Genomic DNA, 234,019 nt, shown 5'->3' with positions numbered 1-234,019 from the left:
GCATGAGCTGATTCTCAGTGTGAGATGCTTGCTGAGCTTCTCTTGTGCCAAGTTCAGGTAAGCTGAACTTGATCATTGATCATTACTTATTTTTTGAGTAATTTCATTTGAAGATGCCTAACGAAGGGCAAAAGCAGAAGCAGACTGTGAACTGGAACATAGAAGGATTATAGTTGTGTGTGTGTTAACTGTAGCACAGCACAATGTTTACCCTATGGAATGAGCATCCTTTCTTTTTGCAGGGATGTGTACATGCATTGTGTATATGTCTGTGTATGTGCATGTTTGAACGTGTGTACACTTACTTGCACGTGTGAAGGTGAGTGTGTATGTGCACCGGTGCTCATGTATGCAGAGGCCTGAGGTCAGAGTCATGTGTCTTCCTCCATCAGTCACCCTTTGGATACTGAGGCTGAGTTTCCCACTGAGCCAGGTTCAGCTACTCTGGCTAGCTGGTTATCTCTGAATGCCGTCTCTGACTCAATAGCTCTGGGATGATAAGCAGTCTGCCAGGTTCCTGGCATTTGTGCGGGTGCTGGAGATCTGAACTCTGGTCCTTGCTCTGCTCACTAAGCCATCTCCCAAGTTTGCCCATACCATTCTTAACTCCTATTTTTGTATCATTTAAGTAAATCATAGTCTGTGCATAAATTTTCACCATGTTTTGTAAATTTGACATTAATGTGAATATGCATACTAATAAGCAGAATTACAAGATGAAGAACTGAACTTTTTATATTCAAATTTTCACTTTAACTCACAAATGTCATTGGTGCTGGAAGTAGGCATAGATGTTTGTGGGTAGGGCTCCCCTGGATCTCACTCTCAGAACAGAAGTTCTGTCTCTATTGCAGGATGTACTCAAATGACAAGAGTATGACAAACTGTTCAGCCCTATTAATGTTAATTTTCCTTATTTGAGCTGGGTCTCACATGGCTGGCCTTGTGCTCCCAGAGATCTGCCTGACTCACCTCCAAGTGCTGGGATTAAAGGCATACCACTACACCCAGTCTTCATGTCACTTTTTAGTATTTGTAAAGATGAATGCAACTGTCTACTCCATCAGCTTCTTCAGACAGAAGCAGCATAGTAAATTTTGAACATAGTGGGTTCGTTTTTTACACAGATTGTTTAACATTAAGATGTAAATTTGACTTAGAAGGGGCTGCTTGCCAGTGTTCAGCATAGAAGATTAAGGGGTTTTAAGCATATAATTGTGTGGTTACTTACATGACATATAAACTAGGCTAACAGGCACAGTAGTTATTACGACTTACACATTTGTTGCTGTAAGATGCTGGATCAGTTACAGAGATGAACTACCCAGTTTTACTAAGTTTAGAGAATGCGTTTAGACATTTTGGGGGAGGTTGACAGACAAACCCTGGGGTGGACCAGAGAGCCGGTCCTTCTTTCTCACTATGCTGGGGTTAGCCTGGTGCATTAGATTCCCAGGTAAAGTGTAATCACCACACACTTCTGTTTGTTCCTGCTAATCTTTAGCTCGCATATAATTTGGGGGTGCTAAGTTCCAGCTCAGGGTTTGACCTGGATCCTATACAGGACTTTCTGAAGTCCTTTTCTATTTGTTGTACTACCTTCCCATATGGCCTCAACCTCTTTGGTCCCTGGATAACAATCTGTCTCCAAAGCCAGAGTCCTACACAAAGATTCCAAACCCCTGATTATAATGACTTAGCAGGAAGGGCCATTGGTGTTTTTCATAACATGAGATAAATAAAACTTCATTTAACTTAAGGAGCCCAAGATACAGTGTTTATTAGCTCATAACTCACGTTGAAGAAGTCACATGCTCACCATTCTTTCTGTCAGGACGTCTGTGTGTTGATCACTGAACTATAGCTCCAAAGACCGTTCCCTTGTCTCATCTTCTCCATTTTGAATGATCGAATGAATCTGCTTTTTGACATAGAGTAACATTTGTAAGTCAAAGTTTTATGTGTCTACAAAAGGAAGCAGCAAGTCTAAAGAATGCTCAAATGAACCAATAATTTCAGCAACGTGTAGGACTTGCTCAGGCATCGCTATTGTTTGTAGATCAGTTTTGGATCAAGCAAATATACATGTTTGCTAGAAGATTGTTTGGGAGCTTTCTAAAAAATCCAACTTCTACATCCTGCTGATTTTGGGTTCTTCTAGGACTAATGAATTATCTTCCTAAAATATAAGATTAGATTTTTTAGGTAATGCTATCTTCCTCTTTTAAGTAATTTATCAAAATACAAATTTATGAAGTTGTGTGGATTCCCAATTAAAATACATGTAAATAGTGAATAAATAATTAGTACTATATGTAGTGACAGCAATAATTTGATCCTGATAGATATTGATAATAGTTTTAAAGTATTAATATTTTAATAAATTCTATAAAATCAGAACTTTTTTTTTTTTTTTACAAACCTTCAATGTTGTGCTTTTTTTTTTTTATACCACCAATCAAACTTGTTTTTGCAGACATTGAGGCTGGTCTCAGGAATGTCTGGTGCCAGGCAAGTGCTCCATCACTTTCAAGTCTGGTTAAGTTGCTCAGGTTGGTCTTGAAGTTGCTATGTGTCCTGTGCACAATGTGTTCTTGTGCTCAACTCTCTCAGCCTGCAAAGTAACCAGGGTTCCAAGGCCGAGCCAGCAGACCTCGCTCCTTTCTCTTATTTTCCCTACTTAATATTAACACACAAAGCTGACTAGTTCCTCCCACATTGTTAAAACCTGTAAGAAACTTCCATAGTAATGCTCACTGCTTTGTAATTGTCAAAGCCTTGCTTATAACTTTACAAAAAGAGTTGACTGAGGAAGACAAATGTGGCTTTTTCAAAAAAGCAAATGTGAATAGCCATTTGAGATAGCCAACAGTTCCCCAAAGTGTAAAATTAACACTACTCCAAATTCCAACACTAGTTAAACTGCCTACAGAAGTAGTTTTCTGACCTGTAAATATAACTGCTGTAGATAAACAGAAATGGAAGCACCGATGAAATCCCATTACATTCGAGACACAGATGATTTGTAAGGAATCGTTTCTTTGAAATAATTATCCCTCTAGTAAAGCGTTAAAATTCTAACTAGAAATTGCCCTTTGGCTGTTAGGAAAGATCTCTCCAACAGGGTTTTAAATGACTAAAGAAACAGATTTCGTTTTTAGAGCATTTAAAATATACAGTTACCACTGACAGATTTTGTAGCCTCAACTAGAATACACATATTTACATTTCAAGTAAAGCAGTCATTCTATTGATTTATGATGAAAGAGATTTTGCACTAGTTTTTACCAGTTCATACTCATATTTGCAAAGTACTTCTTGTCTACAATGTTTGAAAGAAGCTCTTTTCTTCTAAAGTTCAAAGAGGATCTGAAACTTTGCAATCAAATGACCCAGAAAAATAAAAAAGCATAAAAATCGCCAAAGTAAATGAGCATCTGTCTCACAAAACAGGGGAAAAAAGCAAATAGTCAATAAATGCCAGCAGCATGCTCAGCCTTCCTAATAGTTACATGTCAGCAGGAGCCAGCAATCACGTTCTCATCATGAGTGAAATGTAACAACTGAGGACACTGGGTGCCTTCAAGGCTGGAGCTACAGACTGACCAACTGTGAAAGATGAAAGCATAGAACCATTTAGAAGTCATGTGTAATATTAGTTTTTGAATGTTCAGATGTCCCCTTTCTTTGCCATAGCAGCCCCACTTTTAGGAAAATATCCAAGTTTGTATCTACATACGTGTGTGTGTGTGTCTAGAGTGAATTATCAAAGCATGGATAGCTGTAAAAATGCACATTTGCTGTGATATTTTTTTATTTCTCATTTATTTATTTATTTATTTATTTATTCACTTTACATCTCAATATCACCCCCAGTGCCCCTTCACACTGATCTTGCTCCCTCCTAAATCTTAGACACATGGAGTCACTAGGAGATTCCTCTCCCACTAAGGCAGACAAGGCAGCCCAGATAAGTGAACAAGATCAGGAGGCAAGCAGGCAACAGATTCGGGGACAGCCCCTGATCCAGTTGTTGTGGGACCCACATGAAGACCAAGCTGCCTCTCTTCTACATGTGTGCAGGGGTCCTAGGTCCAGCCCATGCTTGCTTTTTGGTTGGTGTTCAGGCTCTGGAAGTATCTCACTATGTAGCCCTGGCTGTCCTAGAACTCACTGTGTAGACCAGGCTAACCTCATACTCACAGAAATCCATTGGCCTTCCTTAATGCTAAGATTAATAGTGTGTGCTACCCTGCCCACCTAGTAGCAATTTTTTAATTTAAGGGTTAACACTATCAATAATATGTACATATTATTGAATTCTATGCATCATTCAAAATAATACAGAGATTAATTGTCTTATAATGACAAACATTGCTTGATATATTCTTTAAAAATGACCAAATGCACAGGGACTAACAATGCTTAGTCTAAGACATGTGGTGTCTCCATGTGTCTTCCAGGCTTTCTTAAAAGCAGCTTGTTCTCCCAGTCCTCAAAAGATTTCCTTCAAAAGTGAATTCCTGAGAGAAAAAGACCATCTCACAAGTGAAAAATCATTTCAAACATAGTCAAACAAGGATCAAAGATAAGGACAAAGAAATTGTAGCTTTCAGAAATAACACATGTGCTTTAGACAGCATTCTGAGACATGTTATAAAATGATGTTTAGCAGTAGTAAATAAGTGAAATAAAACTTTGACAACTTTCCAGAATGGCTGCCCATGTTTGAATAAGGATCAACAAGGCACCTAGAGAGTGAGAACAGTAACTGATGTGAGCAAACAACCCCCATGGTGAGCTTTGCAGTAGATTATACACAGCTGAAGAGAGAATTGATGCTCTAAAAGGCAATTAGTCACAAAGCAATGATACATGAAATGATGCATTTCATGGTAATAAGATTCAGAATGTAGGGCTGGAGAGATGGCTCAGTAATTAAGAGCACTGACTATTCTTCCAGAGGTCTTGAGTTCAGTTCCCAGCAACCACATGGTGGCTCACAACCGTTATAGGCATCCTATGCCATCATGAGAAAAGGAAAGAAAGTTTTAAAAAAGATTCAGAATGTAAAAAGATTAATCAAAACTGAGTGGAGCAGAGATATGTCTAACTGTGGTTCCAAGATAAAAAGAGGGAGAAAGGGAAACTGAGGCAATATTTAAGAACGAAACCGCTGAAAAGTGTCTTCGTGCAGAATGAATTCGATGCACAGTGAAAATCAGGTAGGATCGACACTGAGCAAATCCGCTGCTAGACAGATCGTGTGCAACTGGACAGCTTAAGGCCAAGAGTGAAGCCACAGAGAGAAGCAGGAGCAGATTCCTACAGGAGGTCAGGAGTAGATCCATAGAGGAGAGACATTACCTTTAACCATGCTACAAGCTGATGTGTTTTTCTCTCGACAGCAGTAAGGAAAGCCAGGAGACCATGGACTGACATGTTTAATGTGCAAAAGAGAAGCTTTTCTCAACTCAAAGCTCTATGCCTAGAAAAATTGTCTTTTCTGCCTGAAACCAAAAGGATGACATTTTTGAGGCATCAGGAAGTGAGTGCGTGTAGTTTGCTGTGAAGTAGGTATTTACCAACGTAACCTTTCCCACCCTGGTGGAGATTAAAGGAGGGCGACCTCACATTCGCTCTGAAATGCACCCATAGCTGCCTTCTGTGGCCAGAATATAGAAACACAGTTGGGACTGAGGCTCCTTCCTGAAACAGTACCATCACCATAAAATGCAACAACTGATTGGAAAAGCACAAGTTGGCTGCAGACAAGGCTTACTGCATAAACGTTCTCTATATGTCAACACTAAAGTAATGTGCCACAATGCCAATGTTCAAGAAGTAGAAGAGAAAACTCTAACGAATGTGGGCAGCCAGCACCAGCTGTACTTAATGAAATACAAACTAAAGCATGACACAAAGTGAGATGGGAGGGGAAATGGGTGTGGATCTTGGAGAAGCTGGGGAAAAGACATGAATATGATCAAAACACAATTCAGTAAATTTTATGAAAACGAATAAAATAAGAAAAAGATCAAAACAAACAAACAGAAAGCCCAACTCAACTGGTGGTGGTGGAGGCGCACAGCTTTCATCCCAGCACTCAAGAGGCAGAGGCAGGTAAAACTGTGAGTTTGAGGCCACCCTAATCTCCAGAGAGAGTTCCAGGATAGCCAGGCTACACAGTGAGACTCTGTCTGGAAAACAAATAGACCTACAAAAACAACCAACCTAACCACAAACAAAAGACAACAGAGAGGAAGAAAGGAATCACAGCCAGATAGCAGGATATAAGATACCACAAAATGAAAATGAAAATGAATGCCTTCACTGAACAGTACAACAAAGAGCTATGCAAGTTTAAAGAACAAGAGAAAAAGCAAGAGTAGGCAAAGGGTTCTGGGAAAAACTCTTAAGGAGAAAGCTGATGTACTTACTCTACTGGAAATAACACAAGTGATGTCCTTTCAGAAAAAAAAAAAATCTCTGCTCAAGAAAAACAAGGTTACTTTATGAGGATGGAGAGAAAGAAGTACCAGGAAAATAAGACAAACAAATCTCTGTGCAATACATAAGGCCAAAAGTCTTCTGTGTGGTTAGCTTTGGCGAATGAAACAGAGAAAGCTAGAATGGAGGTTCCTTAAGAAGAACAGGTAACAGCCTTTTCCATTTGTTTCTCAAGATTTTCTCGTTCTGTTGATGTTGTTGGCTGGACAAGCAGTAGGTCCTAGAGACTTGACCCTGCGCAGTAGGGAAGAGGCTGAGTCACATACAGACTGCAGAGTAGACGTCTCCCCAGAGGGCTTGACTGTTCACCCCTTCGCTGTTCACAGATCATTTTGAGTCATTAGTTTCTCTCTTCTGGAAACCTCTGCTTTTGGAGTCTGTTTCTCACACCAAAACTTGATCTTAGCTAATCACTGGAGTGAGTTTGCTGAAGTCACAGAAGCAGACACTTCTGCAAAGGAAGAAGACCAGCCCATTGCTACGCTCATCTCCACATGCTCCGGGAATATTACTGTAACACTTAGGCAATCAACCTGAGAGAAGGGAAAGGACTTCCGTCACATGACAAGCAGTGCTAAGTAGCATATGTTTTCTTAATCTGAGTTTCTGTACCTATACTCATCTGATTAGCCAATTAGGAAAAAACCAGACTATTAGAAGATTAATTTGGTTCATTTAGACTTCCTCTCCCTCTGCTCTATTTTAAGCACTTAGTATCTGTGGAAATTGCCAAATGGTCCATTTGTGCCTTGTGCTTTCTAGTGGAACTTTGACTGATTAAAAAGGATTTTCCTCAGCAAATACACACATCTCACTCCTCATTCTATCACATTTGAATACAACCTGTCTGCATCCCTTAGTAACTTGTTCTCTTTCTGACGCTTTGGTTGATGTGTTTCAACCCAGCCTCAAGTCCCAGGGAAGACAGGCTCAAGGGCCAAGACTTGACACAAGGATACAAAGCTCAAAGGAATGTTTCAGTGTGGAAAGAAAAGGATGCTGACCTCATTAAATGCTCTTTCTGATGCTGCCTCTAAGGTTAGCAAGACTTTTATTCTTGAGATTCATGATGGAGTTCATCAGATGAAGTGACTTAAGACTTCAAAGGTCACCGGAGCATGACAGCTCCACTCTGGGGACACCCGAACTTCTTTGATGGATGTATGGATGTAAACAGTTTAGGATGTAAAGTTCCGGTCTCCAGAGTCTTTATATATGCACGACGTTCCTACAGGCAGTGTCACACTGGTTCCCTACTGCTACCTTCAACTTCATAAGCATCCTTCTCCCACCTCATGACTTCAGGATATATTTTAGACAGTGAAGTCACAGATAATTTCACCATGAACCTTACTCTGCTTATTTTATTTTTAATGAACAAATCACATGGAGTGACAAACGTAATTTTCATGGCATAATTTCTTCATCCTTTCATTACTTGGAAAGGCCAGCGAGCTTGACTTTTCCTCCATGTGTACTACAAGGTTAGGGGAAGTGCATCTAGTAGCATAAAAAGGCTTCTTTTCTCGCAATAAGAAAGTTCCTCCCTTAGCCAGGTTCCTTTTGGTACGGATACATGATTTACCGTGCATCTGGAAGCCATTCTCCTGAGAAGTCTTCATTGTTTCCCTTGGTGATACTGGGAGACATCACCCGGATATTATTAATCCTTGGTTTGTTTTTCCAAAATATCAAGTCTCATGGTAAATCCTTTATTCTCCGTGAGGATTTCTGGAGTAATCACTACTTGGCTAGACCATGAATTTTCTATATTGAATAACCTTGCCTGCATTCCAGTGTGCTTGGCTTCCAGTTTCTACTTTAAAAACATTCAGAATAAGTGTGGCTTGACACACAAGGGTTTTCAAATTTTCCTATAAGATTCTGTATTCTTATTAAAAAAAACTTAAAATAGATTCCATACCTATCAACTTAATTTAAAACAATTTAAGAAAACTATATTTTAAAAGAAACACATTTGGGGTTTCTTAAAGGCTGAATTTATCTATCTGTCTTTGTCCTTGTCTGTGTGAGTGTATGCCAAGTGTGTATGGATGGATACCCAGGGAGATGAGGAGTGCTGAATCTCTGCAATGGGAGGAACAGGGGCTCTTGAGCCACCTGATATGTGTGCTGGGAACTGAAGGCAGGTCTTCAGCAAAGTAGTATGTGCTTTTAACCAGCGAGCTTCTCTCTAGTCACAAAAAGAAAAATTGAGCTATTAATTCTACTATTCATTCTAGATGCCTTTGTTAGAGTCTGAATATTACAGAAATGATAGCCGTGATGTGGATGCATTTGATGAATGCATGTTGACATGAGTTTTGGCAGATTGAATTAATATTTCTAATAATTATTTATGCGGTGTCAGTAATATCATATATATGTACCTTTACCATGACTCTGTGGTGAGCAAATAATTTCCCATTGTATTGTAACCATCTGTTACTACATATATATATATATATATATATATATATATATATATATATATATGTGAATGTGGGGTGGACAAATAAATGAAAGAATATACAAGATATTTGTCTTTTTGAATCTGGCTGATTTCAGCTAATATTATCATCTTCAGTTGCATCTACTGCAGGAAATGAAATGACATAACTTCATTCCTCTTTATGGCCAAAGAAAACTCCATCATGTCACTACAATACTTTCCATACCTCTTCCTCTGCTGATATGTCCTTTTCTAAATGTCATTGAGATCAATGACTTCCAGCTACTGTCTTTCAAGTTGCTCAAATACTTTCACATTCCTGAATGGCATGCTCGAACTGTGATGGCTGAGCCTCAGTTTCATAGAGATCTCACTGAATTATGGGGAGGAAGAGGATACAATTCTGTTGCCATCATATGACTCTGTAATCACCTGTCTCTTTTCCCGACCCTACATCCTGTTGTCCTTACCCTAGAGAATACAAAGTAAATTCTGTGTAAACAGTTGTTAATGCTTTATTGTGTAAGGAATAATTGACTGGAAAAAGGTATATCCATATTGAGAACAGAAGCAACGTTTTAAAAACAGATACTTTTGAGACAGGCTGCACTGTATATTCTTGGCTGGCCTGGAACTCACTACATAGACCAGGCTAGTATAGAACTCACTACCTAGACCAGGCTAGCTTGAGAGTCATGTAGATCCTCTTGCTTCTGCCTCCAGATTGTTGTAATCCAAGGCATGTACCACCGTGTCCTTACCATGATGATTTAAATTATTTTTGATGCATAGGAGGTTGAGCCCATAGATGTACAACCGGCAGATTGGAGGACAGCAAGATTTGGTTGAAAGACTTTAAAATGTAACCCTCTGTCAGTCTTTGCTTTCAGGTTGTCCAGATCTTCTGCTTAGAGATGGTAGGATGGCTGCCACTGCAGGAAAGAGGGCCTGTGAGAATGAGGGCCTTCTGCTTAGTATCTATGGTCTTGGTGCATTGTGTTGTGCCTAGGACCCAAGTGACAAGCCCTTCTGTTGGAGGAGAAGCATGTAGGGCCCAGCTACTCCCCAGACTTCGGCAGGACTCGAGGCTTTCCAGGGTGGGTGATGCACAAAGCTGTTTTGTTTTGCTTTGCTTTGCTTATGTTGGCTTTTGTTACAGTGAGCTACTACTAAGTTCCAGTTCTCTCCTTTCCGGTAGGCCATCCCTAGTTGATGGACGGGCCTCACCCAGTCTAGTCCCTTCCACTTCCTTGTTCCACTCTTATCTGAGCAAATTTTGAGTGTGTTCACAATGCCTGTATTTGACTGGAGCTCCATGGTGAGGGAGAAAGATTACTAAATACACCAGGGCTCCCCGAAACCAAGTCAGTGGATGAAGGCTGACAAATTCGGCAATGATCAACAATGACCACACTGCCTCCTTGTTATCTTAGACTGGGGAAACTCTCCATTCTATTTCTTTTAGTCGACTTTGAAGCTTGTAACATGTTCATCCCGCCCCCTCCAAACCTCAGGTCAAGATATTGGTCTTTTGATCATTTTCTTGCTCATGCTTTCCATTCAAAGGACCAACTTCCTGTAGAACACGAGGATACTAGAGGAGGAAGAGGTAAAACATGCCCTTTACCCATGAAGCTGCTTCAACCCAAAATGCCAATTAGTTATTCAATCTTATTTTAAGATCAAAACCATTTTGCTTGACTCATATACACTAACCTAAATACTAGTTACTTGACTTACAGCTCAGGTTTAATTCCTACATAATTTCTACTTATTCATGTTATATATCTATTTTCTCCATGGCATGTAATAGTTTCACCACAGAAACATAGCTCAATGTGACACTTCTAGGTTAAAGTTTGAATCTCTGGGTCTCTAACTATGATCTTTGTAGAAGCAATCCAATTAAAATTAATTCAGTGGAGAGAGTTCTACTCCAGCAGGACTGCTGCCACTTAAAAACAGGAGTATTGTCACAGAGACAGGCGCACAGACACCGTGTCAGATGGATGAGAAACTGATGCTCCATCTCTCAGTAGAGGAGAAAGCCCTGACACAGAACCTTACTTTCTTTGCTGCCCAGGGCAACCATCCCACCTTGATTTAAACCTCCAGGTTCCAGAAACCACAAAACAACCCATCCAAGTTATTTATAACACCGGGTCTGTTGGGCCATGTGCTGACAACCCTACAGGTGCTTTAAAAGGACCCAGAGTCTACTCTGTCCCAGAGGAAGTGGCTTGCTGCAGCCAGGGTGGATGGATTAAAGGAAACACATCAAGTTTTTTTCTGAGTACCTCAGAAGACTTTTTAAAATATTTATCTATTTGTTTGTTTATTCATTTATGTATTTATTATTTTAGTTATTTGATTTTAGATCCTGATCACTGCCCTTCTCCCAGTTAACTCCTCCCACAACCCATCTCCCTCCCCTTCTCCTCTGTGAAGGTGGGGGCGCCCACCTTAGAAGATTTTTATCTCCCATTCCATGGGTGCAGAACTAGGTTGTGTGCCCATGCTCTACAGCAGTGGTTCTCAACCTGTGGGCCACGACCTGGTCACATATCAGATGTTTTGCATGCCAGATATTTACATTATAACTCATAACAGTAGAAATTTTACTTATATGTAGCAATGAAAACATTTTATGATTGAGTGGCACCACAACAGGAGGAACTGTATGAGGAGTCCCAGTGAACGTTGGAACCACTCCTCTATAGTATAGAGTCTACAGGAAGGCAGCACAGGAAGACCTGTGTGCAGCACACCCAGTCCTGAGCCTGCTATTGCAGTTGCCAGCTGTTTTCTAGGAATCCAGCTACTTAGCATCCTCAAACATGTTCCACCAACTTTATCCAAGAAATCAAACCCTTGCCTTTCTAAAACCACCAATGTCATCAGGTGATTTGCCAGTTTTGTTTCTTGTGTGTCATTCACCCACCTAAGGTCTTTTAGGGACACACTCTTAAAGGAAACAGCACTTTCTGCCACTTCCTTGCAGTGCTAGGAGACAGGTGACAAGACACAAATTATGGGACGTCTTTCTTGGAATGATGGGAGTAGAGAAATCTAGTTTTGGTTTATTTTGTTTTCCGGAAGGGTGAAGGCTCCATTGAGTAAACTATTCCATCCTCAACAACACTGATGCTTTCAAACGGAAAGAAAAGAACTCAAAAATTCCAAGAGGCTAAAATTTTCTACCTTCTCTATTTCCATCTTTTGTATCTGAGCTACAGGCAGTGTAGCCTTTGCCCTTCTGACGTTCAGAATCAGTCCAGAACTACTTAACCATTTTGCACCTTAACTCATCCGCTGTCCATACGTATTTTGTTCCCTAAAAGCATATACTGCTCATCCTGTTACCAGTGTTGTCTCCATCCCCCACCCCACCCCCACACACCCTGGGCTCTCTAATCCCCTAGGGGTCCTATCTGGTAGAGGGTCTACAAGCGCGGTCAAGATAATCTTAATGCAGTAATGCTCTTGCAGAGGGCCAGAATCTATTTCCAGAATTCATATCCAGTGACTCCTAATTGCCTGTAACCCCAGCTCTTGAAGATCCTTTCTCCTTTTCTGGCACCTACACTCACACCCCTAGCCCCACTACACATCATTAAAAATAGAGTAAATCTTAAATGTATTTTAACGAATAAAGGCAATACTTGTTTTACAAATGGAAGAGAGGTTTGTCATTTCACTGAAGCTTTGCTGCAGAAGGCTGTTGTGGAGTATGTTCAGCCTCGTGAGTCTGAGTTCTACTACAGTTACTTTAAGAATAAAGGCTGCAAGCCTCAAATATCCTGAGAGAGAGAGAGCGCGGTTGCTATTTTTGAGGGTTTCGATAGATTCAGTACTTAGATTATGCTTGTCTGGAAGCCTGTGAAACATCACAGGATATTCTAATGCTTCTTTTCTGAGTGCGGTCTCTTCCATTTTCAGAGCTGCTCCCGAGTCCCTGCACTGAGTTGGGATGAGCCCTGGGGCTCTGCAGGCGGCCGGAGGAATCCCAGTGTTTCCAAGGTGCCGGGCTGGGCGTCTCAGAGTTCGGAGCAGTGGCGCGGTTAGAGGTTGGAGTCGCGCAGTGTTTCCTCCCCGGCTGCTGCGTCGAGCGCGGCTGGAGGGGTGTTTACCGGTGTCCTAGCAACGATGCGCGCGGCACCGGGGTGCCAGGCGACACTGCAGGTGAGTGGTCGCGGTGGCGTGCTCTGAGATCGGGCTCACAGCCTGGATTTTCTTCGGGCCTTCTGTCCTTGTCTCTCCTCTAGTCTCTTCTCTCTTGGTCTCCACTCTGGTGCCTCTCACCCTCTCTCCAGCAACTCCAGTTCTTCAGCTATCTCCTCTCCCCTTGTGTTCCACACTCTGGGTTCTTCCCTTCAGGTACTTTCCTTCTGCCCCGAGTTGGCCTGGGGGCCTCCTGCCTTCCACCAATTCCTGCCCGCTGTGCCACTTCAACTCCTTCCTGGTCTTCAGATAGGGATCCCTTCCTCCGCCCTCCCTCTGCTTGGCCTCCTGCTCTCACCTTGACCCTCATCGCCCACCTATTTCCATATCTCTACCACATCAGAGTACTAGGGGCTCCAACTGCAGGGCTCAGGCTTGAAATGTCCCCGCTTAGTGCCAGGGTTTTTCTGTCTTCTAGTGGTCGTCAATGTCCTGGCTCTTCATAGATGTTACACTCAGCCTCATGAAGAATTGGATTGTTACAGTAATTATTTCCAAAATTATTGCAATTTGTTAATGATAAAGGAAGCTTGGAGCTTAGCATAAAAGAAAACACACTTTGTTCCTATTTAACTTTGACCTTTCCTTGGAAACATTAAAGACATTAATTCATAAGATACGCGTTATGTATTTGCTGTAACCATGTTTGTTAAAGCCAGAAGAACTAATGGAGTGATGACGGATGATGGGGCTGGGAGAAACTATCTTGATAACATGTCAGAGTTTTTGTTTGCTTGTTTGAACACCACCGATTTTCCACTTTCTTTCTTAAGAGTGTTGCTCTCACTTTCAGGATTGTCCCAGCATCTGAGGCATTCTTAGGGCTCCTGCTAGCTCTTAGTAGAGGCTGTTCATTTCTGGGCTCCTCGGCATTGATTGAGAAAAGGAATTTATACAGTCTTAAACGTGAGTTTAATTTACATTTCCATAATAATTTCTCATGAGCAAAAGGACTTTCTGCGTTTCTTAGTTTCCTTCAAAATGTCTTCTAAGAGGTCTTCCCACAGTTGCCTATCGACTACCATAGTCCTGTGTGGTCCATAAAACACAGCTTCCTTTAGAAAGAGTGAAGAAATGGTGTGCACACTGCATGTATGCGTCCTGAAGCAGAGTCTACTGACAATTAAATATGGGGAGAATGTCCACTAAAGCTTTTCTGGATTAGAAGAAGCATTTACACTTTTCAATTGTTTATAGTTATTCTCTGAACACTAAGAAACTAAAGTGTCAGGTACACACACACGTTTTTATATTTGACATCAAAAGTACTTCCGATCACCTAGAAATAAAAAAAGAAATCACAGAAAAATCTGTAGATCATATTTTGTCTCACCAGTATTTCTGTATATCTACTGACTGTATGTATGTGTGTGTACACACATACACACACACACACACACACACACACACGTGCGCAGAAGTGGTTTCCACAACACCTAGACTTTGTAACAAATATCTTGTAATGACAACTTATTATTTTACAATCAAAAGAACAGATAATAGTCTTACATAAATAATACATTTTAACACTAATAATGCTCTGTGAAGAAAAAGAATTGTAAATGTTTAGGTATCATTATCCTAGATAGAATATCTTAGGGAGTTTCTCTGTCTAAGATGAAATTACCTGGATATGGTCTGCTTCCACACACGAGCTGACACCAGTGTGTCAGAATGCGTCTTAAATTTTGTGGCTGACATTGTCATCGTAGTGTGATTTCACAAGATGCCGAGCTCCTGATTGAAGCTCAATACAGAGCAAAATATGAAAACTTTTGTTTCATTTCTATGACAACTCCCATCCTGAGATATTCAATGCATGTTAAAACTGCTCTGTGACTTTCCTAAAATGGACGGGAATTTTAGGCTGTGATATTAACTTATCTGAAGTTTTCCAAATGCCAGATGCTGCAGATTTCAGCAGAGTTCTTCCTGCTGGGCACTCTTCTGCATGAGAACAATATTTGTACCCTCCCCACTAGATGCCAACAATGTCTCTTCCTGCCACTTGATCACTATGAGTAGACATGGCTACAGTGTTGCTGTGCTGCTTCCCAGCAGGAGATAGTCCCCTGGAGAGAGCTGCAAGTCCTCTTATTGGATTTTACATTTTAATGTGGTACAGAAAGTAAAATTTCCACTCCCTGCGTCAAACTTTTATTTCAATGCCTTTATTAAAATGGCAGATAAGAAAAGCTCAGTTTATTTATTTATATTTAATTTTATGACCATCTAATATTCTGAAGGGAAGGTTTTACCAGTCAATGGCATTACAAAAATATAGTAAGTTGTTACTTTATTCTTACTCAATTTTTCAGATGAAGTCATCTTTTAAAGATCTCCTTATACAGACAAATTTCTGTTTAGTCAAAGTGAAAGACATTTTATTGGATTTGTTTTAAATTTTATTGCTACACTGCTTGGATAAGTTTGGATAGACTAAAAATCTCTGACCTGTTCTCATAGCTGTCATACTTACTCTTAAGAAAACAGTAAGTCTATTTTGCATATGATCTCTGAGCAGGAATACAGAACTCCCTCCTGTGCCCTGAATAAGCACAATATACTGTACTAACTTTCCTCAAGAATTAAAACGATAATTCACAATTACAGTTTGATCCTATTTTTAAACCTCAGATTCATGTGAGGAACGTAAGAGACTTGGGAGAGGGCTCACCTGCCTTCAGTGCCCCAAAGCTGATATTATAACTGTAAGAGAATTAGAACAGGTTTCATTTAATTGCCTAATTCTAAATGATGTGTGGCTCAGATCAAATTGTGTGTGTGTGTGTGTGTGTGTGTGTGTGTTTTCACTCAAACCCCAGCCTCTCTCAGAGGTGGGAAGCAACACTCTTACTGCCAACCTCCTGATTCTGTTTTTCCATTCTCAAAGTTTTCTTTTTTGAACTTTCTGTGCAGCTGTTCTGTTTCTTAGACTCTTGGAAATTAGAAAGACATTATTAATTTTCGGGTAGGCTGATACTGGAAATTCCTTCAATGCAACTCTGTTTTATGTAGTGACACTCAGCTGTTTTATTGCATTGAGGAACAGTTAGATTGTTAAAAATGCTGAATGTAGGTTAGATAACACTAGTATAAAATCTTGAAAATGAAAAAATATTCATGTGAAAATGTGGATGCCTCTCTTTCTATTTTGCTGTAGAGTGTGCTCTGAGCTTCTCTCAGAGGATTAACAGCCCCATGGGTGTGGCGTTGGCCAGGTCGGCACAGTGGACTGCTGCGGGGTATGAGACTGGAACCCTGGAGATTACTCCTCTGAATGAGTCAATATTGAATGAAATTACTAAGTTTGTGGAGTCTTTTTCTTATAAGTATCCCCAAGAGGCAAAATTTGTTTTTGTAGAACCACTTGAGTGGAAAACATATTTGGAACCCTCAGCATTTGAATCAGGTTATATTATCAGGTAAGCCACATTAATTACTTCTAGAATTCAATACAACTTTATTTAGATTTTCACTGACTGGGTGAGGGGGTTGGGGCTAATTAACAATCTCCTAAGCTTGTTGCAAAGTGGAGATGTATAGGATACTTAAGGAGATTTCAGGTAGAAACATGGGATTTACTAATTTTTAAACGTCATTCCCTTTTGATAGAGGATGCATTTTTCAGATCTCAGCTTTCCCTTTCCTGCTTGCCTTTCCACACATCTATGTGACCTCCTGGATGTTTGTAGCCACTGGCTGTGATGCCTGCTATAACCAAATCCTTACAGAATTTAATCATCTCATTCCCTAGTCTAACAAGAGGAGGGTGGAGAATTTTCCTCAGTATATGAGAGGATAAAACCTGGTGCTTCATGCATGTTACACATGTGCTCTATAATTGATCTCCATCCAAAGTCTTTAAGGGCAAAACTTTCTAGCAAAGAGTTTCAAATATGAGATTTATAAAGACCCTACCAGTAGTTCAAAGAATGAAATATCAGTTCCTCTCTTTTGGATATATGTATATGTGAACATATGTGTGTATGAGCACATACAAGCATGCATATGGATCTATGCTACCCATGGGTTAGACATACATATATGTATCACTGTATGCTGCGTTTGAGGGATAAGCAAGCACAGGTGTACGTACTTGAGGGCGCACCATCAGTTAATTATGTAGCCTGGTTATTCCCTTTGTTGTACCTGTCCCTTTTTGATGTTGCATTTTCTCTCTTAAAGACTGATCTCATGCAAAGCAGTTCACCAACACTTCCTACAGACAGCTTTTCTCTTTCCATTTGGGACTGTTTGGACAATAAAGTCAAGATTTCATTTTAACAATTGCAAACCCACTCCTGAACTGCATTGAAGAGCTCTTTAGTGCCAAGCTTCCCTTTTCTGAACTTTTAAACTTTAATATCTGCCAAGTGTCACTCAGGATCTTCCCCAGAACTAGTCATTTGTAGATGAGTACCCAATTCTTGGTTCCTTCCACCTAAGTTCAATGGTTTTTTTTTTTTTTCTTCTTCTAAACTTTCCAAAGATGGTCTCAGCTGTGAAACCAATTAGAAACACATTAACTACTTTGTCAAAAGATGGTTTTACAGCAAATAACAGAAAAAATGTCATCATATCTGGCCTCTGCATTCCTTCCATGTGCCAAGTACCAACATGACCACATCTGTCCTTAGCTGGTGGGGATGCAGCACACTCCTCAATGGTGTCGCTGTTTTTCTTTTGAACAGATTCTTTTGACTTAATTTCCACATGTAGCCTCTGCCAGCAGTCTTTCTGCGTACTGTCCCCTCTTGAGGGAGATACGTGGACATTTTGATGTCAGGTGTGTCTGAAAACAGCAGCCCCTTGACTATATTACTTTTGTCAAATTTATTATGAAACTTCTCTCTTTTGCTGCCCATCACTTTTGACTCTGACCTTTACTAAAGTTGTCTTTGATGTGGGAAGGGATGAGACAGGTCCAGTGGTATCACTTACTGGGAACTAAACCATGCTTATATGGCTCTGATGAAAACCACATGGGTACTGACTGCCCTAAAAGACACAAAATTCACAGATAAGATTTTGTTACTAACAGAAAATACTAAATACTTCATGTGTCTCGGTCTTAACACTGTATCTTGACTTACATGCCACGTTAAGGAATGTTCATCAACTTATAGTCACTCTTCTATTACTGTGACAAAATGTCTGAGGCATCAACTTGAAAGGAGGAAAAGGTTGGTTTTGGTTCATAGTTTCTGATACTTGTTTTTCTGCCCCATTGTTTTGGAACTGTTGTAAGGTAGCAGGAGTGTGTGGTGGAAGAAACTGAACTCACCTAATGGTATCTGAAAACTAAAGAGAGTCTGAAGATACAAAGTCCCAGCACTTCTTTCCAGGGCATACTCTCTGGCATCTTTGTTTTCCTTCTGGTAGTTGTGATAAAAATACCTTGACAATTGAGGGAAAGAGGGTGTGTCTGACTCACATTTGCAGGTTATAGTCCATTACAGCAGAAAGTTAGACTGGCAGGAGGGAGCTATTCACATGGCACCCACAGCTAGGAAGCAGAGAGTGGTAAATACACTCCTGCTGCTACTCAACCTCTGTCACAGGTAATTTTTTTGAATTTGACACAACCTAGACACACCATAGAAGAAAGAATCTCAAGAGAGGAAATTGCCTCCATTGGATGTACTTCTGTGCTTATCTGTTGGGGGATTTTCTTTTTCTTTTTTTAATTGGATATTTTATTTACAATCCAGATGTTATCCCCTTACCCCATTCCCCCCTCCGCCCATGAACCCCTATCCCATCCCCCCTCCTCCTGCTTCTATGAGGATGTGCTGCACCTACCACCCCACTCCCACCTCCCCACCCTCAAATTCTCTCCCCCCCCCCCCATGGCATCCAGCCTTCATGGGACCAAGGATCTCCTCTCCCACCTATGCCAGACAGGGCCATCCTCCCCTACATATACAGCTGGAGCCATGGGTCTCTCTCTGTGTGCTCCCAGGCTGGTGGTTTAGACCCTGGGAGCTCTGGTTGGTTAGTTGGTATTGTTGCTCTCCTCATGGAACCACAAACCCTTTCAGTTCCTTCAGTCTTCTCTCTAACTCCTCCATTGGGAATGCCATGATCAGTTCAATGGTTAGCTGTGAGCAACTGCCTCTGAATATGTCAAGCTCTGGCAGACCTCTAAGGACTCAGCTATATCAGGCTCCTGTCAGCATGCACTTCCTGACATCCACATCAGCGTCTACTTTTGGTGACTGCACATGGAATGGATACCCAGACAGCCCCTCCTTCAGTTTCTGTCCCACACTTTGTCTCCATATTTGCTCCCTTGAGTATTTCGTTACTCCTTCTAAGAAGGACCAAAGCACCCCCACTTGGTCTTCCTTCTTCATGAGCTCCAGGTGGTCTGTGAGTTGAATCTTGGGTATTTCAAGCTTTTGGGCTAATATCCAATAATCAGTGAGTGAATACCATGTGTGTTCTTTTGTGATTGGGTTACCTCACTCAGGATGATATTTTCCAGTTCCATCTATTTGCCTAAGAATTTCTCCAATTCATTGTTTTTTAATAGCTGAGTAATACTCCATTGTGTAAATGTACCATATTTTTTTGACAAAAGACCAGCAAGCTGAGGGGCTTTTTATAGCACAGGATGGGGAAAGGGAGGAATTTTCGCGAGGTTACACATGATTGGTTGCTTTACAATTTTTGAACATCAGCAGGCTGTAAGACCTCAAGTGGGGGGAAGGGGTAACCAAGGAGACATAACATAGTCAGGAATGTGTCTACCTGCTTTGGGCCTTCCCCACCCACAGGTGGGTTCTCTTCCCTGAGGCTTGAGGAATGTTAACCTAGCAAGTGTCCTCTGACTCAGGAATAATGTACTCTTCCTGGAATGTATCACGGTGCAGTGAAGGCCTGAAATCTTACATTCAGTTCCGCTTTCTGGAACCTGCATTCTTTTGTTCAGGTCTAGGGGTAAAGAAAAAGCTTGTATATATTTTATAAAATGGTCTTTATAATTTTTCACTCTACACTGGTGAGCAATGAGAATGGGCCTGTCTCGTTTCCTAGTGGCCACCTCGAGTCTCAGTATACCCAGTTCAATGGCATTATGGTTTTGGCTCTCAACCAGCCTAGAGCTCAGCCTTATGCCCTTCTGTTTAAAATTGGGTGACCGTCCTTTTTACCTTCTTCACCCTTAGAAATGTCCTTCATCCTAAAAACTGTTTCAAGGAGCTTGTTGTATAGATAATACAGTTTCTACACAGATGCCATGACTACCTTAACAAGCATTTCATGCATCTCATTATCCCACGGCACTCAGCAGCTTCTAGATGCAGTTACTGTGGGAGGCACGCCAACCTAAACAAACAAACAAACAAACAAACAAACGAAATCAAACACTAAAAATAGGTGAAACCACTGAGATAAAAAACCTGGGAGAGCTAATAATTTCTGATCAAGGAAGGGCCATTTAGAAAATTTGGTTATGATGTTAAGAGCAAAAGAAACTGACTTATAATGTTTAGAGTGTGATGATCCATAGAAGGTTCTAGTTTGCTTTTCTGTTCATAAACACAAAGTATATGAGAAAATCACTAATTACTAACCACTAAGCACTGTGGGATAACATAAAGTAACGCTGGACACTGAATGTGACTGTCCTGGTGGTACTTTTATTGAGCTTCTCAAAAGACACCAAAAATAAGCAGACCCTTAGAGAAACAAACCTGACAACTGTGACTAATTGGTTCAGAGTGAATTCTAAGAATTGTGGGGATCTTGTCCTGGGAGGCCTGCTGCTCTGGCTGCTGGGAGCTTGGGAGCTGAGTCTCAGCATGGGAGTAATGAGGGGGAAGGGTAAGCTTTCAGTCAGAGCCATTTCTAGTTCCTGGGGACTCCAGGATAGTCAATCTTCCTAAATATTTTCTTGATAACATCTCCTGATGTGAAGATAACTTCAGCTTTCATCTCCCCCCTATTTTGTAGTGCAACAACAGTTGAATCAGAAGAAGCTGATAAAGATGGACAGCCCCTGCTGTTTCTCTCTGTACCTTATATTAAAGTCAGGAGCTTTGGGCAGCTGTCACAGTTGTTATCCATTGCCACAGACAGCAAGCTGCAGGAGGCACAGGCCTGTATTGAAGGTGATACTCTCCGCTTGTGATGTGAACTTTCAGACACACAATCTTGGGGGAGGGAGATGCTTTAAGTATATTCACTTGAAAAAATTCTACCATGTAAAAGATAAAACATTGTATGTGCTACTTTATGAGAGTTGTTGTTCATGTCCCTGGCTGAACTGTTACTATCCAGTTTGTTTCAAATGTAAAGTCTGGTGTGTCACCGGTAGGCTTCTAGGTTTCCCATTTAGGCATGGGGCTTCTGGAAGTGTCCTGTAGTCTGTAAGGTCATGCTTAAAGACAGGTTACAAGGAGCAGCATCTGAGGCTACTTCACCTTAGCATACAGCATTGTGCATGGCAGCCGGTTTCCTTCAAGAGGGATTTGGATTTTTGTTTTGTTTTTTTGAGGAGACAGCCCTTCTTGTTTTTCTTCCTCATTCAATCTGTTTGTGACATCATAGCCTTCTGTGAATAATTATGTGCATTCAGCTCCATGGGAAAATTTCCCTTATTCTGAGGAGACACATTGATCTCATTATTATTCATTCATAACTGTCTAATGTGAAAAATACTGCAATTGGTCTCTTACACTTGGGTAATGCACACTTACCATCAGGAAAAAAGCCCACTTACGGGTAACAATGGATCCTATGTCTTTTGTGGGCTTAGAATAGGTAACCAATGGGTTTCAGGAATATGGTAAATGAGTTCGGTCTACTTCTATATGAGGTGAGATGGTACACCTTAAAATGTTCAAAATGTTAGGGCTGGACAGATGGCTCAATGGGTAAGAGCACATGTGCAAGCATTAGGACTTCAATTCAAATCCAAAAACTGACATAAAATGCTGAACAGTTTTGTGTGTGTGTGTGTGTGTGTGTGTGTGTGTGTGTGTGCGCGCGCACGCGCGCGCCAAGCACTGTGGGTGTGGAGACAGAGGGTCTCTAGCTTACTGGCTGCCAACCTAGCTCTAGGTTCAGTGCTGACCCATATCAGTAAGGAGAATGATAGAACAGGGTACGGGCATCCTTCTCTGACCTCTGCACACATGAGTGTGTGCAACCCATACATATGTGTAGATACACTTCAGTACATTAAACACACTGTGATGGACATAGCTGGCATAATACAATGAAGAACACATGAAGAAGACAGCTCCTATACAATGGACTCTCCGAAGGAGGGAGGAATTCAAACATGCTTGTCTAAAGGAAGCTGAATGAGAGGAATCAAATTAAGGAGAATTTGGTGGGATGTCTTCATCTTGGTCTTTGTTGCACTGGATAATCTTTATTATTTATCTTGATATTTTGTCAGCAAACAGAGACCCTGTAGTGAAAATCTTGGGTCCAGATTATAATGAGATGAAGGAAGACCTCACTAGCTTGACTCTTCTTGATAAAGATAAAGAGATGTATCTTAAAAGGAAAGTCGCCATCCTGCTGAAGCAGCTGGACCTGCACCTGCTCAACCATTCCCTAAAGCACATTTCACTGTGAGTGCCAGTGAAGCATCTCAGATGCAGCCACGAAGGTGCTGTCAGCATCTTACAGAGAAATTTAAGAAAGAACATACTAGTTACTGCTATTGTGTTAATGTTTCGGCTTACAGGAGCAGAACATCCATTCTACTGGATTTATTTATACAAGTTCTAATAACAATTTTAGTTATTCTTGCTAGGACAGTCTAGTGGGGTTTTCTCCAGGTCAGAAGGCACTGAACACGTGGCTCCCTTTAAGACTCTTTAGATAATTATACATATTAAGTGATAGCAGAAATAAAATGTAGAGTTTGTGCAGTACAAATTGTGCTTATATTTCTAGTATTTTCTATGGTCTGGTACTATTATTATGAAATGAACACTTAAGACAGGCAAGATGGTTCAGCAGGGAGAGATGGCTGCTGCCAAGCTTGATGACCTAGATTCTATCTCATGGTAGAGGGAAAGAACTGAGTGACACAATTGACTTATGACCTTACCATGTGAACTTTGGCACACGTGTGCCCACACACAGATACACTGAATAAAGAAAGAAGTAATTTAAAAAGAAATTAGTATTTATGTGTATTTAATACACATAATAATGTTATAGTAGATATGAATTTCTTTTTTTTCATTATTTAGAGAATACTTTTATTAGTTTTTGTAATCAAACCCATGAAGATAAGACCTTACATATTTAATACAGCGTGTTACCCCTGTACAAATGGGAAAAAATTAAGCTCAACATTTCTAGACCAATATGACTGTTAATTTCTGTACAATGACAACTCAACACAGTAAACTGGGATACTTTTTTCCAAACTCCATTTACATTTTAATTTTATTTTTTCAAGTTTTCAGATATGTATATATTTTATACTTAGGACATCCACTCTCTTAGCTCCATTTGTGAGACACCCTTCTCCCTCCCCCTCCCACTGGTCCACTTGTCCCCTTTGTCTCTCTGGACACAAATGAACTTCAGCATTAATTACAAATAGGCAGGTCCCCCTGACATGATGGACTGTATCCATGCATTTCCTTTAGATTCTGTTTCAAAGAGGTTGATTTTTTTTAACGTTTGTTTCAGAGAGATCAGTTTGAATCCAGGGACTTTTAAGAAAGATATTGAGTTGCTCAAACGTTTCTCGGGAAAAGGGGAACAGACGGTGCTGGAGTCGATTGAATACACTTCAGGTTCGTGTCTTCTCAGGTTCATTTGACGTCATTTATATCTTCGTAACTGTGTTCAAAACACTTTCCCATAGTTGCATTCCAGTTGAGTATTCAAGATAATGAACTTTCTTGTTCCCATAATATCTGTTTTGTTGAAGCTGATGTACTTTCAACTCACTAAGCTGAACTTCTACTTATGGTTTCATGACTGGTTTCAGATTATGAATTTTCAAATGGGTGTCGTGCCCCACCATGGAGACAGATTCAAGGGGAAATCTGTTATGTGCTGGTGAAGCCACACGACGTGGAAACTCTGTGCCTTACCTGCAGCACAGAAGGGGTGTTTTTAAATGGTGTAAGTACTCTTTAAAAGAACATCACAAAATCCAGATGCCTTCAGTTCTGTGCTAAGTATGTGAGGGAATGTTTGTATCAGGGGTTGTGTTCTGAGGATGGTAGAGAAAGAAGCATTGCTCTATGAGGCTGAAACCCCGTCCTTTTCTATGCACCTCCTGGGAAAAACCCAAACCATCTTAATCAGCTTTGGTGGTTGTCACTGCAGGGCGTGGAGCCAGTTTTTTTAAGAAACAGATTTTCTTTTCCAAATTAAAATCCCTTTGTAAGAATCAGTTCCCAGATTAGCTACACACAAATTGAAGGTAGCAAAAGACAAAAGAGAATTTTGGAAGTTAAGAACTGTTGCTTCCACCTCGAGAGTTCAAGGGCAAGGGAGTGGAGGAGGCTCTTCAATGTAGAAGTTAGGAGCAAGAAGCCCAGCAGGCTGGACTCCAGGGAGCCCCGTCTAGGCTTTTCTGAGTCTTGTGGAGCTCAGATAGTTTTAATAAAGCAAGCCTCAGCTTGGAGGAGTGGATACTGTCTAGTTTATGCTGGTACTTCAAGAGGTGGCAGACCTGAGACCTGGGCCTATGAAGGTGGAGTATCAGTCATTCACTAATGACATCTCTGAGACCCTGTGGGAAAAGGAGAAACTGAACATTGGAACCAACCATACAGATGGGAAACATGGAAATGCAAGCTATTACTGAAGAGACCCAGTGGGATGGTGGGCCTATTAGGAGGAAGGACATTTTCCCTTTGATCCTTTTTGTCTGAACCTAATCCAACCTACCAAAACAGAAACTGAGTTTAGATTCCAAGGATCCCAAAGGAGCTTTGGATGGGCGCCACTGAGCTAGGAGACAAACAGCAGCCAGACTGAGAGCATGCAGCCTCTGAGAGCCTCAGGTTAGCACATGTGAATTTTGCTCTTTTTTTTTTTTTTTTTTTTTTTTTTTTGAGTCATTGAAGTAGCCAGGAGGACCTCAGCTGTCTCCTCAGTGACATGTCATCTTTGGAACCTTCGTGTGAACTTGGGACACACAAAGAGGATCCATGTCCCAATGGAGAACCCCACTGTCACAGGAGGTGACTTCACAAGGTCTTCCACCTTGCTTGTATTGGTTTCAGGATCCTGGTACCACATTTAGGACAACCTTCTGGGATCTCCTGGCACCTTTGAGTGCTCCTTTGTTTTCTCATGAGCATTTGACTTGACTTATTTCTGCAGAGAGAAAGTAGGCTATTCTCCAGGTTATTGGTTTGTTTGATATTTTAGAAAAGTAAAATTTCTAGTTATGATTCATATTTGGCAACTTTGAGGGCTCTTCTGTTTCCCACCCTTTATCCCCCTGGTTTCACCTCCTAACACCGGATAGGAGAGAAACAAGAATAGAGAGTAAGGAATGACAACATCCTTGAATTGTAGGAGTCAGGTCTGGTTCTTCCTCCTAGCTCCATGTTCCCAGAAGTCAGACACAGCCTCAAACTATATTCACACATACCTAGGCCACCTAGCTAGAGGCTAGCTAGCTGACTACATCATAGGTTAAAATCACCCATTTATTTTAATCAAGGCTGGTCTCAACCCACAAGGAACCTGTCTCCGTCTTTGTCTCCCAAGCATTGGAATCAAAAGCATGAGTTTATTTAGTATGTACTCTTAAAAACATTTATATCAATTTTCATCTTTCTTCCGTCTTTGGAGATTACTATGAAGATTTATTTATCCGTTTTCTCTATTAATTTAATATTCTTCCCTGTATTAAACTTTATTTAAGCTCCTTTCCATTTTAGTGCATGAGCAAACTCTCTGTCCAGCATATTGTACTTGCTCAGAGGTCTCTGCCTGGGTTATGTATCATGTGCTAGGCTGAGCCATCATCACTTCTCCTGTGGGACCCCCATGTCTAAGGAGACAGAGTATTGTTGACACCCTTCCTCATTGACGGTAGTAAGTCCTCCAATCCATGCCATTTTTCATTAGACCATTGTCTATCAGTGTATCCAATTGGATGCTATGATAGCATGTCATATTTAGACCTCAACTGACATTAATCCCTTGTCTTTACACATTTAAAACCAAATCATATTGTCTCTATGACATGTGTGCTTATTTAACTTATCTTCTCCGACAAAAGTGACTCATATTATATATTGCTAAACTGAAAATTAACATTTAATAGTCAAAATATTAACCATATTTTTTTTTAATTCTCTTGTCCAGAGGTCTCTGGATTCCCTAGTTGGATGCTTTACTTCTTCTGGAAAGATAAAAGTTAACAACCCTGCCCAGCCCTAACGCTGGGACCTTACACTGAGTAACAGAATAGATCTTCCTTAGGGCAAATCCCTTTTGTCAACAGAAAAAGCATTATCTTTCAAATCAAAATTATAAATATACCTTATATGGATAAATACATAGTCCCCCTTCTCTTTATAAAAATCTAATATTGATGTGTATTTATTTAAAAAAATTTAAGAACATTACTATTTACTATTAAGTAAAAATGTACTTTAAGGGAAAAAACGTATCATTTTGAATTTTAGATTGCCGTTCTTAAGTGGCTGTATTTATTAGTAGAGGGTCTCTCTCTGACTTTATTGTTTCATTGGAATCTCCAGGCTGTTCTGCAGTCCTGACTCTGAACAGTCAGGGCGTTTGCCAGCCAACAATCACAATACCATGTGTCCTGCCATGCTTGGTTAGGCCAGAGCCTCTGACCTCTGCCCACTCCATGAAGGTAGTGGGCCTGTTGCAGGTTGGGGCTGGAGCCTTTGAGTTTCTTCCCAACCCTCCATCTGGAGCTCCTGCTCCTCTCTTGCAGGGGTGCTCAGTGCCTCTGTGATCTGGCTGTTGCTTATGCACAGATTTAAGTCTTTACTTGTGCGGATATGAATTGGGCTGGTGAGGACACAGCAGGCTGGAGTGTATCCCAGGCCTCCATTCTCTCTATATGCAGGGGCCTTCTCTTTAAAAGCTGTAAGTGCTACTTTCTTTTCTTTCCTTCTTTTTAAAATTTTTTTTTGCCTCTTTTCTTAAAAAGACAGAGCTTTAAAGTTGTTTTGCTTCAGGGGAGAATCGGTACGTCTACCTAGAAAGTTGTCTGTTAGTTTGGGCACCATATGCAGAGGTTAGGTCTGGTTCTTCCTCCTGGCCCCATGCTCCTAGAAATAAGACCCAGACTCAAAATATATTTTACAAATATCTAGGCCATATAACTAGGCTCTACTCTGATTAGATCCTAACTTAACCCATTTATTTTAATCTACATCCTGCCACCTACATGGTTGTTTACCTGTGCTGAGGTAACATGCGTCCCTTGCATCACATCTTCCTGGGGCGAATCTTCCATGCTAATCTCCAGGGGCTTGCACTATCCCAGAATCCTTTTGTTTAGCAGATGTCCCACCTTCTATTCTACCCTTTCCTAAAGGCCACAGGTTTTTTAATTGACTGGTAATATATCCATACAACGCACACAATATTCTCTCCACACTGAATGTAATTTCTTTCGTTTCTTCTTTGACAATAGCTACTAAGAAAGTACAACCAACCTCCCTAAATGACCAGCAACCATGTGCCACACCTTTCAGGGCCCTAGCATTTATACACCCTCTGAAAAGTTCCCAGAATTCCAATGTCACACAAAGAAATTATCTAGATGCTTCTGCTAGGGCACAAGACCAATCATAGTTAGCTGCTACAGACAGCCTGAAGGAGTCCCATATCCCCACCCCTGGGATTAAAACAAAAACACCTTATGATATTTTTGTGCTTTAAAAAAAAAACAACTCCAAAATTGTCACTCCATAGTTAGAATAAGATACTAGAAGGAATAATTTCTTTGACCTTATAGAGAGGATCAAGCAGTTTTTGTTTCTATCAAAGATTATACCGGGAAACATTAACTATTCCTCTCAGTTTTAAAAGAAAGACTCGAAAACTGAGAACCAGGAAAACTTTTGCTAATTTCCAAATATTAATGACAGTATAGTTGTGTGTTTCTGATGTAGTACAAAAGAAAAAGAAATGAACTAAAGGCAGAGGCAGGTGGAAGAGGGCACAAGAGAGGGGACAAGGGACAGACAATTCTCTAGAGATGTTAGACCTAGAAAATGCACTCACAGCAATCTGCTACACACAGAGCAAGACACAAGTGTGATCGCAGGACAGGCTTTTCTCCAGTGAAATTCCAAGCCTTGGGCCTTTTGTGACTTCATCAATTAAGGTTCTTGAAGTCATTTGGTATTTTCATAGTAGAGGAAATCCAGGACTTCACTGACTAGAGAGCAAACTCTACATGCATAGAAGAGGTACGCAAACAGGGAAGGGGTGGATAGATGGATGATGAAATTAAGTCAAGGAGGAGGGTTTTGCCTATACACATCATACACTGAGACTGCCACATTAAGATTTTCTAGGAAGTATGGGTTGTTGAGTAGGGTAGAAATGAGAGTGGTTAAAACGCATTCATATTGATACAACATTGTCAAAATTATTTTAAAAGCCCCACTAACATGTGTGCACAAGCTGTGACATACTGTTTTGGGCCCGGTATTGACTGTTCCATTAATCATACCATCAAATTTTTCCTCTCAAAGGGAAAGACAAAAGAGGAGGGAGAAATTAACTATGAGAGAAAGGGTGAAATTTACAAGGACCTTGTGACATGTTTAAAGGACAAATCTCCGGTATTTTCAGAGAATATGTCTAAGCAGGTACGTTCTGATCATCCTTTTATGGTGCTTGATTATAACTTTTTGTAGCCTTTCCCTCTTTCCATCACTCTAAACTCAAATTACACACCTGCTAAGCAGTAAAGTCACTTTCTTCCTTCTACCTCTAGCCTCTGGTAAACTCTAATAAATACTAGAACCCTAATATATAATTAATTTACCTGTTCTTGATGCTTCATATCAGTAGACTCATAGGACCCACTTAATATCTGTGCCTATGTGAGAGGAATAATATTTGTTTATTTGGCTTATTTCACTCAGCATGTTGTCCCAGGCTTACCTGTCATGTTTAGATTTAATTTCTTTTCATGGCTTCATTTGCTTCCACTGGCACTCATGCTATACTGTTCTTGATTCATTTCCCATCACTTTGATAAAATAACCCCAACAAAAGCAACTTAGGGGAGAAAGAGTTCATTTTAGCTTACAGTTCCATGTTACAGTCTATCCCTGCAGGGAAGACAGCAGTCCTGAAACAGCTGGTCACGTGCACAGTCACGTGTACAGTCAAGAGCAGAGAGGAAATACAGGCATTCTTTTCGTGCGTGTCCAGCTTTCTCCATGCTCACACAGTTCAGGATCTCCTGCTTAGGAGATGTTGTCCCCCACACTGCAGGTCTTCCCACATTCATTAATGGAATCAAGATAATCTCCCACAAACAAACCAACTGGCCATCCTGATCTAGACAATATCCCATGTAGACTCTTCTCAGGTCAAGTTGACAATTAAAACAACCAGTTCACACACATCATTATGTATTAAATTGGCCTTTTTCTTTCACCCATGAACACCAGTCTACAAGAATCCATTTGAATTTGTACTAGTTTGGGTGGCCACCTGGAAGTGAACTTTGAGGTTACAAGGTAATTCTGTGCTGTTCTTGGAGGGGACACCAGACTTTTCCAAAGTAGCCGTAGCATTTTAGATTCCAACAGTAATGTATAAGGAGTCCATTTTCTCCTTATCCTCTCCAACTTGTATTATGTTGTCTGAAGGAATCTTAGTTGAGTTACTGGTAGACCTCTGAGGTCTACCATGTTTATCTCACCCTACTACATCCAGTGTGGCATTCTGAAACCATTTATCTTTCAAATATTGTACATATCTTTAAAATTGAAGGTTTTTTAATGAAATGATTTTAATTAATGAACTTGGTTCTTTGACAATTTCCTATACATGTGTGGAGCATTTTATTTCCTTTTCCCGCACTGCCTTGTATTCCCCACCTAGTGATAGTTATACACTATCATCTCTCACAGAAGTACAATTCCCTCTCCCATTTTGACATTTTTGTTTTCTTTTGCGGCCTACTGATTCTAACTTTACACATAGCCACAGACTTGAAACTGTCCATTGGAGCCTTATTGGCTCACTGTTTGGAGTACAACTGAAGACAATGACTGCCCTTCTGTCTCCTCTTCTGCAGGGTCCTCTGAGCTCTAAGGGGAGGGACTTGACAGAGACATCTCATTTAGAGCTGTGTGTTCCAACATCTCTCTCTCTCTCTCTCTCTCTCTCTCTCTCTCTCTCTCTCTCTATATATATATATATATATATATATATATATATATATATATATAATCTGTATCATCTGTATCTGTATCTATCTATCTGACTGTGGGTCCTAATTTTGTTATCATTGCTGGGAGAGGAAGGCTCTCTGATGATGGCAGAATCAGGTACCAAACTATGAGTATAGCAGAATACCATTAGGAGTAATTTTATTGTTACCTTTTTTTTTTTTTTTTAGACTAATAGTGTTTAGTTTTACTCTAGGTCTCTGGACAACTTAGTGTCTGGTTCTTACTCACTCAAGAAGTGACAGGTATGGATTTCATCTCATGAAATGATGTCAAATTGCACATCAGTTGGTTATCAGTTTGTCACTCTCGTGAGGTTTGTGCCACCATTACCCTCACAGATTTTGCAGACAGGACAGATCAAAGGTTTTATGGTTTGTTGGTGTTTAGGTTTCTCTTTAGGTAGCATGCAGAGTATTTTTCCATGTCAAAAACACTACAACATGGGGCTGAAGGCTCTCTAGCTCAATCGCTGTGTTCAATGAGTTGTGAAGGTATTGCCCTCAGCAATGGGGCCTTGCTCTCAGTTTATGGAGAGAAACCTATTGTCTTGGCAACAGCCTTGGTTGTTTGGGGATTTGCATGGGACTCTTGACCAACTACTCAATTAGATGAAACCCAGTTCTGGCACTTTGTTTGGTAACAAGAGATGGCCAGTTAGAGTTCCATCTCCCTCATTATTTGCAGACTTCATTAGGATTGTCTTCATACATTATAGGAAATTTCCACTGCCCTAGGTTTTATTACACCTCTCAAATGATCTTTAGTTCTAGCTGTCTCACCCTTCATTCCTCCCCTCAGTCTCATCGCTCCTGCCCCTTCCTATCTAATCATCCTGATCTAGTCCCTCCCACTCCTTTTCACCTATAAAATCTATCCCACCCCCCTCCCAGGGAGATCCATATGTCCCACCTAATCCCTTCCTCTGTGCCTAACCTCTCTGAGTGTATAGATTGTAGATTGGTTATCATTTATTTTATAGATAATATCCAGATATAAGTGAATAAGACCATATTTATCATTCTGGGCCCAGATTACCTCACTCAGGATGATTTCCAATAGTTCTATCCATTTTCTTGAAAATTCTACATCATTTTTTTAAGAGCTGAATAATACTCCATTGTGAAAATGTACTACATTTTCTTTATCCAATTATCAAAAAGGCAATCAATGTTGTTTCCAATAGCTGGCTATTGTGACTAGAGCAGCATGGAAATTGGTTGAACAAGTGTCTCTGTAGTAGGATGAAGAGTCCTTTGAGTGTATGCCCAAGAGTGGTATAGCTGGATCTTAAGGTAGATTGAGTCCCATTCTACTGAGGAACTTCCACATTGATTTCCATAGTGGCTGTACAAGTTTGTAGCCCCATCAATAATAGGTGTTTCCCTTACTCAACATCTCACAGGCATAAGCTGTCAATTGTTTTATTGATCTTAGTTGTTCTGACAGGTGGCTTTTTTGTTTCCAAAAGGTGATAAGTTGTATGGTCTATGTATGCTGCCATAGAGCTGAGTTCAGAAACATCGTGTTACTCTTTGCTTGACTCTAAGTAAGGTCTTGGTCTTGAAGTTGCCCTTATTCAAATTGAGTTGCTAAGTCAAAGCAGATAGATGCTTATGAGAGTCAGCTGGCTTTATCCAGTCCTTAGCTTCTAATGGCACTGAGTACCTCAGAGGTGATGTTACTGTAACCGTTACTTTTTTTTTTTTTTTTTTTTTTTTAAATAAAGGAGGTTAGGTTTACTGAGGAGCAACAGAAGGAGAATCAGATTTACGAGAAACCCAAGACAGAAGATGGGCACTCATCTATAGCTGGCTCAGAGAAGAGTAAACTTGAAAGGATTAACTTTGGGAAAAGTCATATGACCAAGAGATTGGAGCCAAGCTTAAATTGGAGAGCAACTGTTGATTACAAAGAGTAGGTATTTTTTTACATGGGTTTTCTGATGCATCTTTAGTCACTACATATTTACCTGTTTTTTTTCCTGGAATTGTATGTCATGTTAGAAAATAAAGTGTGTATTTTCCTGTCTTTCCTGTTTGATTCCCCTTCTCTTTTTTACATATCCCAAATGGAAAAACATAGTGAAGAGTGCTGGCGCTTGGACCACTGATGGAAATAAAACACTGGTTACTTTTGAATAGTAGGTTAAGTAAGAGCAAGGTATCTGAGGCAAAAGTGATACTAAAATACACTGAGAAATAACAGAATATTAACACGTAATAGTAGGGAGAAGCTCATGATCACACTGACCTGGAGTTCATCAGGAAAACTTTTGTAACAGTAGTGTAAGCAGAATTTAATGCTATAAGAAGGATGGAGTCTCAACAGTGTTAACAGATCTATTAAAGTGGATAATGGGGTACTATCTTAATTAGGGTTACTATTGCTGTGATGAAACACCATGACCCAAAGAAACTTGGGGAGGAAAGGGTTTATTTCACTCACACTTCCAGATAATAGTTTATTGTCAAAAGCAGTAAATGCAGGAATTCATATAGGTTAGGACCTTGGACGCAGGAGCTGATGCAGAAGACATGAAGGGGTGCTGCTTACTGGTTTGCTCAGCCTGCTTTCTTACAGAACCCAGAGCCACAAGAACAGGGGTGGCCCCACCCTCAGCTGAACCCTGATTCATCAATCACTAATTAAGAAAATGCCCTACCAGTTTGCCTTTCTACAGCCCAGTCTCATGGAGATATTTTTCTCAATTGAACTTCCTTCCTCTCTGATGACCTTAGTTTGTGTCAAGTTGAAATAAAATCATCCAGTGGACATACTAAACATAAGAAATATAGTAAGTAAAGATGAAGAATTATTGCTACTCAAAGGCTGAGAAGATGGCTCAACCAAAAAATTGTTTGCCTTGCAAGCATGGAAAAACCTGACTTTAATTCACAGAACTCAAAAGCAAAAACAAAACAGAGCAAATGTAGTGGCGTGTGCTTGTAATTCCACTGCTGGGGAAATGCAGATGGGTGGATCCTTGGAATTTGCTGGCCAGCCAGCTTAGTCTACTTGCTGAATTCCAGGCCAGCCCAGCAAGAGACCCTGTTTCAAATAAAAGGTGACAGTGCGCATATATATATATATATATATATATATATATATATATATATATATAATGTTTGTCCTCCGGTCTCAAAATGCACGTTCACACACATGTTCACCTATATATAAGGAATATGCATATATGTAGATGTATCCCCCCTCACACACATACATATGCACATACACACTCACATATGCACATGCACATACAATGTGCATATGTGAGTGTGTGTGTGTGTGTGTCATTGCTACTCAAATTTGGGGGCTGTCAAAAGTTCCTAGAGTAAATTAGGCATTTTTCCATTACTCTAACAAAAAGCCCAAGTTATTTAACTTACAAAGAAGAAATAGTCAATTATGGGTCATGATCCACCAGCACAACACACTAAAGCACAGCTTTGTTATGTATTTCTTTAGCCACAAAAGCTCTGCAAAGGATAGCCAAGAGGAAAAACAAGGAAAATTGGAAAAGTCATCATCATCTGTTTCCCCGAGCCGTGCACAGTTGCTTCGGTAAGTTTCAATTGGTATGGCCATGTCCTTATGGCCACCCACACAGAACAGCCAATCACTATGCTGGTTAAAGGCCTCCTTAATACTATACTAGGGACCCAGGGTACTTAACATACTGATGGTTACTAGTGATGTCAGTAAAAAATGAGAGTGATGGACTGCTTTAAGTATATTCTAGGATGCACTTCTAATGCAATTGTGTGCACCAGAGCTAGGGCTTTCTATGTACTAAGGAAAGAAATACATCTAAGGCACAGAGTGGAGAACCCAGTAGAGAGTGCACTCCCAGCTCATCTTAGCTCTCAGGTCCTTCCTAACAAAGTTGTGACATGTGTCTGTTTCTCTGTTTACAGATGACTCTTCCAATTCTATAGAGACATATGTAATTCCCGATGAAAAAATTAACACAAGGGCAGCTATAAGCATTGGGTGTGTTTTTCAGTTTAACAACAACAACAACAACAACAACAGCAACAACAAACTAGTGTGAAGGGTTGGCCATTAGTGTTGGAGGGGTTCCTAGTGGTGATAGGAGGAAGGGGAAAGATTCTCACAGAAACATGTGCACACACAGTCTAAAACACATCCCTTAAGACCCTGACTGCACTGATGCTAGCTTTACCTTTTGGCTCAGTATAATAAATTTATTCAATGTGTTTTAAGAATTTTTGAAGCTTTTTTATTTTGAAATAATAATAGACTCAGGGGAAGCTGCAAAGGCAGTGCTCTCAGTACCCTCCACCCAGCTTCCTTCGGTGACAACACTGTACAATCACAGCACCAGGACACGACATGCTTCAGTGAGTGAGTCATTTACCTTTTCCTGGTGTGGTAAATTCACTCCGGACTATAATGAACACAGCGATCAGAACACAGAACTTCCCCACACATGGGTTCCCTCGTGTTACCCCTCATAGCCACGTCTAGTTTCATCTCTAAGTCCAGCCGGCCATTTCTCTCTTCTCCAGGGTACTAATCAGTATTTGAGACTTAAGTGACCTTTCAAACAGTTTGTTGTTCACGTCTACTATTTTCTCTCTTTTCCTACATTTCTGTGGATTGCTTAAGCATTTTTTGATGTGTCTGTAGTCTTTCTGGATGCATCTCTGTATAGCTCTGCATTGCCTTTGCTCCAGGTGGGTTTGTGTGTATGACTGAGTGCACGCATGCGTGTATGTGTGTGTGAGGAGTACTATTTGCTAGTGTTTTCTTTTAGCGGATGTGTAGAAATCTTGTTTTTTTCTTCTGAGGTTCCCAAGGCATTGATGTCATCTGCTGCTTGAGTGCGGGTTGTTGTGTTATTGTTACAGCCCTGCTCATTCTGTAGCTAACACTGAGGACTTTGTGTTACTGTTCTTAGTAAGGGTGGTGAAAAGGTTGAGGACACTGCCAGTGAGAGCTCCTCAGAGAGTGAGGAGGATGAGGAGCCCCCGGACCACCGCCAGGAAGCCAATGCTGACCTCCCTTCAGAATACTGGCAGATTCAGAAGCTGGTGAAATATTTAAAGGTAAGAAAAACCTTTACAGTGTTTAGTGGAAATTGTTTTCTAAACCTGTGGCATGCCGCATAAGGAGCGGCAGTGTGCAGTGTGGTTGTCATTTGCATATACACAGCAGAATGTCTTAGTATTCTGAGCAGTCAAGCTTAGACCTTGTAAAGCACGACCTGACTGATACCAGTTCTCTCTCCTGGTCTCTGTGTGTGTGTGTGTGTGTGTGTGTGTGTGTGTGTTATGTGTGACAGGGTTTGGGGGATAGGGATTGTTGTGGTCAATAGCAAGTATTGACTTAATTTGTGTTTCATGGTTTTCATTCATTGTGGTAGAAAGAGCATGGAACTTCCCTTAACCTGGATCACTGGCTAGTAGGTGGCTATTGAAGAGTTGCAGCTTGAGCCTCAACATAAGCAATGAGACACCTGTACCACAGGACTTTTCAAGATTGAGAACCTCATTTGGAATATGTATCATAGCATCTCACATAGTAGGCACTTAAGATATGGCTCACACCCATGTCTCTCTCTAGTCAGAAGATACGTGAAAATAGCTTATGCGATGACTAGCCCATAGGGAATATAAATATTTGAATGGAGGAAGGGGCAAGGAAAATGTGCTGTCACAGCCCAAATTAACATTCCTTGCTGCTCTGGTAAAGCCTTCTTTAAAGCTGAAGTCCAAAACTATGGGTGAAAAAATGGGACAAAATGTTTTGACTACCTCATATTTTCTTCTTCTTTTCCATATCTTTGGCCAGATTGGCCAAGGGTGTTGCTATTTAAAGGATATTGCCTCATCACCTCAAGGCAGCATATAAAACAGCTTTTTGTACATGATTTTAAGAATCTGACAAAGGCCCTCTGAATGGATGGTCTTGCAGGTGTGAAAGAGCTGAGGAAAACTGCAAGGATAACAAGTTCCCTCCTCTGAGGGGCATTCCTTTGGGGGGAAATTGCCAGAATTAAAAAAAAAAATTTCTGAATCTCAAATCTCCAGAAAAATTAGTGAAGACATTGTGAAATGTATTTTAATTCTCTCTTGGGAATTCTGGCTCTCAGTCTCCTCTGATGGGAATCAGGATGATGTCACTGGTTAGAGGGAATTCATTTACCAGGAAGTGTACAACGCTCTGACAGTCAAGGCAGGCGTTTCCAGGCACTGGGGATGGGAATCACTGTGATGTCACTGGTTAGAAGGAATTCATTTAACAGTACAATGCTCTGTCAGTCAAGGCAGGTGTTTCTAGGCACTGGGGCAGGTCCATGTCAGAACAGTAACAGTCACAGTCTGAGTAGCTTTTCTGTGTCTAAAGTGTATCTACTACTAATATGATTCATTCTTGCAAAAAACAAGTACTGATTGGCTGAAGTGATGGATAGGTCAATGAAGGGCTTGTTATGTAAGACTGAGTTTGGATTCTCATAACCTATAACAGATGCTAGACACGGTCATATAGATCTGTCACATGAGGCAGGGGTAGAGACAGGCCAATCTCAGGACCTTGTTAACAAATCAGTGAGCTCCAGATCCAATGAGTGAACCTTTCTCAAAAGGTGAAGGTCAAGGGAGAAAAAAAAACAATAGGTAATCCTACTCAGCTGAAAACCTTATAACTGCAAAAACTACTGACCTGTCAAGATGACCCAGTGGAGCAGTAATGGTATATTTTATGTGGAACTAACAAATAGCAGTATAATTGCACTTAAGACATGGGAAATAGGAAGGAATTCATGCCAAGCACGATAAACCATCAACTACCGGAGGCTGGCATGGTCATAGACCCTAGAGGAGAGCCTACTACTGATGTTTATAATTTCTAGCTACTCTAAATACTGACTCTTATACATACAGATGAGTCAAATTCTCGATTTTAACCATAGAAACTTCTTTTTGGAGCAGAGATTCACAACTGTTCATAATACAGACAATAAGTGACCACTGGGTGCCCATTCCCTCTAGTTACATCTATAGTGCAACTCCTACACCTAAGGCTTAGGGAAAATTGTGGAAGATGAGACAGAAAGATGGCAAGAGCCAGAAGATCAGGGCACCTGCAATGAAATAATGTGTCATAGATCTGAAATAGACTTTGTATCCATGAAATCTGAACAATATGGTTGCTTAAACAAGACCTGCATAGCAACAGTACCAGCCCTCACCCCTAGATGAGAAGCTGCAGGCAACGAATGGTTATTAAAAGAGGAAGAATTTGCTTTCCTCAGGGTCACACACCCTGGTAAGTTATTCCGTTCCAATGAGATTGGTGCTAAACACATGTATATATGAGTGATGCTAGATGGACTCAGTTGGTTGGGTACATATACATGTAACAACAGCTAGAGAAGGGGTCATTAATCTGAGAGGAAGTAGGACATGGGGGATGTTAGAGGTGGGAAGAGGTGGAGTAGAAATAATGTAAATTCTGTACTCATATATGAAATCCTCAAAAAGTTACAGAATAAGTGGACATTTGATACTGTTGTTGGGATGTCAACTCTTAGCCTCCACACATATACACAAACACTACACTACACTACACTATACACACACACACACACACACACACACACACACAAATATGTTACATATAAAAATAGCAGTAGTTTTATATACCCAGTATGCTATAAATAAAATCTGTTACTGAGGATTCAAAAAATAAGAAATTTTAGAGTCAAAATAAATGCTTGTGTTTGGAATTTGGATCTGTGTTTCTTGTTTTAACTGTGATTCTCTGTACCCTTATCAGTCTTTCTAGAAGACAGGAAGGTCATATTATTTGGATTACTCAAGGAATATTTGTTGTCATTTATCATTGTCTACTTACAGTATTATATACTACATGTTAAATTTGTTCTTTGTGAGCAATTTAACAAAAGAAATGCAAAGAGAGTTAGTGTTGAAGACTGTTCTGCCCTGAAATGAGTAAATCAGAGCCTAATGAGCAAAATTAATCTAAACTATAATTACCTGAATCAAATTTTAATGGCTAATTCAAATTAAGGTCAGCAGATAAAATAGTTTTACTATTTTTATCTGACTATATTCAAAGCTCTACTAGTCAAAATATCAGGATACTACTATAAGAACAGACACAGTGACCAAAGCAACAGAATAGAGCCAGGCATTGGAGATGCTGCAGAGTAGCTCTCCACAACTGATGGCTTTCAGAGGAGGTATGGGAGGGAAGGACTCAGATGTACTTAAGGGGCAGGCTGCTAAGAATTTGATCATGCTCCAGTGGACATGGCTTTTGTTTTATTCTTTTTGTTTTTTCTACTTTCGGAGGAAGGTCAAAAATCAGGGTGAACATGGAAGGCCTGGAAAGAGATTGTGATTGGGGTTCATGATATGATATTCCCAGAGAACCAATAGAAGTGTTTTTAAAATAGAATGTATTGGCGAAACTGAAGATATACATGTAGATAGATGAAATTGGAGGGGCTGTATACTCAATGGAGAGAGCTTGCTGCACAAGTGTAAGGGCAGCAGTTCAGGTCTCTAATGCCTAGGTAAGTACCTGGCCAGTGTAGAACCTGCCTGTAACCCCAGAGCATGGGAGGAAATGACAGAATCCCCAGAGCAAGCTGGGTAGACTACCTGTGGGAATGATTTTGGATGATACCTTACACCATTCTGCTCCAGGAACCCAGTCATCATGGTCTCCTTCAGCAAGTAGGGGATCCCAGCTTCCTCTGCTTAGGTTTGTGATGCAAAACTAGAACTTTCTACATCAGTTTCATAGGGGAACATGGACATCTCAACCCTACTAAGACCTAGTCCTCTCCTGAACAATGTAAATGTATGCACAGAAAGAACAAAGGTGACTTGAACAAAGAAGAAAGAATAAATGAATGGGTCTAGTCAACAAAATCTTCCAGTGTGCACAGCAACACCAACATAAAAACAAAACAAAACAACAAACAAGAAAGATGATGAGACTCTTCAAAAATTATTTATCCCATATTAATGACGGCTAATGAAAGTGACCTGGAAGATCTTCCAGAGAAAGAATTCAACATGTTTATAAGCATGCACAAATAGCTCAAAGACAACGTGTACATATTAGTAGAGAGTATAAACAATGAGCTGAAAAAGATAAGAAAATCAATCCAAGGTATGAAAATAGAGGTTACTCAAGAGAATTTATGAAACAAAAATGAAACCGAAATGATGTTGGAAATGAAAAATAATAAAACCTCAGGACAGTAGGTCATATAGGAAACAGATTCCTGGCTGGAAGGCATAGTAGAGAAATTTGATCACTCAGTGAAAGTCAATGAGAAATTAGTGAAAAAATGAAAAGAAGCTAGGCCAGATCCACAGCACCATAGCAGAGCTAACTTTCAGATGCCAAGCATGTAATGAAAAGAATACCATAGGGGAAGCATGGAGAACAATATTATCATGAAAAAGAAAAAAATATCCCCAAATCTAGAGAGATACCCAGCTACATACTAGAGACCTACAGATTTACAAATAGACAGGGCCAGAAAAGAAACTCTCAATGATATGTTACAGTTAAAAAAGCAAAAATGCAGAATAAAAGGCATTGACAACTGCAAGAGAAAAACATCAAGTCACTGAGAAAGGCAGCCCCAGAAGAATAACACCTGATTTGACAGAACAGTCAAAGCCAGAGGGCCTGGAACAATGAATTTCAAGTTCTGAAGAACCACAATTTCCAAATTAAGACTATTTTACTTAGCAAGCATATCTATTAAAATTGGAAGAGAAACAAAAACTTTTCATGATAAAAAGCTGGTAGGGGTGAAAGCTGTTGCAGCCACTTGGGAAATCAATGTGGAAGTTCCTGAGAAAGCTAAAAGTAGAGGAGCATACCAGCTCTATCATTCCTGGGCACACTTCCAAAGGACTCCTGTGATGGCTATTCTTGGTTGTCAGTTTAACTATATCTGTAATGAACTACAATCCAGAAGTGGATTGTACACCTGTAACCTGAATCTTGAGGCTGGAATATGCCTTTGATCCAGATCATGAGGCTGGAAGAGACAGACTTTTGATCCAGATCTTGAGGTGGGATGATACAGGCTCTTAATCTGGATCAATACATACCTTTAACCCAGATTTTGAGGCACACATTTAATCTGCGCCATACCTTCTACTGGAGGCCTACATAAGAACAATGGAAAAAGGAAGGTTTCCTTCTTCTCTACCTGCTTGCACTTAATTGTCAGCATATCTGGGGAACCTACTTCTTCAGGATTCTGGCTTATACAAAAGACCAGCTAAAACACCCAGCCTTGAGGGACTGAGCAACTATTAGATTCCTGGACTTCCCATTCACTGACCACTGTTGGGTAAGATGTACTGCAGACTGTAAGTCATTCCAATAAATTCCATATATGCATATGTACGTCTATATCTATGTATATATATTTATTCATTCCATAACTGTGACTAACACAAACTCTATATACTACTGTGGAGATACTTACTCCTCCAATCTTTATTGCTTCTGTGTTCACACCAACTTGAAAGTGGACAGCCTCTGTATATCCATTACTTGATAAATGAATAATGAAAATGCGACACACATACAGCAAACTATAATTTGAGTTAAGAAAAATGAAATTATGAAATTCTCAGGTAAATGGATAAAGCTAGAAATAGTCATTCTGAGCGAGGTGATGTAGAGCCAGAAAGACCAATGCTGCATGTTCTCCTTCATATATGGATATTAGCTTTGAGTCTTTAGACATATGTGTGTAAATTGGAGTACCCATAGAAGACAGTAAACTAATAAGGAGACATAGGGGGATTTTCTTGGAATGGGGATGACATTAAGGTGGCTTGACCAGAAAGTAAAATAATAGAAAATAAAGGGTTATATGAGGTAGGAGAGGGCAAAGCAGGAAAGGGCAGAGGAAGGAGTAGAGGAGGAATAAGTATCCATATGGAAGTTTTCTACTATAGAAAGAAAACCTTCCATTTCCTATGATGTATACAAATGTAAGAAGAGTTTAAATAGAATTAGCTTATGATGGGGAGAAATGTCCCAAGCATTGTTACACCACAGTACAAATTGTAGATTACTTTTTTTCAAGGTATTGGTCAGTTAGGTCCCATGAGCACCTCTCCCCAAACATTACACACTATTTCCATTCTCTTGGTTATTGTAGAACTCGATGATAAAGACTGCATTACTGAAGATACCGTATGTTTGAGTCATAGAACATAGAGAATTGAAGCTGACTGATCTGTAAGCTTCATCCCTATTGGCTAACTTTCAGAATTTTGAAGCTTTGTATGCATGTTACCAGGGAAGAAAAATCAATAGTCTTTCTAGATGTGAACCCTGTGAGCTGTGATAGTGGCTGGCCAGGCAAGATGTACCACTGGCTCAGTAATGGCATGAGTGGTACAGGAATAACTAACTGCATTCGAATTGGATTTAAGACCTCCACAAGAGAAAACTTATGCCTACTACCGATGACTAGGTCAAAAACCCTTGGATGGATAGTTCATAAGCGCTAAGCAGGACCCAGTACTATTATTCTGATAAATAAATATATTCATCAGAGAAGCTTCTTTATGCAGCAAATGGTGGTTAAATGAAACAGACCCACAACTGTTTGATGTACACAGAATAATTTATTGTAGAGTGCCCATTTCTATATTGGAAATCTGTATCATACCTTCTCCCCACAAAGCTCAAAGGTGATCAGCAAAGATTGGGGGCAAAGGTCATAGGGCCGGAAGTAGTGGATTACTGCAGTGAAACAATATATGTCAGACATATGGGACTGTTGAACAGGTGAGCTCACAGCACCTGTGACTTCCTGCACAAGATCAAGCCAGAAAAAAATCCCTTTGTGACTAGGGAAGGGCTTCAAGAAGCTCTATCCCACCAACTGGCAATTCATGGCTTCTAAGAATCGTCAGTTTTCTTCAGGAATGTGTCTGTCTCCTAAGAGGCTACCTACGCTCTACCGTATGCTCCTGCCTCAATGCACAGAACTGCTGCCTACAATGAGTGTTTTGTTGTTGTTTGGGAAAAAATTGAGGAAGAATGGTGGTGAATTGAACATGAAGGAATGTGAAAGTTGATCAAAATACATTCCAGGCATGTGTGAAATTCTCAAACAACAAAAAGACACCCTATATTAACCTCTAGTCTCCACATACATGTCCACATGTGCATGCACAAATACACGTATCCAGGTTTGTGTGATCAAGATCATGCACATACACCACATCTACATACACATACAAAAGATACAAGGAGGCTGGACTCTTTATACCATATACGGAATAACTGCGAATGGAACACCTAAAATTATAGAACTATTAGAAAGAAGGAAATCTATTTTATTGGATAATAACCTGGGCAAAATTTTTTAACATGACTTTGAGAACACAAGTATGAACAGAAAACAAATGGAAGGAGGGGTAGGAAGGATTGAAGGAGCCAGAGAAGTTAAGGACACCACAAGAATCTACAGAAATCAATCAATTACTCAATTAAGGAAACCTACAGAATCAATTAATCTGGGCCCGTAGGGGCTCACAGAGACCAAAATACCAAACAGAAATGGACCTAGTCCCTCTGTATACATATATATCAGTTGTGCATCTTGGTCTTCATATGGGACTCCTAATAGGGGCAGCCTCTGACTCTGCTGCCTGCCTTTGGGTCTCTTTTCCCTAACTGGGCTGCCTTGTCTAGACTCAATAGGAAAAGATATGCCTAGTCCTACTGCAACTTGATATGTCAAGGCAACTTGATATGAGAAGCCTTCCTTTTCTGGGGAGAATGGGAGGACTGGAAGATGGAGGGAGGGAACGTTAGAGGAAGGGGCTAGGAGAAAAATGGGGAGGGGAACTGAAATTTGGATAAAAGTAAACCAATTAATTAAAGAAAATTAAAGAAAAGCAAATAGAATTGAGTCAAACTAAATGAATACAAAGGCAACATAAAAGTGAGGTGATATTCCATAACTTGGGAGAAAAATGTTTGCAAACCATGTATCTGATGAGGAGCTAATCCACAAAATATATAAAGAACTCAATTCAATTTCAAGGCAAATAATCCACTTAAGAGACACATGACCTCACCAGGCATTTCTTCGAGGTGAGCCTATACAATGGTTAAGACACATCAAAAAAAATGCTTATTATCACTATGTATCAGAGAGATGAAAATCAAAGCTGTGAGACAGCCCCTTTTACCTGCTTGAGTGACAGTTGTCAGAGAGTTAAAAGACAATGCACCCTGGAGAAGATGTGGAGAAAAGGAAAACCTTCACATGGTTGGTGGGCTAATACAGCTATTGCAGAAAACATAAAAGGAGATTCTTGGGTAGTTGAAGATAGAATTGCAGCCTAACCATTCTGCTCTAGGGCAAATATCTTGGTTGTCACCTTGACACACCCTGGAAGAGGAAACCTCAAATGAACAATTGCTTCTATTGTATTGGCCTGTGGGTGTGTCTGAGAGACAGTTTCTTGATTGTTAATTGATTCACAAGAGCCCAGCTCACTGTGGCTGGTGCCATCCCAGGGCATGTGGGCCTGGACTATATAAGAAGGGAGCGGAACGTGAACCCAGAGGCAAGGCAGCAGACGGCAATCTTCTATTATTATGGTTCTTACGACTTAAAAATTTGGGAATAAAATATTAAGGAAAATATAGAATACTTTATGATTTGAGGAGTTTCTGGGAATTTCTACAAATGTCATTTGAAAAAAATTTCCCAATCTTGAAGATTCTTGTTTGTTGGATGTTTGAAAGTGGTAGTGGAGCACAGGTGGACGTGTGCACAGCACAGGATACATTCCCAGGATTGTGCCAGGTCCTTGACCCAGATACAGAGCTGTTCAAGCCCTCTTTCCTTTGGTCAAGGGAGAATGGAGTCTCAGTAGGTAGCATAGACTGGTCTTGTACTTATGACTGTCCTGCCTGTACTTTATGAGTGCTGGAATTCTAGGCTTCAGCCACGCGCCTGATACCTTTTCTTAACTCTTAGTGTATCAGCCAGGGGGAAAAATTGTCATCAGTGAATGCTCCTAAGTCTAAAGTTTTGAGTATAACAGGCCATTCAGGTTCAGACATGATCTTTGGAAAAAGAGCAGGAGAACCTTGAAGTTTTCCAAGAGTCCTTTGTCTTTTTTTCCATGAGAAAAGACAGAGTCAGATGAGGCAGAACCATGAAAACAACCAAGAGGCAGAACAATGGGGTGGGCAGAAGCATGGATATTGGAAAGATAACAACTTCTTCTACGTAGCAGCGCAACAGCTTCAGGTTGGCTGGCACACTTTTGTTAACTTCAGTTTCAACTACCAGTTTCACTGGTAAAGAAGGGAAAAGTGTCCACACATCAGCATCATGGTGGATACTAAATGCAACACAGCACATCTGGAGTGCTTGGCAAGGAGATTTTAGCAGTTGCTGGCAGCGAAAACTATTTCTATGGTGTATGATTATGACCATAGAAGTTGCATAATGTGGTGTATTGCTCACTTGCCTAAGGTGGCCCTCAAATTTTTCTTTAAAATTTCTAGGAAAACAATAAAAAAGGGAAAATACAGTGAGTTAATATAGTGAAGGATAGACTTACAATAATTAAATAAAAAGAAGCCAGTTGCCAATGATTCTGGGGGCATTTTGGCCCTTAGGGTGAAATGGGAAGGCACAGGGCAAGGGAGCACATAGCATGGCTCCCAGATGGCATCCCGCTGGGACCATAGCGAAGAGTCTCCTAATAGCCTGGTTATAGAATGCTACCTTGAGTTATTCAACTTCTTAGGATAAATCCACATAGCAATGGAGCCAAAAGGGGATGTGCTGTTTCTGTCCCAGAACAGCTAAGGAAAACATTTATTGATGAAGTGCTACTTAGGCTCACACAAGTTATTCATCAGGAAATCGTGTGCAAATGTGATACTTTTGGCCAGACACTAAATTGCTTGGAATTCTTATAGCTCCCACAGGTAAATCTCTTAACATAGCCAATAAAAGGGAAAGTAGATCTACAAATGATTTCTAGTTTTTTTTTTTTTTTTTTTTTTTTTTTTTTTTGTGTGTGTGTGTGTGTGTGACACAGGTAGCTGTTTTATACAGAGACACAAAAGGATATTAAAAAGTCTCTGAAATGCAAAATTGGATGTCTCTAGGTAATCTCAAAATAAACACACCTGACATTTTAATTTATAAAATGATGGCTCCAATGTAGGCTTACACTAGCAGAGAAATGGTAATGTTGATTTGATTTTCAGTCTACTGTTTTCCAAGGAAGAATGGCTGTGATAATGAAAAAAAATCGATGAGCTCATTAATATTGAAACAAGTCAATGAACTGTAGCTTCTTATTTATCCAGCACTATGAGCTCAGATCTTGGCACATAAGAAAAGGGAGTTGATATCTAATTATTTGGCTTCAACCTATATTCATTTCAACTTGCAAAAGTTTACACACACACATACACACACATACACACACACACACACATTCCTTTTCTTTTGAGATTTTAGAATACATTTTTTTTTTAAATTAAGGAATATGCTGCATTTTTTCCACTCATCAACCTTCCAACTTCTTTTGCCTCCCTAGCTGATTCGTCCATATACAATTCTCCCACCCAATAATCAAGTCAACCCTGCTTGGCTCCTGAGTTCATACAGATACAGGGTGGCATGGTCACAGACTCTACTCTAATCTAAATGCAGCACCACACTCTTTTTCAGCCCTGCTGCTTCCTGATAAGTATGTTCTGTCTTCTTCTGCCACGATGGCTCACCTTGTCCAACTTTTTAACTGCTTCTTCAGTAGAGAGGTCCTACTTAATTCACATCTTTATCTACAAGGTATGTTGTGAAGAATCACAAGTTTGACCCTTGAACTTCTGCCTAAATGATGGTGCAAAGGAGGTTGAGGCTACTGGTGTATTGCTCTTCTGTCCATCCTCTCAGCCCATTCACAGGAGCTCATCTCATCCCCCAGGCTCAGCCCTCAGTGGATGACCCTCCTCACTCTGCTCTCTCCCTCTTTTAGCTCACTTTCTCCTTAGAGATACGCTTTTACCTTTGCATCTGTTCTCATGAGACAGAAAAAAACCCTGAAATAACAGAAGCATTTGTTTGGAAAAGAGGGTTTATCATTCACAAGAGTAGTCATTAAATTGATACAAATGGATAATCTCCAATGCAGACCAGGCAGGGAAGAGGAAGGTAGAAATTTACAGGTTTGCCTTGGAAACACATTAATGTAGGAAGAGGCCTTAAAGGAAGAAAGAGTGAGTTTGGCCAAGGATAGAATTCCGTGAGAATCCATTTCTATGTGGATTATGACCAGAATCTGGCTCTGAATTGAAGAAAAAAACTAAGGTGGTGAGGTTACCTCCAGGGCGTGGTGGGTGACAGTGAAGAAGGTGATGTTACAGGCCTGGCTGGTTCTCTGGTAGTTCTGAGGGTTTCTGGGCATCTGAGATGATGTTTCTCTCACCTGTTGGTGTTTACTGGGTCTGTTGCCTGGGGAGAGCATGTCTGCGCCACTCTGGCCTCAGCTCTAAGCTCAGTGAAGTGATGTTAAGATGAATTGTTGGAGATACTGAAGCACTGTGCTCAGAAGGTCTGATCCTTGCCTGCTTGTACAATAATAGAGGAACACCAGGAGGGTTCTCCATTTCTCCAGATGTCCCCCTTCCCTGCAGAATTCTGCTAGGAGAGTGGGCAGGATGATGACAAAAGCATTAGTTTAGAAAGATGTATCCAGTAGCAAGCAGAGGAAAAATGAAGCAGAGTGGAAAAGATCAGGCCAGTGACAAGGAGGAGAGAGAGTCATCAGCATCCTACACAGGAGGACCACTCTCCATCATCCACAGATTCATAAAATATCCATGTACATTTCATTTCACATGATCCATGGACCATGACAGTTACTCTTCTGTTCTGTTCAGTATCCACAAGTTTAGAATTTAAAAGCATGAAAATTAAAGGTGGCTGGAAGTCCCCTAGATTACTGTGAAGGAGGCCTGACTTCAGAGTGACATTCCTATCAGAAAAGCCACTAGGCTGTTACTTCAAGGGAGGCATGCAGGGCTCTTTGAAGAGGAGTTCTTGGCAATACATGCGTTTCCAGTTGAAATCTCTGCTGACAATGCTTTACTGGGACCCTGTTTCTACACACACACACACACACACACACACACACACACACACACACACACACACAGCTCTCAACTGGTTAACAAGTTCTGAGTGGTAATTGGGAGTTAAATGCTTTTCTTTTTTCATTGTAGGAATTTTATGTACTTTGCAATCAATTACACTTAATTAAATTCCATTCCCATTACTTGTGTCTTAGGTTTGGAGTGGCAGAAGGTTTGATCCCTGTTTCATTGGTGGAAAAGCTGAGAAATCCTTTTGCTGCAGGCCACACAGAAGGTGGCTGTGGCTGGGATCATATCCAGCTTCTATCTTTACTGCCTGTTGCCTGGTGATTCTGTCTCACTGTCAAGAAACCTAGGACCCAGGAGGCTTGTAGACATTGCTTCACCATCTTCTCTCTCATTTGCATAGCTTCATCTGAGTGAGAGGCCAAGAAGGAGCCTCTTTTAATGGGACTTGGTATTCATTTTTGGAAGGTAGACTTGGTATGTTCTTTAACTAGGTTTTTAAGGGAGTGAGAACAATGGTGGTACAGTTAAAAGGGGCCATTTGAAAATGAAAAGCCATGGGTGACTATTCATGTACCCAGAAAACTATAGCTGCTAGAAGACCGTTGTTGTCCAGAGTAATATTTTTAAGATATCTCACCCATGTGGGTTACATTTAAAAAAAAATCAGTACCCAGAGACAACATGAGTAGAAAGTCTTATGTGTCTTTAAGTTGTCTGTTGGAGAGTCTGGGGAGATAGCTCAGTGACTATGTTTGCCATGCAAACATGAGGATCTGAGTTTGAGTGTCTAGCTGGTTATAGTGTCATAGTGCTGTACTCTCACTACTAGGGGATAAGTAGAGACAGGTGAGTCCAGGAGAGTCACTGGCAATCATTCCTGACAAAAGAGTGAGCTTTGCGTTCAGTGAGAGACACTGATTTAAAAAATTTCCATGCCAGCTGCCGACATGCACACACACTCTCCTCCCCTGTTACCTGTCAGCGATTATGCTTAAATCTTATTATCTATGAAAATTTTACATGGTAGTTCACATTTATGTTTTCATAAAAACAAGTTTTGGGGCTACATGAAATGTGCATTATCTGTAAGCTCATGTTGTCCAAAAACAGAATCTGCCTCATTGCAATTTTTATGTAATTGATTACTGTGTGTGTGTGCACACGTGTGTAAACATGCATGCAAGAAACACAGTGTAAATATAGAGGTCAAAGGACAACCGGCTGGAGTCAATTCTATTCTTCCACTCCCTGAGGCCTAGAGTTCAAAATGATGTCACCAGGACTCAGAGTTTTTTTGTGGTTTTGTTGTTTGTTTTGTTTTGTTTTGTTCACAAAAGATTTGGTAAAGGCAGGAGCAAATGCTTCCCCAACGGTGAATCTGCATTCCACATGAATGAACAGTAACATTTTCAGTTTTCAAGGTTTCATCCCTCCTTGCCCTTTTGTCTGTCATAAATGTGGGGGGGGGGGAAAGCAGAATAATGAGGTGATCTTTGTAATGCAGAGCTACTGACTCAGAACCACCAGAAACCACTGGGAATAATCGTCATATCACCACATCAACCAAACTACTAAAAGTGGCAATGTGAAAAATCTTCAACTGGGCACAGGGCCATATGCTTATAGCGTCAGGGACTCACTCTGTTCCAGGGACTAGAGGGCAGAGAGGACAACATGGCAAGACCCCATCTCAAAAACCATGATCAAAATGACACACACGCACGCACACATGCACCGCACACACACGCGCGCACACACACACACACACACACACACTAAAATCCTACAGGTGTTTGAGCATGCTGCTTAGGATGCTCCAGGCTCTGGCGTCTCCAGCACCTTCATGTTACAGATACTTCTACAATATATACACTTACATCTGTGTATAAATAGATCTGTCATAACCATTAGTAGATACTGTGTATTTGCAGGAGAATAGGAGCGTTGAGTCCCTTCCTGGTTTAGTGTTTGAGATTTGTGCTAGCTAGCAAGGCTGCAGCTCCTTTCCCAGCCTTGGGTCTGTGTGGTTGTCTGCTGTGGCCTGCCAATGTTTCTGCAGCACTCAGAACCACAGCAGCACATGTAGGTTATATACATATGCATATACATATACACACGCGCACACACACACACACACACACACACACACACATTCCCTCTTTGGTTTAAGCTCTTAAGAATTATAGAAATGGTAAATTAGTGCAAGTTCACTATGAAAATTTAAGCTGGGTAAATGAAGGCTTCTTTACAGATATTTTATAATTTGTATGAATAAAGTCATGCATTATTATTATTATTATTATCATTATTATTACTATTTGCTTTTTGAGACCAGATCTTACTCATTAGACCAGGGTGACTTGAAACTCAACATTAGCTTGTGCCATCTGTGAACTAATAGCAATGCCGCTGCCTCAGTCTTTTGAGTGCTGCCATTATAGGTGCGAAACAACCATCATGTTCAGCTTACAGTTTTCTTTTCATATTTAACATTGTGCTTTGGTTTGGCCCTTAATTACTATATGTTTAATTGTAGACAGGCACTAATTTGTTCAGCAGTTTCCATAGTGGTAATGTCTGATTTTTACTCTGGTTATACTTCAACTATCTAAATGCATCCTTTAGATACATGCACTATTTCTGTGGGATGAATTCTTTAAAAGACAGTGTGGGAATGAATAGAGAAGACAAATTCCTAGTAGCTCTAATGTGGAGTTGTTTAATGTGTTATAAGTGCTCACTTAAATAAAATGTGAATAACTTTCTGTCATGTATACCGATGCACACCTATAATACCAACACTCAGAATGCTCAGGCAGAGACTGAGTTCAAAGTGAGCGTGAGTTACATTACAAGCTCAAGGGACCAACCTGTACTATAAAGGTAGATACTGTATGGTGGTTAAACTCAACTGTCAAATTAATGAGATTTGGAATCACTGGGGGGCTGGGGAGCAGGCCTCTGAGCATGCCTTTGGAGGATGATATTGATTAGGTGAACTAAAAGGGGGCGATTCCTTGTTGCTTGCTCCATTCTCTAGACTGGGACTCTGGACTGATGAAGGCAAAAGTGAGCTGAGCACATACATTGTCTTCTGATTGCAGGTGTGATGTGACCAGCTGCTTCAAGCTGCCACCTTGTAGTCTGTACCATTTGAATGGATCCTAAATTACTTTTATCCTAAAATTACTTTTATTAGGGTAGCTTATGGCAGCTGCAGAAAAGAAATTGAGATACTCTCTTTAAAAGGAATCTGTACACTATTCCTGCACTCAAAAAATTCAAGGGGCCTGGGCAAGGGAGATCAATCAGTGGATAAAGTACTTGTCTCACAAGTATGAAAATCCAAGATTGGATTCCTAGAACCTACCCCCGGCACCCACATAAATCATCAAGTTGTGTATATTAAATATGTGCAAATGTTCGCATATCAAGTTATACCCCAAAAGTTTTATTTTTATGAGTGGACATGTGACATCAATGTGTTCATAATGGTGTGTGCACATGTATGTGTGAAGGTGTGCATGTGTGCAGGGCCAGAAGTCAACAGTTGTTTGTCTTCCCATTCTTTGTGTGTGTGTGTGTGTGTGTGTGTGTGTGTGAGAGAGAGAGACAGGGTCTCTCTTTCACCCGGAAGCTCACTGATTTCAGTAGACTTGCTAGCCAATGAGTTCCAGGGTTCCCATTGTCTCCCCCTGGTCCCAGTGTGGAGGTTACAGGCTCCACACATGCTTTTTCTATGGGTTCTGGGCCAGGTTCAGGTCCTTGTGTTTGTGCAAAAGGTACTTCACTGACAAAGCCACCTCCCCAGAGCCAATAAAGTTATTTTAAGAAGGTAAGGAAGGGAAGAAATGCCCCTAAAGTATGAGAAGGCTTAACTATTTTTCTTCTAATGGGAACTGATGATGAAATTAGGTTCAGTTTACAGAAACGACAATCTGTTAGCTCCTTGCAGTAAGCCTATGTCAGCATTTTATAATGTAACTAATGTTTTCTACTCTTCATGCAGAATTAAACCATCCAGCGGTGTTAAAATGAAAACCAACACACAGTAGCCAGGAGGCCTAGGGGTTGATCATGTGGATTTGCCTGAATTGGTCTGAGATGGGGTCAGGATACTGACAGTCTTTAAAAATATGCCCAGGACAATGAAGTCCTTCATCAGGAGTTAAAATCTATTGCTACAAGTTCTCATGAATTTTCTGGTTTTTTTTTTTTTTTTTTGTTTCAGCCAGTTGTCTTTGGACTTGCACATTGCCGACCCATAAGAAGGTTGCCAATTGCTGTCATTTGTCATACCACATTGTGTCATACCTTCACCCTTTGTTCTGTGTGCTGCTTTATTCTTGATGATACAGTTAACCCTTTGGCTACTCTACTGACTGCTGGCATTTTCTGTCAATGTATCACAAGGCATCTTATCTACTGCTTAGTTCATTAACAAGCATCTAGTCTGTTCTCTGTGGCCCATGGGTTGTGTGTACTAGAAGCTAGGAAGGCTTTCCAAGGCCAATATTCAAAGATGACAGGAATATTTTTACTTCTGCTAGACATTTGTGTGTGCATTCAAACTTTATTTTGCTTTATTTTTCTTTTGTCACTAACCTTTGTTTTCCCAGTTTTATTCTCCTCGAGAATTCCATACAATGTCTTTTGATCATATTCATTCTTCTACCAAGCCCCTACAGAACAGTCCCCTCCTGTTTATGCAGTCTCATGTCCCTTTCCATTACCAACCCCTACAAATCCAGCCCCTCCTATTTACCCACCAACCTCATGGTCCTTTACATTTTTTAGACCCATCAAGTACAGTTTGTACTGCTCATATATTCTTGATGTGTGGCCTTTCACTTGAGGCATGGCCAACTCACCAACCTCTTAAAGAAAATGGAATTCTTCTCCCAGCACCAATCAGTTGCCCCAGCTCCTTAGCTGGGAGAGGTGCTTCCTGCCACTGTCCCCTCTCCAGGCTGGTGTTTTATGCGACTTGAGCTCGTGTAGGTTTTGTGCATATTGTCACAACTGCTGTGAGTCCATACATGCAGCTGCCCTTCCATGTACAGAAAATACTGATTCCTTGTAGCCATCCTCCTGCCTCTGCACAGAATATTGTCACTGAGGCATAGAAAACACTGTCAGCAGAACACAAGACAATTTTTTAGACCTGAAGAAACATGCCCAGACAAGTATGAGAAACATAGTTTTTTCAACTTTTAACTTTTTCCTACTGTATTTGTCCACACAGACTATTGGCTCATCCACTCTGCCACCCCTGTGGCCATGTGCCAACACTATAGACACTGTAGTCATTCTCAAAGGGAGTTATGTCTGCTTTACTTGGCTGTTGCTGGGTTACTTCCATACTGTACAGCTTTGATGTGTTTTAGCATTTGCTTGTCTTAAATATTTAAACACTAAGTTTTGTGTATTTCCATTTCTGATATTTTTGTTGTTGTTTTGCCGTGAGATCATATTGTATAGGTCAGATTGGTTTCAAATCCATGATCCCCCTGTCTCAGCCTCCAGAGTTCAAGGATTGCCAGGATTTGCCACAAGGACTGGCTTCATATCATCTTTATATTGAGTTAGAAGTCATGTTAAAAGGAAAAAATTGTTATTTAAGATTTTGGTTGATTTACATGAATTTGTGACTTACTGTTGAGTGAATTACAATTTTAATAACACTGAGTCACCTCACTTGACCCTCTACTTTGTCATTTTTGTATCTTACTATGTTCTCTAGCTTTCCCCTCCCTATACAAGGAGACATTTCTTGTGAGATTTATTCATAGATATTTTGCTGTTATTAATATCAGTGTGGGGATTATTTTCATATTACTCATTTTGGTTTACTATGCTGGGGATATGAGCTCAGAATCATTCATTTTCAATGTTATTCTTGCGTATAGCTGCTTTACTGAATTATTCTAGTAAATGTAATTATTGAGTTCATTCTCTTATAACTTTTTAGGAAAGCAATTACATTTGCTACAGGTTTTTTTTTTTTTTGATGTTGTAGTCAGTAATATGTCAAATTGTCAATTTCCATAAATGTGTCCCACAGCTATTTTAAAGCAATAAATGTAGAATCCTTGCATTGCTGTTTACCCATTGTAAGTAAAAGTTTTAGTAAGCTTCTGCAATGGTAGCTTCATTACACACACACACACACACACACACTTTTCTTTTTCCTTTAAGAAAAATAAACACTATTTTCTCTATTTCCTTGGGGTTCTGTCCAGTCTTAGGTTTATGAGTGCTGACTCATCAGCATAAAATAGATTTGCAAATAAACAGAAGGCCAAGCGAGGGACTTTTACTGCTTTGACTCACTTGGTCATTTGACAGTTTCTTGAATACCTTTTGCTATTTCTGACCCTGGGCAATGTCTCCAAGCGCTGCTGGGCACTTGGCCCTCTGTCATCATTAAGGAGCAGACACTGAAAGGGCTTCACTTTTCTGATTTCTGAGTGGTATGTTTGGAGGAAAAATGCTGAGACTGTCTAGGGCCAGCTGCATGTGCTTTGATGGCTATATTGGGGCTTTAGCAGGTATCCCTCTGCTGCTTAATTGCAGGTGGTGGGGGATGGGACAAGAGAGGCCTCTTGGTGGGATCCTGCCCCTGTTTTCCTCACTGTTTCACTGGGTTGAGGGCTCCCTGGCAATAGGTGCCACTGAGGACCCTGCCTGTGTGTTGCCCTCTGGAGTCTGATCTTACAGTATCCTTTCCTGAACAAAGAAAACCACAGCAGACTCATTTCTCAGTCCCTTGCTGGGTCCCCTGAGCCTCCCACTCTTGTCTCCCTCTTTTCTTTGGAACTTTGCAGTAAGCCAGATGTTTCTGCACGTCTACACTTAACTCTTCCAGCTGGGAACTCCCACAGCTGGGGTGATCTTTTAGAAATGTCATTGGCTCCTGTTGGCCAGTCTTGAAGTAAAGATTATAAAATCCATCCAGGTCTGGAAGAACATACCATTTAGACATATAGTCGCCACATCACATCCCGCTCTTAAGGAAGTAGATGCATGAGGACCAGGAGTTGAAGGCTATCTTTGTCCAGTGAGTTGAAGTACAGCCTGGGCTACAGGGGGAGACCATGTCTCAAATTATTAAAGATTAAAATTTTCAGCTTGGCCCCTGGACAGGAGCTGTTCTAGGCCACGTGGGTTCTTGGCTCACCGTGCCCCACACTGTCACTCAGTACTAGTCCAAATTAACTGTAAGAGTTCTTAGCTAGGTCATCTTCCACATCAAACCAAGTCCACTCCTCTGCTACCAGGGAAAGCTCCTACTGTCCACCTAGATTTCAGTTTAGACATTCTTCCTTTATGGGAGCATGGCCTAGGTTCATCTGTACTGCCCACATCCCTACCTTGTGGTACTTTTCAGACAGAATTTCATTAATTATAACTGTACAGAAGTTCTCTGAGATTTGTAGACACTGGGTTTGTTTAATTTTAATGTGTGATTTTTTTTTACTTGCAAACTTTTATAATAATTTTTTCATCCATGTGGGCATTAGAAAGTAAAGTTCCTTCTCTTGCATTAACCCCCTAACATCCCAGGAAGGCCAGAATTATGTATGGTTTTCTTTCCTGGCATTTAGTGCTGTTATTAGGCTGGATAAATAGTGAACATGCCAATCAAAGACTACAAAACCATATGAGGCAGCTTGAAAATATTAGCTATCTCAACACAGCAAAAGTTTATTTCTTCCTCAAACACCGAGAGTGGGAACATTACACTGTACCACAGATAGTATAATATTTCCTTATTTCAAAGATTTTATTTAGAAAAATATCGTTATTCCATTCTGCCATTCCAAAAAGAAATGTTGAGCTGGGTGATGGGTCAGTGGAGGTGAAGAACTTGCTATCAAAGCATGAGGCCAGGAGGTAGGATTCATAGCATTTATGTCAATGCCAGACAAATTTGGAAACCCATCTAAACTCCCAGTATCTGGGAGGTGGAGTCAGGTGATCCCTAGAGCAAGCTGGTAAGCCAGAGTATGTGAACCAACATAACCAGGTGTGAGGCCTTGATTCAGTATATGCAAGATGAAGGGAGACTTTGGACGACACATCTCCACATGCATGCACACACACTTCTATCTACACACATGTGAACATCCATACACATGCACAAAAAATGTTATAGAAAGTATCAACTCACTCAACATTTTACTGTAGACCAACAACAGCTTGCTCATTATAAAGGAATAAAAGCAATTCTTCTTTATTCCTTTAATACATGAGAAAACCCAGCATGACTTGCTTGGCACTTCCCATGACCAGGATGGAACATCCATCAGTCCCACTGAAGCATGGGCTGAAATTGTAGCTATAGTATGTGTTTAGTATGAGAGTGGCCCTGTCAATCCCTACCATCAGAAATAAAAAAAAAATAGTACTTATAATAAAATTTTATATATATATATATATATATATATATATATATATATATATGCAAAGAGAGGTTAAAAAGGTGCACAAGAGAATGGTATTTACTTTAGCTCTGCATGTTGCAACCTGATTGTGACAGTGGACAGACACCTTCTGGTTGAAGAAAGAAATTTGAACTGCAGGAAATAGAGGCTGGAGACGCCTGAGCAGGAGCCGGGCCAGAGACAAACCAGCAAAAGAATTGCATTCATTTCAGAAATGGAAAAGTTTATGGGATACATTTCTGAAAACCCTTCAGAAGCTAGTAAAAATATGTTTTACTATGTTTTCTCCAGCTTTTAAAACTCCACAGATGCAAAAGTGTGTGATAAAATGTGAAAATACATATCAGCGACTAATTGTTTGCAGCAGGCTTAGTTGTAAGGAGAGAGAGCTGTGTGACTTCTTCTGGGCCAGATGTTCAGGGGTCTGGACGGCGCAGAGAAGCACTTGAGGTTCTTTACAAAGGTGGCATTTAGAAGAATGGCGACAGCCAGCGTTTGTGGCTCTCTATCTCGGCTGTTTTGGCCCCCATCTTCTGGTATTCATTCTGAAAGATTTATAATCCTTCTGGGAGTGTGGTCAGTGACAAGAGTCGAAGGAAATCCTGAAATGTGGAAAAACTAACTTTTCTTAATATAAAACTGTTCTAAAAAAAAATCAAAAAAATCTCCCAAGCCTATGAATATGTTTCCAGATTTTTCAGAAAAAAAAAAAAAAAACCCAAAGCTGATTTACAGATTTTTTTTTTCTATAGGGCTCTAACTTCACACCAATAAATCTGAATCTTTTCTTTGATTCTGACAGTGGTCTGGAGATAGAGAATTTAGAAAAATATAAGATTGCACCTCGTGGGTACTTCCTATGATAAATGGCTTTTAAAACTCTGTATGTCACCAATTGTAGTGTGAGTGTGACCTAAAACTCAAAAACTGAGAAGAAGCTAGGAGACAGTGAGGGAATGGGACAAAATACACAAAATACAAAATTTTCAGGTGTGAACCTGAAAATTCCACTTTTAAAGAAAAGAAAAATGGCCGTTCTTCAGAAAAATCTGGATTATGTGCAACCAAAAGATCCCAACAGTGTAGTCTGGGTCCCTGGTTGTGAGAGAGGCTGCAGATCCTGTCTCGTGTCAACATCCCTCCTGTGGTCATACCTGTCCAAACTGTCCCCAAAGACCTCACCCCACCTGCAGCTCTTGGCTTGAATTTCCAAACCCCCAGTAGAAGAAGCTGTCCTGGAGCCTTCAGTGCCCTCCTGGGATCTCCTGCTGCCTCCCCGCTTTTTTGTGTCATTTTGTTTCCATTACCTGCTGATGGGCTGGATGACATGCACACTCCTCTTGGTGGTTACCGCTTTTATTCTGCCTTTGTTTTCTAGATGAAAAGCAGAGTATTGTACCCACAAATACCGGAGTTTCTAACCCAATGATAAGGAGAAGAGGATTTATTATTTGTACTTTACAGCCAGGTGTGGGTAAATGGTGGCTACGTTTTTCTTGACAGAAGAAAGAGACATGACGCTGTTAAACATCCTTTACCTGTAGGTCATGAATTGCTCTTTATACAAGGCCGATCTGGATTACCCCAAGGGAAGAAAAATGGCCTGCAGCAGTGACATCACCACCTGTCAGTCTTTAAGAAGCACAGGGCATTTTCTTAGAACAAATAGGAAAGCAGGAATCTAAATCTTTATCTTTTCACCTTTTGAGATACACCATTAAATAATTCCCTCTTGGGGTCTTGTAAAAGTAATAAGTGGTAGTAAGTTCACAGTGAAGAATAGTGCATTACATGTGTGTGTTAGGAAGAGAAAGCTTACCATTTGCTGTTTCTATTCTGTGGAGCCTTTATGTACTATCCATTACTTAAACGTGTATCTTTGATTGCTAATTTTTATATCCATATGTGAAAATATGGACAAGTAGAAAATGTTTCATAAATATGCTTCCAAATGTAAATATACAACATTTATATTTTATGTTTTCTACATCTGTCAATCTGCTTCATGACACTTTGACACAATTTTTGGGACTTACTAAAGAAAAGACATGTATCCCTCACCATTTTGGAGGCTAAGACATCATCTAGTACCAGGTATTGGCATCTGGTAATGACCTTCTTGCTGTGTCCTTTAGTCAAAGGACACCAGTGGAGAGAGGCCATATCCATGCTAACTAGCCCACTCTGCAGTGTCATTAACCCCTTCGTGGAGACGAGGTCATCTTTACCTCATTCATATTTCAGGTGTTCTAGTCTTAGTGACCTGCAGAATTACATTCTTTTCATTACAGCCCTCTCTGTGCCTACTTTAGGTCCTACTGTTCTGCTATTGTCCATGAGGTTTCCCTCTCCCCAGTTTCTTTATCAGACTTTTTTAAAATATATATGTGTGAAGGAAAAACGTGTTTCTCCTCTACTGTCCCCTGAAAGTCAACATAGAAGATTGTTGTGACTTCAGAGAGTATGAGGGTCTCCACCCTACAGAAGACTGCCTCTTCTGTAACTGTGAGTGGCCTCAATTGAGGCTCTCCAAGATGGCCTCAAGCTTCTTGTGCCCATGATAAGGCCAGCTGTGACCCCTGCTTCTTTCTGGTTATAAACAGCGCTCTCACAGCACCGCCATCAAGTTTGTTGAACCTTCTAGGATAGCTCACAGGCCTCAGGAAAACATGCTCCCTGGTTGTTTCAGCTTGTTTTCTATTGTAGTAAAGACCATGACCAAAGCATCTCAGGGAGAAAAGGATTTACAGCTTACAGTCTATAATGATGGGAAGTCAAGGCAGGAACTCACAGCAGGAACATGGAGGCAAGAACTAGAGCAGAAGCCATGGAGGAGTGCTGCTTACTGGCTGTTTCATCATGGCTTGCTCACCCTGCCTCCTCCTATAACCCAGGGTCACTTGCCCAGGAGAGGCACCACAGGTGGTGAGTGGGTTGGGCCCTTTCACATCAATCATTAATCAAGAAACGCACCACAGGCATGCCTATAGGCCACTCTGTGGGGGCATTTTTTCAACTGAGGTTTCTGCTTCCCAGAGGAGCCTACTTTGTACAAACTTCATAAAAACTAATCAGCACACAGGTCTATCACAAAGAATGCTACAAAGCCCATGAGGATCTATATTGGTCTGGGGCTTCTCAGCCATTTCTGGGCATACTCCTATCACCCCAAGAACACCATGTTCTTTGGGATATTTTTTTAATAGAGACTGATGATTTTATATTATTATTATTATTATTATTATTATTATTATTATTATTACTACTACTACCATTAATGACTAACTTAACCTCAAGGCCTGCTCCCCCTCCCAAGGCTAACTGGTAAAGCTGCAGTTTCCAATCCTGATGGTTACTTTTATCCTCTTGAGGACAGCTAGAATCTTGACCCCAAACAAAGGAGATCAGCCAATCTGTTAGCATGTAAAAGGCATTTATCGCATTGATGGTTACAAAGATTTAAGAATTATATGCCAGCAAACTCAGCAAAGACCAAATGCACAGTCTTAGTAATCAAGACTCCCAGTTCTTGATTACCACTTACCATCTCAACATACAACTTCCGTCCTTCAGTTGCTCTGTTAAGGTGTGCCCCTGGACTCTTTAATGCTTTCATATCACCCATTGTCGCAGCTGTTTAAAGGAACCCCCTGTAAATGTCGGTGCTTAATTGGAATTACATTTTATGATGCTCACGATGGCTTTTCCATGCTTTTGTTCACCATAATTTATTTAACAAATTATAACCCATTCAGAGAACTTTAAAATTTTTTATGTGCCATGTGTGGGGAGACTTGTTTCCTAGCTTGCAGAGTTGTCTGTATGGGAATGTGCCTTTATTTAACCTTTATATGGCATTGTGTCTTCTTCCTAGGGGGGAAATCAGACAGCAACGGTGATTGCCTTGTGTTCCATGAGGGATTTCAACCTAGCTCAAGAGACCTGTCAGCTGGCAATTAGAGACGTTGGGGGTCTTGAAGTTTTAATAAATCTGCTTGATACAGATGAAGTCAAATGCAAGGTAAGAGTTTTGTCACGATGGCGAGAAGTCCCATCCACCCACAGCTCTTTTGGAAGCTCTGGGTATCTACCACACCTGTCTGCCTCATTGTCACTCACTGTCACTGCTGATGATCCAGGAGCTGCACTTAAAATTTCCCCTTATTTACTTTCCCTCTCTTCCTTCTAGTCGCTTGTGCTTTTGGAAGGAGAAGTGTTTACATATATAAGAAGGAAAAAGTATAAAGGGTGTGTGTAATCTTCAAGGATGGAAACTATTTCTTTAAAAAACCTTAATTGGGGTCGGCTCTTAGGTAGGCTTAGACTTTCTAAAAAGCATAGCACTGGGTATATATTAAACTCTCAATCATCTGTCACTTCCCCCCTAGATTGGTTCATTAAAAATCCTGAAGGAAATCAGTCATAATCCTCAAATCAGACGTAATATTGTTGACCTTGGGGGCCTACCAATTATGGTAAATATACTTGATTCTCCACACAAGAGTCTTAAGTGTTTGTCAGCTGAGACGATAGCAAATGTCGCCAAGTTCAAGAGAGCTCGGCGGGCAGTGAGGCAGCACGGAGGCATTACGAAGCTGGTGAGTACCACCATTATCATCTTCAGACACAAGCAGACACCTACACAGCCCTTCCTTTTGGTCTTATCTGATGCTCTGTGCATCTAATCATCATGATGTGTGCCTTGAGAATCTTTTGTTTTTTTTTTTGTAACATGTCTTTAAAAATGATGTAAATATATTTACATTAGTAAGGGCCATAAAATAATGTTCAAACCTCAATTTCTTTTCCCCATTAATTAATTAATAATTAAGTAATTTACTTTAAATTTGATCACAGCTCCCTCCCTCCTCTCTTCCCAGTCTCACCTTCACACCCCCCTGCTCCTCTTCCCTTCTCTATGAAGGGACAGCCCCCAGTGGGTTACCAACCCCTTCTGGCCCATCAAGCTGCAGGAGGACAAGGTGCATCTTCCCCCACTGAGGCCAGACCAGGCAGTCCAGCTATGGGAAAGGGATCCAAAGGGAGGCAACAGAGTCAGAGTCAGCCTCCACTCCATTTGTTAGGAGACCCACATGTTGCACATCTGCTACATATGTCTTGGGGGCCTAGTTCCAGCCCATACATGCTCTTTGGTTGATGGTTCGATTTCTGGGCTTTGTATGCCTTTTAGGTTGACTTTGTAGGTCTTCTTGTGGAGTCCTTAACCTCTATGGATCCCTGAATCCTCCCTTACACTCTTCCACAAGACTCCCTGAGCTCTGCCTAATGTTTGTCTATGAGTCTTTCCATCTATCACCATTAGCTGCTGGATGAAGCCTCTCAGAGGACAGTGATGCTAGGCTCCTGTCTTTGAGCGTATCAGAGTATCATTAATAGTGTCAAAAGGTTGGCTCTCCCCCATGGGATAGGCCTAAAAGTTGGGCCAGTCATTGGTTGACCATTCTCTCAATCTCTGCTCCATCTTTATCTCTGCACATCTTGTAGGCAGAACAAATTTTGGGCCAAAGGCTTTATGAGTGGGTTAATGTCCTCCTCTTTCCACTGTAAGTCCCACCTGCCCCTATATTTCTGCTTCTAAGAGTCTCAAGTAGGGTCACCTCTATAGATTACTGGGAGCCAGCCTCAGGTCTGCTAAGTCCCCTGTGATATTGATCCCACAGCTCAATTTTCAAATAATAGAGAATTTAAAAAATATTGTCACCCATGACACCGGCTAGAATACACTGCAAGATCAGAGAAAGCAGAAGGTGCTAATACCAAGGCATCATTGTAGTTTAGTGATAAATTGATGTCCACTGTGGGAGAGAGCATGGGCTTAACTCCTGGGATGATGGAGAGATTCTGTGGAGGTATAAGTGTGGTGAGGATAAAAGCAGGCAGAAGACAGGGGAGAAGAAGGAGAAAGGATGAGGTTTGTGGTACAAGGGGGTCTCAGGAGCCCCAGCCTCTGATGTGCCGACTCACATTAGGACTCTTCTCCATGGGCACAGTCAAACTGTATTGTCAGAAAACTGAGCAGAAAGCAGACTGGGTGTGAATGGTTTTCACTCAGTTAATGTTTGTTGTATGCATCTGAAAAGTGTCTGTATTCAGCAGCAGCAGCACTGTGTTTTTAGAAGATTGATAGCAAAAGTGGAATATATATTGTTTAATAGTATACCAAATCTTAACAGGATCAAATTATTGGTATTTATGATACCAAAATTTAAAGAACTACCCACCACACAGAAATCTATATACACAATTAGAAATGTACACTAAGAATGTATGCAAAGAGTTAGTCACAGGGGCATCTTGGAGTGACTGCTGAGTTTTCAGGGGGAAAGCTGTAGAAATGAAGAAAAACATGAATTTTCTGTTACATTTTTCAACTTGTTTTCTGTGTATAAGACTTACCTTAGTCATCAGAAAAAAAATATTATTTCAGTAACTACCATCAAAAGGAAAAGCCTGTGCTCGAACTCTTGTCCCTTCATCAAAGACCTTAGAAAAATAAGTGCAGGGGACAGAGTGATAGCTAAGTGGGTAGGAGTGCTTGTCAGCAACCTGGCAACCTGGATTTAATCCTGGAACACACATGGTGGAGGGGAAGCATCAACTCTCACATGTTCTTCTCTGACCTTCACACATGCACCAACACACACAGAGGAAGGTGGGGGGAGAGGAAGAGAAAGAAAGAGAGATGGGAAGGTAGGAGAAGAAATGGATTATAATTAAAACTTTAAAAAGTAAATGTAGTGCTGATCTCAGCACCTGTGTTAAGCTGGATGGGATCACGTGTATCTGTCGTCCTGGCACTCATATGGTGAGATCAGATATGAAGAGAGGAAAATCCCCCAGAAGCTCTCAGACCAGCCAGTTGCTCCACACTGCAGGACACAAGAAACCCTGTCTTGAACAAGACAGAAGTGAGAACTGACAAGAGATTATCCTCTGGCCTCCAAAAATGCATCAAATCACACCCATGCCTACAGTTACAGATGAACACACACACACACACACACACCACATACCACACACCACACACACCACATATCACACACACCACCCATCAAACATACACATATTTGAATTTTGAACATCAATAATTACTATAAGTATTAAATTATGAGATAGACTGATACAGCCGTTTATAAAAATAACTCCCATAAATTATAAGAATAAAAAAGGAAGTGCAATATAAAGGCCTTTGAATCTCACATTACATTTGTGAACCTAGTATTTATGCAATTGCACTAACCTAATAAGATAATGGTGCTCATTTTATTGTGATTTGAAATAGCAAGCAAATTAGGGATAGGAGGAGTCAGTATTGTATGCCTTCTTTGAGATCTTGGGTTGAGAATGTGGCAGTGTGTATGGGGTACAGACAGAAATAAATAAACATCTCTAGCATGAGGATGCCACAGCTGAGTAGTGGTGAGTGTCAGACAGGAAGAACACAGTTCTCTAAAGTATTGTGTACATATTAGGCATCCAACTGAAGCCAGCCAGTCCTGGGAATGGTGGAGAAATAAAGGAGTGGGGGGCAGTCAGTTGTTCCAGAAGGGGAAAGTCGGGCAGGGCTGGAGGGAGGTGTTCTTTTATGGCCTGTGGAAGGTGTTTGGTAGACAGACACCAGGAAAGGCATTTCAGGAAGATGAGGCAAAGTTGCTCCTGGTTTTATGTGGCTGAAGCCATGGTAAGATGGCTGGAGTAGAGATGAAGACAGAAGGGTGTGGGGCTCACCATGGAGCTGCATCCACAGAGTTTGGGGAGTTAAGAAGTTTGAAGTCTGACCTTTAGAGGGATAATGAGAATAACGGTCACAGGGAGACCTTGTAGGGCTATCTGCCCTGTGGGCAACCCCACCATCTTAAAATTCTCTTTCTGCATGTGATCTCTCTAGTAGTTCACAGCTGATAGCCGTGTCTATATTTGTTGTCTTCCCACCCTGTACTCCATTGTCCTTTGAGCCGTAACTAAACTAAGGATTTAGAATTGAGATGAAGGTCTGTTTGGGTGTGGGTATTCCCTCCTAAATTTGGCACGGGCGTTTGTGACTATGTGTGAACAATCATGGGGTTTGGCTAGCGAGTAAGAAGAGAGAGTAGATATAACAGTGATCTCTACACCCTAAGATAGATAGTGAGCCCAAAGAAGGACAGATAGCACCCTTTGAGGAAGCCTGGCTTTAGTTCCTCCACAGGGCACCCTGACCTACTGCTATGTGCCTTTAGTAAATTGCTTTGCTTTAACGTCTTCAGTGATTTGATCATTAAAAAGCAAGAAAGGAACACACTGGCAATTTAGTTTAATGGGTTCTGCTATCATGTGTACATAGCTGTGCCCTCTCTTCCATGGTTTTCAGAGGCATAAGCCATTGAACTTGCTTTGTAAAACCTTACTGGCTTTGGAGAGCTTGGGTTTCTGAAATACTGGCAGTGATAGTGTGGTTTACAGTGGTGGTGGTGATGGTGGTGGTGATGGTGGTAGTGATGGTAGTGGTGATGGTGGTGGTGGTATGGTATTATTGCTTGTAGAGAGGTTTTGTCCTACAGTCTAGGCTAGCTTCAAACTTCTTAGCCCAGATTAATCTTAGATTCTCAATCCTGCCTTTGACTTCTGAGTGCTGAGATTATAGGTATGCACCATTATCCCTGATTTACAAATAATAAATATAAATTCTAGTGCTGTACCAAAAATTACTATCTTGGTATTTTCTCAAAGAAAGAAAGTATGAGAGCCCAGAGGAAAGTAGTATGGGATGAATGTTTTGTTTCCTTGTTTCCACTGCACCACTGCATATACTTTAAACATACTATTTAAAATAGGCTTACTCGTGACCGAGTTAGTTATGGTAGGATGAGTTAATTATGGAGACTGGATTCACTGCTACTTTAAAGACTTCTGTGTTTGGGCAGGTGGGATGGCTTGGTGGGTCAAGGCTGCCAAGCCTGATACCCTGAGTTCAATCTTTAGGACATGTAATGGAAGGAAATAACTGGTTCCTGCAAGTTGTCCATTGACCTGCACATATATGTCTTGGTATGCACATGTCCATACAGGTATACACATGCACACACATACAACACACACATAAATGGCCTCAAATAATAAAAACTAAAAATGGAGGTTATATATATTATATACATCTATTTTCCTAGGTTGCTCTATTGGACTGTGGACAGAATTCAACAGAGCCGACTCAGCCAAGCCTGTATGAAACCAGGGATGTAGAAGTGGCTCGATGTGGGGCGTTGGCACTCTGGAGCTGCAGTAAGAGTCACTCGAACAAGGAAGCCATTCGCAAAGCTGGAGGCATCCCCTTGTTGGCTCGGCTACTGAAGACATCCCATGAAAACATGCTTATTCCAGTGGTTGGGACATTGCAAGAGTGTGCATCAGAGGTGCCCAAGCCATTCTGGGTTTTGTTTGCCCTCCTTTCCCTCTTTCTTTCCTTCCATCCTGGTGTTTAATTGGGCACTGGTACTTGGAACTCTGTGCTCATCCTTGTTGGCTAAGCACCGAATCCTCCGGTCAGCCCACTTTTTCTTTCTTTAGTTAACAAAATAATCTTCAAGTTTGTCATGAAAGTTCAGGAACCATTTCCCCAAATGTCTTTTTTAAAAAGAGAGAATGAAAATCAAATTAATAATCCACTAACTGAATCAGAACTTGTGACATGTTGTTCCCAGTGTTGGGTAGGTCTTCTATCATTGGACAGATATGGAATGCTCGGATTTGGTGTTTGAGCAGTTTGTTCAGTGCGGTCCTTCATAAATGTCCATGATTATAGTTACATTATACATTCATAAATATTTATGTTTTTATCTTCTAGGAAAATTACCGAGCTGCCATCAAGGCAGAGAGGATCATAGAGAACCTCGTGAAGAATCTGAATAGCGAGAATGAGCAGCTCCAGGAGCATTGTGCCATGGCCATCTACCAGGTGGGGCTGGCTCTCTACGGTGGATCGCCTTGTTCCTGTAGTTAAAGGCAGCGTTTCTAAACATGTGGTCCCCTCCTCTGGGAGCTGTGTTCCTTTTTGTACTGTGTCTCAAATACCTGGTAGAAAAGGGAGAGGAAAGATGGATTGAGCTCCTTGTTACAGACCATTTTGGTGATGTAGTGATTGTAGAGCAGCCCAGTTCACAGTGCCGGGGAATGTGGTAGAGGCTGTTTTTGTCAGTGTAGAACAGGAAGGAGACAGAGAGAGAGAGAGAGAGAGAGAGAGAGAGAGAGAGAGAGAGAACCAGATAAGGGTAACTATTCTCTCTCTCACTTTTACCTTGTCCCCCCACATTCAAAATCCAAGGCACTGGAATTAGGGCTTAAAAGTTTGGATTTTGAGAGAGTATAGATAAACATATATTAGGGATAGATAATACTGATTTTCACACACACACACACACACACACACACACACACACACACACACACACACACACACACAGTGCCATGAAGGCAGCTGCCTCACCATCAACCCTAGTAAGAATTTATTACCCTGATAATTATCAGGCCTCACTCCTTGACTGGCCTTAAATGCCCCCCCCCCCATAGCCCCTGAGTATGCAGATGAGGCATCTTCCAAAACCCCTGTCCTGGCCATCTGTACATAGCCACACAAACCTTGTTCCAGAGACCCTGGATACCTTCCCAGGGGCATAAATACTCCTTTCTCTCCCCCTCCCCTACCCCATTCAACTGAACCAACTCTCTGGAGCTGTCTCCAAGGGTGTGTGTTCTTTGTCTGAGCACTCATCACTAACCAAGATCCTGCCTGCATCTACCCACTAGGCTAAGCTTCTCTCCCTCCATTCCAGCCCAATGTGCAAAGGGCCTGGCTACCCTTCTGCAGGAGAAGCAGAGAAGCAGACTCCAGCTGTCAGTCTGTGACACAAGCTCTTGGAAATCCCACTGGGTTCCCTGCAACTCCGATGCAGGCTGTTATGTAGCAGAAGCAACTTGCATTGGAGAACTCTCATGGATGAGCCTCGGTGGCCAGCGCTGAATGCTGAATGCCTTGATCTCTGACAACCTGTGGTTTGATTTTTGTGCAGTGTGCTGAAGATGAGGAAACCCGAGACCTGGTTAGACTGCATGGAGGACTTAAACCCCTGGCCAGTCTACTCAATAATACAGACAATAAAGAAAGATTAGCTGCTGTTACTGGGGCAATCTGGAAATGCTCCATCAGCAAAGAGAATGTGATTAAGTAAGTAAGGCATTTGATATTTCATAGTATTTTATAATAAAATATAATCAAGTGGTATTTATAAGGGGTTGTCTTTGACTATAATCAATAATGTACATCATTAATGTGGATTAAAAGGTAGAATGGAAAGAGTATTAGGAAAAATCTCCTCATCCTACTACCCAGAAATTTTATGTTTAACATGGGTTGGCATGATCTTTCTGTGTGAATAGGCCACTCCACATATAAAAAAATACATACATTTAAAAATCTTATGTTCTCTATCAAAGTAATGAAGTCTTTGCAAATAGAAGTAGCCTACACATTCTTCTTAGTTATTACTTTTATTTAGTCTTCTCTCATACCATACACCCTGCCCACAGTTTTCCTTCCTCCATTCTTCCTAATCCCCCCTCCCATTTCCCTCAGATCCACTTCTCCATTTTCCTTCAGAAAAGAGTAGTCCTCCTAGAGATACATTTTTTAAAAATTATTTGTGTGTGTCACGTGTATTATTGTGGGTGTGTATACAGATGTGTGTGTAAGCATATGTGCAGGTGTGTAAGCAGATGTGTGCAACTGTATGCAAATGCGCATGCAAGTGTATGTGTAGGTGTATGTGCAGATGTGCATGCAAGTGTGTACAGATGTGTGCAGGTGTGTGCAGATGTGTGTGCAAGTGTATGTGCAGACGTGTATGCAAGTGTGTGACTCTGAGACCAGAAGGAGTTAGGCATTTCATTTATCACCCTTACCTATTCCTTTGGGTCAGGGCCTCTCCCTGAGCCTGGGCTGACTTTTTTTTTTTTTTAAAGCTTGACTGGAAGCTGGTAATCCCTACTTGGAGCTAAGGCTGCTGATGGATACCACTTACCCAACTTTGTGTGTGTTTTTGCATGTAAACTCTGATCTTACAATTGCACAGCAAGCATTGTTAACTGCTGAGTCATATTTCCTCCACTAGTTTCCATTTGTAAAAGATAAATGAGTCAGCTGAATGGGCACTAATGACTCTTAACTAACCACTCTTAAAGAGTTATGAGTTTATTTTATTATGTATTTGTAAAGGTTTGGGATGTTAGGATCGACACCTCTACAACACCTTAGGCTTGAAAAGCAAGCAGTCTACCACCGAGCTACATTCTTGGCCCTTATAGTTCTACATTTTTAAAAACAAATTACAGAATACTTATAATTTTTATTCATTTTGATTGTTAAGCCTATCTCTGGGTCATTTTACAATTAAAACTTTTCATGACTATTTTGAGAAACCTTTTTCTTTTTCTATTTGGTATTTTCCTTTTAGAAATTTGCTTGTCCTAACAGAAAATAGGCTTGCTTAAGAGTATTTGATGGAATTAGCAATAGATTAAATATAACCTCCACTAATGCAAACTCTATTAATGGCAGCAATAAAATACATCTATATCTTAATATATAATCACTGATGAAGTTAATTAGAAATGAGAAAAAATGTTACATATAAAAACAGAAATTCTCATGTATAGGTTTTTATACATGCTTCATTTGATCTAAATGTACACTGAAAAACATCAAAGTAAAATTACTTGAAGATAGATTCTAAAACATACTAGGGATTAATAATGAAGTACTCTGAGAAGACCGATTAAAATATTTTATTTAATATTTATACATGTATATAACGTGTTTAGATCAAATAATCCACCCATTTTCTTACCTTTGCAATTTCTTCTTTCTCCTCCTCTTTCTCCTCCCAACTTCATGTGCTCTCTTTATTCTATATAATACACTGAATCAATCCATTTAGTGATGCCTGACTGTGCATGAGTACAAGACCATTTACTGAGTATTCATAGAACTTTTAGAACTACATCCCTGAAGAGAACTGATTTTTCCTCTCCCAGTAAACATCAATTGCCAGTAGCTCCTTATATTGGGTTGGGATTTCATGATCCTCTTTCCTGTCCATGACTGGTTTGATTGTATCCAAGTCTTGTGCACAAAGTCCCAAGCCATGTGAGTTTGTGCATACAACCCACATGTTATATCCAGGAAATACTGTTAAACACTAGTTATCTACTCCTTCTGTTTCTTATGGTATTGCTGACCTCTCTTTCATGATGATATCTGAGACTTGAGGGGGCGTTAATTTAGACCTGAGTACTCCACAATAACTTGTTCTGTGCTTACTGGCCTGTGGTGGGTCTCTGTTTAATCAACATTTATTGCAAAAGAAACTTTTTGGATGATATTTAGAGATGCACTGATCTATGGGTATAAAGATTAGGACTTAAGAGTACAGTTTAAGACCATGTCTGTTTAGCAGAATAATACTCATTGGTTCTTACCTAGTGCCTATGACCTAGACAGTCATGGGATTTGGGCCTAGTTAATTTCATCTCCTCTTAACTTCCTCTTTAGAACCACATGGACTTCCTTGTGTTGTTCCTCATCTTAGTTCCCTGTTTTGAGCTATTCTCCATTTAGCATGCTATTGGCTGTCATAGCACACTGTTGCATTTGTTTAGATATGTTCTAGATCCTCTAGGACTTTTATGAAGAAGGGATGCTAGCCTTTTCTGCACCTAATGAGATGATCACATGGTTTCTGTCCTTGAGTCTGAATGGTGGATTGAGATGACTGGTTTCCATAGATCAGAGCAGATCATTTCTGAAATCTGAGTTGCAGTAGATTTACTGCTCATTTTGAAACACAGTGATGCTATGTACATCTCTCTCTCTCTTTCTCTCTCTCTCTCTCTCGATATATACATATATACACACATATGTATATATATTTCATGTTTAATATGTTTTATGTAAATTAATCTATGTGAGAAAAAAGTTAAAATGGATTCACAGATGCTAAGATTCATATATGACAAAAGCTGTCTCAGAGGCTATCTAATGTCGTGATCAAGAACAGAGGTAGGTTGCAGGTAGCTAGGTGTGGGTGCCAGCCTTACTACTTAACAAGCTTCAGATCAGCAGTGTGATGATGAAGGTTAAATGGGGTCTACTCAGTAAGTTTGTTATGTGGGTCAAATGAGCACTGAAAATATAGTAGATGGCTAAATTAATATAAGTAACTATTTAGTATGGCTTTTACTTTTCTGAGTATCTTTGCTGCTAACTTTAGACTATAAACAGCCTCCTTTTCCTGTACTTAGGTTTCGAGAATACAAAGCCATTGAAACACTGGTAGGACTTTTAACTGATCAGCCCGAAGAAGTGCTCGTGAATGTGGTTGGGGCCTTGGGAGAATGCTGTCAAGAATATGAAAACCGAGTCCTAGTCCGGAAGTGTGGTGGCATTCAACCTCTCGTGAACCTCCTGGTTGGAATAAACCAAGCACTTCTTGTGAACGTCACAAAAGCTGTGGGTGCATGCGCATTAGAACCAGAAAGTATGGCGTAAGTGGCTCTGGAGACAGGGAGATTTAACCTCCGAGTGTTACGAGGAATATCTGGATGATCATAAAATTGTCTGTTACATCACTTAGAATTTATGTGCACATATGATGAATACTGTGGTACTACATGAATATGCATGACTTGCCACATGAATATTCATGAGTCGCCTAGCCAGCCCATCATCTTGAAAAAGAAGTGAACCTGTGCTCAGGGTGTAAGAATTTCCAAAAGCAAATAATCAGTTTCTCTATGTGGAAACTGTAAGCAATCGCCAAAAAGTTTCTCTGCCTTTTAGAGAGCAATTATTTTTCCATCTATATAGTACCATATTTATTTATTTTTTGTTTGTCTTGTTTTTCGAGACAGGGTTTCTCTGTAATGCCCTGGCTGTCCTGGAACTCACTCTGTAGACCAGGCTGGCCTCGAACTCAGAAATTCACCTGCCTCTGCCTCCCAAGTGCTGGGATTAAAGGCGTGCGACACCACCGCCTGGCAGTACCATATTTATTATTTCTGGCAAATCCAGAAAATTTATTTGCATCACCTATAAAGTAGCAAATGAAATACCAAGCATGTGAAACTGTGACCTTATCCTTGAATACATTATTGCATATTCAAAAGGATAAGATTTAAATGCGAACTGAAAAATATTTGGAAAGAAATGATTGGTACTAAACATACATGAACTTTTTCTTTGTTGTTCTAACCATAGTGCAACATCAATTTACATGGTGTGTATATTTATCTAATATTATACAAAATCTAGATGTGATAGGATGTAGACTGGTGGGTGTGCTCAGAGCACATTCAGGTGCTGTGCCTCTGGATAAAAGGGACTTCAGCACCCGCATACTTGTATGTTTGTGGGAGATCCTGGAACTAAGCCCAAGTAGAAACCAGAGGACAGCTGTACATCTTTCTTTATACATACTTTATATATAATACTTACCTACTTATATTCACATATTGATGTATGCATTTACCTACCTCCCTGTCTATGAGAGAAAAGTTTACTGTGAGGGGTTGGTTCCTGCAACTGAGGAAGCTTGAGTTTCAAATCTAATAGAGGTTTGATTACAGACTAGAAATTCAGGCTAGCACTGTGCTGGTAGAATTCTTTCTGAGAAGGTTAGTTGATAGCCACCTGTGTGATGATGGGTGATTTGTTTCCAGCCTGCCACCTTAAGTGTTAATCTCATAAAAAGTATCTTTCATAGAAATAGGTTGCATAAGACTTGCCAAATATGTGGGAACTGAAGCCCGACCAACTTGACACATAAATTTCAGCATGACAAGCTCACTCCTTGTTTGTTTGGTACCAATATGTGTGTCTGTAAGCCATATTTAAGTTGTAGATGAATACAGTAAGGAGGTGTTGCTTTTGTCCAGTGTGATTCTCCACCCTCCATGAACAACTGGAAGTGTGTCCATCATTTTCAGAGTTCTGTAGCAGTTGTTTCTTCTCAATATAATTGAATTTAATGACTATTTAAGTAAAGTGAACAGAACTTAAATATAAGTATATAAAGTTAGCAAGGCTCGTGTTATGAAATGAAGGGGATAAAGGAGATGGGAGGTAATATATAATCCTTTACAAGACATTTGTAACAAAATAAGAAAGAAATCTCCATGACAGTTTCGGGCCTTATTGTTGCTTGTCACATGACCATTTCTCATACTATAAGTTTTCCCTGCTTCCCTGAGCAAGCACATCACTAGGCTATGGTTCCTAATCTGTTGAGTGACTCACATTTATATCCCTAAAGAGTCTGGGGCCTAAAGAGTCTGGCTTACAGTATGGCTTACTTGTTACCTTAGTTACTTTCTGTTGTCATGGTAAGACACCATGACCAATCTAATGTATAGAGAAAAAAGTTTATTTGAGGCTTTTAGTTTCAGAGGGTGAGTTCATGACCACCATAACAGAGAGCATGGCAGCAGGCAGGCAGGCTTGGCACTGAGGGTAGCTGAGAGTTTATATCTCTACCCACCAGCATGAAGCAGAGACAGAGAGAGTGAGCTATTTGAGAATGGCATGGGCTTTTGAATGACCTGTAGTGACAAACTTCCTCCAACAAGAACACAGCTCCTAATCCTTCCCAAACAGTTCCACCAAGTAGGGACTAAGCATTCAAATATATAACCCTATGGAGGCCATTCTCATTCAAACCACCAGAGCAGTTTTGACTAGACTGAGTTGCTCTTGTTTTCCATTGGTTTGAGCCACAGACTATGGCAGTACTGAGCTGAGTCAGGAGACCTTCCTATATTTTAGACATATTCGTCCTTTGCTATCTAGTCTTACCCTGATGGCTCCTTGGTAGTCAGATATAATCACAGTGTGGTCACGTCCTTCCTTCTATCACTAGTTGATTGATTCACAAGTCATTGGGTGGTAACTAATGTCTTGGTAAATATACAAGATTTTATTTACATAGATCAGAGCCTGTTCCCATGGGACCCCGAGCACCTTATCTCTGATAATTCTAAACAAGCCATTTCCAGTTCATTGTTTCAAACACACACCACCAGACTTCTCTTGATATTTTAAATCGATGTTGTAGTTGTCGATTCTTTAGTCAAATCCATTGAAGAAAAGGTAACAGAAATTAGCTTCATTCTTTTCTTATTCTTTGGAGATTCTAAGTTTGAAAACATCAAAATGGAAATGAAAAAAAAAACCAAGCTTAAATAACTTTCTTAATTGAGATCTGGAGAAAAAAACAAATGGAAACTTAAGATACTGATATGTCAATAAATATGTCTATTAGTCAATCTACAAAACTCTATGTGGATCTTAAAGAAAGGCTTGACTTATGGTAACGGCTAGAAGAACTACCGAAGAGTAAAACCTCAAAATAAAATATGTTTCCCCAAGCAAGGAAATTGTCAGTACTACAGATCTAAAAGTGTGAGACGCATCTGCCAAAGGTTGTGAATTATTGAAAGTTAACATGCTGAAGCTTCTACATTTCCTTAGGCTCTACTCCAAATAAGTCCTGTGCTTGTCCAATGCATAGACCGCACTGCTTTTTATAGAGAGCAGACTGGGGAAGTGAATGGCCTCAGAAGTGTCCAGTTCCCTTCCAGGTACACAGTTATGCATTATAAGACATCAAGAGAAATGGAGTTAGTAGAGTCATGTGGCAAATCCTTTGATGTTATCCTCAGTAGTGTTGGGGATATTGGATGGAAAGGATGTGGAGACCATGACAGTCTGATTGCAGCAAACAGAAGCTCTCAATTTAGTAGTACACCAGATTAAGTGTTGGAGTGTCCAGGACTGGGTAGAAGTGTGTTTTGTAGACAAACAGAAAAGACTGTTTTATGGAGTTATGTGAGGAAAATATCACAGTGGCTAGTAGATAAACTCGGATAAATATTTTTTTTTGTATCTACAGAATTCAAAAAGTTTTGCAAAAAAAAAAAAAAAAATGTATAGACCATCTTAAGAATCAGGTGGTTAGCCGGGCAGTGTTGGTGCATGCCTTTAAGCCCAGCACTTGGGAGGCAGAGGCAGGTGGATTTTTGAGTTCAAGACCAGCTTGGTCTACAGAGTGAGTTCCAGGACAGCCAGGGCTACACAGAGAAACCCTGTCTCGAAAAACCAAAAACCAAAAAAAAAAAAAAAAAAAAAAAAAAAAAGACTCAGGTGGTTAGAGAATAGAGAGAACGGGCTGGGGGATGGCCCAGTGTATGATGTGTTGCTATAGAAGGATGACCATTTGTGTTTGCATCCCCAGCACATTCTAAAGAGCTGGGATTGGTAGTATGTCCCTGTAATCTCAGCACTGGGAGATGACAATAGGGGGATCCTGGGGTCTCACTGACCAATAAGACTAGCCACTCGGTGAGCTCCAGTTTCACTGAAGGACTTTGTCTCAAAAAAATAAGGTGGATAATGGTAGAAAAAGATACCCACCATCCACCTCTGGCCTCTCCCTTTGCACACCACCATGGCACATAGGTGTGAACTATGAGGACACAGTTCATTCCAGAACACATAATTTACAGAAGCTTGAAACAGAACTGGCTTGTAATCCTAGGGCCCAGGGCTGGAGATGCAGATAGAGGTGAATCCCTGGGCTCTCTGGGAAACTAGCCTAGACTGCTTGGTGAGATCCAGGTCATTAAGTAAGCTCATCTCAACAATACATGGTTAGTATCAGAGGAATAACACCCAAAGTCGGCCTCTGGCCTCCATATGCACAAGAATACATGAACATGCCCACAGGTACTCATAAAGGAGAACCAAAGGAAGCACAAAGGGCTTAGGAGGCAGCTCAGTTGATAAAGTAATTGACCTGAAATCATGAGTATCTGAACTCCAACTTCAGAGCCCACATATAAGCCCAGGGGTTATTGCACACATTTGGAATCTCAGCCATCGAGACAGGCAGATCCCAGAGGCTCCCTGTCTAGCCAGCAAGTACTGGGCAATTGAGAGGCCCTGTCTCTGTAATCAAAGTAGATGAGTCCTGAAGAATGACATTTTAGGTTGATCTCTGGCTTCCACACACATGTACACACAGGTATTTAAGCACATAACACACATGCATACACACACACACACACACACACACACAGGCACAAAATACAAAGAGAACAATTGTTGAACTAAAATTTGGACACAGAGAGAATATACCATCACTATAACAGAATAGTAAGGAATGTGCTTTCTATATAATGAAGAATAAAAGTGGTAGTCAAATGCAAGGAGATCTAACAAATACTTGTGTTTAAGTTGGAACCTGCTGGATCATGGTCTCGGGCTGAGAAGATTGCTCAGTAGGTATATCCCTGCTGTACAAGTGTGGGGGTCTGAGTTCTGACACTCAACACTATGTAACACAAAGCTGAGTGAGGCAGTGTGCAGCTGTGTCCCCAGTGCTGGGAGGGCAGAGATAGACTGATCCCATGGGCTCAGTAGCCACCTAATATAGCCAAAACGGTAAGCTCCTGTCCAGGCTTTAAAAACAAGCCTCTACTTCCCCGTAAATCTCTACCATGTTTAAACCTCCCTATATTGTACTGTTCATGGCTAATGTCCTTCTTCTCACCTTGAGACCCATTGTGACCTTGAGGACCTTTCTCCTGATAAATTGCACCATCTGGATTGGAATCACTCAACAGCTTCCTGTCTGGACTCACCTCTGTGGCTTTGCTATTAATTCTGTTATTTGTGTTCAACAGCCCTGACATGTCAATGAGCAGTCAGGTATTTGCATGTCATGTTATGTTTGAATTTTGTTTTAAAGTGAATTGACAGCCCCTGGGTGTTTCTAAGCTTAATAGAGACACAGTATTATGGTGGATGACTCAGGTAAGAGATAAAGGCAGCTGATAGTAAGTCTGTGAAATATATTGCACTGAAGAATGGAGAAACCGACAGGTTCAGGATTTAAGAAATAGGAGATGACTCAGTATGAACTGGAATGAAGAGGGGAGTTAAAGACAGCAATCAAACGGTTCCACTCCCAGATGAAGGAAATGCAGCTAGGGGAATAAGAAGGGAGTCTGAACTTCATAAGGCGAGGTGGTGTGTTAATTATACATTAGAAACTTAATTCATACCCAAGCTTAGGGTAGCCTCTCAGCAGCATTACCACCTAACAAATGATGGTGACTTCAGAGGTGATTGTGGAGACACTATGTTCCTGTGGATCCCCGTGGATCCAGGTGTCCAGGGCAGCTAAAGCTTAGGATGAAGATGTGAGCTGGGCATAGCGGACGGCCAGGACTTAGTAACTGAATCATGAGTGTCATGGAAAGGACCACATGAAATACAACAGTGAAGATGGAAGTGAGCCTAGTTCTTAAGGGCAGTGACAATAGAAACGAAAGTGACAAGGATAAGACAAGAGTTGTGAGGGAAACTAGATGAGGTGTTGAAAGACAGAAGGGGAGAGGGTGAAGGGGGAGGGATTTGTACGGGCTGGACTGGGAGGAGAGGAGGAAGTGGGGCTTCAGTCAGGATGTAAAGTGAATAAAAGAAATTAGTAATTGAAAACAAGATAAATGAAAGAAAGAAGAAAAGAAAGGAAGAAGGAAGGAAGGAAAGAAAGAACATGTGATGGAAAGAAATCAATCAGAAGTCTCCGAATTGTTTGTCTTGCACAACTTTCTGTGAATGCTCTTGTTTTTCCACATGTGTTTTAAAAAATAAACTAAGGCAATTTTAAAAGACAGTATTTTAAGTTTGGTAAAAATCCAAACAATATTACTCTTTGCATCATATTTCAGACATGGCTATTATTGCTAGATTTTTTTTGATTTATTACTTCTTTAAGCTATAAGTTGGATGTGAGGAAATGGTAAACATGTCTTTTCTGTGCTGATTGTACATAATTCATGGGTTAGGAACTTGCTTTGATGAACAGCAGCTGTAAGTGTTAGTGATTCATGGCTGCGGCTTAAACTCCAGTTGCATAACTGTCTAAACATGTAGACTGTCAGCGCAGCCGCAGTAACTGCAATGCTGCAATGCAGTGCATGAGTAGCTCTCAGTAAGAAGAAAGACATTATCTTATGAATAGCAGTCTGGTTACTGAATCATGTGACTTCATGAAATTCTGGTTTTATAAAACTCTGTCAACTCTTGTTTTTAATACTACAGGAAGCTGTTGTGACAATAACCACATACATTGTCTCATATAGATTAGATATCTCCTTAGGATGTGTAAAATAGTACAAAAGTTATTAAATCTATAAATAATAGATTTGTTTATTCTAAATTTTCTGTTCTTTTTATTTATTACTTATTTTTATCCTTCTTGTACATATAATGTGTACTCACATTTATATGTGAAAGTGTCCATGTGAGCACACAACAGCTTGCATGTGAAAGACAAGAGACAGTCTTAGCAGCTCTCAGTCCTTAGGAGTCATTTTTTTTTCAGACAGGGTCTCTCATTGACCTGGAAGTCAACATATAGAGTAACCTCCATTGGACAGAAAGTCTCATGGATTAATTTGTCTGTCATTTAGATTGTAATTATAAGCACACACCACCATACACTCAACTTTTTTTCTTTTGACATGGGTTCTAGTGATCAAACTCAGGTCTTCCTACTTACAAGAGAAGCACTTTTAAGATTGTCTTACTTGGGGTTTTACTGTTTTGAATAGATACCATGACCAAGGCAACTCTTATAAACAACATTTAATTGGGGCTGGCTTACCCGTTTGGAGGTTCAGTCCATTATCATCAAGGTGGGAGTATGGCAGTGTCCAGGCAGGCGTGGTGCAGGAGGAGCTGAAATCTCTACATCTTCATCTAAAGGCTGTTAGGAGAAGACTGGCTCTCATGTCATCGGAAGGAGGGTCTGATTGCCCACCCCCACAGTGATACACTGCCTCCTATAAGGCCACAACTACTCCAACAACGCCACACCTCTTAATAGTGCCGTTCCCTGGGCCAAGCATATTCAAACCACCACAGGTACCATGGCCAAGACTACTTATAAAGGATATTAGAGCTCCTGGTTCCAGAGGGTTAGAGTCCATGATCATCATGGTGGGCAGCATGGCAGCAGGCAGGGAGGCATGGCCAACGTTAACGCAGTAGTTGAGAGCTTACACCCTGATCCACAGGCAAAGGGGCCAAGAGAAATAGCTCTCCAGTCTGTTGAAACCTCAAAGCCTGTCCCTCAGTGACACACCTCCTCCAACAAGGCCACACATCCTAATCCTCCCCAAACAATTCCACAAGTTGGGGATCAAATGTTCAAACATGGGCTTACAGGGACCATTCTTATTCAAACTACCACACCAACTGAGCCATCTCTCCAGCCTTTGATGGTTTCTTTATGACCTAATAAAAGATAAACATTTGTGACTCTGGCATTGGTATAGAGATGTAACCATCGATATGGTATATAGAATTTTTAGGTCTTTTCGTCAAAGCTATTGTGGCTTAGTCCTCTTGCTCATTCTTTTTTGTGTGCATTTAATCTCTAAAACTGAAACTGAAAATGATTTAACCAGCTCTGTTGGCTATGTGGGCCTCTCTATCTTCTTATGTAATTTTTTGTTTTGGCTTCTTAAGACAGAAGCTATATTATTTGGTGTATAAATTCTAATTGTTGTAGGTTGTGGGTTTTAATATTCAAGTTACTATTCTTGACTCACATTTAAAGCACCTAGCATTGTTTTCTACTTTGCATAGTATCAAGGTATTGCCACTGTTTTCCTAAATGTCTACCTGTTACATCTTAGGTGAGCCTTTTACTTAATACATCTTATTGGTCTTTTGTATACAGTATGTATATGGGTCTTGTTTGGTGAGCTGAATTAAACGCGTAGTTCAGTGAGGGAATTAAGCCATTCACAAATGTTTATCAGGATGACTAACATGTTAGGCCTCAATAAATGTCAGACTTTTAAATAGTTGTGTTCTGTAGAATTTGCTTTGTTTCTTTACCAGGTTTACAATATGTATCTTCTGTTGTTATTTAGGATGATTTATGTTTTGTTCTAGTGGTCCTTATTATACCTATAAAATTTTAAGATGCTATTATTCTGTTTTAATTGTCATCTTTGCTCTCTGTCTTTTATTTATTTTTCTGAGACAAAGTCTCTTACTGGACTTTGAGCTCACTGGTTTTGCTAAACTGCCTGGCTAAGAAGCCCGTGGAATCATTGTGTCTTCACTCCTGAAGTATGCACCAACATGTCTGCCTTTTACATAATCCAGGTGGATCTAAACTCAGGTCCTCATTCTGGTGCAGTAAACACTTCAGCAACCGAGCCATCATCCCTGCCCCCGCTGCTGTCTTTTTATTCACAGTCTCATCTCTATCATAATCACTAGGCTTGCTTTTCTTTCCTTCTTCCGTGATTTAGTCACAGGATACTTAATGTTACTATTCAGACTCTATTCTTCCTGTGCCCCGCCTTTTCTGCAATTTTAGATCAATGACTACCTGTGTGCATACTTCTATATGAATATGTAATATATACAACACATACTGACCACTGGATTCTTACTAAACTTCTGGTCATATTTTAATAATTTAGAGCTTGTCTTATAGTAGAATCATCAAAAGTTGTTCCTGGAAATTGAGGGTACAGAAGTTCTTACTAGTTAGAACCGGTTTTATGTGTATGCTTGGATGGTAGCCCGATTAGCTAACACGTCTTTGGCTCCCACTCTCTTTCACGAAACTTAATAATCCTGTCCTTGCCACCTGGCTATAGAGGCCCATGACACCTGTTGCTGGAGAGTGTCCCCTAAGCATGGCATGAAAAGTGAACCCAGGAAATCTCAGCAGTATGGATGCCTGAACAAGACTAGCATAATGACAACACAAGGCAACATGGCAACATGGACTCGGTCCTACCCCTAAAAGAAAGGCTACAGGAGGTCAAGGACAGCTGGCAGGGGGAGAATTCTCGAGGGATGAGTAGGGTCGAGCTCCCCCATGGGATACCTAAGCCTACGTGGTCAGCCTCAGACACATGTACACATGGACAGTGTTAAAGGGATTCATTAAGTTGTATATCCATGTGTGCATAATAAGTAATAATAAAATAATAATAAAAGAAGAGATTATGAATTTGAGAGGAGAGACTTGGGAACAGTTTGGAGGAAGAAAGCGGATGGAGTGAGGTAGATATAATATTCATGTATAATGTTCTCAAAAACAAACAAACTGGCGTTTCTGTTATTTATGATTAAATGCAATTTAAAAAAAATTAGTCGATATTCATCAAATTTTTTCTTTGTAAATTATTTTGTCCCTTTGTCTGGGGCCTATAAGTTCTTTTAATAAATAGATAGTAACTTTTGCATACAGTATATTCATGCATACTGTTTTGTGAGCCTCATACTTTTGCAGTGTGTCGGATCTGACAGCTGTAGTGTGAATTTTGGTTGGCTTGAGATACAGCTCATGTAGAAAAGGCAGAATGGAGCATCTGTTTTTCCCTTGGAATACAGAACCAGCTTTCAAATACACAACTTGCTAGAGGCCCCCAGGAATCTTCAACAGCAATAAGAGCTTCTTTTTTATTTTCCTGTTTCACCTTTTTTACAAAAAAAAAAAAAAAATGAACTCACACATTGTCACGATTTTCAGTCCCTAATGTTTTATACAAAAAGCTTGGCACACATGCAATGCAGTGTGCTGAAAACCTGATGTCTTGAATTTCCTGTTGTATCAAAATAACCTCACCATTTAAAGGTCATCACTCAAGTCCGAGCATGCGCTGTAAAGGAGTTAAATGTCATGTTCTTCAGAAGATACCAGGCTGAAGTCTGTCAGACCTAAAAGTCTAAGAAAATTTGGCCAATATTTACTTAACTGGCAAACAAATTTCCCACAATTTATCCCATATTACTCCAATGTATAGTAAAATGAATGTTTGTTGAGCTGTCACAGGGCCCAGTGTCATGTGATCAAATAGTGAAAGCTTCTTTCTAGCCACACACAAGGATAGAATTAAAGCCATGATGGGAAGGAGAACTCTAAATTTCCTATGTTATGTGGTTCAAATATAATTATGCTGCATGTATATGGCTTTAAAAGATTTTTGCATTGGGTTTATTTGTTCTTTTTAAAGAAAAGCTTTGTCTAACTATGCTCATATGTATTCAGAAGAAATTTAATCCCTCTGTGGCTTCCCAGATACCCTTGTTGCTGTAAATTCAGTGTCTGTGAACTTTTAGGGTTTATACTAAACATACAGTATATGGCTCGTTTGTAACAATTTTTCTTTCTTTTGCATTTTCATCATTTTTGTTTGCATGCTTTTAAAAGCATGTAGATTAAAGCTGAACACAAAAATGTAACTCATTAAGTGAATCATTGACTCTTCCATTTTTTTGTTGTATTTTATTTTATATGTATGTATGCATGTATGCATGTCTGTGCACCACTTGTGAGCCTGGTGCCTAGAATAAAAAAGAAATTAGATTCCATAGAATTGAGCTATAGCCTGTTGTAAACTGCCTTCTAGGTGCTGGGAATTGAACCCAGGTGCTCTGGGAGAGCAGCCAGTGCTCTCAATCACTGAGTAATCTCTCCAATCCAAACTTTGTTTTCTTCTAAAATATTTAAAAAATTTTAATATGTGTGTGTGTGTGTGTATACCTGTGTTTAGAGAGGTCAGAAGATTCCTTCAGTTCCCCCTGAAGAGAGTGAGCCACAGGCAGTTGTAAGCCACCAGATGTGGGTGCTGGGAGCTGTATTCAGGTCCTTTGGAAGAGCAGCAAGCACTCTTAATGGCAGAGCCATCTCTCCAGATTCTCCAATTATCTTTTCAACTTGAGGACTGAGTAGGTGTGATTTCTCCACATTAAACACAATCAGTTGTGATGTGTGTGTAAATGGGTAATTGTGTAAATAGATGGCTCAGTATTCTTCATTAAAGAAGATGTGTACAAAGTGAAAAAAAAAAAACAATGCAGTCTTAACCTATGAAGCAGGACATATACAAAAAAAAAAAAAAAAAAAAAAAAAAAAAAAAAAAAAAAAAAAAAAAAAGGTGCACCACGCAAGTCAACATGTTAGTAAATCATTGGAAAGGGAAGAAAAGGTTTAGGATATTATCCTTACCCTCCACTCACACTTTCGCAGCCTAGGAACAAGCCAGACCCCCATCTCTGGTTTTCTCCTTTCTTGCCCCTTTGGTTACTTGTGTCTTGCCATATTTAAGAAAGTAGCTCTACAGACTGATTGTGTTTCTAATGCAAGATTGTGTGAGAAAAATCTTATAGTTCGTGATGGTTTTGTTGTTGTTGTTCTGAAGTGTTGGGTTGTTTTATGCTTAATTATTCACAATAATTGTTGATGAATTTTAACAGCTCTACATGTTCATCCACCACCCGTAGATACAGAACATGTTCTTCACCCCCAAAAGTTTACCGCTGATCTTTTAAAATCAGTTTTTATGGTGGACCTAACAAACCCTGTTTGATTTCTGACACATTCCCAGTGTGGCATTCTGTTGTGGAACAGACATTTAATTGTTAGAAAGTATTTGTAGAATTAGACACTCCCTGCAGGGTGTCAAGAAGTTAGTATTGTCAGTTTTATTTTAAATTAGTCTAACTTGATGAAATGGTATGATATGTGTAGAGTTCATTTTTATCTTCCAATAATGATATCGGGTAACTTTCTTGTTACCCGTATGTAAATGCTTCTGAACAAGCCCTTTATATATCCAGGATCCAAATACATTACTGTAAATATATGTCATTGAGCACCCACGCTGCTTTTTAAATAGAAATTTTTAATTTGATACAGCTGAACTTATCAGTTTTTAATTTTATGGCTAGTGGACTTGATAATTTGGAAATGAGCTAATTTTTTATTTGACATTGAAAAGGTCAATGTTAACTTTTTGTACAACATCCAGCTGTCCCAGTATCATTTGTTGAAGTTGACTCCTTGCCTTTGCAGTGATGTAGCTGGTTAGATGGAAAGATCCCATGCAGTTGTGCCCCAATTTTCTTGTATTCTGTTTGCTGGTCTTTTATGTTTGTGTAACTTAGGTACATTGGCTCATGATTATATTTTCTCATATTTCTGATGCTTAAACAAGTAAAAAAAAAAAAAACTATGTTCCCTCTTTCCCCACTGGCTTATTTTTCCTTTTTTTTTTTTTTTTTCTTTTTTTTGTGTTTGTGTGTGTGTGTGTGTGTGTGTGTGTGTGTGTGCCAGTGCCACACTGTTTTGATCCCTATCGCTTTGTAATAAGTAGTATGAATCTTCCAACTCTTTGAGATGCTCTGGGCTATGGTTTGGATTTCTAGCTAAATTTTTGCATCATTTTATCTAAATTTTTATAAAGTTGTATAGTTTTAATAATTATCGTTGTGAATCACGATTAATTTGTGGGAATGTAAAAATCTTAAGTTTGAAACCAGAACACACAATGACTGATAGTTGAGACCCTCAAGATGAACTGGATACCGCAGCAGCCTCCCCTGCGGCTCCTGCTCCTTCAGAGAAGCTATGTCTGAGTCTGCAATAGACAGTATTCAGGAACCTCATTTGCCCAGCAGCACTTGGCCTCCCAGCCTTGGCAGTCACTACTTTCGCTTGTCTGGTCAACTTCTGCAGGTGGAAGCCTTAGAGCCATAGCTGTGGCACAGCCTGTGCCTCTCGTTGTGATGCGTGCTGCCCAGGCCAAAGAGGTTAAAAGTGAAGGCAGTTCCACTGTTTCACTGAGATGGCACTGAGATAGAAGGTGTATAGTCTCTCCTTCAATCTGGATGTGTAATTTATCATAGCAATATTTTACAGCTATTAATGTAGAAAACGTGCAGCTTAATACTTTTCTAAGTATGTTTTTGTTATTGTGATTAGTAATTATTTTAAAGTCTTTTCTCCATAGTTGAAAGCATAAACTTCTGTTTATATGTTAATTTTATTTGTTTAATTTATTAGCATTAATTGCCCCTCTCTCTTATCTGGAAGGCTCATGATACACTTAACTTTTTTCTTTGATTTTTAAAAATTTCATATACGTATACAACCTATTATGATTGCATTTCCTCACGTTACCCTCTGGTATCTTTTATTCTTTCCATAGAATAAAATTTCCAATTGGACTTCCGTGGCTACACTTTTATAGAAAATGATAGTCCCTGTTTATTCAATTAAAGTCAATAATAACACCCCAGGACAGATGTTGGCTTCTGGGTACTTCCTCTATTCATGATGGAAAGCTGGAAGCCTAAATGCTATGCAGGTCTCTGTAGCTGCTTGTCTACATGACTGCAACTGCTAGCTATATCATATCTGGATAACAGAGTTTCATGATACTTCTTGCGCTTAAATTATTTCCATCCCTTCTTCTGTGATGTTCCCTGAGTCTCATGTATATGTGTGAAGATGTGTGTTTCTGTCTGCTATAGATCGTCCATTTGGGGCTGAGTGCTCAATAGTCATTTTAATTTTCATCTAATTCAAAATATTTACCTTAAGGCTCAAGAAGGTATATGGACATATAACAATTGTAAATGTTTCTGATATTATCGATGGCCCAACAATGTATAGTGATGAAGTCAGGAAAATTATTTAAAAATTTTTTTGAGATTTATTTTTTGTATGAGTATGTTGCCTGCATGTAGGCCTATGCACACACGTGTGCCTGGTGCCTGCGGATTTCAGATGGAAGGATTAGATCCTTTCAACCGGGAGTCACCAATGTTTGTGAGCTGCCATGTGGGTAGGAGGAACTCAAACCAGGTTCTCTGTAAGACCAACAAGTGCTCTCAGTCACTGAGCCACCTCTCCAGTCTGAAGTCCTGGCAATTATTTCCAGCTCTTGAATATTCATCATTTCTTAGTGTTGGAAGATTTGAACACAAAAAAAACCCTCCTTTTTGTAAAACACATATTGAATTATTGTAAATGATACAGACCTCACTAAAGATTAGAACTCATTCTTCTTGCCTAACTGTATTTTGGTGTCCATAATCTGGTTTCTCTGTATCCCCCTTCTCTAACCCCCACTTATCACCACTCTCTTCTCTACTTGTATGAAGAGACTGTTCCCAGATGTTTTTCAGTATGGGTGAGACCAAGTAATACCTTGTTTCCTCTGTCTTATTTCCCTTAATATAATTCCCCATATTTACATCTATGTTGTTGGAGCTTCCATTCTTTCTGTAGCTGAATAGTATTCAGCGGCCAACAGAGACTTAACACTGCTTTCCCATTTAACTACTGTACACAGTGCTGCAGTAAGCACAGGCCTGCGCATTTCTCTTTGATCTTTCTGATACTTCCCATTTGATATTTTTCTTGCACATAGAAATTAATTGTTGCTTAATTTCTAAAATTTCAGTATTTTCCAAATGCCTTTTGTTAACAATTCCTGTCTAAAGCAGTAAGGGTGTAGGAAATACATTTTCTGTGATTTCAGGGTTTTTTCTTTCAGTTTTAGCTTTATTGCTCAGGCATATGGTCACTTTTTGTAAATGTGCACTTGCACTATCGTTTAAGGATTGATTAGGGTTGAGGACGTAGCTGGGCAACAGTTCACTCACTGAGCATAAGCAAGGCCCTGGGCAGAGGGTTGCTTCAATCTCAACTAAATGAAACAACAAAAATAAATGTTATTTCAGACTAAATAAATGTATTGTTTGATATTCTTTATATTTTTATTGTTAAATTTTATTTCATGCACTCCTGAGAAAGGGCCTGTACGTTTTTAAAGTCACAATTATAGTTTTGTGTGTCACGTTTTCTCTGTTTGCAGTTCTTCTCCTTGGCCAGCTTGTACTGGCCTTCCTCTTCCTCTGCTAGTTCTCCCTGCACCTCCAGATCTTCCATCTTCCACAGGCCCTGTCTTTGCAGCTGTTCTGGGCACTGACTCACCCTTAAGTTATTCAGGTTTTTGTTGTAGTGACAAAATTCCTGAGAAAAATAATTTAAAAGTGGAAAAGTTTACTTTGGCTCCTAGGTTCCATAGCTGTCTCCACTGAATTTTGAGCTATTGTGAAATTCAGCAGCATGGCACAGGACACACAGTGGAGCAGAGCTGCTTGTTTCACGGTGCCAGGAAATATAATGGAGAGCCAGAGAAAGGAAACCAGGGAGGAGAGGGTCCTGTGGACAAGGCATACCCTTCAAGGACATGCCCCCTGTCATCTAATGTCTCTGAATAGACCCCATCACCTCCCGATAATGCTGTCCCGTGACTAATCCATCAGTTGGGTCAGAGCCCTTAGGAACTTGTCACTTTCCCAAATCCCCACCTCTGACCATTCATGCGACCATGCCTTTGGGAGACATTTCACATTCAAATCATGACTACTGTGATGGATTGTCCAGATATTAGATGTTCTTTCTAGTCTCCTGTTCAGCCTTGGATACTTTATACTGTTTCTGTCTCCCTCACCCTGCTCAGCCTCTGATGTCTCACGGCAGGCTGCTCCATCATGCCTGCACTCCCTTCACCGTGTCCAGACTGTTTCAGTCAGCTCTCAGTAATGTCTTCCTCCCTTGGCTGTATTTCCAAAGCTTCATTTAATCTCACTGTCTAGAATCTGAGACATCATGATTATTTTCTCCTATACTCAAGAAATCCCCACAGCATCACTCTTGGTTCTAACCTTGTGCTGGGCTGCGGCTACGTTGCCCTCTACTCTCGATGACTGCTAACTGAGCCTTGGTTATGCTGCAAGGCTGGGGCAAGGGAGACGATTTTTTTTACTGTCATTTTTGGAGGATATATTTCACTAGATATAGAAGTTGATAATTTCCTCCCATACTTTATAAATGTCATTCTGATGCCTTCTTGCCCTTATCCTGTTGAGAGATCAGATCTCACATGCATCATGGTTCTTTATCCATAACGTCCTCAGACTTAATGTTTGTGTCCCTACAAAATTCAGATGTTGGCATCTAATTCACAGTGTGAGGGCATTTGATAGTGGGACTTGGGAAGTGGTGATATCATGAGTTTGGGGTTTTCATAAATGGAATCATAGCCTCTTTAAGGGGCCCCAGGAAGCCCCCTTCCTCTTGTGCAATGGAAGAGTCTACTTCTATGAACCAGGAAGCAGGCTTGCACTGAGGACCAGTCTGCCAGAGCATTTACATTTAACCTTCCTAATCTTCCGAGTTCTGGGGACTCATGCTGCTCAGCGGTCAGCCCCACTTCTGGCTGTCTGCTATCTCAGTCAGAATTGACTCAGGCATGTCCCATTTACTTTGCTAATTTCAAGACCTCTTTGTATTTGAATTTCAGCAATTTGATTATGTACACATAAGTATGGTTTTTAAACAATTATTATTGTTCATTTTGTTTGGGGTTTACTGAGATCCTTGGACCTGGGAATTGATGTTCTCCATCAATTTTAGAATAATCTCACTGATTACCTTAACAAATATCCATTTTCCTCCCTCCTTGCTACTCCAATTATACATATATATTTTATTTAATAACATTCCACAGGCACTTGGCTCCTGTTTCTTCTCTCTCATTTTTTGGTCATTACTTTTCTCTTTGAAAAGTCATTCTTTTTTCCATGGGGATGCCTGTAATGATCTGCAAGTTCCTTTGCCATGACTAGTATCCTGTAAGTCCATTACATGAATTTCTTATTTCTAATAATTAGTGTTTTATTAACCTAGAATGTCTATTTATTCTTTACACACATTGGAGGGAGAAAGAGAATTAAATTATACAAATTGCTCTTTAAAAGCAAGAAATATTTATTCAATGTGTTTTAGAGTTCCTAGTGTACAAGCAAACCTCATACAGTCCTAGAAGATGCATGAATAGGCAATTGATAAGCCAAATATAGGTATATGTATATGCATGTGAATGTATATAATGTGTACAGCAGTAGCTGTCTATATATCTGTTCATTAAATTTTAGGATAAAATCAATGATTTTTTTCTGTAGGGGAAAAAGCTACTTAAAGAAAATTCAAGTCATTAAGATTATGGGTAGAATATGATATATAAAAAACAAAATACTATTATTTGGAGGCATGAAAGACTATTCTGAAGACATGCTAAAGCTCAAGGTCACAATGTAAATAAGCAATAGACCCAATAACATGAAATATAAGTAATGAAGAAGTGTTAGAAAGGAAGACAGTAAGCCAGCTGCAACTCTACCACAAGTATACTAAAACAGAAGGATGGAGCACTCATAGAACAGAAGGATGGAGCACTCATAGAACAGAAGGATGGAGCACTCATAAAACAGAAGGATGGAGCACTCATAGAACAGAAGGATGGAGCACTCATAGAACAGAAGGATGGAGCACTCATAGAACAGAAGAATGGAGCACTCATAGAACAGAAGGATGGAGCACTCATAGAACAGAAGGATGGAGCACTCATAGAACAGAAGGATGGAGCACTCATAAAACAGAAGGATGGAACACTCATAGAACAGAAGGATGAAGCTCTCATAGAACAGAAGGATGGAGCACTCATAAAACAGAAGGATGGAACACTCATAGAACAGAAGGATGGAACACTCATAGAACAGAAGGATGGAGCACTCATAAAACAGAAGGATGGAGCACTCAAAACAGAAGGATAGAGTACTCATAGAACAGAAGGATGGAGCACTCATAAAACAGAAGGATGGAGCACTCATAAAACAGAAGGATGGAGCACTCAGAGAATAGAAGGATGGAACACTCATAGAACAGAGGGATAGAGCACTCATAAAACAGAAGGATGGAGCATTCATAGAACAGAAGGATGGAATACTCACAGAACAGAAGAATGGAGCACTCATAAAATAGAAGGATGGAGCACTCATAGAACAGAAGGATGGAGCACTCATAGAACAGAAGGATGGAGCACTCAGCTGCAGCTCTACCACAAGAGTACTAAAATAGAAGGATGGAGCCCTCACTTGCATTGGGGAACTTAGGCAAGCTGTGGTCCATGAGGGGAAATGCTCCAGAATGTCAGCTGCTCAATCTGGGAAGACAGAGAAACTGGAAAAGGTCTCTATTTCATAATTGCCAATAGTATAACTCTGTTAGATGAGAATTACAAAATGCCTGTGCTACAAAATACAGATGGGGCAATTTGTAGAGCACCTGTCAAAGGAGAGCTTTCCAGTGAAAAGAGAGACGCACGTGTTCACTGTGGAGAGCTCCAAAGGTCACCAATGTAATGAAATAGTAAGCTTAGCTTTGGAAGCTGGATGATAAAGCATCTCTTTCTGTGACATTATTATAAAACATGCAAAATTATTGTTTCAAAATACATTGTTTTGTTTTTCCAGAAAGAACCATTAGTCTTACCCATGCCCATGATATAAAACAAATTGTCTGTATCTGTGGCCTTGGTGGTCAAGGAAGTCAGCTAGACATCTTTCAGTCCTGGTAATGTTACTACAACACAGGAGTCCAGGAAACAGAAACTGCTGCACCTTTTTCAAATTTGCATGTTTTGTTTGTCTGTGGCTTTTTTTTTCTTTTTTTCTTTTTTTCTTTTTTTCTTTTTTCTTTTTTCTTTTTTCTTTTTTTTCTTTTCTTTTCTTTCTTTCTTTTTTTTTTTTTTTTTTTTGAGAAGGGCATGCGGAGATAGGGTCTCATGTACTTCAGTCTGACCTCAGGTACTATGTATCTGAAGATGACATTGAACATCCAATTCTCTTGCTCTCCCAGTACTGGAGCTAAAGGTGTGTGCCACCAAACCCAGTATTACTATTGATTTTTCTTAAAAGCTGGAAATTAAATGCCTAGTCATCTCCCTAGAGCTATTATTCTGCAACAGTTTGATTTTCATCACGAAGCAGAAGATTCTGAAAATGCACAAGTCAGCTTTGTCTGATGTCAGAGATGAAGGTAAAAGGTATAAGGATGAGGAGAGTTACTGTTGCTGGAAACCAACTCAAACCAAGTTCACAGTCAAATTTAAGAGCTACAGAAAGGGTGTAAGCACATGGAAAATGATTAGGTGTTTACATTAATATTACCTGTCAGACCACCATTGCGCCACAAGAAGCAATAAACTTGTAAAGAGATTCTTTGTAAATATGTGCTCAATCTACAGACAATTTTAAATGAAAAAGTATTGCTGGGGTTAGAGTTAGAATGGAGGCATGTGCTTGGCAAGTGTGAGGTTTACAAAGGAATGTACTTGTGTTGGGAGAGACTTTTCTGTTTTACTGAAAAAAGAAACAAGCAAAAGACTGTCTTATTTCACATCTGATTAAGCAGTGTCCTTGGGTGGTAGTCATGTACATGGCGAGCCTTGTGCGGTGCCACCTTCAGGGAGGTTGTCTAGTTATTGAGCAGGAGAGAACATAGAGCTACAGGCAAAGCAGTGTGTTGAGGCTCTAGGGAAGGCTTAGACCCCTAAAGTTTTTTGTCTGTTTATCTTATTCTTTCTTTTCTTCTTTCTTTCTTTTTCATTTTACTTTTTATTATGTTTTGTTTGTATTTTTTGGTTTTGTTTAAAAAAAACATGGTTTCTCTTAATAGCCCTGATTGTCCTGTAGACCAGGCTGGCCTTGAACTCAGATCTACCTGTCATGCTGAGATTAAAGGTGTGTGCCATCACCGGCCAGCCTTGTTTTACTTCCATGTATTTGTGTTACGACAGAGTGTCTTGTATAGTCCAAGCTGGCCTGGAACTCTAGATCCTTCTGCTTCAGTCTCCCAAGTCTGAGGGTTTTCAGGTGATTTTCGTATAGTCCCTGAGCATCAGATCACATTAGCACTGCCAGTGGAGAACAGCTGTCCTGGGGTCCATAGCTGCATCGGCTCTGTGCACTGGTACGTATGTACACACTTGCTACGGCAATGGCTCCTAGTCCTTCACCAGACTGTACTTCCCTGAAGGACAGTTAGCATGCAAGCAGTCCTTATTTGAAGATCTGTGTTGATGAATTCTGTACTCGATAAGTAAAGATTACAGGGGCTGGGGCGTCCTTCAGTGCTCAGCAGTTAAGAAGACATGCTTCCTTCTTGGAGAGGACCTAAAATCAATTCCCAGCACTCACATTGGCTCAACCATCTGTAACTCCATCTCTGGGTAGATCTGTGCCTCTGGCTTCCAGGGACACTTACATTCATGTGTACCTATCTCCTATAATTGAAAATGAAACAAAAGTCTTTAAAAATTATGAGTGTCCTTTCATTTTTATGCTCTGAGGTTTGGATACCAGAGAACACTGAAAACTTCTGAGCTGTCCAGAGTCTACTACTACTGTTACTACTGTTACCACTATTACGACTACTGCTACGACTACTACTCCATGGGATCTTGAGTAACTCCCGCCTCAGCCTCCATGTGCTGGTATTTACAGGGTGACTCAATGCTCAGCTCCACCCTACCATCTGGCTTCAGCTCTTATGCTATACACAGATTGTCCTTTGATGGTCTGTTTATGCCACATTTACATGCTTTCGATTGGTGATGATGGTGTCATCTAATGCACCTAAGAAGAGTTCGGAAGCAGTACCCAGAGTCTGTAAGCACCAGAAAGCTGTAGTGTGCCTTTCAAAGGCTTGTTTGATGTACTTAGTTTAAGCATGAGTTATAGTGTTGTACAGTGTTTATTCAGTAGCTAACATTTTAAAACATGCACAGAACAGCTTTCTCTCTGTTAGTAAAATCAATTAGTAAAAATTCTCGGGCCAGAAGCTCGAAAGAAGAAGCCTATTCTCATCAGCTCAGCCATCCCTGGTAATGAGAGTTGAATGTATTTATTATTTTTGAATGCCTAGTCCTTAGTGTTTAGTAAACAGTGATGGACTTTTATGAGCAATTGTTTGGATAAGAGAATTTGAAGGAATAAATCAGTTTTTTGAAAAAAACCTTCTGAACCCAGAATAAGGGCTTTAATATTACCCAGGCAAACAGGATGCCGCTGGAGATGGTTTAGTCCCAAAAGGATCCTTTGATTGTGAATTGCTCAATAGGCTTGATGGAACCTGGAGCAAGGAGGTAGGAGGGACAGGACACACATGCCTGGGTCGCTGTTCACAGGGAGCTTGTGCAGAAGCTCTGAGCATGCCTTCCAAGGGATGTATTGTAGGAATGGGAGCAGAGAGAGACTGAACATATCAAGTCAAGGCATGTGGATTCTGCCATAAAGCTGAGGGCAGAGAGTGAAGACAAGGAGCAGGTGACAGACAAAGGGACATGGAGTCAGTGGTTGTCAGCCAAGGATGGAGCAGGAGAGGGATGGGGCTTACCTGTGGGGTTTGCTTCTCTTGACTCAGTTCCCGTGTGCACATGGTTTTGATATTTTCCTCACACCATGCTATTACTCCTGTTCTACTGAGACTTTTAAGACACCAGTAATGAATCACAACCCTTATTTGTTATAACTAAGCAGCTGAGGAGTTTCTGAGGCTATTCAGTGAAAGGCGGGTGGGGGACAATGGATCCACTTTTATAAGGAAAGACAAATTTTTGTAGCTAATTGTAAAATTTTGTCTGAGGAGGATGTCTGATTTATTTGTGTGTGCATGTGTGTGCACACATGCTTGCACAGACATGTATATGTATGTGTATGTGTGTATACATGCATGTACATGTTTCTGAGTGTGCATATATGAGTGGGCATTTGGAGGCTAGTGGTTGGCATAGGATGACTTCCTGGATTGCTTCCTTCCTTCCTTATTTTTAACTTTAGTTAGCTAATATATATATATGTATACTTATATGTTGGTGGGCGGGTATGTTCCAGAAAAGAGCAGTAGATCTCCTGGAGCTGGAGCTACAGGCAGGCAATTGTCAGCTACCCAGTTTGGATGCTAGAAACTAAACTTGTGTCCTCTGGAAAAGCAACAAGTATCCTTTAGTGCTGAGTTATCTCAGTAGAGGGAGTTATTTCTTAAGAGTTAATTTCTGGAAAAAAAAAAAAAAAGCCAGCTTCTATCTTGCTATAGGCTGTTAGCATCACCCATTGCACAAAGCTGCCCATAAGCCATTTGGAATTGTTGGATAATATTTTTTTTCCCTGGAAAACATCTCAAATAATAAAGAAACGTAGATTTCTTAAAATGTCAACTGTAAAGGGAGATTTGAATGGCATTTTAAAAGCTAGGATTTAGTCTATTTGGGGCTAAGTACTACATGTGTTCAATTGAACTGGAGATTAAATATCACAAGAATTGAGATGGTCCTTATCTTTCCTCATCTGCTTCGAGTTTAATGCATCTCCATGAACAAAGCTGTGTTTGTGAAGGATATTAAGGTTTGTTTGGCCTTGTCCTCCACCCCCAGCACTCTGTGGCCCTTCTTGCAAGGCTATGTTCCCTGGGCTGATTGACACATAAACAGAAGACAGATGGTGCAGAGATGACTCTGATGATAATTCATTCTTCAGCTAGTCATGAAGATATTCTGATTACAGTATGTTTAAGTGATTACAACACTGTCAGTTGTGCTAGGCTTTCTGGGAGGGAGCAAACGGAAAACAAGTTCTGTGTTGTTTGTGCCCAACAAAAGATGCAGTGTGGTGTGATGATTTTAAATACTAATGTCACGCTAAGGAGTTTAAAATATGCCGTACCGTAAAGGTAAGTCAATCAGACAAAGACCACATAAAATGATAACTACACAACTCTGAGACATAAATATTGTGCTTTGGAAAGTAAACTGCTATTATGTATTCTTACATGGAGGTAACAGTCTGTGTACAGCTAGTTAAGATGCTGTGTGGCTGGGTTTTTGTTTACACTAATCGAAACTATCATTCAGCAAGCTTACTGACTCATGAAGGTTGAACCTGAAATCACAGGGTTTGAGTGTTCAATAGTATAAGTCCTGTTGTTATGGGAGTATTGATCAAGAGAGATCCCAGCCGAATGTCTTATGCCCAAACTAGAATTGTGTGACTAAGGGGCTGGGTGAATGTTCCTGTTTGTTTACAGCTTACAGTTCACACCAACGTTTTTGGCTTCTCCACAGGATAATTGATCGTTTAGATGGAGTTCGCTTACTGTGGTCCCTGCTCAAAAACCCACACCCAGACGTGAAGGCCAGTGCAGCCTGGGCACTCTGTCCCTGCATTGAAAATGCAAAGGTAGATGGGATTGCAACCTGGTCTCTTCTAGAACTTCTAAACATTTGAATCATGTCAGCACATTTTATTTGGACTCACTTTTGGTCAGATCTGGTAGAAAAAGATGACTAAATATTTATAGTAAAGTGATTTTTGAGCAATGCTTTCTTCTGGTTGTTTGAAAAATATCACATGAAACTAGACAAGGGTAACAGCAAAGTAGCCTTGTTCTTCTCTTTCAGGAGATGAGAAAATGACTGCATTACATTTTCTGTTGCTTAAGGAGAGGACAAACTGGGGGACTTTGGCTGTTTTCCAAGGGTTACAGCAGTAGCAACAGCAGGGTGTCCTTGAAAAGGTCACATAACATTAAAGGCAGGATCAAAAATTTATTTGTTGAAAAATGATTAGTTACTTTGGTTTTCATTTGTAAATTTTGTTGTTTTCAAATCTCTCTTCCAGCCTGCTTTTCTTTTTGTGGCACTGGCATGGAATCTGGGTCTCATACATGCCGAGAGATCTGTTTTGGTAGAGTCCTGCTCAGTTGCTAGGCTGACCTCAGCTCACAGGCAGACTCTAATCACTCCTCAGCCCCCACGTAGCTTTGATTTTAGGTACTTGCCTCCAAACCGAGCCTGCTCCTCTTACCTTTACTTCACATTTTCCAATTTTTCTTAAAGACGGTTGAGACGGAATGTTTTCATTTATTATTAAAGAATTAATTTCTATAAAAATTTAGTGTGACCAAAATTATCATCGTAAATATGAAAAAAATGAACTGTGAGATTTGCTAGGAGTAGATTTTGATTTTGCTACTATACAATGATTACTGAAATATATTTTTACCACAGCACAAATAAATGAAAAACTGGTAAAGATCTCAAGTGTTCACCTAGAGGTAAATGGACAACAGGATAATAGTTAATTAATATTGTATTGTACAACATAGCAATACAAAATAAATTTATGTAATGTGTTTGGCAGAGTTGTCATATCTCATAAAGTGTATTAAAGCAAGAGGCAAGCTGTAGTAGATGTTTAATATGATTTCTATTAAAATGTAAACAAAAATTTAATACAAACTTTAAATTGAAAGCAAGAAAGTATCATATTGATTAATAATTAATACACTATATGCTTGTAGGATAATTCTTATCAGTTCCTTCAGCTGTCACCCCAGCCCTTCATTCATAAATATTCATAAATATTAAAACAATAACCAAATATTTAAGAAATTTTAATGGTATTAAAATACAAACCAAGATTATCAGGACAAACTTTAGAGGTCATAGAGATGATATAATGTGTAAAATATGCATTTAAAAATTTTAAAACTGAATACACTTGGAAAAATCTAATGGAGAACACTAAGTCTAAATAAATGTTACAACAAAAATTATGAATACCTATACACAAACTTAAACATTTTATCTCCAGATATTAAAGAAATGATACAAAAAAAATCACACTAACATTAGGCTTAATGAAGTGGAAAATTGAGGGTTCTTTGGAAAGTCAGTTGTGTTGGATGGTGTTTTGCTGGGGCAAACACATGAAGGAGCGTTTCCCTGAAGTGGACACCAGTGAAAGGTTAAGGCAGACTCGTGAAGAAACGGTTCCCTGAAGCAAACACAGGTGAAAGACATTCTGCTAAAACAACTACACGAAAGAACATATAGGATTCTTCGTTAATGACACACATACATTAGTCTGCCTCACCCTGTGTAGTTGAGCTCCATTTGTTGGGACTCCATAGAGAGAAAGGCACTAAAAATCTTCTGGTGGTGTGTTATGGCTTTTTTGCTGCTTCCTCGAACTGACTGGCAAAGTGATGTCAGCTGAGACAGACTTATGTGGAGATTTCTTAGGTCAGACTTGCATGCTAAGACAAGACCCTTGGTGAGACAAGACCTGTTGAGGACATGTGCTATTTGTACATGGACAGCGGAGGAGGCTGAGCTTGGCTAGCTAGCTATGAAATGCTTTGTTGGTCTCTTGTCTTTGCTGATCTTTGCTTCGACGAGAGAGGCACAATCTGGAACTTCTGGTGTCCCTCCTGGTATCTCCTACTGACTCATGTTGAGGCTGAGACCTGGCTGTCTCTGCTAGGGTGTTACTACGGTTGATTCATGTTTGCTATCCTGATTCTGCCAAACTGGACTGCTGGTATATCCATAAAGTGTTTGCAAGTTGATGGAGCTGCTGCTGCTGCCGCTGACCTGTGAACTGAACTGCCAATTTCAGCCCCCACGTAGCTTTGATTTTAGGTACTTGCCTAAAATCACAGATGGGAATTCCTTGAAAAAACCTTGCTAAACAGGTCTACTTTCCCTGTATCCTCCTTTTCCACTACCTCTGGAGAGTGGTGGGCTAAAAAGGAGGTCAAAGCTTTTAAGAACCGTCATTAAAAGTAAACATTGAAAAATTTAAAAATAATAGCTCACAACATTTTCTTTTGTAATTTTTCACTAGTCCTTTGAAACATTTTGTGTAATATGTATTTTGGCTCTATTCACCCCTCCTTCAACTTCTCCCAGACCAACCCCCTTCCACATACACCAAACTTCGTGCCTTCTTTTTAAAAAACCAATCAAGTCCAATTTGTGTTTCCCATGTTGTCCTGGATGTGTGGCCTTTCGATGGAGCAGGGTTGACCTACAAGGGCACACACCCTTGAATAAAATTTACTCTCTCTCCCCTAGCAGCTAGCAGCTGTCAACAGCTCCTCAAGTGCTTGAGTGACTTCATGCCCATCTCCTTTTCTGTGGTGGGATTTTGTGTGGCTCTCTGTCACATCTGCTGTGACTTCAAATGTGGAACTGCTCTTCTGTGTCCAGAGAACACGATTTTCTTGTACTCACCCTCTGCCTCTACTTCCCACAATCTTTCTGTCTCCTCTTCCACAATGATTTCTTATCCTTGGGAGGAGGAGGTGGGATACAGATGTTTTATTTAAGCTCACCATTCCATAAATTTGTGTTCTCTGTATCTTGAGCACCTGTGAATCTCTGTGTCCATCCCTGTCTACTGAAGAAGGAAGCTTCTTTGCTGAGAGTTGAGACATGCATTAATCTATGGATAGAATAAGTCATTAGGAGGTGGTTTACTACTGTGTACATTTAGCAGAATAATAGTTGTACATTTTCCCATAAGGTCTATGATCAGTCTAGTTACAGTTTCTTGGCCCTGATAAGGGTGACAGGCATATTTGCTTAACTTGTGGAGCAAACTTCAAATCCAGTCAGAAAGTGGCTAGTTACCCAATCCCATTTATGTCCTTATTGCATTAGTGTCTTGCCAGGCCAGTCATCATTGTAGCTCTTAAGATTTCACAGCTAGGCAAAACTGATGATTTCTTTTCTCTTTTGTTAGCATGCATAGTCAGCAGTATGTGAACTAGTTTGTAGGGATGAAGCTTCCAGGTTAGTGGCAGCTCAATTTATCCACCTTCTGATTTGAGTCTGAGGTTCACCTGTTTGTTGCATATGGTCTTACCATCATGCTCTGGAGCTTAACCACAAATGTCACCAATAGCCTGTAATGTTTGGGATGTCTGGGACCTCACTGGCCAACATTCTAAAAGAGATAACACATTCCCAGCTCTGGGCTTTTAGCCTAGGGAATTGAGTAGAAGCGTTGTCACCCTGTTACAGAGGAACTCAACTTAAACTCTTTTTATAGTGTATTTATGTATGTATTTCAGAAATGTCTACAGTAGAAGGTTTCCATATATGTGTATTTATGTATGTGTTTCGGAAACTTCTACAGTAGGTTTCTGAAGCTTTAATGTGATTATGCCTTCCATACCCACTCCAATTTAACTCGTCCTGTTTCATTATTTTCCTTTAAGTCTTATATCACTGCATTTTATTTTGCTTCCCTTGAAATGTCTTCCATGGCCCTTTACTGATTTTTATGACCTCTGTAGGCATTCCAAATGAAACACACACATATCTGAAGATTCAAACGAAACATCATAAAATGAGATGATTCATATTTTTCTTTCTGGGACTGAGTTATTTTTATTCAAAATGATAATTTTCAGTTCTACCCATTTACCTGCAAATTTTATATTTTCATTTTTATTAGCATTTGGGTAACACTCCACTGCTTAAGTGTACCTAGTTTTTCTTATGAACTCATCAGTTGATTGATACCTAGGCTGTTTCCATCTCCTGACTATTGTTAATTGAGCAAAATGACCACAGATGAGCAAGTACCTCTGTATTAGGACATAAGGGCTCTTTGGGTATACACCCAAGAGTAGTATAGCTGGATCTTGCTGTTTTTAGCTGTTGGAAGAAACTACACACTGATTTCCATAGGGGTTGTACCAGTTAGCACTTGCTACAGTAAATGAATGTTTCCTGTTTTGCCATGTCAATACCAGCATTTGTTAGGGTTATTGTTTTGATCTGAGCCATTATGACTGGGATGAGATGAAATCTCAGTGCGGTTTTAATATATATTTCTTTTATGGCCAAAGATGTTGACCACTAAAAAATGTTCCCCGGCCATTTGTATTTTATCTTTTGTAAACTATTTAGTACCATTTCTCATTTTAAAAATTGGGTATCTGGATTTTTAATGCTCATGATTTTTTGTTTTGTTTTGTTTTGAATCTCTTATATATCCTAGGTAGTAACTTGTTGATATATAGCTGATAAAGATTTTTCCAATCTTCAGCCTGCCTCTTCATTGGAATTATAGTGTCATTTGCTCTACAGAATCTTTTTAACTTAATGTCCCATTTATTAATCATTGATTTTAATACCTATGCTACCAAGGATCCTGTTCAGAAAAATCCTTTACTATGTCAACGACTTTGAATATTTCCTACTTTCTCCTCTACCAGGTTCAGGTATCAAATCTTATGCTTAGAAGCTTCCTATATCTAGAGTTGAGTTTTGTACAAGGTAATGTATAAGGATTGGGTTTAACTTTTCTATATGTAGCTGTTCAATTATCCACACCATATCTTAATATGTTGTCATTTTTGGAGAAAATTTCCTGGGCTGCTGAGAAGAATGTGTATTCTTCTCTATTTGGTTGGAATGTTCTGTTAGGCTCATTTGATAATGTTGGGGTCCACACTAGCCCCACGTTGGGGTGGCCAAAAAAACGTCGCAGCCCAGGCAAAATGTTGAGGCCCGGGCTGACCCACGTTTGGGTGGCCACTGTATCCTGGCCCAAGCTGCCGCTCCGGTCTGCGGGTCGGTGTTCAGCAAGAATGAGGGTGAGGGCAGACTCGAAGAATGGAGAGCAGACAGGGTGTGGTTCAATCCCGTTTATTCTTCAGTCTCTCTACCTCTAAGTGTCTCCTTCTCTGTCTCCTTTGTCTGCTGTGTCTGATTCTGTCTGGAGCCAAGTGTCTTCTACCTAATGTCTGATGTGTCTGTTTCTGATCTGTTCTGTCTCTGCCTTTTATATGTCTCACTTCTAAGCCACGCCTTTTGGTCACACCTTTAATCATGCCCTTAGGTCTTGTCTCTAAATCTGATCTCTACACTTCTAAGTCATACTCTTAAGTCACACACCTTTAATCTCATGCACCTTTAATCTCAAGGTATCTAAACCAAGATTATCGGAGTGTGCTCAGCTGTTGTAGGCTATTGTAATCCAAGTCACATGTCAGGGTATATGGCTCAAGATGGCTGCAAAGCTGATAGCTGCTTTCTGCTAAAAGTTGACCCCCAACAATTTGATTTATGATATCATCTAACTCTGCAGTTTTTTTCTTTAGCTTTCATCCAGATGGTCTGTCTATAGGTAAGAGTAGGCTTTCAAATCATTTACTATCACCATGTTGTGGTTACTCTGCTGTTTTATCTCTAACAGTATTTGCTTATGAAATTGGATGTCTCATTTGTGGTGTATATACATTTATGAATATAATATTCTGTTGGCAGATTTTTCCATTTAACAAGGATCAAATTGTAGTTTTGTATCTATTTTATAAGATATTAAATTATTTAGGCCTTGTTCTTAGTTACATTTACTTGAAGTAGCGGTTTCTCTCTTTTTGTCTTAGAGTGGTGCTTATCTTTGATGGTAAGATGTGTATCATGGAGGCACAATAAAGACAGATCTTGTTTCTAGTCCAATCTGACAATTTCTGTTTCAGTAATTAGGAATTTAAACTATTGATATTGAGTTATTATTGAAAGTTGTGCATTAATTTCCATCATTTTGTTGATCTTCTGGTGTTTCTCAGTTCTCAGTTCAATGACATGGTTTATTCATTCTCTTATGACCTCTGAGGTCTGATTACTCTTTTTATACTGAAATAGTTTTTCAATATCTTCTGTAGAGCTGGCCTAGTAGTTTTATTGTGGAAAGCTTTATCCTTCAATTTTAATGATATTGCTAGATATATCTGGGTTGATAGTTGCATTTTTTCAGAGTTTAGAATATATCTTTCCTGGCCCTTATATCTTAAATGTCTCTGTTGAATAATGAAGTGTTATTGTGGTGAGCCTGCCTTTACAAAATGACTTGACTTTTCTTGCAATGTTTATATATTTTCTTCATTCTTTGTTTTAAATATTTTAACTATAATGTGTCATGGAGAATTTATTTCTGGTTTTGTCTAGTTGGTATTCTGTAGGCATCTTGTATGTGGGTGGAGTTCTCTTTCTCTATGCATGGGGAATTTTCTTCTATGATTTTACATATTCACATATTCTCATTTCTTCTTCCTCCTCCTCCTCTTCCTCCTCTTCCTTCTTTTCCTCCTTCTCCTCCTCTTCTTCTTTTCTTCTTCCTCTTCTTCTCCCTCCTCTTCCCCTCCAATAATTTAGAGATTAGATATTTTCCTATGTTATTGCCAGACTCTCCCATATTCAATTCATACTTTTTAAATTTTTCCATTGACTTTTACTGAGGGATCCAATTCCTCTCTTTTGTCTTCCATTCCTACTTCTCTGTTTTCATTCTGTTGGTGAGGTTTTCTATTGAGGTTCTTCAGTTATTTTCTAAAATTTATTGACAGTAACTTTTCAGTTCAGACTTTCTTCAATAATTTGAATTATCTTAGATTGACTTCCTTATTTTATTCTTTGTCTTGTTTATTTGTTTGACTATAGTTATAAACATTTCTTTTTTTTCATCTGAATTTCTTTATTTGGGTCATTGCTATGGTATTTGTAGTTTTGGAGAAAATATATTATTTTTAGACGGTTATATGCACATTTGTGTGTATTTGTGGTGTGTTTGTGTGTAGTGAGTATATTTGTATGTGTGTGTTTGTGTATGTGTGATGTGTGTGTGCACGTGTCATATGTGCGTGTGTGTGTCTGTGTTTTTGGACCTTGGAGCTTAGAACAAGTTTCCCTTGGATTATGTTTCGTGGCTTGAGCATGTCAGATGAAAAGCAGACTGGCATCTTGAATGTTCCCCAAGGGTTTGGGAAGCAGTGGTGGTCCCTGTAAAGCAGTCACAGAGCTTAAGTGACCCAAATGGAGTGTGGCTGGAAGGAAAAAAAGCAGATAGCCTACCATGGTCAGACTAGAGAATTTCCTTTTTGTTTTATTTTTGAAGACAGAATTCTGTGTATCCTATGCTGACTAGAACTCACTGTGTAGCAAAGAGTGATTTTATTGACTTTATTTTATTGACTTTATTTTGTTTTTACTTTAAAAAAATTTTTTAAATTTTTTATATTGGATATTTTATTTACATTTCAGATGACATCCCATTTCCCCTCCCTAGAAAACTCTTATCCCATGCCCCCTTTCCCTTTTTGCTTTTATATATTTTTTAAAATGTTAATCAAAGGCTTTATAAGTTTGGTATTGCTCAATCAGAGGTGTAACCCACTACCCAACCTAGATATATCAACTATCTTTGGCTGGTGGAGACACGTGAACATTTGCCTCTATGCCCCCTCCTCTTTCTCTCTCTCATCACCTAGCTACTCCTCTCCTTCTTCTTCTCCTCTCCTTACTCCTCTTCCTCTCAGTACTCCTTCCCCCTTAGCTCTTCCTACATATAACTCTTCCTGTTAAAATAAAAATTTTCTCTCTAAATACAATTAGAGCATAATTATGCCTATTTGTATCAGTGAGGTACAAGATAGTCCTAATACCCAGTCCGTCATTTTGTTGAGTAACCAGAACCTCTGTCATCTCTCCTAACTAACACACTTAGTTCTGAACCTGGCTTTTTTCTTGTCTTTAGAATGAATGTTAGCTGAAGACCATCCACTCAGATCTTTTCTCTCAAAGTGAATAGCCAGGATTGGCTATGAGACTATAAGTTTTCAACCCCGTCAGAAATCCAGAATGACTGAGTTAACTGAAACTCTGGGAAGCACAAAGCATAGCTTCTAATGTATAGCCAATTTATAGAGACTGCTGAACACCTGGACAGTCCCTATACCACAGAATGTTGGAGCATCAAATCTTCAGCCTTCTGGCCCAGAATAATCTGACAGACCTTAGTGATGCAGAATTATTAAGGGCCGATTACTCTGTCTAGGCAGATATAATCAGTCGACTATTCTGCAAGTGTGTCCTTTTCTGGACAGTAATTTGTCTGTAGATGGAAAGAGGCAATTCTTGCCTAGTGGCTGTCACCCCACAGCTGGAGTAACTCCAAAGATGCTCAATTTCTTCTTAAAATCCAAGACAGGAAGCTGTCAGGAGCAGATAGGTCTCTAATCAAAATGAACATTAATATAGAAATGTTTGTAACATCAATTATGTGGACTTCTGATGTTTTGAAAACCAACTATCCATGTAAGGTAATCTGGACTGTTGTCTGTTAACTCCTCTCAGCTATTTCTAAATAAAATATAGAAAACACCCTAACAATAAACTCAAAGCCATGAATTTGCTATAGTCCCTTAACTCACAGGCTAACCATCTCAATTCAGTTAAAAAAGTTAAAGAAGGACTGGGTCTAAGCCTTGTATTCCTAAATGTGTTATACAGACACAATGCCCATGAGAGTATCAATATTCATCTCCCTTTTATATCAATAAGAAGCTCATACCAATGAAAACCTTAAATTTGAAGTCAAAGTAAATTTTGTACTATTTAAAAATTATAACTTCATCTTGATAATAATTATACAGATTTCTACCAATAGGTTGTGGCTATGTAATAAATCTTAGCTAATCTTCCCTGTTCCAACAAAATCACTACTTTTCCCTAGAAAGTCCAATATTAACCACCTTAGTCCCCAAGCCCAGGGAATAGTGGCGCTGGCTCTTCATTAACTTCTTCAAGCTGATTATGTGCATTGAGATATTAGAAGAGGGGTAGGGGGAAGAGTAAGTTGATAAGCCTCTAATGCTGTGTCTTCACTGCATCCAGATGGAATTCCAGGACATCAGAGGTCTGAGCAGGTCCGTTCAGTTTGCTTGATGAGTAGATACACCAAGGCTGTGTATTCTGCAATATACAATTCTCAAAACAAGTTTTAGTATCAAGATAATTTTTTTAGAGGGCTGACATTTTATTAAAGATGTTGGTTCTAACAACTTTTCTCTTTTAAAAAATTGGTTATAATATTTACATTTCAAATTTTATCCCCTTACCCCATTCCCCCCACCACCCAGGAACCCCTTATCCCTTCCCCCCTCCTTTTGCTTCTATGAGGGTGTAATTTTCCTGTTCCTATGATGCTGTTTCTGTTAACATAAACTGTCTCCTAAATTTCTAAATTCTTCCCTTTGTGTCATTAAATCACCTTTTTTCTTTCTTTTTTTCCCTTTTTTTTCTTTTTTTTCATCTTTTTAAATTGGGTATTATATTTACATTTCAGATTTTATCCCCTTACCCTACTTCCTCCCACCACCCAGAAACCTCCTATTCCATCTCCCCTCATGTTTCTATGAGGCTGTGCCCCACCTACCCCCCGCCCCCACTACCCCCTCCCATCCTCACATCCCCCCAATTCTCTGTTCGTTTTTCATGGGACCAAGAATCTTCTCTCCCACCTATGCCTGACAAGGCCATCCTCCCCTACATATACTGCTGGAGTCATGGGTCCCTCCCTATGTGCTCCCAGGCTGGTGGTTTAGACCCTGGAGGGCTCTAGTTGGTTGGTATTGTTGCTTTCCTCCTGGGGTCACAAACCCTTTCTGCTCCTTCAGTCTTCTCTCTAACTTCTCCATTGGGAAACCATTTGATCATATTAGTGATTAGCTGTGAGCATCCTCTTCTGAATGTGTTAGTCTCTAGCAGACCTCTAAGGAGACAGCTATAACATGTTCTTGACAGCATGCACTTCCAGCCAACCATATCAGTGTCTAGCTTAGGTGACTGTACATGGGATGGATACCCAGGTGGAATGGTCTCCAGATGGTCCCTCCTTCAGTTTCTGTCCCATGTTTTGTTTTCATATTTGCTCCCTTGAGTATTTTTGTTTCTCGTTATAAGTAGAACTGAGGCATCCCCTCTTGGTCTTCCTTCTTCATGAGCTTCATGTGGTCTGTGGGTTGAGTTTTTGCTATTCCAAGCTTTTGGGCTAACATCCGATTATCAGTGAGTAAATACCATGTGTGTTCTTTTGTGATTGGGTTAACTCACTCAGGATGACATTTTCTAGTTCCATCCATTTACCTAAGAATTTCTTGAATTCATTATTTTTAATAGCTGAATAGTACTCCATTGTAAATGTACCCCATTTTTTGTATCCATTCCTCTGTTGAAGGACATCTGGGTTCTTTCCAGCTTCTGGCTATTATAAATAAGGCTGCTATGAACATAGTGGAGCATATGTCCTTATTATATATTGGAGCATCTTCTGGGTATATGCCCAGGAGTGATATAGCTGGATCCTCAGGTAGTGCTATGTCCAATTGTCTGAGGAACCGCCAGACTGATTTTCAGAGTGGTTGTATCAGCTTGCATTTCCACCAACAATGGAGGACTGTTCCTCTTTCTCCACATCCTCGCCAGCATCTACCATCACTTGAATTTTTTATCTTAGCTATTCTGACTGGTGTGAGGTGGTATCTCAGGATTGTTTTGATTTGCATTTCCCTGATGACTAAGGAAGTTGAGCATTTCTTAAGGTGCTTCTAGGCCATTCGAATTTCCTCAGTTGAGAATTCTTTGTTTAGCTCTGTACCCCATTTTTAAATAGGGTTATTTGGTTGTCTGGAGTCTAATTTCTTGAGTTCTTTGTATATGTTGGATATTAGCCCTCTATTGGATCTAGGATTGGTAATCACCTTTTCCCAATCTGTCAGTTGCTGTTTTGTCTTATTGACAGTATCTTTTGCCTTACAGAAGCTTTGCAATTTTATGAGGTCCCATTTGTCAATTCTTGATCTTAGAGCATAAGCCATTGGTGTTTTGTTCAGGAACTTTTCCCCTGTGCCTAAGCATTCGAGGGTCTTCCCCACATACTCTTCTATTAGTTTCAGTGTATCTGGTTTTATGTGAAGGTCCTTTATCCACTTGGACTTGAGCTTTGTACAAGGGAATAGGAATGGATTGATTTGCATTCTTCTACATGCTGACCTCCAGTTGATCCAGCACCATTTGTTGAAAATACTGTCCTTTTTCCACTGGATGTATAGTTCTTTCTGTTTCAACTTGGTTGATTTCAGCCCTGAGTTTGATTATTTCCTGCAGTCTACTCCTCTTGGGTATATTAGCTTCTTTTTGTTCTAACACTTTCAGGTGTGCTGTCAATTTGTTAATGTATGCTCTTTCCATTTTCTTTTTGTGGGCACTTAGAGCTATGAGTTTTCCTCTTAGCACTGCTTTCATAGAGTCCCACAAGTTTTGATATGATGTGTCCTCATTTTCATTAAATTCTAAAAAGTCTTTAATTTCTTTCTTTATTTCTTCCTTGACCAGGTTATCATTGAGTAGAGCATTGTTCAGTTTTCAGTTGTATGTGGGCTTTCCGTTGTTTTTGTCCATATCAAAGATGAGTCTTAGTCCATGGTGGTCTGATAGGGTACAAGGGATTATTTCAATCTTTTTGTATCTGTTGAGGCCTGTTTTGTGACCAATTATATGGTCTATTTTGGAGAAGGTACCATGAGGAGCTGAGAAAAAGGTATATTCTTTTGTTTTAGGATGGAATGTTCTATAGATGTCAGTTAAGTCCAAATGGTTCATAACTTCTGTTAGTTTCATTGTGTCTCGGTTTAGTTTCTGTTTCCACAATCTGTCCATAGCTGAGAGTGGGGTGTTGAAATCTCCCACTATTATTGTGTTAGGTGCAATGTATTCTTTAAGCTTTAGTGAAGTTTCTTTTATGTATGTGAGTTCCCTTGCATTTGGGGCATAGATGTTCAGAATTACGAGTTCCTCTTGGTACATTTTTCCTTTGATGAATATGAAGAGTCCTTTTTTATCTTTTTTGATTATGTTTGGTTGAAAAATGATTTTATTTGATATTAGAATCGCTACTCCAGCTTGTTTCTTGGGACCATTTGCTTGGAAGATTGTATTCCAACCTTTTACTCTGAGGTAGTGTCTGTCTTTTTCACAAAGGTGCGTTTCCTGTATGCAGCAGAATGTTGGATCCTGTATGTGTATCCAGTCTGATAGTCTATGTCTTTTTATTGGAGAATTGAGTCCATTGATATTAAGAGATATTAAGGAAAAATGAATGTTATTTCCTGTTATTTTTGTTATTGGCAGTGGAGTTATGTTTGTATAGCTACCTTCTTTTAGGGTTGTTGGAAGATTACTTTCTTGCTTTTTCTAGGTTGTAGTTTCCCTCCTTGTGTTGGAGTTTTCCACCAATTATCCTCTGAAGTGCTGGATTTGTGGTAAGATATTATGTAAATTTGGATTTGTCATGGAGTATTTTGGTTTCTCCATCAATATTGATTGAGAATTTTGCTGGGTATAGTAGTCTGGGCTAGCATTTGTGTTCTCTTAGGGTCTGTATGATATCAGTCCAGGATCTTCTGGGTTTTATAGTCTCAGGTGAGAAATCTGATGTAATTCTTATAGGTCTGCCTTTATATGTTACTTTGCCTTTTTCCCTTACTGCTTTTAATATCTAACTCTTTGTTTGGTATATTGGATGTTTTGACTATTATGTGACAGGAGGTATTTCTTTTTTGGTCTAGTCTATTTGGAGTTCTGTAAGCTTCTTTTATCTTTAAGGACATCTCTTTCTTTAGGTTAGGGAAGTTTTCCTCTATAATTTTGTTGAAGATATTTATTGGCCCTTTAAGTTGGGACTCTTCACCCTCATCTGTACCTATTATCCTTAGGTTTGGTTTTCTCATGTGTCCTGGATTTTCTGGATGTTTTGTGTTAGGAGCTTTTTGCATTTCACATTTTCTTTGACTGTTGTGTCTATGTTTTCCATGGTATCTTCTGAGCATGAAATTCTCTCTTCTATCTCTTGTATTCTGTTGGTGATGCTTGCGTCTATGACTCCTGATCTTTTTCCTAGGTTTTCTATCTCCAGGGTAGTCTCCCTTTGAGATTTCTTTATTGTTTCTACTTCAATTTTTAGATCCTGGACGGTTTTGTGTAATTCCTTCACCTGTTTGGTTGTGTTTTCTTACATTTCTTTAAGGGCTTCTACCTGTTTACCTGCGTTCTCCTCAAATTCTTTGAGAGTGTTGTTTATGTCCTTTTAAAAGTCCTCTATCATCATCATGAGAAGTGATTTTAATTCTGAGTTCTGCTTTTCTGGTGTGATGTGGTGTTCAGGACTTGCTATGGTGGGGGAACTGGGTTCTGGTGATGCCAAGTAACTTTGGTTTCTGTTGTTTACATTCTTACTCTTGCCTTTCCCCATTTGGTTAGCTGTAGTGCTACCTGCACTCACTGGTTCTGATTGGAGTCTGCCTTTCCAGTTATCTTGGTTGTGTCAGAACTCCTTGGGGTCCGGATGTCTCTATGATCCTGAGCTCCAGCTGTTCTGGGTACAGTGGCTCCTCTAGGATATCTTAGGATATGGTGTATTGACTTTATTTTTTACTGATTTTATTGACTCTTGACTTTATTTCTCAAGTGCTGGGGCTAGGGGTTATCACACCATACTTCACAAATTAAAAAAAAATTTAAAAAGTCTTTTTGTATCTGTGGGAAAATTATTATGCAGTTCTATATATTGTAAAAACTACCATTCAAATGTGAGTATAAAATCAAGAGAAATGGCTTAATGATTAGGAGCGCTTACTGCTCTTTCAGAGGACTAAAGTTTGGTCCCTAGCACCCATGTTGGGCAGCTCACAAAGGCTTGTAATTACATCTCCATCGTATCCAATCCCACTGCTTGTCTATTAAGCAATTACATATACATGACATGGACACACAGAGATACATACATATATACATAACAAATAATTATGTTTTAAAAATGAAAGTATAATGAGCACATACATAATTAGGACTTTAGGGGTTAGTAATTTCTGTTGATAATACGGTTTCCTAATTTGAGTAAATTAAGAACCCTCCAAAACCAGTAGCTCACTGTTGAACAAATATCCTTGTAGTGAGGCATCTTTTGGGTTTATGCTCAGGAGTGGTATAGCTGGTTCTTGGGATAGAACTATTCCCAATTTTCTGAAAAACAACAAGACTGATTTCCAAAGTGGTTATGTTAGATTGCACTCCCACCAGCAATGGAAGAGTGTTCCCCCCTGCTCCACATCCTCAACAGCTGTCACCTGAACTTTTGATATATGCCATTCTGATGGTTGTATGATAGAATCTCAAGTGTCTTTTTAATTAGCATTTCCCTAATGACTAAGGACATTGAACATTTCTTTAAGTGCCTGTTGACCCTTAAAGAATCCTGTTAGGAATTCTCTGTTTAGTTTTGTACCCCATTTTTAAACTAGGTTATTTGTTTTGCTGATGTCTAATTTCTTGAGTTTGTTATATATCTTGGATATTAGTCCTTTGTTAGATGTAGGGTTGTTGAAGATTTTTGCTTATTCTCCAGGCTGCCATTTTGTCTGACTGATGGCGTCCTTAGCCCTGCAGAAGCTTTTCAGTTTCATGAAGTCTTATTTCTTAATTGTTGATCTTAGTGCCTGAGCTATTGGTATCCTGTTCAGGAAGTTGTCCCCTGTACTAATGAATTCAAGGCAGTTTCCTACTTTCTCTTCTATCTGAATAAGTGTGTCCAGTTTTATGTTGAGGTCTTTGAACTACTTGGATTTCAGTTTTGTGGAGGATGATAAATATGGGTCTATTTGCATTCTTCTACATGCAGACATCCAGTTAGACCAGCGCCGTTTGTTAAAGATGCTTTTTTTCTATTCTATAGGTTTGGGTTCTTTGTCAAAAATTAAGTGTCTGTAGATGTGTGGCTTTATTTCTTGGTCTTCAATTATATTCCATTGATCAACTTGTCTGTTTTTATGCCAATACCATGCAGTTTTTATTACTGCTGCTATGTAATACAGTTGAAATCAGGAATTTTGATACCTCTGGAAGTTTTCTTATTGTACAAGATTGTTTTAGCTATCCTGAGTTTTTTGCTTTTTCATATGAAGTTGGGAATTTTTCTTTCAAGGTCTGTAAAGAATTATGTTGGAATTTTTAAGAGAAGTACATTGAATCTATAGATTTCTTTTGGTAAAATGGCCATTTTTTAACTATGTTAATTCTATTGATCTATGAGCATGGGAAAGTTTTCTACCTTCTGATATCTTCCTCAATTTCTTTCTTCAGAGACTTGAAGTTGTTGTCATATAGGTCTTTCATTTGCTTGGTTAGAATTACACCAAGATATTTTATATTATTTATGGCTATTGTAAAGTGTGTTGTTTATCTGATTTCTTTCTCATTCTGTTTATCATTTGCATAAAGAAGAGCTACTGATTTTTTAAAGTTAATTTTGTGTCCAGCCACTTTTCTGAAGGTGTTTATCAGCCGTACAAGTTTTTTGGTAAAATTTATTGGGTCATTCATGTATAATATCATATCATCTGTGAATAGTAATACTTTGACTTGTTTCTTTCCAATTTGTATTCCCTTGACATCTCCTTTAGTTGTCTTATTGCTCTAGTTAGAACTTCAAGTACTATATTGAAGATAGATAGATAGATAGATAGATAGATAGATAGATAGATAGATAGCCATGTCTTGTCCCTGATTTTAGTGGAACAACTTTAAGTTTCTCTCCGTTTAATTTTTAATTTGATGTTGGCTATTAGCTTGCTATATATTGCCTTTATTATGCTTAGGTATGTAACTTGAACCCCTGACCTAAGACTTTAATAAGAATGAGTGTTAGATTTTGTCAAAGGCTTTTCAGTGTCTAACAAGATGATCATGTATTTTGTATTCCTTTCAGTTTATTTATATAGTGGATGGTGTTGACGAATTTTTGAAAATCAAACCATCCCTGCATCCCTGGGATGAAGCCTACTTGATTATGGTAGATGACATTTTTTGATGTGTTCTTGGATTTGGTTTCCAAGTATTTTATTGAGCATTTTTATATCAAAGTTTGTAAGAAAAATTGGTCTGAAATTCTTTTTCTTTCTCTAGTCTTTGTATGGTTTAGGTATCAGGGTGACTAACCTCATAGAATGAGTTTAGCAATGTTCCTTCTGTTTCTATTTTGTGGAATAATTTGGGAAGTATTGGTATTAGCTCTTCTTTGAAAGTCTGGTAGAATTTTGTGCTAAAACCATCTGGCCCTGGGCTTCCATTTTCTTTCTTTCTTTCTTTCTTTCTTTCTTTCTTTCTTTCTTTCTTTCTTTCTTTCTTTCTTTTTTGCTTGGGAGACTTTTAATGACTGCTTCTGTTATTTCTTTAGGGCTTATAGAACTATTTAAATTGTTTACTTGATCTTGATTTAACTTTGGTAAGTGGTATCTATCAAGAAAATCATCCACTTTGTTTACATTATCCAATTGTGTGGAGTCACAGGCTCTTTCCCCCACCCCACCCCCACCCCCACCCCCTGAGACAGGGTTTTGCTGTATAGCCCTGCTGTCCTGGAACTCACTCTGTAGACCAGGCTGGCCTGGAACTCAGAAGTCTGCCTGCCTCTGCCTCCCAAGTGCTCCCACTGCCTGGCAAGAGTACAGGCTCTTAAATTGAGCCTAATAATTTTTTTTTTGTATTTCCTCAGTGTCTGTTGTTATGTCCCCCTATTCACTTCTGATTTTGTTCATTTGAATTCTGTCTCTGTGCCCTCTAGTTAGTTTGGCTAAGGGTTTATCTATTTTCTTGATTTTCTCAGAAAACCAGCTCCTATTTCTGTTGATTCTTTCGATAGTTCTCTTTGTTTCTACTTGGTTGATTTCAGCCCTGAGTTTATTTCCTTCCATCTACTCCTCTTGGGTGTATTTGCCTCTTTTTGTTTTAGAGCTTTCAGATGTGCTGTTAAGCTGCTGGTGTATGGTCTCTCCACTTCTTTATGGAGGCACTTAGGGCTATGCGGTTTCCTCTTAGCACTGCTTTAATTCTGTCCCATAAGCTTGGGTATGTTGTGCCTTCATTTTCATTGAATTATAAAAAGTCTTTCATTTATTTCTTTGTTAATTCCCTGATCAAGCTATCATTGAATAAAGAGTTGTTCAACTTCCATGTGTATGTGACCTTTCTGTTGTTTTTGTTGTTATTGAAGACAAGCCTTAGTCCATTTTGGTCTGATAGAAATACATGGGATTACTTCAATGTTCTTGTATCTGTTGAGACTTGTTTTGTGTCTGAGTATATGGCCAGTTTTAGAGAAGGTACCATGAAGTGATGAGGAGAATATATATATATATATATATATATATATTGTTTTAACGTGAAATGTTCCATAGATTCTGTTAAATTCATTTGGTTCATAACTTCTGTTAGTTTCACTGTGTCTTTGTTTCTGTTTCCATGATCTGTCCATTGGTGAGAGTCGGGTGTTGAAGTCTCCTACTATTATTGTGTGAGGTTCTATGTATGCTCTGATGTTTAGTAATGTTTCTTTTACACAAGTAGTTGCCTTGCATTTGGGGCACAGATGTTCAGAAGTGAGAATTCATCTTGATGGATTTTTCCTTTGATGAGTATGTAGTGTCCTTCACATCTTTTTGGATACATTGTGGTTGAAAGTCTATTTTATTGGATACTAGAATGGCTACTCCAGCTTGCTTCTTGGGACCATGTGCTTGGAAAAAAATTTCAAGCCTTTTACTTTGAGGTAGTATCTGTGTTTGTCATTGAGGTGTATTTCCTATATGCAGCAAAATTCTGTGTCCTGTCTATGTATCCAATCTGTTAGCCTATGTCTTTTTATTGGAGGAATTGAGCCCATTGATTTTGAGAGATATTAAAGACCAATAATGGTTACTTCCTGTTATCTTTGTTGTAAGAGATGCAATTATGTTTGTGTCGTTTTCTTCTGGGTTTGTTGTGAGAAGATTAATTTTTTTCTTTTCTTTTTTTTTTGGGGGGGGGTGGTATAGTTTCCCCTCAATGTGTTGGAGTTTGCCTTCTATTATCCTCTGTAGGATATCCTTTGCTGGATTATTGAGAAGATAGTGTTTAAATTTGGTTGTTTCATGGAATATCTTGGTTTCTCCATCTATGGTAATTGATAGTTTTGTTGGATATAGTAGCATGTGCTGATATTTGTGTTCTTTTAGGGTCTGTATGACATTTACCCAAGATCTTCTGGCCTTTAGAGTCTCTGTTGAGAAGTCTGATGTAATGCTGGTAGGATTGCCTTTTTATGCTACTTGGCCTTTTCCCCTTATAACTTTTAATAATTTTCTTTGTTTGTGCATTTGGTGTTTTGATTATTATATGATGGAAGGATTTTTTTCTTTTGGCCAAACCTTTTAGTGTTTAGTAGTCTTTTTGTACATTTATGGGCATGTCTTTCTTCGAGTTAGGTAAGTTTTATTTTGTAATTTTGTTGAAGATGTTTACTAGGCTTTCAGTTGGGAATCTTGGCTCTTTTCTCTACCAAGTTATTCTTAGGTTTGGTCCTGTCATTGTGTCCTGGATTTCTTGGATATTTTGAGTTAGGAGCTTTTTGCTTCTTGTATTTTCTTTGACTGTTTGGTCAATGTCTTCTATGGTATCTTCTATTCCTGAGATTCTCTCTTCTATCTCTTGTATTCTGTAATTGATGCTTGTATCTGTGACTCCTGCTCTATTTCTTAGGTTTTCCATCTCCAGGGTTGTATCTCTTTGTGACTTCTTTAACAATTCTATTTCTGTTTTTAGATCCTGGATGGTTTTGTTCAATTCCTTCACCTGTTTGATTCTGTTTTTCTGTGTTTCTTAAAGAGATATATGTGTTTTCCTCTTTAAGGTCTTCTGCCTGTTTAACTGTGTTCTCCTGTATTTCTTAAAGGGAGTTATTTAGGTCCTTCTTAAAGTCCTCTATTATCTTCATGAGATGGTATTTTATATCTGAATCTTGCTTTTCAGGTGTTTTGGGGGTATCCAGGGCTTGCTGTGGTGGGAGAAATGGGTTCTGATGTTACCAAGTATCTTTTGTTTCTGTTGCTTATGGTCTTGTGCTTTCCTCTCCATGTGGTTATCTCCCATGTTAACTAGGCTTGTTGTCTCTGACGGGAGCCTGTCCCTCCTGTGAGGCTGGTTATGTTGGGCTTTTGGGGGTCAGACTGTCTCTGGGTGTGGGAGAGTGTCTGAAGAGCCTGTTCTGTGATCCTGGCTGTGACAGAGTTTTTTAGGGGTCAAGCTGTCCTTGTGGGTTGAGAGGGGTCTGGAACACAAGATCCACTTCTTACCCAGGAGGAATTGTGTCTCCAGCTGGGTGGGAGTTCCTGCATGCCCTGGGCCCCTTTGTTCCCAGTTAGACCTGCTATTGAGGCAAGGGTTGGGATATCACCTGTGATCCTGGATGTGTCAGAACTCCTGGGAAGGCATTGAAAGCTATGGGTCAGAGGACAAAGGTCAGGAGATAGCATACAGCTCACCTTTGCTGGCCTTGCCCCAGATGGACCCAACTGTCTGGGGATTGTGGCTAGAGAGTTCTAAGCTGGATGTTCCTGGAGTTCCTTGCAGGCCTCCTTCTGAAAGCAGGGAGAGCTATGGGCCATACTATTGAGGTCTTGATAGTTACTTCTTGCTCATTGAAATTATCCAGTGTTATATAGATTTTTATGGTACCAATAGTATGACATTATTTTGCATAGATAGCATTTTTACATCATGATGTTATTATATGTTCATTGTGTCCTAGTTCTCTTGGGCTTCATTCCCGAATCTTGCTAGTTATCTTCTCCTGGGGTTAAGAGAAACATTCATTTTCATAGTCGTGATTTTTGTGAAATTCTTCTGACCTGAATCTTCTGGCTGGTCTTCTTTGCTATCAACCTAAAGTGAACTCCGGTCAAACTGTAAACATTACCCAGACCCACTTCCCTTTACTCCAAACGTCATTTAGACCAATTCTCCTTATCAATCAATTCCCCTCAGCTCATTTCTCTTGAATGTCACCTGCTCTCTGCTCGTTCCATATCACCACCAACTTCGTATGTGAATTTGCAACTCCACATTCTTCTTACTTGTTTGGAGGAAAGAGAGCTATAAAGGGAGATCTCTTTCTGGCACCTTCTCTCACTGACACCTGTACCTCTCCTCCCGTGTCACTTGTTGCTTAGGCAGCATGAACATTTGAAGAGTCTTATGTGAGTCTTTGTGAGTCTTACTGAAAATTCACAAGTGGGTGACTAATGAAGCTGTTATAGCGACCTAGATGAACATAATTAGAATTTAAGCTAATACAGCAGCAGTGTGCCTTGGAAGAAGGAATACCTGAGAGATAAGTCAGACCTGGAACCTGAAGAGGGAGTTCTGAGGAGGCAGTCAGCAAAGATATAAAATGTATTTTTGTTTGCTCATCTTTGACAACTGGCCCATATTGTAAGCTTCATCAAACACAACAGGAATGTGATTTTGGGGGGAAGAAAATGGTGAGCTTGCTTTCATTCAGGTAGAAATGACCAGCAGTTAATATATAAATCTGGATATTTGTGGAAGGGTGTGTGTGTGTGTGACAGAGACAAAGAGACAGAGACAGATAGATAGACACACAGAAAGAAAGAATTGGGGGAGACAAAAAGAGAGGGAGAGAGGGAGAGAGGGAAGCATATCAACATATGAAAAGGAGGCGAGTATCAATGTTGGTACCAGTGAGAGGGAGTAGACTCGAGGAGATCACCAGCAACAGGGCCAAGGAGAAAGGAGGTCTGGGGACTGATGGCCTGCCTAGGAAAGAAGACTGCAAGAAAGCCCAGGAAAGACCAAATTAAGGAGAGGGATTATTCAACAGTGTCATTGCCTCAAAGAGAGCAATTATTCAATGCTTTGAAGACTGAAAAGAGGATATTAAATGTGAGGTATTTATGGTCACTTGTCATAACCAGTTCCATTGGGACTTTAACCCAGGTTAAAGGTGAACAATTAATCGAGAGAAGGAACTAGAGAGTAAATCAATAGCTTTTTCTAGAAACTTTGTGATATGAGACTACATAGGATACAGAAGATAATTCAGATTTATGTCACAGTTTATTATGGCAGAGGTATATGTGTGTATCTGTTTATCAAGATATCTATCATTTATCTGCCTTTGTTACCTATTTGACTATTATCTATCTATTCAGCTATCTGTCTATTAAATTACCCATCCACCTATCATTTATCTTCTGTAATATAGATAGAAATAAAGTGACCTTCAAGACTCAGAGAGGTGGACATTGCTATGACTTAGTCTTATAAACACATTGATTAAGCAGTATAAAAATTGGGAGGGAGGTTCCACTCAAAAGAGCAGTTCTAGTATGTGAAAATCTCAAGGGGGAGTCCAGTGGACTCAAAGGCAAGAATTTTCTGTGATAATTACCAAAAAATTTACATTCCTTACTCATCCAAGAAAACACATGGCCTTTCTATGTATGTTTCTCTACCAATCATACATCTGGTTTTGATTCCTAATCAGAAGTTAGAGAGTTATAGAAAAGATATAGACTAAAGCCCTTATGTGAATTTAAAATCTTGCAGCCAGACTTTCCTAGTAGATTATTAATTTAGCTTACAAGGACTTGGGCTTTTTGATTGGGTCATATAAAGGACATTTGTATAATTTGAATGAACTAAACTGATAGAGCAAAATGTTGGTGCTATATATCATACATATTTGATGAAATTCATGGTAAAACATTTTAGGTGCAAAATTAGGATGCAGAAAATAAACATTTTAAAAATGTATCAAGAGATATCTGAGGGAAAGTTTTTAAACCATTGGTCCCTTTTCCAAGGTCAGCAGGTGAATATTGTATTGGTCTTCCTCTTCACATCTTTTGACCACTCAACTTATTCTCCCAAGGCCAAGGAATATTCAGGAGTAGGCCACAAAAGATGCCATGAAGGCAAACAAAAAGAACTCACATTCATATTTTAAAAATACAACACATTACTATGACTACAGATCTCAGTCCAGACATAATCTGAGAAAGCTCTAGCTAGAGAACCTGCCTAAAAAAATGGAGAATGGCTGCTCAGATATGATGGAGGCCCTATGGAGCACTTGGGGTGTGACTAATACAATTTTTCAAAGTCAAGAACTATCATTCTTGTCCAGATTGACCTCTGACCCCTGATACTCCTCTTGTCTTAACCTCTTGAGTACTGGGATTACAGGTGTGAGCCTCCATGCTGCATACATACATTCATCCTCTCTGGCTGAATAGTGTTTTAGCACACAGCTATGTATTTAGTTATGTGATCATGTTTCTAGTGTTTTAAAACAGAATGAGTGAAAGTGGAACAAGATTGCTTTGGAATCTTGAGAATGTTCTTTCATGTAGGAAAAAAATGTAAAACTACCTGTCTTATTAGTAGAAGCTTGAGTGTAGCCCACTAGGACACTGTCTTGTAGTCGGCATAAGACTGATTGTGTATAAACAGTGTATCTTTGAGTCAACTGCCTTTGAGTTATCTGAAGTAATGTGAACCAAGATTCAGGTTATTGTAAATGTGCACATGTGTCTTCTGTTCCATTACTTCACCAACCAAAAGTTTTTCCATGTGATTATTCCCAGTTTTGCACTTTTAGTCAGTTTCATACACTGTTTTACAGTGTTTAGATGAGTTGAATTTTTTTGCTGATGAGATCATAAACCCTGAAAGATGGGCAAGGAACTTTGCCTGAGTGTCCCAGGGCTTGTAGTTTTCAGTAAAATAAAGGAAACTGGAAAAAGCCTGGCATATGCTTTCTGCTTCTCCCCACTCTCTACCTCGGTATGCTCCTATGCTTGTCTAACAGGGAAGATTTTTCTCCTTTATTTGGTAAGAAACCCTGGTCTCAGTTTTCACACAAGATGCCTTCCAAAGCAACTTGACATTTACTAACCTCAAGTCACAGGGCATGATACCATTGTGCAATTAGTAACGTTACTGTTAGGATTCAGAGCTATGACAGCAAGGCTGCAGAAGCCAGACATTTTCTGTCATGGATCAGAGCTGGGGGAGGAGCTGAAAGCACCAGCCTTGCTTTCAGCCAAACCATTGCTATGTCAAGAACCTTGCTCCTAACCCACCAGCTTCAATGTCATGAAACCTAAGGGAAATGTAGCTGTTCAAAAACAGATGTTCAATAACAGATGTGTTATTGCTAACACATAACCATTAGAATAAGCAGTCAATTGGTTGCTTAAGAAAGTAAGATGTTAAATTAGCATCTAGTGAATGTTTCACATTCTATTAGAAAATACCTATCCCTGAGGTAGCCAGGCAGCAGAACCCCAGAATCAAAGACTTCAGTAATGAATAATGAGGCAGGGATTTACAGGACATGATGGGATTACACTTGTACTGTGACTATTTGGTAATGAAGCACAGAAACAAATGTGCTGGATTATTAAAGGTAATAGTTAAAACAATTGACCATTTCAGCAGCACATGAGTGGTGTGCAAAGCTAAGCCTTCTTCATTTAGAAAGGCAAAACTTTAATAAATTTTAATTATTTAGAGAAATGGTATACTAGGTGAAAGATATCTTTATGACTAATGATTTGCTACTCATTGTTCATGTGATTAAAAATTCAGTGCATGAAGTATCAGTCTGCCTAAATATGAATGAATGTTTAGGACAGGGGATTAGCTTCTCAGCATTTTTCAGTCTTCAAAAGTTACCTGCTTACAAAAACATTCACTACATACTTTCTTAAGGAGTGCTTATTGATTATAATATTCTCCACATAAAGATTTGAAAAAATTTCAGGTATGGTAAAGTAGAAAAAACCCACAGAGATCCTAAGGTTTGACCTCTGAGTGACATTATTTAGTCCTTTCCATAAGCTGCAAAGCTGACTGTAGGACAAATTATGTTTAAAACTCAGCAAATGGAAGTAGAGAGCCATTGCTTTCAAGCCGCATGGTCAGACACATCTTGGAAGGCATCCAGCGGCTGAACAGGTTCAGTGTTCTGAAGCTGTAATGTAAAGACAGCAACAACTGAACCTGGCAGATCACGTGTATTCAATTCTTAGTTGCTAAGCAAAATACCCTGCAGATGCTGCTCTGTGCACAGAGTGCAATGCAATACACTATTGAGAAGTAACTGGAGTCCATGGAGGGATGCAGCATAGTGTCTTTACTCACAATCCCTTAACACCTTTGGACAGTATTTATAAGAACTGTATTTCTTTTTAACAGTTGCATTTTTAATATTTCTTTTGACAAATGTCTCTAGGCCCGTGGTTCTCAACCTTCTTAATGCTGCGACCCTTTAAAACAGTTCCTCATGTTATGGTGACACCTCCTTCCACCATAAAGTTATTTCTGTTGTTACTTCATAACTGTAATTTTGCTAGTTATGAACCATAATGTAAATATCTGTACCTTCCGATGGTCTTAGGCGACCCTTGTGAAAAAGTTGTTTGATGCCCCTACCAAGGTGCCAAGAACCACTGCATTATGCAGTATTAAAGTGGCTTTCTTAATTCAGTTTTTTCTGTTTATGAGTTTTAAGTTTCATTGAGAAAGAATGAAAGTTTGAATATATTTACTTTTCATAAGACATATAATTCACTACAATTTCACTATAATTCAAAAGAGTGTAAAATATATAATTTATATTAATTTATAATAGCTAAATCTGTGTGCATTAAATATAAAACAGATATGTTTATTTCAGAATAAACCATACAAAAACTAGTTACAAAATCAGGAAAAAAAATCAATGGTTTCCAGATCAGTAATATGTCCATGAGAGTATTTGGTCTCATGGCCTTCTTAAGCCTGATTTTGCTACTTGTTTAGAAGATACTGTATGGTTTTGAATATTGATCTTGGGGAGAGGGAGAAGGAAACTCCAGTCTTCAATTCCAGTCACTTAAGGATCGGCTCCAACGGAGAAGTCAATGAGAGACTGTTGAGTACAACTTCCCCAGGGAGATGTTAATTTCTGTGCTGCCAGAAGACATGCTTGGGCAATTTTAGCTGGGAATGCTGAGCCCAAAGTGTGGACAGAGCCAGGTTCCTGACCACAGGTGTGACAGAACACAGCTGACCAAACAGCATAGGAATGTGACATCACTCTGTTTAACTTCAGATACCCAATGAGCCATGGCCACTCAGGGAGCCAGGGAGAACCTGAAAAAGGCCTGTGGAGGGTTTAGTTTCCTATTGAGTCCTTCAATCCATGAACAGGAGCTTCAATATGGTCAAACTTGGCCACAGAATGTACAGCAAACACAAACCAGCCTCATTAAAACCAGCCAGGCCTCTGTGGAACACACTCTGAGCTTGTTTGTCCCTCATGGTTGGGGATCTGCTACGATATTAGCTTACTAAAGACTTCCAAGTACACTCCTCTTCTGACCACAGCTTTGGAAAGCTTTAAAGATGAAAGTGTCAAATCATAGTTGTTTTCATATTTGTTTTCTTTTTTCTTTTTTAACATAGCAGATTTTGAGGAGGGACATGATGGCCAATGTACGGGTGCTAAAAGGTCCATAAACCAATATTAATATGCATTATGAGCTTTGCATTTGAAAAGGCCATCTGCAGAGCTCAGCTGGAAGAGCCACTTGCTGTGAAGCTTGCCTGTGCTTTTACCTGGATTTCCTCACACACACCTCTTGCTTTTCAGCTATGATAAGGCTTGGGGGGGGGTGTCTAGCAAGGAATGAGATTGCTACAACAAAAATATAAAATAAAAAACACACAACCTATTCCTAATGGGTACTGTAACACAAATATGTGCAAAGTTGTGTGCCTACCATTTCCCACTTACAAAACTACTCACCCTCTAATTTTAAAAGCATATTTGGCGAGTCTTTATTAAATTAACCATCATGTCTACAACATTGATCTTATCATCTTATCATTCTTTTCAACCTGATTTTTTAACCCAAGTTAAACACCTAAGACCTCACACTGTGCTTGTCACCATCAGAAACTGTGTATATCAAGACACCACAGACATCTGACTGGGACCCCCTGTACCTTGTCTTGCACTTTGACCTCAGCAAGGGACCATGCACTGAGTCCTTGCTCTCTGGCCATTGTCCTCTTGGGTTTCATTCATTTCCCTCCTTCCGCACATTAGATTCTATGACCTGTCATTGCACCCGCTGGATTTTGAATACCTACACTTCGTTGACCCTCTTGCTGCCCTTTGCCCCTGCCTGGAAAAACCTCAGCCCCAGGGATGCTCCTCCATGTTTCATGTCATACAGTTATACTCAAGTTCACCAGACTGAAATGGATCGATGTAACTATAGTGTGAAAACTATGTTCACGTGAGCTTTTTCTACTATACTCTGGGCTTCTCCAGTCTCTCAAAAGTCCTACCTTCCCTTCCCTGATATAGTATTCTGTTACAGAATTTATAGGGAATGTGTTATCCATCAGTGCGACTACCTTTATTTTAATATCTATTAAGTTACTATATCCTTCAATAATTTCTGATAAGAAAATTCATTCTCATCTATGTATTTCCTCCCCAAATTTGCACAAAAGAGTAGATCATTACTATTAACATTATTTTATTATTCTGGACCTTGTACCCAGTTTTTATGCATGCTATTTCTAATCTACATCCCAGCCTTTAGGCCGTTATCTCATTTATTGTTTGTTTACTCATTTCTTTACTTTTGTGTGTGTGTGTGTGGTGTATGTGTGGTGGATGGGTATAGTGTAGGCACCTACCTCTATTGCTTGCAGCCTTATTCTCTTGAGTCTCTCAAGAACTTGGGCGTCTCTTACAGAACTTGAGGCTCACTAGGATGGCAGGGCAGAAAAATCTCGGAATTTGCCTGTCTGTTTCTCCAGTGTATATCTGTTGAGGCTTGTTTTATGATGGATTATAAGGTCAATTTTGGAGAAGGTACCATGAGGTGGTGGTGAGCAGAAGGTATATTCTTTTTTTTTTTTTTACTGTGAAATGCTCTGCAGACATCTGTTAAATCCATTTAGTTCATAACTTCTGTTAGTTTCACTGTGTCTCTGTTTAGTTTTTTTTTTTTCATGATCTGTTCATTGGTGAGACTGGGGTGTTGGATTCTCCTACTATTATTGTGTGAGGTTAAGTGTGTGCTTTGAAGTTTGTAACGTTTCTTTTACAAATGGGGGCACCCTTGCATTTGGGGCATAGATGTTCAGAAGTGAGAGTTCATCTTGGTGGATTTTTCTTTTGATGAGCATGTAGTGTGCATCCCTATCTTTATTGATAACCTGTGGTTGAAAGTCTGTTGGATATTAGAATGGTTACACCAGATTGTTTCTTGGGACTATTTGCTTGGAAATTTTTTTTTCAGCCTTTTACTCTGAGGTAGTGTCTGTCTTTGTCACTGAGGTGTATTTCCTGTATGCAGCAAAATGCTGGGCCCTGTTTAAATGTCCAGTCTGTTAGCTTATGTGTTTTTATTGGGGCATTGAGTCCATTGATGTTCAGAGATATTAAGGACCAATGATTGTTGCTTCCTGTTATTTTTGTTGTTTGAGGTAGAATCATGTTTGTGTGGTTCTCTTCTTTTGGGTTTGTTGTGAGAACATTAATTTCTTGTTTTTTGTTGGGTATAGTTTCCCTCCATGTGTTGGAGCTTTCCTTCTATTATCCTCTGTAGGCTGGATTAGTGAAAAAATATTTTTTAAATTTGGTTTTGTCTTGGAATACCTTGATTTCTCCATCTATGGTAATTGAGAGTTTTGCTGGGTATGTAGTCTGGGCTGGCATTTTTGTAATCTTAGGTTCTGTATGATATCGCCTAGGATCTTCTGCCTAGTCTCTATTGTTAAGTCTGATGTAATTCTGAAAGGTTTGCCTTTATATGTTACTTGGCCTTTTTCCCTTATTGCTTTTAATATTCTTTCTTTGTTCTGTGAATTTGGTGTTTTGATTATTTTGTGTTGGGAGGAATTTCTTTTCTGGTCCATTTCTTTTCTGTTTGGTGTTCCATAGGCTTCTTATACATTTATGGAGATGTCTTTCTTCAGGTTAGGGAAGTTTTCTTTTATAATTTTGTTGAAGATATTTACTGGCCCTCTGAGTTGGAATTCTTCGATTTCTTCTATACCTATTATCCTTAGGTTTGGTTCTTTCATTGTGTCCTGGATTTCTTGGATGTTTTGAGTTAGGAGTGTTTTTTGGTTGTTATATTTTCTTTGACTGTTTAGTCAATATCTTCTATAGTATCTTCTATTCCTGAGATTCTCTCTTCTCCCTCTTGTATTGTGTTGATGTCACTTACATCTGTGACTCCAGTTCTCTTTTCCTAGGTTTTCCTTGTCCAGGGTTGTATCTGTTTGTATTTTCTTTAATGTTTCTATTTCCATCTCTAGATCCTGGATCGTTTTGTTCAATTCCTTCACCTGTTTGATTTTGTTTTTCTGTTTCTTTAAGAGATTTATGTTTCCTCTTTAAGGGCTTCTACTTATTTACCTGTATTCTCCTATCTTTCCTTAAGTGAGTTATTTATGTCCTTCTCAAAGTCCTCTATCATCTTCATGAGATGGTGTTTTATATCTGAATCTTGTTTTTCATGTGTTTTGGGGTATCCAGGGCTTGCTGTTGTGGTAGAACTGGGTTCTAATGTTGTCAAGTAGCATTGGTTTCTGTTGCTTCGTTATCTCTGTTGTTATCTGGCCTTGCTGCCTTTGACTGAAGCCTGTTCCTTCTGTGAGCCTGTGAGCCTGGGTGTGTCAGAACTCCTGGGGGTCAAGCTTTGAATTCCACCTCTAATGACACACTTTCTCCAACAAGGACATACCGCCTCATCCTTGTAATCCTTTTTTATAGTGCCACTTTCTAGTGATTAAACAGACAAATGTATGAACCCATGGGGGCCATTTTTATTCAAACTACCACACATAGGTTCTGGGGAGCTGACCTCAGGTCCTTACTGTTATGTAGCAAGCATTGTACCCACTGAACTATCTCCTCAAACAGTACATTAAGACTTTAATGGAGTTACATTTAGTCTGGAGATCACTTTGTATAGACTTGGTATGTTAATACTGAGTCTTCTAGGCCACAAGCACAGGAGTTATTTGCCTTCCTCTACTAAGGTTTATTCTTTCTAATGTTGTAATAAACAGAAATGCTTCCTTGATTTTCACTTCATATGGTTGACTGCTCCTGTTAATGACTTCTGCTGTATAAATGGCAGCTGGTTGGTGTAATGCTTCTTTGGCCTCTCAATTGGCTCAGATGATTGTCAGTCTCAGCAGCTAATCACTGCTCCCCAGTCCTGCGGGTGAGATCTAGCCCTGTGAGCATAGCTGTTGCTGCTGCTCCCTTCTCATCCGAGTAATTTCGATTTGCTTTCTAACCCTCATTGTTATGAGTACTTTCGTGTACTGCAGGATGGAACTGACAAAAGCAGGTATATAAAGAGCCTCATCACTGCCAACTGTGAACAGCATGGTTCTCATACAGGGCTTTTATTAGTTTAACATAGGGCTTTTATTAGTTTCTTCTCCATTATGTCTAGTTGGGTTTTGCTTTGCTAATCATGAGAAAGCATTGACCTTTGTCAGTTTCTCTTAATGCTTTGAAAGAGTTTCGAAAGGATTGTTGTTAATTCTTTGAACATCCTCCACAGCTCACTCACATATCCATCTGGCTTTGCACCTTTCTATTTGGGGCACTTTTAAAACTCTCTCAATCAACTTTTATTCAAGTTTTTTCTTTTTTCTTTTCTTTCTTTCTTTCTTTCTTTCTTTCTTTCTTTCTTTCTTCCTTCCTTCCTTCCTTCCTTCCTTCCTTCCTTCCTTTCTTTCTTTCTTTCTTTCTTTCTTTCTTTCTTTCTTTCTTTCTTTTTTGTTAAGATAAGTCTCTCTAGGTTGTGTGTTCCCAGGAATTTGTCAGTTTTGACTAGGTCTATTAAATTCAATCTGTTAGCATGTAATTGAGCATAATATTCTCTTCAATTCCTTATTTCTATAAATTCTTTAAACAGAATTAAATAAAGTCAATCACAGGTCAAGAGGCAGAGCAAGCAACCAGTTGACAGAGAGTGAACACAGAAAAAAGCCACAGAGAGTAAAAGTCAGGATGATGGATAGAGAGACACACACGAAATAGAATTGGGGGACATTCATTTTGAAGGGTTTTTGAGTCAGCGTGGACGAGGAGAGGGAGGTTTTTCCTTTGGGGGTCACAGGCTGAGGAGGAAGGTCATCTAGGTGATGTCTCTGCCTCACTGAGCTAGCAGGCTTTCACCCCATCTTCTGGCTCCTGAGGCTTTGTTGGTAAGATCAAACATTTGAGATTTTATTTAAAACAATTATTTATAAATGCATTATTAATTTTTATGTAATTCTGTATTTTTCCATTTTTTTCTAGCACTAGATTTCTTCTTTTCCACTTTGTTTAAAATGACTCTTTATTTGACTTCAACCTTTAAAACGTTTAAAGACTTGCTTAGTATCCTAATGTAGCCTATGTGGAAAGCATGTACTGTCCTCTTGGGACAGTCGTGCGTCCTGGTGTCGTGTACAGTGCTTGCTGAATTGTTCACCCAAGGTCAAGTCCTGTTTCCTTTAGTCTTCTTTCTAGTTCTGCCCATGACTGCAATGTTGTTATCTCTACTGTTGTTATCGGGAGATGCCCTTAGCTTTCAAAAAAATTTATTCATTCTTATGTGACTTGATATATTATCTTCATGTATATCTGTACACTACATGCTTACCTGGTGCTTTCAGAGGCCTGAAGAAGGAAACTCAGAAATGGGAGTTACATGGATGTAACCACCATGTACGTGCTGAGAATCAAACCTGGGTCCTCTGGAAAACCATTTTTTTTCCAGCCCCACAGTCTTTGTGTCCTTTACAATTTTGATTTGGACTGTTTGCCACTTAATAATAAATCTACCCTTCTTTCTCTTGTTTACTGTTTTTATAAATCTCTTTTTTATAAATCTCCTTTTGTTTTCAACTTGTGTATACTTAAATTTTAAAGCCTTTGCCTAGTAAATCAAAGCATTTGTTTCTTTATAATTGGTCTCAGGATATTAACTTTTTGCTTTAGCTGATTCCTCCCTTCCTATTTCTTTGTATGTTGTCATGTATTTGTTTAAAATTGAAAGGTTGGAAAAGTTACCTTTAACGGTGTTATAGACTAGATTGGACAATATGTACTACATGACAAACTAGTAGAAACTTAGGATTGCTCAGAATGACAGTCTCAAGCTTCTCGGGTCTTTTTTAAACTGGATATTTTATTTATTTACATTTTAGATGTAATCCTCTTTCCCCATTTCCCAACCCTTCTCCAGAAACCCCTTATCCTGTCCCCCCACCAGCTACTTCTATGAGGATGTGCCCCCACACTTCCACCCCCCCTCCCCACACTCAAATTCCCCCACACTGGGGCATCCAGCCTTCATGGAACCAAGAACCTCCTCTCTTACCAATGCCTGACAAAGCCATCCTCCACTACATATACAGCTGGAGCTATAGGTCCCTCCAAGCATGCACCCAGGCTGGTGGTTTAGACCCTGGGAGCTCTGGCTGGTTGGTACTGTTGTTCTTCCAATGGGGCCAGAAGCCCTTTCAGCCCCTTCAGTCTTCTCTCTACCTCCTCCACTGGGGACCCCATGATCAGTCAAATGGTTAGCTGTGAGCATCTACCTCTAACAGAGCCTCTTAGGAGACAGGCTCCTCTCAGCATGCACTTCCTGGCATCCACAACCGTGCCTGCATATGGTGACTGCACATAGGCTGGATCCCCAGGTAGGGCAATCTCCAGGCAGCCCCTCCTCCAGTCTCTGCTCCACACTTTGTCTCCTTACATGCTCCTGTGAGTATTTTGTTACTTCTTCTAAGAAGGACCGAAGCACCCACACTTTGGTCTTCCTTCTTCTTCAGCTTCATGTAGTTTGTGAGTTGTATCTTAGGTATTGTGAGCTTTTGGGCTAATATCCACTTATCAGTGAGTTCATACCATGCATGTGCTTTTGTGATTGGGTTACCTCACTCAAGATGATATTTTTTAATTCCATCCATTTGCCTAAGAATTTCATGAATTCATTGTTTTTAATAAACAATTTTATATATTGTATATTTTAATAATACTGAGTAGTAGTTTTTTATAAAATTTTTTATAATTTTTTATAAAATTTTTTAATTTTCATGAATTCATTGTTTTTAATAAACAATTTTATATATTGTATATTTTAATAATACTGAGTAGTAGTTTTTTATAAAATTTTTTATAAAATTTTATAAAATTTTTATAAAATTAGTATATTTTAATAATACTGAGTAGTAGTTTTTAAAAGAAAGTTATTTTGTTCATTTAATTTTTTATTTTTATAGGATATTTTATTTATTTACAGTATAGATGTCATCCCTTTCCCAATTGCCCCTCCCTAGAATGCCCTATTCCATCCTCCCTCCTCCTTTATGCTTTTATACCATTTTGATTACATGCATGTATTAAGGTCAGTTATAGGTTGAGGGTCTAGCAATACAATAGATGCAAATAGTCAAGGAACAAGCAATACAATAAACACAAATAATCAAAGAAAAAACAAGGCATTAAACCCAATTACATGAATACTCCTGTGATCACTGTTTATAAGGCTTATCAGGATGACCAGAGTATCTGAGCCTACTTCTCTGTCCTAGTCCAAGGTCATTTTCATGTCTGAAGCCTACTTCCTTGTTCTAGCCTAAACTTTAGTTTCTTGTCTGAAATTACTTCTTTGTTTTAACCTAATATTAAGGTTCCTGCCTGAGATTACTTCTTTGTTCTAACCTAAAATTTAGATTCCTACCTGAAATTACTTCTTTGTTCTAGCCTAATGTCAGATTCCTGTCTGAGGCCTACTTCCTTGTCCTTGGCCAATGTCATACTCCTACCAAGCAGCCCATTTCCTTGTCCTTGGCCCATGTCAGATTCTTGCCAAGCAGCCAGCCCCATAAAGCTCTCTGCCTCTCCCATTTTTTGTTTTATTAACAAGACTGAGTCTGTCTTAGGTCTTCCTGAAAAGAATGCCTTCCTTACCAGTTATGGAATATGCATTATCAAAAGTAATGTGCTTCTGTCTTAGGTTGGTAAGGCTCTGTGCAGAATCTTACATGTCCTTGGCTAGACAGACTGTTAAATTAATAACTCTGTCTGGGGGTCCATTTTCAGGTTCAAGCCATCTACTTGGCTGCCAACATGTTGATGTTGTTGAAGAAAAGCTTTAACACAATGGGGGAATAAAAGTATTCCCAGGGGGAAAAAGGGGCTAGTATGATCAAGCTATATATGCCATTTTTGAAGCTTGGCCAAAATAGAAATACTGAGCTCAGGCCATGGGTAATTTTATCTGAAGTATCTACCACATCAATGCTCAGCAGAGCAGCATTCTTGAAATTCATAAGCTCCCTATGTATTGTTAAACATCACGAGAGGAGTATTCTATTGTGTAAATGTACCACATGTTCTGTATCCATTCCTCTGTTGAAGGACATCTGAGTTGCTTCCAATTTCTGGCTATTATAAATAAGGCTGCTATGGACATAGTGAAGCATGTATCTTTGTTATATGTTGGAGCATCTTTTGGGTATATGTCCAGGAGTGGTAAAGGTGGGTTCTCAGGTAATACTATGTTCAATTTTCTGAGGAACTATGAGACTGATTTCCAGAGTGGTTGTACAAGCTTACAATCTCACCAGCAATGCAGGGGTGTTCCTCTTTCTCCACATCCTTGCCAGCATCTGCTATCACCTGAGTTTTTCATCTAAACCATTCTGACTGGTGTGAGGTGGAATCTCAAGGTTTTAAGGATGTTGAACATTTCTTTAGGTGCTTTTCAACCATTTGAGTTTCCTCAGTTGAGAATTCTTTGTTGAGCTCTGTACCCCCATTTTTAATAGGGTTATTTGGTTGTCTGGAGTATAATTTCTTGAGTTCTTTGTATATATTGGATATTAGCCTCTATCAGATGTAGGATTTGTAAAGATGTTTTCCCAATATGTTGGTTGCCGTCCTAATGACAATGTCCTTTGCCTTACAGAAGCTTTGTAATTTTATGAGGTTCCATTTGTGAATTCTTGATCTTAGAAAATAAGCTATTGGTGTTCTGTTCAGGGACTTTTCCCCTGTGCCCATGCAATCGAGGCTTTTTGCCACTACTTTCTCTTCTATTAGTTTCAGTGTATCCAGTTTTATGTGGAGGTCTCTGATCCACTTTGATTTGAGCTTTGTATAAGGAGATAAGAATAGATCAATTTGCATTCTTCTACATGCTGACCTCCAGTTGAACCAACAGCATTTGTTGAAAATGCTGTCTTTTTTCTACTGTATGGTTTTAGCACCTTTGTCAAAGATCAAGTGGCCATAGGTGTGTGGGTTCATTTCTGGGCCTTCAATGCTATTCCATTGATCTTCTTGCCCATCTCTCTACCAATCTCATGCAGGTTTTATCACTATTGCTCTGTAGTACAGCTTGAGGTCAGGAATAGTGATTTCCCCTGAAGATATTTTATTTCTACCAATAGTTTTTGCTATCCTTGGTTTTTTATTATTCCAAATGAATTTGAGAATTGCTCCTTTTAACTGCATGAAGAATTGAGTTGGGAATTTTATGGGGATTGCATTGAATCTGTAGATTGCTTTCAGCAAGATGGCCATTTTTACTATATTGATCCTGCCAATCCATGAGCATGGAAGATCTTTCCATCTTCTGAGGTCTTCTTTGATTTCTTTCTTCAGAGACTTGATGTTCTTGTCATATAGACCTTTCACTTGCTTGGTTAGATTCACACCAAGGTATTTTATATTATTTGTGACTATTGTGAAGGGTGTCATTTCCCTAATTTCTTTGTCAGCCTGTTTATCCTTTGAGTAAAGGAAGGCTACTGATTTGTTTAAGTTAATTTTATATTCAGCCACTTTGCTGAAGTTATCATGTTTAGGAGTTCTCTGGTGGAAGTTTTGAGGCCACTTAAGTATACTATCATATCATCTGCAAATAGTAATATTTTGACTTCTTCCTTTCCAATTTTTATTCTTTTGACTTCCTTTTGTTGTCTAATTGATCTGGCTAGGACATCTATTTTGATATATTGAATATATCAAATTGAATATATTGAATAGGTAGGGAGTGGGAAGCCTTGTCTAGTCCTTGATTTTAGTGGGATTGCTTCAAGTTTCTGTCCATTTAGTTTGATGCTGGCTACTAGTTTATTGTATATTGCTTTTTACTATGTTTATGTATGGACCTTGAATTCCTGATCTTTCCAAGACTTTTAACATGAAGGGATGTTGAATTTTGTCAAATGCTTTCTCAGCATCTAGTGAGATGATCATGTGTTTTTTTCCTTTGAGTTTGTTTATATAGAGGATTATGTTGATGGATTTCTGTATGTTGAACCATCCCTGCATTCCTGGAATAAAGTGTACTTAATCAAGTTGGATGATTGTTTTGATGTGTTCTTGGATTCAGTTTGCGAGAATTTTATTGAGTATTTTTGCATTGATATTCATAAGGGAGATTGGTCTGAAGTTCTCTTTCTTTGTTGGATCTTTCTGTGGTTTAGGTATGAGTGTAATTGTGACTTCATAGAATGAATTGGGTAATGTTTCTTCTGTTTCTATTTTGTAGAATAATTTGAATATTATTGACAATAGGTCTTTTTGGAAGGTCTGATAGAATTCTGCACTAAATCCATCTGGTCCTGGGGTTTTATTTTTGGTGAGGAGAGTTTTAATGACTGCTGCTATTTCTTTAGGGGTTTTGGGGTTGTTTAGGTGGTTTATCTGATCTTGATTTAACTTTTGTACCTGGCGTCTGTCTAGAAAATTGTTCATTTCATCCAGATTTTACAGTTCTGTTGAGTATAGGCTTTTGTAGTAGGATCTGATGATTTTTAAATTTCCTCAGTTTCTGTTGTTATGTCTCTTTTTTCAGTTCTTAACTTATTAATTTGGATACTGTCTCTGTGCCCTCTGGTTAGTCTGGCTAAGAGTTTATCAACCTTGTTGATTTTCTCAAAGATTTGTTGATTTTAGTATAGTTCTTTTTGTTTCTACTTGGCTAATTTCAGCCCTGAGTTTGATTGTTGCCTGTCATCTACTTCTCTTGGGTGTATTTTTTTCTTTTTGTTCCAGGGCTTTCAAGTGTGCTCTCAAGCTGCTAGTGTATGCTCTCTCCAGTTTCTTTTTGTAGGCACTTAGAGCTATGAGTTTTCCTCTTAGCACTGCTTTCATGGAGTCCCATAAGTTTTGGTTTGATATGCCTTCAATTTCATTAAATTCTAAAAAGTCTTTGATTTCTTTATTTCTTCTTTGACCAAGTTATCATTGAGTAGATAGTTGTTCAGTTTCTATGTGTATGTGGTCTTTCTGTTGTTTTTGTTGTTATTGAAGACCAGCCTTAGTCCATGGTGATCTGATAGGATGCATGGGATCATTTCAATCTTCTTATATCTGTTGAGGCCTGTTTCGTGGCCAATTATATGGTCAATTTTGGAGAAGGTACCATGAGGTGCTAAGAAGAAGTTATATTCTTTTGTTTTAGGATGAAATGTTCTATAGATATCTGTTAAATCCATTTGGTTCATAACTTTTCTTAGTTTTACTGTGTCTCTGTTTAGTTTCTGTTTCCATGATGTGTCCATTTCTGAGAGTGGGGTGTTGAAATCTCCCACTATTATTATGTGAGATGCAATGTATACTTTGAGCTTTAGTAAAACTTCTTTTATGAATATGGATGCCCTTGTATTTGGAGCATAGATATTAAGAATTGGGAGTTCATCTTGGTGGATTTTTCTTTTGACAACTATGAAGTGCCCTTCCTTATCTTTTTTTGATAACATTTGGTTGAAAGTTGATTTTATTCAATATTAGATTAGCTACTCCAGTTTATTTCTTGGAACCATTTGCTTGAAAAATTGCTTTCCAGCCTTTTACTCTGAGGTAGTGTCTGTCTTTGTCACTAAGGTATGTTTTCTATTTGCAGTAAAATGCTGGGTTCTGTCTGTGAATTCAGTCTGATAGTCTATATCTTTTTATTGGGGAATTGAATCCATTGATGTTATGGGATATTAAGGAAAAGTGAATGTTTCTTCTTGTTATTTTTTCTTATTAGAGGTGAAATTATGTCTTTGTGGCTATCTTTGGGTTAGGTGGAAGAAGATTACTTTTTTGCCTTTTCTAGGGTGTAGTTTCCCTCCTTGTGTTTGGGTTTTCCATCTATTATTCTTTGTAAGGCTGGATTTGTGTAAAGATATTGTGTAAATTTGGTTTTGTCACAGAATATCTTTTAATTGAGAGTTTTGGTGGGTATAGTATCCTAGGCTGGTGTTTGTGTTCTCTTAGGGTCTGTATGACATCTGTCTAGGATCCAGTGTTTTTCATAGTCTCTGGTGAAAAGTGTGGTATAATTCTGATAGGTCTGTTTTTATGAGTTACTTGACACTTTTCCCTTACTGCTTTTAATATTCTTTCTTTGTTTTGTGCATTTGATGTTTTGAATGTGACTGGAGAAATTTCTTTTCTGGTCTAGTCTACTTGGAGTTCTGTAGGCTTTTATATGTTCATGTGCATCTCTTTCTTTAGGTCAGGGAAGTTTTCTTCTGTAATTTTGTTGAAGATAGTTATTGGCCCTTTAAGTTGGGAATCTTCACTCTCTTCTATACCTATCATCCTTAGATTTGATCTTCTCATTGTGTTCTGGATTTCCTGGATTTTTGGGGGGGGGGGTTAAAAGTTTTTTACATTTTGCATTTTCTTTGACAGTTGTGCCAATGTTTTCTACGGTATCTTCTGAACCTGAGATTCTCTCTTCTATCTCTTGTATTCTATTGGTGATGCTTGCATCTATGACTCCTGATCTCTTTCCTAGGTTTTCTATCTCCAGGGTAGTCTCCCTTTTTGATTTCTTCATTGTTTATACTTTCATTTTTAAATCCTGGATAGTTTTGTTCAATTCCTTCACCTGTTTGATTGTGTTTTTCTATAATTCTTTAAGGGATTTTTGTGTTTCTTCTTTAAGGATTTTTGTGTTTTCTCTTCTACCTGTTTACCTGTATTCTCCTGTATTTTTTAAGGGAGTTATCTATGTCCTTTTTAAAGTCCTCTATCATCATCATGAGAGGTGATTTTAAATCTGAATCTTTCTTTTCGGTGTGATGGGGTATCCAGGACTTGCTATGGAGGGAGAACTGGGATCTGATGATGCCACGTAACCTTGGTTTCTGTTGCTTACATTGTTGTATTTGCCTTTTGCCATCTGGTTATCTCTAGTGCTACCTGCACTCACTGTCTCTGACTGGAGCCTGTCTCTCCTGGCATCTTGGTTGTGTCAGAACTTCTCAGAGTCCATCTATCTCTGTGATCCAGTGATCCTGGGTATGTTAGAGCTCCTGGGAGTCCAAATGTCTCTATGATCCTGGGGGTATTAGAGCTGGGAGTCCAACTTCCTCTATGATCTTGAGCATGTTAGATCTCCTAGGAGTCCAGCTTTCTCTGGGTATTGTGAGATTGGTTGCAGAGGTAGAGCCCAAGGTCTGCTCCGTGCACACTCTCAGAACAGAAGGAATCCATGACAGTGGGTCAGGGTATGGTGTCTTCATGAGAGCAGACCAATTAGGAGCCAACTGCTCTGGGTGTAGTGGATCCTCAACTGCTCTGAGTGCAGCAGATCGTGTGGGATGGATCTGAGTATGGAGTCTTCGTGGGAGCAGACCAACTATAAGTCTGCCCCAGCAAGAAGCACTTCTCAGGCCTTTTATGTCCATATATTCTATCTGAACCAGTCTATACATATTTATTGCATATACTTAGCTGCTTTGAAATGTCTAAATTTCCCAAGGGGCTCATGTCTGCTGCTTCTTAGAGGTGTGCATGTTCTGTTGTCTCCATTTGCCTGTAAAGCAATGCCCTAAGATATCTTTGAAACTGAAGGCTCAAACAATTTCCATACATCTCCCATCTCTTCTGCAGCTTTTGTCACCTGAAATCCTGACTTGGCTACAGTGCCCTGTTAGAGTTCTGAGTCAAATGAGCTAGAACTCATGTAGACAGCCAGAATCTTGAAATTAACCTCATGCTTCCCCCTGCAGCCTTCTAGGAACTGAACTGTGGTCTCCTGATGACATATGCTACACCAGAGCATAGCTAGAGCGAGTGGGTGTGATGTTTTGGAGGAAGCACTCTGTTGTGTTGTCTATTGCTTGTTTGCTGTAGATTTCTGAACTGGTTTTCCAAGCTCTGGTAGCCTTGTTTTTTCAGTCGCTCTGCATAGATAACTGCTGCTTTTTGGGAGATTGTGGGTCTGAAGCTTCCTAGTGACTTCTTGATGATGTGTAGTATTTTTCTGGTAAGAAGTGATCCCTTAATATGAAGTTTCCAAGGTGAAAATTTTTATTTTGTTTTATGTCTTTCAAGACTCTTTGTCTTGCCATGGTTGGCCTATGACAGGTTTAAATTTGAGCTCCTTGAATCTATGGTACATGGAATTTGTTGATTTACTTGGATGCACAGATTACAAGTTTTAACATAATTAGACAAAGCTTGAGAATTATATGTCAAACATTCCATCTGCTCTTTCCTTTCTAGAATTGTCAGATGTAAATACATGACTGTATCCCAAGGCTTGAGATCAACTTCAGTCCTCTTGGCTTTTCTGATGGGACAGTCTGACTTAATCTGTCATTCTGTTTACTCAGTACCTCTGCTGCCTGTTCCAGTGAGCCTTTCTTTTTTTCTTTCAGTGATTAAATTTTCACCTAAACTGAATAATTTCAACTCTAGAAGGTCTATTTAATTCTCCTTTAGAATTTAAAATCATTTTGTTGATATTTTCCTTCAGAGAGAACTGTCAAAATCTAATTACTTATTGTGTAGTAAGTAGTTCAACATTTAACAAGTTTCCTTAGATTCAGATTCTACTAACTGCTATTTTCCTTGGAGGTATACTTTCTACTTTCTTTAGATGTCTCATTTATTTTTATTGAGAACATTTAAAAGATATGATTTGAAGACACTGAAAATCAAATTCATACTTTTTAGAGATATCCTACACCCTCATGTGTATATGTGTATGTGTGTGTTGTCTTATTTTTTTATTTGTATTGCAGATTACTAATTCTGTATGTGACAGTATGTGGTGGTCACTGAGGTCTCTAATTGACCAATATAATCATTCATAAATTTATTTGTAGAGCTCTTCCTCAATGGCCTTGCATGTTTGTTTGCTAACCTTTGACAACAGCCACTGTAGTACTTATGTTACATACTACATTATATTTCGCGTCTGTCTGCACAGAGCCTCCAGGTCAGCTAAGATGAAAGCATGTGTGTGTATATGGTACTTTCCTATCTCCAGGGAGGTGCTGGTCCCTTGCCAGCTTATTTATGAATGTCTCATTTCCAAGATCTAATATTTTGCCCAGGTACTTGTTCACCTCTGTGGATTTTATCAGCTTCTATCCTGGTCAAATCATCTTCAGTGTCTTAGAATGGAGACTTTTGTGTCCATCTGTGGTTGCTAGGCTGCACATTTCCCATAAAAATGTACTTGAAAGGATTCTGAAGATCCAGAACAAGGGCTGTGAACAGGACAACTTAGACTGCTATAAAAATCTAGTGTTCTTGCTGAGAATTTTTGAGTGAGGGTGCTTTGTTACAAGCCTTCCGTTAAGTTTGGAAGTTTTTTAATCCCAAATTTTATAATTTTTATTATCTTTATAGTTGGCATTGAAAGTACTGTGTCATTACATTTTCAAAGCCCAGGTTTTGCTCATTGTTTTGTCTGTGAACTTGTTTTGGAGGTCCTGTTTTCTGGGGGACTTCCGGTAGTGTTCCAGATGTGGGTCTCACATATTTGTTCTTCAACTAAACAGAAGCAATTGAGGTAATCATTTTGACACTGATGTTGCAAAGTTGGAAGCAGAAACACCCCCACTCTTCGATAATTATCCAGAGAGATGATTCATTATCCTCATTACACATAACGTTCACAGATTTAAAAATAATAAATTTCTGTCATTGACATTGGGAGTTGGATACTTAAGTTCTTAAATCACTCCAGATGATTTTCTGTGAAACTGGGGCTGAGGAATGATTAGTTCTAAATCTCCTAAAACAAAACATAGTATCAGATATCCCTGAGATCTTTAATTCACTGAAGATTGTACGAATGAAATGGTTTCAATTGTATAAGTAAGCATACAATTATTGCTTAATAACAGAGGTGTGTGTTGTCAGTTTCTCTTCAGGTTTTAACATAGCTCAGAATATGTAGTAAAATGCTTCTTGCCACTTGCATTATTGCTTTGAAAACATTTATAAAAATAATTAAATACATTTTAATTGTTTTATTAGGTTGACATTTTGATTGTGCAAACTATTAGTAGCAAATACATTCTCAAGGTAACATTAAAATAACTCAACAGCTATTGCTGTATATTAGGTTCCTTGTTATATTCTCTTCCTAATTCTCTCTTTCTACACACACACATGCATGTACACACACACACACACACACACACACACACACACAACCTTCTACTTCACAGATGAAGACATTAAGTTTATAGAAGAGCAGTAGCTCGGCATTCCAAGTATTCAACCCACTGTCCATAAACATTAGAATCACATGTAGGTCTTATGTTGTCAGTTCCCGTGTCCATGCATTGTAATCCAATTGGTTTGGGATACAGCTTGGGTGTCCTGATCTGTTTCTACTGCTGAAATTTACCCCCACGGAATTGAAAACAATAGGAATTTGTTTTTGATGGTTCAGGGCAGTCAAGTTCAAGACATCAGCACCGTGTCTGGTAAGGGCTGCTCTCTGCTTCTGGAGATGATATACATGGGAGGAAGCAGAAGGACAAGAAGGCCTTTCTAACAGGACTTAATGCCATTCACTGGAGCTCTGTCCTCATTACTTAATCATCCCTAAATGCCTAAATGTGCTCTTACAACTGTCACATTGGTGGTCAAATTTAACTATCTGAATTTCAGAACCTAAACCATAACATTGGGCTGAGAAAATTTTAAGAATTCCCAGAGTGGTATTATATGCAATAAAACTTGAGAATCACCATTTTGTTTTGTCAATAAAGAAATTGCAACTATATTTTTGCCTCTCCAACAAATTTGCTGAAATAAGAACCATCAATTACCTTGTTTACATTAAAAGATTCAGACACCCTTAGTTTTCCTAAGCTTTATACAAATATAAATTCCACAGTGTAAAATCTAGATCTGAAAGTTTATATCAAATATATGGAAACTGTTCAACTTAATTAATGCTATAAAGGGTGGCTAAAATCCCTTAAGTGCAAGATAAGGGTGTTGTGGATATGTGGTAATTTATAAAAGGCAAGGGGGGATTTCAGCTAGCTTCAAAATGAAACATAAACATAGCAAGCTGACTTGTTTCTACTGCTGAAATAGCTCATACCTTCACTCAGTCCACAGCAGAAGTCCTACGTCTAGATCACAAAGGATAAGAGTGCACTCCTCTGACTGGGCCCCATCTGGAGATCTGTGTTAAATGCTGGGTGTCTTTTTTTTTTTTTTTTTTTTAAGAATTTTGATAATTGGCACAGGATATCTATGAAAACCATTTAATAAAGAAATCTGTTAGAGATACATGAATACAAGGGGGATGGGCTTCACACATTTGGAAAGCATTCACACAGTTGAAGATATGATATAATCAGGGTGTTTTACACATGTCATGAGTTTGATAGACTCTTGTGTGCCAAATGAGTGTGTGGACCACATACTTATAGGAAAGTGTGACACAATGCTTCTAGGCTTCAGTATTTCAATTTGTCCTTTGAGAATCCCACTGTTAAGTTCCCTCAGCCTGATTCATGCAACTCACTGTTCAGAAGCAGCCAAACCTAAACTGGGATTCACTTTCTTTTATAAATCTGTTATGATATACACATGCTTTTTAAAAAAAGTTTTAAATATATGATAGCATTAAAATATACACAAATATACATACATAAAGTACATGCAGATATATGCACATCAAGTTTATAAATGACATCTATTTTAAGATGTGTGTTTAGCAACTTTCAAATACATCACTGGTGAAGAATGTTACGTCATTACCTCTGTAAGTGTCTGGTACACAACAGTGCCTCACAGTTTAGACCTCATTAATGCAATAGTCACCCAAACGAGTCAGCATAGAACACTATTAAGTGGGAAAATAAATAAACAACACCATTTCTGTAATGTTTAAGCATATTATCCTGAATTAGGTTAAGGTATTGGGGAAAATTAGAACTATTAACTTATAGTATTCTTCTTGAGCATCAATTAGACTAAAACTCTCTTCAAGGTAAATCTGGATTATCAAGCTTACTCCATTTCTTCTCCAGAATATAATTTACATTGCCCCCAGTTCATAAGGAAAAGTATGGTAGTTGATACTCTGATTCTGTTTGTTTCTTTTTTTCAACCTACATTTGAAATGTAAACAAAAATTGAATTTAAAAGTGATTCTCTTAGGCGGAGGGGGGGGGGGAATTTAACCACTGTGATTGGAACAAGGATCTTATTGTGACAGACCCTTACAAATAATGCTCTGTTCTCATGTGCACTCAGAGTCTACTGAGACGTTTAAAAGGTTTCAGTCACTGACTACACTTTTAGGGTGTGATGTGCCCATTGATTTGGATTCTCTGACATTCTCTTTGAATGCAAATAAAAGGGTTTTGAAAGTTTTACATGTGATGTGCTATTTTTAAATCATTTTCAGATACTATGCTACACATCACATAGCCTCTTTTTATAGCTCTTCTGATGCAAAATTTTGGTCTTAAGCCACATTCTCCTGGCTGTGTATGTGCTTTAGAGTCATTGTGGGTGTGTCCCATCTTCAGAAAAGTGTCTGCTTCTTTTGCTGGAGGTAAGAGAAGAAACCTCATACCTGTACACTAAGTATTCTGTATACCAACACACCCTGCTTTCTCTTCCATTCATCCATTACTAAATGATACATTAATATTTCCCTATTGGTTGAGTTTAACAAACTGTTAGTATTTTTCTATCTTTACATTTTTGTCTCATCTGCTGTATATTCCACTTGATCATGTTTAATTTGAACTTCACACCCTTTTCTACTTCTTCACCACCTCCACTCCTAATGGCATCGATTCCTGACTTCCACTGGCTGCTCTTATCTGTTCATAGAACTTCATGTTCTTTGGAATTATGAATCCTTTAAATTGTGAACAGGCTTCTGAGTGTCTTAAACAAGAATTAAAGTGATAAATTCAAACGTGAGTGCTTAGCATCTGCACTCAGTGTACAGTGAAAACATATGAGAGTGTTGCATCTATCTGATTAGATTTGCTACAATCTATTTGTGAACTTTGAACCCCAGGTCCATGTAGGGCAGCCCTCTTACTCTCTTGGTTTATTTTGTCAGAGTTAAAGGAATACATGTGTATGTGTCAGAATCAAAGAAATACACATGCATGGAAATTCCTCTACATTGCAAACAATTAGGCAGTCATTGTTTTTATTCTTATTACTCGGGATTTTCCTATTACAGTGAGTATATGTGCAGAACAGTATTGCATCACAGTGAAACTAGCATAAACCTGTTCTAAGATGTATGAGAAGGTGAAAAACATGGTGGCTTTGCCTAGCCCCTCAGCATTAGTGCAAGACAGCTTTGGCAGGGTAATGGTTTTCCACCTTCAAATATACTGTCTCCTTTTCCAGAGAACTATGTGAGGTAAGAGGTCATGTGTTTAAAATCCTTAACTCTGAAAAGCAAAAAGTCTCACCTTCAAAACAAATAATCAACTCTTCAGGGACCAGGGGCACTTGAGGTTGACATTTTTACTGTTCCGAGTACTGCAAACTGCCTAAGAGTTGTGTGAGCCAGTACATGGGTCTCAGCTGAGGCTTTGGTTCACTATATCTCATACTATCCATCTTAGCAAGTTAATGGGTAAGAGACAGATGTGATCACTTTTGACATTTTTCCCAATATAGCCCCAGTACCGCAACTCATGAAGCATCAGGAAGCTGGTAGGCCTGTGAGGCAGGGGACAAAGACTGATTGTGAATTTGACTCGTTGACCTGAACTTATCAACTTAAAGTCCAGCATAGAGACCTTACATTCTTTTCTTTTTTAATGTTTTTACTATGGCTGTCCATGTATCTATCAACCATCTAGCTAGTCAGCTAGTTAGTAGTTTGTTTATTATTTTTGGCAGCACTTGAGAGTAAACTTTGGCCCTTGTGAGTACTAAACAAGAGCTATATCACCAGCCCAATGCTCAAGTATCTTGAAGTTGTACTTCTCTCAGTCTTAAAATAACAAAACAAAACAAAACAACAACAAAAAACCATCAAACATTTATTGAATGTCAACTGAGTGACCCTCTTTCCCAGGGGTGACTGAGAAGATGACTGGGGTTCTCTGCTCTTTATTTGTGTTTTTGTTTGTTTGTTTACTTCTTATTGTTCCCAAGACAGGGTTTCACTGTATCACTCAGGCTGGCTCAACTCAAGATCCTTCTCCTTTGCCTCCCAAGTGCTAGGATTATCTATGTGCTGCCCTACCTAGATCGTTATCTCTGGACTTGGAGAGAGAGCCCTGAGAAAAATCACTGCAACATAATGAACACGAATCAGGCACCTGTGCTGCCAATTGTGTGTGAGATTTAAGGTCAGCAGACTCAGGTCCACAAGCATCATGGGGAGCAGAGAGTACTTTCCTCCTTCTGTTCTGTCTTTCTTGGTCTGGTCAATTGTGATGATACCCTTAGATAAGTAGAAAAAAAAAACTTTCCAGGAGTTTCAACTCTTAGCTCACTGATGGTGCTTGGACCCTTAAACAAATAATAGGCGAGTGTCTTTGAAACCCATGACAGGCTTAGGCTGGTCTAGGGTCACCATCAACAGATGAATGGATAAAGAAAATGCAGTGCCTACACACCATGGGATATTATTTATCATAATGAATGAAGCCTTGCCATTTGCACCAATTGAGTAGAGCTGGAGGACATCATATCATGTGGAGATAAGCCAGGAACAGAAAGACTAAAGATTCTATTACCTGCAGATGCTAGAAATGTCAACCTGAACATACAAAGATCAAATCAAGTTGGTTTTGAAGAGTTGTGGGTGTGTGGATAAAGAGACCGGGCTTGGTGTGTCTGTGCTGTGTGCACCTGCTAACTAGGGGGTTGTTTGTTAAGTCCAGCAGTTGGATGAAGATGTGGTTTTATGTGTAGCTCATTCTGGGTAAGTTTCTCCAAGCACTTTATTTCAACACATTCTTGGTTTTTACTTACTTTAGTAGATAATTCTCTTAATTTATGCTTTGAATTCCTTATCTACTGGCTTGCTTTTCTTCTTTGGGTCTCTAGTGTGGGCTGCCTTTCTGCGCATTCTTCTGTAGTTCTTTGTAATTATTTTATATTATTTATTATTGTGATATTTTATAGTTATAAATTACCTTATAATTTCTTTTTTTCTTTTTTAAATTTTTTATTGGATTTTTATTTACATTTCAGTTGTTATCCCCTTGCCCCATTTCTTCCCCCCTGCCCAGGAACCCCCTATCCCATCCCCCGTCCTCCTGCTTCTATGAGGCTGTGCCCTCACCTACCCCCCCCCACTCCCACCTCCCCACCCTCAAATTCCCCCACACTCGACGTCCAGCCTTCACGGGAACAAGGATCTCTTCTTCCACCTATGCCCGACAAGGCCACCCTCCCCTACATACACATTAAAAATAGTCTTGACTTTTTTTTGTTTTCTTTTATTTTTCTTCTGGGTCAGTCTAATTTCCCAAATGAATCTTTCTTTCTTTATTGATTTTTAGCTCTTTTATTTCTAATCAAAACTCATTTTGTTTGATAATCACAGGATATAAGGACTATTGCAAAAAAATTTCTTTCTTTTGTATCTTTTATGATTTTAATTCAGTCCTTTAATAATATGACTAGGGTTTGGGAATGTAGCTCCAGGCTGATGTGCACAGCTAGTGTGCATAAGGTCCTGGGTTCAATCCCTAATATTGTCAAAACACCAATAATAATAATTGCATGTCCAGCTTGTTTTGAAATTATGTCTTCCTTTTGTGTGTTTATTGTCTGTGGACACATTATATGTTTTCGTCATTCTCTCTGGCTTTGTTATTCTTAACTCCTGTTAAAAATAATTTCATTTTTCTTCATATTGCATTATATGTGCATGTGGTCACATACACACATATATGTGGAGGGGGAGGTCTGAAGTTGACATCATGTGTCTTTCTCAATTTTTCTCCAACATATTTATGGAGAAGGAGTCACACTGAACCTATACTCACTAATTCTACTAGTCCAGTGAGCCAGCTTACCCTGGGAATCCTCTTTCTCTGCCCCCACAATGCTGGGATTATAGGCTGGGGCCTCTGGCCTTTATATGGTTCTGGGAACCTGATCTCTATACTCAGCATTTGTAAAGCAAGTGCTTCATCCATTAAGCCATCTCCCCAACCTTATATTGCTCTGTATTTTATTTTTTAAATTTTTAAACTTTTATTGATTTTTGTGAGTTTCACATTATGCACTCTAGTCCCACTCATCTCCCTGTCCCCTGTATCTGCCGTCTGTCCTTGCAACTTCCTCCCTAAAATAAAACACACTTGTAGGGCTAGCTTTCCCATGCTCACTGTCTCAGGTGGTGAAAGACAAGGGAGTGGAGGACAGCACCCCAAATGCCCAGCCCACCTCATGGTAGTATATTGCTCATTTTTAAGAGACATGAGATTTGCTAATTTTTAAAGAGAGAACAATGGACAGGTTGATGTTGCATATATTTGGCAGATATTGAATTTTTAAATATAATCTTCATGTCTGATAACTTCTTAATTCTCAAAATGTTAACGAAGTGACAGTGTAGGCCAAAGTTGTGAATATACTTTCTTCTGTGTTATAAAAAAAAAATTTACTGTAGAATTTATTAAAATGGAACAATTCAAAATAATTTTATGGGCACACTAGAAGCATATCTCAACTGTCAGAAATGATATGAACATTTGGCATTGAGTATCAGGCCCTCAGTGTTGATCCTGTTTGTTGCCATAACAACGGGAGAAGGCTGTGTGTTTGGTGATGCTTTCTTAGATCTGCCTCTTCCTGACTTTACCTTGCACCAGGAGATTATTCTGGTTTATTATGCATATAGGGTTGTGCGTGTGCGTGTGCGTGTGCGTGTGCGTGTGTGTGTGTGTGTGTGTGTGTGTAGAGAGAGAGAGAGAGAGAGAGAGAGAGACTGTCTCTGAGAGAGACCTGCACATCCTGCAGAGCGACAAGCTCCGGGAGGTACGAAGGCAATTTGACAAAATGCAACTCGGTAGCTGGTTCAAACTTTGGGAGTCTGGTGTGAAGTGATTTATTTTAGGCATATTTGAGCACAGCACAATTTGGTGAAAACTATTCTGGTGATAATCAACTCAGTCCCACATGCATAACAAAGCATGCCTAAATTTCTCTGAGGAGCAACGAAAGCTAAATTCAGATCAGACATGACTACATTGAAACTCTGCAAAGTATGTAAAAATAGCTTTTTGACAGAGGAAAAACAAGTTGGTCTGAAAGAGAATTTGGTGCTGGAAAATCTCCAGCCACACAGATAGGGCAAAGGTCACCAGGTCAGAAAGCCGGTTTTCTCTAGCCTTTTGGGTAGAGAAGGGGTTTTGTATTCCTTCCCTTGAAGGAACAACCCTGTGTGCTGTGGGGGTTGCAAAAGTCAACCTTATGAAGGAAAAAGTGGAATAGAGAGCGAAGGCGTTAGATCTAAGATGAGTCCCGGAACACCGGTGAAACAGCAAAAAGGAACCAAGGCCAGGGCGGTGGCTGCTTCCCCATCTTCACAGACATCCTTATGGGTGACCATGCTTCCCTCCCCCCACTTCCCCGATGTTCCTTCTGAATAATCTCATTGGGCAGGGCTTTTGTTGGAGTAACAGTGACGTTGTGGTGAGATACGATTGGTTGAGGATTTAGGGGCTTGGGATTAGCTCAAACACTGTATATAATGTGTGCTTCTGCACTGGGCAGTCAACTCAGATCTGTACCCTGATGCAGAATCTGACTTCCCTGGATTCATCATGTGACTCCGTAGCCTCTCTCTCTCACACACATCCATCCTCGGTCCTGTTCTGACAGTGCGCTTAACATTCCAGGTTGCCCCAGTGCATATTTGTGGGGAAGTTGAGCCAATGCTAACTTCTAGACACTGGTGTGCTAGTGAATAATGAACAATGTGCCCACCTGGAATTTAAAGTTCAGGGTAAAAGACAAACAGGAAGCCATTCGCTACCGTAGTGATCTGTACTTGGAGTGAAGTATTTGAGGAGCTGTCCAGTTCACAGCAGACGCCAGCGGAGTCAGGCTCATGATAGGTGTTATAAGTGATGAAAATGAGGCTAGACATGAAGATCGGGCGACAGAGAATGCCTTACCAACGATGTTTTGGAGCTTGGATTTTATCCCGCAGCAGGTGCACCATGGAAAAATTGACAAGGTGTGGGGATGTAAAAATCAAATTGACGATTGGTAAAGCTCACATGGTATCTTGCCGTTAAAACAGGATATGATCTATCTTACAACTTTCAACATCTGTTCATTGGTTTTAGAGTTTTAAATCGGTTTTTAAAATCTAAAATGGAATTCATCGTATTCCTGGGCAGGATTGTTGTGAGGCTCAGCTGGGCTGACAGATGTGTGGTTTCTACAGAGCCTTAAAAAATGTTAAACCCCAGTGTTTAAATCAGTCCTTAGGATGTCCTGGCCCCTCCACCTGCCCCTTGGTGTGCTGCTCACTGTGTGTACTGCTCGCTGTGTTTCCATTTCTCATTGGCCCCACCCCCAGCCCCCATGAAGGGAGGCTATGGCAGTTCAGTCTTTCATTAGACTCATAGTTCTGTCTCAGTCCAAAGCTGGCAAGACAGGCTTGCACCACCACGCCTGGTTGGAACCTTCAAAGCACACTTGCTTTCCCCACCAGATGTGCCCAACACAATGGCTACATAGTGCGTGTATCAACACATCTCATTCACAGGTTCTTGATAGAAGCCTCTTTGTTACCCCCAGTTCACCCTTAAGGACTTTCCACGATGTTTCTTGTAGATGTGCAGAGAGGTGCCGCGCCCACGCGTGCTACTTGGCATTTTTGTTTCAGCTCATAATGGAAGCACGGGGCCGTTTGGGAGTCCATGTGAGGCCACATTTTTCACATATTTTTTTTGTGCTTTGTGTACATTATTTCAGTGCTAAACTGTCTCCGGACATAGTGCTGAAGTATTGCCTATGGTTCTTAAGCACAAGAAGGCTTTGATGTGCTTTTCAGAAAAAAAAACATGTGCTTGACAAGCTTCTGTACATGAGTAATTGTGCTATTGGCCATGATGTTGATGTTAATAAATTAAAAATATATATGAACAGGCCAGCACAATGATTCAGCTGGCCAAGGCACTTGCTGCTAAGTCCGACCCCTGAGTCAGATCCCCTGAATTCACACAGTGGAAGGCAAGAATCAACTCTTACAAGCTGTCCTCTGACCTCCACTAGTGCACTGTGGCACATGTACCCCCAATAAATAAATAAATAAACAGACAAACAAATAAGATTGTTTAATATATGAAATAAGGTGTGTCAAACAGAAACATAAATAATACTGTTATATACTGTTCACTTGGCAAAAGTATTGTCTCAGGAGGCTTGTCAGGACCTAACCCTTTGTTTCCTGAAAGAGTGGTTCACTATTGGCCAGTTCAGTGTTTGCAGTGACTTTATCAAGCAGACTGCAGGTACTAAAACCCAACATATTTTGTTAATTGCTCAGTAGCCCCTGTGGCAAATATTCAACCCAAAGTGTACATGCTTATTGTGTACATATTCATTGTAATACATGCGCATATATACATAGAATTTGAAAATACAGGACTATATTAAAATAAATTTTTCTTTAGTCTTAAAATATATCTAACAGCCTTATTATTACTTTCTACCTTTTGTAAACTAGCCTAAGAGAAGGTATTTCTCTACTATCTAGGATGCTGGGGAAATGGTTCGCTCCTTTGTTGGTGGCTTGGAACTTGTTGTCAACTTACTGAAGTCAGACAACAAAGAGGTCCTGGCAAGTGTCTGCGCTGCTATCACCAACATAGCAAAAGACCAGGAGAACTTAGCTGTCATTACAGACCATGGAGTCGTCCCTTTATTGTCCAAACTTGCCAATACAGTAAGTAGTGTCTTGTTACCATGGGATTCACTCAGAACACAGTACGGTAAAAAACAAGGGGTATGAGTTCTAGAGATCTAAAATTTTATTCAACTTCTTGAGCTTGCTTGAGACTAATAGACACAAAGGCACATTTTTATATGAAGAATATTAGTAGGGAAGATCTTTGTTAAATAAAGTTTTTTTTTTTTAATGACTTGCTGGCAAGCAAAGCTGCAGCATCTATGTGCTGTTATGTAAGTGTCAGCCGTCTTCCCCGATGTTGTCGTTATTCTTAAGGCAGATGTTCATTCCAACATTAGGAGTGGACTTGCTCTTCTCCCATCGTAGAAGCCTGGATGATGACAGACTCAAGCCAGAAGGCTTTGAGAGTATTATACTATTTATCTAAAACCGTGCCAGCTAAAGCAGGGCCTGGAGACAATGACTTCACCGTGCCCAGAGCCATCTGAGCAGAGCTTGCAGTACTTGGCGGGAGAGTGACAAACCAGAACTGCAAACACTGGAAGAGTCAGGGCGGGACACCCAGGACACCTAGCCTCTCTCAGAGCATCTGTCAGACTCAGAGCAACACATTCTGTGAGTCAAGAGAATGGGACAATGGAAGACACGGCATGCTCGTTTATTCTATACAACCTGAGGTAACTCTAAGCAGAAAGTCTCATCTGTATAAAGAAACTTTCTAGTGAACACTAGAAAGTCCACTAGATATTACTATGTGTTGCTCTGTCTTCTCCTCTTCAGAAATTAAGGTGGGATTTAGGGGTTCTTTACAGGTAAAAGCACTTGCCACTCAAGCATGAGGGCCAATGTGTAGATGTCCAGCACCCGCCCACATGCAAAGTGTACATATTGGCCTATCTGCAATCCCAGAGCATGGGGAACACAGGTGAGGGGTCCACAGCAGGCTGCCTAGATAGAATAGCTGAATAAACAAGCACTGGGTTCAAGTCAAGACCCTACCTCAATTTGTTGCATTTGGAAGTGACCAAAGGCAACACCCAAAGTCATTGTCTGAGCCCCGGGTGCACAGGTATGCTCATACACACATGTGTACCTACATAGATGAAAACACATATGTGTACCACACACATACACATGCAAAAACTGCAATAAGAAATAAACATAGGTTGAAGAAGTAGAATCAATTCACTCATCCCAACTAAATGAAGTATTCCTTGAAGAATATACAGTATTCTAGACATATTTTATTACTAAGCATCTTGATCATTTGTAAAGATTTTTTTACATCTTAAGTGTGTATATGTGTGTGTGTGTGCATGCATTCATACATGTGTACATACCATTAATGTGCACATGAAGGTCGTAGGATAACTTTCACCATGAGGGTCCAGGATGGAACTCAGGTCACCAATCTCAGTGGTCAGCCCATTTACTTACTGCTCAATCTTGGCCCTGATTTGTAAGATTTTGTTATGAGTAGACTCAACAGGTAATCAGACTCCCAGAAACAAATGACCAGTTTTAGATACCTGTCTCATCTTTGATAGCACTGATTACGTTCAGTTCATAGAAAAGTCAGTAAGGCCAGGTCCTTTAATCCCACCAATCAAGAGTCAGAGGCATGTAGATTAGAGACCAACCTGGTCTACATAGTGAGTTCAAGGTCAGTCAGAGATACACTGTGATACCCTGTCTCTCTACAAATATGTACATATATGTGCATATGTACACATATATTACACTTATTTATGTATATATGATGTATAAAGAAATATATAAACATATTTAAATATATATGAATATATGTATTTAAAAGAAAGAGAACCAAAATTCTAGTTCCTTCAAGGTACTTCCTAAGGAGCCAGTGAGTGCTCCTGCAGACTCCCTGGCCTCTCAGTGGGTAGCAGGCAGGAAGTGCATATATCCAGCTTCACAGAGTGGCTGCAGCATACACTCATTTCTTCCAGAATAATGACAAACTGAGGCGTCATCTGGCAGAAGCTATCTCACGCTGTTGTATGTGGGGAAGGAACAGAGTAGCCTTCGGTGAACACAAGGCTGTGGCTCCACTGGTGCGTTATCTGAAATCAAATGACACCAATGTGCATCGAGCTACAGCTCAGGCCTTGTACCAGCTCTCAGAAGATGCTGATAACTGCATCACCATGCATGAGAACGGTGCTGTAAAGGTATGTGGTTTCAACAGTTTGTGATCTAGTTTATAAATGTAGGCTGGAATGACATGTAAGGAACGCTGTTTTACTAAAAAAGAATGACTCAGTGGGCAAAGTTCTTGCTGTAATACGTTCAAGCACAAAGACCTGAGTGTGTATCCTAGGAACCCCTGTAAAGGTCAGATCTGGTACCTGTAGGAGTGGAGCTGAAGTGGATGGGTGTTGGAGCATGTGGAGAGACAGGAGGATCCTGCGAACTCAATGAACAGCCAGTTCAGCTAATATGTTGACTTTTGGCCTTCATAAATGACAACCTCTGGCCACACACATACAAAGAGAAGAACATTCCCATGCATATGCCACCTCTGTAATACAACTTTTTGCTAAAGAAATGTTTGGTTACACAAAACTATCTGTTCACCAGGTCACGGCTGCATCTGGACTCTGCATTATCGTGGTTTGTATTAGAAAACTGTATAGAGATGGAGTTTGCTTAATCAGCGCCTATGCAGGTTCTTAGTAATGATTCCTGAATTTGAACTACACTGAACATTGCACAGCCTATGAACATTGATAAGCATTCACGAGCCTCTGTGATGCAGTGTTTACCTAGCACATGAATAATAAATGACAAATACATGCATCGCTGTCTGTGAACAGCAAGAGAAGTGGCTGGAACAACTCTGGTAAGGCTGGACAGCTGTGGCATCCTAACAAAGGATCAGTTTGAAGATTGTTTTGTTTTTATTCTGCATCTGATTTGATACACTTTTAGCTAACATAGGCTTATGAGAGACTTCTCATACAAATTTGAAATGTACCTATATATCACCTACAACATTTTGGTGGTGATCAATACAAAAGTATCCAGGGTACTGGGTATGTAGTACATATCTAAATCCAGCACTTGAGAAATTGAGGCAGGGGGATCATAATTTTGGGGTCTACCTTGGCAAAGTGGTGAGATCCTGACAAAGGCAGAACCACTACCTTCAAAAAAAGAAAAAGCAAAAACATAAAACATAAAAGAATCTCTTAGAGTACATTTATCTCTATCAGGAAAAAAACAAGGAAAATATTTCTAATAACTTGTTCCTTTGCATAAGATAATTTTATTGTTTGATACATTAATTCTAAGCTCCTGTCAGCCAGATGTATTTACATTAGAAATGTAAACACAAAGATGACATCTTAGACAAGAATGAGAAATCTCCACTTAGTCATCTCATCAGATCTAGATATGGCAGCATGAAACATCTTAGTAAGAATAATGCTTTTAAAATGCCAACTGGTAATTTTTAGTCAATTATTTTAATTTATCTTTCAAACTTACTACAGTTTAAAAAATGGGATGTTAGCATTTCTGGCATTAAATCCAATTTACATTTAAATATGCCAATCTTTTCATTATAAATATGTTTTATGGCACATAAGTTAGACTTATATGCTTCTTCAAGCAAAAATTAAAAAATCTGGCAAAAAAGTAACTTTTAACTAACAATTTTAAAATGTAAATTATTAAAAAAATTAGCATGTTAACTTCATTGCTGCAGAGTGACATAAACTTTGTCCCTTTTATATGATTGCATTCACACTTTGCCAAGAAGAGATGCCTGATTTTAAATTATCTGTTCTGCAACTGAAGAAAGCTTGCACTGCATGTTTTAAGTCTGCAGGGTTTAAAAACTGAAGCTATAAATGTAGCCTCATAAGATGTCTGGCATACAGCTCAGAATATTTCAAGTTTTGTAAAGTTATGTGTTGTGGCCCATTGACATAATGGCATGCACAGAGTTCCTAAAGATTTCTTCTGATGCGAGACAATAGATTGTAGTGGTCTGATCTGACGGTTTGAGCATGAGTCCTGCCTCTGTGTTCAGTCATCCATACACTGCTGGCATGTTAGAACAGAAGACAGAAAATGACGGAGACAGAAAAGAGAAAGCGAAGACATATGCTGGGCATGATAAGCTTGGAGGCTTTCCTGGGTCATTTTTAGAACTCATAGAGAACCTTCTAGAAGTCTTGTACTTGTGTTTCTAACTGCCTGTCATTTTTACCAAAGGATAACTGAAGAGGACAGGATTGGGGGACTGAACAACAAATTCATTTAAAATAGTAGCAAACGGTCTGGGGAGATGGCTCAGTTGGCTAAGTACCTGCCATAAAAGTACTAGCACCTGGATACAACCCATAGCACCCATGTAAAAGCTGGATATGGTTGCACACACAAGTCTATAAGGCCATGCTGGTGAGGCAGAAATGGTCAGATGCCTGGATCGGCTTATTGTCAGCCATCCAAGTCAAATCATCAAGCTCTAGGTTCAGGGAGAGACCCTGTCACAAAACTAAGGTGAGAGTCAACATGAAAGACACTTGACATTGGCCCTCAGCCTCCAAAGGCAGGTGTACACACACACACACACACACACACACACACACACACACACACACACGCATACATATATGTGTGTGTGTATACACACCCATAAGAACATTTACATTCACCACACACAAATTAAACAAATACATAAAATGAGAGAAGAATGCCCTTTCTGTGGGAGGTATCACACCAGGTGTAGAGTGTGTGGTTGCATGTGCAGCTGAGTGGACCTTTCTTCGCTTCCATCCCACAGAGCAGCAGACCCCATGGGGCTTGGGAGAAAGATGTGGTTTGCTTCTCTGCTCGCTTTTAAAGCCTGTAGGCATGGCTCCTTGGGAGCTGACAGAGTAAACAGTTCAGTAGTTACTTTGTCAAGGAAAGCCTCTAGGATTAATTCAGGCCTCACGTTAATAAAGAAGGTTCCAGTCGATGAAAGAGGCAATAAAATGTTGATGTAGGCAGGCATTTCTGTCCCTGTAGTAACTAACTATGTCACATTAAGCACATAGAAACTGTCTTTAAAAGACAAAACAAGACAAAACAAAAACAAACCTTTAGCTTAGTGGTTTTCAACCTTCCTAATGCTCCAACCATTCAATATAGTTCCTCATGTTGTGGTGACCTTCCACCATAACGTTATTTTCCTTGCTATTTCATTCATCTATAATTTTGCTACTGTCACTGATGGTAATGTAAATATTTTTGAGATAGAGGTTTGCCAATGAGGTCACCACCCACAGGTTGAGAAACACTGCTTTTGACTCACATAAACTTCGTTTACTTTTGTGATACATTCCTGGTCTATTTTCCTGTTCTGTTTTGTTTTGGTGGAGATGGATGGCAAAACAGGGCCTGACATATGCTAGGCAAATACTGAGCACTAACCTGCCCCCAAAGCTCCCCTCCTGACTGTTGTAATTGTTTCTGCCCTGCTCCGTTCAAAGCTTGACAGTGCGACCATTCAGCCTGCAATCTTTCCTGCTGTAGCTGCAGGGGAGCAAATATCAACAAGTTCCGACACAGGCACTAGAGCTGTCCTGTCGTCCTAGTCATAATTCATGGTAAAGTCAGTTCCTGTGCCCAACAGTTTTCTCAACTGCTTTGGCTGGCTGGCACAGTGCCATCTGTCTGCCTCACACCAATGAACGTTTTCCAGTAGGCATGTAAAGTGCAGTTTCCGGGCAGAGATGAGAGTCTGCTCCCTCCTGTGCTCAGCTGTGTGAAGGCTGTGTGAAAAGCAAGCTTGTCTAGTAGACACGGAATGCCAAGCCAAGTATGGTGGCACCTGCCTGGAGTTCCAAGACTGAGGAAGCTTAGACAGAAGAATGATTTGAGGCTAACCTGGGCTACAAGTGAGAACCACCACTCCACATCTCAAAAAAGCCAAAACCAAATAAAAATAGAATGTCACATGACCCATGTATACAATAGTAATGTAGTCACTAATTTTTACAAGTCACAGTTTAGGGAAAGACTAAAGTAGGTAAAGTTGCTCTTAGCAGTGCATCTTAGTCCAGTTCATCCAAAATAGCTGTAAAGGTATAGTCATTATAAAATTGTAAAATATGACACTACTTTTTTGGAACCAAGTCTTCAGAATTTAGCATGTGTCTTACTGTGCCTCTCATGGCAGAACAGCCCTGTCTGGAGTCTTCAGTGAGTGGGTGATAGTGTCCTCAACTGGATGATGTAAGCCAAGAAACCCTGTAGGGGGGCATGATGCTGAAGGGAGACATGGAGTCACAAATAAACTAGTTTTGTCACTTTTACCATACAGTTTAGAGATGCGTGGGGAATGTTTGTTTGTTTGTTTGTTTTACTTTGAAGACCTATAAACTACGAAGAGGAGCTGTCAAAGAAAACGTGAAACTTTAACAAGTTACCCAGGAGCTCTAGGACCAATAAAAGAGTGGGTTTCAGATAGTTTTATGTTTAAAATCAGCTAAGAGGTCAACAAGGATTTCCTAATTCAGTTGTAGTGAAAAATTATCCTGTGTCTGAGGCTTCTCTTTTAAGTTTATACGTCGCTCCACTGCCCTACATATAATGGGATGAGAATAACACAGCTGGATCCTCTGTGATTCGGGGCCTTGCATCATTCCAAAGCCTTGTGGCTGAGCATGTAGACTTGTCTGTTGGACATTAGATTGAAAGTATGAGAAGTCAGACACGTCACAGTTGCTTGCTAATTGGTACAGTTTCATCCTGAGACAATAACATAATGAGGGGAAGAAATTATGGGGGGAAATAAACAGTACTTCACTAAGGAAGGAAAAGGGATCAAGCCGAAGGCAACGAGCATCTACAGAAGGCACTGAGCCTTTCCCACGGGGATACGGCAGTTGTTTTTGTAGATGTCTGCACCAGGCAAGCAAAAGCAACTTTATAACTCAAGAAACGGCAGGAAACTGAAAAAACTACAGGAAAGACAACCAGAAATACGACACACATTGGCAGAAGAAATAAGAAGCCATTCAACTTGGACAGAGCAAAAAGGGTTGCCTCGGCCACCTCCTGGATGCCGTTCATGCAGCAGCCAGATAGCCAGCAGAAAGAATCCAGAATGACCCCTAGCAGGAGAAAGAAAAGCAACATGGCTGTTTGTGAGTCAAGGGAAGGGACTTTAGAGACAGAGATCTTTAAGGCTTTTCAGTGCCTGCATGCCTGATATTTACTCTAAGTGTTTTCTGTCCATCAGAATTCTTCTTTTCTCATTTTTACTGGATATTTTATTTACATTTTAGATGTGATCCTCTTTCCGCATTTTCCTCCCACCCAGGAACCACCTATCCCATCCCCCCTCCTCCTGCTTCTATGAGGATGTGCACCCACCCACCTACCCACTCCCACCTCCCCACCCACGAATTCCCCCACACTGGGGCATTCAGCCTTCACTAGACCAAGGATTTCCTCTCCCACCTATGCCTGACAAGGCCATCCTCCCCTACATATACAGCTGGAGCCATGGATCTCACCTATGTGCTCCCAGGCTGGTGGTTTAGACCCTGGGAACTCTGCTTGGTTGGTATTGTTGCTCTCTCCATGGGGCCACAAGCTCTTTCAGCATCTTCATTCTTCTCTCTCACTCTTCCATTGGGTACCCCATGACAAGTTCAATGGTTAGCTATGAGCATCCACCTCTGTATATTTCAGGCTCTGGCAAACCTCTAAGGAGACAGCTATATCAGGCTCCTGTCAGCATGCACTTCCTGACATCCACATCAGCGTCTACCTTTGGTGACTGCACATGGGATGGATACCCAGGCGGGACAGTCTCCAGATGATCCCTCTTTCAGTTTCTGTCCCATGCTTAGTATCCATATTTGCTCCCATGAGTATTTTGTTACTTCTTCTAAGAAGGACCAAAGCACCCCACACTTTGCTCTTCCTTCTTTATGAGCTTCAAGTGGTCTGTGAGTTGTATCTTGGGTATTGCAAGCTTTTGGGCTAATATCCAATTATCAGTGAGTACATACCATGTGTGTTCTTTTGTGATTGGATTACCTCACTGAGGATGGTACTTTCTAGTTCCATCCATTTGCCTAAGAATTCCTCAAATTCATTGTTTTTAATAGCTGAGTAATATTCCATCGTGTAGATGTACCACATTTTCTGTATCAGTTCCTCTGTTGAGGGACATCTGTTTTTTTTTCCAGCTTCTGGCTATTATATATAAGGCTGCTATGAACATAGTGGAGCATATGTCCTTGTTATATGTTGGAGAATCTTCTGGGTATATGCCCAGGAGTGGTATAGTTGGATCCTCAAGTAATGCTATGTCCAATTTTCTGAGGAACCACTAGACTGATTTCCAGAGTGGTTGCAACAGCTTACAATCCCACCAACAACGGAGGAGTGTTCCTCTTTCTCCACATCCTAGCCAGCATCTGCTATCACCTGAGTTTTTGATCTTAGCCATTCTGACTGGTGTAAGGTGGAATCTCAGGGTTGTTTTGATTTGCATTTCCCTGATGACTAAGGATGCTGAACATTTCTTTAGTGCTTCTCAGCCATTCGAGTTTCCTCAGTTGAGAATTTTTTGTTTAGCTCTGTACCATTTTTAATAGGGTTATTTGGTTTTCTGGAGTCTAATTTCTTGAGTTCTTTGTATATACTGGATATTAGCCCTCTATCGGAGCAAAAATCTCAATCACTGTAGATGGAGAAACCAGAATATTCCATGACAAAACCAAATTTACACAATATCTTCCCACAAATCCAGTCCTACAAAGGATAATAGAGGGAAACCTCCAACAGAAGGAGGGAAACTACAACCTAGAAAAAGCAAGAAAGTAATCTTCTAACAAACCCAAAAGAAGATAGCTACACAAATATAATTCCACCTCTAAGAACAAAAATAACAGGAAGAAACAATCACTTTTCCCTAATATCTCTTAACATCAATGGACTCAATTCCCCAATAAAAAAGACATAGACTAACATACTGGATATATTAAACAGGACCCAGAATTTTGCTGCATACAGAAAATGCACCTCAGCAACAAAGACAGACACTACTTCAGAGTAAAAGGATGGAAAACAATTTTCCAAGCAAATGGTCCTAAGAAACAACCTGGAGTAGCCATTCTAATTTTGAATAAAATGGACTTTCAACCAAAAGTAATCAAAAAAGATAAGGAAGGACACTTCATACTTGTCAAACGAAAAATCTACCAAGATGAACTCTCAATTCTGAATATTTATGCTCCAAATACAAGGGCACCCACATTCATAAAAGAAACTTTACTAAAGCTCAAACCATCAAAATTCTTAATTAAGCATTATTATTTCAAACAATTCACTCATATTGCAGATACTCCAAAATGACCGGAGTGTCCATTAGTGTAGAAATGGCAGGTCCATTAAATACCTACCATAAAGATCCTTCTCTGATTAATGTGTCTTCTTCTCATTTTTATTTTTAGTTTGAGTACTTTAGGGAGGGATCAGCAAGGTTATATTCACATTTAATACAATGTTTGCATCTGATATTTTTCTTATTTCATTTTCTTAACTTTAAGAGATCTTTGTAGAACAATTAAGGGATAGTTGTCAGGTGGATTCATATGTTTAAAGTGTGCACCCCATCGTACACACACATACACATGTGCGTACAAAATTTTCTTCAAATTTTCATTAATTCAAGAGAATGATCCCAGTGTATCCTGGCATGCCTCAGTGATCTGAAAAAAAAAAAAAAAAGATGGCTCTTTTGCCCCCTGGGTCCAGACAGCATGTATTTGGAGTGTCTTGTTTGTCTGACTTCTATTCAGCTTAGTTATTTTCACATTTGTCCATGTACTTACTAAGGGTTCTCTGTCCCTGTCTCTGTTTCTCTCTGTCTCTGTCTCTGTTCTGTCTCTGTCTCTCTATCTCTGTGTGTGTGTGTGTGTGTGTGTGTGTCTGTGTGTGTGTGTGTCTGTGTGTATGTAAGTGTTAACTACTTCATGCCTATTGATATGGAGGTCAGAAGTTGACAAGAGGTGTCACTTTCTACCTAATATATATGTATTTATTTGTTTGTTTTATTATTTATTTGTAACTCTATAAAGCTCTGGCTTGGAACTCTCTAGGTAGACCAGGCTGACTTCAAACAGAGTCTGCTTGTGCCTCAGGATATCCAGCTTTTAGCTCATGGCAGTAGGCTAGGAGGCAGGATGTTATTTTCATCTTCTTGTATCTGTTGAGACTTGCTTTGTGTCCAAGTCTGCAGTCAGTTTTGAAGTACATTTCATGAGGTGCAGAAAAGTGTTGTTATTATTTCTAACTTTTACAAACACCCCCCTACAAATGCCCCACGCTTTCAGCTATCATAAATACATGGATTATATATTATAAAAAGGAAATTTCTTCTTTTTATAATATTTTTATTATTTTGGAATTTTATATCATGAACCCTGAACACACTTACTTCCCAGGCCTCCCGGGTCTACTCCCCCTGTTTTATGACCCCCCCAACCAAAAGAAGAAGAGTCTAATTTCTGTTGCTCCATGTACTCATTGGAGGAATGATGGTCAAACTCTTAGTGGTCAGCTCCATAAACAAACTAAGCTTTTCCCCATCCACACCCCACCAGAAGCCATCAATTGTAGGGAGCTAACTTCAGAATCCTTATTATAACTTTTAAGAGTTTTCTTCAATGGCTTTCTGTCTCAGCTGTTACTTCTTGGGAGTTGGGGTAGGGTGGGGGATAGAGGTGGTCACATAGGCCTTCTATGTCCTCTTTTCTCAACTGCGAGTCTGCAGTCATCGATACCATGGCAAAAACAGCTTCCTTGCCCTTTTACCATGAGTGGGAGCATGTATCATGGGCTTGTACATGGTCTTGTGTATCAGCAAGTTCCACAAACCTCAAGAATGGTCTGCAGTGGCAGTACAGACACAGACATTAACACAATCCTCTGCCATAGCATGAGGTGCAGACACCATCATAGTCCTCAGTGGTTGCACAGGCCATACACATCAACATGGCCCCCAGTGGCAGAACAGTCCATGGACATCAACACAGCTGAAATAGGATAATTTTTAATCAAATCAAAGAAAGTCTAAGTTCAAACTGGAAAACCTGGTATTTAAACAACCCTCAGTATCTTATAGGATATCATGAGTAACAGCATCCACTTTTAAGTTGTGTTCTGCAGCTCAGTATGCCATGTTTCCCACAGTCTTGCTTGCCTAGAAGCAATATGGAGCCTGCAAAAAACAAAACAAAACAAAAAAAACAAAAACAAAAACAAAAACAAACAAACAAACAAAAAAAAACGCATCCAGGTTTCTCACCAACCCATAGGAATTTCAATGTCATGAGAGTTAGGCCAGCCTCTCCATAAGTCACCCAACCATGCTTACCACAGGGAAGCAGAGACTTCAAAAGAAACAGAGAATCCCAGATAGCAGCAAATCTTCTGAAGAAAAGGCTGAAATCACACAGAAAGAATTGATTGTGCATTTAGCATGCTCTAGTACGTGACACCATGTACATACACAGAGACAACTTCTTCATATGGACGTAGGGCAAGTGGGAAGATGGAGAACTTGGCTTTTCAGAATCTTGGTGTGCACCAGTCATTTGGAGTTACTTTATTTGTTCCTCATCAAATGTAAATAAGGACAGCATGCTACTTAAAGGTCACAAAACCTGCAAGCTTTCAAAGTATGAACATATCAGATCTGGGACACATGCTACATTTCCCCCGTCAACTCAAAGCACATCACTCCCTTTGAAAGGTTCTAAAAGGAGAAATGTTTGAAAGGCTCTGAAGAAGAGATTTGATGTCTTCTACAGCATTCTGACTTCTTATCCTGTGGACAGGAAAACACAACATATGCTTAGGCTGAGTGGACTTGGAGGACGCTGGTTCTCCTTGCATTAGGCTTCTGCTGCTTGCTAAGATTGCCAAGGACTTTCCATTCATCTTGGGGAGCTAGGCAGAGTGTAACAACCTTACCTGGGTATTTTCTAGATGTGTACAATCTCAATCTTTTTCCCTGGTAGATTGAAATCCAAATTTCTGTGGGGTTTCCAGAGGAGTCCCATGCAGCCTAAGTGTGAGCAGCACTAGACCCAAGTGAACCTGCCCCTTCACATGACTGTAGACAAAATAATGAGTCTACACTGAACATCCTTCCCATGGCTTGCTACCAGGCATCTACATTTATGTGTATCAATTTTTCCTGCAAAATTGACTTGATACATTTGAAAGTTGACCTGTATGTGTATCACTAAATTAACTTCCATACCTTCTTCAGACTTGTTATATATATAAACTGATTTTTTAAAATCCTGGTTTAAAAACAGAGTGTGTGATTACTGACTTTTCTAAGCAACCCTTAAATATTTCATATGATCATTCATAACTCCCCATAAATCTGAATCAGTAAAAGAAACTTTCTTTGTCTGGCATTACTGACATATTTCTTCATATCTCACAAAAACATCACTGTGTTCTGTGTTCTAGAATTTGATGAGCTAGTGCACAATTAGACTATTGGTCTACTTAAATAATAAGTGCATTTTTAAAATGTTAATTTGCAATGCCAAGTTCTCCAGCTACCTCTCAGTAAGAACAAATGCGTGTAGAAGCCTCTACACCAGGCAGCTACTCTTTGCTCTGGTTTTCTGGGTATCACATTACAGCATCCAGTACAGTGACATTCAAACTATGCAGTTATATGGATTACTAAGATGGCTTATGCATTATTACAGTGATTTCATGCCAAATGAGAGCTCAAATTAGAACTTAGATAAATAGCGTTGCTTTTTCAGAATTTTAATTAACTGACTTGGTTTTCTTCTCATTATTATTTAAATTTAAAGACCTCACTATAGATAATTACTGTGGGGACAATGACTATAGATTCTTCCTTCCTTTCCTTCCTTTCTTCCTTTTCTCCATCTTTTCTAGATGTTGCTAATTGAACCCAGGACCTTGAACATGTTAGTCAAATGATATTCCATAGAATATTCCACAGATCCAGATATTCTCTGGTCCCTATAGAAATTTTTATTATAGACAATTGTATGTGTTCTTCAGTTTCCTGTTTAACAGACTGACCCTTCAGATGATAGAATTCAGCTGACTGCATTGTGAGAGTGCAAGTTCTACTTCACTATATTCCAAGGTTCTGGCTACAAACATTACTGAAAGCAGAGGACAATATGCATTGCTATTTGTTGTCAAGAGTAACCACATAGCAACTTGTGAGTTCTATCAGTAAAGTGTTGGCTGCACAACCAAGAAGATCTAAGTTTACCCCATGACACATGAAAAAATCTTGGGCATGTTGTTGCATGTCTACAGGTCCAGGATCAGGAAGGTGGCACCATGGAGAAGCATGGAGCTGTTTGGCTAGACAGCCTTGCCAAATGTGTGAGCCCAAGTTCTAGTGAGAGACTAGAACCAGAGAGAGACTCAAGAACCAAGGTATATGATTGCTAAGGCGTGGCACCCAGAGGTGACATGTAACCTGAATGCACATCTTGATGATAAGAACGATCTGGCAAGAAGAATAAAACGGAACTTTGAATTAATTTCCTTCACTGTGGTTCTACAAAAGCCACTAATCAGAAAGACAGATTTTGCTCCAGCTTCTTAATTGCTGTCTGTCTGAATAAAAACTGGGTGTTAAATTTTCAGTTCTTGTTTTTTTTTTTTTTTTTTTTTTTTTTTTTGCTTGTGTGATGGGCAGAACAGTCCTCTTAAAGTTACAGGGGGCTTCCACAGTTAGGAATCAGGATTATATGCTAGAGTTCTGAGAAGCCATCGAAACATCTAAATCATACCAGGTATGTGATCCTATTGTGTTTTCATAGAATTGATCCTAAAGAAGTCCAGGGACTGAGAGAGAAGGAAGTAGATCTCCCCAGGAGATAATGCCTTATCACTCTATGCGAATAGGGTGACCTAAACAGGCCTTCCTTGGGAGATGTGAACCAAAGTCTGCTCAACCTAACAATGCATGGATGGGACCATTCACCCTCAACCCTAAGAGTGCAGACTATTCACCCCCAAGAGTGCACTGATGAGACCAAAAAAGGACTCTACCAAGTCTACATTGATGAACCAATGAGTGTTTTATGGTGACTCCAGAGGCAGCTGCATCACCTAAAAGCATCATCCAGAAGGGTGATGGGATTCTTTTAACAATTGCTTTTCTAACTTTAGAGCAGGGTCTGTGAACTCTTGGGCTTCCTTAGCAAGGATGGACTGCCCCTAGCAGTGAATGTGTCAGTGCTGGGGAAACAGCCTATAAGGGACCCAGATGCACTGAGGCTTACTCATAAAACTGCCTTGTCTTAGATGTGATTTTTCCTCTGGATGTGTACAGCAACAGAAGTCTGTCTATGTCCACAAGGTGTGATTGGCTAACAAGGAGAAAGCCATGTGTCCCCTTTAACAATACCCACTAACAGTGTAGAAAGGTAAACCTGTAACAACACGCATGAACAGTGTAGTTAGGTGCGCTTGTAACAGTACCCACTAAACAGTGCTTAATGGGAGACATCTATATGATAAAATGTATGTTTCAGAATGATCTATTTTTGAAAGAATAGCAATCGGTCGCTAAGTTTGGCCACTTGCTTAAGTGCTTCATTTCTAACTTCATTTATTTCCACTGTGTCTAATATCATGACACAAGTGCTGTCTCCACTTTAGAGACTGAGAACTGAGATAGAGATTCTGAGCACCTCGATGCATACCTACAACTTTAGCACACAGGAGACAGAACAGGAAGCATGCTCCGGGCTCAGGGCCAGCCTTGTCCTACATAAAGAGTTTCAAGTCAGCCAAGGCTATTTAGCATGACCCTGTCTCGGTAACAAAAATGAGGGCCTTTGAGATGGCTCATCTGGTAAAGGTTCTCATCACCAAGCCTAATGACATGAGTTCAATTCCTGACTGTCATATTAAGGCTGTGGCATACAGGCACACTCCTCACCTCCTGCCAAACAAAGCAAATGTAGTATATAAACAGAGAAACAAACCAAAAGGTGGGGGGTGAGTCTTAGATGACAGTTCAAAATCCCATTTATACAATGCAAGATCCGTACTGTAAGCAATGCAAATGACTTGGAGAAACTTAGGAATCAAGGAGAATTCTCATGGCCCAGGAAGCTGCAGAGTACTAAGAAGGCTTGTAGAATCTTTTCATACTGGTCCTCCCTCCCCTTTCTTATCTGACCCACTTTATTATTTCTTTGCTGTTTAGCTTTCTTTCTTTGTACAGTGCTTCTCCTGAATGTACGTAGTCACCTAAAACTCTACATTACTTCTAATAACAGTTCAAAATTCTCAGAATAGAGACTCTGCATGATCCAGTTTAAGTAAAGTGTCCACTTCTCAAATCAACTGTGGAAAAGAAGTGTGTGATGCTTTACAAAAGACTTCCAACATTTGACAGTGACACAAAGATATCAGAACCATTCCCCCTGATCTGGGGAGGTCCTGTCTGACAGCCTGGGATGTGTAATTCATGAGATCTCAGTCCCTGAATCCTCTGGCAGAGAAATGCTCGTCTTAGCTGACATTCTTTGCCCTTTATATGCATTAGCTAGGGTGTTCTAGAGTTCTCATGAAGTTGTTACACAGATAATATTTTACCTAATATTTTACTGCTAGAATGCTCTACTGTTTTTGTTAAAATGACAAATTCTTGCTGACAGTTTTGGCTAGTTTCATTATTTTATTTTCAATTAAAGGGTTCTTCTATATGGCCAGATTCATCAGTTAATTTGTAATAAATTATAAAATATGAAAGGTAATTATAATTAGTACTGAGAATACTACTAGCCTAGATTTTCTATAACAGTGGCCCGCTTTCTTCTTTTCCTCCTCCCTCCTCCTCTTGCTCTTGGTGATTATGAAACATGCTCAGTGTGAGAATGGATGCTCCTTCACTGCTTCAGGTCTCTGCAGTTCAGTCTTCATTTTGTGCATGAAATGTCACATGCTGACGTAGGGGTTTCAAACCTCACAGGTTACTAATACTCCTTATCTGTCAATGTTGACTACAAACACAGAGGAACCTTACAGATCTATCCGGTAGTCACAGAAGCTCAGAAAACTTTGTGTCAGCCAGTAGTGACTAACAGTGCGAAATAAAGACATTAGCACCTGTCAGAACCTGGTCCTGAGGTGTAGTACAGTGACAGTGGTAGAACCCTTGCCCAGCAGGGCCCTGTATTCTATTCCCAACACTGCAACAGTGCATCAAATCTACCCACCTGGCTGCATTTAAAACTCCATAGCAGAGATACATGCACCTCATCATTTCTTTCTGTTCCATTTAGAGGAAACTACTGGAAGCTTTTCCAAAACAAGGTGCTTCATCCAAGTTGCATAAACCACTTCTTGGGTAGGCTTCTCTTTCTTGAGCTTGGTGAGTCCAAGACCCTTTGCTCCATCTCTGTCCCTGTGTAGTGTTTTCAGAGGCTGACACTTACATATAATAAGTTACTGTTCTAGAACCACTACCAGCTAAGGGAAATGTTTAGGCCTGAGAATATCAGATTCCATGAAAATATGACTTTGTGTTGGAGAACTGGTCTCTTCCTTGACATCAGCATGTGACCATGTCACCACAGTTAGGAATGCTGGGCTCCAGCAGAGTTTTAATCACAAGTAGAAGAAAATATTGGTGCTGGGGAGGCTGACCTCATCTAAACTCCACTCTGTGATGCCGCAGACTTAAGTCGGTTTGGTTCTTCACTTCAGGCAGTCACAAGATAATGCTGATGTGTATCAGACAGCATCCCGCTGAGCTACGTGTCCATCAGCACTGGTCAGCGGTGGCTGTACCTCGCAGACGGATAGTTTTCTGCTGTTGTTTTAGATAATAAATGACCTGTTTCAAGGAAATGAAATCTCAGTCAATTCTGAAGAAAGCATCGCTTCCCACTGTGAGAGACCACTGGAGATGGCCAAACCCATTGCAGAAGGCACAGGAAAGTAAGCTTATAGATATCGTCTATAAGGGAGAGCACCCTGCAGATTACATTGCCCAATCAGGATGTCAACAAGTTGAGGAATCTGGCAGAAGCAACAGAGAAAGCTGTCCCACTTCCTATCTGTGTGTGCTGCACTGCTCATCTAGTGTCAGGAATGTTGGCCTTGTCCTTTCTCACCAGCCTGGCCCTTTTGCTAAACCACAGAGCAGTAATGACAGCTCCTCATGACCTGGTTATACAGTATATCTTTGAGCTCATGAAGAGTGTGTCCTCTTGGTTAGCACCAAAATGCCCCACAACTGTTTGTTTTCATGTTAGAAAACATAGCAGGAACAAAACTTTCACTTTCGTAGTTGGCAGCTTGTGGACTCAGTGCACAAACACAGGCCAGGCTCATTCTTCTAGCCCTCCACTGACCTAAAACAGTTTTCTTCAATAAAAAGCTAGCCACAGATGCTGAGCATAAGATTTACTACCAATAGTGATGGCATTCCAGGCTTGATGAATAAGCAGCTTTTAGAACTGAGAAAATAGCTTCTGTTTTCTCTCAAACACAGCAATCCAGTTAGTAAACAGAGCTTGAATTAGCACCTTGGGGTCTTTAGTGTACCAGAAATATGCGTGCTTTAGCAGTTCCATCTAAGACTCCTCCTTTCTGCCTTCTTCAGGATCAGTCAGGTTTATTGTTTTAAAAAAATAGAAAATGTAGTGGAATATTTAGGAGCTGAATCATCTGTATTCTTGGCCTATTGCTGTGGTATAAGATGTTTCATTTCAAAAGGTCTTTGGGCACAAACACGAAAGGAATATTAGGGTTCTTCCCTGGTTATTTTTCTCATTGAAGATTCAAAATTTAAAGTTGGTCTGCAGCGACTAAAAAAAAAAAAAAAAAAAAACTTTGGAAATAGTTTGCTTGCTTTTATTCAGAGATGAACATAATTGTAGCACATAATATAATTCAGTGGAATAAACAAGTCTCTCAAGTGAGACTTTGTGCTCCATCACTCTTTAGAACATCCAGTATATTTGTTTTGTGTGTAAGTACATTTCATTTGAAGAATCAAATTAATTCTAACTTCCACAAACATAAGTGAAAACAAGCATATGCCAGGCTCATGAGTGACAAGAGGATGGCAGGTAAGATGGCTCAGTATGTAGAAGGGCTTGCTACCAAGCCTGAGAACCAGAGTTCAATTCCCAGGCTCCACACAGTAGAGGGAACTGACTACCCCATGTTGCTCTCTGAACCCCACATACGTGCTCTATAGCACACGTGTGTACAAGCACACATGTACTCACACATACAAAACAAATATAATGTGTGTTCTAAAGAGTAACAGAACACAAAGGCTCATCTTTATAGACTTGGTTTTTTTATTCCACTGAGTTACATTATGTCCTACAATTATGTTCATCTATGAATAAAAGCAAGCAAATTATTTCCAAAGGTTTTGTTCGTCTCTGCAGACCAGCTTTAAATTTTGAGTCCCCACGGAGAAAAATAACCAGGGAAGAACCCTAGTGTTCCTTTCCCCACAATGAAAACCAACATTTAGTTTGATGGCTTAGTCTGTGTTTTTGTTACATGAGTGATTTGTAAGAAAAAAACTAAACTATGCACTCTAACCACTTCGAGTGTCAATGTTTTTACCAAGCCGCACTTTCCTGGTTGTAGAAAACCTAATGAAATTTCTGTGAAAATAGAATTCCAAGGATTTTTTTTTCCTTAAACAGCCCTTTGCCAGAATGCAGTAGCATTCCTCCTTTCATTTTGCACATAATGAAAAGTAGAAAAACTCATAAAAAAAAAAAAACTATTGTCTTATCCAAAAGGCAGTAATGTTTGTCTAAGGTGGTGAAGTGGCAACAGCGTCTGAGATTAGCACAGGAGGGAATGGTCAGAGGGCAGGAGAGGTGGGAATGTAAGCAGTCATCCAGGCACTGTGGCAAGTTATCTCTCTGCATGAACACACTTCTTTGGCACTAAACCACTCCCTAAATTCCACTTACATAACTCTCAAAAATCTGCTCAGGGGGCAGTTTGAGATCTTGAATGTTCTTCAAGAGCCTAAATTAAGTATCAGTCCATTTTTTAATTGCTGTAGCAAAGTACCTGAAGCCGAATAATTTGTGATGAACAAAAAAAGGCTTTATTTGCCTCAGGTTTGGAAAGTAAAGTCTAAAACCAGGCTCATTGATTTTGCTGGCTGCCATTCGAAAGAGGACCTGGTACTCGCAAGAGGGAGATCACATGATGACACTGGGGGCTAGCGTATGGGAAGTCATGAACTTCTATATCAATTATCTTACAAGAATTAAGCAGGGTCCATAGAACTGGGTACTTTTTTTAAAAAGATTTATTTATTTAATGTACGTGAGTACACTGTTGCTCTCTTCAGACCCACCAGAAGAGAGCATCACATCCCATTATAGACGGTTGTGAGCCACCATGTGATTTCTGGGAATTGAATTCAGGACCTCTAGAAGAGCAGTCGGCACTCTTAACAGCTGAGCCAGCTCTCCAACCCATGAACTGTGTACTTCTTATGAGAGTATCACATTCAGCTGAGAAAGACTGGGGTCTCCCTATTTATTGCTTTTGATGGCAGCCACAAAGACCCAATGATTTCCCAACTTCTGGAGGTATATGGGCTCCACTTCTTAAAGTTTGTATCAGTTACCAATAGTTCTACACTAGGAATGCCCCCTCCATACACAGGCTGGGAAGGGAAAGCATTTGAGATCCAAGATGCACTTAAGGCTTTACCACTTCTTACCATCAGTGAGCTTCTAGAACACGTATGTGGAGAACAGATCACATCCAAATCACAGCAAGTAGCATCAGTCCAATTGTCCTATGCAGAGAATGTGCAAGGCTCCTCTTAACTTATTCATTCAACTACACTTTCCCACTGTGTAGTCCAGGCTGGCCTGGAACTTGTGGTCTGCCTGCCTTAGCTTCCTAAAGTCTGGGGTTTCAGGAATCCACCCTGACTCAGCCATTCTCTTTAGATTCCATGATGACTAAATCAGGTACCCATGTTTCAATACATTTTCAAATGTTAATCTGATAATTATTCAACTAGATTACAAATAGACTATTAATCAATAGTTTGTTTTTAAATTGAAAACTGATGTTTTATTTAATAGTATATTAAATAAATAATATGGCTTACTGACCATTCACATTTTTTGAAAGCCTAATCAATCATCTCCTGTCATGAAAAGACCAATTAGACCATGCTGAAAGGCTTACCGAAATAGTAAAAAATAGTGTCTACTACTTGTTTCTTCCTGTGGAAGGAACATGTTATATTCGTGAGGCCTGGATTCTAGTCCTGAAGGCTGAGGGATAACAGGCATAGTAGTAGATCTGAACTTTGTGATCAGCTAACACATAGCCAAGTGATGCTGTAAGCCCTGAGCCACTTACCCACAGACACATTTCTAGAGCATCTCCTCACTTAAATGCTAATACTAAAGTGTCATTTCTTGATATTTTGGAATAATGCCATATACAAATGATGACGAGACTCAAGTGTAAACATGAAAGTTACATTGCATTACACACATAACCTGAAGGTGATTTTCTTTAATTTTTTTTATTGCACCTATCACTTCTGAATGGTTACATGAGGCTAGATTGTGGAATTTTCCACCCATGACATCATGCTCAGGTTTGGGAACATTTTTGGATGTCAGGAGTTTGGGTTGATGATGCTAACCTTGTACAAAGGAAAGGGAGTTTTCAGATTGTTACAGTGTAGCATTTGGGGGGGGGGGTTTGTGCTAAAATACTAATGGTTCAACCTGAAAAAAAATAATGCATGTGGACTATGTCCTGGCAATCATTTGCTGCATGCTTTTGGGTAAGTAACCTCAGGTATGTCCATGATGGGAAGTGGAAGGGGCTGCCCGTTGTTCACACTCTTAGCTGGTATCTGCGTGTTTGTACTCGCTACTAGTCGCTGTAATGGCCTCCACCTGGGATTACATCACTGCTCTTCCTGGACCTGGAACTCCTCTCTTCCTGGAAAAACCAGGTCTGCATTGCAAACAGTCCCTGCACTAAAACTACACTAAGTCCTTGGACCTATATGCTCACATGTGGTGCCTCCAGGGTTTCAGGTTTCTGGTCTACTGAGGATCAGTAGTGCCTGTGTTTATCTCCTTCCCTTACCCGTCTGTGGCTTAGTAAGACTTGTTTATCTTCTCCGATGTAGTGATGGTATTTGTAAGCCCAGTAAACTAGGAAATCCTTTTGGACATCCTTCAGCCCCAGGAACAAAAGCAGCACTTGCCATGAGCAGAATGCCACAGGTATTTGTTGACCGGAACACTGAGATGTTTCCCCTTTTGAGTATCTACCACATAATGTAATATCCTAATATCGAAATACTCCGCAAATGTGAAGACACAATAACTAGAATCTGAAGAGGGATAGATATTGACAATAATTTTCTTCTGTGTAGCCACATAAGCCACAGACTTCAAACTGTTTACTTGAACTTTTCAACAATGGATGAAAAGGCCGGGTTTCTACAGTACGCGTTATTCTCCAGGCTGTATTTTACATGCTGCTGGAGAAGTTAAATTTCTGTCAGTTTATCCTCTGGAAAAGTAAGGCGATAAATACGGGCGCTCATTGTGACGGCTGATGATTGCCAGGTGCTAATGTTTTAAATTGCTGGTGATTTTAGGGACACCACAGACTGGCCACAATTTCAGAAGCCTTTTGGCAGTTACAGCTGGCAGCAAGCACACAGACTGTAAATTTAGAAAGTGTTGCTCCGTGCTTGAGAATGTGCCTCAAAGTCACCTTCAAATATGTCATGTAGCTGGGATTCTGTGGAAACTAAACTGCCCTTTAGTATGTATTTTGTGGTATACGAAAAACTTTAAAAAGCATGGCAGGGCCAATTTATTGAGTTAAGGTAAAACATTCCTCACAGATTCCACCTGCTGCTGCCAAGTTGGAGAGCTGTGCTGTGTGATGCTTTCTCCTCACAGCCTTTGACTGTGGGGAAATGATTTGTAAAGCAAGTTCTACCCTTATTTAATGACCACTAGGGCCACTTTCTTGGCCCCTGCTTCTGTCAGAGTAAACAGGTATGCTGAAACAGAGATGATGGTTTTGTGTGTGAGAGCTTTAACCTCCACCCTGCCCCAGGGCTCGAGGGTTGAAGAATAAGTTCTGCGTTGCAAGCAGCATCCTGCCAAACCTGCACTAAGTTCTTGGACCTATTGTGCTAAGCAATAAAGCTTAAGGAGAAAAATGGATCCTTGTCAGTCACAGGCATTCCGGTAATACATAATGCTGACACCTTATGGTCTCCGTGGCTGCTCTAACTCCCAATGAGCACACCAAGATGACATGAGTTCTAAGAGATCTTAGAGAAGCTCTGTATCAACACCACTGAAAGAGTCAGGATGTCATAGCCATCTTTGTGTCCCCTCCCCCCATTAATGTGCTGCTGTTCACAGTAGCAAGGCTGAATCAGGAGCTAGCCTATGCAATGGAGGATGAACAGTAGTGTGTATTGGTGTGGGGGCCTACTCTGGGAAGTAGCCTGCAGGCATAGTCCTGAAATTATTCACATTGAATAATTTATAGGTACTTAAAGGAGAGCACACACGCACACGCGCACGTGCACATGCATGTGTATCCAAATAGTTGTGAAAAATATCAAACCAGATCAGGTGTCACTGAGCCCAGGCAAAAGAATGACAGGTGAGATGTACTGTGTATCAGAGAAAAATTATTCAAGTATATTGAAAATTAATTGTACATTACAGTAAGAGAAAGGTCCAGGGGTGCAGCTTTTTAACCCTCTTTGCCTCACAATTTAGAAGACGTGCAGAGGCTAGGTATCTATCTGCACTTAGCATGATGTTAAAGTTGGCTGGATGCAAACATGAAGAGTGAACTATAGGGAGATTCTAAAGCCCCAGGTTTCATATAACATGCAAAGTAGGTGTGCATACAAACACACACACACACACACACACACACACACTCACACATACACACACAGAGAGAGAGAGAGAGAGAGAGAGAGAGAGAGAGAGAGAGAGAGAGAGAGAGAGAATGAGACCTTGCTGAGCAGAACCATTGCAAATGAAGCCATTGTCAGGGAGACCAACACTGAGATGGGGATAGCTGTAGCTACCTTCATGCCAGACATGCCAGCAGTGGCATCCAGGGTCCCTGTGGCCTCTGCACTGGCAGAGGTGCTGGTCTAGCCTGGCCCCTACTGAATTTATAGTTCAATAGGAATGCACTTTTCCAGATGGCTAACAGAGGCCCTCAAATCAATGTCCAGGTATAGTTTGGAGCAATTGTTTTAAGGTGCATGTGGAAACTGAGCAGAGACTTAGTCATGGGCAGATGAACACATCTAGCTGAGGACTATACAAACAGCAGAAGGAGCTTGTATGCAGAGAGAAAAAGAGATTCCAAAAAGCCAGATATGAGCTGTTTCCTTGAATCAAGGTGAAGATTCTTCAAATGCTGCATGGAACACCAGAAAGAACAGACAGAGGGCCACCAAGGCTGGGCCTTGAGAGTTTATAGGCTCACCCCAATTCTAGTCTAATCTCTCTGCATCCTATGTAGGCTTGAGCTACGATCTCCCAGCTTCATGCCCCTGTGGCCATGCTTTCTCTACTATCAGAGTCTCTTTTTCTGGAAGTATCAACAAAACCAAACTTATTTCTGTAAGTTGCTTTTGGTTGGCATTTTATCACTGCAACAGAAATGTAACTAATGGGAAGAGAGGGAAAGGAGGAGGATGAGGGTGAGGAGGATGAAGAAGAAAAGGGGAAGAGGAAAGAGGAGAAAGAAGAAGGAAGAAGAAGGAGAAGGAAACGGAGAATAAAGAGACAGAGCAAAGGGAAAGGGAAGCAAGGAAAGATCGCTGGAAAGGGAAGAGAAAACTGAAGAGGAAGGAAAGGAACCAGTTGTTAGACTGAAAGACTTTTCACCTATAGTTATAGCCTAGGGAATGAGGCTTTTGTCTTTGCCTTGTGAGCTTCATTCCACTTAGAAGGAACAGGCAGTCATTTCTGTGACTTCAACAAAGAAAACTTGTGTCTTCTCTCCAACTTCATCTTTTATTTTTTCCATATTAATCTGCTTCTGAAAACCAAAATTAAATCCAAATGAAATTAGAAACGTGGTTTAACTAAAGTATTTTCCCTCCTTTTCGGTTCTTTGGTTTCTTCTTCCAAAGAGAATCTTCACTTTTACTCTCATGGAGAGGGGCTCTAACAGGTTTTAAGTTTCTTTTAATAACATGCCAACACACTTTAGAGATAAGCCAATCAAATGTCACATTAATAATCAGACTTATTATCTTCTTTTACATGTACACATTGAGATACACCTTTAGATTTTCCTTGTTTGTTAGGATTTAAATTTATAGTTTCTTATTGGATTCTTACGAATTCTCACAGCAGTGTTATAAACAGAGAGAATCCTTTGGTGCAAAAAGAGATATGCTTAAATAAGGTGGTTGTTTTGTAATAAACTAAGACTATATCTTGTTATGTTAAATTCCTAGTTTACGTCTTTGCCTGCATTGAGGAGAAACATTATTCCTATTAGCTTGGTTTTGGTATTTTTTTAAGAAAGCAAAGCTATAAGAGGAAAGTGCCTCAACTTTCTGTTCCTTAGCTGCAAGCCCATCACTGACTGACTCACTGACATGGTCTTCCTCTACTTTTTGAGTATTTCGCCCAAGTTCTATTCTTTGCCCCAGCCCCCAGTTTTCCCTTCTGAAACTGGAGACCATGACACTGACCCATCTTGATTGTTGCATATTCAGTCTTGTGTGCTCAGTTGGTTTAGGTGCCTCGAATTAACCAGGAGTCTGGTGCATGACATACACAGGCTCCACACAGAGCACAGCCCTGCACACAGAGCATGGCCCTGTCTCTGCATCTTCATTCTTTCCCTTACAGGCTGTCACTCCACCACATCCACTACGGAATCCATGATATCAAAAAAGTGATACCAACTAAAAGCACTCGGCTAACCACAAGCTGGCTTTAACTTCAAAACTTCAGAGATTGCTCTGTCAATGTTATCTAACATTTTCAAATGTCCAAATCCCAGGAATTCTTTTCAAGTTACTTAACCTCTGCAAGGATGTTGTAATGTTGATCTTGCTTTTCCCTTAAACTGTTGTGCTTCCTTGATGGCTCAGTTCTATAGCATTTGGGTTTCCTTGCTGCCTCTTGGATAGTACTTGACTTTCATGGGTCTCACTTCTTCCCAGCCAGTCAATTTATTAGAACTTTAAAAACTGTTTAACAAAAATAATTTTAACCTATGTTTATGAGGTACAATATAATCTTTTGCCATATATGTATATGATACACACACACACACACACACATACATATATACACACATTGTAGAAAGATTGAAAACAAACTAATTGACTGTGGCTTTTTAAGTGTAAATGGCCTCCATAGGCTCACCTATTTGAATGCTTGCTCCCTAGTTGGTAGAACTGTTTGGGAAGGATTAAGAGGTGTGGCCTTGTTTGGAGGAGGTGTGTCACTGGGATGGGCTTTGAAGTTTCTAAAGCCCACTCCAGGCCCAGTTAGTTCTCTCTCTGCCTCCGTTTGTAGACCAGGATGTAAGCCCTCAGCTGCCTCTCCAGCACCATGCCTACCTGTCTGTTGTCATGCTCCTCATACTAAGAATCATGGACTAACCCTTGGAAACCGCAAACAAGCCCACAAGTAAATGCTTTCTTTTATAAATAGCTTTGGTCATGGTATCTCTTCATAGCAGTAGAACAGAAACTAAGACATTGTCAAATCCATTATCTCACCCATATTATTTTTATAGCTGTCTACTTAACTATAATTTACTTAACTACACATATAGTTAAGTCTACTAAGACATTTTGAATAGTTATTAACTATAGTCACTGGGCTTTTTGAACTTGTTTTTCCTTTTGTCTAACTAGAACTTTATCCATTTTGTCCAACATACTTTTCTGCATCCCACACCAGACTGCCTCTATGTGCTGACCTGCTTTACATTTCACATGTCAGTAGAATCACATGCTTGCCTGTTTGCACCTGCTTTTTCATATAACATGATATTTTTCAGGTCCATCAATGTTGACATAAATAGCAAGATTTGTTGTCTTAAAGGCTGGGTATTACTTCATTGTGTATGCCTCCTGCCTTTGCGTGCATCCTGTGACAGACATTTAGACTGTCTCTGTGTATTCAGTGTTGTCAAAACCTACAGTTATCTGGGAGTGCCAACATCCTCCTCTGACTCTCTGACCTTTGGACATGGACCTGGAAATGACATCATTTGAAAGTAAGCTAGTTCTATTTCTAATATTTCTTTCAATAGCAGCTGTCTCTTTCAGAACAGTCTGTTGTCTTTTGACAGCAGGTATTCTGACCTTGGTGAGATACTGCATCTGTCAGATGCTATTTGCATTTCTCTGATAACTGGTGCCCTTGAACACTTTTTCATTTCCCTCTTGTGCTTTGTCTCCTTTTGAAAATGTTTATTCCTATTTTGCCTGTATTTTTTTTTACATTGATTGTCTACTGATTTGAGTCTCTTGTGCATGCTCATCGTTAACCTTGATTGAATGCATTGTTCATGCTGACATGGTACCACCATCCATTCTTAGGTTTCCTTTCTGCTCCATGGACTGCTTCCTTGGTTGTCCATGCACAAGCTTCAGATGTTAATAAAATCCCATCAGCCCACTCATGCTTTGCTTTGACTGTGCTTCTGGGTTTGCTTAATAAACAAAACAACAAACAAAACAAACCAGAATGAAATAAAAACCAGTGCCCAAATCAATGTCAGTGCCTGTGCCTTCTTACATTTGTTTAGAAGGTTTAATACTTGTTTAATATTTGCCTTAATGCGTTTCAAACTGACTGTTGTGAATGGTGTTCAATAAGAGTTTTTCCACATTAATTTATTTATTCACTTTACATCTTGTTGGCAGCTCCCCTCATCCAGTCCCTTCCTCCTAGGGCCCCTCCTTCCATTTCCACCTTCAGATAAGGTTTTATTGTCATTCTTCACGTAGAACTCTAGCTGTCACTGTACTGTGTATTGAAATAAAAGCCTTCCGCTCTCCTATGTTCCTGGAACCTTAGTCAACATTCAATTGATCAAAACTGAGTAAATTTTTTCTAAGACCTTCTGTTCTGTTTCATTAGCCTATGTTTTTATGCCAAAGCAACAAAACAAAGAACACTGCCTAGCCCAGTGTCTGTTTTCCTGTGGTTTCTTCTATTGGTTTCCTGGGTTCAGGGTTAACATTCATCTTAAGCATTTTAACTGTGGAGGCTTTGTATTTATTTCAGGTCAGGTAGTGTGATGTCTCTAGTCTTGTTCATTTTTGTTCAAGATTGCTTTAGCAATTTGACAACTTTTGTGGTTCTACATGAATTTTAGAATTGTTTTTCGTTTGTAGTTATGTGGGGAAAAAATCTCTTTGGGCATTTGGGAGGGAGTACACTGGATCTGTCAAGATTGCTGGGATAACTGTGAACATGTTAGTAATATTAGTTAATTAAATATCTTGAAATTCAGTTTAGGACTGGAAACTTAAACTTTGATGGAATAGCACTAAGTCTAGTTTATACTATGCTGTTTACACACACACACACACACACACACACACACACACACACACACACATACACACACACACACACACACACACACACACAAGCCCATGCATATATTCCATCTTACACATATTTAAATATTCTCTCACAATGTTGATCTTAAAAAGGATACAGAAAACCAAGCAGACTTTCAATCTCTCACCCAGCTGCAACTCAAGCACTACACCTGTAGTGGCATCAGCAGGACTTGATCCTTAGCTGTAGAATCCAGACTAAACTCCTGAATCTAATCAGACTTCCTTTTGAAGTCTACAACTGTTAGGTCTAAGGAATATAACAAATAAAACTGAAACAACACGAAACCATGGACCAACAGGGGAAGGGTGAATTGGAGGGCTGCAAAGAAAACTAAGGCAGAAGGAAAAGAGAAACAGCCAGAGCTGACTGCTCAGTGGCCACTGTCTGGCAGACATAAGGAGTCCCAGTTCAGTCATCAGTGGGGTGCAGCAGAACTAACACATAGTAGGAATGCATCTGAGCCCGTAGAAGCTGACAGTGCTTGGTGCCTTTGGAAGGGATGAAAATGAGAGGCTTTGGCAAAAACTTAACAAAAGCCAGAACCTACACCCAGCTCTATACAGCTGATTTACAACCCTACTCCACCACAACTGACTGGAGAAAAAACAGCAGTCACTGGCAGTAGGAAGTGAACTGTGGGCGGAGATTAAGACACCACACACCTGTAGGAGGGGAAGAGCGTTTCTTCCAGTAAGTCGCATCTCCAACCAGCATTCATGAATCAGAAAATGAGACTTGCATTTCAACTGCCTTCAAGCTGACATCTGCCTGGAAAATATAATTCTGAGGAACTCCAGAACCCCAGATCACTCTGGAGCAAAACAGAAAGTTGACAAGCTAGATATAAGCTCAGAATTTCAATCATGTAACCACGTACTTGACATTTGGTGAGGATCTTTGATGGTGGCAGAGACCAAAGAGGATAGAAATAAACAAGTAGAGCGTGACAGAGGGAAGAGAACATTCTGTTGCCCACGTCCTTAGTATAATAGCTCGTCCCTGTGAAGCCAGAACAAGAAACAAAGAAACAAGCTGAAAAGTAAAGTTTAAGAAACAATTTCCCAAATGTACAATAAGATTATGAAAAGGCTAGTAGGCAAGGCAAATCAAGGCAAGGCAAAGCAAGAAAGGAAAATAGTGACCAGTCAGAGAAAAAGGAGCAGCATCAAGACCACACAGACACTGACGCCATGTAGGGAGGTGGGGATTCCAGAAAATTTTGAAAACTTTAGAAGAGGGGTATATCTGGAGGAAGATGGTTACTCAGGGTATGTTCTCAGATGCTGTGTCTTATCCCCAACCCCTCCCTTAGTCTTTCTTCATCATATCCACCATGAATTAAGGCCCTTCTACCACATGCTTTCAACACCATGATCATCGGCCTTGACTATGGGCACAGAAGGAGTGGAGCCAAAGACTATGGACTAAACCCAATCAAAAACCACTCCTCTCTTTACATTTTTGTGTCAGTATCTTGTCCCAGCAACAGAAGTCCAATGCAGTAGGTCACAGTATCATGAAACTTTAGAAAATCGGTACAAAGAAAATGGAAAGATTCCATAATGTTCAACAGAGACAGTGACACCACAGTCAAATCAAAAGAGCAAAAGTGGACTTCATGGCAATTGCACTGACAAATTCCCAGTGTTGCCTGTGAGTGTTTAAAATCCCAACACTTTGCTATTCTTTAAACTCCTGTTTATCATGCCCAGATGCATTTATTCCAGATTTCACTAGATTATTCCATGCCTTTGTTCACAAACAAGACATCCTTGGAACTATAGATTAACTAAGAGGAAACTAATTTGAATAAGAATTTAATGATCTGTCTTTATTAATATAAATGTCTTATGTTTGGCATATCAATATTCACCTTCATAGGATATCACAAATATTTTATTTTTGTATTAATTTTCAATATTATGAGATTAAAATTGCTTATCTGGAAAAATACAATAGATCCCTGACAAAGAATTTTAATGATTCTTTTCTTCCTTTCTCTTTCTTTCTTCCTTTTTTCTTTCTTCCTTTCTTTCTTTCCCTTTCTTTCCTTTCTCCCTCTCTCTCTCCCCCTCTCTTTCCCTCTCTCTCTCTCTTTTTCCCTCATTCTTTTTTTTTTCTGTTTTAGGATTTCACCTGGTAGAACAGGCTCGTCCTGAACTTACTTCAGCCTCTTGAGTGCTAGGGTTAAGTGCTACCAAACTCTGTAAAATGTTAGTCTTTCTGTTTGACATCTTCAAACTCTAGAAAACAGTGACCATGGTATTGTTACCAGCTAGCACTTCTGGGTTGCTGGTAAGTTCTAAGTGGTGGAGCACTTAGAACTCATTGTTGTATTTAATCCCCACATCCACCATGTTAAGAAAATACCTGACAAATCCTAATCTTATTAACAGCACAGTCAGTCTTGGAGAATTACCCCAGGCCATGTACAGTTAGAAGGTAAAGCCAGGCTTTAAACTGAGATGTCACAGTCAAAGTGTCAATTCAAATATGCACAACATAGTCAATGGGACTGTTTCCTCCAAGAGAATAAGCCACTGGAGTTTAATCTGTGGGATGAAATTCTAAACAATTTTATCCAATCATTCTTTAACATTTTTAGCCAAAATAGTATATGCACAGACACACTTTACACTTGGTATAAGAAAGTTTGAGCAGAAACTTGAAGGCATTCCAGTCAACAACACAAGTGGAACACATAGAGGATTCCTGTAACCTTCTCTACCACGCAGTATGGTGAAGAATCCCCGACTCCTGACCCAGCCAATCAAATCATCCACAGTGTTTCTGCAAAGTCACTGTCTCTTACATATCCCAATGCTACTGCCTGCTCTGTGGCTCCAGCATTCTTACCTCACAAAAGCTTTCTGTTGTGGAGCCAGGCGTGTTGGAGGACAGTTGTAATTCCAGCCCTGGGGAGGCTGTGGCAGGAGAATTTCAAGTTCGAGGCCAGCCTGGGCTCGATAACAAGACCTATTTTCAACATCGTTGCAGTGTGACTTTTTTCCAGGAAGACCTATTTACCCCAGAAAAGGTAGTGATATCCGATCAGAGAAATGATTCTATTCAAGTCCAGCATGAGCCGTTGTGTGAACAGGGTTATTTTAAGGCGTGGGTTGCTCAGTGGCCACTGCACCACCAGAAGGGCCGTCTGAGCCTGGGGGATGATTCACAGAAGCCGCACCTCTGGCCCCCCCAGCGCGACTTGTAGCCCCCTCCACTGTAGGTTAAGATTTGAAGAGACCTTGCGACTCTCACAACTGTCTGGGCTTTCTAAGCTGTGTGGTTTGATTGAGCTTCCTCATCCATAAGCCTCCCTTCTCTCTCTCTAACTTCAACTGTAGGAAATATCTACGTTCTCCCTTACCCCCAAAATATGGAGGAAAGGCCATAAAGGGAATGCATTCAAATGTGAGCAGAATCTGGAAGGAAAGGGCACCAAGTCAACAAAAGTAGTGTCAACATCTAGGTCACATCGTAAACATGGTTTTAGTCTACTTTCTGTTACTATAATGAAACATCACAGACAGAGTAATTTATAAAGAAGAATCATGAAGACTGGAAAATTCCATATTGGCAAACAGAATTGGGTGAAGCCCTTCTTGCTGGTGAGGACTCTCAGCAGAGCCCCAGGGTAGAGGTAACAACAAGGATGCAGAGATATGGTAACATAAGGAATCATAACTCACATCGTTCTCAGATCATAACTCAGATCATTCCTCTTCTCATAAAGCCACAGTCCCATTGGATTAGAGCCCCACCCTTATGGCCCCGTCTAACCTTAATTACCTCCTGCCTCTAAATACCATGGATTAGATAGACTCTTACCCTTTTAATGCCTCACCATAAGGATTACTTTTCAACATAAGTTTTGGTGCAGACATTCAATCCATATTACATGTTATGCTCTTCTGTCAGCTACAGGAGAGCCTACACCAGTGAAGAGCACAGCCCTGAAGCTTCTCTGCACTGGCCAAACAGAAGCGACATTTTGTCTCAAGCTGCAACAGCATATTGTATCTTGAAGCCACTGGTTCGGGTCCAATATCATATGAAACGAATTACCAGGACTCAGAGCCTGGCTGTGGTGGAGCCTCAGCTGGAACAGCAACACAAGCCCAGCCCAGATGAATAGTAGAAAAAGCCACTTTGCAGGCAGAGCTAGTCATTACTCTCTGTGACCTCAACAGGAAAATAGCCAAAGGCTTCTCCCCTCAAATCAGCTTTGGAAATGGGATCCTGCTGGGAAAAATCCAAGTTGGGTATGGACACAGGTACTTCGGATGTCATCAGGCTGTAATTAAAATCCCTATATTTCCAGACTCTGCTCACCCAAACAATGTGGAGTCAAACCGCAGGAAAATCTGTTATCACTCAAATGGGTCTATATTTTTTTCATACAACTGAGATGCAGCGTAAAGCCGTGAACTGTTAATATGAAAGTAAAATTGGATGCAGACTCCGATTGGTTCCCAGGCTACCTAAGTCTCACCTTCCAAGAGAAGTGAGCCACAGGTCACAGCTGTATACTCAGGGCACAGCCTCAAGATCAAAGCCTTTTACACTGTAGGAAGTATTCGCAGGCCTCTCAGCCGCTCCACAAGCCACCCATTGTGCCCTCCCCATGTCCTTGTTCAGGCCAAGCTGTAAAACGTTATGTGTTTGAATGATGTTTTAAAGTGCTCTGTGCAATTAAGTTTTAAAAGCAAAGAGGCTGGTTTTCCTTCGGTATATATATATGAAACTCCCCATAAACATAAAGTCCTTGGGTGTGTTTGGGGGGCAGGGAATGATTAAAAAGAGAAAAGCTTCTGAAAGGAACAAACACTTCAAAAAGTGGAACCCGAGGTGTTTTCCCCTCATAATATTAAAAATGCCTTTATTGTTGGAAAAAAAAGTCGCTAGATCAAACTACATATAGCAAACAACTATATGAACTCCATGCTCACTCATGCCCAATTTGCATCTGCTCTCCTAGGGAAACCCCTGCTTTTTAAATATAATTATCACAAAAGCTTGTAACCTGCCTTCTCCTGATGCTCTGTACTAGTCATGTGAGACTATGCACAGCTCCCGGTTAACGGCTGCCTCGCCAAAGCCAGGATTTGGGGCAAAGATCTGGCTTGTGGATATTTATCCTATTTTTAAAGCATTCCTCTGAGGGAGTTTGTTTGCAAACTCTTAGAGAAATGAAAACATATTCCAGAGCCTGATTCCAAACTAAGACATGTTGTACATGGTCTACATTGTTCAGATGGTGGCTTGGGTAGGAACAAGTCCTTGCTTAGTCTGCAAAAGTCTGGGCACAGCCTCAGTGTGTCTTACACAGTAACAAGTGACACTCACAGACAATAAGATACTATTAGGTCATGGCAAAACTGGATTTAGACTGCACAGCTAATTTAAAAGAGTCCTAGATGTCAAATGGGGCTCTCCCTAGTTGTCTGCTCTTTTAAGCATCAAGGTGTTTCTATCCTTTGTGCACAGAAAATTCTGAACTTGAAAGTCTACACTCTTGTCAGAGAATGTTCGTAGGTAAGAAAAATGGACAGTACAGGCTACCTTTACTGGTGAAAAAGAAATCACAGTGTCTGGTACATAGCGACTTGGCAGCTAATAAAACCACTCAAATTGTGCAAACATTAGGTCCCTTACAGGTCTGGAGCCAGAGAGACAAGCAAGATAAATATAAAGAAGCATTACACAGCCCGCCATATGTACCACATCTTTCCTCTTTTTATATTTGTTTTAGAATGTTTGTGTGTGTGTGTGTGTGACACACACACACACACACACACACACACACGTATGCACACAAGCATGTGTGTAGGCATGTGGTTGGAAGCCAGATGACAACCTTAGGTCTTGTTCTTCAGGCACTGTCCACTTTGTTTTTGAGACAGAGCCTCTCATTGAACCAGAACTTGCCAAGTGAGTATAAACCAGGGTGACTGGCCAGGGATCCATCCGTCTCTACCTCCCCAGGGCTGGGAATACATTTTCTACTCTTAAAAAAATATAAAAGAAAGACATGGTGCAGGGGACTGAGCTCATATCCTTATGCAAGGCAAGCATTTTACTGATAGAGCTACCGCCTGGTCTGGGTTAGGCTTTTAAAATAATATCTTATGCAGCTCTGTTGGTCAGTTTTTAGCAAAAGTATCCATAAGCATTCTACATGGGATGCAGAGGGAAGCATCACGTTTAACTGAGAACTTAGGCAAAGTGAATTCCCTAAAGAGAAGCAATCACCCTGGTGCATTGTCAGGTACAGGGAAAGTTCACTCAGTGTCCCACGAAGTAGGTAACCAGCCTGGATAAGACATCTAACATAAAGTGTGTGAGTGGACAGACATTTTCTTCCTGCAATTGGTTACCTGGGTGACTCCTACAAGAGCCAGCGCTCTGCCAGCTGCCCTCACCCACAGTTCTCTGGTTTCTTCAGAGTGGAATTGTGTAACTAGTTTGGAAATAAACACAGCTGATTCTTGGAGAGCTGAAAGGGGGATCACAGAACCACAACCTGGCCTGAGGAGGAGAAGCAAAATGTGTGTTTGATTCTGACAGGCATCAGATCAAGGGTTTCCTATCCAAGGGAACCTGGCAAGGAAGCAGCAGCAGATGCCCAGAGAAGCCTGGGTCATTGAATTCAATAGCAGGGCCCTGGGATGAATGCTGACAAGAGCCAGACTGACCTCAAGGCCAACATTCCTTCTTTCTTCTTCCTCCCTAATCTACCAGGGCTAGCCTCCAGCAAATCAACAAGTCCTGAAACTGGTGAAATAATCACCACATGAACACCATTTATGAGCCTCTCCCTCTGTGCTGGGCACTGGGTATGTTGTGCAAACGTGTTGTCTTCAGGATGCCTGATGGTCCAGTCCCGACTGAAAGTGAAGTCTGCAAAGAGCTGAGTAACTAGGAAATGACTGAAAGCCTCCTCCTTGTCTTTCCTCTCTCCCTCCCTCCTTCTCTCACTCCCTCCCCCCTCTTTTTCTTTCCTTCCTTCTTCCTCCCCATCCTTCCCCTCCCTCTCCCTCCCTTATTCCCTCATTCCCTCCCTCCTTGCCTCCCTCCTTCTCTTCTTTCTTACTCTCTTACTCTTTCTTTCTTTCTTTCTTTCTTTCTTTCTTTCTTTCTTTCTCTCTCTCTCTCTCTCTCTTTCTTTCTTTCTTTCTTTCTTTCTTTCTTTCTTTCTTTCTTCCATTCCTTCTTCCTCCCTCCCCTCCCTCTTCCAGCTCCCTCCTCTTCCTCCCTCTCTCCTCCTTTCATCTCTTCCTCTCCCTCCTTCCCTTTCTGGGTCCTAGGGATCAAGCTCAAATCATTTGACTCGTGGCAAATGTCTCTGAGTCATGTCCCAGGCCCAGAAAATGCATGTTTAAAGGAAGACAAACAACGAAAACAAAAACCTGCTAGAAATGGAGAGTTTACAGACACGGAGCAAACTATTCTAAAGAGGAGGGATTGGATGTAGAATATAAACATAACAAAGGCCTTGGAAAGATGGGAGAGACTTGCTGTGACTGAAATGTAGGCGACAGGGCTGTGACAGGACACAGTCTGGCTGTAGTTTTAAGAGCTGTGCCTCGGTAGTGGCTTCTGCAGAAGATCAGAGCTCCTCTTGGTTATCTGCTGATTCTGGCTGCAAGGCAGTACAAGAAACTGAAGACTGAAGACAGGAACTGGACTCTGAGAAGCATGAGGAAGGGAGCAGAGTAAAGAAAAAAAATCATATGCGGATTGTGCTTGGACTTACAGAAGGTTTATTTGCCTCCTGACAAGCTTGGGGACCATTGGTCACTCAGGAGTCAGAGCTGGCTTTGTCACTACTGTGACTTTCATGAGAGGATGTCTTATAAGGAGGTTTAAGAAAAGTTAAAGAGTGACTGCCGAGATTGACTACAGGGACTGAGCCAACGAACAAGGACCATTGAAGAAAATGATGTGAAACCCCACATGAGCCAGTGAAGACAAGCACCAGTTACAGAATAGCCACATCTTAGGGAGGAGGCTGCAGCCAGAGAGTTTGGGGCAGATAAATGAGAGTGTTGAGCAGTGAGGACCAGGGTGTGACCCCAGAGTGGAGGTCAAAGGACAGAGAAGCCAGACAACCTTCAACATCCCAATCAGATTAAGATGTCCTTATATACAATTTGTAAATGTTTTGCATATTTTTAATTCTCACTTAAGACATTGGAGTTCATGGATGATGTGAAATTACCATTTCTATTTTCTTTCTGCGTACCCAGTGTTTCTTGACGCATTTGACTGTACATTTCTTCCCTATGTGGCCATTAAGTTAATTCCTTCTTTGTTACTCTTAGCCTTCATTCATGGCTTGTCATCTGTGATGGCGAGCAGGCCTTCCAGCATCTTCTCCCTATGGTTCATATCCTACACACTGCTGTTAAAGTCAATGTCCTAAAATACATACATGGCCACGTCACTCCCTAATTAAAATGATTAAATAATTTTGGGGGGGGGAGAATGTAATCCAACCCCCCTCTAAGTGTGGCATATGTACCCCATCTCACAATGCTTATCTTTCAGATATTCTTTGCTGATAGTCATCTCCATTTCCTGGTGTTATCCAAATTTGTATTTCAGTACTTCTGCATAGACAATCTAGGATCCAACTAACTTCTAAAATATCTTACTGTGTCATATTTCTAGATTTAAATAGTTCTAATTCATTTATTTGGCATTCATCTGGCATCTGATTCATTTATTTGGCATCTGATCTGTATATACACTGTGTATGGCACATAAACTTCCCAAGTGTTTGCAGTCTAGAAGACAGAAAACAGGAATCCAATACCCGTTTAAATGGTAAGAGCCCAAGTAGTGTAGACCCTTGAGTCAACTTCCACAGCCCCAAGTAGGAGAAATGGCTCTTTGCCTGATGAAAATCAGTTCTGGCTTTGTGGAATATCTATGTGGATATGCAGTAGATACAACTATAAACTTTACAAAGCCAGAGGAGGAAGTACAAGGGTGTTTTAAACAGTGCAATAGCACAAATTAAGTCAAGGAGCATGGGGAATTGGACCTTACTCTGTGACAGAGCAGGAGAAGGAACATCTGGAATGCCAGTGTAGATCATGCTACACAAACCCTTTATTTGGCATTGGATGACAGTCTACTAAGGGATCAATGGGATTAGGAACTCACTCTCCTAGGTAGACCAAACTCTAAATTTGGGGTATTAATTATAAGAGGATGTGCTAGGCATCTGGGGACAATATGTTGCTGGTCTGTACTGAGAGGTGGAAAAGCCAAAAGGGTGCCAGAGAAATTTCAGAAGCAGGCCTATATCAATAGCGCTGTAAGAACACGTGAGAAATGCCTGAACCTGGGTAAGCCTCTACTTAAATGGGGGTTTCCACACTTGGATTGCTTGAGTCTACATATGTGTGGATGTGCACATAGTGGGGATAAGTGTGCACGTACGTCCCTGTGTGTGAGTGCAGAGGGCAGAGGAGTGTGTCTGGTGTCCCATTTCACTTCTCTCAGCGTACGTATTCCCTTCATATAGGGTCTCCCACTGAACCTGAAATTTACCATTCCAATGATGCCCCCTGGGTTGCACCTCTCTCCTGTCCACTGCTGGTATTACAGGCGGGCGAGGCTATACCTAGCTTTAACATGAGTGCTGGGGATCCAAACTTGGGTTCTCATGGTTACACAGTAAGCATTCTGACCCACAGAGCTGTCTCCCTGTCCATCCCCTGCTTTCGAAAAAAATACATTCTGTTTTAAATTATTTCCATAGCCTAGCTTTATGTTTTTGGATTAATAGTTTAATTCTTTTCTCTCCTCCTTGGTGTGTGACAGCTTCTACTGGATATGGTTGGGTCCCCAGACCAGGATCTCCAGGAAGCAGCTGCTGGCTGTATATCCAATATCCGAAGACTGGCTCTCGCTACAGAAAAGGCTAGATACAATTGAAATGTGAATATACACAAGCCACCAAATGTTCTGACTGAGAATGTACCTGTCCCTTGGCCAGGAGGTCAGAGTTGAGAAGCATTTATCAACCAGCCCTTCAAACAGCCTAAAGAAAAAAATCACAAGGATTAAAACACAAATACTTTTTGTTGAAAATTACGAGAATCTTTTCAGTCTGTTTAATGAAAAGTATGTCATGAAATTTAAAACCAATAAATTTGTGATAATTTTCCAAGAATTTGAGGACATATGTATATGATATGATATATATAGTCTAACTACACTTTTGTACCCGCCATGATTTTAATAAACATAGCTGTCCCGGTGTGCAGTTCCAGATTCACCCATGAATGTCTTGAGAGCCCCTATCTGTTAAACTGATCTGGCTGTCCTGTGCTTACAGCCTGGTCTGCTTGATCACTTGCAAGCCACAGGAGAGTTCTGAGGAGATGTGCTGATTTCACAGATGGTTATTAAATAGAATTGAGCACTAAGCAGCTGCTCTTAGCAAGAGCATTCTGAGGTCATCCCAGACTTCTCCCATACCATCAAGCACTCGAGACAATAATGTGCAACTGTCACCACATGGCGGCACACAAATCGCGAGGACAAGGAGTCCTTTCACTTTGGGACAGACAAGTGTAAACACGGTATGCTTCATTTCCCTCACGGCCAGTCACCAACACTTTTATTGAAATTAATTTATGCTGATGTAAGGATAATATTATTTCACATAAAGTTACTCTGAATTTCTGAACTTATTTCCAGCACATGAAGTACTTTTTAAAAAGTGGTTACAACGGATTAATCACATTTTATCAGGTTAAGAAACATTAGAACTCACTTTAAAAAAAAAAAAAAAATCACATAATGTAACCTCGGTGTGCTGAAATGTTTGGGAACTAACTGTCTCAACCTTCTAATGGTCGCCAGAAAAACAGCTTTGTTTGCATCAGCTTGGAAAGTCAAGATTCTCCCTCAGAGAATGCGTTAGTGAGCAGGCAAGGCCGTTTTATTGAAAAAAAAAATATTAGGGACTGTATATGTCATCCTTTGGAGAAAACCATAAACTTAATTGAATTCAATGTAAATAATTCATACAAAAACAAAAAGCCTGCGAGGGATGAATATTAGACCAGTAACAGAGGCTCCAGTTTTAAAAAGAAAAAAAAAAAGGTAAGTGCTTCTGAGAATTTAAGGCTTCATAAAATTCTTTCTTTGCTGTCTTTTGGAGGAGAATATAAGTGAGGATAACTTAACAGAGGAGGCAGTGTTAATTCTTTAGAGAGTAGAGTGCAGTCTGTCAACTTCCAGTACTAGATATTTCTAAAGGTCCCACACTGGCCACTTTTGTTTGACAGTATTGAAAATGCCTAGGCGGTAGGTTGTGTTAGCTACAGGAAAATGAAGGAGCATTAGATTGTTATTAGAGGGCCCTTGAAAGCTCACCCTTGAATTCAGGTCTCAAAATAGTCTGTGTCACTGGATCCTGAAATTAAGGGAAAGCAAGAAGGAAGAGGACGGTGAAGAGGACTTGTGAAGACTGACCAGAGCGTTGCATTCCATGACGCCCCTGGTGTTTCTGCTGTTATAGTTAACAAATGCAAAATAAAAGCAACAGCCATCCTAAAAGAAGCTGTGCACTTAAAAAACAGATAAAAGCAGCATGAAGATTGTCTTCTGTATTTTCTAAGTAAAAGCTTCAGATCAAATCACCAGCAATATAGAGCGTTTTAGAATAAGATGTTGATCTTAAAGGTCAATTTTGGGCTTATTTTTTGTGAAAGGTTTGTATAGAGATTGCTGATTTTACTAGAAAAAATGTCAAAGCCTGCAAAGCACCGTCAGTTTTAGAGGATGTGAGTGGAAGCAATGGTCACTCCCTTAGTCAGTGAGAATACATTGTAAGAATGCTTATATTTTTTCCTTCTATGTGAGGGCTTTTGTGATATTTATTTTGTGCTAGTGGAGACTTTAATTCTTTATGATTTTGATGACAAGTTTCTTTCTTAGTCTTTATTTTATCTGGATATACAGAGAACACAATATGCCCTCTGGCTCCTTTAGTTTGGAAAGGGTTTAAGGTGGAATTTTAATTGTATTTCCTTTGGGTATCAGGATGATTTGCATTAAAAATAACTTGTTTCTTTTGAAAAGGTTTTTTTTTTGAGTCCTAAAAATGAATTGACAGTTCTCCTAGGGCGCGGTTTTGTGAGTTCCGTTTTCTCCTCCACTGTCCGTTACTGCTGTATCTCTAAAGCGTTCAGCAGGACTGAGAGAGTGATGTAAAATACTTGGGCAATGTATTCTCACTTAGGACAGAAAGGCTGTTGGTTGCTTATGCACAGCAACTGAGAGCTGCGAGTAAGGCCCTTCTTTTTTCTTTACTTATTACATTAGATCAACAAACTAAAATTTCCTAGTCCCAATGGTTGAAGTTGTTTGCTCTAATTTTATTCCATGAAAATTTAGGATTGGAATAATCTATGCTCATTACTGCAATTCAATGAAAATATTAAGAAAATCATGTGTTTAAAAAAAAAAAAAAAACTCCACTACTTTGGATTCAATAAGCATATCCAAACTAACGGTCCGCATGTACTGAAGTGTAAAAACGGAACCCTCTCCCTAAATGAGAATAGGCTAGAAAGTGAGCTGGCTTTATGTGGTGCTTCTATATTCAGGTACAGTGTTAGGTACTTAAGCTTTTTTAAATTACATTACTTCATGGTGGGGTTATTGCCTTGGTGGGAATATAAAGGTCAGAGGCAACCGCAGAGTCAGGACTCTCCCCCTATCATGTGGGCCTGGGGATTGAACTTGGGTCATCAGACCTGATGGTATGCACCTTCACCTGTTAATCCAGAATCACCCAATATAAAGTTCTTTTGATCTTGATTAATAAGCAGAAGGACTCATAAAATAGATTCCCTTAGTGGGAGAGTACATCAAAGCTGGAACACCCACTCTGCAGGGGTAACTGCAGGGCATGTCAAGACTTTGTGTGCTTTGCTCTGCCACATGGCTCCACCGTGATGCTTCTTCCTTCTCACAGGCCTAAATCAATGGGCTAGACTATCAAAGGAAACCTATTCTCTTTAAAATTCAGTTTCTCCCAGATATTTCTTGTAGTGCTAGAAAGTCGACTAGCAAATTCTGTTCACAATAACAGAAATGATTGGAAAACTTTGCTGTCTTCTATTAGAGTTCAGTCCCATACTGAAAGTGCCTTAGAATAATAATCATATACAAAGTTTTTCAAAAAAATATGTTAAATTTCAAAGCAGATTCTGAAGCAGTATATAGTGTGAGATGTTTGTTTGTTTAAAGCCAACACCTGGGGATATGCCTCAGTGAGTAATGATGCTTGCTGCCAAGCCTGATTACCAAGTTTAATACCAGGGACCTACATGGTGGAGGAAGGGAAGTTACTCCCACAAGTTGTTCTTGACTGCCACATACTCATTGTGGCATGACTCCACCCATTTTTCCCAAACACAATAAATAAATAAGGGTTTTGTTTTGCTTTGTTTTTTACAAGATCTTAGAAACGAGGGAGAGTTGAGGGAGATAAGAGGGAAATGAAGAGATATAGTCAAACTATATTATATACATGTACAAAACTGTCAGATAACAAAATTAATTTTTAAAAAATGTATCTTTTCATCACAAAGAAAAAAAAAGACCTGAATTTTATAAACCAGTGAGTGTCCGAGTGGTAAACATAATTTGTTTCCTGTTTGATCCATCTAGATATTTTAGTCTGTTGCAATGTATACTTATCACTTCTTAAAAATCCCAACACTCTCAGTTAATATTATCATTTAGCAACGAGCACAGTAGAAAAGTCCCATGTGGTGCCTGAGGAGACCAGAAGGCGGCATTGACGCCTCTGGAAGTGGAGTTAAAGGCAGCTGTGAGGAGCCCCGCGTGAGTGCTGAGAACTGAACTGGAATCTTCTGCAAGAGTAGCAGGCACTCTCAATGATGGAGCCATCTCTCCAGCCACTTAACACTAACTTCAGTGGAGATATCCTGAGTTTACAAATAAAATATACAGTATATGCATAATAAATGGTATTTTTCTGGGTTTTTTAGAGTTTTATACATAAGTACTACATCACATGATTTCTCCTTTTATCCCTCTCTCTCCAACTCCTCTGGTGTTCTCCCTAGCCCCTCTCAAATCAGTGACCTCTTTGTTGGTTATATAATTATACCATAAATATTATACACTTATTGGTAATAACATATAATATATTACATATATTACACACATACGATCTCATAGCTCATTTAGTGTTGTTCATATGTACATATGTTTAAGAATTGAGCTAGCCCACTCTAGAAGACTGGTTTCCCCCTCCCTCAGAAGCTATTAATAGCCTGTAAAAGAATTGAGATTTTGGAAGAAAATTGAGATTTTGAAAACAATAAATTTACCATTTGTGAAATTCTCAAGAAAAAAAAAAAACCTTGTAAATAAATAAGAGAACTGTGTGGGTATATGTGTGTGTATACGTGTGCACACGTGTGCTCATGCATGTGAGTATATGTGCGTTCTCACTGATCATGGTATGCTTAGTTTTAAAAATGTTTTTATGAATTCTTTGAGTTCATATATATTTATCATATTCACCCCAGCTCCTCTTTTTAACACCTCCTAGATCTGCTTTCTACTGCATGCCCTTTTAATTTATTCTATAACCCATTAAGTCCAGGTGTGCTGTTCATATACATCTGGGTATGGGGCTAGCCACTGGAGTGGGCTACAAAACACTCATTTGTAAGAGTTTTAAATCACAGTTAAAACTGGCACAGCACAACTGAGACATCTCAAAGTGGTCACAGTGTAAATTCTGTCATTTACTTTTTTTATCAGTCATGCATCTGATTCACATTCATTCATTCTCTCTGCTTCTGTCTGTGTCTCTCTTGCAGTCTTTCTGTCTCCCCCACACCTCCCGGGCTACCTCAAATTCACTATTATAGCTGAGGGTGTCCTTGAACCTCTAAACCTCCCTCCTGCATTTTCCTAGTGCTGAGATGACAGGCATGTAAACACACCCAGTGAGTGTGGTGCTGGGGGTTGAGCCAGGGGTTTGTGACTGCTACATAAACACTCTGCCATCCAGGTTTTATATCCAGCCCTGGACTCTCTGTCTTAACATTATTGAAGAATGGAATTCTTGAAAAAGCAGGAAGCATTGTCAATAGATAACTTCCCACCATTGTTTTAAGTAGAAGAGAATTCTTTTTGACTGATTTTGATATGTATATATCCAAGATGAAAAATATTGTAATGGCCTCTTTAAATAGTCTGTTGACATATATTATAAACCAAAATATGCCAACTATAAAGTATACATAGTATAAACCTGCAGACTTTTGTATTCCTTTGATATTTGGGGATTTTTGCTTTGCATTGCTTATGCTCAAATGCTCCCTCAAATCCATCTAATTCCAACATCTGCTTTCTCCTTTAGTTTCTGCATTTCTGTATCTTGCTTCCACTCCCATTTTCCCTGACAAAGGATTATTGTATTCTCCATCTCAGAGAGTAGTTTATTCATTATGTTGTATAACGTATATGTTTCTGATGTCCAATTATACAGCTGACTGGAAATCTTGAAATAAATGGACTTCTTGTGCTCAAACCAACATGTTTCTTAATGAATCCTACAGGACAAACATGAGCTCTCCTCTCTCCACTTCATGTCACCCGTTAGCTCTGGTCTGAGTGTGTCTTTCCAAAATTAACATGCTGAATCTTCCCAAGAGAATGGATTTAAGAAGTTGGGCCTTTGGAGGGTGATTAAGCTGATATCATTATAAAAGTGGCCCCAGGAAACCTGCTTAAACCCTCTGCTTTTTGCAGAACACATGGAAGGCACTATGAATGGGCAAAGATCTCTGACCAGACACCAAATCTGCTAGGGATTCATTAGAAGACCACCCAGTTTCCAGAACTTTGAGCAATGTGATTGTCGTTTATAAATTGTGAAAGCTAAGATTTTTGTTGTAGCAGTCTGAGCAGACACTCAAGCTTCTCAGTTAGATCAGTGTATCTTTAATTTTGAGTGAGCCCATTTTCCCAGGTGCATTTAAGAAGTATAGTCTTCATTTTTGAATGACAATAATATCTCACAACTAATTTAATCAAGATACCCTAAAACTTAGCTGGGATTCTCATAAATTCCACTGTGTGATACTTAGATGCTCCTAAAAGATACGTGCAAGGTTTCTACACCAATGGGTGCTTTCCAAGAGAAGACGAAGTTGGTAACCAAGGACCTCGGCAAGGCCTGTGCTGGATCCTGAATCTTTGGTGTGAGGCAAACATCAGTGCTTGTTTATTTTGTGCTGCGTCACAATGAAAACTCACGAGGATGCCCCACTTGTGCATGCTGCTGGATGCTTTTATACTCATCCCTTCTGCATTATGCCTCTCCACTTGCAGAGAGACTGGTGCCCCAGCCAAACAGAGCCCCACCTAAATACTGTGCACAGAGAATCTCACAATTAGACCCCAGGTTTGCTTGGAAGAAGATGCTGTGATGGGGGAGGAAGCTGTTGTATGGTTTTTGTTTTTACCGAGTTTTGACAGTTCTGCTTACTCTTCAGTTGCAAGGGTTAAAACATTAAGGAATCACTGTAATGATTTCATCCTGCTTGAAGCCATCAGCAACTGCTGATTTAAAACAGGAGACAAGCAAATGCTTTTTAATTTGAGGCCAGTCCGTTTGGGCTGCTCCTTAACTGAACTAATTATGAGCTAAAACAACAAGCTAGAAGGTGTAAGTGGAAGGAAAGTGTTTTTGTCTCTGCTTATGTATGTGTTATGAGTGTGTCGGACAGATGTTTGAGACAGCTGTGGTGAGCCAAGACTCATGGTCTGTCTCCTGCTTGGGGGCCTTCAGAGCCACACTGACTTTTCCTCTGCTATGGCCAACAGTTTCCCTTTTGTGATAATATTGTTCACACTTGCCTCAAAGAGGGGCAGGGTCTTGCGTTGGTCCCTTCAGCAAAGGACGTATGTTTCAGAGAAGGCATAGAGGATCTCCATAGAAGAACCAGAAAAACCTTCCTTTGGTCCTTCAGTTATCACGCACAGTCGCATCCCTCAAGAACAGAATGGACAGGTCCATGCTTTCTCTTTCCTCCATCCACTCTCATTTCAGCTTCACCCTCCACTGCTATCTTTTAAATATAGTCAGCTACATATATATACCTACATATATACACATACACATATGCAGAGTATATGTATACACTCATATATATACATACATGTATATATGTATACAAGTATACTCAGTACACATATATTATTATATATGTATATATTCATATATATTTACGTAGAAATGAAAAGATCTCTGTAACTTCCTTTAAGATTTACACAGGCGGGTAGACCCTTTTTGCTTTTAAGACAACTCATTTAACAGCCGTACTTTCAGCATCCCTCCTTCTCTGGGTTCTGTCCTTCCTTATCCATCTCTGTGAGGAGGGGAATTGTAGGAATATCTGTGGGAAGAGGCAGACAGGTCATGCCTCCCAGCTCAGAAGCCACACCCATATACCTTTTTGAAGCAGAATAGCTTTCTTCCTCACAGGCATTGTGCAGTGCTGGCTGCTACCCCATTGCTGGTCTCTGGTCCCATGAGGATGTCTAGAATTTTTCTCACAGATCCTAGTCAAGGGGTTTCTCTCCATTCAAGAATGATGGTATGTTCAGTACTCAGAAGGCTGAGGAGAATTGAAATTTCAAGGACAGCTTGATTGAATATATATATATATATATATATATATATATATATATATATATATCCAAAACACACACACACACACAACTCTACAAAGAAAATGGGCTAAAAGAGATGGCTGGTTAAGGGCATTGGCTGCTGGTCTTCCAGAGGACCCAGGATCCGTTCTCAGCATCCACATAGCAGCTCACAACTGTCTATAACTCCAGTTGCAAGAGATTTGACACCCTGTTCTGGTGTCCTCTAGCACCAGAGGTATGTAGACCTGCGGTCAAAATGGTCATACGTGTAAATAAAATTTACAAATAAGAAAACCAAGGGAGTCTTGAGGTGTTTCATGCACAGCTGGGGTTATCCTATCCCCAGCTTCACAAAACGCCTCCCCTTCACAGCTATGTAGCTCCTGGAACTCCAGGCTCCTTTAGGATCTGGGTCTTCTCAGTGCTTCGCATCCTCCTAAGAGGCTGAGGAGAATCATGCCTGAGGACTTAGGTAGCTGCCCTGAACTCACTGGTCAGCCATCTGGTCTCTCATCCTGTAGGTTATGGTGCTTAGCTGAATCGGGCTTTCTCTGAGTAATGCCCTCCCCTACTTCTTGTTTCTTCAAGCTCCACAGAAGCAGGAACAGCCTAGCTTGTTTCTCTACTTGCACTCTTGGACATTTGCTTCCCCCGCAGAGGGATTTAACCTTCCTCCCTGTGCAGCAAAAACTCTTTTCAAAAGTATCCTGCATCCTTCACTGATGAAGATCCTACAAGAGTTGGTTCCTTGTGTAGCTGAAGTCTGAAGAGAACTATTCTGTCTTGGGAGTCCAAGCCAGTGTGCTACTATTTATATAAAGACATGGTTTTGAAAATGTAGTTCAAAGCTAAAAGCTGAGCCGGGCTCTTTGTTCTGGGTGGCATTTTGTCTCCTGCTTCTGGCAAGGCGGTGTCTTCAGCCTTCTGGCTTAAATAAAGAAAAGGTCTCAATGACTGAAAAACAACCAACTAACCAACCAAATAAACAAAATAATGGGGTCTGGAAATACTGTGGAGTAAAAAGATATCATATGGCATTTCTGAATACTGCCACCTGCCATCAGCCAAATGGGAGTATGAAGACTTGCTCTCCCATGTCCCTGAAGCTCTCCTCTCATGTTCCCTTCACCTCCAGTAGATCCAACAATTTCTCTTCTGCTTTACACCAACTTATCAAGCTCTGTAGATAAGCTGCTGTAAACAGTTTCTCCTTTTGAGGTCTGATGAAAGGGTAATTAACATTTTTCTAACACCAGATCTGAACTCAGCACTAGTCTTCCCTAATCATCCTTGTTCCAAGAGAAACCAACTAAAATGCAGAATATTGCAGGTAGAAACACACCTGAAACCAGCTCTAGCTAAAGGGACATGCTCTGATTGTGGGGGTGGGGCATGGTAGGGTGCAATGCTCTGATGACTTTCTTCAGTAGAATGTTTATAAAACTGGCTTGAACCACAAAGCGTAGTACCAGTGACTTCCAGGAACCCCGAATTCCCATATGACCTTAGGATGCTGATTGGCAGTATTTTCAACTCTTCCTGCCTCACCACCTTGCAAGTGGGGATACATTATTCTTCCCTTCCCTGCTCATGGAATCTTGAATCTATTACACAGCCCCTTTCTACTTCATTTCCCCAAAATGACACTTGCCAAAGGCAAACACGAGTGGGAAACATCTACTAGCAACTCTTGGATTCTGAGAAGAACCAAAGAAAGGCTTACTCTGTGACTCTGCCCTTGGCTCTGGCCATTCTCCCAACCAAGAATCATCATTGGCTCACCTGCCATGTTGGACTCTTTCTGTCTTATTGTGAATCCCAGCCAAGCCACTCTTACTGCCAGCATAGGGTAGAGACCCTCATTGCATTAAAGACTTTACGTCTGTGACAAAATACCTGGCTGAAGTGATGTAAGAGGAGAAGTTTATCTTGGTTCACAATTTGGGGGAATTGCAATCCAATGTGCCAAGGAAGACTTGGAAGCAGGATCAGCTTAGCTGGTGCTGGCGGAAGCTTGAAGCAGCTGGTCAGATCACAGCATCAGACAGGAAGAAGAGAATGTTGGAACAGCATTGGGTAAAACTTCCAAAGCCCCACCAAGTGCCCTATTCCTGCTAGTTAGCCAGCACATCAAAATGGCTCCAAAGTGCAGCTGCCAGCAGACACCCAGTGTTCAACTCGTGCACCTGCAGGGAACATCTGCATGCTAACCATGATAGTGCTATCCCCCCCCCCCAGATTAAAATATTTCTGTATCAGTTAACGCTTGCTGCTTAAGCCACCACTAATAGCCATTCCCTTAAGTTGTGACTCTGCTGGCCTCTAACTGGGACTGGATTCCACCTTCTTGAATCTACTGTCATCTGTAGTTTCGCTCCATTTTGCTTGTTGCTTTTGTTTTGTTTTCTGCTAGGCTTTAATGTTATCTCAATATCTGTGCTAACCTGAACCTGATCCATCCAGTCTGTCATCCTCTAGTTGGCCAGCCTGAAACATGTGGAGGTTGAGCTAGGTTCCCATGGATCAAACAGCAACACAGACCAGTTCTTAAAGGATGCCATACATGCTGCTGCTGCATTGTTAGCCATGGCAAATATCAAAACCCTCTTGACTAGGAGAAATCACTTTCATAGGTGTGTGTATGTACAGGTTGATGTCATAAAACATGAAATCACCTTTACTCCTGGAATTAAGATGATAGTTTTATGTTTTATCTTTCTAATTTTTTATTTAAAAAATGTAAAGCAATCTGTAAGGATCTCAGTTCTGGAGAAACTATATATGGATATGTGTATGTGTAATTTTTTTTCTTGGACTGTGAGCAGAACCAAAGGAAGTCTTATTCTTACATACATATATATATATATATATATATATATACATACATACATATATGATGTACATGTTTATGTGTGTATATGATGTATATATGTATATGATGTATGTGTATGTATATGTATACACATACATATGTGCCCTCATGCCCTTTTCTGCATTTGTTGACCACTGCCTGTAGCTCTGCATCTAGGGGTGCAGTATCACAGGTTTTTATCTCTCACTCTATGGGCATGTCTCCCGGTGTTGTTCCTATATAGATCTCACGTAGGTGACCATACTACTGTGAGTTCTTGAGATTATCACTTTTTATTTTTAACACATGTTATTATAATGTCTTTAAGATAAGTAAATGCTATAAATGCATTTTTACCTTATTTTCATGTATTTCCCCACAGAATTACATGAGCTCATACACCGTAACACCTTAATGTGTGATGAGATGGGTTTCCTGCTACTTTGACATTTTCTAGAGCGAGGCGGGCCAAGCACAAACTGTGAAGTGGATTTTAAGGGGCACTGGGGGCAGATGACTTGCTGCAGAATGCACCAGAAGGCGAAGATCCCTTTGAATTCCGTTTTTAATAGTGGTAGGACCGGTGAAGAGCTAAGGAAACTGAACCTTCTGTGAAAGTCATAATATTTTGTTTAAGTATAGTGTTTCTTTCCTAAGGAAAAAGAAAGAAGCTGATGAGGAAAAAATAATCAGTTCTGGAAAAGCAAATTCCAACAAGTGCGCGGAGTTGGCAGAGGAGAAGAGAAGAAAAGAAAAGAGCATCGGAGTGAAAGACAGTTGTCCTCAGACCTGGATGCTCTTTAAACAGAGGATCCTGGCAGGTGGACACTGTCAGCAAGTGCAGGGCAGGCAGCAGCGTCCAAGTTGGCAAGGCCCAGCTCTACAGCGTCCTCAAAGGTAACTTGAAAACCTACAAAAAGTATCTAGCCAGATCACCAAGGATGAACAAAAAGGACCCCAAAGGTGTGGAGACCACATCAAAGGGACGAGATGATGTTGTGTGGGGGAGGTGTAAAGGACACCAGGAAGCTCTTAATTAAAGATTAATAAAAACCAAATGATGGCTGACCATCTCCTAACCACTTGATCCCTCTGCTGCCTGGCTCTGCAATCAGTGTCAACAAAGTCACTTTCAGTTGCAAATAGAAATCCTGACTTAAAGTGGAATTTTTACCTCCTTTGTTCTGGAGCTGAAAATCAAACAAGGAACCTGGCTCAAGATACCTCCCCCACCCACCCACCCCCCACCCCCAGCCACATTGCTCTAGGCTCCTCAGAATGACCTTTTAAAGTGTGGGGATTTACTGGCTCAGGTATATGAAAAGGTCAAAGCCAAATTGACCTTTAGGAAGTTTGATTGTGGTTTGACTTGTATTCTGAAGTATGCTTGGCTCTGCCCAGGGCTGTGGAATATTCCTTGTTTTGTGCTGCTTCACTATCATAGAGATTCATGCACTAGGCTTCCTACAGACTGAGAGGTTGTGGTAGCCCTGCACTGGCCAAGTTTATCAGAGATATTTTTCTAACAACTCAGATCATTAGCATTTTTCTGCAACGTGTGTTTTCTAGTTAAGGTTGACAATATTCCTGGGGGTACATAAAAGAACACTTTAATGTGTCTCTTCAGCTCAGACAGAGAACTAACAACAGTTCGGAATAGTGATATCACTAAAGTCCAACTTAAACAACCAGCAAGTTTGTTGTGGTTACTTACAGGAGTGTGGGCAATTCAAAGCCAGTACATCACCAAAAGCCACCCCAGCATGGTTGATAGCCTAAGAAAGCTGGGACTCTTCCACATGACCTGTGCACAGCTGCACACATCAGTGTCGTCTTAGCAGTAGTCCTTCTTGCTTGTATATCCTTGGGGTGGAACAAGCTTTGTGAAAACAGATTTCAAGGACTTCTTGAGACTCCTGAGTTGTTTATTTCCTGGGTGTTAATGAGTCTCCCTTAGAACTTTCTGCATCTTAATGAACTTCCCTCAAGGATAGAACATTTCCATGCAGAAGAAATGGCTACACAACAGGAATACACAGTGGTAGTGCATGCTTAACAAATCGATATAATATAAACATAACTTTTATATGGACTAAGAAGCAACAAAGAATATACACCTCACTATTTTTGTGACAAGCAAAGAACCTCAGGATGTTATGATTTCAATCCAATGTGTTCTCCCACAGGTTTGTTTTAAAATATTTTATCTATCTATCTGTCTGTCTGTCTGTCTGTCTGTCTGTCTGTCTATCTATCATGTGTGTGTGTGTGTGCGTGCATGTGCTTGTGAGTCCAGGAGTCAATGTCAGATGTTTTTCCTCTATGATTTTCCCATCTGGAACTTTCCAGACTGGTCGGCCAGCAAGTTCCAGAGATCTAGACATCTCCATTTCTTTAGCACTAGGATAACCATACCTGACTTGGTACTTTTGACTGAGCCATCTCCCCAGTTCCAGCCTCATTGTTCCTCAACTGCTAGCAGAGAGGAGTGTGGAACCTTTAAAAGACAAGGACTATCTCATGGCAGCTAAACTCTTGACATGGTCCTTTGAAAGTTTTGGCTCAGCCCTCAGCCTTGTCTGTTCCTTTCCTTACCATTGTAACCATGTAAACATTGGTGTCATTGTGCTCCTGTCACCACACAGACAGAGCTGCCAAGCCAGGCCTTCCTCCCTAAGATGAATTGAAATTCCCCACCAAAGCAATGCAAGAGCCAAAGGTTAGTAATAAAAGTAAAATTAACAGGGGTCCTAGTAGGGTGAAAACCAGAGTGGTGTACAAGGGGAAGCTGTGGTTTCAAACCAGCTCTGTGTTTGTTCTCTTTTTCTCTTAGCTAGTCCCTCTCTGACCTTAGCCATAGAATCCCTGACCACCCCTGAGTGATCTGCATAGAGACAGCATTCTTCTTTAAGGGCTGCACAGAGTCCCCCATGTTGGAGAAACAAGAGATATAATCCACACCTGTTTTGTCACTCTACCTCAGAAAGGGCAGTCAGCGACCCTTGGAGGTGGGTGATCGATTCTTCAAGCTTTTCTATGTCTAAATCTATGGCAGCCCTGAGGTCCTGATAATTTTTTCCTTGTAACACCAGGGAGGTGATTCCCATTGCCGCTCCTGCAGCACTTAAACCTAATAGGAGGGGACTGTTAGGGCAGCAATGTGCTCTCGCTTGGCACGATAGCCACTGAAAAAACTCAAAGTGGGATTCTCACTCAAGTCTCAAGACAGCACCCACCCAAAAACTCACAAGAGACCGGCTTGCTGCAAACACATGAGGCAGTTTAATATCAGAGCTCTGGGCCAGCCCATATCTCCATATCTCACATAGGAGATAGAGGGACTGACCTGGAGGCTCAAATGATTAGGACTTTTATAGACAAGGGGTGGGGGAAGTGAGAGATTTTTACGTGGGTACACATGATAGGTTGTTTTACATTTTTGAACATCAGCAGGCTGTATAGGCCAAGCGGGCCCAACAGGGGGAAGGGTAGAAGAACACCAGATGGCCCATTACTCATTTGGACATATCTCTGTTCTTCTAAGGATGTCCTTGCATACTTTTTATCTTTCATGGTCAGCCAGTTCCTTGAATGATTCAACAGGCCTTTGTCTTGTAACTCTATATCCTCTGTAACTAATTAACTGGGCCCAAACCTGCTGACAGGCATTTTTAACTATTTAGGTTAGGGAAAAGGAATCACAGGGCCCTGCTATTTTTATTAGTTTGGGCCTATTTCAAAATTTTCTTTCACTACTATCCCACCTGTCTAACACTTCTTCATCAGAATGTTAAAGTAGCTTGGGTACCAGTTGTACCATGATGCAAAAATCTTTAGATAAATTTAAGACAGTGAGGTGGATACGGGTGGTCAGTCCAGTGGAGCAGGCCCACCACCTGTTCTCAGGCAGGATTATGTAAGAAGCAGTTAATGGAGAGGAATAGGTCTCCTTACAGAGAATCTGATGTGTAGAATGGACTTGACCAAGGCAGAGTCCTTGTACCTCTTACTTCTTGTAGGGTTAGCCCTACTCCTGATTTTTGGGCCCAATGGCAAGATGAGGATTTATTGGATAAACTCACAGTGGGGGAAATAAAAGCAATCCCTTCATAATAGGGGAGAGCTACATCATAGCAGAGCCAGCAGGATCAAGTCTTTTCAGGTCTAGACTCATTGAGAACTAAAAAGGTTTTGTTAATGAGTCCTGTCAGTGGGGCTAGTTTGGAGGGTTTGAAAGGAGGTGACCCCTGGCTGTTGGGGGGTCTATCCATAGCTGGCCTTCTCTGGGTAGGTGCCAGGGGGTTGGGTTGGGGTAACTGATGGGGGAAATCCCCATGGCCTCTTTTTTCTTTTTGTTGGGCCCAATGGGGGTAGTGAGAGTCTCTACCTTAAGCTTGACTGTAAAAAGGAGTTCCTTATCATATCCAGACATGTATATCTGGAGTCCCCATGTTTTTCCTTTTAACCAGTCTTCTCTGACTTTTTTTTCTTTCTGAGTAAACTGAACCAGTACAGGGTTACAGGCTCCCGACTCTCACAGGGGGATGCTTGTATCTGTTTATAACTAGCACAATTGGGGAAAATAGAGTTTCTAGTGACCGTAATTAAGTCCCAGGAAGAGGATGGTTTCCAATAGGTCTGTCTAGTGGTCTCCCATCCCCAAGCCTTGCAATAGAATTGGTCTGCTCCCCCACATCTAACCTTTTCTGACCTACTGGGGTGGGGGTCCCTGGGGCAGACATAGAAATCACTAGCCAGTAGGGCACAGTGGGAAAACTTGTTACCACACTCCACCACAGCATCCTGAGCCTGTTGTGAGTTATCATGTAAGGGGAGGTTGGACATATGATGAGTGGAGATATCCCAAGAGTCCAGTCCAGCAGGCAGCTGGCAAAGGTCAAACACTAGATCTGGCCACCATGTATAAGGAGGGCTGACTTTGAGACACTCTGGCTACTTCATCACTAGTCAGGGTCAACAATACAAACCAAGTTAGTTTAGTGGGTTGATGCGGGCTGGTAGTGGGTCATCCGTGCATTAGTAAGCCACTGGTCAGGGGGCTGATATGCCACACTCTCTAGGGCATGGGGTGCTGTTATAGTCAAATTTTGTCCAAAGGTCAGCTTGTCAGCATCCTTGACCAAGACTGCCACTGCAGCCACTATTGTCAGGCAGGCAGGCCACCCAGCAGCCACCGGATCTAACTTTTTGGACAAATAGGCAACGAGACACTTCCATGGGCTCAGTGACTGGGTCAGCACCCCCTTGGCCATACCTCCATGTTTGGCCATGTAAAGGTGGAAAGGTTTACTGTTGTCAGACAGCCCTGATGCAGGGGCCTCTCAAAGGCTTGCTGTTCTCTCCTCCCCCAGTAGAAAGGTTGTCTAGTTCAAGTCAAAAGATAAAGGGGGACAGCAAACTCTTCAAACCCTGGGATCCAGTGTCTACAGAAGCCATCCATGCCCATAAACTCCTGTACTTGTTTGGGGGTCCTTGGGACAGGGATATGTAGAATAGTCTCTTTTCTCATTTCTGATAACCAGTGCTTTCTGTCTTCAAGCAGGTAGCCCAAGTATTTTACCTTTCGTTGACAAATCTGGGCCTTTTTGGCAGAGGCTCTGTAGCCTAGAGCACTCAGCTCTAACAGTAATCATTTGGTGCCCTCGAGACACTCCTCCTGGGTCTCAGCAGCTATCAACAAGTCATCAACATACTTAAAAAGAGTCACTGGGGGTTTGACTCATGGTACAGTTCAAGGCCATGATGGAGGGCCTCGTCATCAAAGAAGGTAGGCAAATTTTTGAACCCCTGGAGCAGCTGAGTCCAAGTGAGTTGTCCATTGGTTCCCCTCTTGGGGTCCTTCTATTCAAAGGCAAAGTACTGTCAACTTTGAGGGGTCAGGGTCAGGCAGGAAAGGCATCTTGAGGTCCTTGAACAGTATACTACATTCTTATGGGTGGCAAAGAGCTTACTTGAGTACATGGGTTGGGCACAGTGAGATGGATGTCAGTTACCCTCTGGTTTACCTCTCTTAGATCCTGTACTGGGCAGTAGTCCTGGGTGCCAGGTTTCTTGACAGGCAGAAGAGGAGTATTCCATGCCAACTGGAATTCCATGCCAACTCTGAGGATCACCAAATCCATGAGCCTATTTATGTGTGGTCTTATTCTATCCCAAGCTTCCTGAGGCATAGGATACTGGCTCACTGATATCAGGACAGCTGTGGCTTTTAACTCCATGTGAATGGGAGGCTGTCGTGTAGCTTTTCCCATCCAATCTGTCTCAGCCCATGCTTGAGGAAAAGTTTGGAGCCACCAATCTATGTTCAAAGGCTTCTCTTGATTGGCCTCAAATAACTTATATCCATCTTCTAATCTGACTGTCAACACCTGTATAGGCTCTCCTCTTGAACCCTGAATAGTTAGGTTTTCTGGAAGGAAATGTATTTGGGCACCCATTTTGGTAAGTAGATCATGGCCCAGGAGGGAATAGGGGCATTCTTGGATGACCATGAATAAGTGGATACCCACCTCACCCCTAGATAAACTGATCTTCGGGTAGTCCATGAATATTGTTTGGATCCTGTGGCCCCTTGGACCCAGGACTTTTTCTTAGAATAGTCTCTCCATGTGGAGGGGGACAGAGTGCTGAGCCCCCGTGTCTACCAAAAATTGAGTAGGTTTCCCCTCCAATTTCAAGGTTACTCTGGGCTCATGAAGGGGCTCTGAACCTTGTTCCCCTTATTCACTTACATCTCCCAAGGCCAGGATCTTCTTTGAGGGGGGTGCAGTCACCTTTTGTCTGGCCTCTGCTGGTTTCTTTCGATTAGGACATTCTTGGGGCCAATGGCCCCTTTCTTTACAGTATGCTCACTGGTCTTTCTTCAGAGGGGGCTATTGTTTCCTAGTGGGTGGTTGAGGCTCAAATTCCCCCCCCCCACTCTCCCTTACCACTGTAGCTAGGATCTTTTGTAGTTTTCTATCCTGCTGGTTTTCTTTCTGTAGTTCTCTAGCCTCTGCTTCTTTCTGCTTTCTTTCTTCTTTTTCTTCTTCTGTTTCCCTATTATGGAATTCTTTCTCCACTCCTTGCACTAATTCCCTCAGGGACTTATCTTGCAATCCCTCTATTTTCTGTAGTTTTCTTCTGATATCCCCAGCAGCCTGATCTATGAATTCTATGGTTACCGTGGCTTTATGCTCCTCTGCAGAAGGGTCATATGGGATATACTGTCTAAATGCTTCCATGGGTGGTTCTAGAAAGACTGAGGGCAACTCATCAGGGGCCTGCCTGACTTCTCTTACCTTGGTCAAATTAGTGGATCACTTGGCTGTGCCCTTGAGACCTGCTAACAGAACCTGGCGATAGACCTTAAGGTGTTCTTTACCTCCTGCTGAGTTGTAATCCCAATCAGGTCTCCAGAGAGGGAACCCTTCATTGATGTCCACAGGGTTCAAGGGCCCCATTGACCCCTGGGACATTCTTTTCGGCCTCAAGGAGAATATGATCTTTGTCTTCGGGTAGTAAAGAGGACCTTCAAGAGTTGTTGGCAATCATCCCATGTGAGCTGGTAGGTGAAGAGAATGGATTCAAAAAGGTTAATGAGGCCTTTTGGGTTGTCTGAAAAGGGTGGGTGTTGAGCCTTCCAATTATAGAGGTCAGCAGTAGAAAAGGGCCAATATTGCATGACCTGGTTTCCGTTGGCACCTGGCCCCAGGGCACAGAGCAGGAGAGCAACAGTGGTATCTGGGGATGCAGCCCTCTGGCTATGTGTTCCTCCAGCCAGTCCTAGACCTTGCTCAGGGAGAGACAGATAGTGTGGAGATCAGGCTGGCAGAGCCCAGGCCCTTGCCTATGCCATGGGCAGAGCACTGGGAGCTAAGGGGGATAGGAGGGAGGAGGTCCTAAGAGAAGGAGATCCGCCATCCCTTCGTCCTGATGAACTTCCATCTTTTTGGCTGAAGCAGCCGATGGCTCTGGCTGAGTTTTCAGAGCAAGGGCCCAACTAGGAAGGAAAGGACACACCTAAGGGGGTGGATCAGTAACTAAGTTTTTCCAAAAAACTGTGTACGGTACCTGGTCAGAGATTTTTAAAAACTCTCTTCTAGATGGCCACCACAAGGGGGAGATTGAAAGTCCCCTCCAGGGGCCAACTAGCATTAATAGGGGGCCACCCAGAAGAACACAGGGCCCGAAACTTCTTTTTTCAGACATCCACGGACAAATTGTGAGGCCTTCCCTTTACTTCAGCCCAATGCTCTATCATAAGTCCTAAAGGAGTGATGGATAATTTCTGTCCCATGTCTAAGAGTCTTGTCAGCATAAGTCCGAGTTCAAAATCACAGAAGACAAAGAGGACACTTAGTAGGAAAAAAATAAAAAGCCTAATAACTGAATGCCTCAGTTGACTCACAACAGACATGAGGTCCCTGTTACCCCCTAGGGAGACCAAAGTGTCCTCTGGCCTCTCACGGTCACTAGCTAGCACTAACTCACTAACTCAGTTTGTGCTGAGACCTTTCCACAGTTCCTTTAACTGCAGCTTCCTCTATGAGCGCTCACACAAAGGTCATTTGAGATAGAGAAAGACACACTACTGGCATCAGAAATACAAAGAACGACACAGAAAACACAAAATGGTACCTGGTAAAATCAGACCTCCGATTTACCTATCCATGTAGTCCCTCAAAGGGCAAAATTCCCGGTCAGGGAACCAAAACGTGGAGCCCAAAGGCTATACTACTGGGACCCCAAGAAGGAAACTCACAGAAGGCAACTGCTCCATTGCAATTAAGATTACAAGAGGATTTAATTAATTAGTTCAATGCATTGAGGCTGCTTGCTCATGCAGGAGAAGAAGCAGCCAAGCATATACTCGGGCAGAAGCATATATACAGTTTGAGGAGGGTAGGTGCTTTTGGTGATAAACTGGTCGGTTGGCATTGATGGGCTGTGGGGGACCCTCTAACCGGGAATTATCTGTTGTCAGACGGCTACATATGTCTGATAACCTAAGGTTTTTCTTGGAACCATCTTCTTCACCCTTTTTGGAAAGGGAGGGATTTTATGATTTTTCTTGGGACTGTGTGGCCTCACTCTTCTGGAGGGAGGGGTCAGGGGGTAATTTTTCATGGACTTTACACTCTCCACAATCCCCTATCCAAGCCTCCCTGAACAGGCCTGGAACATTACCAGACACATTGGTTTAGACCTGGGTGTTCCCAGCTCTGAAGAACCAAGAACTGGGAACTTAGGGGGTGATTTCAACTGATTTGCTTGAATCCTGTTGAGATTAAGACATGAAGGCTGATCTCACATGACTGGAGTATCTGACAGCTTTCGAGATTAACCTTCTGCTGACAGAGAGAACCAGATGCCTACCTCAAATGGTCTGAACTATGATGCAGCTCTCCCTGCCTCCTTTCCAAGTCTCCTCTAGAGAAGGCAGAAACGTGCTCTGTGCCTGTCAACTGTGGCAGGTTAGAGAACCATTCCCCAGGAAGGAAACAGCCTCAGCATCACACTTCCTCCTTAAAAGAAAATCAGGAGTTTTGTGTAACTGGGGTGTAGCTTCACTGTAGCCTCTGTACAGCCTCTGCCTCCACCTGACAGGATCATCCAGTCTGTGGGAAGTGAAGGCTAAGACATGCTGGGTCCCTGAAAGGCCCAATGTTCCTGGGCTCACATCTCCCTTCACAATAAAACTAAAAACAGGCAGAGGCAAAGTCGGTGCTTCCTCGCGTAATTATTCTCTGAATAAATCATAATTTTGATGAAATTTAATTGAGGAGCATAAATGTGTGGAATACGTTTCATGCTACTGAACAAACAAAATGATTTTTGCTCTGTAAAGGGTAATTTTGGTATCTTTTCTGTAATTACTGCCCTTGATGTATGAAATTTTGAGAAAACTGTTTTTATCTCTTACAGGAAATGCCTAGAGTAAGTTTCTAAATGTTGTCTGGGAAATAAGAATAATCCTGCCTACTTCATCAGAAGTCATGAGGACTGAGGGGCTGATATGGAAATGAGATACAATAGTGCCCACCACATCTAATACAGACAGCATATTTCACATATATAATAAGACACAAGATTATTGTGTTCTATGATAATGTCGTCATTATGTTTCTGTTTGTATTCTATTTACATAGTCTTTAGCCTAGACCCAGGAGGATGGTACTTAGTATTTAATTTTACAAAGGAAGCACAAAAGGGGTGATATATAAGGCTTTGATGTCTGTCCTATCTTTCATCATTCAGTCCATTCAATGATGCTGAGACTTGAACGCCGGGCTTTGGGTGAGCTAGGCAAGGCCTATGCACTGTATACAGGCCTGACCCAAGTTTGCAGTTTTGCTTTCAAGGTATTAAAGCAGGAAAACGATGTTACTATTAAGTGGCTAAAGACTTAGGCTTTTAAATAACCTCAGCTGATTCACAGACAGGTTGTATAGAAAATGAACGAACGAGAAACTAACTCTGTTAATCATTGACAGTCAAAGCAATCTTTACTTTCTAGACTTGTCTATCTTCTCTCTTCCAGTTTCTTCCTTTTCCTGGTTTAGTTAAGAGATTAAATAATCTAGCACGTAGGCTCATTCGGCTTTCAACAGGTAGCCATGGATATTTATTAAGGAAAAGAAGTTTGGCCTAACACTGATTCAGAGAAAAAAAAAAAAAGCTTACAGGAAAGACAGAAAATAACTCATTATCACTGGCATATGTAAATCCGGGTAAAATTGGAGGAGGATGTCAAGAGTTCTTGACAGATTTAAAATAAAAGCTCATTTCTAGACTTCAGTGATCATATGGGTTTTGTTTGCCATTGAAAGCTGGCCAGGGCGAGGGGTCGGGAGACAGGAACGGGCTTGAGTGTGGGTCATGGACTGGGAGTGCTGCAGTTGGACCCTGTGTGAATTCTATCACTTTAGGCCACCAACTCACCGGTTAAGACCCACAGACAGGAACACAACATAGACTGTTCAAATACTGGGTTCTACTAAATTCTCTTTTTCCATAGATAATACAATAAGCATTCCTCTTCCGTGTTTGCACACTCATGAATTTTAATTGCCTTTTAAAAAGAACCTTTTTTATTAGCATACCAAATCATGGGTATTGTCACAACAATTTCATACTTACCTATCTTTAAACTTTGTTTATACAGAGTCCCCATTCATTACTGGTGTGTTCTGTACAGGAGAGAAGCTTGGGCTTGGAAATCAGGCAGAACTGCACTGCAGTACTAACTATGCACACACGCATGCACGCACACAACTGCAAGTCTTCAGGTGTTCTTCATGCAAAGTATGAGGAAGGAGCTAGACCTTGTAGACTCTGAGGGATTGAAATAATGGATGATACACAAAATGCAGGAGCCAGCAAGATGGATCCGTGGAAAAGAACATTTGCTGACAAGCCTGACAAACCTTTGCTCTCCAAAACCTACATGGTAGAAAGAATCAGCTCCTGTCAGCTGTCCTCTGATCTCCACACTCATGGAGTGAAATAAGTGTAAAAAAAAATAAAATGCCTACTACAGTGACTGAGAAATAGATGCTCAATAAATGGAAAATACTATCACATACTGTAATTTCCATGTGATGTGTGTATAGGAGCTGGAAGCATGGGTGGAACAAAGGTAGGAGACACAAATACCTTGACAGAAATCTTGAAGTGTGGGAAGATTTCTGACTTGAAAGACTGCAATGGGAAAGTAAGGCCTGTAACAGTTCTTTTTAGAAATGCCTCAGCACGGGCAGGCCAGCTATCTAATCTGTGGCAGGGCAACTCTGCTTAGCTCCAGCTGCCATGTTCCACACTAGAAATGGCCAAAAGCCGTGTGTGCCACAGCTAGAAGCAGCCAAAGACCACAACTAGTGTGCCACAACTAGACCCACAAGACACCAGTGTGATGGCTGGCTCTGCCAATCCCCACAAAGCTTGGCTGAGCCCCAGACAATATCCACCATCCTCGCAGTACCCAGTAGGATGAAGACTCTCAATGCTTAAAGATTATCCAATAGATTTTTATCTTTGGAAATGCTCAATTAACAAGATGCCCACACAATTAGAATTGTTACCGAATATCTAACCTTTAGCTATAAATTGGTACTCAGGACTGCTTTCGTCCCATCTGTCTTCCTCCATGGTTCCTAGCCTCCTTTCCTGTTTCCTTTTCCTCTCCTTCTCTTCTCCCAACTCCTCACTTCGCCTACCTTTCATACTGCCCAATCACCAAGCTTTATTGCAAATGTAGTGGGGAAAATATCCCGCTACACCTGAGTAGCTGGGAAAGATAAGAAAATGTATCATCTGTCAAGAACATAATGGAATTGCTGCTGGGTAAAGTGGGAACAGACAGCAGGAGATGAAGAAAAAGTCCCTGTAAACACAGTGTTGCAAACTGTTTCACCATAGCACTAAGTTCTCAGGTGGGACTCAACGCCTTCTCTTCAGCTGCTTATTAACATGTCACAACATGTTTGGATAAGTATTGAATGCACTAACATATACACTGTATCAATGCTTACTATTACCAAAATGGCATTGGTAATATATCACTTCCTTCTGATTTTCTAAAGGGAGCTGCTGTAGAGTGTAGATATCACATTATATGGGGAAACAGCAAAGAAAACCAAGCTTGGAAAACAAAAACAATCAGCAAAGCAAGTTGCGAAGAATACATAGACAGATGAATGACTTTCTACAAGGTTTGAAAAAGTCTTACCTTTGGGTCCAGGTCCAGTGGAAAAATTTTTTTCAGTTTTTTATGATTCACTGTAAAAGGAAAGCATGTAAAATAAACATATTATATTAGTTGTTTCTCATCACTTTGACCAGATGCCCAACAAGAAGCAGCTTAAGGGAGGGTGGTTCTTGGTTCACAGGGAGGAAGGCATGTCAGATGATGGCAGCCATTCATCACATAGAGGAGTCATATCAGGAATCAGGAGTGGTAAATTCTGTTGTTCAACTCACCTTCTCATCCTTCTTCATTCCTGGACCCCAGCCCACAGAATAGTGCCCCCACCCCCGACTCAGAGGGAGTCTTCCCTCCTCTAGCAAACGTCTCTGGAAACATTCTCGCAGATACTCCCAGAAATATCCCCTAGGTGGGTCTAAGCCCAGTCAAGTTGACATGACAATTGTCTATCACAGATGCACAAAATAAATTTAGAGTTGCCTGAAGAACCTGAGTTCTCTCTTCTCTGATGTCCTCAGTACTGGTTTTATTCTAGCCTCTTGTAACAAGATGGCTCATCATGTCAAGTGTCATGCCAGGAACAGCAGTGTGCGGGACGCTATGAGTTCTTACTCATAGAAGGGAGAATTCCTCCCCTGCCAGCACAGTTTTGTTGGCCAACATTGTAGCCCCTTGTACAATTTTATTGGTCATTTTATGTCCCTGTGGACATAATGCCTGGCAGACCACCTTATTAAGGGAGGAAAGACTAGACTGACTTAGGATTTCAGAGGGCTTCAGACTATATGTAGGTATAGCTGAGTTCATGGCAGCAAGAGAGTGGAGTGTAATCTAACTGTTCACTTCACAGCAGACCAGAGAGCAGAGAGCACACAGCAGGAGCAAGCAGATTATTGTCTTCAAAGTGCTCCCCTGTGCTTAGAGACCTATTTCAATCCGCTAGGCCTTACCTTATTCAGGTTTCACAGTTTCCCAAAATAGTACTATAAGCTGGGTAGTAACACTCAAAAACTGAACTATGGAAGACATAATAAAAACTGACTGGAGAATGGAATGAATTCACCCATAGACCAGCTATGCCTTTTTCATCTGAAATATGTGTCTATGCATAGGTACTGAAGCAAAATAGAGGCACTGTTGTAACAAATAAGACACTTGCTCAGTGTATAGTGAAAGGAAGCCAGTATATCCTTTGAAACTTCAGTGGAATGAGGATAGCATTATTCACAATTAATAATGCTTTATACCCAGTGATAAACTTACTGCAAAGTGCTCATTATTCTCAAATCATATCTTACTTAAAACATAGCCTTGGGGGCTAGAGAGATGGCATGAACTGCTCTTCCAAAGATCCTGAGTTCAATTCACAGCAACCATATGGTGGCTCACAACCATCTGTAATGGGATCTGATGCCCTCTACTGGTGTGTTTGAAGATAGCTACAGTGCATAAAATAAAGATTGTGTGTGTGTGTGTGTGTGTGTGTGTGTGTGTGTGTGTATGTGTGTGTGAAACTATAGCCTCCAGGGCCAGTTATGTGGCTTGGTGGGAAAATGCTTTCTTTCTCCAAAGACATGATGACCTGAGTCTGAATCCCAGACCCCACATAAAGAGGGAAGGTGAACCTAACCAATGCTAGAAGCAGTCCTCTGACCTCCACTTGAGTGCAAACACATGGGGGCATGAGCACACACACAAAGACACACACACACACACACACACACACATAGAAACACACATACACACAGTAAATTTTAGAAAAATAGCCTTGAAATACTCAATAAAAAAAGCCAACTACTAGATGAGATAAATATTCTATATTACAGATCATAGTGGAAGATTCAAACAATACTTTTCACAGAGTTAGACTGAGCAGAGCAAAGTGGTAAGAACTTAAGAAATAAGCTGGATAAGGTTTGTATATACTATGTATACGCATACTCTACATACAGTCCTGCAAAGAAAACAAATAGTAAATGCATTTTTAAGTGCACATTGAACATCTGCAAAAGTTGACTAGTTAACTGACCAAAGCTAAACTCACAAAAACACAGAAGTAAAATGACAAAAGCAATCTATACCTAAAGATAGCCCAGAAATCAATACATTCAGAAAGTCCTAAACCCTCCTCTAAATAATCCGTAGATCACAAAAATAAGTCATGTTGAAAAACTGCAGTTGACAACATCAATTCCATATTTTAAAATGTGTACAAGATTGTTTGCAGGGAAAATTCTTTCTGTATAAAGAAGGGAGGGTCTTTTTCTATTTCTATCCAAATATTAACATTGATAGAAGAACTTAGGAAAATGTCCTTCCTTCAGAGATACCGGGAAAGCCATCCTTCATATTTTCTCTCCTTGAATATTTTCTTGAAATTGCAGCCGAGTCCATATGCTGTCCATTTGCTCCTTATTAAACATTTTATACAAATAGCCAGCCCAGCAATGTCAGCCTTCCTGTACTGCTACTCAGGGGAACATTTTTCTTACTCTAGTGAGGTCCCTACCTGAGTCCCGTATTCTGATTCTATGGCAGTGTTTGTTGGATGGAAGGATTCCCTTTGGAAAGGAGTGGGAGGTGACTCATGGGACTCAAGAGGTAAGCTAAAGGTCTTGTCGGGAAAAACAGAAACATGGAAGATTTCTCCCCAACTTTAAAAAGTCAACAGCTTCTCGGGGAGGAGACTCTGGCCACCTGAGCTGCAGAGAAGAGATTCCAGACAGACTGGAGAAGTGTTTTTAATCTGTGCAGAGAGCTTTTGGGTCTCTGAGTTCCTCAGCCCATGCTGGGGTGGGCTTTTCAGCAACTCAGCTGCACTATACTTTTCCCTGCTCCTTTAAGGAAATGGTCACTCATACTCCTGTTAGGATCCCCAGTAAGAAATCATTGATTCACGATTGTACTTTGGTAAAATTGTGTCTTTGATCTGTCATGGGTTCCCTTTCTGGAGGGAGCAGATTTGTGCGTGTGACACATCTCCCCAGGAAAATTCTATCACACAACGTCATCTCTCTCAGCACTCTACGAGAAAAGCAAAGTGGCCCTAATTATTGCCAACCTGACTGACCATCTCATCCTGGACCCATCGCTTCCTCTTCAATGATGCATGAGATCAAACCTGCCCTGATCGGACATCCTCAGGGGTCCCTGCAAAGGAGAGGCATGAGTTTAAAGCCACAAAAAGTTATCCTTTTAGCTTTAACCTACATGAATTGTCTGCTCACCCTCTTAGGAGGAAGAAGAAAGACATGACTATTTTCCCATCCAGAGACAGGCCTTGCAGACAGAGCTCTCCACTTGACTTGTCTAATGGGGAAAATAATCCCAGGAAGATGAGCACAGTGATTTCGGCTTCCAGAACACATTATTATTTCACTTCAAACTGATTTCTTCTCCTCCATATTTAAAAATACACAAATATTGATACAGGTCACATCATAGTAAAGACTGATTTTGCACATGGTTGCACTAAGGAAGCTGTTGGCTCTCTTAACCCAACAAAGGCCAAGACTTCCTCGAACATATTTCAGGATAATAGCTTTCATTTTGTTTTGTTTGGCGGGATGTATATAGCCTCTCCAAGACCTCAATTATGTAACATGGGGTTTCCACATTGTTTTTGACAGAAAAGTAGAACAAAAAATAAGTTATGCGGGCAAAATTTGAAACACATGCTGTGGAACTGAAGAGCCTTAGCAATGAAGACGCTGTCTGGGTTAGTGGTGATCAAACCTTGAAGTAGATTTGTTTTTAAATAAGCATGCAGTCCAGAGCATTTGGCCAGGCTCTGTTGTTTTGGTGATTATTTAAAAATACACTGCTGCTCCAACCCTCAACTCTAGTTTGTCTGCAGCTGGACTCTGAAACGGATGCAGGATACAGTCAACATCCACCTCTGATTCTAGGCTTCAGTTAGACTCTAAAGCATGCAGCCTCCGTAATGCACTGGCTTGAGGGACACGCAAAGTGAGACTTAAGTGAGACTTTGTACAACGGAGGAATAAAAAGCAATGGTTTGAAAGATTGTGGAGTTTGATAAAAAGATGTTCAGCTTTTGGTACTTTGGGTGAATTAAGGTATTTTAACCTTCTAATGCAATAGAGTGAAATAAGAGTGAGCATTGGTCTGCATATGCACTTCAGTTCTTTACAGGCTCCATCTACCTTGGTGTCGTGCATCTGACAGAAAGCATAAATCTGTATCCAAACATAAAAATAGCAACCATCAAAATTTTACTAGGGTTTTGGTAGATCCATGGGCCTACAAATTTACTTGTGAGTCACAACACTTATGCTAAACATGCTTTGGGGTCCAATCTTCAGCCCTTTTATTATTGTAGTTTGGAGACTCACTGTGTTGCTCGGGCTGCCCAGAGCTTGTGAAACTCCCGCCTCAGCCTCCTCCTCCTTTCCTTTATGAAACCTGTTGCATGGCTGGGTATTTAAAAATTCTGTGAACTTCTTTAAAACAGCAGCAGCAGCAACATACAAGTAAATCATTAGAGGTATTTTTAACATTTGTAATCTTTCAGCTAAAATGCTGCCTCCATCCCCAAACTGGTTGACTAAAGTGTCCTATCAGTTTTCATACCTCTAACAATTTTTCTCTTCTTTATTCTAATAGACAAGAAAATTCTGTCTTATACTTCTAAGTTTCCACAGCTGTAAGAAAGCATTTTTGGTTCTAGAAAAATGGCTTTGGGTGTTTGGATTGAACATGGAAACATTCTCAACAGTAGCCTGTCTACCTTGAGCGTTCTGTCAAGGGTAATGTTGAAGAACATGCTGTACTCAGAAGCACTGAGCTAGAAGAAGATGCGGAAAATGGCTTTTATTCTAGTGGCCGTGCTCTGATTCTGTCGCAGCATCTGCATGTGATTTTACAGTATGCCCAATGGTTTGCACCACAGCTTCAACATTACAATTTATTTTTGGCTCTGAAACAACAGAATCATTCTAGCAGCATAGCAAATATATGTTTCTGTAGCAAACCACTTTATTTGTGTATTTATCCTCAGTGATTGGAGAGCCCAGAGCCTCTTGCATGCCAGGCAAGGGCTCTACCACTGAGCTAACCCTCCAGCCCTAGTAAGCCACTTCCAATTACAGACCTGGGGTTTCTATAGAAAACTAAATTGTGATATAATAGTTCTCATAGAATCTGAGGTTTTTTTCTTCACTCTGAATGTGATACAATTGGACAATTGTGTTGGTACATGTATATTTGCTCACTCAGCACTTGTAATTCAACTTATAGTGTTGGCTGTAGTGTGTGGTATCCCCATTCTTCTTGTATGATTGTGAGGTTTATCAGGAAAGACAATAGCTGCCAGTGTATCACTTAGAACAATGATTCCGTTAGTCAAAGCCAGCACAAACAGCATCTGGACTAAGAAAAGTGTATTCCCCTCCCTGCACTGTGAAGTCACAGCTCAGATTGTCAGGGTTCTCCATTGCCAAAGGAAAGAAGAAAGGGAAGGGCACAGACCCTAGTGCACGAGTCACTCTGCCACCACCCCAGCAGGACATAGTAACAAGGCTGACCTAACTGAAAGAGACACTGCAAAACCCCATTTTTCTGAGGTGTTACATGCCATAGTAAAACAGACGAATACTAACCAAATGGAAGAACACCATGGGAGACCCGTAGCCATTTCTGTCAGAGCCAGCTCTTGCCTGTGAGTCAAGCACTGTGGCCTGACCTTCAATGGCAACCTTTTAAATCGCCAAGCTATGCCTTCCTCTTCAGAATTATTATTATTATTATTATTATTATTATTATTATTATTATTATTATTTATGCCTTCCTATGCTATTATGTTTACTTTGTATAAGAATGGCTTCAAACTCTTTTTGCCTTATTGTTTTCATGTGTAGAAATAGTTAACAATAACAACAAATATGATTTGCCTTTAGGTAATATAGGTTCACTCTGGGAAACAAGTTTAGGGTTGGTGGAGGTACAGTTCATACCCTAACACTAACCTTAAGAATCTTCTCCTAAGAGTGTGAGTACAGGGTGTAGAAGTGCTCAGGGCTCAACACCACAAGGGCTCTTTTCTGGCAGATTGTCCCTGAGGAGGGTGTTGCATTTAGAGCCTCAGAAATTAACTTGTGTCCTCGCTGTGGTTTCAAACTCTGGGAAAAAGGGCAGAGATGCCTACTCAACATATCAAGCTGGATCTGGCCACCAGCTTCTCCCAGCATCCCTCAGATCCTACCTTTACGAGGCCCTCCTGATTGGCATACCCTGACCCCTAGCCTAAACTTCTCCAGCACAGAGTGGGCTGCCCTTCGCCATATGACCAATCATTTTGGTTACTTGGTTCTTCTGTCTACTCTTTCAGGCCTGCATCTGGTTCCCATCTTTCCCCTCTCTCTTGCTCTCCCCCCTGTCCTCACATGGCTCAGCGACAAGTCCACTCTGGAGTCTTCCATATGTCTGTCTCAGACTATGTGTTCTCTCACATATCTACAATAAACTTTCTCCTCCACCTAGGGCCAGTCATGTCCTTACCTTTTTATTTCTTGTTTTCATTCACTGCCTTTTTTTCTGAGACAGGGCCTCTCATTGGTCTGGAACTTGCCAAGCAGGATATTGTGGTGGGGCATTAAGTTTCAGGGGTCTCCTGTCTCACCCCCGCCCCGAGTACTGGGATTGTAAGTATGTGTAACAACAACCAGCTTTTTAACTTAGGTTCTGGGCACTGAACTTGGGTCCTAATGCTCACATACCAAATGCCTTGCCAACTAAGCTGTCTCCCTATAGCTGACGCTTACTGAGAGTTTCTACACTATGAACTAAGTAGGGTACACTCTGTGCTACATCATTTAATACATCAACAATCTTGTGACCAAGTAGCCACCCATTTTAAAGTGATGAGACTAGATTTTTAAGGTAAAATTAGACTTTAAAACCAAACCTAACTGAAGTTAGAGCTAGAATTCTTGGCAAAGGATTGTCATGTCTCCTGTTGATTGCCAGATATGGGCATTTCTTTGTTTCAGCTTGATTAACATATTTTAGGGGAAAGTGGAGATGGTACCTGAAGAGTAGCTATTAATGAGAAGCCTTTGGAGGATGTTAGAATGTCATGCTACATTTTGTACATAGCCAGCTTCCTGCCTTGTGGAAGTAAGTCAGGGCTACATTTTTTTAAGAATCCTGTTTTTTGAGGTCAGACAGAACACTAGGAATCATCACCTGAATAAGGCAATCACTCCTTGCAGAATAGCATCTGCCAGTACCAGCTGCTCATTAGAACATTTAGGAAAGCTGTTAGCCTTAGAACAACCTGGGCTGGTAACTCTGTTGTCTGTCACAGAGTCTGGGCATACTTTTAGAATGTTCCCCTGATGCTTCCAATCGGCACCCAGGGAACATCACCTGAGAAACTGACAATCTGACTGCACTTCACACACTAATAATGACATTCTATTTTCTATAAGACCCCACCTGAGTTATCATATACACCCCCCCCCCCAAAAAAAAAGCAGCCGCTGTCTCTCACCTCTCTTCCAGGTCTGAGAGTAGTAATAAATGAAACTCGGCAAATGTGCAGGAAGCCTTTCTCATTTCTTTTCAGTACCAGAGGGGTCCTCTGATTGTAATTGTTTTAGATTATTAAACTTTTCACAGATGATTCTGACTTGAGGCCTCTTGGGTTACAATGCTTCCACCAGTGGCACAAAGGGGTTTACCTTTAAACAGAAACCGTATTCCCAATAGGGAGAGGGGGAGGGAGGAAGAGGGTAGAAGAGAAGTGGGAAGGGAGAAGATGGGGCACAGAGCTGGGAAATAACCTCAGGGCCCTGGTTGTTTTGTTTGTGTGAGGCTGGTGCTCTCCTATGGAGCTACAGTTCAGCCCTATACTCTTGAGTTCTGAGCTTCTGTCAGCCTGGTATACTCATGGCAAGGTGCACCATCATGGCAACCCTGTAGCAGCCACAGAGGCAGCTCTCCATTAGTCACATAATCGCAAGGGTATACACAATAATACTCTACAGCATCCTAGGTTGCTGAGGATGGTGTTTGTAAAGTTAAATGTCTCATGGCTTCTTTAGGATGCAGTGTTTTATTAGACTATTCCATCACAGGATGGGGTAGCAGTCATAAAGGGAGAAACTGGCACTGCAAAGTCCTCTACTAATGGGAAGTGAGGGAATCACATGTATTAAATTATCAATTTGTGACATCATCAACTTAGGGTTGGTTTATTGGAATGGAAGGTGCGAAGCATTGGTTTTTTGTTTAATTTTTCTTTCGTTTTTTATTTTTCGTTTTTCTTGGATATTTTATTTGTTTTCATTTTTATTGGATATTTTATTTGTTTTACATTTCAGATGCCATCTCCTTTCCCCACTCCCCACCCCAGAATTCCCTATCCCATCCCCCCTCCTCCTTTTTGCTTTTATGCCATTTTAATTACATGCAAGTATTAAGGTTATTTCTGGGTTGAGGAACTAGCAATACAATAGATGCAAATAGTCAAGGAACAAGCAAGACAATAAACACAAATAGTCAAAGAATAAACAAGGCAATAAGCAAAGTCCTGTGAATACTCCTGTGATCACTGTTTCTAAGGGCTTATCATGATGACCAAAATATCTGAGCCTACTTCTCTGTCATTTTCATGTCTGAAGCTGACTTCCTTGTTCTAGTCTAAGATTTAGATTCCTGCCTGAAATTACTTCTTTGTTCTAACCTAATGTCAGATTTCTGTGTGAAACCTATGTTCTTGACTTTTGCCAATGTCATGTTCCTGCCAAGCAGCCCATTTCCTTGTCCTTGGCCCATGTTAGATTTTTGCCAAGCAGCTCCAAAAGCTCTCTGCCTCTCCCCCCTTTTTATTTCATAAACAAGACTGAGGCTTAGGTCATTCTGACAAGAATGCCTTCCTTACCTGTCATGGAATATGCATTATCAAAAGCAATGCACTTCTGTCTTAGGTTGGTAAGGCTCTTTGTAGAATCTTACCCATCCTTGGCTTGCCAGCCTGTTAAATTTATAGCTCTTTCTAGGGGTCCATTTTCAGTTTCAAGTCATGTACTTTGGCTGCCAACCTGTTGATGTAGTTAGAAACAAGCTTTAATACAATTTGGCAGAATAAAAGTATTCCCAGGACAAAAAGGGCTAGCCTGATCAAGCTATATATGCCATTCCTGAGTTTTGACCAAAATGCAAATACTGACCTCAGGCCATGAGTAATTTTATCAGCAGTATCTGCAACATCAAAGCTAAACGAAGCAGCATTCTTTAAATTCATAATCTTACTATGAAAAGTTAAAACATCCAGAGAGGTGTTAGAATTATGCCAAATAGCCTGCAGGTTTCTTTAAACTTTTTCCTAATTATAATGACTACCACTGTAAATGTTAGAACTAACTAGAACTAACATGAAGAAGAAGATTTTAGGGCTGATCACTCATTATTGAATAACCAATATACCAAGGGAACTTTTTTGAAATGGGGCTTTGTTTAATATACCTGTAGCTATTGTCACATTTTGCTGTGTAACAAACACTGTCAGCCCCCCCCCCCACTGGTGAACTAGATGGTCACTGCTCATTTGGAACAGGTGAGGCTTGGTTCAGCAGCATATATGTACACTTTGTGTACCACCATGGGTGCCCATGCACAAAGAAACTAGAGATTGACATCAAGTGTCTCTCTACCCTACCTCTTGCTGTAGAGTTTCTTATGAAACCCCAAATTCACCAACTGGTAACTAGGTTACAGGTGAGTTCTTGGGGGTCAGCATATCTCTCACACATATCCAGCATGTCAACTAGTGTTAAGATGTACACAGCAACATGTAAGTTTTATGTGGGTGCTAGGGACTTGAACTCAGATCCTCAGGATTGTGAAAGCAGGTACTCCATCAAAGGGGTTATCTCTCCAGTCCATCTATCTATATTTCTCCTACATCTCCTAACATCAAGTCCAAGACTTCTCTTGGTGATAACAGAGATATCCAAGAGCTGGTCACATACAGCCTACTCTATTTTAAGACCTGGCTTGTAAGTCCTAGAAGATTATATTAGCCAAGGCAAACCATGCAGCTGAGCCCAGGGCTAAAGGATTGGCAGTCACAGAAAATGAAAATGGAAGTAGAACAAATGTCCTGACTCTGTCTGAAGGACAGCCTGGACTCCTACCTTCCACCATCACTCCTCTACCTATGGCTGTTAAAGCACTACAATATAGGATGTTGGATTATCAAGTGTTCAAGGAAACCAAAATGCAATATATACAAACATGAGGACATTCAAACTAAGTAGTTTTGAACCAATCGTGATAGTGCCCTTAAGATACTGAGACAGGAGGAGAGGACCATTGCAAGTCAGCCTGACCTACAAAATAAGACCATATATGGGAGGGACAATAAAATGACTACAAAATAAAGTTTTATGTCATCATGAATTAATGGGCTCCTTGACAGTAGGGGGAATGAAAATGCATTTGAGTAGAGCCCCTGCAGTGGGTAAGTGCATGCTGTGCAAGAACAGTGACTTGGGGTTGACTCCCCAGAACCTGCATGAAAGCCATGCACTAGTGTGAGCATGTGGAATGCCAGCACTCCACTGGATGAGGATGAGGATGGAGAGGGACAGGAGATGCCCCGGAAGCTCTTGGACCAACAATGGCTGAGCAGCTGTAATCAAGATTCAGAAAAATTCATGAATGATGCCCAAATTGTGGAAATCAACACCGCTCCAACAAGCTCGTTCCTACTGTTTGACTAAAACAGATCGGCTAATAAAATGTACACAGGTATTTTTTTTTCTAGCCTGTGATTTTAACATTCTGAAAACAGTGAGTTTGTTATATATTGTACTGGTTTGTGTGCGTAAAAAGAAGTGCTTCATGTGTGCTGAGCGAAGAAAGCTTCCTGGTGCAGCTGTTTCAAGACCCTAAGCATCATCATCCTCGCTCATTCAGGGAGGGACACAGCTCAGAGTTTAACCTAAGAAAGTAATCTCACGACCACAGGAGACGTCTTCTCTGGGAAATGCTTCTCCCAGCATTATTTATTATAGCCCCAGAATGGAAACAAGCTCATTCTCCAAAAATAGAGAAGCATTCTTAAATAAATCATGTTTTACAACTACTTAATGTACTGTTCAGCAGCAAGTAAATAAATAATTTGTGATCATAGTTGAAGAATCACTTGAGGACTATTCTGGAAAGAATGAAAGAAAATTTACAAAAGGCTTCCCCTTAAAGCTATCAAAGTTATTTAAAAAAAAAAAACAAAAGGTATAAACAGGAGAGAGGGAACCCCACACTTAGAGACAAGGCTACAAGGCCCAGTGCTAACAGAGCTTTAGAAGTGGAAGTCAGGGCTAAGGAGAGAGAGAGAACTCCTAGTGTGTGAGAGTGTGTGTGTGTGGGTGGGGAGGTAAGGAATGGAAGAGGAGACAGCAGGGACTAGACAGGGGCAGAAGGATCCCCAGAATGTCTGGTCAGCTGCTCAGTGTCTGAGAGGATTGTTGAGTTACAGCGGAAGAAGGGGCATGGTAGGAGAAGCAGCAAGGCCTGGGAAGGGAGACCAGTTCCCAGCCACCGATAGAAATGCCACTGTTCCCCATCGTGATTGATTCTGGACAGAAGATGCAGGTGGAAAGAGAGCCCATAATAGGGCACATAAAGCTAGCTCAGCAATAAACAAGGCTTTCTCAGAACAGAGAGTGGGAAAGAAAGAGGAGATGAGCCTGTTCGTGGGAATGGAAAGGTGGGGTAGTGAGACCAAGATGAACCAAAGAATCGTCTTATTGCTATCTGAGAGTACCTGGGCCAAAAACAGTAGCCCAAATATGCATCAACAACCTAGATGCTCATTGACTGAGTGAATAAACAAGATGCTACACCCACACAATGAAATGCCATAGCAATGGTCATGAATCTTGGAATCCCATTTTGCTCAGCAGTGGACCTTACATGCAATGCTGAACCATACGATTATAATGATGCTAAAGAATCCCTATGATGTAGTGATGTCATAGATGTCAAAACAGCACAGTGCTGTGTGGGACTGACATATCTGTGGTGATGTCAATGGGCTACAGCATTGCCAGATATAATGAAAGAACAGAGGTGCAGCTACACACTTGGCAATACATCAACCAAGAGTAAAACAGCTCCCATAACCCTGACTTATGCATATATCATACCACACTATTCTATTGTATACTGTACTGTACTATACCACACTATACTCCTATTTGTAATTTTTAACTTTCATAAAACAAAATTCCAGGACAGCAGCAGTAACTTCCTGTGTGTTTTTTTTTTTTTACTGAGTCTCCTGATTGTTTATTTAAATGTATTTATTTTATGTAGATGAACATTTTGCCTGCATGTATGTGAGCCATGTATGTCTGATACCTGAGAAAATCAGAAGATAGGACCACATTCCCTGAAACTGTAATTATAGAGTATTGTAAGTCACCTTGTGGGTTCTGGGAACTGAACTTGGGTTTACAAGAGCAACATAAGCTCTTAATGGCTGAGCCACCTCTCCAGCCCTGAAACTACTATTTTAAAAGTGGGGAGAAAAAGGAGAAAGAGGAGTAGGAGGAGTTGGGCTGGGTTATTGCTACACACCTGTAATCCCAGGACTAGGAGAAGGAGATGGGGTCAGGAGTTCAAGGACAGCCTTAACTACATAACAAATTGGAGTCAAGCCCGTCTTAAAACAAAGGTGAAAAGCAAGTGGGGAAGGGACTGTGAACATGGGCTAAAGACAATGTTTTGTCCACATCCTGGTTTGAAGGAAGGTTGGACTTTCAAAGACAACCTCAGGGAGGACTATGCCAATGCCAGATGAGATGAATGCCTTCACAGGGCAGTGTGTGTAATTGTAGGACCATGGTAAGAAGTTAGGCACCAAATCTGACTGTTGTGCACCCACTGATCACTGCCTGGAACCTCACTCAGCCAGGACTATGAACACACAGACCTTTACACTCTGAGATGTCAGGTAAGTGAGACAGAAGCCAAGAGGCCACCAATATACACATTGGGGGTGGGTGAAGTCCTCTTAGAACCCATGTGAAGAAATAGCATGGTATTTATAGGAATATAGCACAAACAAAAATAAAATAGAAAGCAATATAAAAAAATTACCTAAAATAGAATGAAAAGGGGCTGTAGAGATGGCTTAGTGGTTAAGAGTGCTGGCTGCTATTCCATAGGACTTGAGTTCAATTCCCAGCATCCACATGGTGGCTCACAGCCATCTATAATATATGATCTGTTGCCATCTTCTGACATGCAGGTATACATGCAGATAGTGTACTTATATACATAAAATAAATAGTATATCAAAATAAAAATACAAAATAAATATGAATATATATATATATATATATATATATATATATATATATATATATATCGCTTACCTGACATCTCAGGGTATGAAGGTCTGTGTGTTCATATTCCTGTCTGAGTGGGGTTCCAGACAGTGACCAGTGAGTGCAGGACAGTCAGATTCATATATATATATATATATATATATATATATATATATATATATATATATATATGTGTGTGTGTGTGTGTGTGTGTGTGTGTGTGTGTGAGAGAGAGAGAGAGAGAGAGAGAGAGAGAGAGAGAGAGAGAACAGCTAAACAGTCTAAAAGCACTACAAGAAAACTCTGTATAAAACAGGTGATCTGAGCCAGACCCTGGTGCACAACTGTAGTTCCTGCTACTAAAAGACAATGTTTGCTATGGGAGTGTAATAAGACATATCCTAGATGCCCAATTGTTAAAGGGAATGATTGAGTAAGTTCTGGTGCACACAGATAATCACATCATAATTAGGATGATAAAGTAGATTTTATACCCAGACAAAGGGAAATGTATCAATGGAAAGTAGGGAAAATATAAAAATCCACTGTGGGACTAGAAGGATGGGTCAGTGAAGACAGCGCTTGCTGTGCAGATGTGGTGACTGGAGTTTAGGTCCTCAGCACCACTGTAAAGGTACAGTGGCTGGCTGTAATTCTAGCACTCAGGAGTGGTGAGACAAGGGTGGTTACCAGGGCAAGCTACCCACTAGGCTAACCAGTCAGTGAACTCTGCATCTAGTCAGACCCTGCTTCAGTAAGTGAGGAGAGAATGATTGAGAAAGACAGCTGACATCTACTTTGGACCTCCATACCTATGTGCACACAACACTTCCACATGTACATGTATTCATTCACACATGTGTAAACACACACACATAGGCTTGGTTTTCTCAAACACTACTTTTAATAAGGATTCCTAAATGGCCTTCCTTCTAGCTTACCACCCACCAGAGGTAGAGGAAAAGAAAGGTTATTAGGATATGGGGAAAGTGGACCAGTTTAGAAACTGTTCTTTGGAACAAATCCAATCTGTGTTGTCAGAAAATCAGCAGTTCAGTTCACAGGACTCAGCAGGGGCAACTTGACTTACTTGCAAACATTTCACTAATATACCAGACATCCAGCTCAGTAGTGTTGGTATAGTAAATGGGGGGTCAATGGTGGCAAGAACTAGCAGAAACAGCCAGGCCAAATCAGCATGAGTCACCAGGAGCAAACAGGACCAGCAGGGAGGACAGGAGAAGTTCTCTGCTGTGCCTCTCTCAATGAAGTGAAGATCAGCAAGATCAAGAAGACAACACACAAGTTCAAGAAGCATTGCAAAGCTAGCTATGCAAACCTTCGTCACTGTCCATTGAGTCCTATTTATACTCCCTCCAAACACCATGTGCCCTTCCACCGGTCTTGCCCCACCACGTGAATCTGTATCAGCTGACATCACTCTGCCAATCCACCTGAGTCCAAGGAAGCAGCAAGAAGCCACCAGAGCATCACCAGAAGTTTCTTTCTATGAAGTCATGACAAGCAGAGCTCAGCAATACAGTGTAAAGGAAACCAATACACACGTGTCGTTAGCAAAGAATCCTTCGTCATGCACCTTTTCATGTGTTTGCTTTACTAAAACATCCTTTCACATGTGTCCACTTCAGTAAAACACTCCTTCACATGTCTGCTCTAGCAAAACACCATCCGACACAACTGACTTCCCTAAGAAACCATAAGTTTCCACTTCACACACATATACTCATGCACATTGCATAAGCAAAAAAAAAATCCACTGTGAATATGCACGTGCATAGAGTCTAGAGAACAAACATTTCAGGATCCAACTATAGCCAAAGAGATGTAGATATTCTTTTACTTATCCCTGAAAACATTGAATTCTTTTGGTGGGAATAGTTTTATTGTGTGGTAAAATGGTTTTGTTACCATATGTGGAAAAAAAAAAAAAAGATTCCTGATTTTAAAATAAAAAGGATCAAATACATCTACCACAATGATTATAAAAGCCAAGGATAAGAAGAATGGCCTACCTAAGATAACTATGTCTAATTGGCTTCAAATCCATGTATCAGTAATAAATTCATTTTGGTGAGAACTGTTTCAATTACTATAATCACTTCACATTTAAAGTTACAGAAACAAAAGTCTAATCTAAAAGCATGTTCAATACTTCTATAAACACTTTAACATTTCACTTATAGAATAACACTAAATGTTTCTCATTAGTAAACAAACAACTATACCAATTTTTTCTTCTTTTATTTTCAATCCAACGTCTTAGCAGATCATCTTTTTTTTTTTAAAGAAAATGAGCTGTAAGACACATAGAATAAGTTGATTGATGTCTGAACCCTTTTCAAAACCATAGCTTTATTTTTTTCGTTTTTTCCCCACCCCTACAACTCTAAGAAATGTTTACTGTCTGAGAGTATACAGAACAGGAGATGGAAAAGAAAAGACAGTATTTATGGTCAAGACAAGAACAATCTTCCGAGAATAACAGCAATGTCCATGTGTATCTCAATTTTAGCAAAGACTCTGTAGTAACTGCCATACATGCTGGCACCTGCTTCTAATTCCAGCATTCAATGTGGAGACAGGTATATCATGAGTTCAAGGTCAAGAGTAGCCTGGACTACATAACAAGAACTCTGTCTCAAAAACAAACAAACAAAATCTATAGTATTTCTTGATACCAAAGTTGGTTGCTTTATCTGAATTTTTATTGTCTGTCAAGACTGCCAGAACAACACTGCACTAGTGAAATGTTGTTGCCCGAGGTGCCCCATTTGGGTGCCAAAAATGTTGAGAACCACACTGCCGCATGCTTGGGGGCCAAAATGTCTCAGACCCGCTCCGTCAGTGTTGGAACCCGCACTGCCAAAAGCCTTGGGAGCTAATTTGTTAGAGCCGGCATTGCCCCAAGCTGCTCTGGTCTGCAGGCCGGGGTTCAGCAAAAGAGAGAGCGAGGACGGAGGCGAAGAATGGAGACCAGAGTGTGATTCAATCCCGTTTATTCTTTGGTCTCTCTTTTTAGTCTAAGTCCCAAGTCTTGAGTTCCTAGTTCCTAGTCCCTAGTGCCTCCAAATTCCAAGTTTCCAAGTCTGGAGTGCCTAATGTCTAATTCCAAGTTCTTCCTCCAAGTGCCAAGTGCCTAATACCTAATAATTTCTTCTGTCTGCCTCTCGCCTTTTATATGTCTCACTTCTAAGCCACGCCTCTAAGTCACACCCTTAAGTCATGTGCTTAGTTCTTATCTCTAAATCACACCTTTAAGTTTCACACACCCAAGGGAAAATCCTGGGTATCTAAAACAAGATGTTATCAGAGTGTGCTCAGCTGTTGTAGGCTGTTGTAATCAAGTCTTTTGTCAGGGTATATGGCTCAAGATGGCTGCACAGATGATAGCCGCCTTCTGTTGGCTCCCCACAGTTAAATACCTGCTATTTCTGATCAAGAAGCATGGACTTTGGCATGTGATAGGAGATCCTCAGAATCAGAAGGCAACCTTCCTAGTGGTCAAGAATGAATCTACATGGGCCCTGAGCAGCGTCTGTTTCATGGGAAGAGACCACAGATCGGCGTGGGTTCCCTGTCTCTGAGTCCACACTCCCTGAAGAAGTATGTCTCAGCATTTGGTGTGCTGTGAACAGTGGAGACATTTGCTCAAGTAATGGTCAGAATTGCTGTGAATGGGATATAGCTCTGAGAAGCTTCAGAAATCACATTTTCTAATGCTCAAGTATTTAGGGTTCATGGCCCAAAGAGAGGACACTGACCCCTTGCCTCCTTTTCTTATTAGTTTTTTTCACCTTCTCCTCCTGGGGGGGGGGTGTATGTGAGTGTATGTGTGTGTGTGTGTGTGTGTTTGGATACTTTTGAAACAGATTCATTTCTTGTAGCTCAGGCTGGCCTTGCACTCACCATTCTCTAGACACCCAAGTACCAGAATTACCAATAGGTACCACAATACCTGACTTCCTTTTTCTCTCCATCTCCTCTTCTTCACTCCTCTCCTTTCTTCCTTACTCCTATTTCTCCCATTCCTCCTCTTCCCCTTCTTTGCATTCTGTGCATGTAGAGTGCTGAATGCATGTGGGAATACACATTCATAGGTGTGTGGAGATGTGTGTGCTTGTGCATGTGTGTGAATATGTATATAGATATGCATGTGCATGCATGCATAGATGTGGTTGTGTGTGTGTGCATGTATGTGTAGAGGTGTGTGTATATGTAAGTGCAGCTGCATGTGTGAGCATGTGCATGTAGAGGCCAGAGTTTTACAGTATGTGTCTTCCACCTTATATATTGAAATGTACTGAACAAAGAGAAAACTGTTTCAGCTAGTTCAGCTAGCTAGCTTGCCCCCAGGACTTCTCATTTCTACTTCTGGAGCTCTGGGGTTAGAAGTAGAGTACAAACCCCAGCAGCATTTATGTGGGTGCTGGGTATCTGAACACCAGTCTTCTGCTTATATAATTTTTTTTTACCCAAAAAGCCATCTTCCCAGCCCTTCTTTCTAGGCCCATCTTTTCCCCCACATCAGCTGAGTAGGCCAGGATCATGAAACTCTATTCTCATTATCATGGCCTCAGAACCACGGCTGTGCACTGACATCTCCATCATGGCAGACGGGGAGGATGGCTAGCTGCAGGATTGTCTGCAGACATTAAAATCTATCGATTTAGGATGTAGAAACACCCCACTCTTCCTGGACTGACCACACATCCTATGGATGCTTTGTGAAAACTATTCTAGGGAGTTTCTTCTAGCTTCAAAGTGCCCGATAAGAAGCCACATGAGAACATAATTCTCAGAGGAGTGATCCCCTCCTTCATATAACTAACCTTTAAAGCACTCAGATTATTCTCCAACAGGAAATCCTCAGAGAAGAGAGAGGTGCTGAACATTACACCTGTGCGGTTTTTGTGCGTCAGCTTTTGTTTTCCAGAGTTCACTGTTCCCCAGCCTGGTCAGTGGGACCTTCCTCCGCTGTTGGCATCATCTGGTGGTCCCCACTGATGAACTTCATATTTGACCCTTTGATGGAAAAAGAGCCTGGTAGGATCAGACTCTGTCAGGCTCATTACCTTCATTTGGCAGTTTCTCTCTCCTTTTTCTATTGTCTTTTTCTTTCTTTAATTTTTTTTCTTCCCCTTGATCTTATATTGGATTATAACTTGTCATCTAGACAAAAGGGAAAACACTTAAAGCTAACTAAAAGAACAAAGCATAGAACAAAGCAGAAGTATCTGTGTTTAGGATGCTAACTCAGGCTCCGGGGCTAAAGATACCACTGAACTCTCCAAATTGCCTGTCTCTCATCCAAAGACAGGTCTCTCCCAAACCTGTTAGGTTCTGATGCAGTTAGTTCCAGTGCCAGGTGACAGAAACACACAACTTTGTGTTAGCCAGATCCTTTGTCTGCACAATTAGAGTACCAGGTGAACCGGGCGCCACTGAGAATACAAGCCACATCTTTAAAAGTCAGTGTATCAGTGTAGGGCACTGAAGGCATGACCCAGTCAGTAAAGTACTTGCTGCATCAGCATGAGAACCTGAGTTCTCATAATCCACCTGAAAAGGCAGTTGTGGTGATGTATGCTAGAGAGGCAGAGGCTGGAACATTCCTGGGACTCACTGGCCTACCAGACTACTCAGTGACTACTTCCAGGCTCTGCTAAGAGACCTTTTCTAAAAAAAAATACAAGGTAGATGGCTCATGAGAAATGACATTAGAAGGTCATCTCTGACCTCCACAGAACCACAATTTGTGAATGCCCCAACCTCCCAGTGGAAGGTACCCTCCCAGTAAAGTTGTCTCCTGGTGACTTTGTCCTAATGAGACTATTCTGGGTTCTGCTGATATCACAAAGCTCTGTTAGTAGTCCCTGCAAATGTGATTAGAAAGGAGAAACAGGCCCATTTATCCACTCTGCCACAACTAGAACTACCAAGCTCTCTGCTCCCCAGCTACCTTGCTTGCACCACAGCCATTTAGATTCTAAACCTATCATATGTTTTTGATCCAGAGACTCTCAGTCTGTTCATGTTACCAACACTCTAACTCAAAACCTTCTCTTGCCCACTGTCACAAGCTCATCGGATGCATGTCTAGCTTCCTGTGTTATCAAAAGTGACAACCTTATTGGAGATCTCACTACCACAGAATGCAGACTTTTCTCCAGTCCCCTGCAACGATTTGTTTTCTCTGCTGGGAGCTACTGCCAAGCTTGAGGACACAGGGCGTGGCTGCATGATTCTAAAATAGAGGGGAAGGCTGAGAAATCAGCAGAGCTCATTTTCAATCAAGGCAACTGATTTAGTTGTGTGTGTGTGTGTGTGTGTGTGTGTGTGTGTGTGTGTGTGTGATGTGCCTATATGTGGGATACATGTGTTGGATGAGGTGTGTGTGTGTGTGTGTGTGTGTGTGTGTGTGTGTGTGCGTCTGAGGTAAATGTTGACAACCATCCTTGATTGCTTTTCCACTTACTCAATGAGACAACATTTCCCAGTCAAACCCAGTGCTTAATGATATGGCTAGCCTTGCTGGCTAGCTCTGGATATGCCCTGTGTCTACCTATTGAAGCTAGATTTACAGATGAACCTGTTGGTCTACCTGGCATTTATTTAGATTCTGAGGGTATGAACTCTATTCCTTATCCTTGCAAGGGTTTTAGACACTGAGGCATCTTTCCAGCACAATCGAGGCATATTTGTACAAACTACTCTCAGGGTGTTATATTTATGCCAAATCAGAGCTCAGAATCTACTAAAGTACTTGCCTCAGAATACAGCTTTGTAATCATCTGCCAGTGACAGTACCAATCTCTCAGAATGTGAACACCTGAAAGGCCACCATTCATTTCATTCTCTGTGGGGACTTTTGGCCTCTATCTATCTGGTAGAGAAGTGTTATTGACATACTAAGTCCACTCTTGTTCTTCTCCCATTAACTCACGTCAGCTGAAGTAGGCAAAGGCTACTGTGGATGACTGTGCAGTGATAAACCTTTAATGACAAAGCAATCCTTCTCATAACCTAAGATCTGCCGACATTAACCACTTGAACATTGTTTCTGGAGAAACACATGTGTTCTAAGATCTTAATCACTCATGGATGCCTGAGACCACAGTATGTAGATATTCAAGCTGAGAACATTGATCTGAGGGTTATTGTAGCTTATAATGTCATGATCATTTTTAAAGAATTTAACACAAGAATTGAGTGAGTGCTTAATAATTCTCTGTTTTCTTCCCACCCCTTCTTTCTTTACGGAGCAGAGTACTGTGGCCCACAGTGAGCGCCTGTGGTTCACATTGAGCATCCAGAGTCTACTGTGAGCATCATATGTTCCCCTTGCCTTCAGGTAGAACAACTGCTGATATCCAATTTTGAAAGTATTTTTAAGCTGAGAGGTTTTCCATCTGTCTCAGAGTTGCAGCAACTTACACTATCCTTACCTGAGTTCTTAATGGTATATGGGTGATGGAAAGAAGACTTTTAATATGCAAGTGTTCACAGCCTCCTTCATGCCCGTCTGTGTGGAATCCACCCCTCCCCTTCCATCTTAGGAATTCTTTCTTGGCCAGTCTCATTTTTGGTATTTTCACTCCATGGTTTGGAGATGGGAGACAGCAGGACTGGAGGGGTGTGATGAAAGGGCAGGATTTTAGCTTTAGGGTCAGCTCTGAGCTGTTTTGTGTGTATACTAAAGGTTAATGAGCAAAGCAGAGCTGAGACTATAAAAGGAAGCTCAATTTTAAACTTATATATTAAGAAAGAGAGAGTGTGTGGCAGGAGAAAGGATGGAAAACTCCACTAGACCGGTGCTGGGAAAATCTCAGCTGGCTAGGGAGACTCTCTAACAAACACGGAGCTTGAAAGTGTAGAAGAATAGTGACGATTGTAAAGTCCTGTTGTGTGTTGCATGAAGGAACCACATGCATTTCTTGAGAAATGCACATAAAATACTAATGTACTTTGTGAGTTACTTTTGGGCTATTGGTAAATTTTTCTTCAGACCAGATAACGGTGAAACTGGTTCATATGATCGTCATAGTTTCATTTACTTTTTAGATTGTTATTCTAGTTTGATGTCTGTTGCTGTGATGAAATAGTTGGGCCAAAAGCAACTTAATGGATGATAGGACTATTTAAATGTACATGTTATATAATATGTCACTGAGAGAGGACAGCATAGGAACTCAAGCAGAAATTGTGGAGGAAAGCTGATTGCTGGCTCACTCACACAGTTCTGCTCAGCTAGTTTTCTTTTGTTTTCTATCCTCCTCTTTAGTTTGACTTTTGTGACAGGCTATTTCTACATAGCCCTGGCTGTCCAGAAACTCACTATGTAGATCTGACTAGTCTTGAACTCAGAGATCCACCTGTCTCTGCCTCCTAAGTGCTGGGATTAAAGGTATGCACCTCCACACTCAGCTCAGCTAGCTTTCTTATACCATTCAGGACCATCAGCCTAGGGAATGATTTTACCCACAGTCGGCTGGGCCCTTCTGTATCAGTTAATGATCAAGAGAATCTCCTGAAAACATGTCCGCAGACCAGTCTGATCTGGGCAGCCCTTCAATTTAGACTCACTTCCCAAGTGACTCCAGGCCATATCAAGGTGACAATTAACCCTAACTAGGACAAGGGTCTTCCGTGCATTTAGTTTAAAATTTTAAAATGAACATTTATTTCAGGAATATAAAGCTTCTATTAATAATAGAACCCATGTTTTTGCTTTTGGTCAGATTTCTAGATGTACTGTAGAACATTTACACAAGGTTATTTTATGCACACATGGTCAGTAGTGTTGATGGTTGCTGAGTCTCCCCTGATTTAACCATAGGTCTAGAGACTAGGTTTCCCATCCTCTCTTGAAGCCAATGGACCAAGTTTGCATTAGTGAGAAGGGAGTAGATGTATTTGTGCAAATTCTGCAATAGGCACTTAAAAGCAAATTGCACAGCCAGGCATGATGATACTTACCTAAAATCCCAGCATTGAAGAGGAGGCAGAAGCAGGGGGATTATGAGTTCAATGAAGGTCTTAGAAAATTCCAACCATTTGGATGAGAATATCATAGGAGAAACTATACAGGAGCAAGGCAGGTCTACACAAGCTGTTGCCCACTGGCTGGGTCTGAGCTTTCTCACAATCACAAATGGCCAGGACAACTTGTACAGAGAAGCGGTTGGTTGGGTTCACAATTTCAGTGCCTTCTCTGATTGGGCCTATTGCTTTCCGGCTTTGAGGTGAGGTAGCACACCTTATCCTGTGGTGAGGTAGCACACGTTGTAGGAACGAATAGTGAAGCAGAACTGTTCATCACTTAGCCAGGAAGTTAAAGAGAGAAAGAGACAGGCCACTTCTTCAAGACATCTCTCTAATGACTTAATGACCTCTCACTAGGCTCCATGTCTCACAGTCCTACAGGTTCTGAATGGTGCCACCTTGGGAACAACATCTTTATCCCACAGGCCTTGGAGGATATGAATTATTCCAATTAAAGCATGTTCCTAAGCCAGGTAGTTAACCACCTCCCACCAGCCTGAATGAGAAAGAAACTAATTATTAGAAGTCCAAGGGCCACAAATCGGTCCCAGGGTGTCAAAGACACACCCAAGGCCATCAGTTCTGTTTTTGTGAACCACAGTGTCAGCACTGGGCTGATGTGTTGGCTCCTTGTTCATGGCACGCCCTCCCCATGGCTCAGTGGTATGACATTCTGGAGCTACTACTAGGAATGAGATAAGGTTGTTGGTATAGTTCTACACTGCAGTATGCTTGCGAAGTTGTTTATGGACGTTATCACAATTTGCTGACTCAGACCTTCCCCTCTCCCTACACAAAGTTTAAATGATTTTACACACTTTTTGCACCCTTTAATAAAAATCCCTTCAGATGAAACAGCTATAGTGGACCCGTAAGCCCTGACTGTTCTACAACACAGACGTGGCTCAACTACAGTTATTCATAAAAATAAAGAAGATACATTGTGAAAACATTGATGAAACACAGATTTTATAAATAAGTTGCACGTGGCTAGAGAGAAGAGAGAAATAAATCTAGAATGCCAGAAAGCTGCTGGTGGATCCCCCTGCCCCTTTCTTTTGAACAAAGCATCAGCAAATACTTTCTATAAAAAGCCAACCACAAAATATCGTAGGCTTTGAGAGCCATATGATTGCTTCTGCAACAACTCAGGTCTGCGATTTTAATGGAAGGTAATTGTAGCCGTAGACATTATGTAAATGGGTGGGTGTGGCTATGTCCTAAGAAAATTGCATTTACAAAAATAGGTAGAAGGTAAATTCAGCCCAAAGATCACAACCACCTGAGCTTCCACAGTAATGGTATCCTGGGTTTTCAGCATGTCAGAACCACCTGGAACAAACCCTGCATTCCCCAGCCCGCCATGCACGTAGGTGCAGTGTTGGGATTAAAGTTGCCCTATGAGATGAAAGCAGAGATAACCTAGCCTGCTCCCAGAAGGACCAATGAAGAGCTGATGGATGCGGGCACCCTGCATCCTCTTTTTCCACTATTTCTGCTGGGTAGGATGCTGACATTATGGCTGAAACTCCCGTTACAATTTTAGTTATTTATTTCCATTTTCGTGTGTGTGTGTGTGTGTGTGTGTGTGTGTGTGTAGACACACACGTGAGTGCACATACATGTGTAACCCTGAGTCACATGTCAGGAATCATCCTGAATCATTCTTCAACCTTATTCAAAGAAGCAGGGTCTCTCAATCAAACCCAGAACTTGCCAAATACAGCTAGCTTCACTAGTGAGCTTGTTCTGGGACCTCCTACCTCTCTGTGCCTTCTGAGGCTAGAGTTAAGGATGGGTGGCCAGACTTGGGGTTTCGTGTCTGTCAAACAGTGTGAAGACCTGAGCTCAAATCCCCAGAACCCAGGTAAATCTGATCATGTGAACGTACATCAGTAATCACTCCAGCATCGCTACTGCACCACTGGAGATGAAGACAGGCAAATCCACAGAAGCTCACAGGCCAGCTAGCCTGCATTAACCTTTAGCTGCCACACACATGCCAGAACACATATGTATACACACACACACACACATGTACACCCACATTTGCTATTTTTATAGCATAAATAGAAAAAAGCAATTTCATTAAAGGGAACTGAAAGAAGTCCAAAACATAATTATAGATTTTAGCCTAAAATTTCATAATCGAAAGCCTCTAAAACTGTTCATTCAACTCACAGTACGTGTGGAGTTCAAAAGTGGATCCCCGTATCAATCGCTGGGCTATTAAAAATAATTTTCTTAGCTGGCTTTACAGGTATTTTGTCACACATCCAAAAATCAAATCAAAACAAAACAAAAAGCAAAAAGCAAAAGAAGGAAGAACAGGAAAGTAGCTTTTCTTTCTCCTACCCACACTTCAACTCCATCTTTGAAGAGAGAGTCTCACTGGACAGGGATTTTTCCCTGTTAAGAGGCCTAGGCTGACCTAGTCTAGAACTGAGTTGCTACAGTTACTGAGTGGTCCCTGAACCATCTTAAGAACTTGCTGGGGTCACAGACTCACCAGTGAAGCAGGAGAGCAATAAAATGTGAGAGTACTGGGCTTCGGTTCTGCTGCAATGACATAGAGAGGGAGAAAAGACCCTCAGCCACTAGCTCTCAATATTCAAAATACAGAGCACCTCAATAAAATTCTTCTGTATTTCTAAACTAGCAACCAAAACCCAAGCCAGAGAAAAACGAAAATGAAAGATGTCTCAAGCTATGACCTCTTTTATGGGCCCAAAGCACCTGGGAGTGGACTCATCTCTGGTTCTAAGAATGAAGAATGAGACTTGAGCAATAAATCTCAGTGACAAAGTTTCCCACCTGCAGAACCACTTAGGGATCCCAGAGTCTGATAAACTCAGATAAATAAAACTAATAATTTTACTCTTTGAAGCATCAGTTTTATTGAGGCGTCTGTAACAAAAAGTTAGTGTTTAATATTCTTACTGATATTTGTCAGTTTCACCAGTGCTGTGATTTAAAGAGGATGTGCACTTATATTACAAAGAATAAATTGTTTTCTTTCCCCACATGTCTTACCTTACAGTCCTACAGACTTAGTATAATGAAATCCATGCTGCAGAAACTTGGAGGTGAGTTGTGATGTCCCTAATACATGAACATGCAAATGCTGAAATAAATTTGAAGGATTCCAGGATTAGAATAGTAAATGATAGTACGAAAAAAAAAATCAATTCTGTTCTCTGTCAAAGAAAGACTCAACCTTATCACAAGATCCAGAAGCAACCAGGGAGAAAAAGAGTCCCCTTCAAATCATGAGAATTTGGAGTAAACGTGAAATGAATGATATGGTTCCTCCTTCAGAGGTTTTGAAAACTCAGGGCAGAATCCTGTTATGATTTGACTGTGGTCTTGAGTAGACAGAGTAAGATAGATCTTCTACCATTTCAAGGTCTGTTTAGATCTGTAGTTCAATGGCTAACCTCTGAATAAATAGTAGTGACCACAAATAGAGTGTATTAGTGAAGGGCAAGCCTACCACACTGCTCCTTTTAATTGTTCCCCTAAGACTCGGGTTTGAGAGATGGCAGCACGATGCTATTGGGCAGTGGAGGCTAGTGGGAGGTCAGATCATAGAGGTGTGGCCCTGAGAGGTGCTCCTGTACCCCTCCCCTTACTCTTTCCTTCTCTCCTCCTAGCCATGTGGCAGTACTTTGCTGTACATGGTCTTTGTTATTACCAACAACCAGCCACCCCACCAGAGACTGATGAAGTAAAGTCTCTAAAGTCATGAGTCCAAATAAATGCCTTTTCTTTGTAAGTTGGTCATCACATGTATTTGCTGTAGTCATAATGAAATGCTAAGCAACATATTCTGAATCCCACCCATTTTCCAAACTTTGGCTGGAATATTCAGAAACACTGGCAAGTAACATTGAGGTTCTTGTGTCCTTAATGGCCACACTTCGCAGAATTTTAAAGCTGTCCACTTCCTTCTTACAAAACAGACACAATCCTTGCATGGTTAAATGTTATATTTAATTAGTTTGCACATGAAATGTCTAAATCAAAGATTTACTTAAATGTCCAAGTCAGGTAGGAGAGGATTAGCTTGCAGGTTCTTATCTGTCAATGTGAAGGTCAGTCATCCCATCTCTTGTCTAGCTAAGACTCAACATGAGACTTTCAGGATGAGGTTCAACAGGTTAGCATTATACAACATACCTGCCTATGTGCTGCATGCATATGTGTGTGCATGGATGTGAATATGAGTGTTCAAATATGCACTGACATGAGTCGCTTTGGGTTTAATCTTAGACATTAGTCAAATGACCATTCAAATATTAAAGCTTTTTCCAGTTTGTGGCCTATAGAAATTACCATCCAAGGGAGTTAGTAATAAGCCATCAAAAAAAAAAAATTAAACACAGAAGACTCCAAAGTTTTGTATCTGAATTGTTAAATGTAGGTGTGGTACACAAATGTCCAGATAGAAATATCCCAGTGAACACACAGTTCAATGGCTCTTTTTTGAAAGGGTGCTTCCCTCTGGGCCCTAGAAAGAACACTTGGCAGGAGAAATCCTCTGGGCTGAGGGGCTCATAGTACAGATGAAAATGGATGTTCACCTTGTTCATTTCTATAAATGTTCACAAGATTTCAGAACTGGTCCAAGGCACACTTCAGTGTAAGACAACTGACTCTGAGTCCCTCAGCCTCTAACTCCCCTCCCCCTCCCGTGTAAGGGCGGTTGTGTGTGGAGCACATGTGTATATGTAGGCGTGGTACACAAATGTC

The 234,019-nt window shown here is 40.3% G+C and overlaps 1 protein-coding gene across 8 annotated transcripts; it reads left to right on the top strand.

Moving 5' to 3' along the window:
* The first annotated feature begins 13,006 nt into the window (after positions 1–13,006).
* Odad2 (outer dynein arm docking complex subunit 2) lies at positions 13,007–183,739 on the top strand. 8 transcript variants are annotated; one of them, XM_076939664.1, is made up of 22 exons: positions 13,007–13,144; positions 13,977–14,089; positions 16,347–16,608; positions 21,143–21,300; positions 22,596–22,773; positions 23,852–23,958; positions 24,156–24,292; positions 28,879–28,995; positions 32,324–32,511; positions 34,063–34,158; positions 35,519–35,666; positions 46,361–46,480; positions 60,115–60,261; positions 60,629–60,838; positions 65,408–65,650; positions 66,082–66,192; positions 67,304–67,458; positions 70,590–70,832; positions 94,197–94,311; positions 145,685–145,873; positions 147,805–148,026; positions 183,388–183,739. In XM_076939664.1, the coding sequence occupies exons 3-22, from the start codon at positions 16,385–16,387 to the stop codon at positions 183,499–183,501; spliced, it is 3,222 nt and encodes a 1,073-aa protein (XP_076795779.1). In that variant the 5' UTR covers positions 13,007–13,144; positions 13,977–14,089; positions 16,347–16,384; the 3' UTR covers positions 183,502–183,739. The 8 variants fall into 8 exon arrangements, with proteins under 8 accessions (XP_076795779.1, XP_076795781.1, XP_076795783.1 ...); XM_076939665.1 differs by lacking the exon at positions 13,007–13,144 and adding an exon at positions 13,556–13,667; XM_076939666.1 differs by lacking the exon at positions 46,361–46,480.
* The last annotated feature ends 50,280 nt before the right edge of the window (positions 183,740–234,019 follow it).

Source organism: Arvicanthis niloticus, chromosome 8, assembly GCF_011762505.2.
Source record: "Arvicanthis niloticus isolate mArvNil1 chromosome 8, mArvNil1.pat.X, whole genome shotgun sequence".
NCBI classification, from domain to species: Eukaryota; Metazoa; Chordata; class Mammalia; order Rodentia; family Muridae; genus Arvicanthis; species Arvicanthis niloticus.
Note: the sequence above shows the minus strand (reverse complement) of the source record. Positions and strands in the feature narration are given on the sequence as shown.

Coding starts and splice junctions, on each gene's coding strand:
- Odad2 (XM_076939664.1), top strand. CDS start 16,385: ATGGGTGTGGCGTTGGCCAGGTCGGCACAGTGGACTGCTGCGGGGTAT. Junction 21,301..22,595: donor GGCACAGGCCTGTATTGAAG/GTGATACTCTCC, acceptor ATATTTTGTCAG/CAAACAGAGACCCTGTAGTG. Junction 67,459..70,589: donor AGCAAAGAGAATGTGATTAA/GTAAGTAAGGCA, acceptor TCCTGTACTTAG/GTTTCGAGAATACAAAGCCA.